The sequence below is a fragment of the Amblyomma americanum genome, chromosome 5 (assembly GCF_052857255.1).
Source record: "Amblyomma americanum isolate KBUSLIRL-KWMA chromosome 5, ASM5285725v1, whole genome shotgun sequence".
Lineage (NCBI taxonomy): Eukaryota > Metazoa > Arthropoda > Arachnida > Ixodida > Ixodidae > Amblyomma > Amblyomma americanum.
In genome coordinates, this window is record NC_135501.1 from 22,484,657 (window position 1) to 22,773,014 (window position 288,358).

At 46.7% G+C, this 288,358-nt stretch overlaps 5 protein-coding genes and 1 pseudogene across 16 annotated transcripts; 3 read left to right on the forward strand and 3 right to left on the reverse strand.

The window, feature by feature from the left end:
- The first annotated feature begins 5,755 nt into the window (after window positions 1-5,755).
- Window positions 5,756-235,029, forward strand: LOC144132323 (uncharacterized). 11 transcript variants are annotated; one of them, XM_077664640.1, is made up of 5 exons: window positions 5,756-6,127; window positions 15,621-15,695; window positions 17,712-17,788; window positions 224,864-225,035; window positions 225,333-235,029. In XM_077664640.1, exons 2-5 carry the CDS (start codon window positions 15,628-15,630, stop codon window positions 225,337-225,339), a joined length of 324 nt encoding a protein of 107 aa, XP_077520766.1. In that variant the 5' UTR covers window positions 5,756-6,127; window positions 15,621-15,627; the 3' UTR covers window positions 225,340-235,029. The 11 variants fall into 11 exon arrangements, 8 of the variants coding, with proteins under 8 accessions (XP_077520766.1, XP_077520769.1, XP_077520771.1 ...); XM_077664643.1 differs by lacking the exon at window positions 15,621-15,695 and having other exon boundaries at window positions 225,333-235,027; XM_077664645.1 differs by lacking the exons at window positions 15,621-15,695; window positions 224,864-225,035; window positions 225,333-235,029 and adding exons at window positions 12,020-12,184; window positions 177,537-178,749.
- LOC144132319 (uncharacterized) lies at window positions 34,056-40,336 on the forward strand. The gene is made up of 3 exons (XM_077664639.1): window positions 34,056-37,642; window positions 38,379-38,579; window positions 39,069-40,336. The coding sequence occupies exons 1-3, from the start codon at window positions 37,291-37,293 to the stop codon at window positions 39,491-39,493; spliced, it is 978 nt and encodes a 325-aa protein (XP_077520765.1). The 5' UTR covers window positions 34,056-37,290; the 3' UTR covers window positions 39,494-40,336.
- LOC144132316 (uncharacterized) lies at window positions 94,976-97,555 on the forward strand. Its single transcript, XM_077664636.1, has one exon. It carries the CDS (start codon window positions 94,999-95,001, stop codon window positions 97,522-97,524), a length of 2,526 nt encoding a protein of 841 aa, XP_077520762.1. The 5' UTR covers window positions 94,976-94,998; the 3' UTR covers window positions 97,525-97,555.
- Window positions 167,920-171,079, reverse strand: LOC144132317 (uncharacterized). Its single transcript, XM_077664637.1, has one exon. It carries the CDS (start codon window positions 170,272-170,274, stop codon window positions 169,024-169,026), a length of 1,251 nt encoding a protein of 416 aa, XP_077520763.1. The 5' UTR covers window positions 170,275-171,079; the 3' UTR covers window positions 167,920-169,023.
- LOC144132318 (uncharacterized) lies at window positions 188,285-194,225 on the reverse strand. Its single transcript, XM_077664638.1, has 2 exons — window positions 191,714-194,225; window positions 188,285-191,225 (listed from the first exon to the last, which is right to left on the reverse strand). Exons 1-2 carry the CDS (start codon window positions 192,301-192,303, stop codon window positions 190,370-190,372), a joined length of 1,446 nt encoding a protein of 481 aa, XP_077520764.1. The 5' UTR covers window positions 192,304-194,225; the 3' UTR covers window positions 188,285-190,369.
- Window positions 203,176-206,050, reverse strand: LOC144132322 (uncharacterized; annotated as a pseudogene). Its single transcript, XR_013314776.1, has 2 exons — window positions 204,553-206,050; window positions 203,176-204,367 (listed from the first exon to the last, which is right to left on the reverse strand). The product of XR_013314776.1 is annotated as an uncharacterized LOC144132322 (transcript).
- Window positions 235,030-288,358: the final 53,329 nt, after the last annotated feature.

Sequence of the window (288,358 nt, forward strand, 5' to 3'; positions counted from 1 at the left end):
CGAAATAAAATAAACATTTAAATAAAATATGGAATAAACAGACAAACAACTAAAAAACTCGAAGACCTGCCCACCAATCGAAAAAAAAACTTCCGGAGTCCCAGCAGAACAGCATGTCTTTGTGGTAAAGGCAACATACCCAAAAAACTTCCAGCTGAGGCAACTAACGAGTTGGACCTTGGGGGCCTTTTACATTCGTCAGTCTCATTTTACGATCTTGTCAACGTCCTGGAAAACAAACTTGCGTTCAGCCGAACGCTCTTGCATGCCGAAGCTGCGGCAGAGATTCTACAGTCAAATGGTGATGTGCCAAAAATTGGTTGTTCTGAGAATTCTGTTGCGCTGACAGCATCAAGTGTACGTTTTTATTGCCTCACAAGGATTCACTTTTTGCTTAAGGGTTTGAGGATAGTGAGAAGAAACGGAAAACACTGAAACCTTGTGTATTGTAGATCAAATTCTGCAACCCCCCTCCCCCCAGGTGAAAATTTGTTAATAGGATTCTGCTTTCTAATGGTTTCATCTGGCCACAGAAGGAAGCCGTAGATCTGGTTTGCTGCTGGTTGAAATGATCACTGTATATAATGGGCACCCAGTGGTGTTTTGCTTGGCTCTACTGGTCCCAGAAGGAAGCCTGGTTTTGATCTCGGGTCTGCTGGTCCCAGAAAGGAGCCAATTCTGATTTGCTGCTTGTTGAAATGGGGCCTTCAGTTGTAGATCAACAATTTCATGGCCAGATGTGTTGCTTCACTGTCTAGAATCGTCGGAGATTGCTTACAGCTTACATGAACGTCAAGATGGCATACATGCTACAGGCTCGCAAGCGGCGACAAAAACTGGTTTGTGTGTTGGGGTGGCGCTCGGCTACTGATCCGGAGTTCCCGGGTGCGAACCCGACCGCGGCGGCTGCGTTTTTATGGAGGCAAACCGCTATGGTGCCCGTGTGCTGTGCGATGTCAATGCACGTTAAAGATCCCAGCCCAGGTGGTCGAAATTATTGCGGAGCCCTCCACTACGGCATCTCTTTCTTCCTTTCTTCTTTCACACTCTCATTTATCCCTTCCCTTACGGCGCGGTTCAGGTGTACAACGTTATATGAGACAGATACTGCGCAATTTCCTTTCCCCAAAACCAATTATTATTATTATTATTATTATTATTATTATTATTATTATTATTGGGGCGCTTTAAGCTAATGCGACTGCAGTTGCGAGGTCCTACGGCACGCGTTACAACGTGCTCTTCTCGCCGTAGTGGCTGCGTTTCGATAGCGGCACAACGCAGAGTCAGTGCACGTTAAAGAAACCCAGGTGGTTGAAATCATTCCGAAACCTTCCACTACGGCGTCGCTCACATCCTGGGCATCGTCTCGAAATGAGCACGCACAATACGAGCTTCAGTCCAGCTGCGCAATGCAAACTGCGCTTGTGAAGCAGCATATTTCACGGGAATAATGATGCGAGTTGACGAAACATTATTTTATGGTAAAGATTCATTCTTTGACATTCGTAGAAAACTAGCGGTAAGCGAAACGGGCTCATTTTCGCCTCAGTGGTAAAAATTTTGCCTACGCGATGCGCTCATTTGGGCTGCGCGCCCTACCGCGCCTCTGCCGTCAGCGCCGCCACACGGCATCGGCGCGCTGCGGGGCCATGCTTCCCCGGCCGGTTTTCACACCTGCCCACTCTAGCCACCTTATACAGACCGAAAAACTTGCCCTCTTACTGGATTGTCTTGGCTCAGTGTGCTTCGAACCCGCAAATTTCTACCGCAAAGCAAAAAGTACACAAAAAGAATTGTAACTATAGTAAAGAATATATGCACTACGATAATTTACAACAATAAAAAAAATGCAGACTGGTTTTTTCTTATTTACACTTCCGCTCTAGACACGAGGTCATGTGGTTAGAGTTATAACTGAACTGAACGCGAAGTGCTCGTGTAACAGCTGGCTGTTGAGTTCAACGGTATTCCAGTTGAGTTCAACCCAGGTATTACACAGGCGTCCAATATTGGCCAGCAGTAGCTCCGGAAGCCTCAGGTACGGCAGGGAAGTAAAAGCATGGGCCCGGCATGGGGTACGTTGACGTACGCTTGCTCGACATCGAGACATCGAAAAAACAGCAGCACAGACCGACGGTCCGGACGAAATTAATTTGTGCCGCTGTGAGTACTGTAGTACATGAATTCTCAGCTCGCACATCCACTCCCAGACATCAAAACACCACCATCTTCTTGGAATTGAGCCTCAGGTTCAGACGCACAATCTCATACTGGCCTTCTGCCTGCAAACCGACGGTCCGGACGAACTTCGTTTGAGCCGCTGTCACTGCGAGAAGACGCCCTCCGTTCGCGGCCGCCTCGCCTGAACTATCCTTAAACCCATAACCTCCTATGACCATGCGCTTCATAAAAAATTGAGGTTAATAAACTAACAAAACAATTATTTGTATTTTTTACGCAAATATTGAAGTTATAATTTAATATTTTAAACGTTAAGTTGATTTTATGCGTTGTAAAGTCGTCACGCGGGTATGACGTATTTTCGTGCGCATCAGCAGCGCTGCCTTCATAGCAAGTTTGTGAAAAAATAGTAGCATTAATTTGAACCTAGAACCTAATGACATTTTTTTTTTGTCGCACGAGTTGATAAATGCAATATTTCCAAACTAATTACTGTTATGTGAAGAATACGTATCAGACTTATCTGAAACGAAAAGTACTATTTTTTTTTTCGCGCACAAAAAGGGTCATTTTGCGCCTTTAATTACATTTCTCTGATTTGCGGTCTGTTGCGCGGCGAGCGATTGATGCGACATTGATGAGCTAGGAGGACAGGGCTAGATAATTATATTAGGCGACATGAATGCACACATGGAAGACCTGGATGGGTACACGGATTCGACAGGAAGCATGCTGCAGGACATGCGTGACAGGCATGATTTAGTTGTATGCAACAGCACCGAGAAGTGTGAAGGGCTCATAACATGGGAGGCGGGGAGTCTGCACTCGACGATAGATTATGCACTAATGTCACAGAGGATGTATAACAGATTAGGGGTAATGAGCATAGATGAAGATGGTTCCAGAAGTCTAGGTAGTGACCACAAGCGTATCAAGTTGAGCTTCAGAAGAAAAAGCAATGTAAGACTGAAGCAAGATGAACAATCAGGGGGAAATTTTTACTCAGAAAAGCAATTGGAAGCAGCAGCCAAACAAATCGAGAAAGTAATTTTTGAGGATAGTGAAACAGAATGGACTTATACCAAATTAACTCGATTACTGGAGCTAGAGCTAGCTAAGGTGCGAGTAAAGCTAAAAGGGAAAAGATGCAAACCCAAGAGTTGGTGGGATGAGGAGGTCAAGAGGGCAATAGAAAAGCGCAAGGAAGCATCCAGGGAACACAGATATGCCAAGAAGAGGGGGGAACCAAAACCCGAAGTAGACAGAAAATGGGATACCTTCATAAAGTGTAGAAGGGACGCATCCTATTTGATTAATGAGAAAATTAGAAGAAAGGGTCCCCAATGGATGTCAAAAGTAAATAAAAAGGATAGAAAAGCAGCCCAAAAATTCTGGAAACATCTAAATGCAATGAGTAATAAAACTAGGCTAGAACAAAGGTTTATTGTTACAGATGAGGGTATTCGACTAGAAGGGGATGAAGCAATAAAACACATAGGAACAAGGATGACGGAAAAATTTTCAGCAAGGCACGTGGTACATAACTTATCGAAGGAGGATAGACCGGTTACAGCAATAGTCTCACTTGAGCAAGGAGAGACTGGGAAAGGGCAGAGAAGAAGGTTCCTAGTGGCACATCAACAGGACCAGATGGTATCCCGATTATGTTGATAAAGAAGTTAGGACCAAAATCCAAGCAAACCTTAATACAGGTAGTGAACAAAATGATAGTGGGTGAGAAAGTCCCCGATGAATGGCGATTAAGTAGAATGAACATGATATATAAGGAAAAAGGGGACAAAGCAGACGTAAGTAACTATCGCCCCATAATAGTGACATCTGTGGTTTACAGGGTGGTGATGCAAATTATAAAGGATAGACTGCAGGCTTGGGTGGAGAACGATGGGGTGTTAGGGGAACTACAGAATGGGTTCCGGAAACAAAGGAGGTTGGAGGACAATCTATTTTCATTGACACAGAGTATAGAAATTGCGGAAAAGGAACATAGGCCCTTATTGCTAGCATTTCTGGATATTAGGGGAGCCTATGACAACGTTACTCAGGAGCATTTGTGGGACATACTGGGCACATTGGATGTGGAAAATGGAGTAATTAATCTTTTAAAAGATATATATAGAGGTAACAGAGTGCTCATAAAATGGGAAAAAAATGTATCAGGGCCTGTAGAGATACAGCGGGGGCTTAGACAAGGATGTCCTCTGTCCCCTTTGTTGTTCATGTTGTACCTGCAAGGTTTGGAGACCAAGCTAGAGGGGAGCGGACTAGGCTTCAACCTATCTTTTTTCAAGCAAGGGGAATTGATTAAACAGACATTACCGGGACTAATATACGCGGACGATATACTGATAATGGCTGACAACAAGGAAGACCTGCAGAAGTTGTTAGACATATGCAGTACAGAGGGAGATAGATTAGGCTTCAAGTGTAGTAAGGAAAAATCTGCAGTCATGATATTTAATGAAGAGGGCGGCGAGCATAGAATACAGGAGTTCGTGCTAAATGTAGTGAATGAGTACAAGTATCTTGGGGTGTGGATAAATAACAGTGTTGAGTATCTGACAGAGCACGAAAAATATGTAATGAATAAAGCTAGTAGGAATGCACCTGTCATGCAAAAAAAGGGCACTGTGGAATTACAATAGGTATGAGGTGGTAAGAGGGATCTGGAAAGGGGTGATGGTCCCTAGCCTGACCTTCGGTAATGCGGTCCTGTGTATGAGGCCAGATGTTCAAGCAACGGGGAGTACGGAGGTTAGCTTTGGGAGCACATGGCAATACACCAAATCAGGGGGTACAGGGTGATATGGGATGGGCGTCTTTCGAGAGCAGAGAGGCTAGCAGTAAGATAGCATTTGAGGAACGATTGAGAAAGATGGAGGAAAAGCGGTGGGCTAGGAAAGTTTTCAGATACCTGTACATAAAGAATGTTGACACGAAATGGAGAAAACGAACTAGAAAATTGACAAGCAAATATCTGGACAGCAGTAAGGGGTCAAATCAGCAATTATCGGTTAAGAAAAAGGTTAAAGGAACAGAGAGAGCTCTGTGGAAAACAGGGATGCTGACGAAATCCGCACTGGAAACATACCGGACCTTTAAACAGGAAATTGTCAAAGAAAATATCTATGATAATTGCAGGGGAAGTTCTTTGTTGTTTGAGGCCAGGACTGGAGTTTTGCGGACTAAGACGTATAGAGTCAGGTACCAGGAGATAGACACTTTGTGCATTGCGTGCGGAGAGGAGGAGGAAACGGCTGAACACTTGATACTTTTCTGTAAAGGGCTTCACCCTACAGTGGCAGGCAGCGGGGATGACTTACCCAAGGCATTGGGGTTTAGGGATAGTGAAGGGAAAGTGGATTTTAAGAGGTTTGAAGTAACCAAGCGAAGGTTACCTGATTGGTGGCTAAAAGCAAGGCAGGAGTAAAATTTCACAAGACATGGCTAGGTGGCTTGAGCCACCGCCCGATGAAAAGGGTTCAGCCGTATCCATCTATCCATCCAGGTGTGAGCGTTCATCTCTCCATTGCCACTCATGCTTTTTGCCTCACGGCCAAACCTTGTCACGGCCTCATCTCTCTTGTGGCTGATAACGAGGACGTGTCAGCGCGGTCGTCGAAGAGAGTGCGGCGCGCGTTCCTGTTATGTGAAAATGAGTACGTGTCATGCGCGAATACTCGTGCTTTTAGCCAAAACGAAGTCGGACGTGCCGGTTTGTATTTTCAGAAGAAACACCTAAGAACTGAAGCTCGACAAGGCAGCCACGTCGGCTGGCTACTTTGTCAACAAACAGCATGGTGTACTGTGCGCGCTCGTAGCTTCGCGAGGACTCTTTCTTTGTGCCTGTGCTTTCAAGCCGCTCCCGCAGGTGTCAAGTTTCGTGTACCGGAGGAAATTGTTCGGAAATCGACGCTTGTACCTGGTAAGCTCTTCTCGAACCATCGCTGCGAGTGGTCACCAACTTTGCGTCTGCCTTGCGTGTTCTTGGCAGCCTCGGCAAGCGCCAGGACGCCGAGCGTACCCACTTGTCCTGGCTTAATACTGCGTGTTAAAGTTCGCAAAACGTTGAGCGAATCGAAACGAGAAGGCTGCCAGGCACCATGTGTTGTCGTGGGGTCTTTCGCGCGGACACGGGGCTGCGTTGTCATTATTCAGGCGATATGCATATGATATCGCATTGTGCCGCGTTCACAGAGCTTTTCCTGGACCGTTAGATGGCACCTCTTGCTCTGTCTTCGTTTCTTGTAGAGAGGCGAGGCTTACTGGCTCATTCTATTTTCATTGCGTGCGAACAGAACTGTGCAATAATGTGGCATGGATGGACTTGTGGAGCGGCGGCGCGCGCTTTCTGCCTGCTCACTGGCGGCGTACCCAATCGGAGCTCCTCCGGAACAGGAAGACGACCATCGACTGCTGCCTACTATCTCAGGGATTTTATAGCAAACTCGCAAAAACGGAAATAGATGAAGAGGGGGAGTGATCATAAACGTATCAGTCTGCAGATGGGAGCCCAGATCAAAGAGAAATGCAAAAAAAGACAAAAAGGGGGTGCGAAATTAAATAACGAACAAATAGCGCTAGTAGTAGCAGGTATTGAGGAAGCAACATAGAAATGGCCCATCGAAAAGTGGGGTTATAACCACTTAGAACTACTAATTAGTACAAAAATGAAACCAGTAAATGTGGCACACTGGTGGAAACGAAAGAGGAAGCCATGAAACTAGTGGAATAAGGAAATTAAGGTCATCGAACGACGACTACTGACTTCAAGGAAGCACAGGGAGGCAAAGAAGGCGCAGTTATTTTGAGGAAATGGACCAAAAGTTTGAATCTTATCGTAAAAAGAAACTGGAAGTACAGGTCCTCGTAAAATAAAGCAGTCCACTGATTGCTGGATGTCTGAAGTTTACAATGCAACTAGGGGGGTGCAAGAAAAATCTGGAACTGAAAAGTTGGCTGGGTAAAAAAGAATCAAAGAAAGCAGGAATGGATTCGAGATGCCGAGGGAAAATATTTAGATGGAGGCGACGCTGTGAACTACATCACATCAGTTGTAGCTAAGTCATTTAGGAGTGACGATAGGGTAATCTCCCCAAATGAGAGACCAACACAGGACAGCACAATAGAAAACAACTTAGTACTGGAAAAAGGCGGAAGCAAATATTCCGAAATGCGCATCTGCAGGGATAGATGAAATTCCAATCAAGCTGATTAACGATCATGGTCCAAGAAGCAAGGAAGCATTGTTAAAAGCATTGGAAACAGTATTAACAAATAAGCAAATTATAGACAACTAGCAACAGAGTAAAATGAATTTGATTTATAAAGGGAAAGGAGGTAGTATGTACATAGACCGATTTCAGTAACATCTATTATATACGGGCTGGCAATGCAGGCGGTGAAATTAAAAATGCAGTTATGGATAGAAAGTAATAAGATACTAAGAACTTCAGAACGGGTTCAGAAAGGGTGGGCGCTTATATGATAGCCTATTCATGCTTACCCAGTGCACAGAAATAGCTAGGGCTGAGAACAGACCTCTATATTTAGGGACATGACTGGTGGCATACGCCGTGAACAGGCAACTCCTGTGCAATATACTGAAAAATAAAAGATCAGTCCTCAGGTCATTTATTTGATACACAAAATATATTTAGGTAATAATGTTGAAATTACATGGGAAGGGATTAGAATTACGACAACTGTCGTGGTATGAAAAGGATTATGGAAAGGTTTTCCTATGTCACAGCTGCTGTTGTTTAGTAGCCCCTCTTTAAAGGCATCCCCTTCAACGGCCATCATGCCTCATTGCCGTGGTTGCATTTCGAGTGAACACCTCGGCAAAACAAGCGAAAAAGCAGGTTTTATTTTACGTGTGCCATTTTCATGCTGGTGGTGGACAACATGCGTGCATGACACAGCACTTTATGTGATGAAGGAGGAAAGAAGGCAGCAAGAAAATAACCTAGGTTATAATCTGTTGTATAGATTAGGCAGAAAGGGCGGCTCCCTGGTTAAGGTCATCATCAGCAGCAGTTCAACTGTGCCTACTACAGGACAAAGGCCTCTTCCACATCTCACCAATTAACCCTGTCCTGTGCCACCAGCGTCTACTCTATGCCTGCAGACTTCTTAATCTCATCCACCCACCTAACTTTCTGCCACCTCGTGCTATTGGAATCCAGTCTGCTAACCTTAAGGACCTGTGCAGTCAGATTTTTTCTACACAATGTTAGCAACGCATTCGGATAGCAAGATAAATTGAAAATGGTACGAGGCTGCAGAAAGGCTGAACACAGTATAACTCATGTTCTTATTAGTGGCTATTTATTAATAAAATAACAATGCAAGGAAAAGACGTTGCTAGCCGCGGCATCTGCCATTGAAACCTGAAGCGCCTGAGCTGCGACTAGCGGGAATAAAAGGATCGGGAGAGGGAAAGAAGGGAAGCGATGGTAAGAAAGGGTATGGGTAGTGGGTAATATACACATAACTCATGAGCAGTTTTTGCTTTGCAGAAAAGAGTAAATTTGAACTTGCATCAGCAAGGAACTGAGAAAGATGCTGTGTATTCAAGTGATTGTGAAATGTTAAGTGGGGACAAGTGCAGTAAAGGGCACAAGCTATTGTCTCATATAATGTGCATACTGTAAATAAACATTTCCTACAATTAACCTCTACAGAAATAATTTCCTTTATAACAACAAGAGAATGGTTTGCTTACTTGTTGGCGTGCCAGAGAGATTATTGTTCTGAGTTCTTACCTTCGATACTGAGTAGTCAGTTCTGAAAGCCTGTTATGTGCAATGTTCCTGAGAGGAAATTTACCATTACTTTGGGCTGGAGTTTCTCTCCTCTTTTCTGCTCTTTAGCAAGAACCAACACAGGAGGATGCTACCAGGATGCCTTGTGTAGGGTGCCTCGATGGCCAGCGCTGCTTTCAGGGTGAGGACACTGCCCTCAACGGCGGCATGTTGGGTCCCACACTCCCGTACGGCTACATTGGGAGCAATATGGCGGCGGGCTGTTTCGAAGAGAAAACTGTCTCCACCGCGTGATATTCTGCAAATTTGTTGTTTTCCCAAGACACGGTGGTACCATAAATTGTTTGAAAAGGTATATCAGAGTTAGTTATGCAAAAGTATGTCTTCTTTTGCAGCTAATCTGCCGAGAAACTCAGTGCCTTGTGAACAGTCGTTACATCCTCACAACGGGCGTAGCATATACCAGTGGAATCTGCTGACCCAGATACTTTCATTTGGTTACTTTTCCAACAAACAGGATTACTTATTTCTAGCTGCATTTTTATATTTGCCAAAGTCTGCCATTCAAACACCTTCTCGTTCGCCATGAAGTCAAGTGCGAGAAGTCGCCTTTGACGGCTGCTAATTTCAGTTTACGAGGATGGAACGTTAAATTTGCGTATTATACCGCCGCCTCCAGCAAAAACTGTTCTGGAATACAAGCATTTTTGCATGCCTTGCCTCGCATACTTTGCAGTTCTGTTGGTTTCCAGTCGCCTCGCTTGACATGGAATTCCCACTTTTTTGTTTCGTGTGCTCTCCCGAGCAAAGCGAAATAGCCGCTGTCTTTTCACTTCACTTCACTTCACTTTATTACCTTAAAGGCCCCCGGGATGGGGGGTGTTACATAAGGGGTGGGTTACATGTATAAAACAGATTTAATAAACAAAGAAAACACGTAAGGTACATAAATTATTCGCTGTTAAATATAGTCTCTAAACAATTCACAAATGTTGTTGGACAGGTGATTGCAGCGATGTGTGGAAGGCTGCTCCAGTCCGTGTCTGAACGTGGAAAGAATGACGATGCAAATGTCATGCAAATGTCAGTGTGGAACACAACCCGGGAACACAACAGTTGCTCATAGCTTGATCTCCGACTGCTGCATCACGCACAAAATGCGAGCTCACTTCAAGCAAGGAGTTGTGGCCCGGTGGGCAAAATGGCCTACTTTCGCCTCGGTTTTGTATGTTTTTAGCGTTCTCCGCCGCCTTCTTTCTCCTGATTAGACACATCATTACGCACCGTGGCATTTTTTCTCCTGAGTACAGCAGCCTCACTATGATCACACCTTCTGTACCACGCTGTCAGAAGTCACATGTTTTGTCCACTAGACTGCTAGCATGTGCGCAGATGATGTAGTCCGGGAAAGTTGTAATCGTCCTGCAGTTGATTGCGCCAAGGTGAGGTGATGATGAAAACTTGCCAGACCATATCAAAATTTGCCGAGCGCTTTCTACAGAACCTGACGACAAAGGCATTTCCCAGTAAGGTACCTATGATTTAGGCGCGCTCTCACTGGTAAGCCGTATGTATGTGAGCTCTCGTCCTTCATTTTGCCCAGTTATTTATCTTTATGTCACGAAGGCATTCTAAACCCCTCCCACCTCCCTCATCTACTTCTTTTCGCCAGCTCACTAGAAATCCTGGTACAGTACCTACATTCTGTGCGTCAGTAGGTACAGAAGTTTTGTGCGCTGCTTCTCCAACTAGCCCAGACCCATACCTTTATGAGAGAACTGCCTTGCCCAACTACTATATAGTGGGGCGACAGGCCAGTGTCTTTTGGAAACTGAAGTGGACTGTTCTGCAGAAGCAAGGGAGGCGGCCTGCACTGCTCCAACTCCCCTTTGCTAGTTTAGCTTGGCAGGGATAATGGGATTCAAACGCAGCGGTAGCAGGGGCTGATTTTGTGAGGTCTCATTCTGAATCAGCCGCTTTTGATGGCTTTTTTTTTGGAAGTTTTGAAAAGAAAAGTTAAATATATCTGTTAAATTTGTCCTCGAACAAGGCTACTTAGCAACCAGGAATCAGCAAAACATCGTCGTATCGTATGATCAATCTACATGTAGTCAACACCGCTCAAAGTGAAACCTAACCATCTGGATGATTCTTTTGCGGAACAAGCCATTAAGGGAAGCAGTTGAGAAAGTGTGACCATTAGGTTTTCAGACGTGTCACAGCTGTACGCCTCAAAGCAGTGGGGCGACGGACCGCCTGTAAGAGAAATTTGGTATTACCGCGTCGAATTCTCCATATATGGGGCAGTAATCAGAAAAAGGGATCTCGGAGAATGTTGCAAAAGCATGTCGCAAAATGTTGCAAAAATGTTGCAAAAAACTACGCATAAATAATTATATTTGGCAGGTCATCCTGAGCGCTGCTGGCATACCAGTGAAAATTGGTCCCTTGTGAACAGTACTTACGTTTGAACAGCGAATGCAGCGTAGTTGTACTGAATTCGTCGACCTAGCTGATAAACTTACCACTACGAAGGACCACTAAATATCCGCTGTCCTTTTGCAGTGCAGACAGTGGCTGGGGAACGCAGCAGTTCGTTGTAACTTTTCAATTGCTGTGTAGTTGGAGCGCCTGCACCATGCATAATGCACACTCAGAAGTGGCAGAATATTATTGCCACAAACGAAACAACTATGCATCGCCTATTTCCAGTTGAGTCGCCACGCAACCGCATACAAACCGCGCCACACGCACAGCGCACTGTACGCGACTGGTGCGTGGGACCTAACATGCTGCCGAGAGGGGCAAACAGCGGCGTGGGGTGGTACAAAGGTTGGCCCCACCCTGAAAGCGGAGGCGAGTGGCATCAAGGCGCCCTAGCCTTGTGGAACACCCATATTTTACAAGTGGCAGCAGAAATGATCACAGGGTGCTTCATGCACTCCAAATTTGGTACATCTCATTGGCAAGAATAAACCTTATTGTCATCATATCCCTGCTTGCAGACGACTAAAAGAACACAACTTAGAGAATGCATAAAACATGTGCAGGCCTGCAGCCTCTGCCATACCAGCCTCCGTGTTTTCAAGCTAATCTGCAGTGGGCCAAAACCACAATTGCACAGCACGAGCACCATGGTCCCACGTGAGCGGCCGCTCCGCCTGCGGAGGAGGGATAGGGTGACAGTGCCGCGGTCGTTAAGCAGCAGCAGAAAGGTAACACTCCTTGTGCACAGGCCGTACAGAGCTCGCGCCGCTGCTCCAGTCCGGTTGTGGTTGTGGTGACGTTCATCCACGTTCTGCTTGTAACTGGAGCCGCTAAGGCGGCTAAGTCTGTCGTCGTCGTCGGCTTCATGAGCCAGTCAGTTTTTTTATCCCCACTCGAGGAGGAGCGCAACGAGGAGGCTGTGTGTGGGAAATCTGAGACAATAAAGTCATTCATTGTTTTGATTCCATAGCTCTCAGTCTGTTGTTCTTGGCCTGCGCTAGCATCCCAATGTACTGACCTTTGTTGGTACTCTGCGCGACATTGATGTTATCTGTGGGGACAGGACAGCAAACCTTCTTCCTAACGCACCGGATTGTCGCGATACGGTCCTCTCTCTGTGTGAATGGTACTCCTTTATTTCAGCATTTGCCACTCTGTAATTTTGTGCCATTTCTGCATTGTGTTTATCCACTGTTCATTCGTTTAGAGGAGGTCTGTATTTATCTTTTAAAGGGTGCTAACATTGTCTGAGCCAGCACAATAAATGCACAGGCAAAGAAAAAAAATGTGGTAGGAGAGTCAAAATCTGGGCCAGTTGGTGCATGCTAGAAAGGAAACCAGGGGTTAGCATGGGTGTGTGCCTCCCTTTTCTTCCTCCTTTGTTCCCACTAAGCAAAAACGTGTGTGGGTATGCTCCCCGGGATCTGGCTAGTGTAGAAGGGCACATTTGGCACCTATGAAGCTACCAGGGACTGCTCCTCGCAGACCTTGGGGCCTGGGCTTGTAAATATTTTCACTACAAGGCTCAAAAAGTAGACCCTGTGGTCTGGGAACCAACCCTGCTCTTGTGAGGGACTCATCTTCCTCTGTCCCATGCGATAGCTGCTGCTGTTGCCGTACAGGTCGGTCATCTTTTGGGAAACATGCCATGTTCTTGCTCTTGCCTTCAGGGTTGCTACTTTGGCATCCTGCTTGCCCACTGCTATGGCTTGTCTCCAGCTTGCAGTTCCTCCTTTTCTAATTTTTTTTTTGATGGCTAGCAAAAGGGTTCTTTGGGTGAAAAGGGCGTTTGGCCTTCCTTGGTAAAATTTGGTGCATTTGGTATAATGTCTTGGCAGTATGTTGCGAAGACCCCTAAATTACCAAATAAAATCACTGTGTTCATTTACAAATCAAGTGTCTGCATAGTACAGCATTGCACTTAAGTCTGGTAAAGAATGGAAATGCAAAAACCTTTCTCTTTCCTCTCTTTCTCTCCCCATTTTTATTTTTATTATTGTTTATTTTTTACTATTTTTAATTTTAAATTCCTTTATTCCTTAAAATTTTTGTTTTCATTTTTGTTTTTATTTCCTTGCACATGTCGCTTGTCAACTGTTGCTTAATGAACTTTTACGTTTTATTTTAATTATCATACAACTGATGATTGACAGCTTGTGCAGGCAACTTCCGTCTACAACTTCCGTCCATGCCACTCATGAGCCAGAAAGGCTTACACCTTAAAATACAGTGCGAACCATAGAGTTACTTGCTGCACACCAGAGGGATAGCTGGCGGCTCTTCACTTCATCCACCATGGGCGCCCGAGGCATGCCGGGAAAACAGCACACCGGTTTGACACCTAGTGACTTGTTGACTGTGCTACAGATTGCATTTTTTGGTTCAGTTTTGTTTTCATCACTAATTTTTGCTGATGTTTTGTGCCCTTTGTGGTTGTGTAGTGCAGCTACGCATGCAGTTCATTCGAGATCCGAAGCATCCAAAGGCGCTCGACTCGAAGTGATCTGAGCACAGTGCCTGGTGCCTACTAGGCCTAAATTCCGTTTGCCCCCTCATTGGGAGCCATTTACGCAGCTAGCTGGGTTTTTGCTTAGCGGGAACCAGGGCTGCTTGTGCATTGAAATGTGAAAGAAGGGAACAGGGTTTTGTGTGAACTGAGAACCCAGCAGTCTGCTGCCGAGGCCACTCTGAAGATTTCTCATTGGAGTCTCGGTCCACTTACCTTTTAAAAGCGTTTTGGTTAATTTTGAAAACTGGCGATAGCCGTGCATTGCATGCAGAAACGACTTCCACTTCATGACATGAATGAATTCACGCAAATACCTGCATGTTGCACTTGTCAGCATGACGGCCGTAAGTGACGACCGTCACTTACATGTGGTAGGAGAGGTTTGTGCTTCCTAATTTATGTTTTTCTTGGAAAATTTTGTAAACGGAGCGCCAGGACATGTCGAGAGCCGGCACTTCATGCATGTGAACTAGTTTCTCATAGAAAGCGGAGGCTCGTGCAAGTTTCTCATGGCACAAACATTACCTATGCAATGGGACATAGGACGCGTCCCGCAATAGCAGACTACACCAATGAAACATTTCAGTTTTTCACAGTGTGAAAACTGGAGCTTCTAAAGTTTAGTATTTTAAGAACTAACAATTTTTTGCAATAATATTTGCTGTAACAAGTGTGTGTGTTAAAGGCAAAAAAAGTATTTCCCACGGTTCGCTATATTTTGCAGTACGAAGAGAACGCTCTCTTCTACAGTGGGCAAATTCGGTGGCCATTTATGCCTATCTGTTTTTCTGCTAATTTACTGCGATGTACAGTTACCATATTTTATTACACGACATACTGATTGCAAAACAGTGTTTCCTTGCAACATATAATTGCAAAAATTTTTATTTCTGCAGTTGTAGTTATGTTTTAGGGCCAAGCCAAGTACGCTGTGCTGTCTCCCCGGCATTCCCACGGTAGATGAAGTGCCCTTTAAGAAGCTCGCAATGACGGTGGCGCCTGCTTTTCCTCTAGGTAGTATTTAGAAACTTTATGGCGGCAATGGTAAAACGAAACGTGCGAGCACGCGTGGATGTCGCGGTCAATCGTGGGCCTCTGAGATGAATTCTTGCAGTAGGAACTGAAATACCATTCCACATGGTTGTCTAACTGACCAGTGCTGCTCTTAAAAAAGAGATTACAGATAAGAGCGGACAAAAGTGTTCAGTGCAGCCTTTCACTTTTGAGGAGCGGCCGGCGAAACGGACACCATGATCGGCGACCGGCGGACTATGTGCAGTCAAAGTTTCATTTGTCTGTCGCCTCCTTGTGTTTAAAAAAAACAGAGAGGTAGTGTCTTAGAAGCAAACTAGATGGTGCAGCTTGTCCATGAGGGCAGACTTGAATTTTGGTGGCAGTCTGAAAACGTCGCTTACGTTTGATCGATGGCCAATGTCGTGGTAGCGAAAGTTAAGGCACTCTCCTGATTGGCCGAGGAGGTCTCTACCTTTCATAGTGCTGCAAGGATCTTATGAGATGGAGTACAGTACAGCCCACTTATAACGATACTGAGAAAACCGAAAATTCTGATTGTTATAACCGATTATTGTTATATCTGTACCAGCAAAAAGAAAGCAAAAGATCACAGCCATGCGTTCCCTCATGCATGCCACCAGTGGTCCCATGGGCACTTTTGTCAAGGGTGCACAGCGTCTTGCTCTGCCAAGTTCTCCCAGCAAGCCACCCCCAAGGTATAAATGTGCTGTACTGTTATCTGCACACAGCATCTTGGCACGCTGCCAAGGTCTAGGCTGCATACAGAGCGAAATGAGGGGCTGAGACAAGCAAACGCTTAAAAAAAATAAATTCTCAACAACAAAAGTGGGGCACGATTTCGGAGATATCGCCTTGCGCTTAGGCGCTATTTTTGCTTGGCTCACAAAAACACAAACGGTCGTCACTACCTTTGTGTGAGAAAGCGTTGCGTGGTGGTGGCCAAGCAAGCTCTTCTCTCCTTCCTTGAACGATTGTGACGACGATAGAGGTGCACATTTGTATGCCATATTGCTCCCCTAGGTATACATATTATGAGGGGAAGCTGCAACTCTTGCACGCAGGAGGCGGACTTGGTGGAGTGGTTCGAGCAAGTGCAGGCTCGCCCTGCTTGATTATCTGACTGCCGATCTTGGTTTATTCTAGGCATATTTCTGTTGCATTGAATGACACAGCTTGCTAGTAATGTGTTGGCCGCACCAAGGCCTGTCTCAGTGATTTATGAAAATGCTCGCCTTGTGGCGGATGGGTGGCGTCATCTGTTATAAAGGCCACAAATCACAAACATTTTCTTTTAACAGTCTGCAAACACTTGTGATAAAATTGCGTGTTATTAATGGGAAAGCATTACTGGGCTATGTCGTTACCGGAAGTGTCCACAAAATGTGTCGCTGGATGTGACGTCAGCAGTCATGATCTGAAGAGTGGTGTGGTGAAGCATATAGTCAATGATTAAACAATATCGAGTCAGAATCATTAGTCATAGGTAATCAAATGAGTTAATTACTGATATTGATTAACAGCAATAATTAATTAAAGAGAATAACAACACTAATGATGGTGATTGATGAGGATGATAGATCAGTTTAATTAATGAGGCTATTTAGTGAGACCATGTGACTTCATAAGAATGTGACATCCATATGTCTGATGACATCACGCCTACAACCAGAGTACAGCAACAAAAAAGTATACATCGTCGAGTGGTAGCATTGGAGATCGAAGAGTGGCGGACGGACCTTAATGCAGTGGCCAATTAGGTGTTGAAAGGCGTTGACTAGAGCCACCAACGTCGCGGCAAACGCGAACGTTTTTGCATTTCTCTAATGCAGTCTCTGCAGTGATCTAAGTTTTTTTATAAGAAAACATCGTTTTCAGTGAACATGTGCACTTGGCCAAAAACTGCTTCAGAACACGGAAATGGTAGGTGTATGAATGGACTGTCAGCGATGGTCTAGTGCTAAACGATGCAAATAAGTTGGCCTCTCCACAATGCATGGATGCTTCTCAACCATGTGGTCATGCTTAGCTAATGGAGGCACGAGTGGCGCAGGGAAAACAAACGCACAACCCTTAGCTCTTATGCAGTAAATCTATCCCAAGGCAGTACGCAGCGCCTAATCACGGATTTCGCCATGTTGGTCCCTTTGTGGAGTTTTCCATTATTCGCTTCAAACTATTTTATTTTTATGAAACTTTTGGACATATTTTGGTGGTTAACACCTTTTCGGCAGCCAGAATTTTACGTTGTGCCCGCTATTTTGCCGCTAATTTTGCATCATATACAGTTTATTTTGAGATAACGGCAGTGAGAGAATTGATAAATCTAAAGAATTGGATCGTTATAAGCAATGTATCGTTGTATCTGGTATCATTATAAGTGGATTACATTGTATAGCATTTTGAAAAGCGTCTTTTTTTTTGTGCTGGAGTTTGGGGACTCTAAGGGATGTGGTGTGATTGTGGATTCAGTTTCTTCAAAAAACCCTTCCCACTACCCTTTAAGTCATAGCTGCCTTGGCCTTGCTTCTTTAATGCAGTATGTCACCTTTGAAAGATGGCAAAATGTACCTGTGTTGTTCTAAGTTTTCCCTACACATCAAAGCACCCCAGATGACCGAAATTGATCTCGAGTCTCCCACTAGGCTCTTCTCCCTACAGTCAAATTCATCCTCAGTCTGGCTGCTTGGCTGATCTGTTTGTGTTAAATACAGGTGGTACCCAGCCTTTGCTGAAATCATGGGGATGGAGACGGCACCTCTCAAACAGTGTGGAACAGGGCGCCTAAAGGGTGAGTGGGACGGTGCCCTTGCAGCTGTCCTTAACCCTTTTTACATGCTATCGTACACAGTTGTGTACAAACTGAACTCGCGGCTTTTTTTCAGAGTGTGCTGCACGTAGCAGTGATTTCTTTCAGGTGTCACATCGTTCGTGTCATAAACGACTTTTTTTTTATGCCATACAGCAAACACAGTAAATTTTTTTACTCGAAACATTAAGTGCAGTACCATGTCGTCCGCCATTTTTAATGTAGGCATATTTTGCCACCGGTTGTAATATTCAACTTTTTTTTCTAATTTTCAAATGTTAAGTGTAGCTTTGCCAATCTTTTGATAAGCTGTGGCATTTCAATTTCGCAGTTTTCATCAATTATGACACTTTGTGTGAAATTGCGTGCATCCCTGCAAAAAATTAACCATTACTACTTTGCGCTGGAAAACTAATTGGTCTTTCTTAAGGCCTTAATATGCTATTTAGGTGGAAATATAAATATTCTTCCTCACCTTGGATACGTAGCATAGCGCTCTCGTGAAGAATGTACAGGTGCTTTCCTTGGCCAGCTGTTTTATTTCACGGCACCAAAGTGTGACCACTGCTACTAGTTAACTCAAGAGTAGTATATAGGAATTCAGTGGGCTTTGTCTAATGTTGGTTGTAGCAACTTGCATCTCAGCTTTGGCGGCCACACTTGTGTGCACTCTGGATGCTTGGGAGATCCTTTGGCATGAACTGAAACAGATCCCGAAATGCAGTTTGTCCCGAGTGCTGCTTTGTGGGCAGGCACTTAGTTATCACGGTTGAAGAGCCAGTTTCTGCAGCTTCAGTGATCTGCAGTGCTGCTGCTTTCAGCTGGGATTGTGAACGCTTCTTGACAACTTTGGCAGGGTTTCATCTTGTTGTCGTGTGCAACAACATGGCCGGCAATGGATATTCAGCATCAAAAAGATCTGAAGGGCAAGCAGCATTCCTTTTTAGTGTGATAGCATTCGGGTTGTCTTCCGATGGAAGAATTCTGGCTTCTCTATCACGAAATTCCCTCGAGCATGGCCACATTAGAAATTAAGACAAAACGGGGTACCCAGGACACACGTGCACAGACAACTTTGTTTATTCAGAAAAGAGGGACATAGCAATACTCCATGCGCATGCTCAGTTCAATGTATTCAATCAATCTCATTACCACCAGGTGTGTCATATGCAATCTCATTACCACCAGCTATGTCATACGATTCATAATCTCCTTTGCTTCTTTATTAGTTTTATCTAATAAAGCTCGGTGGTTATGGCGTTCGCCTGCTGACCCAAAAAACATGGGTTTGATCCTGGTCATGGCAGTCGAATTTCGATGGAGGCGAAATTCTAGAGGCCCATGTACTGTGCAATGTCAGTGCACGTTAAAGGACCCCAGGCAGTCAAAATTTGCGAAGCCCTTCACTATAGCGTCCCTCGTAGTCTCAGTCTCTTTGGGACGTTAAATCCCCGTAAACCATAAAATATCTTTTAGCGTGGCGGAGGGTGTGCTTACGCACTTGTCTACACCGGCCTCTGATATCCCAAAACCTTCTTTAATTTCCTTTTCCTTTTGGTGTCTCACACTAGCTGAGATGGTAGTTCCGCCAAGTCCCCATTGCTGCCTTGCTTGTGACGTCATGGCAACCTGCCCTAATGGGCTCTCTGATTGGTGTAGAGAGGTCACATGGTAGGCGGCCACTTGCCAAACCCCCCCCCCCCCCCCTAAAAAAAAAATTCCAAAGGACCGCAAAATTCATGTAACCCCACTTGATATACAAGGTACTCGAACATTCTAAAAGGTGATTATGCCTGCATACCATATAAGGGGCAAATGACAGGGTTTCAATCAGTTTTGGCTGGAAAATTGTTAGAACATGAGACACTCATTGTAGACTTCAAATTGTGAGAACATTAAACATTCATTGCAGACATCATAGCAGACAACCCAAATGCGATCACACTTTCCTTAATAATATGGTTAAGAAGGCCCCCAAGTTTGTGTTGTCACTTGCATCGATTCTGCACCGTGGCTGTACGCAGCAAACAGCCCTCTTCAGGGCAACTTCCCTCCTTGCTTGGTCACAGAAGGTAGGTCTTGTTGTAGCACCACAGAGTGCAGGCTGGAATTCTTAAGTGCCTGGCATAGGATTGATACTTGTGGAGGTGGTTGTCCAGGGCAGTCAGACAAAACTGGTTTAGCAGCAGAATGTTGAATCTGCAGCTTTTAAGAAAGAGTGCTCATGGCACCAGAACAGATCTTCTCTAGTAGAAATCCAGGCTACCATTCTTAAATCCTCAGCGGAAGTTTTCTTGAAAAGCACAGTGATATCTCTGATAAATGTAGGGATCTTTCCATATTCCACATAGTTGGAATGGCTGTACTGAAATGGCTCAGAGCTGAATTTGTGGTTCTTGACATGATGAGCTGAAACCACCTGACCAGCATTCTGTCCGAAAAGCTAGCAGAAAAAAAAATGCGCCTAATGTTGCCTAATGTTTTGTCAGCCTAGAAGCTGGCGTTGCTTTTATTAATACCTTACCATTAGAAGGGTCTGTGCAGGTGGAAATGGTGACCTCCATCTGTCAGTAGCCAGTGGCAGGTGGCCCGCTTTCCTGGCAAGGTGGGCAGGTGGCAACTGGGGTACGGATGAACTTGGTTGCGAGATTTGTCACGTGCCACTTTTCCGCCGACACTAGTTGCTTCCGTACATGTTTCTTGTGCTTTCCTTTCTGGTAGCCAGTAAGTATAGAAGCTTGCTGCTGGCCATCCAATAAAATTCAGTTGTCAGTCAGCGCTCTGTTGTGTGACTTGTGTGTGTTCCTTCTGTCTTGTCTTTAGCGCTATAGATATGGAAGTTAGAAACCAACTCGCCCAGCATATTGTATTCTGGATGAACTTAGTTTACTACCTCGAATATAACAAGCCTTAGTATGCCACCTTTATAATGAACCTTAGTATGTCACTTCGGATATACAAACTTTTGTATGTTATCCTTGGATACAAAATCTTCCATGTGTTATCCTCGGTTATAATAAACTTTCATTTGTTACCATGCTAACGATCCTAAGTGTGCCACCTAACGATCCTAAGTATGCCACCGTGGATATCACGAACTTTCGTGCCTAGACCTCTGATATGATTTTTTCAGCAGCGCAGGGGACAAAGGACGTGACAAGTGCACAGACACGTCCTTTGTCCCCTGCGCTGCTGAAAAAACCATGTCACACCAACTTGCCCAAGCTTCTACAGTATCAGCGCTCTGATATGAACTAAGTGTACCACCACCTTGGATATAACAAACTTTAGTGTGTCAACCTTGGATGTAATGAATGTTAAACACAGTCAAACAATCACTGGGGATCGCGTAACGCAGTTAAACAATCATTGAGGATCGTGTAAGAGTTATTTTGTTGCACTCATTGTAGCCATCTGTGAAGAGGTTTCAGTGGGAAGCCAGCTTTAGTCCTTGTTCCTTTATACGCTCGGTTGACACTTCATTTAGTGTTAGGCTCAGTCTTCTGATTCTTCTGTTGGGCACGGCACAGTTCTTCAGACCCATTGTCAAGTACTCGTTAGGTCCTTGAGCAAACTTGGGACATCTGCTACGAACAAGTGTTCGCAGGTGGGTGCTGGCCATGGAAATTGCTGTCTCCATGAGTATCTCCACCATGTCTCCTTCCGTAGTAGGAAGCTTGCCAGGCCTATCTGCGGCAGGGGGTGCTGGGTACGTGGCTGGTATTGGAAGATGTTAGAAGGTAGGCAGGGATGACTGGTGTGTGAGGTGGTTGTGCCCTAGCCAGCCACTCCTCTTTCGGCATTGGGGCTGAGTGCCACAAGCTGTGTGCACTGTGCAGTCGATCAGCCTCTCTAACAGCGGAGACAACTCCAGTTGCATCTGAACATTTTCATTGGGGACACGTATTTGTTCTTATGTGTATTATGTTTTAAATTACTTATTTCGTTTTCGAGGCGTTAATACATACACTGCCACAGGCCACTTATTTACAGCTCAGTAAGTGACCAGAACCGACAACGCACTCCCTCACCAGAACAGGATTAGGCCACCCTGGTGTAGTACTTGGCCACAACCTTCTGAAGTGGTAAAGGAATATGCCTACTTAGGGCAGGTAGTGACAGCTGACCCGGATCACGAGAGGGAAATAACTAGAACTATAAGATTCGGGTGGAGCGCATATGGCAGGTTCTCTCAGATCATGAATGGCAGTTTACCAATATCCCTCAAGAGAAAAGTGTACACCAGCTCTATCTTACCGATACTCACCTACGAGGCAGAAATTTGGAGGCTAACGAAAAGTGTTCAGCTTAAGTAAAGGGTAACGCAGCGAGCCCTGGAAAGAACAATGGTAGGGTAACGCTAAGAGACCGGAAGCGGGCAGAGTGGGTGAGGGAACAAACACGGGTTAATGACATCCTATTCGAAATCAAGAGTAAGAAATGGGCTCGGGCATGGCATGTAATGCGAAGGCAAGATAACCGCTCGTCCTTAAGGGTAATGGAGTGGACTCCAGAAGAAGGCAAGCATAGCAGGGGGCGGCAGAGGTTAGGTGAGCAGATGAGATTAAGAAGTTTGCAGGCATAGGGTGGGCGCAGCTGGCAAAACTCAGGGTTAATTGGAGAGACATGGGAGAGACCTTTGCCCTGCAGTGGGTGTAGTCAGGCTAATGATGGTGATGATGAAGTGAGTTTAGCATGAGAGATGTAGAATACTCATGTAGCTGCCTTATTCTATGGAGTTCCAGCTTTTCTCTTTTTTTCCTTAGCATTGGCACCCAGTGTTTGGTCATCCATCTTGCAATAACAGTTTTGCAGCGAAATGTTGGTGCTATGCCACGACAGACGCTTTAACACAAGTTCACGCTTGGTTCCATGCTTGCAGATGTCAGACTCAGGAATGCTCACTGGTGAGCAATTTAGGTGCAAGGAGGTCCGGTGATTAAATGGTGCTGGTTTTGGCAGATTGATGAACTCCTTATTTGTTGACACGTCGTTGCTAAATAACTACATAGCTGTCTGTGACAGTGTTGACAGCAAAGGTAGCTAGGTAGATAAGTCCTCCCATGTGAAGTTACTTCACGAGGTCGTATTGTCCATCCGTGTCAGCTACTGATGCCTTCCTTTCCTCTATCAGCGCATCCCTGCATTTTGTACATTTCAGCTTTTTCAGTGTAGCATACAGTGTAGCCTTCCTCGTAAACCAATACTGGTATGATGTCTTTTAGTTCTGACAGTGCATGATCCGTTACTTCTACATTTAAGCTAGGGTGTGGGTGGTCTGTTGGATCTGAAGCTTATCCAATCGCTTATCCTTGTTGATGGCTGGCAAAAGGCTATGCAGCCGTAGCTTTTTCTCACATTCATACACTTGTCTTATCGACGCATGTTACTGGGATCCAGCTAGCATCCTGTGTCTTTCAAAGCGCTCCTCCAGGCTACCTGTCTGGATCTTTCCTGTAAAAATACATTGTCTGAAATGAAATATTTTCGTTTTTTGTTCAGTTGCTGTGCCAAGGGCACATTTAAATTTGTACAGAGCCTGGCAAACTTTGAAACGATTACAGAATGTCAAGGTTTCAAACCTCTAATCACGGCTTTGTAAAACGAAATGGGGCGTTTTCGGGAGCTTACAAATCATGAAAAAATTATCGGTGACTGATGCTTGATGAACGTGTGCCACGTCTGCAAACACTACACAATATAGTGCAAACAGTGAGAAGGTGGTCTTGCAGTACCACTGAATAAGCTGGCTACAATGTAAACCAACTTACACCCTTAAGGGTGGATTATTATGTTTATAACTAACTCTTACACCCTTCAAAAGGGCAGTATTAGATGGCAAAGCCTCCTTATAAAGGGCACTTTTTAACAACTTCACCCTTTTTGAGCAAAAAATGAGATAGGCATGTCATAGGTCTCCTCGATTTGGCTACACTTTCTACACTGGTTCACAAAAGTTCCATGCAAGTGTAGCGCTAGTTCTGAAATTGTAAGTGTAGCTAGACATTAGCACTCTCAGTGTAGCAGCCAAATCGAGTGTGAAAGTGCAGGAGTGTGCAAGCCTTCGTCTGCTGCGGCGGCATAGAGCTACTACTACGTGCGGTGGCTGCGGCCATTCCTCCACACTTTTGACATGTGCGCAGCGTTGTTTTTGTTTGTGGTGGTAAACCTGTGCGGTGTGGAAAATGGAGCATCTGGTGGCAGCGGCAATGGAGCTCGCTGACTCGGACAGTGATGACGAATTTAACACCACCCTTTATGTTGCCTTGTGCAAAGTGGCGCGGGTCGAGCGTCATCGAGTGAACGGCTACTTCGAACTGGTGACAACAAAGTACTTCGACTTAGAATTTAAGAAACTGTTTAGACTTTCACATGAAACATTTAAGGGCTTGTGCAAGTGGTTTCAGCTATCACCGTATTATCCTAAATGTGTTTCGGGCCGTCCTCAGATCACGGCATAGAAAAGTTGCCTGATTACTTTGTGCTACCTTGGAGCTCAAACAAGTATGTATTCAGTTGCTGATAGATTCGACGTATCCGAGTCATCGGTTGTGCTGTGCACACAAAGGGTGCTGAATTTTCTGCACTCAATCAGCGAAGAGGTAATATGCTGGCCAAGCGCTGCTGACATAGCCCGCAGTAAAATGGCTTTCTTGTCGAAAAGCAGGGAGAAAGGTCCCCGCAATACCGTCGGATGTATCGATGGCTGTCATGTCGAAATACTGAAGCCTGAGGAATCAACTGCATCATACATCAATAGGAAGAAATTTCCTTTGATAATACTTCAAGGTGTATGCAACGACCAAAACAAGTTTCTGGATGTATTTATTGGATTCCCCGGTTCAGCACATGATGCTCGGGTTTTGCGGGAAGGAATATTTGAGGAAGCTGCTGCCAAATGCGGCGACACTTATATACTCGGAGATTCCGCGTATCCCCTTCTGCCTTGGCTTTTAACGCCATACAAGGACGATGGCTCAAGCTTTCCAGCATGGAAGAAAAGATTCAGCAAGTTTCACAGCCAACAGAGAGTTGCCATTGAGAACACCTTCAGGCTTCTGAAGCAACGCTTCAGACGATTATACCTTGTCGATGCAAAGACAATCATGCAGAGTTGTCGTATAGTCATGGGAGCGTGTGTACTTCATAACGTGTAATTCTGAGAGGGACTTCATTGCAGACCTTGCAGATCTGCTTGCTCATGATGATGTTGGTAATAATGAAGAGCCCAGCGAGAGTGCCGCAAATGCAGGACACTGTGAAAGCCGAAGGAAACTAATAGCCCAGCACCAGTGCTGACCGAAAAAGAATGCACATAGGAGCAATGCGAACTTGAACTTGATGTTCATTTATTTTTCGCCTCAGCGGCTTTCACTAGACGCTCTAGGAGGCGTATTTTCTCCTCGTGCTGCTTCCACTTCTCAGCCATCGCTTCTTGCAGCACCTTTATGAGGCTGCCAATTGCGGTTTTGTCCTGCCGGCTACGTCACCTAGATGGTGTTGCTTTGGTGCTGTGGGAGGGCATAGGGGGTTCGTCCTCTTCATCAGCAGGCCCATTGTTGGGCAACATGTTCTCTTCTTCCCTATTGCTTTCATTAATAAAGTTTCATTAATTTCAACATAACAAAATTTTTCATTCCATGCTATAACTATGCAAAAGGAGTGGCAGAGAAATTTGCTGTTGGGTAGCTTGGTTTCTCGCCATTCCTGCAAGCAGAGCAGCACACAGCGTATTTAAGAGCTGGAGAGGTCACTACAAAGAGAAGTGAAAACTTAATTGCAGATCCAAGAAGGTCTTAAAGTATCTGAATTGTAGAATATTAAGCATTCATTAATTAGTCAAGATGATTTATCTGTACATGCCTCCACGACAGACACATATGCATGCAAGCATGCGAAAGCAAATTAGAGCTACAACTAAAACATGCCAGTTAACATTATGTGAACATAATAATTTCATCCGAGAAAAAAAGAGTGTTTAATTGTAAACTTACGCAACTATTCTTTCTGGTGCAAGCAATGCCACAGGGGTAATGTGGTGCTCTCTTTCTAGCACCTCGGAGAGTTCCCTGTCAAAAAAAAAATACAGTGTCAAAGGTCATCTTCTGAGGATAGCTACTTGAACAAACAATTGAAACGTCTGCTGTTCATACCGTTCGTACAAGCAGGCTGCTCGCGAATGTCCGGACGAGCCATTTTTAACTTTTTATTTTTTGTATGCTCTCTCCATCGTTTTCCATTTATTTTCCACCTGCAGTGGTGTCAGGTGGCAGCCAAGTTCATGGTTGATTTGGTCTGCAAGCTTCTCCCACATGGCCTTTTTTGTCCTGAGAAAACAAGATTTTGCCAGGCATTAGTACCTTACTGTTAAGTTTTTGCATAAGGATAGCATCAGATACAGCACATTCCAAGCTCTAAGGATGTAGCATGTTACAGCACGTTCCAAGCTTATACCATGGACCTGTGTGCTTTTGTGTAACTTTTAATAACAATGAACTATGAAAAACAATGAATGATGTTCTTCTAGAACTAGATAGTAAACATATCCATTGCCAGTGCGCCGAGCCATAGCTTATGGCTGAGAAAACATTGTGCGCTCTAAACTTAAGCAACAAAATAAGAAAGGTTAACGACACAAAGTGCACCAATGATGCATTGCAGAAATCAGACATATACGCTATCTGGCGCATAAGCACGTGTCGTTACGGCATTTCACACGCTGCGACTTACCTAAAGCCACCCTTTCTGCAATGTTATCCTTGGTTTCCTTATACTTTGTAATCAGGAACCTTGATTTCCTGTCGTTCCATGCATCGTGTTCGCCGTCGCCGGACGGTGGCGGCGAATAACATGACAGCCCAGGCGACGGCGTGGGCTGCCAGACTGGCGGCGGCATGGTCTGCCGAAGAGGCGACGGCGCGAGCCAACTGCCACTGTCAACGACAGCCGGTACCGTCGGTGGAGGTGTGTTGGGTATAGGCTCTTCCACATGTAGCACACTGATGCGAAGGCCGCCTAGGTAAATAAAATAACTTGCAGAACATCACAAACGGCGACGTAGCCCACGTGCTTAACCAATAACAGTACTCACCTTCCGTCTCATAAAGGAACCCATCATCTTTTTTCATGTGCGTGCCGTGCTCGTCAAGCACGGCGTATACCCGTGTTTTGACGCCGTCAATCAAGACGAGCATGGCTGCGGAAACGTCTGCTACGGCCACATGGGCTTACACGAAGTGCACTCGCCGAACTCGGTAGTGTAGAAGTGTAGAAGAACTCGTGTAGCGCTTGGCCAAATCGAGTGCCGAAGTGCAGGTGGCGCTGGCTACACTAACAAATCGCGTACGCGAGTGTAGCACTGCCTACACTAGCGTAGAAAGTGTAGCCAAATCGAGGACACCTCATGTGACTTGCACCTTTTCATGATGGGTGTAAAAAACATTTTTTACTTTCGCACCCTTTCTGGATTTTTCTTTTTTACTCAGTCCCATGAATTCCGGAAACTTTTCATTGTGTATCATGTAGCCATGTGCCGCTCACTGACATTTTGTTCCATCGGGCAAAGCAGTGCAGTTTCCCAAATGTACTCCTGACAATAGCTCTGTTTTCCCCGGGGCTCTGAATGTTCAGAATATGTCATGAATATTCAAAAAGAAAGGACACATACATGACACTGCACTATTTGGCAACTATTTATTTAAGTGAATACGTTAAAGGACTGGAGACACCAAATTTTTGCTCCCGTGTTTTCTTTGTAATGATGCTTTAGACAGCCGTATATAGGGTCACCGCGTGGTATTCGTTTACGACCGCTAAATAATTTATAATTGAATTTCTTCTTAACACTGTTTTGGTTTCTGTTTCATCAACTGAATGATGGATATGTCATGTAGTCGACCTTTATGTCACGTGAGGCATGACAAAGACCGCAATATAACTGCTGCTGATATGTCGTTTGTTGTCTTTACAGCTCTTGAAGCAGGCTAGTTTAAGCATTTTAGTGAGTTGAAACTATGTATCAGTGTTTATACTGTGCCTAAAGGTCAGCTATGCATCGCAGCCACCGTTCGGTTATTGAAACCGAAACCAAAGCAGCATGAGAGAAGAAATTCAATTATGAATCATTTAGTGGTCATAAGCGAATACCATGCCGTGATCCATGTATACTGTTGTCTAACACATCATTTAAAAGAAGAAAACATGCAACCTATTGTCCTTTAAGGGAACCTGAAACTTAAAAGACGAAAACATCCAACCTATTGTCTTTTAAGGGGACCTGAAACATTGCTTGCAGCATGGCTCGACTATGCGAATGCGCTTTGGTGCGCGGTTATAAATCGACGAGTGATGCATTTCGCCTTGGTCACGTGCACACCTAGAAAAAGTAGCTCAAAGATGCAACTTATGTTCGTGGCATCATGATGGTAGCTAACATCAAAGAGCCAATAAGTGCCCATTAGTGCAGCTACTCCTGCAATAGAATCCGGCACTCGAATAATCCTGGTCCTCTCCCCAAAGAAAAACGGTTCTTCTGCTTGTTTAATGCTCTCACTGGTGAATGCACTCTTTCTACCAGTGAAAGCATTGCCACCATATGCTTCACGAGCTGGTGTGCAATTGTTTCGAAAGATTCTGTGATATTATTATTAGAACATACGCATGGAAACGCGTTAATACTACACGAAGTTCACAATTATGTTAGCCTCACATATAAAATTGTGGCACGCTCCACGCTCGATATGCGGATATGAAAATGCTCAAGGTCTCGTTGGTGGTAAGCTCTGAGTGCTGGCCTTCGGAGTCACTTTTAGTGGCTGTCTCGCATGAACCACGAGAAAGTGACAACCACCCAGCACACCAGCCGTAACGCAGATGCTTTATTATGAATATGGTCCGCGAAAACCGCACTACTTGGAGCGAAGTTCAACAGTAGCACGACGTCATGTAATACACGAACTGATGGTAAGCATTTTCCGCTCGTGCGGCTGTGCACTGCATAATCTGCAGTAGCGGTATGCAGGAGCGTAAGTCATCTTTCTTTGCCATTCCTAATTCGTCCTCGGGTGCTCCTGTTACTAATGGCGGCACCTCTTAACTTACGAGCAATGGGGTCTCGCTACACACGTGGACGCAACTGCACAGCATCTGAAAGCAGAAGTGACGGTTTCGGTGGCGGAACAGCTTGTTCATGCGGCTATGTTGTGCACTTGCCGTTGCAGATTTTCCAAGATGAAACCTTTCTTTCTATATTGGCTATCTAGCGCTGGCGAAATGTTTGCTGCGTTCGCCGTTCGGAAGTGTGCATGCCAATACATTTTCACAGCCTAGCCTAATAGCTGCCAATTCAGGCTTTTTGGAAAAGTCTTAGCTGCTTCAGGTGGTGCTCTTATCGGAGGGAATACTTGTGCGCTTTTACCTCGTGGTCATTTTGAGAAATAAAGACGATTGTTTTAGCATATGATTTACGTTGGAATTGAACCAACCATAACTTGTATTTAGGCTAGTTCGCAAGAAGGTTGGTAATAAGCCGAATTTCAGTGTTTCTGTCTACGTTTGGCTACACCTTGTGTTCTAGTCAAGTGTCATTTTTTGTTTGGAGGGAGGCACTTAATGAAATCGTGGCGTTTTAGATAAAATAAGATATCATAATATCCTGCACTGACACAGAATGATGTTTTCAGATTGCCATTCTGAGTACTGCGGCTGATACTGTTTCATTTAGCACATAAAGGTGATGATGGAAGGGAAATTTATTCATCTGTCTGCTTAGATGAAAAATGCGATTGCATCGTCTTGAGCATTCCCTTTGCAGCTTGATCTGTTGCTTCTTCAGCTCATGGCTGCCAGAGGCGGCCTTGGCCGCATGCTCCTCCGCTTGCTGGTGCAGCACCAGCAGGTTGTTAAGCACTGAAGCAGCCGCTCTTTTTCGGTTTGCTCTTGTAATGCTGCTGGTGCTGCTGGTTCCGGCACGAGATGGGCCAGGTACTGCTCCAGGGGCTTCACTCGCAGCAGTCTCTTGATTTGCACAGTCTGAGCCACTACTCGCAGCCTGCACGTCGGCCTCACTTTCATAGCTGGCTATGACTTCACCGTCTTCAGGTGCCGACTCAATTACTGGAACCTGTATGTAATAACAAGGTAATAACAAAAGAAAACAAGTATTGCAAGCAATGCTCAATTGTATGCACTGCTTATACAAAATAAAATGATGCCATGGAAATAAAACAGGATAGAACAATGTGTAGCTTATCTGAAAACGTGCAGAGTGATTGTGACTTCACGCTTTGGTAGCATGTTCCATTCATTATTGGTTCTTGGTAAAAAAAAATTCAAGAACTCGCTCATTCTGGACAGTTGGCATTGGGCTCTACAAGCTTTGATCGTGGCATGATGTGCTTCCTATTTTGTTCTGGAAGTATTTCACCTGATTTGTTTTCACCTCGCGAGTGAAAAACTAAAAAACACTTCTTTCCTATTTGGCTCTAAGTCAACCATTGGCAAATCAGGTTTACACAAGGAAAATGATAGATCAGAATGACAGCACGGGTTCAGTACATAAACTGCTCAAAGACAGTGAATTCATTCCAGTTTAGAAAAATAGCAGGCAGTGAGCGAGTCCCAGATAACATTTTTTATATTCAAGGGCCAGGGTCTTTTCTTCATGAGTAGCACTGTACATATTGGATCTTTGCTATCAAAGTGCTTTGGAGGCTTTGGTACATACTTTATTTGTGTTAATTCCTGTGTAGGAAGCTGTTGGGCCTTCACTTCTCACCCCACCTTGCATGAAACATGCTTTTCTTTAAAACAAATGTATAATAGTCGTGCATTTGCATGAGGTTAACCAACTTTCCTTGCCACCTTGCAGGTACGATTAGATGCACAAAACCAATCACAAAGGAAAAAATGACGTTCATAGGCACAGTACTGTTCCAGTGATTTCCAAAATAGTACTCTATTGTGATATCACATGGAAACCGGTATGACATGCTGAACAGAATATGTGCTTATTATGTATAAAAATCCAGCTTACAGCATTATCTGTGCAATGAACAGCACTAGTATAATAATGAAAACATCTGGTTACCTCCAAACTTTCTTTGACAAGGTCCTTGTCATTTATTGGCAGTGAGCCAAGAAAAGAATGGAGGCTCCAGTAAAAGGGCCATTCGATGCCCTTGGCACCTGTTGTCGTTCCACAGTGCCTCAGCTTTCTGCAAAGAAAATTTTCTTAAATGCATGAAATTCTGCAGCTTGCAAATACATCTGCAGTGTTTATATTTTTATGAGAGGCAATGTATTGAAAACAAAGAGGCTGCCTTGCATGTAAGTACTTGAAAGGAGTGAGGCACCTTTTGAACCAGGAGCAAAAAGGGCTCAGAAAATGCAAAACAATAGCTTGGAGATGCAGGAACAGTTAGCACATGCAATGTGTAAACTTTAAAAAATTACGCATTCCGAAATAGATCAGGACATGTATTTTTTCTAGTACACAGTTTCTTACCTGTCAAAGTACGTAAATATTTACAGGAGAGGAATGGCACAATCCATATTAACTCCTACAGTACGTGAAATGGATCATTTTTGTCCGGCACATCGATGAAGTGACCTGAATGCGTATCGTCCAAGCAATTTTAGACAGTTGCATCTATGCAAAAATTACGGCGGCAGGAGACAAGTGCGCCGCCGTCTTCCAGTCGTCTGTATCGGTGGCTGCGAGGGCACCACGCTTGTCGCCTTCACGAGAGTTTCGCGTACGAACTAGCTGGCACCCTCTGAAACAAAATTACTAGCATATAAAACTATTGTCAGACCAATTCTAGAATAAGGCAACACCGTTTGGTTTCCCTTTACTAACAAGCTCATTAAAAAACTTGAAGGGGTGCAGAGAAAGGCACTAAGATGTGTATATAATAAACACCCCCTAAAGACTCACCAACACAATTACTAAAACGTGCAGAACTCCTAACCCTGGAGAACAGAGCAAAATTTGCAAGACATAAAGTTATGTATCAGCTAATACACAACCAACTAAAAGTGCCCGCTACAAAATACATAAACGACCACAAAAACCAGATCGACCCACCACAACCTAGCACACAAATTAAACGAGTTTCCATTCCGTACTGACACATTCAAATACTCATTTTTTCCTCGAGCTACACGAGAATGGAACAATCTAAACATAGATATTACTAACAGCTCATCATTAGATGCGTTCAGTGCCCTGGTTTTAGATCACCTTTTTGTTTCCCAGTAGTTATTCTCATTTCCACACTTTTCTGCCCTGTTTATTTTTACTGTTTTGTTCGTGCCTAGATTGAAAATACAACACTAACTGCAGCCGGTTTCCTTTTTTGGTATGCTTGTCATCATGTTTGCCTCCTATTATTTGTACCTCAACTTGAATTCTCTAACCGATTATGTAACTATTTTTGCCATATGTTATTGTTCAAATTGTTTACTTACCAACATGTGCACTACAACTGTATCATTCAGAGCCCTTCCTGTTACAGTCCCTGATGGGATTTACAGTATCAAATAAAAAAAAATCGAGCTATCTACACAGCTAATTGGTGGCTGCCGATAAAGCAATGAAACATACACAAATGCCTAGAAATGATATAGTAATGCTGTAAATGCAAGAAAACAGCCTAGAAAAGCTGTGCACCTTCCGTTCTCAACTCGTCAGCACGGTGTTGAGATGGCGGGCAAGGCCTAAATTGTACTAGTGGTAACAGTGCGGCGAGCATCTCTCACGCACCTGTGCCTACACAGTAAACAAAGTGCACCAAATTTATCATATATTATCCAGAGAAGGAGCATACTACTCACCGGTAATACTTATTTATGTTTTCCAGCTTCTGCCGAACTTGTTTCGCCATATACGGGCTCACCCGCGTGCAGGTCCGTGTTCAGTGCTTCCGTCCTAAAGTGGTATATGCGCGCATTGCTTGTATTTGAGCGCAGTGCACTCAAATTGTCCTCCCAAATGCGTACTAAGGCCTCTGTGGTAGACACAGACCAGTTAATATGCTTTTGGGAGCACGTTTCGCTGGAACACGAGAAACTTGCGTTGGACATGGGGGCTGCCATTTTGTCAGTTAGTGGGCCTGACTGAGGTGGCCAACCTCAGTTTGCGGTAACCATGGTTAGCAAACTACAGTTAGGTTTATTGTGTGAATGTCCGTAACTGCGGTTAGGCTTAACCGCAGTCAAGCTTAACCATGATTAGACTGCACGTGGGACAAGGGTATTATTGTAATAGTGTGCCTGGGCTAGTGTGCATGGGCTGGTGTGCCTGGGCTGGTGTGCCTGGGCCTGTGTGCCGGTATGCACGGGCTGGTGTGAATATGAGCCCGGGTATTGCTGTGACCTTAACGCCAGGACCTGGTCTGGTGTTTTTTCCACTGCTCATCTAATGTGTGGTGGTGCTGTCCAGCCTGCAGACCAGCTGCTTTGGAGTGGCCAGTGTACTGCAGTGTGGCATGAAAACCGGTTAACTGCCTATCGCACACACCTTAACTGGCCTGAAGCAACTCCACAAGGTGTACCGATTGTATACTAGCACTTATAGCTCATTAAATACATGCAGTTTGTAATGGACATGAAGGAACACTACATGGCAGGTATGCATCTTGAAGCAACATGAATGGAGCACCATTCATACATAACGATTTTATGTGAAAAAAGTAGACTATTTTAAAACATTTGATTCTTTTATCTTGCTTAGGTCCTAGGCCTCGTCCTCCTCGATTCACATGTCTTTTGTGAAAGCCAAAGCCGAATGTGTTTTTATTCCTTGTTGATTTCTTCCGTCGTGTGCCCACGCTTCTCTCCATAGTGCCTAAAAAACACTAAAGGTAGATATCGAAATCAGTTAATACAAATTAGTAGTTTGGTTTTGCTTTCAGAAAAATATTCTTGCAGGCAAGACTTTACATTACTCAAGCAAAAGATACTCAGTTATTCCTGAGCTGAGAATTTGTGGTATTTGATACAGACAAACTAGGTTGACTGCTGGCATGATATAAATCATTCAAATATAGGCAAACAAAATTATGGCATACATTTAGCTCTGTCTTTAAGGGTATAAAACGGCTGCATTAATGACTCCTGTCTCTGGCTTCCTTTCCGATCCTTATGTCTGCAAGCACTTTGCTATTTGCTTAACCAAGGATCCTCTACTTTGTGGCTCTATTATCTCATTTATATTTATCAATATCTGCAGAATGGGGGGGGGGGGGGGGGGCCCTTAGTGCTGTCGCATTAATATTCGAACGTTGGATGGGGTAGCTGACCATTGTACTTTTACTTTCACAGCAACAAATGCAATCGCATAACGAATTAATAAATGAATTAAAATTGCGGCAAAAAACTGGTTTAAATTTTTCATTGACTCCCGGCACCATAAAAGGTCTTCGATACACCATTCCCCATGGGTGACTAGCAAAGTTTCAATGAAGAGAGAATAAGAGACATCCTACTGAGCGAAGAAGAAATGCCGCTCTTACCTGTAATAGTTTCCACTTTGTGTAGTGAGAGGGGCTTCTGCGGGACTCTCACCCTCGCCAAGAAACCGGTTTGAGAGGGTTCCGGTGAAGCTCCTCTCCATGAGTGCCTCTGTGATCCAAATCGCAGTAGCTGCTTTTTTCACAAAAATTGAATTTTTCTGTGCAGACATCAGCGTACCGTACCGTACGCCTCTTGAATGATGTGTACTCCATTGGCCAAGTGTACCTATAGCAAGCAAAGAATGTATTTTGCAAAAAATTATAATGCAGTAAATAAAACTCTCAAACTTGTTCCAAAGGGAGCAGGAGACGCCATTTACTGAAGTTATGTAAATCAAATGAGCAATAGGTGTTCCATATCATTCGTCACTCCACCACAAGAATTTTTGAGCTAGCTTCATTAGCAGCAGACATATCGGCGATTAAATATGTCCCTCCTCTCCCACTGAACTGCATCCACCTAAGAATACGTCATCAGTTGATGTTTGATTTTGCAGACTTCAGACTGTCATGCCCATTTTCTTGAGCATTGTTGTTCTCCCTCCCTCACACTTTTTGGTATTGAGGAGTCTGAGATGATTTCTGCTGTGAGGCTGCTTAAGCAATTCATGGAAGAAATGCCCATGTTGTATGAGGCAAGCAGCTTCACATTTAACATTCATCAGTTCATTCATCTCACAAAATTGGTGCGCATATTAGGGCAATAGTATTGTGGGCTACCTCCACATTCCCTTTTGAAGTAGGCAGTGGTGACATCTTGAATCTTGTCTCAGCAGCAAAAGGTGTACAGAGTCGATCACACTTGTCTAGAGTGCTCGAGGGGTGCCAGGTGCCATCCCAGGGAAATAAAGTGGAATTCTAAAGCAGGTATTGACTTTCACTGATAATGGTTGCGCTGGAGAGCAGCAGAATAGATACGTGAACCGCACAGGCACCAGCGCCCTACCGCTAGCAAAGCAGCTGCAAAAAGATTTCACTTCATTTGCTCCGCAGGGCACCGCCCGACCGCTCTAGACAAGTGTGATTGACTCTGTACCTCATCAAATAGTGGAACGCTTAAATTTGCTAGAAGTGCTTAAATCCCTTAAACACCTAGTGCCGCTGCCCCGTTTCCTAAATAAGCAGCAGGCGCTGATGCCAGGAAAGCGTATTGAGAGGTGCATTCCAGTTATGTTGGGTGCCCCATTACCCACTCCTGTTCTAGAGGATCGTGTCCACAGGCTAGTAATTCAAACGGTAAGGACTACAGGAGTGAGTGAGTACTTAAGGGCAGAATTTAGAGGAATCATAGTGCATGTTACAAACGAACAGAGAGGACATGCTTTCGGTATAAAAGATGATGAAGGAAAGAACTTGCAAGTGCTTAGAGTGTTTTCAGTAGAAAATAGCATCTTTTTGCTATGCCAGGAACTAATTTCAGTAGAATGTCATATGCCTTTCTTGTACAGCATTGAACATCCCCCAGCCAACATAGGCGTATCTGCCAATGCTTCCGATTTTTCCGTAAAAATGTACGAATTTTGACCTGTCTTACGATTTTACGAGTCTTGCCTGAAATCTTAGGGGAAAAAATTTATTTGAAAAAAAAAATGTCTATAATAAAATCACTTTGCGGTATATATGTGGCGCTGTCACGAGAGGGGGTGATATTTTTTAGGGTATCATTAGCAGCTGCGATGTTGTAGTGACTTCTGTCGTTTCTTGGGAGTCCTGGGCTCTTTGGTGCGACCAGTGCGCAGACGGTTGTTTCGAATGTCTCCGGCCCGCACGGAGTCAGGAGTAGGGCTCGCTTCTTCTCGTCAGCTGTTATGAAGTTTGTGATGGAGTAAATCCGAGGTGTTGAATCCAAAATAGGCAGGATTTCCCCGAGAAAAGCTTGATGGAGGCTTGAAAAGACACCATTGCAAGTTGACCACACCCGTGTCTTCAGTGGGCCTTTGTTTCCCGTGTCGCCAGTGCTACATATGTCTGGTTCGTTTGTTTATTAGAGACACGCTGAGGTTGCATGGGTATGGGTATAAGGATGCATGGGGACCGCGCTCTCTGCGCATGCATGGCTGCTCGGATCTCTGATGGTGGGTCTTGTTTTGTCGAAACTGAAACTCTCGCACGCCACCTTGGAAACTGAAACTCTCAGACACCACACCCACGAGAGTAGTGTGACAGTCCTTGCAGCTAGAAAATTTTCTCGTTTCGTCATTACGTTCCCTGGAAGGTAATATAAAACTTCATCTCTTGCGAGGGGCCGATTGTAGCTGTGCTAAAATTGATTGTCAGGTGCATGCTCCGGCAGGTGAATCTGTTGAAGACTTTCAGCCAGCCTTTTTTGCCGAGCCTGAATCTGGGCAAGAGCTGCCAACTTGGCTGCATTAAGGCTCTTCTCAACAGACACACCGCCGTATTCACAAACAACCCTCCACTCGACGCTGCGCCTCCACTCCTGGGAGTGGAGGAGAGCGCTCATCCTCGGCCCGAGGAGCAGTCGCGCTTCTTGAAAACACCTCGGACATTCCTCCATCGTGGAGCTGGCCGAGTAGCCCTCCTCCACTCCAGTGCTTTCGAGGAGAAGAAAGAAACTGCCGATGACGAGAGTATTGTAAATTTTTGCAACTAAAACACCACCTGTTTGGTAATATAGAAGTCATTTGTCTATTTTAGCGGTAAACTGCAAGGTAAAAACAAATAAAATGCATATTTTTTGTTTTTCCATAAAAAACGTGTACTTTCAGAAGAAATAAGCAGTTTTCTTTACCTGTCTGGCAACCACAGCAGTCGCAGCTGTCCGGCGCGGCATTTTTGTTACGGTCCCTCTTTCGTTTCTCCGCTTGCTCGCCGCGTGTTTTCGTCCGTTTGCTGTGCTCCTGACTCGCTTCTTGCAGCTTTGTTGCAGTGTCTGTGCTTGCGCGTGTTCGACTGTTCGTGTGTGCACGTGTTTTTGTGTCTGCCCTTCTTTTTCCTTTTGGTTGCACAATGTCCGATCTCGACATTTCGGACTTCAGCACGACACCATCGGCATCCGCTTCGGACGCAACCCAGCGCGCCAAGAAACGACCCGCCGGTCCGCAATTCATCTTCACCGTAGATGTACGCCACGTGTTTAGGAACATTATGGCGAAGTATCGCGACGTGATAGAAAACAAACGAACGGACAATACCACTAAAAAGGCAAAGGATGAAGCCTGGTCTCAGCTTTGCGAAGATTACAATAGCTTAGCCGGCACACGCGCAGTGTGTGTAGCACAGCTACGAAAACTGTGGGATAATATGAAGTCCCGGTGGAAAAAGAAGAAGTCTGAAGAAATGAGGGAAATCTTTCGGACAGGTGAGCGAAACAGTTTTACATTCAAAAACTGTCCCATACATTTTCCTGCATGTTCGCACGTTTCATCTTCTGACATCATTTTAATTCTAACAATTTGGCATTATTTATTAATGCGAAAAAATTATATGGTTACTTCGCATCAGCAAAACGTGTCCGCGAATTCTGTCTGCACGGTTATGTCTTTCTGTGGAGATAAATATGCAAAAGTTTGAGTTAGGCAGTGCGCGAGTAGATCTTGAAGAGGGAAAAGTTTGGTTGATGAATTGTAATTAGTTAATTAAATTGAAATAATGAAATAAAAACTGCTGTGTTTGAAGCAGGTTTTGTGTGACCGATTCGATTAAAAACGATGTAAATGCACGACAAGGCTTACTTAGTATAAAAAACAAATTTAAAAAATGAAAAACAAGCAACTACAAAATAAATTAAATGAAATAAAAAGTTTCAACTAAAAAAAATGAACAGAGGGAGCAAGAGAAAAAGGGAAGGCTTTCGCATTTCCGTCCTTAAGTATAAGTGCAATCTTTTTTCTTATTGTGAATTTTTGTGAAAAATTGTGAAAAATCTGCGTACTACTTTTGAGCAAAACATTACTGGTGGTACTGTACTGGCTAGCGATTTTGTTTGTTTTTTCTTTTCAAGCATTCCGTGCTGCGCACACAATGCACTTCACCTCAGTGTTTTTCACTGCACGGATTGTGCTGTAGGAGATGCACAATTAAGAATTTTGGTGCAGGTGGCGGTACCCTTGAATGCCGGCCAATGAGTCCGGCAACAGAACTGGTTGGTGCAGTCGCCGACCATATGGCGACCAGACTGCCAAATCCCTTTGACAGCGACGGGGCCCATGTCAGCAAGGCAGTGCTGTCCCTGCCACCTGCTGCATTATTGGAGGCTATGGTAAATGACAACGAACCAAGCCAAGGCGACTTTTCCAGTAAGTAAGGCTGCCCTCTTTAAATACTAGTTACAGCTGTCACGGTTCGAAGTCCAAAACCTGCGCCTGGGCTGAGAAAGACGTTGTTGGGGAGGGCTATGGATTAATTTCAACTGCAAAGGATTCTTTAACGCCCGCTTACATGCCGCATTACACGGGCGTTTACACAAGTCCTCGCACCTGTCGATATGTGGGCGCAGCATCCTAGATTCAATCCACAACTGGTGCTCGGCTATCAAGCGGCACTGCAGCAAACACTAGTTAATTTTTTCTGCTCGTTGTATGTGCACGTGCTCAAGCAGGCGGGCCACATATTTATCAGGACTTCTTGGCGGGCTCGTACTGGGTCCATTTTTCGCCATGTCACATATATGTTGAGAAGTTTGTTTTTAGATGTCTACACTAGTCGCGACCATGTAAAGCATTTGTTCTTGGTTCCCTGTTATGGTCTGAACAGCCTCTGTTTATGGTGTGTGCATGTTTTTGCAGGCGAGGTTCCTGCACCCACATCAAGGCAGGCAGCACCGTCACCATGGCTGAACAGCCAACCACTAACTGACGAGGCACTTCCTGTTCAGGAAGAGTGCCTCAGTGCAGGCAGACCAACAGTGCTCGTGCCTGTCGTGCCGTCGTGCCAGAGCGTGTCTGAGGACATCGCACCAGCACAAATTGCTCGCACGAGGGCAGGTGGCCCCCGTGTTGCTGCGGTGGAGCGGACACTGGCTCCTGAAGTAGCAGCCAGAATTAAGGCTATTGAAGCTGAGGACCGGCGCAAGGAAGAGTTACACCAACTCGACCTACAACTCCGCAGGAGCCAGCTGGCCGAGCAGCGGCTCAAAAACAAAATGCAGCACAAGCTGCTTTCTCTGGATGTTGAAATCAAGAAACGGCAGCTAGAAGCACTGAAGCCGTAAATAGAGAAATAAAATTAACTTGTACATTAACTTGTACATATTTGTCTCGGAACACTTCTGTGTACAATTACCAACATTGTCGTCATTTTGATGCAGTCGTACAGTATTTGCATGTTCCTTCAGTTTCTTAAAAACAATGTTCTTTATTTAACACACTTGCACATGTATAAACAGCATAAGGAAATATAATATGGAAAAGATCAAGCAGTAAAATAGGGAAGTAGCCTAAAAGCAGCCAAAAGGAAATCTGTCGTTGGCAGAAATTGGAAGGTGCCATATTGGTTCACGAGGAAAGTGACAAAATACAAGTTGTGAAGGGTGTCACGCAGGGAGACACGTTCTCTCCAGTACTATTCGCCACGTGCTTCCAGGATATTTTCAGAGAACTCGAGAGGAAACAACTGAGGATGAAATTGAATGCGAATGCCTTAATAATCTCAGATTTTCTAAAAATATTTCACTGCTAAGTAGCTGAGAACAAACTTCCAAACATGATCGAAGACAAGCAAAGCAAGGGAAGCAGAACGGTGGGAGTAAAAATGCATATTGAGATCTTCAGTAATGTTAACACTCAGAACGGAACAGCCGACAAGAGGCAGTAAAGCATTAAAGTTGTTAGGTAAACGCACCTATTTAGAGCATAGTGGCCACAGATCTGCATCACATGTGTAAACTAACTAGGAGAATAAGAATGATGGTGCAGCACATTTGCCAGGCACTCTCCAGCCATGAATGGCAGTTTACTAGTATTCCTCAACAGCCATATCTTGTGGGGCAAAGCCTATAACCTATGGGGCAGATATAGTGCAGCGAACTATGGAAAGGAAAATGATAGAAGTAGCGGTTGAAGTGCAGAATGAATGAGGGAATAAACGCGAGTTGGTAATATCCAAGCTGGAATCGAAGAAATGGGCATGGGCAGGGAATGTCATGTGAATTCAAGATAAATGTTGGGCCATTGGTAACGGAATGAATCCCAAAAGAAGGTAAGCATAGCAGAAGGCGGCAGAAAGTACGGTGGGCTGATGAGATTAGGAATTCTGCAAGAACAAGGTGGCCGCAGCTGGCACAGCACAGGGTTAATTGGAAAGATACAGGAGAGGCCTTCGTCCTCCCATGGACGAGGCTGATGATGACGTTATATGCTATAAGAGAACCCAGTTCAAAGAAATTGACAAAAACGCTGCAAATGCCATAAATATGGCGGTTCTCTAACACTAGAAAAGTATCGTGTACATTTTTGGAGAAGGTAATTGGGACATTTAACGGAACGATCTGGCTATAAGCCCCACCCGGACACGAGAGCCATTCACTGTGTCGGCAGAAAGCTGCGGTGGCACATGAAGCTGCTGTGGTTGTACGCTGGGCTGTGGCTGCTGGATAACGGGGAGGGCCACAGCAGGTGGCTCCGGGTCCTTCCGTAGAACGGCGAGATTGTGAAGGGCGCCGCAAGCAGTTATTATAAGTACTGAGCGCTCAGGGCGGTTCTGGAGGCCCATATCTAGGCATGGGAAGCGGCGCTTCCAAACTCCAAAAGCCCTCTCCACACTATTTCTCGTTTTGATGTGGGCCGCCTGATACCTGCGTGAAAGACGAGCAGTTCGAAGTAAAAATTTGTATAGATGTGCTAAATTGAAGAGCACAGCAGTCTGCGCATTACTTTCTCAGTGGCCCCTCTGCAGCTAATAATACAGCTGTAATTACATTTGCACGCCTCGGAAAGTAGCAAGACAGCTTCAGGGGCGTTGTCCGTCAACTGGTGGCAAATGTATACTAAGTCTGAATTTTTAATTCTTGTTGAATTTGAATGAAAAAATGGGAAAAGCATGGAAAAATTATGTGTTTCAGTAACAAATAATGAAGATTCCACTCTTTGATGTAAAGTGTTTACGGAGCAGTACAGCAACAAAAGGAGATGACATTCGTACATTTGTGCTGCCTTCAATCAAAGTAACTATGGTGCTACGTTCCCTCTTGTACTTACCTGCCCTCTGGGGTATTTGGCGGGTTGGCATCTGCCAGAGGTGTCATTAAAAATGACATGCAGGGATAACCTGCGTCTCCCAGCAGCAACCCAGGAACTCGTTTTGTCTCGTAGAGGACCCGTGCACGGCTGTTGTCAAAAATCCTGCTGTCGTGAACTGATCCAGGCCAGCCGACAACCAATTCATAAAATTCAAGCCTTGGCCCCGTGATTGCCTGAGGATAAAATATTATGTCTCTGTCGTGAAAATATTCTCAGGAAATGAAAATAAATTTTTGTGCCTACATGTCAGATCACTCTACTCTTCAGCAATTAATATATATTCATAAAGCTTACGTTCTATGTTTTACAGGAAACAAGAGCCAGAAAAATTAGCACTTTCATTGAAATGGTGCAAGATGTTTACTTTCAATGCGAGTGAAAATTTGGTGCATCATGTAACAGGAACGCTAGGTAACATTCATGGTATTTATTTTTACCCTCGGGGTCATACAGGCATTTGAAAAGGGTGCAGGAAGAATGAAATGTAAAACAAGCAATGCGAAAAACAAATTATTGCTCCTATATATACAATGTTAGCTAAGAAAGAGAGAGTAAATTTATTAGATGTGCTGGTGTTTATACAACGCAAGGCAAATATTGAGGCATAACAAAAATATTGTACAAAAAATACCTGCATCACTGATGAATTGATAGCAGTCGCTTTGGACGTAAAAGGGGTTTGCGTATACGTACACGGAATAATTAAACCGGACCCTCCAATCTTGAAAAGTGATGCAGTGCAGGTTCAGCACTGCAAGAGATCGATCCTTTTTTTTGGTCAATATTTACATGAACATTATTTGAAGAAGACGACAGCTAAGATGGGCAATGTGAAGAAAAGTGGCCCTCAAGTTTGTTCTATATCAACGCGCGTTAGTACAATTTAATGATACCTAGAACGCGATAAAGTTTTGCAAAAAGAAAAATGGGCTCACCTGCACATTGATCGAAAAGTAGCCTTTCCGGTTGCGGTACACCTCTCCGAGCTGCCCGCCAGGAGACTTGATTCTAATGTGGGTGCAGTCTATGCACCCAGTCACCCCAGGGAAACGGCCAAGGCGGTAGAAGTCTCTTGTGTCCGCTTGAAACTCGGCCGCAGTAGCGGGGAACTTCACAGTTCTAGGGAACAGATGTGCCGCGATCAGCGTGGATACTCGTTCCACTGCACGGCACACCGACGGTTGCGAAACATTTACCAAGTCACCGGTGACGACTTGGAATGTTCCACTTTCATAAAATCGAAGCGCAACGGCCAGCTGAAGCATCGGTGGTAGCGGGTGACCGCGATTGCTGACGCTTTCTTCCATGGGCAGGCACTTCAGGAGCTCTCGCACGGTGTCCTTGGAAAACCGGTACCGAGATAGGAACTCCCCATCGCTGAAATGCTCCAGCGGGTTTATTCTGTCCCGCAACGCCCGTCGTGGCACAACTGCAGCTTCGCTTTCGTCGGCGCCGTTGTGGAACAGTTCGTCCACACGTAGCACATGTTCGGCGAACTCGGCGAGCGAGCCGGCAGCCATCTTGACACTGTTGAGGGGGGACGCTTCGGCCGAGGAGGCGTTCAAGGCAGCAACAGCGCCACCTCGAGATTTTGGAGGAAAGCGTGGAGGAGTTCCTCCGTTCGAGGGCCGGTAGGAGTGGAGGAGGGTTTAAGAAGCACGAAACCGGCTTCGACGACGAGCAACTCGAGTGAAATTTCAAGTGGAGGTCTGTTTAAGAATACGGGGGACAAGCACAGGGTCTGCATCACATGAGCAGTTCCGCTTCATTGCCATCTTTAACCATGTGTACAGGCTAAGAAGCCTGAATATTTGACTAAAATGTGAAATTGTCGGATGATCTTCATTGCTGCCAAAGCTCCTCACGACTCCAAAGAAATGCCGTAAAGAAAGTACAGTTTTAAGACATGATGCAAAGTGTTGGAGCTCCATAAAAAAAATCCTATACTGCCACCCACCTCCAGAGGGTCCTGATTCAGCTTGCTATGAGCACATACACAACTTCTTTATCATGCGGAAGAGTGATTATGTCCAGAACAGACATAAGGGTCACACGAAATGACTCAGTTGTTTGCTGCGATGCGAACAATTTCGTGTTCCCTTGAATGCTGTTTCTCTCCGCTGTGTTTAGAAGGTGAAGGAAGCCTTTGATGACCTTCAAAGGAAGTAAAACATTTTGTGGCACTTATAGTAATGGCCGTGTATTGGAATGCGATGATATTTTCATATGCATGAAAAATGCGGAAAGCAAGAGCAGAAGAGTATGTCAAAAGACAGCTTGAGAGTCTCCAAGTACCCCCAAGTATTTTAGCTGCATAACCATAAAAAAACTCATTTTTCTCCTTGGATAGTTTCTTCGAATGTCTTCGATGGGAAGTTTAGCATTTAGAACATCAAATAGCTCGTTCATTAGTAGAGTGAACTTCTCAGTGACTTCGGTTCCTTTGAACCCTGGTTCATGTTCTCTCTAGAACTGCAGCCCAATGGCAACGCTTCTACTGAAGAGGTCAAATAAAAATCAACACAAGATATAGTCTTGATTTAAGCATTTAATGCGTAAGTATGAAGCAGATTCTTTGTATTGAAGAATTAAGGCATGCAAAGAAATGCTGAGACAAGAGCAGCATACCTGTGTTTCATGTCGCACATTCATCTTCTCCAGCTTCCCTGGGTTGACATGGGAGGCTGTCAGCTTGGGTACAACTTCCAACGGCACGTTTGTCTCAGTTTCATACAGTTGTTAATAATGTAACTGATCTAATCAGGGCCCGCCTGGAAACGGGTGAAACAAAAAGCGAAAAATGTACTGTATACGACATTTATGCAGTTCTAAATGCTCAGAAAATTTGGTGACATTACCTCACATATGTATGTGACAGACGATGGTTCCTCACACACTTCATAATATGAGGTACATCGTAGAGAAAGTGAAGGAAATGTCCATCTTTAAGGGAAGGGCACAGAATTTAGTTGACGACACTGGCCAGCTTGCCTAAAACTCCAAAGTGTGTCCACGTTGACCTGTTGTTCCCTGCACCATCACTGATTACTCCTCAAACTGATGCGCTGTGAAAGTTCAAGTTGCAGAGCACATTCAAGAACCAGCTTAGCAAGTACAAAGCCAGGAGCCGCACCTCTTGTGGCGAAACTTGCCACTGGCCGCACCCATTTGTGAAACAGGTATAAACGTAATGACCTAATGCATGGTCGGCACATATGACTCTACCTTGTCCCGCTGGAATTGAAAAGTTGACAAATCCAGCTAACTTATAAATTGACTTATTGAAGTCTACCGACCCTTTTAGTTTAATTTCATCAAGCACGAGCGTTCCACACCTCTGCACAGCAGGTTTGTCCTTGAAGGTGCAAATCGTTTCAAGGGCAACTGCATTGTAGCCATACTTGCAAAGTACGCCTGAAACTATGTGGTTGAGTCGGCTGCTTGTAGGAAGTGGGGACAGTTTCATGCTGCGCAGCAAGCCATATGCTTTGGGACTTGCAATACGAAGCAGCAGGCGGTTCATCACCCACATTTGTGTGTAACGCATCCCTCGTGGGCCTTTTGCTTGCACTTGCTTCAAGGATGTCTCGAAAGCAACCTGCTCTATTGATGGCAGCGATCAAATGCTCCTTTCAACTGCACTGAATCCTTAGTAGACAAGCTGCGGCCCTAATTGCCTTTTTGAGATTTTTCATGTTTTTTTGTCTCCCCGCTTGCATTACTTCTTCCTAGAGGCGTCTCCTTGCATGCATTTTTTCTGAGCACTGCAAAACGCACAAGTTGCCTGCAGCGAAAGGACTTTGCACTTATGAGATGTGCTGCTTCCATGTGCACCTTTTCCTTGACAAATGTGAAGTTTTTTAATGGTGTTTAGTAGTTTTTGCAGGTTGTCAACAGTGTTGATGGTGACATGCAAGTACGCTTTTGCTGCGCGCCCACGTGCGCTTGCTGTAGTGAGCTTTTCGTCTCCTATGGAAACGCATTTTTCTTTTTGAAAAACCCTGCTAGCTGAGCTTACTGTGAAAAATGCAATCAAGACATCATTGCTATCTCCAAGCGTAACCTTCTGCCACGAAGGTGGCAGCTCAACACGCTCCTTGTCACTCAGTGTGAGCTCTTGAATAGCAGCCGAACCGATTTCTTGATCGAGCTCACCGTCTTCTTTGTTGAAGCCACTAACCTGATATCTGAGACTACACGCAACACACTGAAAAGTAGTCTGCTGAGCTTACTGGGAAAAATGCAACCAAGACATCATTGCTATCTCCAAGCGTAACCTTCTGCCACGAAGGTGGCAGCTCAACACGCTCCTTGTCACTCAGTGTGAGCTCTTGAATAGCAGCCGAACCGATTTCTTGATCGAGCTCACTGTCTTCTTTGTTGAAGCCACTAACCTGATATCTGAGACTACACGCAACACACTGAAAAGTAGTCTTCCGAGTGCTTTCTCCTTTTTTATGATTTTCTGGGGTGGCTTGGAGAGGTAGGAAAGTAGATTTGGAAAAACGTTTGTGATGGCGCATTCAACGAGGCTCCATTTTTCACGCGGCGTTTCAACAGCATTTCCATTGTTGCCATGGACATAGCTCTTTAGGACATCTTGACCAGGAAAATGCAGGTCACAAACCTTAGTCTCGGCCGTGAGCTATTTGTCGGCGCACGGAATGGCCCTGTTTCATGCGGAGCAAAGCGTCCCGTCGCTGGGAGCAGAGAAGAAATGCTGGGCTGATTTGTTGGCATCAGTTGCATAGCCGCTGGTGCTCCCAGGAACACAGCACACTTGCATCATTCACTTGCTGACCGTAGTCAGTACTACGCGGCTAAATGCTAGACTACGATGGTTGCAGAAAGCGCTGAGACTGTAGCAAAACACGCATGTATACACACCACCAAACCAGCCAAATCAGCTGAAACAGCACTTTGCACCGCCAGGCATGGCTGTGCCGTGCCGTGGTGCTGACTGAACAAAAGAGCGACTGCAGTGCCACGAGATGCAACAATCAGTGGCGAGTCCGCGCAAGCATGTAAGTTTGAAAACTGAACCTAGTCTAGTAACGTTGGACAAGTCCGCGCAAGCATGTAAGTTTGAAAACTGAACCTAGTCTAGTAACGTTGGACAAAACCCAACCATGGCTGGCTGCAGGAGCACAGTGCGATGAGAGCACATTGCACGCACACTACTTCCAAGAGGCACAGATTTGCTCCTCTTGAAAAGGCATTTTGAAGTTTGGCGCCGTCTCACGACCGCCTGTCCCATTCAATGACAACGCAAATATTAAGTCAGTTGTTGGCAGTAACTGCCAGCAAGCAAAGTTCTGAACGGCACTAATAAAATCGACCTTCACGAGCAAGCAAACTTATCTCAGAGGTGATGACTACCAGCATTGCATGGTGTATTCTGTATTTATACAGCCGCCTCATCACTTTCAATAAACCTCCTGATGACATGAACTTTCCTCATATATCATTGAAGAAATGAAGCAGCACCCCAAACATCTTTTCCACGGCCTAACATGGCTTCATTAAAGTTCACAGCAATGCATTATGTCAGTTGGCTTAACTTAACCCATTCAGCCCTGGATTTTCTATTTTTTGCATATATTGTTGCTTTGCATATTTTACACCACATGGACTCCAGAAACATGCCTGAGCAAAAAATATGTCATTTGTGTTATTATTCGCCGATTTACAATCGTCGTCAATACCGCACATCAGGGCTCAGTGGTTGGGAAAGGCAGTGAAAAGCTAATTTATTCAGAGCTGGAAAACATAATCATTGCGAACACAAACTTCACTAATTGTTCATGTGGAAGCCTCTGAAGCAGTTTTGAGCCTTGGCAAGACACAGGCGGACGTTGTATTTTTCGCGCATGATACGGGTTTGTCCTGTGCATCCCTCGAGCTTGCAACGCTGTTCCCTGCTGTCGGTACGAAGAGGCCAGTGTTCCACCTTATCAAACCTGACGTCTTGTACATGCCTATTTTTAGCATATCTTGCTTTTTTCGAAGTCACCAGAGGGGAGAGCGACGGCTTTCCTCGCTTTTGCATCTTTGGCAGGCTGTCGGCTTGTGCAAGCGCTTCACTAATATGGAGGGTGAAATCAAGTAAGTCCAGTTGCTTGGCAGGCATCAGCCCTCCTGCAGCTGCATCACGTCTATACTCCAGCCATGCGTTCACAGCTGAGGCATTGATAACGTGAAATATCCTCAGCGTCTACTTTCGCGACCGAATCTTGTACGGTAGAGGGCTGCAAGGAAGTCAGTTCTATCGACTCCACCCATGCTGCTGTTGTACAACCTTACAACAGCTGGGTGTTTCACTTCAGTGTAGCACTTATCTGTCTTGCTCCATCGCTTGGCGGCGTCCTCGTTCGTCATCGATGGCCACATAGTTCGATGCTACGGTCACAGCTTTGTTGTAATAACATTGCGTGACAGCCACTTTTCCGCCCTTGCTGACCATGGAAGCTGAAGTTCCGCGGCCTTTTTTCTTTAGAACTTTCTCCGACTCCAAGGGTCATTTTTCACACCAGTTGGTTTGAGCAGTTCGTGCCGCAAATATTTTCTTGTCTAGCAGCGCGCGCAGGAGAGGTAGCGATGTAAATTAATTGTAAAAAAAATAGCTTGTGTCCCTTGTCGCACGGAATTCGGCCAGCCAGCTGTTGCACTATACCACCTGCCACATCATATTGTTGCTTGAGGCTTTCTTCTAACCGTGTCGTTGACCCCTGATGTGGCAGCGAAGAATACGCGATGCCAGACTCTCCACAAAGCACGACGATTTTTATACCCCAGGGGTATGGTTTTCCTTTCACATACTGTTTTATATCCAGCTTTCTTTTGAAGGGAACAATTTGTTCATCGATACACAATCGCTCCTCCACATGCAGTGCTTGACACCTTTCTTCGAATTTATCAAGAAGGGGTCTTACCTTCCTGGAAAGAGGCGATCATCAGGGTCAGGTTGAGACACATCACCAATGTGGAGATTGTTTCTCAGGTTTTCAAAGCGGTTGCTTGAGAGCTCGGTAGATGCGACCAGCCTAGTCATCATTTCCGACTTCCATTATAGCCACAGCCTTGGGTATCGCATGACGCCCGTGATGAGGTGAAGTGCAAAGAGTTGTTGGATCTCTTGTTCGTTTGTTTTCATAGATTTGCCTTCTTGCAGTAGAGAACACTGGTTCATCTTTTTGGCTAGTTCAATGAATACGCTGTTCGGAATGTAGTGACAGAAATACTCCCACGGTGAGTGCATTTCTTTGTCAGCATTCAGTGAAGAAAATTCTTCGCACTCAAAAGTTGTGTCCGGTTTTATGAACTTCTTCCTTGTCCATACAGCTGTTGATGATTGGCAATTTTCTGAGCTTTCATCCTCGCTTTCCACCTGTTCTGGCTCAGGCTGCTCAAACTCGTCACCGCTGTTGGAAGATCCGTCGATTTTTCCCTCCACATCAGACAAGTTTCCATTATCAAGTTCATAGAAAACTGCATCCGTAAATTCTTCCAGGTGCCTAGAATGCAAGTTCTGGCGGGAATAAAATGAATCTGTCGGTATACACGGTATAGGCATGCCTGAAAAAAGAAAAAAGACGCACTGAAATCGGACACAATGGCAAGCCGACGGCACGCCATATACAACCACAAAGCCCTGCTGTCGTCGAAACTGCACATGGAAAAAACACCTTCTTACAAGTAATATAATCATGCAATTTCATTTAATTTCATTTTTATTTCCTTAAAGACCCCCGTAGGGGGTTTTACATAAGGGGTGGGGTTAACACGAGGAAGGAAAACATTTTTTCATGATGACAGGTGGGGTATAATTTTTTCTAGGAAGGTTGATGGACAGGTGATGGCTGCAATTTCATGGGGAAGGTCGTTCCAGTCGCTTGCTGTTCGGAGGAAAAATGTCTTGGAAAATGTAGTCGTACGGGCACGTTGGCGTAAAACTTTCAGCGGATGACCAATGCGGTGAGACGTGCGTGATGGCGGTGCACAGATGTATGGCTGCTGTTTGAGCTAGGAATAATAAAATTTGTGAAATAGGCACAGGCTAGAAATGCAATGACGCTTATTCAAGTACATGCGTTCTTTGCAATCTGTTTAGACTCTATAAAAAAAATCGCAATGTAATCTACGCAAGGGTTATTAATTATAAAAGAAAAAAGCGCACGTACCTGATGGCGTGTCTGCCATGTTGGTTGTTGCCATTTCTTCTTCCTCGTTCGACACGGCTCTGCTGAGTCGCGTGACTAGCCATGGCGATGTCACTAGTACTTCCAATAGTACGATGGGGGAAAAATACAAGCAGTTTCGGTGCATTTTCCAAGCTGAAAGTTCCGATTCCAGGGCTGAAAGGGGTAAAATGTAAGGAACTGAATGAAAGGTTTGTGATGTTTACATGTTAATAAAAGTCCCTTAATTTAAAAAATAGGGGACATTGGAGATTGAGCTGCATGGCTGACCATTTCAGCCCTTCTTTTACAAAAATATTTACACGAAATATTTTATAGGTGCAGTGCAGTCTATAGACAAGGACACTCAACTATGGGCCGTCCAGCAGGCCCGGGGTGCGCTTCAATAGCACAAGCCTCACGACCCACGACAAACGGCCCGAACTGGGATAGTGCAGAATAGGGCATAACCCTGGGTCAACGCTTCGTCAACGTCACGAAGCGTTAAACCATAGGTTGCTGGCATTTTAATGAAGTTATTCCTATTTTATAGGTGGATTGAGAAAAGCAGAAAAGGACACTCTTAATGGTAGATAAACCACTCATTGGACATAATTTCTGAAAATGCAAGTCAGTACGCGTTAATATCTGTGTCAGCTCACGCAACTTTTACTGGTTGCTTGTTACGTTCTGGTGACGTGCGGGAGGCCAGAATGACAAGCAAGCAAGCTTGCATCCAACACAAAAACTGTTTATTAGGTGAACTCGAGTCCTCAAACAGAAAGCTGTTCGACAGTGGTGATAAAAACAAGTGCTCTCAAAAGTCAACTAAGGTCAGAAGGACGGTCACTCTCAGCCTTGCAAAATTTAAAGGTGACTACGAACTTGGAACATAAGACGCCTATTGCGCTTACGACAATTTCGAACATCGAAGAAAGACTTGTGCATGGCTACAATCAGTCCATAGAAATCTGATGGCCTCTCGTATGAAAATAAAATGCTGGGGACTCCTATGTTGCCGCGATAGCGTACGCTGTTTGATGCATTATCTGATGCTGATACGACTCTTTAGAATTTTTTTACAAGATCCGATTATTAGGACGACGATATACACCGATACTTAGCATTAGCAAACATTGGCTTTCCAATCTGAACGATTTGACACCTTTGAACGCATTTTTCATTTTTCTCAATTGTTTCAAATAAGTGATCAATTACACTCTAAATTTTCTTAATTAGCATCATCAAGCCTTGGCCTTTCATTCTGAGCATGTTGACACCTTTGAAGCCCCCTTTTTATTTTTTTTATTTCTTTAATTAATCATGATGACACTGCCAGCAAGTGGAACCGACTTCCACAGAAAATTGCTGAATGCTGTAGTGAAACATTGTTTCGGGCATTGTTGTCAGATGTGTAGCTGCTTGCGCGGTGCCTTCGTTTAATTTGCTTGTTCATTCCTTTCAGTTGTTTTTTGTTTGTTATTGTGGTGCCATTTTGTTCCTTTCTCATCTTTTTTTTCTTTCTCACACAACGGCCTCTCGCAAACAACATGTATTTACCCCTTGCAATAATGCCTTCGGGCGCTCCAAAATAAATAAACAAGTAAATTCTTATTTCACAAGGGCATCTGTGGCCAAAGAGTGCCATGGCACAAGGTTGTTTCTTCTACCCAAGTTGTTGTCAAAGACCCATTTCCCAAACATTGCACCCTAAAAGAGCCGAGCACCAGGTAGGTGAAAGCTTGTACTCATCGTATCACAGGCGGGTACCCGGCGGCACTGGGGATGGAACCCCGCACCTCCCCCATGTGAGGCGGATCCTCAGATGACAGGACACCACTGCGGTCACTTCTTTAATTAATCAGTTAATTACTATGACTTCATTAACTCGTCTTCTCCTATCACACATCAATCAATCATCAATCACTAGAACCACAATTTACCATGATACGATTTTATTTTTCGCAGTCCCTGTTATTTCCGACATGCAGTGCCCTGCCGACTACTACTACGCTGACGACTTTTCAACCGAATGAGCTGTGCAAGCTATTGTGTAAAAAGCGGTAAGGTCGCATGGCAGTGGCTTCAAGCAGAAAACAATGCATTACAATTTGTCGTGGCACTTGCTCACACATTAGTCGATGTTTTCTTTTGAACTATCGATACAGGCCTTTCCTTTAAGGAACTTGGGCCATATATGTAAAATAAATTGCTCCTATCTATGGCAAGAGGTGCTGGCAAATTGTTGCCGGAGGCTTTCCATAATCTTTAAAATGTGCGTGCTGAAAAAAGGTTCACTATCTGTAGAAAGTAATAAGGAGAGGTGTTGTACAAATAATGCAGGTTACGTAAAATGAATATGGAGAAATGCGATAAAAATAATGCACACTCATAAAAGATAATACGGAGAAGTCATTTTTAAAATTAACTGTTCTATAATTTCTATAATGACAGTAAGTGATTCGTGCATAGTCGCTTTGTAGTATAGAACAGGTAGTTCATTTCGTGTTTGCAACAGTTCCAGAAATTAAAAACTAGTGTTTTGTGGCAGCCATTACATGTAAATACTATACGAGCCACACTATTCCGAATCCCTCTCTATGGAATGGGATGCGCATGCATTTATGAAAAGCTGTGTTGTGTGTTGAAAAAAATTAAAAACTGTACATGGTGAACACATAGTATATATTTGCTACTGCAGTCATGATGACATGTTCAGAAAAAGCTCAACATTGGTTCAGTCTTGCACCGCTCCTTCCTCTCTTGTGCTGTTATTGGATACAACTCAAGAATGCAGCGGTGAATTGAATGCCCCTCATAGGACACCCTCCATTCAATGGCATTGGCTGGTTCTCATGATGTCGTTTCTAATCCTCTAAATGAGATTAACCATGACATCACGCCAATCGGCTGATGTCATTGTCTGGAGAGACTCCTACTAGGGGTATTTGCTGCAATGTTCTTGACGTTCGTCTTACATGTACGTCAAGTGGGTTCATTCTGTTTTCTGCAAAACAAAAACATCCATATTTCATTTTGCAGTGACCTGTGTAGTGCAATTTGCTTTGACGAAGCAACTTTGCTATGTTCTTCCTTGGTATGCGATGACTGGCAGACAGTATAGCAGAGGTTTGAGTAAAAATATGCACAAATGATTGCAGCAGCTGGTTAGCTATTGAAAAATACCGCTTTAAATTTTCAGCAAAGGAGTAGTATGCCGCATCGTTGTGCAGACTACTAATTGAAGCTAACTGTGTAAGTACCAAAGAGTAGAAATATCTAACATTATTTGCTTACATATTAAAGATATAGAACATGCCTCATCTACAAACATATGCAAAATATAGAACTTTACAAAAGAAGTTCACAGAAAGCCCAAAAAACAACTTTGTGGGGGGCCTTTTATATAGCCTATTAAATATTGCAAAGAGATTATCTCTTTTTAAGTGCGATATAAAGCCTATTATCAGAGGTGTGCATGCACATAATTTTCCTCAGAGGATTAACTTATGCTGTGTACAAATTGATTGCGTCTAATGGTCAAAATATCTTAACTAGTGGTGCTGTAGTAGCTTTTCTTAGAGTGCCTCGATGCGCGTGCCCCCCTCTGCCTCTTTAATCCTATGCATTACCAACATTTAAGTGCAACAAGTTGAAAGAATCGCGGAGCAGCAAAACGTCGGCTTACAACTTAGAAGTCCTAGTTTGTTTGCAAGGTTCATTATTTTTGACGGCACAGATGTCCTGGAACTTTTCACACCTTTCCGCCTGCTTCCTGCTTTCCGACTAGCTACACGTGGCTGAACCTGATCTCGATAGGAACACTCTCTTCGGGGTGACTCTTTTATTACGTTCGTGCTGCTCCCGGGTTGCTGTACAGTTATTGTTCTGATACAAAGGTGCTACAAAATGAATATTTTTCTGCTTTAGAAATTGTTCCAGAACTTGAAATTGCTGGACCACCACTGCATTAGGAAAGCGAGGTAGGGCTTACTTTTACGTCTTTTCCGAGGAGCTCATTTGGATGATGGTAGAAGAAAGGCTTGCGAAATAACAGTGGGCATCCATTTTTTAACTTCTTGAGTATGGTGTATAGGCCCCGAGTTTATAAAAGCTTGTTGCCGGGAATATGTTTCTGCCATGACCCTTATGGCCACATGCATGTCAATCTATTGTGTGGTCTAGCGGCCCTCTCGTTTCAAGAACTCCATTTTGTTTTCAATATTTTTGATTTGTTGGCATTGGGAGGTTGCCAATTGGGGCACACATATGAAAATTTTCTATTACTTTTACAAGGCACTCCTTTTGGCGGTGATGTCTGCTGCTTCCCAAGAAGTACATTTTCAACTCTGCTCTCCAGCTGCTGAAAGAGAGAGTCATAACCGCTACCTAGTATGCTGCTGTTCAGGCCCCTGTTCTCAAGGGCTTCGGGAAATGCCTTCACTAGCTCATCCACGATACTTCTGATAAATTCCCGATTTGGCTGTGAAAACATTTGTATCATGTCTTGTGCCACATGTTGGACCTACTCTTGCCTCTCTGGAGGGGAAAGGTGCAGTGGGTCTGCTCCAAGAGCTGCTAGAATGTGTGCTGGCAACGTGTCGATATGCAGTTTGAATTGTCTCTTACTGCTGTGCTCTGTGTGACTTGATATGCTTGCTTGCACTTCACCTGTTTAAAAGGATTGAAATATTTCACATGATATTTAGTCACACAAGGGTGGTCAAAAAAGCAAAATTTTTTATATCAGGTTTTTTTTTGCAGCACATTTTTTTTAGGGAATGAAGACAGCATGGTGCATTTGTAATGCTGGCATTCATATTAGCCGATGTTGTTTTAGCAGCACCAAAGGGTTGTTTTCAGCAAATTAGGGAATCCAGTTAGTTTCAACGCTACCTTTACTCACATTGGTTCCTCGTCAAAAACAAATGGGTATTGACTCGGGTGGTGGTTTCAAGAAAGTAGTTTAGTACCAGTTTAAAAAATGTGTCAATCAGCTCCAATGACCACTTTTTAAGGAAATTTATAATTTTAACTTGTCTTAAAAATGGCATTACTGGTTTTGCTGTGAGAAGTGGCCATTGAGAAGTAACCATGACGATAAAAATTAATCATAATGTGACGAAGAAGACGAAGCTGGCAGTGGTGCTGGATAGAGCGCTCCGTCCCACACCAGTGCCAGCTTGGTCTTCGTCACAATATTACAGAATATTCTGCTTCAAAGCAACATGCACATATATAACCTAGCAACAAAGAACACTTTTATGCTGATTTGACAGGTACTTAGCCTTCTGCAAAAAACAACTGGGCAGAATGCAGCACAGCTTACCTGAGATGGGAGCTTCTGCTCGGGGCACAGTTTCGCATACAACGAAGATCCTCTCATTCAAAGGAAGATCAGCCACAACATCACGACAGATTGCTTCATCAAGCTGAGTGCAGTTGCGAAGAAAGACCTGACACTAGAGAGGACCATTCTTTCAGACCCATAGGCCAACCAAAATTCACCATAACCAATAAAAAATTACAGCTATTTCAATTTTATTTAACTTATTCAAGGAGGTTTGGCTTGGCATTGTTAAGAAAGAGACATAAAAAGAGCTTCAAAGTTAACTGAAAATGCAACACATTGCTCTTGCCACGTGCAGTACTCACAAGGGCAGCGTGGAAATGCCTAATAGGCATGAGCTGTTTGAGCAGGTGTTCGCAGCTGCTGGCTTGATGCAGTGAGCTATGGCAAGGAAAATGATAAGTAATGTTAAGAGACAGAAAGAGAACGTAGTGTGTCAGGTAACAAAAATTTAGAAGAAATGGGAATGGGCAGGGTGCATAATGCAAAGAAGGCAATGTAACTGATGATACTCAAGAGTAAAAAAAATGGATTGAAAGAGACAGCAAGTGCAGCAGGGGCAGGCAGTCAAGTAGGCAGACGAGAATAGGAAGTTTTGGAGAGTAAGGTGGTTTCGACGGGCATGGGACAGTTTTAAAAGAGAAGGTAAGGGAGACTTTCATCCTCAGTGGATGTAGTTAGGCTAATGATGATGATGATACTGATGCAGCGAAAGTGAACTTGGACATGTTGCCCGCATATGGAAGCTACAGCAGTTGGCTTGAGGAAACCCGAAAAATTGCTAAGAGGAACAGCAAAACCAGATCCAGAGCACATATTTAGAAATAAAGAGGTGGAGAGAAAATAGAAGAGGAGAAGATAGCAGGATGCAAAAGTGATCTTCATGTGAAAGAAGCCAGAAGAATGCAGAGAGAAAAAAGGGGAAGGAGTAAAATAAGGGACAGACAGGATAGCAGACGGTGCTTAGGAGATGGTAGACAGCAACGAAAAAGGAAACAAATATACAGAACAGAACAAACAACAGAATAAACAAATAAACAGAATAAACTTAACAACTCCAACCTCAAAATTCAGCATTATGACTGTTGTTTCTGGTCCTGATTTCCTTTTGCATATGAGTTATACCATTGTAGCAATAGCTGCTGTTAGAAGACCTAACACAGCTGCCTGGTTTGGTATGAATAATTGACACTGAAAATAAAATCTTGCTTGTGGCTATTTATGATGCACTGAGCCTCTTCATCACTGGACATCTTCGGCACAATCTTGACAGAAATGAATAACACTGCTACAAAATGTGCTCGACTGAATTATTGAGACAGAGAGCATTCTTGGTAGGCGAATTATATGATATCACATGGTGCTTCTTGATGACTTTGATACTTATACAAAAAATCACAGCAGAACTTGTCTCTGCGTAATAGCTACAGCAAGAAGCTGCACCCAAATGTATGCACTACTGCCATAACCTCACAGAGTATTTGGCTGAGATAGGATAACACTGTGAAAGAAAATGATATAGTGAGCTAAATTAACAAATTGCAGTTATTATTGGTTGCACACTGCCCGGAGGCTATCACAGCTGACATGATTAACAATGCCATAACATTACAAGAGTATTTGGCTGAGATAGGATAACACTGAAAGAAAATATAGTGAGCTAAAATAAATTGCAGTTATTATTGGTTGCACACTGCCCAGAGACTATCACAGCTGACAGGATTAACAATGCCATAACACCACAGAGTATTTGGCTGAGATAGGATAACACTGAAAGAAAATGATATAGTGAGCTAAAATAACAAATTGCAGTTATCATTGGTTGCACACTGCCCAGAGACTATCGCAGCTGACAGGATTAACAATGTAAAATAAGGGTAGTAACAAGAAATGTACACAAAGTAATCGTGGCTGTTTTGGGTAATATAACATAACAAAGTGATGCAAACAGAAATGAATGAAAAGCAAATATTCTTGCCTACACACAAAATGAAACAATTGTCTGGAGTAGCTGGTTTGGATAATATAGCAAAATAAAAAGATGTAAACCAAAATGAATAAAATTGAGACCCTTGTCTACACACAAAACTTCATTTGTCTGGACTAGCATAATAAGTAGGATGGCAATAGTAACATTTAAAAAGAACCTTTAGAACTCAAAATGACAGAAATGGAAAAAAATACAAAAACCATGGCGCTATTTAGCTGGAGATTCACCACTGATAGGGGCGACGGTGGACAGCCACTGCACTTGCTGTAGAATGAACTGCCCTGTAATTGCCAGCCGCTCCACTGCAGCAACAATACGAGCCTGGTTTGCAGATTCGTTGGCCAGTCCGTTCTCTTGAATAGCTGCCATCCGCTCCAGCGCTGTGGCCTGGCGTGCTTGCGAGTCAGCCAGTGCCTCTGTAGCAGCAGCCAGGCGATGCAGGGTAGCTGATTGGCCCAGCATCGTCTCTGCCTCTCGCTGGAAGCTTGTCGCAACTGCACCCACCACGTCTTTAAGCTGCTGCAGTTCCTGTTTCCAGAATAGCACTGACTGTTATATTACTCTTTCTTGCTAACAACCATGCAGCAAATGGTATATGTACATACAGATTTGATTTCAGCTGCCAAGTCTAATGACTTTTGGTAGCCAGCAGCAATTTCTGGCAGGAAATCTTCAGCAGCTGGCCTGCGTGATGGTGTGCACCGCTCCTGTTGCTGGCTTGTCCCTGAGGATACCCACAGAAAAGACATTGGTGCAGCACTTCACCTATGTAGTATAGATCTGAACTTAAGATAACAGTATATACAATGGCATGCAATAGGAAAGCTTGATATCACTGGTGAAGAATCGTGTGCATTGCTGAACTTACGTGACAAGCCACTCATTCCAGGTCGATCTCCAACAGAAACACGTGATGGAAATCGTCGTAGACGTGGAGTGGCTGGGTCAGCAGGAGCTGTGACGGGCTGCACAGCAGTTGTTAGAGTGAGCTTGGAGCATGCCCATCCAGGGATTGTGCAGAAGGCGGCAGGCTGCTATCCTGAGCGTACAAGGCCACCACAATGAGCAGTGGTACTTTGACTCCACAGTCTGCTTGAATAATCTCAATAATTAATATATAATTGTAGCAAAGTGTAAAATGAATGAAAACCGAAGAGGCTACGATTAAGAACAAAATGTATTTTCTTAACACGTCACTCAACACAACATTTTAAAAATGATTGCAGTTCAATTTTTGCAAACTCAAACTAACGGATCAATTAGACATTGTGTAATCACCCTGCAACGTGGATCTGCATAAATAATCTCCCAAAAATGCTTGTGCGCTGTTGTATATATATACAGTGTTCAGTGATAATCCATTGGGAATTTTGCACCTGACTATATGTTTATTACTACTCCAAACAAAGGTGCATTAACAGTAAACAGAAGATTACTACTAACGGATTTTTTTTGCAGATGCCGTAAAGGGGACCGAGAAAAGTAACGCTGAAAGCATACCATCAGTTCACCAAATAGATAAAACGTAGTCACTGGTCTAAGGATCATGATTACTTGCAACCACCTCCATTTACTTTTGAAATAACTTCTCTAATTACGCCCTCTGTTAGGAAATATGCAGTTCATGTCGAACATACCTCTTCGAAAAATCCTTCACACACGCCTACTGCACTTGAGCGCCTGACAAGGGCGAGGATGCGGCCCCGCAGCCCGCACAGACGGCTGCCGCCGGTACTTCTAGGAGTAAACGAGCCGCTTATTATGCAAAAGCAAAAGCGCACCTGGATCATTGCACTCACATGTGTTCAGCGGCCACGGCGGCTGCGTCGTGGCGGGAGTTATATACTTCTTTTTTCCAGTACTGCCGCCACTGGTCCGCTGTTTTCTTTGCTGGCCCCTCTGCATTTAAAATATCTGCAAGCTCCCGCCACAACAGCGCTTTGCTTGCTTTTGTGATTTCTGGCGTCAAAACAGATGACCCTTTCACGAGCCACGGGTGTTCCTCCATAAACTCTACAAGCAGAGTACGCTGTCACGGCGAAATATGGGGGCCAAGAGGCCGACGAGTCGCTGCTTCTGTCATTGCGAGTCTTCTTTTCAGAAACGGACCAAAGGCAGACGAAACTTCAACGCGCGCCAAAAAGCAGATGGTTTCCCAGATGGCACCGCGCGCGCGCGTATGCGATACTATCTACTGACAGAAAAGAGAAACATGTACCAAAAGAAACATCGAAATAGTTCTTTACTGCACTCTCTTGCACGCACTGCGACTTCTTATTAAATAATATGTACTGCCATTTATTTGCAATATTTGATTTCTTTTTAAAACAACCTATTTTTTAGTGTACGGCCCCCGAAAAAGCCAGGCAGTTGTGGGCCGGGCTCCCGCGAGGTTGGGCACTCGCCGATTGGCCGTTGGCTTCCCCTTCTTTCTCCTCCCGTACTTCGCTGTCGTCACTTTGACGTCACTCTGAAAAGGAACGGTTCGGAGACGGAACCGAAGTAGAATCTGTCCCCTGGGCAGGTGTTATCTTCTGTGCAAGAAGATCAGTCATTTGCATTAATGTAAGCACAAGCTGCCAAACTGGATCATCTATGTCTGCCATTTTGGTGCCAATGTATAGAGGTAGCAGCTTAACAAAAGTAGTTTTGTTTCGCATGCCCAGAAAGCTTAAAGCCCTGGCTGAGGACTTTTGCAGGTTTATTGCGCAAGTCAAGGTTGGTATAGTTCATTGTTGATATCCTGTTGTTCAGGCAATCATATGTGAACCAACATTTCTTGTTCACAAAATAATGAATATACAATGCCACATCATACTTAACCGCCCCCTCAAAGAGGTGTGCAATGCCTGACGCCAGTCCAGAATGACATGAAAAAACTTAAGTGCATGGAACAGTTACTGTTCAACAATACCACAGTCACTGTTAGTTGAGGAACTTCCTGCAATGCGTTCGACGCATTCATTGTAATGATTGTAATGCTGACGTGTTCATTTCTCTCCAGTTGCAAGAGGGTCCTGCTCAAATTTAGAGCGACTAACAAGGCAGGACCGGCAAACATAAGTGCTTGTACTGAAATTACGTGCAAAGCCATGACTGCCAAAGTTGTCTCCCATTATAAAGTCTACCCGCACATCATAATGGGCTCCACGGATCAACACTCCCGACCTCTCAAGACCGACCATATCCTTTATCAATGGCTGCAGCACCTTTGCCAATCCAAATTCTTTGATATCCTTCTGGCGACAAAACGAAACCATCTGTATGGCTTCCGCACGAGACCTGCAGTACTAAGGCACATTTCCAATTTTCAGGTACACACCCAGCAGTTTGAAATCTCTCTTTGCAGAACCTAAAGGGTTTGCGATTTCAAATTCATCTTGATATAACAAAATTTTTATCGATCTACCTCCATTCTTGTAAGGCTGACATGAAATGCAATCTTCCAACCATTCTTCAGAAGTGCTGTGCTCCCCACTGGCTAGCTCAGACATAAAGAATTTTATGAGGCTTTCAAATGGCACATAGTTATATATGAACTCATTATTCTGTCTGTTGAGGCTTAGAGAGAGGCTTCTACAGGTTCTATAAAGTTAGTTTTTTTTTATGGAAGTTACAATTTCTCTAGAAAAAGTACTTTAACATTATAGAACCTGTGGTGGCAGTATTATGACTTCAGAGTTGTAGACATCCCACTATGAAGCGCGTTTTTTGCAAACACTGATCCATAAGCACCTGCGCAAAATAAATAAAGCCAGAACGAGTCAGTTGATACTCTCAAGAACAATTATGTACATATATATCTATAACACATTACAGATATTCACACACGGAAATGAAAATAGCAATAGAATGCAATAGTCCAGAAAGGCATATTGGTTTGGTTTATGTGGGCTTAACGTCCCAAAGCAGCTCAGGCTATGAGGGACACTGCACTGAAGGGCTCTGGAAATTTCGACCAACTGGGGTTCTTTAGCATGCGCTGACATCGCACACTACACAAGCCTCTAAAATTTCGCCTTCATCGAAGTAATTTCACTTGCAGGCAGCATATACATGTATAACACATTATAGAAGTTCACGTATGGAAGTAATCTTGTAAACCACTTCCTGCCGACAAGGGACGTATCATGTAGACACAAGAAAACCTATGTCTCTTGTCAGCAGGGAGTGTTTTACAAGATTCCCCTGTCATGCGGTTGTTTCTACATCGGGCAGATGGGAAGATGCTTAAATGTACGCCTAAAAGAGCACGCGAAAAATGTCAGTGGCAGTGTTCAGCATTTGGGATTGCACTGCAAAACATGTCACAGTGACCATCCCCTCCGACCAATTTTCAAGGGTACTGTTGTCATGTGTTATCACCGTGACTAAATAATTGGGAGATCGTTGAAGCCTAGAAGATTGTGCGTTCTGAACCGGGATGTGTCAGTGAACTGTCGATAAATTTATCTGGAAAGGAGCTTGCATTTGACGCGAATGGCTGATGCCGGCAGGGTGTGTGTGTTTGCTGACGTCGTCATTGTTATTTTTCTGTTGCTTTATTTGGACAAGTATATATGCTCCTGATCTTGCAATAAACCGTCACTTGAAAGTTACTGCTTTTTCCGTGTCTTCTCGCTCGTCCCGTCTTCGTGTGTGCGCTATGATTTCTTTCTTAAGCATGTCATTGAATCACGTACATTCATCTTGAAGCATGAAGAGCAGTACGAACCTTGTGGTCCTGAAGCCAGTCTCAATCAAGTACAAGTCCCTAGAAGGAAGAAAAAAAGCGTGCAAGTGAATGGTTTACCCAGAAAAAGGTATAAATTTAGCTAGCTGGCTCATGGTCATAGTAGCAGCATTTGACACAAGCCTTAATGCAAAAAAAGCTTGCATGTTGTGCTATGTTGATGCACATCAAATATTACTAGGGAGCGAAAATTTATAAGGAGTTCGCAACCACAGTGCCTTTTTCTGCTTTTTTCCTCCTCCATCCCCCATCACAGTGTGCTTCAGGTGTCCATAAAGCATGCAACAGTTACTGTGCTTCCTTTCCTTGTGAAACATTTCCATTTTGATTCTAAGAGCTCGCATTGTGCTGAAGATATCAAGTGACAAGTGCATGCATTTCAAGTTTGGCCTGATGCCTTCCTATAATATCTGTTAAAAACATGTAGAGGTGCACTGAGGTTTTTGAAGCTTTTTAGTTACCTTGCAGTTTATGCATGCAGCTGAAGAATATATACTCTGTACTTTCCAGCAGAGGCCACTGCACCCATTTGTCAAGCTGCCTCCAAGCACTAATAAAATTCTGACTTTTCTTTCCTGAGTACCTTTACTTACACTCCACATGTGTACTGTGCTAGGCTAGTTGCTCATGCACTCTTAATGTTCAGCATTCCATCGGTTACTCATTGCACTGCTAACATTTTATAGACATGGCCAAGAGCCCTGTTTCATTTTAAAGCCATGGTGGTGGTAAAACTTTATATCCCACAGTACGGGTCCTGAAGGACACTCGGCTAGGTGCCAGGTGTAGAGGGCAGCTCCCATGTCGGCACAGAGCCCAAAGTTCTCCGCCGCCGCGCGGACCTCCTGGACAGCCCGAAGCTGGTCGTGCAGTGAAGCACTTTTTAGCACTTTGTCCCAATGGTCCTTGTTCTTGCCGTAGGCGTCACTTGATGCACAACCACACAGCATATGGTTCAAGTCTACACGTTCACTGCACTGCTCACGCACATTTTGTCCGTCGTAGTCTGGGTCGATGTGCTTCATGCGCCAGGGGTTGGGGTCCGAGTTCATTTGGAGCAAACGTAATGGGACCGACTGGCTGTGGGTTAATTTCTTATCCGGGAGAGGAAACTCTCGTCTGCCTAAATAAAACTGCTGAGTGAGCTCGTACGTGAATAATTGATCCCTGTACTCGATATGTGGGGTAGCGGAGGAAACCGAAGGGACGCGGTCGATGAGTCCTCACGCCGCCTCGTGTGCGATCTCGTTGAGATTCCGCAGACCGCCCCCTAAGCTGCCCATTTGTGCGGGGAACCATACGATGGAGTGATCGGTGATGTTACTTCCGCCTAAGATTCGTAGCGTCGTCTTGTCTATTTCACCCTTGGCGAAAGCTCGTGTGGCTGCTCTAGAGTCGCTGTAGACAGTTGTGAAGCTTGAGTCTGAGAGCTAGTGCTATCGCTGCTTGTTCAGCTACCTCTGGCTTCTTGGTCTAAAGCGTGAGTGAGTTGCGCGTTCGCCCGTGTCCGTCGATTACTGCTACCGAGTAGGCATGCTTTCTTGGTATGTAGGCTGCATCCACGAAAGCTGTCCCGTCGGGAAACCTTGCCTTCGTCCACAGCGAGGGCTTTGGCGCGGGCAAGTCTTCGTCTTTGATTGTGGACCAGGTGTACGTTTCTTGGGAAGGGGAGCACTTTAATTGCTTCTCACATGACTTTAGGTAACCGCAGGACGTTGTCCCTTTCTGCTATGGTGTTCAGGCCGAGCTTGACTAGAATCTCCCGGCCCGCTTTGGTGCTTGATAGGCATGCGATCTGTGCCGTGTGCTGAGCCTCGATGATTTCGTCAAGGGTATTGTGGACTCCTAGCTGTAAGAGTAGATCACTGGAGGCATTATCAGGGAGCCCCAATGCTGTCTTGAAAGCTCGGCGTATGTGTACTTCGAGCCTTTTCCAATGTTCTTTTTTCCAGTTAAGCATCGCAGCCACGTATTTGATGTGACACAGTACAAAAGCGTGGACCATTCTAATGGCATTGTCCTCGCTCAGTCCCCTGTGTCTATTCATGATGCGCCGAAACATTCAGATCGTGTTCGCAATCTTGATCGTGATGCTGTCCAGCATCGCCCAGTTGGAGCCGTTACTTTGGATGATTAGTCCTAGAATTCGTATTTTGTCAACCGTAGGTATGCAATTTCCCCGGTCTTGGGGCGTGGTAGATGAGCAGCTCGGATTTTCTAGAAGAGCAGCGAAGTCCCATTGGGGTGAGATGGGCCTTGGTAACTGAGATGGCTTCTTGCATGCGAGCTTCCAATTCCGTATCGCTGCCACCGATGCTCCAGATGGTGACATCGTCTGCGTATATGGTGTGCTCCACATCGGCAATTTCACCCAGTGCGCGAGAGAGCTTTGTCATCGCCAAGTTAAATAAGAATAATAAAAGTACGGAGCCTTGTGGTGTTCCCTTATTTCCCAGATCAAAGCTCTCCGAGACGTGCTCGCCTATCCGGAGTGTGGCCGTTCGATCCTCCAGAAACGCCTTGACGTGGTAGAAACATGTTCCGAGATTGTGGTCAGATATGGCTTTGAGAATGGCTTGATGGTGGATGTTGTCAAAAGCGTGCTCCACGTCGCGTCCGAATAGCGCCTTGGTGTCTCGTGTGGGGCGATTCAGCAGACTTTTCTTGATTCGTAGCATAGCGTCTTGCGTTGAGAGGCCCGGCCTAAAGCTGATCATATTGTAGGGGAGCACTCCTTTTTCTTCTACGTATTCCGATAGTCAATTCAGGATGACGTGTTCGGCTAGCTTTCCTAGGCAGGACGTTAGTGAGATTGGCCTTAGGTTTGGTAGGCCCAGCGGCTTGCCCGGTTTTGGGATGAGGACCATGTTGGCATGTTTCCACACTGCAGGTAGATGGCCAGTTTTCCAGGCTTCGTTGATTTGTTGCGTTAGGAACGTGACTGAGTTGTCCTCTAAATTTCGGAGAGCTCGATTTGTGATACCATCGGGGCCTGCCGCAAAGTTACTGTTTAGTTCGTGAATTGTGAAGCATACTTCGCTTTCTGTTAAGTCCTTATCTAGCTCTGAGTTTGGGGCACCATCATAGTTCGTCCTTTGTAAGTTACTAGGTTGCCCCGATTTAAGCGGTAAGTACCATTTGGCAAGGTCATCCAGAAGTACTTCGGCAGTACTGCTTTGCATCGCACGGTGCACTAATTTGCTTAGCCTGATCCGTTGTGTAGTCTTGGACTTTGTTCCATTTTCATCGAGGAGGTGTTTTATGAGCACACACCCACTCCCTCTGCGTATTTGCCCATTGAGGGAGTTACAGACTTCGTCCCATTGTTGTCGGGAGAGAACCACGCAGTATTCTTCAATGGTCTTGTTGAGTTCGGCAAGTTTTCTTCGTAGTCTTCTGTTGAAACGTTGACCCTTCCACCTGGCTAGAATGGAGTGATTGGCTTCTAGAAGATTGGCTAGCCGACTGCCCATTCTCTCTACCTTAACATCCGTAGTAATCGTTCATTCCGAGGCTACGATGTCTGCTTTGAGCTGCTCGGTCCAGCTCGTTATCGTGTGCTGTGTGTTTGCCGATGATGAGTCGGATGGCTGCGTCCGTATTGCACGAAATTTGTCCCAGTCGATGAGTTTGTACTCCCTTTGCTTCTTTCCCGGTATCTCTGCATCAGTTCGGAGAATATAGTGGTCACTGCCAAGGTCTATGCCCGAGTTGTGCCAGGCACATTTCTCAAGGCCTCGGACGAATGTGAGGTCCGGTGTGGTGTCTTGGCATGTGGAAGTGCCACATCTAGTTGGAGTTTCCGGGTCTGTGATCAGCATGAAGTCGAGATCAAAGGTTGTCGTTTGAAGACGATTGCTCTTACTAAAGGGATACGCGTAGCCCCATGCCTGGTGTGGGGCGTTAAAATCTCCACCTACAATCAGCGGACTATCTTTGGTGATGTGCGCAATCTTGCCCAGAATGCCTCTGAACCCTTGCCTGGTATCCTTAAAGGCCAACTTGACCGAAATTTTCCCAACATCAAAAATGTTACTTTTCAATAGTATACCTCTGAGGTATGTTACCAGCAAAATATTACTCTCCAGATTTCTGCGGTTACTGCGCAAGTGGCATGCAAAAATCAGCATTTTTAAAACCGAAACTGGGAAAACGGGCGCCATTAGCACGTGCCGGAAGTGACGCATGTTTGAGACAGGAAGTCCGAAGAGGCGTCTGCTTAAGGGGGCTGATGCAAAGCTCCGATAACGGTTGTGCACGCAGCTTGTGCTTTGCCTGACTTTCAAATACGAACGAACACATGACAGCGCCTTTTAACATCAACATTAGAGTAAAGCACCCGAGAAAGTTTATGTACGGTAGATTTGAAAGCATTTAACCTCAGCGAAAGTACTGCCACTATCGCGTCACGCAGCTAATGAGCGTTGTTTACTCGGCAGTATTTGCTTCCAGCTTGTGCAAAGTTTGGACACCATCAAAAAATGAATCATAATCCATTATAGCCCGAATGCAAATAGCAGATTGCATCTTCAAGTCGTTTCTACATTCAGACGCGTACGTGTGTGCGCTGCGGACGTTTCAATAAAAAAAAAAAACCTTCCCTGCTCTTTAACTCTTTTTTTCTCCCCATTAGTGATAATCTCCCGCCTTGTGCACGGCAAATGTAATTACACGTAACGAACGCGAGATTATTGAGTGACTGTAATGGGTGCAAACTGATCATGCAAGTCGGAGAGTCGTTCATTGTAAAGTGAAGGAAGAAAGCAGAAGGAAATTTATGAAATGAATACAGTGCCGTTGACAGGCGGGTTCATCCACGGGTTCATCCATCTGTGTATTGGTGCATGCCACTGCGCAGAATGAGCGTAATTTTAGCAAGCAGGGCGCGACAGCGTACCGCATACAAATGCGTTTGTCATTGCACTTACCTAGAACCACTTGAAGCCTGTGTACTCAGGCGATGGGAACGTTTTCCGTATCAGGTTTACTGCGCAGCTGGGCAAGACGACGCGGTTCCCGGAACCTAGGCGACCGTACGCCCACCACGCAAACTGCCGGTACGCAAACTGCCGGAGTTTTCTGTGACGCACGTTTGCCCATTCATTATCTTTGGCAAGACCTGGACATCTTCGCGGCAGCACACACATTCTGCACACGATGGCATCACCATGCATCTTGCGCAGCTGCACCTGTGATAAGCGCGTGCATGTTCATTATCAAACGAAGCAATCCAAGACGTGTAAGCACGAAAATACGTACCAGGCCGTGCTCAGCATTCGATCATTCGACAAAACCGACGGTGACAGCTGGGGACTCTTGTTGCGCTCGCTAGAATCGCTTCTAGGCTCGAACTGATACGGAACTGGTCTCTTCTTCCGAAGAAACTTCGTTAAATTCGTGATCAGAGCTAATGTCCGACATGTTTACTTGTACCATGTGGTACACGTTGCAGGCTTTCAGTGTTATGCACCAGGGCCCGAAAGGCAAAACGTGCGTTTCGGTTTTGAAACGGCTCGCTTTTCTCATGGCAAAAGTACTATCCAAAACTAATGACAAAATTTTGTCAAATAAATTAACAATTTTCGCCAAGTTCGTGGACTGAACGGCCCGGCAATGCACTAAAGACAGTCGGCAAGCAGATGAAATGGATTTTTTTCCTAGGATGCGAACTGCTGTGTTCTGGCATGAATTCGAAAATTTATCAGTGATTCTGAAGCAGTGGCTATCCAAGAAAAGCAAGAAATAATCGTTATTGAAAAAAATATAAATTTATACACATGCATATAATGTACAAGAGCAGATGTGTCATTTTACTAAAGCACCAGCACCATTTTTTTTGAAGATGGAAACAACTCTAGGTAACAGTCTTTATTAGCGCAAAGAACTCACAAATAACAAATGTAACAATTGGTAACACAAACAGTTGCCTCTTTCCAGCTAATCACCGTCGGCCTAAACATGCTGGTAAAACAGCCAGGCAAGTACAGTGAAATATGAAGAAAAGTATGCGCTCTGATGTCTGGTGGAAATTGAGGTTGCAAGACGGAGTGCGGAACGTGTCTAGAAAAAGGTACCTATTTCAACTGACCATATTTCATTAAAATTTCTCTGACCACTGAGGTGGGAGGAAAATTTTACTATTCCCTGCATAAAAATACTATTTACTAAAACTGCAAATGATGCATCAAAAATGCAAGTTAGCTTTTCTTATTCAGAATGGCTTCTTTTCCTCGCAGAAATATAGCTGCAAGTTATGAAGCACCCATTACTTAATCCAGTGCTTTGATATGGGTGGCTGCTCTTTCTCTTTCGAGCATGTTTTTAAAAGGGAAAGGTAAGAGAATATCAAATTTCCCATGTTTTTGAGCAGATAGAAGCAATGAAAATTGACAGCAAATAATGGAAAACTCCTTGACAGTTCCTAAGTCAGCTGAGCTGAAATGAAAAAGGAAGCAAAATTCTACAACAAGGAAAGAGACTTTCTGCACATTACTATATTTCAATCGTCCGTCCTAATCATCATCTCTCATCAAACAGTAGGGAAAAGAATCCAAGTAGCACATACAATTTATATCAATCACAATTGTTAAACTTACGCAAAGAACAAGTGTCTTACAACAGAATTCTAAGGAATTCCAGAATCAAGTGAAATTTTAACAGAATCTAATGTAAAAATACAACCTCATGCTTACACGGCAAACAGTTTGAATATTGTCACAAACCATTGTTATGTAATCAAGATGCACTGCAACCATTGTCCTTGTCACTGTTAGGTAACAGAGAAAGGGATACTCCATCCAGGGATACTCCATGACGAGAGATTTCCTTAGAGGCAGATTCAGATGGAACACACTGCGGCAAAATGCTAGTCTGACCCTAGTTGCGCTAGTCGGACACTTGGCAATATGATATCTTCCATACCACTTCATGATGCATAAAAATACAGCTCTGACTTTGGAATGGTTTCCAGATTGGGGAAATCATACACCAAGACATCATTACAGCCCACATGTTACAAGATGCTCTCATAATCTGTACAGTTGCATGTCAGCAAATTTTGCTAGAGAACTTGAGGAAACAAAAGCTGAATAAATGACTAGTGTTGCACTACCTCACACTGAGGTGTCAGTATGTCTCAGGCAGAAAAAGAAGGTGGGTTTACCACCAGCATCAATGATGAAGGCAAAGCATGGTTCTTTCAGTACCCCCCTAAAACCAAGAGGCAGGGTGCCAAATGGCTGTCTGTAAGCTCCGTCGACTGGGGAAGGCACGAATGCAGTTCAAAACAAAGATGAAGTTGAAACTTTTTTTTTTTTTTCACAATTCCCGAGGTCTCGTACAGCACGAGTTTGCCTCACAAGGGCAGACAGGGAATGAACAGTTGGTTTGCTGAAATGTATGTGAGAAGCACAGCGACACTGTTGCCCTGAGATGAGGGCATGTGAACAAGTTTTTTGCACAATTATTGAAGGCCACACACTGCCCTCAACATCATAATGTTTCTCGCCAGGCACAGCGTAGCTGTACTCTACGCTGTACTCCAACATCTGCAGTGCGCACATTATCTCTCTTTATGGAACTGTTTTGTTTTTGTGTGGAAAGGCAAACTCAAAAGCATGCTTGACGAAGAGCGTAAAGGCGACAGATTGGGAGCCATGACAAAGGACCTTACAGCCCTACAAAATGAAACTTTCCCTAGTGGCTTCAAAATCTGGAAAAGCATTAAAAGCTGTGTGTACACTGCAAAAGAGACTAAGCTGGTGAAGCACTGCAAAAACTGTTTCAATGTTGAATGCCTTTTTAGATAAGGGCACAGTCTCGAAACTTTACAGAAAACGGTTGTGTGGATGAACAGGCATGACTAAGAAAGACATCCAAGATTAAGATTATGCTTCTCACAGTGGTCATAGATATAAATAACTGGTCAGCACTGAAATTTCAAAGGTGGGTGCAGGTAGGTGCACTTTACAAGCACCAGTAGTGCATCATAATAGAACCTCTGTGGTAGCCCTGGACAATGACTTGCTACTTTCAGAGTGTTCAGAGAAGCCATAGCTTCTGAGTGCCATCTTTCTAGGGCATGAGTGGTTACAAAATGAGAATAAAAGTGAAGTCAATGTGACAAAAACACTGCGAATGAACGTAAGAGCAAAGTCTGAAAGCTCCATCAGAGTATACCCAACAAAAAGACATGGTGCTGGCAGAAAGGGAGTGCGAGATTCTAAGAATTTTAGAGTGGTAGCTCAACTCAATGCAAAAGTCGAGCACCGTTCTGTGCCTGCATCTGATCTTCATTTAACCTTGGCAAATTCGCAAGGGAAGGTGCAAGAAAGCCGCAGTGTCTCACTTCTCAGTGGACCCCTAAACCCTACCAAGCCTTCCCTGAGGAAAGGAAAGGCGCAGTATCTGTTGCACTTCTCAGTAGACACCTGAACTGTGTTGTGAGGGGTTGTGAGGGAAGAGAGCAAGGAGGCAGTCAACGAGGAGAGAGCTGCAAACAAACAACAGAAGGACTTGGTCGAGGATGGTAAGAATATGAGTGCTTTCGCAGCACTAATAAGCTCGATATAAAGCAGTTTCCCCATCGCTTCACCTCAGTTGCAACCCGGTATGGACAGCGAGTTAGGACTCAGCAACATATCTAAAGAGGAACTGCAACATTGGCATTGCAAAGAATTGGGGAACGAAGATGGCAACGTGAGTCTACTGATCATGAAGATGTGGCTAAATGTGCTGAAGAACTTAGCCCTGCAAAACTGTGTCTAGCCAGGCCAAAGCCCTTCACAAGGCGCCAGGCAATTGAACACAAGGCACAGATCGGAAGAGTGACACAGCACATAGGATGCGGAGGCACACGTTGCAGAGTCCACGCGTGAGAACTGGTGAGGAGGAAACGCAAGTCCGCAGCTGTTTCGCACTGTGGTGCAACATTACTGCAAGCTGCATGTGTCCATCAAAAACACTGGTGCGGCGCCCTGGCTATAACTTCGGCGGGCTCTCAACAGTTGGGATGGCTCTTGTCAGTCACGGTTAATTACTGGAAGTCCCCGCTCCCTTCTTCCCGCGTCGACTGTACACTGTTGGTCTCGTCTTGCGAGGAACTGCAGACAAAGGGAAGGTCATCTCTCCCCTTCCTGAAGAGCTTGCGAAAGATTCCGCAAGCAGGTTTCTAGCACATCCTTTTTTTTTTTTCGTGGGGTCCTTGTGGGGTCAAACGACCTGTCTAAATTGCCCCTACCGCGTGGTCATCCCGGTCGATGGAATCTTCGCTTTGATCCTCTTCGGCTGGTGTGCATCCCATTCATAACAGTGTAGAGTGCTGTACAGTTATAGAGACCTCATGTGACACAAATTTAACAGAAACCTTTCACTATACTGTCTTTCATATCATGCAAAAACTGGGATATAGAACTCCACATAGGGAACCGTACTATATTTGGCTAGACTGCCAAGCTAGCGGGCATTAAATCTGGAGCGATGTGATGCCAACAGCTCGTCCTTTGATGGAATTTTATGCCCAGCAGTAGTTGGCGGAGGAGATGGTTCAGAACCTCCACTGCCTTCCAAGGCTTCCTTGTATGTTTGGTGTACTGCGCACAACTCAAGTGACTGCTGCAGAAGCAAATGCAGATAGCCTGAAAAAAAAAAGGAATTCAGTCACATTAATAGTTTCAGCATTAGATGATTTGTGAATTAGTGAATATGCATGCTGGATGCCACCCTAGCTATTTCTTAGTGAGGAGTTTCACTTTTCACTCTAAGAAGCATAAATGAATCCGATAACATGGTGGCAAACTCATTTTTCATGGTTGGTTTAAACTAGATAATGGCATTCTTGTGATACGCATTGCACCTTGCTGGATTATAGTACACACTGCAGAAAGCCTTGAAAAAAAATTAACAAAATACAGGAACCAGGCATAAGGTGATTTAATGGATGACTTGCCTGAGTGGTGGTGTTATATGGTGAGATTTTTTTTTTGAAGAACACCAACTATTTTTCTCAACTTTCTGAAAGCTAGGATTTTCACAGTTATTACAAGAGCTCCAGTACATCTTGCATGCAAGCTACTTGGCGTATTTACTTTTTATAATAGCTGAACACAAAGTATAGAGCTCTAGCCTTTTATTTATTTATTCGTGTGAGACTTCTGTATTTATCTTGCATTTTTGGCAATTTGTTTAGTTTAGCGTTTTAAAATGAAAAAAAAAAAAACACTTATCTCAGACTTCGATGTAGTACGTTATATAGTACATGGTAATAAAAACGCTAACCCTGGATTTATCCACAGTTACTGGCACTGACAGGCGGGAGGATGCTCAAATCCTGAACACAGATACCTATATTTATTTCTCTTGGCACGAAATTGGTGCCCACACTGTTAACTTTTCACATTGCAAGCGCTACATGTAAAAGAATACCGTCCTAAAAACACATTTACAGCCGCCAGAAGTAGTTGAACAGCTTCAAATGTGTATTATATTTTGGTGAACAGTAATGGCCACACCAAGATTACATGGACACTGTTATCTGCATATCACAACTGCAAATCTTTATGAACTAACGGAACAATATGAAATTATTACATTAAAAAGTTAGTGTTAGTACGAAATAGGGTAGCAATGACTGGTATGATAGCATCAGGAGAATTAAACTGGGAGAGGTGTTAATTTTACAATTGAACTTTAATGAGCTAATGGTAACATTAAATTGTTCCAAGTATTCCTATATCACCTTTGAAAAGAGTGGGTTTAGCAGGCAGCAATTTTTTTTTAATGATAGCTAAACCCACTCGCTCGTCCTGTCTTCTCTCTTTATGTTGTCTTTTATGCGCATAACCTTTGATGGCATTTCAAGTTATACCAGTCATTGCAACAGACATACCAGCATTTAGGCTGATCTGTATTTTGAAAAGGTACAATTATCCTTACGCACAATAATGAGTACTCACCATAAGATGGCTCCACCTTCAAAGATGAAAGGCTAGCCTCTCCATTCCGACCCTTTCGCAGCCTCCTAGCAAACCGCTTTTGGCCATCAGCTCGGACCGCCTGAGGACGTCCATGGTTCTCATTATAATGTAATGCTGCGATGCAGACTCTGCTAGCAACATTAGTGAGTAGAAAGAGAAATTGAAATCCAGTGTTTGTTGGAAACCCATCTGGTCGGGTATGTTCATGGCGGAAATTCTCCAAGCGCCGACCAATCGTTTCAAAAATGACGTTCCGGCTCTCCTTACGGGGGCCTTGTTCACCTTGTGAACTTTGTTCACTTTGGGCCTTGTAAACAAGGCCCCCATAAAAGCGGGGCCGAAACGTCATTTTTAAAACGAATGGTCGGCGTTTGAATTTCCGCCAGAAAGAGAAATTGCATTAGCAAGGCATTACACATAAAAACTGAAGAAACCCTGACTGAGTATTGTGTGGGTGTCTGCCCCAATCTGGCAAATATTACAACATACAGTAAAGACAACCAATTGTACAATATAGCATGAAAAGTATTCCAAAATGTGTGCTAGTGCACAGAAATTTGACAGAATGTCACTGCTTGCATCAGTGAATAAAGCATAGCACTAACCTAGCTCGCATTCCAGCATAATTGGTTTATCAGGCTATGAAAAGCTTCACAACCAAACGTCTGCTCCTTTGTGGAAAGCTGCGCCATGTCCTTCAACAGCAATGGGGCCTCTACAACTTCACAGAGCTTGCGGTGGGCATCTGATCCTTAAAAACAAGGAAATTCAAATGATGAGCCTTCAAAAAGTACCAATGCTTTCTATTACTTACCTTCATCCAGCCAGAGTCTTTCATCTTTCGCCATGGACACACTGGGGAAAGATTGACGAATCATGCTGATGCACGTTTATCACATGCCTTGTGAGTGAACTCCACTTAGGAACAATTTGTTCTGTGTGTCCATCACTTGAAGCTGCAGACCAATACAAATGGTTCACAGCAGCACGGGCCCATTTTTTGAGGACTTCTACGCCACGGCGCTTTGAAGCTGCAAGAAGCTTTTTTCTTACTCCTGAAATGAAATATAACGAAACAGAAACTTTGGTCTCAAACTCCCATGTTATGATAAGGGTCGCTGAAATGTTCTTGCCTTTTCCCATGGGCCAACAATCGAAAAGGTGCATTATCTCAGGATATTCTTTTCTGAGAAGGGCTCGTATGGCATTGTGTCTGTCGGTTATTATTCTGCTGATACGGCAGTTGTTTCCTAGCAGAAATTGTAGACCTCTTTTTAAGCCAACCACTTCCATCTGCACACTGTTGCTCACCTCATTCACCTGTAACATAGATATACATTAGTGAATACTAAAAGCAGACATTTTAAATTTGCTAGGCATAAAATGAAACAAACCTGCACAAGCTCAGTGTGTAAGATGACATCCTGCTCAGCATCATTGAATGTGTACGTCAAGTACTTTGCATTGAATCCTGGGGAGTCGAATTGGCCATCCCCCATTAAACTCAGAGGCTTCTTTGATGCTTCAGTGAGATGGGCATTCTGTTCATCTGTCCACACCTATATAAAAACGTTGCTTTGCACTTGTCCTCCGCATAACTAATAATATTGAACACATCTGAATCTGGCTTACCTTTCGCACAGAGGGGAACAATACACACTTCTGTATTTTGAAGAATAGGTCTCCAGACGTTGCAACTCCAATGCATGAAAGCAGTCGAAGTGATTTTTCGGGGTTCGAGCCTGTGAACAATATAGCCCCTAGGGAGAATAATGACCACAAATCATTTGTAAGAACGGCCATATTGGAAATGTTGAAGTGCTTGGTTTATGTTTTATGGTGGTTTAACATCCGAAAGCGACTCAGGCTATGAGGGACGCCGTAGTGAAGGGCTCTGGACATTTTGACCACCTGTGGTTCTTTAACGTGCATTGACATCGCACAGCACACGGGCCTCTACAATTGCACCTCCATCGAAATTCGACCACAGAAGCAGGGATCGAACCCCCATTTTTCGGGTCAACAGCCAAGCGTTACAACCACTCGGCCACCACGGCGGCAATTATGAAGTGCAACTGTATCAAGGATTGTGAGGAAAATGTGTGTTGACCAAATAACATATTGGTACAAATCAGTGCTGCAACAATGTCAGAGAAGATCAGACAGTGTACACTAATTTACCAGGTAAAACCAGGTGTTTTTCTTTGTAGATTGTGAAATGGTATTTTATAAGAATGTGTATAGGCCAATTGAAAGTACATCAAAGCTTCTTGCTTGCAATACTTTTTGCTGCCAAAATATAGCCATAAGCAGAGATTTAGAAGAGCGAGTTCACGGGCTAGTTGGTACTTTTGCATGGTGGTGGAACAGCGCAAGGGACGAAACACAGCGCACGTGTCTTTGTTTCTTCCTCCTGTGTTTCGTCCCTTGAGCTGTTTCACAACCATGTACAAGCAGAGATTACTATAAAATATATATTGCTGCTGATTGTATATAAATGCCTTATCATGCAAATTAAAAGTTAGCTCAGCAATTATGAGGCACTTCAACAAAAATTTTAGAATAAAAGAGTTGATTATAGCAACTGCCACCTTTAGAAAATTTCATGTCATGAAAATACGTATCTATTATATTGTACGACGAACTGGGGTACATGAACTGCCTATCCCATGCATGCACCTATTGTAATCAGAACTATACTAGTGCTCATTCCAGTCACAGCATATACTAACCATAATTATGCAATGATCAAGACTTATTGTAATTACCTTCATAAAACAAAACTACCAGTTAAATCTGAGATATGCCCGTGGATTCTAAATTACTGTAATTGAAAACAATGGCCATTACAAAAAATATTAAGCTCAACAGAGATACCATATTAAATTAGCAACGATCAAAAGATGCTGCCCCCATAATACTTTATTCACATACCAGCTAGAAGGATGTTCCCAGCAGCCTTCCTGTGAAGGGATGGCTGACTCTGCCATGACCACACATGCTCAAATGGGCAGATTGCTGTGACTTGCACCAGGCTACCAGACCTCTTCACTTCAGTAGAGCACTGAGCCAAGCATGTCCTGCAGGGTCCAAGGAGCTCTACGAGACAGCTCTCAAAGACGATATATTTTGGCTCTGATAGAACATCAGTGGCCGTAGCTCCAGTTGGGCTGCAAGAATGTAATGAAACATAAATTTGTGAAACAAGCAAAAGAAAAAAAAGCTGATTGCACAATATACACACTTGCTAATTTCTGATAATGCAAAACTTTCATCGTTTGCATCAAGCTCAGCAGTTGACACACTGTCGGCATTGCTCTCATCACTGGCTTCACTCCAGGAATCACTCTCATCGAGGTATGATGCAGGCATATATCTGGCACCATATCTATGCTGGGCGTAGAGCATCGGTTCACATTCTTCGAGCCTGTCTCATCAGTTTGCACACCTTCAACAAGAAAAAACTGTCATGTCTCAAGTAAAAGTAGCTAAAACTGCCAACATATTACCACAGTGCCTCAGTAGACTGCCTGTCATTGTTCCCTTGTTGCATGTGGCCTTTGGTAAGTCCACCTGAATATACTTGGAAGACTTGGAGGTTGCTGAGTGACCACACGCAGAACAAGTGAACTCTACCTCCATCTGGACATATTCATCTGCAAAAAAAAATTAAACACTTAACAGTTCATTGGATAATTATGCACTGAAGGAATGCTATATGTGCCACTAGGCACACACGGAAACTCCGGATTAGTTTTCACAACCTGGAGGTCTCTGAACTGTCCACAAAATTCTTTGTTTATACTCCACTGGATGGCATGGTTTGGTTTTATGGGTTTAACGTATATAACAAAAGAAGAGTACGGAAGGTTTGTAAAACCTAGTTCAAGAAATGAGGCGCCAAAACGGGCAAATAACGTTCTAGCAAGGCTTCTATCATGTACCTAACGCTAATGCTCTTGCGAGCCGCGGCAGCGTACCGCTGCAGGTGTACTCCTACAGCGACAGTACACTGTAGTCTATTCATACGACTTACCATGACTTGGTGACACTGCGGCGTTACTGATAACACCGAGGGCGGTATCTGGGCAGTTTTCGGGCGCGATCGGCGTGGCGACGATTGCCGGAGACGAGCTCGCAGCAGCAGACGCCCTCAAGGCGTTATTCACGATCTAAAATAAAAATAATACATCGCGATAAAGGTTTCTGTGGCGCCCCACTGCGATATCAGGTGTCAATCATAAAGCATACTCACCTCTATACGCCGACGCTTCTCGAAGGCTGGCCGAAGGTTCTGAATGCTGCGCTTGCAGTGAGCGAAAACAAGGAATTGCTTCCGGTTTCAAAAGCCGTTTCAGCTGCCTGCACGGCAGACTTGCAGCAAAGTCGATGTCGCGCACAAAGTCCTCCGACGTGAAGTGCGCCGAACAAAGCACGCTTGCCTTGCTCGGCTCCCATCGGTCTCGCTTCAGCGCCAGGACCCATAACTTGCGCAGCTTATCGCACTTTGGAAAACGATGAAGGCTGATGCCCGGAACAGAGTGCGTGTTGGAGCAACCAACAGCGACGCACTGTGTTGGCATGATGACAGCAGTTAAGTCCAAAGCACTTAGCAGCGAGACGCACCACGAAACAACAGCATGCGAAGGGACGCTCGTCTGCGAGGCTCGCCGCTCCGGCATCGGTGTGTCGGCCGTTTCGACGTCTTAAACGTGCGTAATTTCCGGTCTTCCTTTTAGTTGCTTAGCCCGACGCTAGAGTGCTGCGTCGTCTGCTATGAAAATTTTTAAGCGCCCCTAATTAAAACATGGCATGCTTTACAGCCTTCACATTGAAAATAAATAACGGTCGTTGCATGGATGTTATATTGGGGGCACAATTAGTCGGCTCGAAATTCCGGTCAAGTAGGCCTTTAAGGCTGCTGTACAGATTTGTGAGGAAGATGCTTTGCTTGTTCCCTACGTGGTCGTTCGGTATGATCTCGATCGTGAGGTGTTCTAGATAGGAGGCTGTGTGGCGGATGTCATCGCGAATGTACAGGATCTTTTTTCCAATCAGTAAAACGACGCCTCTGCCTTGCTCGTTTCTGTGGGCTTCGGCCTTATAGCCCGTATAGGCCAGTTCGGTTGTGAGTGTTTCTTGTAGCATAATGACGTGTGGCTTCTCGGTTTCTGATTTGACCAGCTGCAGGAGGACCGCCTTTTTCGAGGCGATCCCCCTGCAGTTCCATTGCCAGACGCAGAGATTTCGTGTCTTATTTGTCACTGCCATGTTGACCATTGTAGCCCCCTTCGCTTGCAGTGAGACCGTCGCGAGGTGGGCCTTGCGCAGCGATGTGTTGTGAACCCATCCTCTCCATTGCCGGTACTACCGTGTTGTTTAGATACATTTCCATTTTCGGTACTCATGTGCTAAATATGTCCAATTTCTCGTTCATGCGCGCCATGGTCTCGTGCATTAGCCTCATATTATCGCTCATGGCGTTGATGGCGTTCTTAACGTCTGATCGCACGGGCATTCGCTTCTTAGGAGGTGGGCATTTTTCGCGTTTGTCTTCCTGTCTCTCAATCTCAACGAGTTGGGGAGTTTCAATACCGGTTGAGGGCTCGGGAGTGCGCGATGGTCTACTGCTGTTCGCTTTACCTATTTCAGTCTATTCGAGTGTTAGCTTAGTATAAGCGGCTTTTAGCTCTCTCAGTTCCTGTTCTAACATAGCTATCCGCTCTTTATCCGGGTTGCGGGACTCACTTTTCCTTGGAGTGGTCGTCGTAGCCCCTGTGACCTTGTCTGCCCACGTGCCATCGCCGCCGTTGTTCATTCCCCCCAAGCGCACCTTTGATCTTGAACGACTCCTGCTTGTCCTCGCAGGTGGTCGGCTCCTTGATCGAGAGCGGGAGCGGCTGCATGCCGGCGTCCTTGACGCAGATCAGCCACGTTCCGCATGTTGCTTTTCTTCGTCCAGCTGTGCCTTCACTTGTTGCTCCAGTCGCGCTCGTTGTCGTTGTGCGCGTACTATGTGTGGAGTGAAGTACCGTTACCTACACACCTTGGCCGCTGTCGCTTGCAAGCCCCCGCACAGCTTGCATTTCGGATCGCACACGTGGGATGGGGTGGGGTTAGGAATTCCACAGCCCCTGCATTCGATGGATCCCGGCTCGGGGCAAACGTCTGCACGATGTCCGAGTTTGCCGCATACGAAGCATATGTCCACTTGTTTGCGATATAAGTAGCAGGGTACCAGTGTGGGTCCATATCTGACGAAGTTTGGGACGCGAAGTCCATCGAACACAATGATCACCAATCCTGAGTTCTTGATTCTTTTCACTGCTAGTGCCAGGGGGTTATGGTCATTCACGATGTTTCTTTCAATCGTCCTGTGATCATCGGCAGCGTCGATGTATCTGATTACCCCTTTGCAGGTGTCGCTTGGGGCAGTTTCATAAGCGCTGACTGTGTACTCTTTGTCGGCTATTCCGATAGCCCTTACGGCCGCATACTTGTCTGCATTTTCTCGAAAGGGCGTACTCGCCACCATGATGTTCTGCGTAATATTGGGACATACAATGTCCTCCATGGTCTGCCCTGGATCAAGTCCTACTGCTGCCATGAGGGCTTTGCTCACTAAGGTAGGTCCGATCTTTTGCACAAAAGTTCAAGCCGCCCTTTGGGGGAACCACTATCTTGCGGTAGGGGTGGCATGCGTGAGGCTCTTATCACCCGGTTCATAATGTTAGGAGGCGTGCGAGAAGAGCTCACCTGCCCGCCTCTTGTATGTTGTGCTTGCTGTGAAAGTTGCGCAGTGGCTTTGGCGCGTTCCTTCTTCGTTTTCCGGCTGGTCACCACTTTCCAGCCAGTCTCGTCCTCTTGTCCATTAGCTATTGCTAAAGTAGTCGGCGTTGTTGGTAAATCCTCCGCGGAGCTATCCATTTCTTCGGTAGAAATTGCCATTCTCTTCGTGTCGCGCCCGGCGTCTCGCCGAGCTGGCGCGTTCCTGGGCCGGCGCGCAGCGGTAGCCTAGCGTCTGGCATACACGCTTAGGCTCAGTTCGGCGGTGGCGTGGACGCGGTAGAAAAGTGTTTGTAGATTCTTCAGAAATGATGGCCCACCTCAAAATCGGGTATCCACGGGTTCCTTGGTTAACTTCACGCAACTGCTGGTGGAAGAATTTCGGCGAAATTCGGTAGAAATCGCTGCGGAGTCATGTGAAGTTGACGAAGCCGATGGGAGTACGTCCACACCATTGTAAAGCCATGAAAACACTGCTAAGGTGTGCAAATCTTTTGCCAGAAAGCAGCCAAACCACATGAAAGCCAAATCAGTTAACATTACATGTTTATTTTCAATAAAAAAGTTACATTAGAGAGAGAGAGAGAATGAAAAGGAAACGCAGGGAGGTTAATCAGATGTGAGTCTCCGGTTTGCTACCCTACACTGGGGATGGGGTATAGGGGTTAGAAAGATGACAGAGAGGAAAATGCAAAAAAAAAAGGAACGTGCACACATGGAGACACACACACACAAGGCGTTCCAGTTAAAGTCTTTCACACAGGCCGGTAGATTGTAAGAAGCGCAAAAGCGCTTGCACGGCCTTCTGCGACGATAGGTCCTTTCGATGTAGAATTCTTTTTTCGGATAGCGGTTGGTCGTCCAGTTGGTCAAGTTCGTGGCTAAGGCATGTCCTCTGTGGACTGTACTGCGGGCAGGAGCACAATATATGGTCACCAGGTCGACGACGTTATCGATCGATGATCGACCGCGTCGGAAGCCCGCCATGGCATCTGGGTAGGTGTTGTGGTACTCCAAGTACCACTCCAGGCGTCCTAGGACCATCCTCTCCATTACTTTGCCCACACAGCTCGCCATAGCGATCGGGCAATATGATGAGAGCTCCAACGGCGAGTTGCCAGGCTTCAGCAGTGGAACAAGGCGACTTGTCTTCCAGGTTGTTGGTAGCGTGCCATTTCTCCAAGATTCATTGTACTCCTCAAGAAGAACTCCTCTCGCTCGCTCTTCCAGGTGACACAGAGCTCGGTAGGAAATTCCGTCAGGTCCTGGCGCTGATGTGCGGCTACACAAAGCTAATGCTGCCTTAAGTTCGTGGATCAAGAATGGTAGATCCAACCGGAAATCACGTGGTGGCGGGTAGCTGCTCGAAGGCGATGGAATGTTGGTAGCTGTGAGTTGGCCGGATAATCTGGCGCAGAAATCCTCTGCCACGTCAATCTCCGATCTCTTTTGAGAGAGGGCAAGCACCTTGAATGGGAATCGCTGTACGGGAAGTGTCCGCAGCCCGCGCACCGTTCTCCATAGTTGCGAGAAAGGCTTGCGTGGATCTAGCGACTTAAGAAGGCAGCATATCCGCTGGTCATTGAAAGCGTGTTTCCCTTTTTTGCCCAGCCATGAAAACTGGGCAAAAAGTAAAAAATATCTTGCGCAAACACTACACCCATGCACTATCAAATGGCACCAAGTAGGTAATGAGAAGGAAATTGAATTTTTAGCTTGACCCAAAGATAGCGACATCTGTTTAACAGGCAGCTGAAATGCAACTGCTCTGTAAATGGTGCGAAGTCAGCAAATGTTTTGTACTGTATTTTGTTCTTTGGAATGGCACAGTATTTGCAAATGGCCTGGAATAATTTGCAAATGAAATTTCAACTTGTGTTTTTTCAGTGTCAACACCTGCAGAGTGATGTGACAAAAAAGGCGAGTTCATCTGAAGCACGAAAATTTCTGTAATACACCTCCTTGTTATCTTCTCATTCGAACTCTTTAGGCTGCTTAGTACAGGTTACACTTCTTTAAAGTAATGAAGTAGCAATAGTACTGCACTTTTTATGTCTCATATGGCCTCAACATGCTTTATATGTCCCAGTCACCTTTCTTTGGCTGTACTGGAAACCAAACCATTCAAAAAAATTCATTTATTCATTATTACTGGGCACAAGTCGATTTCACTTGCTGATCCATGTTTACTATTGTGCATTATTCCAAATACCATACTACTAATATTTGGCATTTCAACATCCTTAAAAAACAAACTACAGCTACGTCAACACAATATGGCCACCAAACAAGCTACATTTACCAGCAATTGCCTGTAGGCAACCAATTTCCACGTTATCAATAAAGGTCAGCAACAACCATTTAAATGCAGTGCTGGAACCTGCCGGAAAACGTTTATAGTAAACAATAAAAAATTAGTTTTAGTACAATATGTCGTCACAACTTAAGTTTTTAAAAATGAACCATTCCTTAGGTTCTATAAAAGACCTTCAGTCTCATGGCCCATTTTAAGTGGTTTGCTCTGTTTAGCTTAATAACTAGCTTCGGCACTTATGCACCAAATGTATTCGAAAGGGCAATGTCCAGTGCTTCAAACTTTAGCATAGCAGCAACACACAAAGCTTTACTGGTACCTTGTTCTTGTGACAGCTGATTGTCCGTAATCAAGTTGCTTGTAACCCCCAGCACTGCAATTCAAAAAACAAGCAAAGAACATTGAAAATAGCTCCATATCAACTTCCTCCAAAGGAAGTTGATATGCTTGTCTGTCAGGTCGCACCACTCAAGATAATGTCTGCGATGGCGCGGAAGATCCCCGCAGGCCACACGCAAGCAATTCTTGTAACAGCGGGAATGGCACCACCATTTTGAAGAAAGGATGCGGCACATCCTGCAGCTATGGCTCTTGGACAACGGCAGCCCACCACACAAAAGTTGAAGTTCCAAAGGACAAATTCCACGCTTGGCATGCCAGGAGGCCAAGCACGCCTTGCGCCTTGTACTGGCATTCGTATTGGATCCAAAGTGGCTCCCGTCCTCAGTGATATCTTCCTTTCTCGAGTTGACTCTCATATTGAAAAGAATCTGAGTGGCCTTGCAGAAAATTATTCTCAGGTATGTCAATGACTATCTGGTGTTTGTTGACAGACATGAATTTACAAGTAGGGAGGGGGACATAATTAAGATTTTTGAAGAATATGGGTGTGGACTGCAGTTTACCTTCGAAACTCCTACAAATGGTTGCCTGCAGCTTCTTGACATGAAACTTCATTTTATGCAGGATCATGTGTGCTGGATGAAACATCCGAGGTCAGTGAAACCTCTCTTAAATTTTAAGTCAAGTCATTCAAAAATTGTGAAGTGTGGCATTGCTGTGTCCTGTTTAGGACCGTCTTTGCTCAAGTCATGTCTTCACGAAATGAAAGCTTCTGTGAGCAAGTGAACAGAGTAAGATTGGCTGGCTTTCCAGAGGATGGGTTTCTAGCTTCTAGCAAGGTGCTCATAAAAGTTAGATTTCAATAGGTCACTTCTTACAGGTTGAGAGGAGGAGAAAAAAAAAATATTGCAGTTATTCCTTATGTTCATCGGTTTTCTCATCAACTAAAAAATGTGGGTAACAGATATGGGGTTAATGTTCTCTTCTCTACCCATCAAAAAGTAGTGTTTGTACGAAGGTTGCTGCGCTCTAGCAGCGGCGTACGTGATAAAAGTAAGCAGTGCACCATGAACCATGGGAACCGATATGCCAGATGTGCAGGAGTGGTGTATCGCACTCGCTTCTCTTGTAGCCGGACCTATATCGGTCAAACGGGCCGCTGCCTTAACGTGCGCATGCAAGAGCATTTATTGTCCTTGAAAAAGTTGCCTTCATCCAATCTCGCTAAGCACTGCTCGAAATGCAGTAGTTGCAAGCCTTTGCTTGATCAAACTAAAATTTAGTTTCGACACCCTAATCAGCTAACCAGAGAGGTTCCAGAGGTCTATCACATCCGTAAGAATCAGCAGACGTATTTCCGACCCCGTGGTGGTTCTGCATGAAAAGGAGTTTTCTTATCTTGACGCGTCTGCATGAGCACTTATCCTGATGCACCTGCGTGAAGCCTTTTGTTTGTGGTTTTTCTCTCTTTTTGTGTGTTTCTTGAATAAACTCCCGGTTGCAAGTAAGCGGTTGTGTTGTTTGGTCTTGCTTGTCCGTTGTCCTGAGTGCGCTTTATATATTTTTACAAGATACTATATCAACCAGCTCAAATGTCGATTCTGCTTCAATACACGATGTAAGCTTAATGCCTCAGGAGTGAGGGAACAAGACTACTGCTGCGAACCGACACCAGAACAGAACTGCGAGCCGTGGCTGCACGAGTCACCTTGGTTTTTAGGTGCTGATATGGTATAGCGCCCATGGGGGTGGAGAGAATGTCGGAGAGCTCGCCGGCAACATCAGGAGGAAGGCTCGAGGCGACATGGTAGTAGCGCGTCGTCTCCAAGCTGATGCGGGAAAGGCAAAATTGTGCCTCGATCTGGTGGAACCAAATTTGTGGGTTCTGGGTCCAGAAAGGTGGGAGGCGAACCTGCAGTGATGAGACATCCTGCAGACGTGAGTCCTGTTCCGTGGATGCTACGGGATCGGTCATTGCTCATCCTAGGTCACCAGTTGTAGCCTTAACGCCTAAGGAGCGAAGAAACAAGACCAATGCTGTGAACCTACACCAGAACAGAACTGTGAGCCGTGGCTGCACGTGCCACGGCCAGGCGCCGTCTTTATTTTCTTCGCCGGGTGGCACGCGCTACCCGGGTTCCCGGCGCCACCCAAGAGAGGGCGCTACAATGACATTGTTTTGGAGGAAGAAATGCAAGTCAAGCAACTGTGTTTTCTTTTGTGTATACTGGACACATCAATGTGAGTTCCCTGTCAAAAAAAATTTTTTGAGGCCATTTGTATATCTGACCCCGAAATCCTGCTGTAGAATGCAATAATTGGCAAAATGGTTGCACAATGTAAAAAGTTACCTTCTTGAGCTAGTCTGTGTATGTTCGTCAGGTAAAGGCACAGCACGACTGCGACAGGATGCAAGAAGTATGCAGACATGGCGCTGACTCATGACTGATGATGTTTATTGCTGTCACACAATAAGCAGGTGATAAACAAGCACCACCATTTTTTTTGTGACAGTTTGCCCGCTGGCAAAACATGTGACACTGCGTCAAAGATTGACTGCTAAGGGAAAAAACATCATCAGCATGACTACACCCACTGCAGGGCAGAGGCCTCTCCCATGTCTCTCCAATTAACTCTGTCCTTTGCCAGCTGAGCCCACCCCATGACTGCAAACTATGCCTAAAGACACATGTGAGACAAGTTGTGTCTCACAACTTGAAAAGAATAAGAGCTAGGGCCAGTGTGCGAGTAGCATACTGTGCTCTAAACCAACTGCAACTTGTTATGCCCTCGGGTTCGCGAATCCACTGAGCCAAGGGCTGGCTAGTGAAGACATAAATGGTGGTTTAATGAAAAGAAAACAAAAAGACATCGCAGAGACGAACGCATGCCCGTCGCACACGGAACACACAGGAGACGACTGTCACATGTGCGCACACATTGTCGCCAAAACACAAACAAACAAAACGCACTCTCTTTGGTCCTCATCCTATACCAGCCCCGCCATGAGCCGCAAGCCACGGTAGCCAGTGCAGGGGGTGCCACCAATTGGCTGGCGGAAAAGCTAACACTCGGCCGACTTGAAGTCTTAACGTTCTCGTTAAGGCAGCGCAGAAGATAGCTGTACAAGCACATGAAGGAAGAAGACAAGAAAAGCTGTTTCGAGGGATGTAGTCTTGTAGCCTGGCAGGTGCTGCTTGTTGCCTGCGTGGTCGCCTAACTGCCAAGGGCTCGTCGAGCTACTGCTCGGATCCGTCCGATGTCTCGTTGTTGCCTAGGTGCGATGTCTCACTTGTCGTGGACCACACCTTCAATTGCGAAACATGCGCCGTCGTTGCATATCTATTCCTAGTGTTCTTGTCGAGCTCCGCCACTTTGTGTCGGCAGGCAGCACTTCAGTTATCACTAGGGGACCTCGATACTTGGGTTATGTTTTAGTCGGCTGTCCAGTGTGTTGGGGTGCTGCTTTCAAAAACACTACTTCACCCACATCATACATCCCTGCACGGTAATGCCAGTTGTCATATGCTTGTTTACTTTTTACTTGTTCTTCTAGCAGGTGCTGCCGCACTGTTTCTTTTAGCACGTTTGGGTCCTTCCAACCATTGTCACTGTCCATTATTACAGTGCTAATTCATAAAAGACAGGCTTGTAGCCATGAAGCATCTCATAGGGTGTCTTGCCCGTGCTTTTGCTCACAGCATTTTTTTAAGCTGCACTCAATGTATTTGAGGTTGGCATCCCAATCCCGATGCTCTGGGTCCTTCATTGCCGTGGTGATCACAGGTAACACCGTGTGATTCACTCGTTGTGTTTGTCCGTTGGCCTGGGGGCGGTGTGACGAGTTTAGAACGTGTCGAACAGCCTGTGTTGCACAAAACTCCTTGAGATCTCTAGAATTGAAACAACTTTCTCGGTCTGTAATAATGGTCTGAGCAAGGCCTCTCTCGAGGATGAATTCTTCCGTTGTGCGCAGTACATGTTTCGTCGAGGTATCGCGAGTATGGAAGAGACGCACAAACTTCGTCATGTTGTCAACGATTAGTAGAAGGTGTTGGTTCCGTTTCTTGCTAAGGACGAATGAACCCATGTGGTACAGGTGCACAGTCTCAAAAGGGCGCTTACAAGGCAGAACAAAGGGGTTGAGGAGCCCTTCCTTCTTCCCACCAGGAACCTTATTGAAGATGCACTCAAAGCATTGTTAGATGTGCTTTCGCACGTAGTTGCGGATCCGAGGAAACCAAAAAGTCTTCTGAACCTTTGCCACAGTTCGGTCCACTGAAAAATGACCAAGCAGATCATGACATCGCACCACGACTGCCTTCGTCATACACTTTGGTAACACCAATTTCATTATCATTTCAGCATCTGTTTATATCATAAAGACAGTGCAGCCAATACATGCACGCTATTCCTTTTTTCATGCGTTCCCTTGCGCCGAACAAAATTTTTACCGCACTTGCCAAACCGATGCACGAGCGTTTAGTCTCCAGAGCGCAACAGACTCGCCACCAAGTGAAGCGTGAACCACGGCGGTTGCGCAGACTGAAAATGGTGCCATTCCTGACGAAGCAGAAAGCGCACGCCACCGAAGGCCAACTTTTCTGCACGTGCATGAAGCATAGAAAGCGCTTGTGGCAAGCAGTGATGGTAGCAGCACGGCTTCGCTGGTACCGGTGATAAGACGTATCGAAATGCGTCAGCCAAAAGTGCCAACTCCCCTTCGCTTCCTGCTGCGCATCATCTGACAGAGCGCACCGGCATGCAGTTTTTTCTAGTTTGGCCACCACTCGCGTGCTCCGTTTTATTTCTAGTGCACCTGTACACATAAGTGAGGGCATGGTTAGGCTATGTACACTGTTTCATGAAACAGCTTGATGAAGAAAACGGAAAATGGCCCGGAAGAGAACTTAATGCACAAGAGAACCTAAGAGAACCTAATGCACAACATTAAAAGCTTGCTGCAAGAACTAAAACGCACCTTTGCTTCCATACTGCTCATGAATATTTCCCAGTGGCAATAATGTGAAAGCCTTGCTGTGGGCTCCCTTGTGGATGTAGATGTTTTCCCCTGCAGACATCCATTTTATACCACCATGATTACAGACCGCTAAAATTCAGAAATTAGGTCACTTTGGTCAAACAATGAAGCTTTTAAAAACTTGAAAAAGCAAGCTAAAGATACCTAGCTTGAACAGCACAGGATTCCTTAATCTGGGTGCCGATCTAAAAACAATTAAAAACCAAAATAGATGGCAGCGTCAACAAATTCAAAACGGCCTGATGCGCAAAATGACCACCGGTGGCTGCATAGGCAGCCGACAAAATTAAAAGTTTATCTCAGACGTCACGCTTACACAATGCATTTTACGCAGAGATGAAGTGCTGTCCCTATGCAAAGCTGCAAGAATTACCACTTGCGAATAAACCATAGGAGAAGGAATTTGACGAAATAGCGTTAAACGGCTTTAAATTTGATAGAACATACATACTAGAGCTCTTAAGCAGCTTGCAGAAAGGTTCTCCACAAACTCTGCTCAGTGCTGCTTCTCTTCCTAGGATACAGGGAAACAGTGGCCTATTGCACTGCAGGTCTTGGCACTTAAGTACTTAAAAGCGGCAAGCCCTGAGGCCGCTCTTCCATAAAATATCTTTTGAGAAATGCAAACCAGCATGCATGAAGACATAAGGTTGCTTACCATTCGAGGTAGGTGCGTAGTAGTGCCAAGCTGCTCCACGTCTCCACATCACGGCAACGCTCGTGTTTTTCATTAAAGCCGACTTGAGGACTATGATTGCTACGCTACAAATATATTGTGGCACATGAACGTCTACATCATAACTTTGCCCATGCTTTCTGACTTCGAACCTTTAAAATGTGAGCGAGCGCCGGCTTTTATGCTAATCTAGAACAAAGAAACGCATTCGGCAGAGCCTCCAAAGGCTGCTTCTGCCCTAATACGTCATATACGGTACTTGGACAGCAGTGAATGAGCCTATGCAATTTTCCAGTTAAATATGTGCACTAAAAACACTTCAGCTCACCACGGTACCTCGAAAAGCGCGGTCAGAGGCGCAGTTCACGTCAGCCGCACAAGCACTCACACACACTGCAAGCGGGAAAATATCAAGAAAGGCCCGACAGTACCGGTGGCCGCCTAGCGGCAGGAACCTAGTTTCGATTTCGGTTTTCAATTAAGTTTATTGCACTTTTTGCGTAGGTCTTGCTTTTTATAATGTGTACGGAAGCTGGAATGTATTTGCAGCATCACCGCCGCGGTGGCTCAGCTGCTGACCCGAAAGACGCGGGTTCTATCCTGGCCGTGGTGGCGGACTTTTGGAAGGCGAAATTCTAGAGGCCCGTGTACTGTGCGATGTCAGTGCACATTAAAGAGAGCCCCATGTGGTCAAAATTTCCGGAGACCTTCACTACGGCATCCCTCATAGCCTGAGTCGCTCTGGGATGTAAAACCCCCATAAACCGTATTTGCAGCATCAGAGCAGCATACACAGTGATTGCCAACAGTTGCCAGTTATGGAAAATAAAAAATGATCAAATATTATATATTTCTTCATACTAAAATGTTAACATGAATTGGCTTACCATTTTTTTTTCGCTTTCACTCCAGCGGCTGTATTTTGATGGTGGCAAAATATTAAAAAAAATGTAGCCTATGCCGTCGTTGAAAGTGGAGGGGAGCATGAAGTGAATGGCAGGCAATGCGTAGCTAGCACATTCTAGTCTGACCCCTTCTCAAACAGGTCTCCCGGAATGCTCCCAACAAGTTGGGATGTTGCCTTCGGGTGGGGTTCCTTCTCTAGTTCAACACATTCAGCGGCAGTATTGTTGACACGGGACAAGAATCGTGCGGTTGTACGGTAGTGTTCGTGCGAACACGCGTAACATGGATCTGTGGCATGGACTCTGGCAGTGTTAGGTACTGTTTCATGGATGCGCCGTGTCTGATGTTTACCTGCAAGCTGTGGCGCATGCCTTCTCAGCCTCCCATCTGCACGCGTGTAATCCTGATGCCGCTGCATTCGAGCGATGAGGCCGCTCGGCTTACGTGCTGTGCTGGCATGTAACCCAAGCAACCTTCGCCTCACCGCCAAGTGACGCCTTTGAAGGCCCGCGCAGGGACATTGCCAGGGGATTCGTGGTGGAGTGGCTCAGAGAGGCAGTAGAGGGGCTGGAGGGTGCGGTGTTATGTATTTGATAGGCATAATGCCCCTAAAGTCTGTTTCATACATCAGATGCAACTGTGTGAACGGTACTGAAATAGTCCGCATGGGAAATTAAAGGGAGGCGAGTTACTCCGCGCGTGTTCTGTGGCTGAGTGGTCTAAGGCACGGGAAAGCGATGGCATGTCATCGGCAATACTAATGCATTTAATCAAGCTCATAACAAATGTATTATGTAATAGGCCTGCAGGCAAAACATTTACTATGTTTTGCTTACCATAAGCAATGCACTAATTTTTGGTCGCAGATGCAGACAGCACAAACAAGAGCGCTAGCTTTGACAGCGTTGCACGCACGTGATGTATGAAACTGAGTAGAGGCCTCTAGCATTGCTTTTCATAAAATTAAATGAATCAACAAAACGCATGCGGTGATTGAGAGCAACACATACTGAAAAGGGGGCCGAATGCGGACTGCAGTGTTTGATCGAAATGCTCGACAAATGTTTCTCCGGTCCACCTTCGGCTCCTCTTGGCGTTCCCACGGCCCGCACAGCATGCTTTCACTCACGGCACACCGGTTCCAAATTCAGCGCGTGGACGGAAATGTTCGCTTCAGGTTCTAGCAGTTCTAGCTCATGTTCTCTGCCTGGAGCACTGCGGTGCATGGACAGTGTGCGCGAGTTTGCCCAGAATGGGAGCTGAAAGTACTAAATGCCTAAAATGCCCGTTTTGGCCAGACTGGCAGGTGCGTTAACAAACGCTTGATGGAGCATGAAAACACCATGAAAAATGACCGCCTGTCTCACACAGGCTCCCACAACAGGCAGTGCCAATGCAGGCATGAAAAGGATAATGCAGAAAGGAGAACTAAAGGGGACCCCTTTGCCCAGGCGTCTTTCCAGTACAAAAAGTGCCAATGTGTTCCCGATTACAAGAACACGTGCATCCTGTTCCGACATAACAATTAATTAACACGCGAGGTAATGGAAGCTTTTTATATTCACCACAACGGCACAAAATGTATCAGCAGCCCTTCCATAACGTTATCCGAGAGGGAATTGAGCTATCTGACCTCCCACGTGCCTTCCAGATAACTTTTGTTGGTTGATGAGTAGTTCACTGTTTGTATTTATACGCTTTTCGTTCTTCAATAAAAAACCAGTTGATAGTCAGCGCCTGTTTGTGCTAGTCCTTCGTCTTGTGTCCCATTCGTGTTGCGCTGAGAGTGAAATGAACACTTACCAACTCCCCCAAATTTCCGCCTTGCTGAACGTTATTTCTAGTACATTGGGCTCTAACTTCTGTAGTAGTTTTGATCTATCTAACCCCTCCGTCTTAGTGTCCCTGTTTGCCATTTGCGTGTGTAGGGCCAGGGTCCTTTCTTGGCACATTAGACATGCCTCTTGTCCCCAAGAAGTGCTAGCCGTGGGCGGGTTCTTTGAGCCTTCAAGCAGTCACACGAGAAGGTTGTGCAAGATATAAAAGTCCGAGTTGTGGCGGCAGGCGCGAATCTTCAAGGACCAGCTAAGGGTGGCCTGCAAGCGTGAACGGGATTTTCGGGAGTGGTGTGCAACTTCTGAAAGCGTCACGGAATTCATATGGAACGCTGTTCGGCCAACACTGCCTAAAAGGAAACAGGCTAACGTTGGACAAGGAAGGTTCATCGACCTCAGCGACCAGGAGATACCGGAAAGACACAAAAAGGTGTTGCGGATGGGACCGAAGCTCGCCTTTGAGCCACGTCTGAGGCCCGCAGAGAAGGTGGCGTGTTCGAGGAACATTGTTCGCTTGGCACCAGAGGACATGCGCCCCCGTTGCACCGTGGATTGCGTAGACGTGCTGGAGAGAACCCATGGTAAGCAGCGGAACAGCGGGAGCATGAACAATGCCATTGAATTCCTGGCTGGAAGCAGTCTGAAGTTGCTGACAGCTGGAGGGATGCTTTGTAGTCCTTCCAGCGGGGGCCTTTGACGAGAAAGCGCCCGAAGCCCTGCAGAAGAACTTCAGACAGGTTGCCTTCAAAGCTTCGAAGGTGAAAGGGCAGGCAGTGCAACTTCTAAGAGGCCACAACTTGAACAAGCCTGGCTGAAGCAGCCAACAAGTCAACTGGTCAGCAGCTCGGAGTCTTTTTCACCCCTAAGACGCACAAGCCAGGCTATCCTTTTCGTTCCATCGTCTCTGAATGGGGGACTTGGCAGCATGTCGTGTCAGGGTATCCTCAGAGGCAACTGGCTTCTTTGTGCATTCCGGACCCGTTTGTGATTCCCAATTCGGACTTGCTGGTCGATTTTCTCAAAACGGATAACCCCGGTAACTGCATGTTTTTCAGCATTGACGTGGTGGACCTTTATTATTCCTTGCCACATTGTGAACTCATGGAAGCTGTGAAGATGTGCATAACAAAGGACAATGATGAAAGTGCTTTTATTGATGGGTGCGGTGTCTCGGTTAACAGTTTTTTAGAAATCTTGTCCTTCTATCTATCTGCAACAGTGGTTGATTGGGAGGGAAAGGCTTTTGTACAAGCGTCGGGGGTTTGCATAGGCTCTAGGGTGGCACCTGTGTTAGCCGACATCTTTTTAAGCAGGGTTGATAGGGAAATTGAAAAGGCATTGGATGGGGTAGTTGTCAGAATCTTTCGGTATGTCGACGATTACTTGGTGTTCACCCGAACAGGCAGTTTGCCTAGAAGTCTGGTCGACGTTCTGAAGACTTTTAAGGAATGCGGACGTGCACTGTAAAAAAAATGCTCCGCAGTACAGAGAAACCCGCTGGTAATGCGTTGCCAGGGGGTTTTCCGCAACATTAGGTACGGACTAAATGTCAGAAACAGAGACTCCGTATGACGACTCACATTTTTGGTAACGGAAAGTTACGCCATGCTATGCACGAGACCGAAATCGTTTTTTCATAACGAATGCTTCTGCTTTGTTCGTATTGGAGTTTCCGCAATGTGTATGCATACGTCCTCCGTTCACTCAGAAGTCATTTCATCTAGAGCGGAAATTCTGAATTGTAATTATGTACTTTCTGTAGTACATGAATATGCATCTTCATATAGCTTCTGCCCACAATGTTCACTGCAGATATAGCCGTCCAGGTGCCGAAGAAATAAGTATTATGTACAAGGCTTTCCTTTACGCAAATTATGTATTGCATACGTATAAAGAATGCAGCTTAGAATGAAAGAGTGGTAAGTGTTTGGGTGTGTACAAGTACATACGTTTTGTTTTCATGGCAAACTACACACATTGTACATCTGCATATTGATACGGGAATAAAAGAAGAGGCGGAAAGCGAGCGCGAGCGGCGAGCGCGCGGCTCTAGCACGAGGGAGATAGAACGAGAAAGCTTGGCCGCCGCCGGTGGTGCTTCGCCGGCTCTCCTCCATACTGCTGCTATATTTCTCTGGGCGGGCCCGTGGCCACCCCGTGGCATCCCACACCGTAACATTTTGGTGGCAGCGGTGGGATCATGCCGCTCACCCGCTCCCAGAGTCAAGCACCCGACGTGCCAGACGACAGGAGTCCACCACCAGCCGATAGCGCCGACGACGCGGCGGCCGGCGCCGCTAGACCTAGGCGCTCGGAGGGGCTCGGCTCTTCGCAGCAGCCGGACGCCGGTGTTGAGCGCCTCCTGGATACAGTCACCCAACGGATGGACGCATGGGAGGCCCGTCTGACTGCCCAGGCTGGGGAGATGGAAGCTCTCCGGCGCGAACTCCGTCGCCTGGTGCCAGCCGAGCCGAGCACAGGTCAGGTGCCTTTGGGCGTCCCCGCCGCCGCTGTTTACGGCTCTGCCGTCGCTGGGCCTGCGGTCGTGGCCGCCAATGGCGTGCTCGGCGCGGGTGCGTCCTCGCCGCAGTGTTCGTTGGACGTTGTGGAATTGCCCACATTTGACGGCACCATCTCGTGGGATGCTTACCGCATCCAGCTGGACGGTATTGCGGCGGCGAGAGGCTGGGACGAGCAAATGAAGGCATGGATGCTCGTTGCAAAACTGAGGGGCCGCGCCACCGAGCTGCTGCAGAACGTGCCGCCCGACCAGCTGGGCTCTTACACTGTTCTGGCGGGCCTCCTCGCCGACCACTATGGTGCCTCAGGTCAACCCCGTGTGCAGTACCACCGCCTGCGAGCCCGCCGTCAAGAGCCCGGGGAGACGTACCAGGACCTCGCCGCCGCCATTGAGCGCCTAGCTCTGCAGTCGCTGCCGGGAGCGCCTCAGAACGCCGTGGCCCTGGTCGGCACCGAGGCGTTTGTCGACGCCATCCGACTCCCCGAGGTGCAGCGCTTGGTCCGCTCTGGCCGTCCTGATTCCGTCCGCGCCGCCATGGCGCTCGCCATCGAGGCGGAATTGACTTTGCTGGCCACGCGGGGGTCGCCACCGTCTGCCGAGCGCAGCGTCCGGGTGCAGGCTCCTCGGTCCGCAGCCCCAACTGCGGCCTCTATCTGACGCCTGCGTAACGACGTCCGCATGACCTGCTTCCGCTGCGGCCTGCGGGGACACTACGCGAGGGACTGTGCCGGCCCTCCAACGTCGGGAAACGATTTGGCGGAACGGTGCCCCCGGAGTTCCGCCAAGTCCGTCCCCACACTCCTTCGTTCTCCGCGTCCCCTCCTTTCGTCGGCTCCGATTACCACTGATGCTCCTTACGTGCTCGTCGACGTCGCCCTGCTTGACCGGCACGTAAAGGCCTTGGTTGACACTGGAGCGGCTGTCAATGTACTGCACAAATCGTTTGTTGCTAACGCGCCCCACCTGCTTCTGCCAGCCTCCAAAACCCGGCTCTTAGCTTTTAACGGCACCCCTGTGGATCAAGTCGGACGTGTCGTCGTCAACCTGACAGCACTCGGAAATACCATCTCCACCGAGTTTGTTGTCGCAGACAGCCCTATTTGGCCAGTGGTCCTCGGGTGCGGGTGGTGCCAGCAAGCCGGAGTCGTCCTTAATTTTACTAGAACCAAACCACGGGCGAGCCGAACTCTCTGTGGGCCGGGCTGGCTTAGCCGGGTTTCCAGCCTCGGTGTCGCCCTGTGGCAGTCCCTGGTGTCGGCGACCAAGCGTGCCTCAGCATCTCTGCGTGACCTCGCGACGAAGTGGCCGTGTCGAGTCAAGCCGTTCGACGTCACTACCATGACTGTGGCGTCCGCCGTGACCCTGCCACCGGGTGCGGCAACGTGGGTGTATGCCAAGCTTGACAGTCCGGTCACAGCAGACGTGCTGTTCGAACCCATCCGGTGTTCAGCTCCAGCCCGTCAGATGACCTCCCCTCGAAGCCTTCTGCCTGTGCTCAAAGGAGAGGCCCACGTATTTATACTCAACATCAGCAGCGTACCTCTCGTGCTGACTCCCGGCACGCAATTGGGTACAGCCTCAGTTTTGGACCCCGGGTCACCAGTGGCGTCTCTGCAACCTGAAGCCCCGCCTCGCCACCCTCCAGTGCCGGCGATCCTATCATGGGAAGAATTTAACTTTGGACCGCAGGGAAGAAGACGAAGAGAAGCGCTAGTTACCACGAGGCGGCGCTGCGAAGAAGCAGAAGGAGCAGATTTTTGCGACGAGGGTTGTCGACTCCGGTCCTCCGCTTTCACACAGTGCCGCCACTGACAGGTTGGTCGCCCAACGACGGGAATGTCCAGCGTGGACCCCGCGAAGCCCAAGAAGCGCTCCAAGAAGAATGCGCCGCGCAAGAGGAAGAAGACCTCCAGGCCCGCGACCCCCCAACAAGAGCTGGAAACACCGCCCGCAGACCAAGAAACACAGTCACCTGATTGTGAAACACCAGCAAGTTCAGGATTCACGTCACCCATGCTCAACCCTGAAATCAGCATCGAGGAGCAGGCCCACTCTCCTGAGGAGCCCGAGACTGGGGGCGACAAAGTGAAAGCGCCGGACAGCGAGGGGGCCAAAGGCATTGCCAAGGATGTCGCCAGGATTGATACCACCATCGTGCCAGAGAAGAACGCGCGCAGCCGAGCCGAGCCAGAAAACAAGCCGCAAGAAGAGCGCACCCAGTCCAGCGGGGGTGCTGTTTCGCCGGGACAGTACGGGCCTGCGCTTGTGGCATTGCTTTCCATTGGAGGAAAAACCGTGGAACTGATTTCCCCAGAACGCCGAAGAAGCTCTAGCGGACAACACAACTATAGGTCAGACGATGCTGCCCTGGTGTTCCGCCGTCAGTCGGTGCTGCTCATCGTGGCCGCGTCTGCAGTGTGCTCTATCATCCTCACACTGGTGGTCATCAAGCTCCTGCACACCGACGAGATGATCGACCTCGCCTGTGTCAGCAACGTGTGCCGCCAGGTGGCCGCGTACTTGGAGAGCGTGGTGGACCCCAGCGTGAGCCCGTGCGACGACTTCTACCGGCACGTTTGCGGCCACTGGCAGCGGACGTCCCCGCCGCTCCGCTCCTTCATGGCGGAAGTCGCGCACAACTTCAGCGAGACCCGCCACGCCGCCCTGGTGCGAGAGCGCCAAGGAGGCGCAGCCGAACGAGCCGCCTCGCTGCTCTACCGCTCCTGCCTGGACTTCTACGGACGCCCGGCCGACCTCGTAGCAGCCGCGACTTCGCTGTTCAAGGAACTGGACATATCCCCGCAAACCTGGATGAAAGAGACTGCTCCAGAGGCGTTCTTTGCTGACATTCTTCGCCTCTCCTTCGTCTACCGCTTCCATTCGCTCTTAAAGATCACTTCCCGGACAACAAGAAACGAGACCCACTACATCATAGACAGGCCGCCCTCTTTCGCGCAGCGCACTGGCGCAGACCACGCTAACGTAGACACCCTTAGGCAGTACCTCCGGAGCCTATTGGTTGCCGCAGCACACGAAAACGTGACCAGCAGCGTGCTTGAGCAGGTTGCCATCCTGGACAGCGAGAGATCGCGAAACACGTCGACAGAGGCGCCGAGACAAGGAAAGTTAGAAGAACTGACCTGCGGAAGCCTGTCCGGGCCGACATGGGTCGACGTCTTGGCACAGCTCCGGGTAGCGCCAGACGTCGCTTTCGTAGAAGCGCGTCAGTTCGGCGCCATCTGCAAAGACCTGACGCTCGTCCTCGTCGAGACGACTTCGGCAGCGAGGCCTCTGTACTTGATGGCTCTACTCCTGGCCCACGTCGTGAGGTACGACCACAAGCTTTCAGAGCCGGAAGGTGGACTGCGGGTGCTATGCCTCAAGGAGACGTCGACGGTTTTCGGGAGCGCCTGGCTTCCGCTCCTCACGCGTCTGCTGTCAGTGTCCGAAGAGTCGCAGTGGGAGATAGACGGCTACTTTGGCTCCATGCAGAAGGGAGCCAAGGAGCAGGTCCTCGCGAGAGAGTGGATGACGCGCGAAGACAGGATGGTCTTGGCGAACAAGCTGGACACGGTCGGGATGGCTTTGTTTCCGCCCGGAACAGCCTTGGGCGACCACTGGGAGCTCTGCTTCCAGCGCAATGCCAGCCTGGTCCTGACGGCCACGGACTTCGTCCGGAACAAGGTGGTCCTGCAGACCAGGAACGACGATGGAGTCTCTTGCGAGAACACACTGGACGCCGACTGGACTCGCCACCAGGATTTGCTCCAGGGCGCATCTCTAGTCGTTGACAGCGCGTCAACTACGCTGATCGTACCGCACGCTTTCGGTGTACCCCCTCTGTTCTATCCAGGTCTGGAGGAGAAATACATCAATCTAGCCGTCCTCGGAATCGCAATGGCACAACATATTCTCGGAGTCGCGTCTTCGGTGGCTGAGTTCAACGACAGTGCTGACGCCAGAGGATATCCGTGGAGCCAGGAGACAATGGCTAGGTACAAGCGCATACAGAACTGCTACGCTAGCCTGTCCCCGCCTTTCCACGGGCAGCTGCTGGGCTTCCAGTTCGACGGGGCCTTTCTGGCACCGGACGCCTTCGAGCTGAGCTATTCGGAGAAGTCCCGGCTGGACCCGCCCTCCGTGGCTACCTCGCCCCAACGCGCCCGCGCCACGAGCGCCCTCTTCTTCAAGCGCGCCTGCCTGCCTCTGTGCAAGGCGCGGGACGCACCCGGCGAGCTGGAAGAGGTGACGCTGCACGCCGCCTGTCTGCTGGGCGTGTCCAACGTGCCCCGGTTCTACGACGTCTTCGAGTGCCAGGACAGCGACCGCATGGGCTCCATACGGGAATGCCTGGGGCACTGAGGACTCCGCCTTCGCCGCTCCCCTATTCATTTTTTTTATTCACTGCCAGGTTCCGAACAGAATTAGTACATGAGGGGAATGGGTTTACAAGGAAGTCGATGAACAGAACGAGAAAGCTTGGCCGCCGCCGGTCGTGCTTCGCCGGCTCTCCTCCGTACTGCTGCTATATTTCTCTGGGCGGGCCCGTGGCCACCCCGTGGAACACTCCGCTTCTGCGTTGACAATCGGAAGCTAAATGCTATTACTAATTGCGACGTGTACCCGCTGCCTCGCCTCGACGATGTGCTTGACCGCCTGAAGGGGGCCCGTTATTTTTCCACGCTAGATCTGCTCTCGGGCTACTGGCAGGTGCCTGTTCACCCCGATGATGCGGAAAAGACTGCTTTCGTGACTCCCGACGGCCTTTACCAGTTCAACCGTATGCCCTTCGGTCTCTCGAACGCTCCAGCCACCTTCCAGCGTCTCATGGACCGAGTCTTAGGCCATTTGAAGTGGACTATGGCGTTGGTCTACCTGGATGACGTAATTGTCTACGCGGCTACATTTGAAGAACACCAGAGACGCCTCAAACTCGTCCTCGATGCCCTTACCTCTGCTAGGCTTCGCTTAAAACCAAAAAAATGTTTCTTCGGTTTCGCGGAGGTGACGTACTTGGGTCACGTTGTGAGCCGGCATGGCATCCGTCCCGACCCTGAAAAGCTAAAAGCGCTTACAGCTTACGAAGCTCCCACCACCGCCAAGGAGCTCAAAAGTTTCCTTGGATTTGCTTCGTATTTCCGTCGTTTCATTCCGGACTTTGCCAAGCGCAGTGCTCCATTGACCGCCCTGCTGAAGAAGAATGCACCGTGGAGTTGGACGCAGGCCCAACAGCTCGCGTTTCTTGACGTCAAGCACGCCCTCCTCGAGCCTCCTACATTGGCCCATTACGACGAATCGGCCCCCATCGTCCTCCACACGGATGCCAGCCAAGATGGGCTCGGCGCTGTCCTCCTGCAAGAAGACGAGTCTGGTGACCACAAAGTCCTAGCTTATGCCAGCTGCCAGCTTTCCGACGTTGAGCGCCGCCGCCACTCTTCAGAACTCGAGTGCCTCGCCGTTGTCTGGGCCGTCGAGAAGTTCCGTCCCTACCTGTATGGCCGTCACTTCACCATAGTCACGGACAATAGCGCTCTCACTTGGCTGCAGTCCGCCAAACATTTGAATGCCAAGATTGCACGCTGGTCCCTGCAACTTCAAGAGTACAATTTCACAATAGTGCATCGGCGCGGCTCTGCCCATCAAGATGCCGATTTCCTTTCTCGCCACCCTTGTTCCGTGACGGCTTTGACGGACCTGAAGACTGCACAAACGCAAGATCCCGCCATTGCTGCCATAATCCACTCCCTTGGCACCGCCGCCGGCGCAGGCCTCCGCCAACTACGCCGGGTCTATCGAATGAAGGACGACCTCTTGTGTCATGTGAAGCGGCTCCGTGGTCGACCACCCGTCTGGTTGCCAGTTGTGCCGGCAACACTGCGGTCGCAAATCTTGCGCGGCTTACACGACGCTCCCACGGCTGGTCACCTTGGTCGCGGCAAGACCTACGCACGAGTGTCGGAGCGGTTTTGGTGGCCTAATATGTCCAGAGATGTCAAGGAACACGTGGCGTCCTGCCAGACATGCCAGTACAGAAAACCGTCCACAGGTGTAACCAAGCCACCCCCGCAGGCTTTTTCGCCACCAAGTTCACCTTTCGAGCTGGTTGGACTGGATCATTTGGGCCCGTTTCCGAAGACGCGTGCCGGCAACCGGTATGTCCTGGTTGCGATCGACTACTTCTCCAAGTGGGTCGAAGCACTGCCCGTTCCAGACACGTCGTCCGCTCATGCCGTCGCGTTTGTGGAACAGCATCTCGTTCTTCGGCACGGTGTTCCCCGGCGCCTCATCACGGACCGTGGGAGCTGCTTTATGTCCCATGAATTCGAGCGAGCCCTCCGCTCCTTCGGCATTGCGCATTCCACTACATCCGTCAATCATCCGCAGTGCAATGGCCTCGTGGAGCGTGTTAACCGTACCCTCACGGATATACTCGCATCCTACGTCGCTCCGTCCCACACAAACTGGGATCGTTTTGTTTCTGCTGCAGCTTTTGCAGTCAACACTGCAGCGCAAGAAACAACGCATGTGATGCCGTTCTCAGTCGTCTTTGGCAGAACGCCCTCCATCCCTCTCGACGCGCAGTTGGGCCTTCCCCATCCTACTGCGTCACCAACTGAATCTGCTCAACGACTTCATTCCGCCCGCCTCGACGCCCAGCGCAACCTCCTCACGGCTCACGCGCGTGTGCAAGCGGCCAACGCGGCAGCACCACCACATCCCCCCTTCCGGCCCGGTGACTTGGTCCTCGTTCGCCGCACCATCCGTGCGACTGGCCGTGCCGCAAAGCTCTTGCCCCGATACCGCGGCCCTTACCGTGTCGTTGCCCGACTCGGCCCCGTGACATACCGCCTCGAAGACCTGCCAGAGCATCGACCATGCGGTGTGCACCACATTTTCCCAGAGCATGTTTCAAACATGAAGCGATATGTCTACGGCGCCTGCGGTGACTCCGACTTAGCTACCGGGTCCTCATCAGTGCCGTCGTCGCCTGCTGGCTCCATGCCTTCCCCACGCAATGCAGTCCCATAAACGGATCGCCGCTCAATATGTATAAAACTCCCTGAAGTTAGCCTAACCGGTGTGGGACCTTCTTCGGCGACTGCAGACACCTTCGCCCAGCTCACACACTTCGAATTCAACGAAGAGTGTGACCGTTTCCTATCTGCGAGCCCACATTGCATCGCCCCAGGAAACCCTGCATCAAAGCACGGCCTGACTTCTCCGCCCCCCCCCCCTTACCCCCCCCCCACCCCCCCCCCCCCCGGTGGAAAGGTGATACGGGAATAAAAGAAGAGGCGGAGAGCGAGCGCGAGCGGCGAGCGCGCGGCTCTAGCACGAGGGAGATAGAAGAAGAAAGCTTGGCCGCCGCCGGTCGTGCTTCGCCGGCTCTCCTCCGTACTGCTGCTATATTTCTCTGGGCGGGCCCGTGGCCACCCCGTGGCATCCCACACCGTAACAATATATCTGTTGGATCCATCTGAAAAGCATAAAAAAATCCTCATTTAGTAGTCCCACAACACCAAATATAAATTTCACAAATACATTTCAACCATACGCTATTGAACAATCGGCTTTCGTAGAAGCTTGCAAAAGCCATTCACTGAGAACCAACCCGTTATAATTTATTGCCCAAAATTCATTTCTCATAACAGTAAAAACCACAGGTCCAGAAAGAAGCAGACAAAATGCGCTTTCCCAGGTGGCACTGTGACCATGAAAGTCTTTACGGTTGTCTGTCATTTTGTGCAAATAGAAAGTAGCTCAGGACAGGCGCCAGATACAATTCAGTGCAGGTGCCTTTCTGTACATAGTACTCAATGCACAACTTAGCGAGCAAGGAACATTGGTAACATCTGAAAAAGGCCGGACGCTTGCCGAGTTTATCATCCATCTAATTTGTTATAGGCAAGACAAGACGAAGCGAAAGCCCCGCACCCAGTTTATATCCAGTTCCCGGGTCGAAAAACGCAGTAACATCGACAAGTTCACTTCGAAGTGAGAGGCTCTACTTCAGAGCGTGCCGCCATGTTGGCTGTCGAGCATCTGCTGCGTACACTGTGTGCTATATGTTTGACGTCACCGTCTGGTTTCTTCGACCCTTTTCGCTGCATCCGAACCGCCACTTCCGCTTCCGACGTTTTGACCAATCAGGTGTGCCCGTTGCGGCAGATTATGGCGCTTTTTATTATGACACAAACTTGGAATACGGCCCCAGGAAGCGCACTTCCCCCAAACCGCATGTTTTCACTCATAGTTTTCATTATCTCAGCACGTGCAAGGAAATGTACTAATATCTGATGTCAGTGAAAATGCAGTCACACGTACCGGTTGGAGCTAACTAAGGCATTCCAATATCTCTGCAGTGTGCCTCATGAGGAACGGATGCTCAAGTTTTCAAAAAGGGCTCTTTGCAGAAATTTAACCAAAGGCCATTGCCATGTGAATCTTTTCAAAATGATGACCCAGAAAGATGAAGTGTCTTCATGTGTCTGATGCAAAAGAAGGATGAAGGCATGAGTCTTTCTGCTTCTTGAACAGCCGTGATACGTTTTTTACTGGTACTGCTTGGCGCAGCTTCAGTCTCCTTCTTGACATTTTGTGAAATAATTAAATATCGGCGAAAGATCTCGCTAGCAAACATTTTGACACTAATGGAGAAGCAAAGAGACCCATGTCCTAGGCCTTTTTTTGTAACACTAAAGGAAGGCTCGCCTTTTAGGGTCATTGATTACGAAGAGGTCCATGTGGCAACAAACTGAGAGAATTTCTGCAAGGGCTCTGTGTTCTGATGCCTGAGAATTTCTCATGAGGTGCCCTGTAGATATATCACGACAATTCAGTGAGCTGTTACCGGCCCTGTGAGTGCACTGTCACTTGACATCAAGGGTATGTACTTTTCCTCTCCACATGCAGCAATGATGTATATGTCAAGCGAAAGCATAAAAGATTTCTAAGTGCAATTCCAGATTGCTTGTGAAGGAAAACACAAGAGTCTCGCCATGCTCAGCTGTTACCTTTGCTTCCTGCTCGAATTCTACAGTGAGTACTACGTGATGACAGAAGGTGTCTGCATCAGCTCATATTTAACACCCGTCCTGTGCGACCTCCATCTTGTATTACATGACAGGCAACTTTATAACACCCTTCAAGCAAAGAGTGTCATCAGAGTCGGTGTGTCCTGTCAGCTTCCTGGTCCTGTGGTTTGTGCTGTGTTTTCTACTCTTAAATTATTTACTGCCTTCATTCTCCACTCCATGAAGCCTGAATGTGCTACACTGGGCTGCTCCACGTGTCGTGGAGCAGCCCAGTGGCCATTCTTTTTTCATACATTGGAGGCACTCAGCTCAAAAGCCATGCTTACTATATTCACATCATTAATAATCATTAATAAGACACATCATTAATAACCAATTCTCACAGTGGTATCTGGTGCAAGAATATCTAAATACTACTCAATTTTTGCTTAAGTTTTCAGATACACTCTTAGATTAAAAACATAATTCGGCTACATAAGCAAAAACACAGCACCAAGGTACTCACCAATTGCTTGAAGCACTGTACGCAAGTTCTCGTGCCATCATGAATACAGCACACTGTCCACGTCTTTATCATGCCATGTCACCCCAGTACTTCGGTAGCAAAATTTTCCTCTAAAAAAAGAGTAGTTTTGTTTATGTTAGACTGGTCATATTTATTTTACTATATACTATGTACTAAAAAATACCAATGATACCAAAAATACCAAAAATACCAAGACTAAAAAATACCAATGATCATCACGCTTTGAATTATGTCATATATGATCACCAAATTTGGTGTAAATAATATGTTCTTAGAAATTCTGATTGAAATAAATCTGACAAAATATTATTTCAGAAAATGTGGCACAAGGAAGAAGGACACTAGCTAGATAACCTGGACGAATGTTTTCAGTTGCATGCAGCCATCGGCACCATTGCACACAAAATGTACAATACAGTGGGTTTTACCTTTCCGAATGGAATTTCATGCTGCAAACATTTAAGTAAAAAAATTTCAACCTTCCATTCTGCATAAAGGAAAGAAAATTAGTCTGGTTTTTTTCACAAGCCTCTGCAAGTACACAATTCAGTGAATCTACTCTACAAGTACTTGAATCTATCAGCACGAGACAGGAACGAGAAAGGAAACAAAACAGGCACTGACTTGCAACTGAAGTTTATTGAAGTGAACAGGGAGTATATAGAAAAGCCAAACACCACAAACTACACAATTACACATAAGCTACATCACAACATAAGTAAAATATTGCCCTTAACATTCCTCTCATCTAGACAGTCCAACCCGCTGCGTGTTAACGCTATGGGCAGCACACTCACACATTCGTCACCGAGTCATAGGACGTGTCTAGCCTCGATAATTTTCCGGTTAATCTTCTCTGAATGTAGTGCCAAAATGCGTGTTGCCGAAAGGACTGGCTAGCAGCCTTCACATCCCTTGTAATGTGCAGATAAGTTACAACCCCTACCAATATCCAAATACCTCTTGTGCTCCTGTAGGCTTACATTGATACACATTCCAGTTTCACCAACATAAACCCAAACACATGACAATGGTATCCGACACACCACATACATTTTGCAAGGCACATATATGTTGCCATGCTTCACTCGACACATGTGCTTTTCCCTAATGAAATATACAAAATTATTAACAATTTTACAGATTGCACACAACTTATTAGGGGCCGACAACACCATTTTTACGTCATACCTTCTGGCCACAGTTTTCAAATTTTGCAACATTCTATGTATGTACAGTAACACAGTCAGTCTTTTGGCATCTCACTGGCTGGCCCCGGCCTGATCATGCCAGTCCCTGCGAAGGGGTTTCAGCTTTAACATGCTAAAGGGAAGAATGGCGCAGCATCAAGTAACGAGGGCAGCAGGACAGCGCACCCACGCACAAGTGCCAACCCTGGAGCAGATACAGAATCCAAGAGCGCGTGCTTGACATTCAGCGTTGGCAGTCAAGGAAACGAGGAAACACGGATTTGAACGCTAAAGATTGAACGAGCCTGATCCTTGGCTGCCAGCGCTGAATGTCAAGTATTCGCCCTTGGATTCTGTATCCGCTCCAAGGTTGGCACTTGTGCATGGGTGTGCTCTCCTGTTGTCCTCGTTACTTGATGCTGCGCCATTCTTACCTTTAGCATGTCTGACCAACTTGCCCAATCTTATATGCTCAGCTTTAACAATTTATCGCAAGCTCCTGCAATAGCATGGTTGGGAAATCATGCTTTCATTAGCCTTAAAATCTTCTCTTGGAAACCAGTTGTCACGCTGTGAAAGCATGGCTTCACCAATACTGAGCCTAGACTTGACGACGCAGTGCTATCTTACACTAGCTTAGAATCGTTCGACCAACAGTCAAGTAGCTGCTTAACACTCCTGGGTGAATATCGCTAAGACACATGGCATGTGCAGAACATCAAGGTAAGGTTCAGAAACCGCAACTCTTTTTGTTTGGACATTTTCTCCAAGGTAAACTTAAGACAAAGGCCTTGCTGCTTAAACAACTTCACAATATATACAGGTCCCACACTATCGCAACCTTTGTAAAAGACCAGAAAATCATAGACGTAGCGAAAGATTTCCCCCCAGCCCATGCAATTTCTTGGCAATAATTCCATCCACCCTGCTTAAGAGAACATTGCTTAGCACATGGGCAACCTTTGAATCGATACATTTAGCGGACTTTTGAACATATGCCGCACTGCCATACTCCACAAACATGCTCTTCACTTCAAATAAAAGGAGGCAAGTGCCAAAAAAGACATGTTACACACCCGTTCCTAAACACAAGCTCATCGTTGTGCTTCGATATACACATTCATAAGCTTTTCACAAGATCTTCATACGGGATAGAAAAAATAGTTCTACATCGACACTAATCACAAGACAATCCGCTGGATTGTCATTTATAAGATACTCAACCACACTGCGAATTGAGTACAAGAAATGGATCTTCATGACTCGAAGTAGACAGATGCTTTTGCAAATAACCAGAGACAATTTTGCATGAACCCTTTTCTGAAATTTATCTGAAGAGCATGTTATTGAATAGCATTTATTTGAAGAGCATGTTTGTAGAGGAGCGCAGTGTGGTATGTGTTCTAAAGTCTCGAATGTGTAGTGGTTCGAAGGTTGGCCTTGTGCTAAGCGATATTTTCTTGAGTAGGGCGGATAGAATAATCGTCCAGAACGTGCATGGCTGGGGGAAAAATCTTTTGCTACGTCGATGATTTTCTGGTCTTTTATAAAGGTTGTGATAGTTCGGGACCTGTACATATTCTCAAGTTGTTTAAGGAGCAAGGCCTTTATCTCAGGTTTACCTTGGAGCAAATGTCCCAAGAAAAAGAGCTGTGGTTTCTGGCCCTTACCTTGATGTTCTGCACATTTCATGAGTGCTGGCGAGTGTTAAGCTGCTACCTGGCTACATGTCGACCATTCCAAGCTAGCGAAAGATAGCATTGCACTTTCTAGCTTGGGCTCAGAATTGATGAAATTATGCTTTCACAGCATGACGACTAGTTTCCAAGAGCAGATTTTAAGGTTAACGAATGCAGGATTTCCCAACCTTGTTACTGCAAGAGCATATGATAAATTGTTAAAGAAGCTGAGACAGTTTCGCGGTGACTGGCACAATCAGGCTGGGGCCAGCCAGCGAGATGCCAAAAGACCAGTTGTGTTACCGTATGTACATAGATTGTCGCACAATTTGAAAAATGTGGCCAGAAGGTATGATATAAAAGTGGGTTTCTCGGCCCCTAATAAGTTGTCTAAAGTATGTAAAATTTTAAGAATAATTTTGTGAATGTGGCTCGAGAAAAGTACACGTGTAGAGTGAAATGTATATGTACCTTGTAAAGTGAATGTGGTATCATATTATTATCTTGTGGTCTTGTTTACGTAGGTGCAACTGGAAGGTGTATGAATGTAAGACTACAGGAACGCAAGAGGGTAGGGTCGTGAGTCAGCGCCTGCCTTGTCTCCTTTCTCGTCCCTGTCTTTCGCGCTGGTAGATTCACCGCGATGGCTCAGTCATAACTCTGCGGTAATTTCTGTGGTCCTTTTTCATGAAAAAGTCAGTCATGCTGTTGAGAAAGTGTTTGATAGGCAAAAAGGTATAAATTTGTCAAAAGTAAGATTGAAAGGAAAAAAGTTGTGCATCTCCTTGAATTTAACCCGCTTAGCTCAGTCCGTAGAAAAGGCCAGTGATCTAAGTCTTAACATGTTCTTTTCCGCTAAGACACACAAAATGGAATGTCCCTTAAGAATTATCGTTTCGGAAGCGCGCACCTGGCAAAAACCAGTCTCTGACTTCCTACAGAAATGTCTAAAACAGCTAGTTGTTGATGACCCTTTCATGATAAAAAATTCAGTAAATGTAATTGATTTTCTAAAGCAAAGCGATGGAAAGAACATATTTGCCTTCTCGGTCGATGTCAAAGACCTTTACTATTCTTTTCCGCAAAAAGGATTATTGCAGTGCGTTGAAAGATGTATTGAGAACGCTGGCCCCATTGCTTTCCAGAATTCAGTGGGAGTGAGTGTTGGGGGTTTTTTGGAGCTATTAAGTACCATAGCCTCCTTTATACTTTCTGTGCCTGTCAACGCGCCGCGCGAACCATACAGCGGCGCCGTCGGGTAAAGTTGCGCGGCGCTGCCGCTCCCGCTGCTGAGGGCGCCACTGACGTAGGTGTCGAGGCGCACTGGTGCGAATGCCGGCGCGAGGATGGGAGCGCTGTTATTTGCTCGCGGGATAACTGCTACTAAGCATGAATCGTACAAACTCGTTATATTTACTCGTAAAGCAGACATCCTCTAAGCATAACAAGTGATCACGTTAGTTGTTAGCCAGTAACACCAACGCTATGACATGTTATGTGAGGCAGTTTCAAGATACGTGGGCATGGCTCGAAAAACTACATGACTGCTCCGCTAGCGTAAGTGGTTATAGTACAGTTACAATGCTAGTCTACGCTGCGCTAAAACAAAACTTAAGAAGAAAGGCACCAACATTTATTTACACATTTCACAACAGCCGCTGTGCTACAAGAGTAGCTACTTTTACAGCTTCATTACCTTTCGTGAGAGTGGCTTCTGCCGAAACAGCGGCTTATACAAATCATTCTTGTCTGTTATCGAACAGGCGTAGTTCACCAGCAGCGGTCTGATGAATCTAGTTGCCACAAGTAGAGAAAAATGTTCACGGTGACTGCTGTCACTGAAAGGGCACTTCAGCAGCCTTGATTTACAGATGGCTGGAACAGCTGCATCTGTCAGGTTCTTCAGTGGATTTTCAAGTCGTGGGTTTTCTTTTAAGCTTGTCTCCACAAACAGCCGCAGCGTGTCTAAGACATAGAGTAATTCGTCAGATGGGTAAAGCAGCCCACCACGGTCCTGTTCTCGCGTGAACTGCTCGAGTGGGTTACCAGTAGGTGGCTTGGTTGTGAGTAAACAGCACTGCTCACATTCCATATGTTCACTTATCACACGAGCAATGTAGCCACCTACATAGAACGTGGCCGACAGCTGCAATGTAGGTAGAGAAGCAGGGACATGCTGCACGTCTAAGCGTCCCAAGATTTCCAAAGCAGCCTTTGGAAGCTCATCGATCCTCCCAAGTGCACATAGCCCTGCAGTCCTAAGTCCAGTGCTGTGGTGACTCTCATGATATAGCACGTTGCTGTGTTCAGATGTCGCGGCAATTCCCGTCTTCAAGACTTTTTCTAGTCCTTAGAGTACTGACCGCACGTCAAGTTGGTCGTTGCATCCCAGTGACCGCCTCAGGGTTCCAAACAGCGCTACAATCGGGTCACTGCTGAATTTCCGCGTTAGTACAAAACAGAACTTCTCCTCAGCTAACAGATAGCGAATGCAGCATGCAGTCGAGTATGTTGTGAGCAGAAGGGCCTCGTACGTTTCGGCTGTGAAAAAGGCACGAGGATAAGTTGCATCTTTCTTCAGTTGGTCGATATATAGCGGAAATGTAACTTCCAGCCATTCCAGCCTAGAATCATTTTTGTCGTCAAAGTGCCTGACGTCAGGGAAATTTTGCTCGATATGTTGGTACTTGTTGCTGGTGTCGTGCAGTAGGAACCACCGATGGATGTTCTTCAGAAAGAGTATTGTGGGTCCCGCATAGGCAAATGATGAATGGCAGCTTTGTCCTGCGTGCTCTTTCAAAAACTCCAGAGCAGATGTAACGCCTGGAGAAAAAACTTCGACAGCTCGTTTGACGTTCATTTTTTCAATATTCGGAAAAACATGTTTTCTGGTTAGGCTCCTCACAGGTTTTACAATCCAATCTTTCTGCATCTCGTAGAGTTTCTTCAAGTGAGATGACGAAACCTCGCCTTTCTTTCCAAGGTCGCGTGCAAGGAACTGAGAGCGGATGTTTTTCAGGACGTGGCAATAATCAAAGCTTAAAAAAAGCAGCCGATCAGGATTACACGGATGCTGTATCCTGTACGTGAGGAATCCGCCGCAGAGGTCCTTCATGGCACTCACGTTTACTTTATGGTTGTCGCTCACAAGGCGCACCACCTTGAAGCCTGCCTCTTCAACCTTAGTGAGAACATATCGCATCAATTTGGACAGCTGTGCGCCATTCAGTCCTTTCGTAAAAAAGTACGATGCTGGTATTCTGTATGAAGTAGACAGGCCGTTAATTACAAAACAAAGCAAGGAATTTGCCAGTACCGGCGCACTGTCAAGATCGGTGGCCACACCCATGTCCACATGGCCTACGAAGCTATCTTGCTGCTTGTTGTACTGCAACCTTGGCTTTATTCGCATCTCGTCGACGATGAGAGAACATACTCTGGACTGCGGCGATTCAAGCTTGTCAAGCTCTGCTTTCAGCCGGGCTTGTACCAAGCGACTAAAACCTGTCTCTCCAGAGGTACTTCCAATGAAGTTTTGTAGTGTGTTCCTACTTGGAAGCTTCAACAATTTTTCCTTTCGGACGTGCTCATAGGCCTTTGTAGAAAGATGCTTAAGTACAATGCAGTGTCGCACTACATCTTCAGACCATATTGGCATTTTTCGCTTGAAATTGACAACTTGGTTGAGCAGGAAAACTGCAGCAATGTTTTTTTCTTCCGCTTGTTCCCGGATATATGTTATATCTCCAAAATTGCTGTCTTCTTTAAGCCTTTTCAGCTCCATTTTATATTTATCTACCGTGGTGCGAAGCCTATTTGCTTTTTTAAGTCTCTCTCCTTCCTCTTCCACTTGATTCTTTCCACTGCCAGCCAGTAGGAAGATCTGATGTCAGCTTGCGTTGTTTTGTCGGCGCGGACAAGTTCTTCTTCATGCTTTGTACAAGTGGCTCTTGATTGGTGTTGCGTCACTTCAAAATAGTTGACACTTGTAGTTGGAGCGGCTTCAGAGACCTCACTGTCAGCATCAGACGCCGGCATTTCCACGTTCGTGCTTTCGTCATGCTTCATGAGTTTTTTCGCTGGCTCATCTTGGCTATGGTGGGGCTGAAAAGCTGCTCTTTTTCTTCCGCTTACACTGTGCCTCTCCTTCAATACTCGAGGTTGCAAGTACGACGGGTAGTCACTGAACACAGACGGCGCCGTTTGCCCTCTGCGAAGTCAGAGATTTTGAAATGTTTGCTGCATACCCTTGAATAGTTGGAAGTGCAGTTAGGTACCCAGTCATCTCTTCGTATTGCTTTCAGCCATTGCTCACGCTGTGCAGCTTCGACCAACGTTTTTAGATCTCTTTCAGTTTGCAAGCTCCCACCGAGCCGCGCACGAGAAAGCGGCCCCCTTCCGTTTCCACTCACCATGCGGCGCTGCTGTCACTGTCGGCCCGGAGAGCTCGCGCTCGGCAGCGGTTGCGGCAGCCGTCTCCGCCGGATCTCATCCGCTATAACGTCGCGAACGAACGCGCAGAATTCAAATTTGTTGGCCGTCTTTTAATTGTCACGTAGAAACTTCAGTCTCATGGTTAAAGAACTGTTTGGCCTGAGCAGTAAGGGTGAGATAAAGAGCAGGCTGAAGCAAGATCGCGAAAAACTGCGATCGTTTACTTGCTTCGCGCTTTATCTATCGCATCGTATTTACGATGTTTATCCTGGATAGTTTAGTGCCTGTTGGCGTAACGCTATCAATAGTTCTTGTGAATAGTTCACGAACCATAATGGAAGATTTAAAATATCCATGTTCCGTTCTGTTTTTAGAACAGTCACGAAATTCCGCGCTCTGTTACCGACGTAAGGAGCACAGCACAGAGAGCAGGGTTTTTCACGTTCACTTAGAGCATTTATTTAAATGCACACAAACACTGAATGCAGACACACCTGTTACGAAACACGGAAGGAATGCCTACAGAAGACGAGCTTTTTTATTTGCAATGGTGACTTTTTCTCTGCTTTCCAGCCGGCGATTCACAACTCTCGCGTAGAAGTGCATGCGTGTAACTATGACAAAATTCAGCACCTGGCATGTAAAAGAGGCCATATGCTCTGCGCATCCAAGCCGCGCAAGGTTTCTCAATTCCAACTCGTCTAGCACCTCCCAAAACATATCTGCGTAAAGTGGGCCTTCTTTCAATGAAGTTGAAACTGCTCTGTTTACAATATTTGTAAACTCTAACATCTTTTTTGTAGGATGCTTTAGGCAGCCTTGCTCGAAGCTCCTGTACACGGTGAGGTACGAGTCACTGCTAACAACTGGCACTGGGGAGCTGATATCCTCTATGCAGGAAGGGCATGTTGTACTCTTGCTGAATTTATGCACCACATAGCCCGAAAAGTAGTATGATATGCTTTCATCTACTTCTCCCTTGGAGTAAATGTGGTCACTGCCACTGTGCTGGGGCAAGTCATTAGGTTCAGAGGTTAACTCAAGAATTCTGGATTCAATCAGGTCATGCAGGTGTGCTTGCTTACAGCGGTGTGATTCTCTCGATTTCTTCAGTGTGTCTTGAATACCTACAAGCACAGCACTCGGTGCACCCTCCACACTTCCACGCAGACCGGTCTTTATAGGTGCGTACAGAGTAAGCAGTCGGAATATTTGTGTGAAATTCACGACTGTCGGATGTGACTCGTCGCCTCCAAATGAGCGCACCAATCCGCTACTTTGACAAGGCGGCGGCAGCGGCGGCGATGATAGGGAGGGGCAAACAGTGTGGCGAGCGCCACCGCGCGGCAGGAAAGAGAAAGGCGACACTCCGCGCGCCGGAGCTTTCAAACTGAAAGAGATCTAAAAACGTTGGCTTCGACGGGGATCTCATGAAAAGAAACGCCGGGCTCCTTCTTTTTACTGTCCGACCGGCACAATGGTACGCAGCAGTATGCCATTGGGAGCTGTAAGAAGAACAATTTCGGTATCAGCTGTTACATTAATTGATTCATCGCGTCCTGCAAACAATTTTTTTTTCTAACTTGAAAAACAAGGAAAACAAACATACGCGTTGCATCTTTCGGTTTCGCTCACTCCAAAGCAATGGTCATAATAGGTAAAGCTTGTGTTTTTATTTTATCAAAGAATTTCACAATTAGCCGATACATTGCAAAAAAAAATACTGCCCTGGAGCACATGTAGCATACCACACAGACGAGCTAACCAGGGAAGAAATTAGCACCGCAGACCAAAGAATACTAGCGCACATTTAATATTATTGCCTTACTGGCGCGTAATAAACAGTTTATGGTGCTGTCGTTATTTTTCACAGGCCTCAATGCGGCTGAATACGAGTTTGGCGGTTTCCGATGCAAGAGAGGGACACAACGATTGAGTTGACAACATTTTAAACTAATATAGCTTTCCATCGTTCGGTTAAGCTCACTTTAAAGTAGCCACCATAACAATAGGTAAATCTTCTGTTTCTATTTTTTCACAAAATTTCACAATTAGCGTATGTCGTAAAAAAAAATGCGCAGGAGCACATCCAACATACTACGCAGACGAGCTAGGCAGAGAAGCAATTAGCATTGGTGGTAGTGGAATTTTTATTAAAAATAATACAAAAAGGAGCATTTGCAGTCCAAAAAAAAAAAACACGTGCACATCCCGAATTACTACTGCAGTACTGACGCGTGATAAACGCAGTTTTTTGTGCCGCCACTATTTTTCACAAGCCTTAATGCAGCTGAACACTACGCAGCGATAGCCGGAAGGATAAATCAAAGCTGGCACTCACCACTTGGTGCAATGCTGTATTCCTGCGGCATCGGAAGGCACAGAAAAGTGGAAGTAAGACCTTGCACACTGCAAAAAAGCCCACGTAACGACGACAGAGCAACAGCACGTGGCACGCGGCTATCCGGGCTGCTGTGGGCAGGCTGTGGGTGCCCCAACGTCGCTGTCGCCGTCTCTCGGCAGCCAGCGGCGTAACTTCTCAAAGGAGGAGGAGCGGCGACGACGGCCGCGGAGCGCGGAGTTGACAGGCACAGAAAGTATAAAGGAGGCTATGTAAGTACATATCTCAATTCTACGTTTGTAAAGTGGGCCGACGATCTGTTTTTGCAGAAACAAGGAATATGTATTGGGTCCAGCGTAGCTCCTTTGTTAAGTGACCTGTTTTTAGCTGAATGTGACAGAAGGCTTTTAGCCTGCCTTGAAGACGTAGGGGTGTTAAAAGTTTTTCGTTTTGTCGACGATTTTTTAATCTTCTTAGACACCACTGCAATCACCCTCAATGAGGCGGTAGAAAAGGTTTTAGATCATTTCAAGTGTAGCCTATCTCCTCTTGTAGTCACGCATGAAATGCCAGAGAACAGTAGCATACGCTTTCTCGATATCAGGTTAACTTTTCTAGAAGACCACACCTGCTGGATTTATCATCCCAGGGATGGAAAAATGCCCTTACCCTTCAGTTCCGCGCACTCAAAGCTTATAAAAAGAAACATAGCTCGTTTAGGGTTTCTTAACTGTACAAAGAAGTCTTGTGAACATGCAATCGAAGAAAGCCTTCTCCTGCAGTCCAACAAATTGCAAGATGTGGGTTATCCGTTACACCTGCTGGTTTCTGTGGCGGAAGGACTTGTCAAAAAGAAAAAATGGGAAGCCAAGTGCCAGGACGAGCCGGAAGAGACAAAAGCCAATAAGAAATTTGCAGTCATTCCTTGTAAACATAAGATTTCACACAATCTCAAAAAAATTGGTAACAGGGCAAACGTTGACGTGGTGTTCTCTGCCCCAAATAAGCTGATGTCATTATGTAAGCAAAGTACTTCAGGAAACCAAAGAAAAACTGGTTGCATAATCAGGCATCAAAAGCCGTTTGTGAGATGCAAAGAATGTGTTGTTTATAAAGTGCCCTTATCATGTGGAAAATACTATATAGGCCAAACGGGACGATGCCTGAACGAGCGGTTGAGCGAGCATGACTACGTTGTGAACAACAAAAAAGGGGGGCACATGAGCATTCATTGTTTAAAGTGCAAAAGAAAAAGTAAAGAGGGTTGTCAACCTCTCTTTCACAAGTGCAAAGTCCTTTACGTGCACAAATGCCAAATTACCCGAGAAATTGTTGAAGCTTTGGAGATAGCGCGAGCTGGGGATGATTGCATAAGTGCTCCATCAATTCTGCTGTCACAAAAAGAGATGGCATATCTGACATCTTTCATATGTGTTACATGATAACTGGTATCAGTCATAACTCTGCGGTAATTGCCCTGTAAGCATGTGCAGACACTTATCAAGAGTATAAATTTCGCTTCTTGCATGAAATAAAATCAGTTGGAAGTAAGCGCTCGTGTTGTCTGCCTTAGTCTGTGTCCTTGTGTCCTTGTGTTTTTGCGCTTTTACGTTCAGAATGGAAAACCAACTCGCCCAAATGCAGCCATTATTGCGATGGCTCACCTCTGCAGAAATCCAAGACATGACATTTTCCTCTTCATACTCGCGGTTCAGCGCATAATATGGCAAAGGCTTTTCAATTCCAAGGAAAGTTCATGGCTCCATTTAACAGTGCCTCCTGCTTACAAGACACAGAGCAGCATTCATTGTAGATTCTACCTGCGACACAAAGAGCAAAGTTTTAGTTTGAGTGGACTAAACTAGGAAAGAAGCACAATATATCTATAGCCAAATAACTGAACTGAAAGAAATAGAGGGTAGTGTAATAGTGAACACAGTGATTTATTGCAAGCTAGATATATGCATGATATATTGTAATATCCAACACTGCTACCATTGCCTTAGCCAACTACTTCATAAATAACAATAAATGCAGTATCACAAAAATACTGATACCGTACTATTAGTGTTAATAGTAGCAGTGCAGGTTCCATGAAAAAAAAGGGCGCAGTGCTGACTGTCGTTCCACAGCAGCCTTGTGACCAATGGCCGGTGTAAAGGAAAGAGGAGGAATGACTGAAAAGAGAAAGAGCCAGGGGGAAGGAAGATAGGTATAGAAGGGCTTAGGATATGATAGGCAAATAAGGTTGTTTAGACAGTGAGCACAAAATAAACATTACCACACAAGTACAGACATACAAGACCAACCATATATATCATTTTGCAGAGTGGCAAACTTGATGCCATTTAGCCCAAAATGTTTTCAATAAAGTGATTATAATTATTAATAGCATAACTGACCGAGTGAAACCAAAACAGGGATGAACAGAGAAGTTGTTAATATTCTGGCAGAAATTAAAAGGAGGAAATGGATCTGGCCAGGGCATACAATGCAGAGAATGAATCACGAATAGTATCTGAGGGCAACAGAATGAATTTGATGGATTTTAATGGCACAAGGGCATCTGTGGCCAAAGAGTGCCTTAGCACAAGTTAATTTCGTCTACTCAAGGTGAGATCAGAGACCCATTTCCCAAGCATTTCATTCCAGATAAGCCGAGCACCACGCCAGGAAACAGCTTGCGCATTGTATCGCAACAAAATGAATTTCACCCGAAGAAAAATATAGCAGGAGATAGCTGATTATAAGCTCACTAGATAACATTAGGAGATTTCTGAGGATAGTGTGGCATGCAGCTGGTGCAAGACACAGATAATTAAACTGGAAGAGGCTATTGTCCTGAGGTAAATGTAAACTAAGCGATGAGGATAATGAAATTTGCTACACTAAATCTGTTAAGAATCAGCTCAAGTTCCATGCTTCAAGAAGATGCAAGTTTGCTCAGTGAAAAAAATCATAAGTTCACCCAAGAATTGATATCTTGGCGGTATCAGGCTGCAGGTACAGATGAATTAATCCTGCCTCAGAGAAGAGCTACATAGAGCACAAAGCCTTTTAGGCCAGTCCTACAATGACAGCTGTTAATATTTTAAAACCGTTTTTCATTGCACAAACAATAATACCCAGTTTGTGTTGGTCATGTGATTATGTTACTGAGGCTCTCCTAAAAATTCTAACCAGAGCTAAAATACAAGCTGTCTCAACTTAGTTTCTATAGCAACAATGAAGAACTTAAACACATGCAGATTATTCAAGTAGAAGCTTTATTCGTCGTGGCGTGCCCTACAAATTTTAAATTATACTGAAAAGTAATAGAGTGGAGTGCTTGTGCCACAAAAACTAAACCTCAACAACAAAGGGAACACAAGATAAAGGCAACAACATATTGCCGAAAATTTGAATGTTTGACAGAACAAATATGAAAAGAAAACCTCTCCACAACTGGAACAAAACAGTGTGATACTGAGCACACATTTGAAAATTGTTTCATCCAAATCCCCAGTCTGGTGCTCCAGCACTCGTCAGCCAGCATGTCATGAAATGTACCTTAGTTCTGGTAGCTGTAAAGAGTATACAGCTGATCCGGCATTTTGATATATGAGCAGTAACCCTCAATGACCACCAGGCTGAATACTTTCTCAAGAGGCTGTTCTGGTAACAAGACTGTAGTGAAACACTTAGCAAGTTATGCTGGCGTAATAATGCAAACCATTAATCTGAGAGTTCGCTACCACGCAACTCTGTAGTAACTCCTAAAGTGTTGCAATCGAATGCAAAAAAAGGACTGCCTATTTATATATATATAAACAAAATCAAGAGGCTGCAATGCAATGCCACGACGGAAGTGCTGCAATACAGCAATAGCGATACAATGTACAATTTAAGCAACACCATGAAACATGATCTTTTATCCCTAATTATCAGAATTTAAATATGTGTTTTCCTTGCTCTCTTGCAAAATTAAGTTTAGATCATGAAAGCGCTCAAAAAGACAAGGATACAGAAAGAGGTTTCCACACAGTGCTCTTAATTCCAGTGTCTTTTTGAGCGCATCCACTACATGGTTACCCAACTAGCCTAAACGCTGTCGTTATTCCAAAATTAAACCTTTCACAAAGTGGGACCCCTTTTCACCATACAAGGCGCACCATAACTAATCCAACACTTTTTTCATGATATGTTTTCTCTAAGAATAAACACTGCTTGAAGATTTTGCAATAATACTTGTCTTTTCGATTCTACGAATGTATCATGCACGTGTTCAATGGAATGACAATCTGCCCATCTTGATCATTGATCAAAATCAAGGTATAATGCACCATGAAGGGCAGGCTCTGCTTGATTTTTATGTTTTCCTAACGAAGCAGGTACGTGCAGCCCTTCTGCTGGCTTGTATACAGCAGGTTTGTCTAGCTAGGTGAACTGTGGTTTTGCTATAAAGATGAAATGGTACTTTGGAAGTGAATGGCTTCCTAAAATGCATTTAACATACATAACGGGGCTTTAACAGCACCTGGTGTAAGCAACATCAGTGGGGGGACCGTAGGAGTGGCCTAGTGGTCTGAGCATCTGCCTCGCAGGCGGGAGGTGCGGAGTTCGATCCCCAGTGCCACCGGGTAACCAGCGGTGATACAATGGGTCGTTTCAATGGCCAGTTTAAAACTTCAAATAATCATGCTGCAATATATACAAAAAATGATTTGTGTGCTTTCTCTTACATGACATCAGTTAATCATATACTGTTGGTAGTGCACAAAATGCATGTGCGGAACATATACATGCCCTGTTTTTATTCATATCTTACCTGCTATGTGCTGTTATGGCATGTTATGTGCTGGGAAAGCAACAGAAGGTGAGCAATGTTGTGTTGCAGCCTTTATTTTGGTGGAATTTGAATCATGTGAAGTGCAGCTGAAAGAAATTGTTTCATACATAAGTATATTTCATGCAACACAACAAAAAGTGCATAGCCCCATCATGAGTTGTGGTTTAAACTAACAGCGAGCATTTTATTACTCTATTTAACATATGATGCAAGTTAGTGATGCTGGAGGCACAAAACTAAATACTGTGAGGTAACAAGAGCTAATATGAACAATCATGCCTTTAAGAGATATTGTGAATATACATTTTCCTGAATGAACTAAAGTTATCCTTAGAAGCATTCAGAGGAAGACAATTTTGCTAAATGCCTTTTGCCAGAATAGGCCTTTTATGAACCAGTTGCAAATGAAAAGAATCTGACTTTAAGACCATGCTATGCATGCTCTAGCGCCAAAGTAGTTGCATACAAGCAATTTGTATACTATGCCCCTAGTTTTATGGTGGGCCTGTGCTGCACAATTTTCACGCAAGGTAGTGGAAAGTATGTGCCATGAAACAGACCTTTGCTTGCTGAAACTGACAAATAAATACTGGGTTTTTAAGGCAGGAAAGAAGTTACAAAGTTCCTTCTGCAGGAAATAACATTTCCATTGTAACAGTGGAAACGCTCTGTTATTGAAGGAACGACTTTTCAAAAGCCTGCGTTTCATGGTGGCTGTCAAGTAGCCCTGATAAAGAGAAACCAGGCACGACACACAACCAAGCACCCGTAGCACATTTTCAACTATACCCTCATGATATAGCTTTAAAGTAAGTGTTAAGCAATACAAATACAAATCTCTTGATTTCCTTCCTGATTTATCACTGGTGTATACATACAAAGATAACCGTACAAGATGTGGAGTGCATGGTAGAGAGAGAGTAGGCAGATGGTTTCTTGACACAAAGTGAACAAGGGAAGGAAAAATCTCAGGGTGCTTGCCAACGTTTCGACAAGACGACTTGTTTTCGTCTGGGGTCAACATATACAGAGGAAACTTAGAATCTTTCAAGTACAGGGTTGTCCACTCTTAGTGAGAACACGCGAGCACATGGCTGTGCTCTTTGGGCCACTGCGTCTGACATTGCCGCACATCGAAGTGTAATAGATGACACGAAGCACCACATATAGGTGCATCTCCTCCTGTGCCCTTTTGCAGTGATGAGTGGCTGCGCCGCACGCAGTGGACCTCTAAAGAGTGCGGCCATGCGCTCACATGTTTGCACTAAATGTGGCCAGCTCTGTACATACCGGAATCGGCGTAATTATTTGAAAAGGCCTTGCACATGGTCAGAGGTTTCCCAACCCATAATTCCCCCTCCTTTCCTGCTTTCTTTAATTTATCGTTATACTTTAACCTTATGCCCTGCACCTCCTGACGTCACTTCTCGGACCTTGGCTCCCACACTCCACCCCCCCGTTCTTTTTGCCTTTTCTCCGAACCTGCCCTCATTTTCTCTTTTTCCTTCAAATTATTTTGCCCCCCTCCCCCCTGGTATTTTATTCTGCCATGCTGCTTAATTCCTTTATCCTAGTTTTTCAGGAAAAGGCAGCCAGCCATACCAAGCCACCTGTTGCGGCTGGACATAAAGCCTTTCAAGCCCACTATCTCTCCACGCTCCATACCCCGAGATTCCTTTCTAGTAAATTGGCCTTTTCTTTTCACAGTTTTGCAGGTCAACTGGCTAATCTTCTTTAGCAGCCATCATGCCTGGTCAAGGTTCACGCTCCCCATCGTAATGCCCTTCCCACATCGCACCCTCGTCCCACACAACAGGCCTTTCTCCTCGAAGTGAAAACCTTATTTAAACCCCACCAATGATGAACACTTTGCCAGACAAAGACAAGTCCTCTTGTCGAAATGTCGGCAAGCACCGTGAGGCTTTTCCCTCCCTTATTCAGTTTGTGAGATACCAGGGACAGGTGTTCAAGCCGCCATACCACACTAATACCCCTGTCACACGGGCACCGCAAAGGCCCTTGAGAATCAGGTCCTTATATCCAAAGGCGTAAGGAGTGCAGCTACACGTTACAAATGTTGCGCCTTTGCTGCAAAGGGCCTTGGAGGCGAAGGCGCTCAACTAAGACCTTTGGAGCCCGAAGGCGTGGCCTTCGAGAACCTGTGATCGCAGTGCCATCCAAAGTCAAAAAGTAAAAGCAATAAAAAAATAGATACAGCTAATAATGTTCGAAAACATTTTTTTCAAATACAAAAGGTGTGTCTGGCTTTGGTTTTTGTACGGGTGTTTATGTTTTATGTTCAAATTTCAAGACAGTGAAAGTGTTGCGGCAACACTGAGCGCCCGCAATACACGTACAAAACATGCTCCTGCTGATGAGAGCAGCTGTTGCAGTACTTTTAAGGAAGCAATCAGAATAAAAAAAATTGTCAAAGCTCAACGAATGAACAGAATACACCACTTTAATTTTAAAACACTCACTTCAGCCACCTTGAGTATAGCAGCGGGTGCTAAGCCTGAACGACTTTCACCTTTGGGCTGCACCGTGTAGCTGCATCGCTGCTCCTTTAAGCTTTCGCTCCTTTGGTGAAATATGGTGCCTTTGCTGGAAAGGCCTTCAAGGAATGCCGTGTGACAGGGGTATAAAGCACATTTTTTAGTGACACGAAAGACTCAGTGCCTTTAGTTCTGACCACATTCTGAATCATGCTTTGGTGGCTTAGCATATCAAAATACTGGACATGACAAAAACAGCTAATTAGTGAGGGCTATTATTTGCTATAGGTGAAATTATAACATTCTCCTAAAATAATGAAAAGAAGCCACCAGCACTGACACCAATGTACAATTTGGCTGCAACATACTGACATGACAATCTAGTTAAACGTAAATTCTCTTTTCGCAGTTCAAAACTGCATGCATTATTTCTAGAAAGCGCGAGAACAGAAGCTCATACATAGTGCCAAAGAAAAGAGTGCATAATAGTACCACTTATGATGTGTTTATCGGCAACTGCAATGAGCAAGGCTATGTAAATGGCAATCCAGAGTTATTATGTGTCTTACGAGCGCATGCACTTGAGAGGTAATAGCAGCTGTGGACGCAGCTGTCCATCGCAGTTTTGAGTCTGTCGAGATAACACATGGGGTAAGGTATTCCCTGTTTTGCTGCCGAAGGCAAAATCGTCGGCGAGTAGATTTGCCTTGCTGTTCACTGTCAATATCTACTGCTCAAAGTAAAGGAAACTAGGGTATAAAAATACAGCATTTCATTATGCTTTGGCCAAATGCAGTGAGAATGAAAGAGACTAGAGACTTGTCTTATGATGTTTTCACTCTTTACTTTGCACCAGAAGAAAATAAATTTGTGTACAGTTGACCTACTGCTTGCCACTGTCCTAGAAGAAATAAATCCAGGTCTCAAAAAGTCTACCGAGAGAATACTGATGCTGCATGTGCATTACTCTGAACTGTTCTGAAATATGCAGAAGTTACCTGTTTTTTACTACCTGATTACATACTGTAATCTTTGCAAGGAATGTGAGGTTCTCAAGTAACACTTGTTGCGGGGCTAGTTGGTGCACAGTTCTATGTACAAATGTTAGCGCAAAAATAAGAGACAATCACAAGAAAGGTGGACAAGACAACGCACTACTGACAACTGATTTTTATTGAAAGAAAACATAATATATACGCTCACCGTCACTGCAGCAAGCGTCAGAAAGATGAGTAGGGTCATAAAAGCGATAAAAGAGTTTTGGAGTTTTTTTATCGCTTTTATGACCCTACTCATCTTTCTGACGTTTGCAGCAGCTGATAGGTGGTGTGACGCTGAACCTATATATTATGTGTTTTCTTTCAATAAAAAATCAGTTGTCAGTAGCGCATTGTCTTGTCCACCTTTCTTGTGATTGTCTCTTATTTTTGCGCTAACATTTGTACATAGAATATGAGGTTAACGGACTGGGGAAAAAAGTCGGGAATGGTAGCTTTGGTACTCGGCACTTGAATAAACAGATGACCCACTGGGCGTCCCCAGGAGCTCTGCTACCAGGCACCCCTAGCAACAGTAGTCAATTGTCCAGATCCAAAGGAGCCATGCGAATGATTGCCGAAAAGTCAAGATTAAGGACAGCAGATGCATGAACACAAAACAGTTTTCCAACGTTGTTTCAGTGTGATAAATGGTTTCAAATCTCTAGACTATATCTGGTAGTACACAAATTATCAGAAGACCATCTCCTGCGCAGAATCATCTCAGAACACATTTGACACGCAGTACCAACATGGACAGTTTGTGCTTAATTGAATCCAAAAGTTTACGCTGATCGACCAATGTTACTTCAAATAGAGACAGAAAGCGCATGCACATTGTACTGATGTTATCATGAACATAACATGCGACGAGACGCAGGGTTACAATACAAACAAAAAACCGCTTTCAAAATTTGAGAACAAAAGGCTCACCTTCTCACAAGTTCGCCAAACCGAAGACGTTGCCGAGTGGCTGCCGCCAAAGTCACTCGCAATGCATAGAAACAATAAAAATGCAGTGCCACTGACTTTCCTTGAGCAATTTCAGTCGAATAAACTTCCAACTGTCCGCACCGACTACCTTTGCAAGCATGTCTACAAGTTAGCGGCACAGCCACGCCATTTGCAATTTACAGAGCTGCACGGGAAATTCATAGCGCCATTCGCGTATTCGCGCTCATGCTTACGTCGCTGATGTCGCAAAAGCGCACAACGGCAAAAACATAGGATATATTTAATTTTAGAGTAGCTTTTTTAGCTGACAACCTGAAAGGTTTGATATATTAAGTTTTTTTTTTCGTTGCTAGAACGTTATTACCACCAGCGGCAGCGCAGCTTGGCCATGGCTAGCCCTGGCGAAGTCGAAGCACTAGCCGAGCCCGCAGTCGCTGGTCGGAAACGTGCGCAGTTCGCGCAGTGTTGAGTTGAATGAACAGGCGCTTTGGAATGGGTTTTTGTTTTTCTGTGTCCGCTGCGTGCGTCCTGCGCGTTGTGTCTCTTTAGTATGTGTGTGTGTATGTGTGTGGCCCGAACGCTGCATTGGAATGTACATACAACCGCTTGCTGTCCCGTGCGGCATCGGTGCGTAGTAAAACGATCATGCAGAATGTGCGTTACAATGCCAATGCCCCTGCACGAAAGAGGATACTTGAAGTCGACGGAAAAGCTGCTTTCCCTCGTGGGGCTGCAAGAATCTGGCGAGTAACAGTCGACGCGCGTTTCGGTGGATGATTCCGTGTACCACGCCAAAAAATTCAGCACTGGCCAACAGCAATGATGAGCTGCTGCTGCATCATGATAAACACCTGTGTGATGTTGTGACAAGCTTGTTGGATGTGAACGTGGCCATGAATGGTATTCGGCGAGCAGCGGCCCTCAGGGCGTGGCACCAGTGGATACCTGAGGATGATTACTGTTTGCCCGCGCCCTGGCGCCTCGCATTCAACCGAATGCTTTGGCGTTAATTATTTATATCTGAATTTCACACGTAGTTGAACTGTCGCAAATATTACAGCCGCATCGTACAAATGTACCGTTGGAAGAGCACCCTTTTTCATTTTTTTTTGAGGGAGGGGGCGGGGGGAATTACCGTCTGCTCAAATTTAATGTCACTAATATTTTGAGCTTATTTTCTAAACATGTGCCGTGGTGGCACTGTAAGCAATGCATTTGTTGGACAGAAGTTTATTTGATCTTGTGTTGGCACAAGGTTACTGATTGTCGTTGTACTGTGGTGCCATGTTCAAACAAAACACATCATTGTACTCTCATTGCAGAATGTGTAATGAGGTAATAAATTACTGAGCAGCGAGTATGCACTGTGGTAAATGCGAGGAACGTTACTGAATTACTTCACACTTGTCATGTTCTGTTGTCATTAGTGATTACGTATGCCTTGGTGTCTGCTGCTTTCCAGTGTAGGGGCGAGAGGCATGTCGAACTCGACTTAGCAGCTTTTCTCCCTCCACTCTCTACCGGTCAACAAGGTAAAATAAACTCAACATAATGCGTGATTGCTCAGACCTAGATTAGACTACCATTTCACTTATTTACTCTCAGGGCCGATTGGCATCGAAGAGAGGAGTGAGTGACTAACATGAATACATGTGTAGGCAGATTAATTAAAATGATTATACACAGCAGACTTGAAGGCATCGGACGCAGTGGTGGACACGACGAAGGTAGAGAAGATGTGACAGTTGGAAACGTAGAAAAGTGGAGATCTGCGTGAGTTTGTACGCGACATAAAGTGAATGCTAGCAGAAAATTAAGAAGGTGCAGAGGACAGGCCAGAGTTAAAACTCTAGTTTAACAGAGGAAAGCACCTCCCAGCAAGCCAAAATGTGCACATGCAAGCAGTTATGTGAACACAGAACATAGAAAATGAAACTCTTTTTTGGACAGAAGGAAAGCTAAGGCACATTGCTTGTTGTGATGTGCTTAAAAAGTTGGTGTCTAGTTGTTCCCCTTCATATCTGGTCCTTCCACACCCAGCAACTGAAATGCCATCAAAAAGGAGCATCTCCAATCACTCTAATTACATGAGAAGTACACATCGCCAGATGTCAGAGGCTTGGTGTCTCATCTTGCAGACTAGGTAGTTTGGCAGATATAAACTTTACCGCATGTAAGAGGCATGCGGTAGCCTTGTAGGGGGAGTATTTCATAAGTGTTACACCGTATTGTACAGTGCTGGCATGTTTCATTATTTACATCGCAGTAATATGCTAGCACAGGCTAGAAAGTTTGTAAGTGAACAGAAAAAAACAATGTTCATGCCATATCTTAGCCATATTCTTAGTATTGTATAAAAAGCGCAAATAAGGAATTCCCCATTTTTCGTCAGCTTTTTCTTTCTCAGCATTGATCTTTTGCAAGTTAGCAAGGTTCTACAGTCTTCTGTGCCTATCGGCTGGCCCCCTTGTTTGTCAAAGATGCTGAGCACACAATGGGTCATGTCAGTGCAAGCTAAGTAAACGGTGGATAGAAAATTCATGCTTTCAGAGTATTTCCAGAAAAAACTGCTATTATTTCCTACTCAGGATGGGGGAACAGCATCGTTGGTGCACATCCTCCTTGTCACTGCAGCAATTATGGCTGCTCGCTGCTTTTTGGCGGCGTTTCATTTATCTGCAGGAAGAGCAGGCATGAATGGACGGCACTAGGTACCTACTAAATTAAACATTGCAATGAGGAATATTTTTTTCTGTCTGTGCTTTTGTTATCCATGAAGGAGCTGGTGTTTTTGATTGATGGTTGTGTAGCAAAGATGTAACTGCTACATTGCACTCCATTCACAGATTTGTTTGCCCATGCTTTTGGTTTTCTCAGTGGTTCATTTCCTTACCAAACTGCAGATGGAAATTAGGCTTTCAACTTGTGCACTTTCATCATGTTTGCAATGTACTTTCAGCTGTTGTTCAATTTCACTTTGGAGAAGTTGTCCAACCATTGTCTGTGTCTAAATGTTTTCTAACAGTTGACCTCATTATGCAGCATTTCTCACAGAAAACAAATGTTGTAGTAACCTTTTTATTAAATATTACTCTATCATGTGGCTAGCAACGTAGCAAAAACATTTTTTCATCAAGTCAGCTCTGAACATTATAGCAAATTAAGGCCTTTCTTATTTAACGTTGCTCACAATTTGTACCAATCACTCAACCTTGAAGCAACGTAATGCGTTATCACCCTTCCTCGGCTCTTCAGCTTTGCACTTTGTGTTAATGGCATTAGACGTGCTCACGGTCATTAGCCATGCTAGTTTGCGGACATTGTTGACGAAGAATAAACCAGACAAATCAAAAATGGGACGTCATGTGACGCCTATAGTCCGCGGGCCAACGGTTCATCGTCTAAAAGTGGCGTCACATCATAAGCATCTTCTGTTTTTGCTGTCTTTAAGCAAGTTATTAGTGCGTTTGGTGGCACACATAGTCGATGGGGTCAACCGTCCTGTCGTGTTAAGTTTTAATCCCTAAAGTTGAATGTTTAGTAGTTTTCCCTGCAACGACTACGGAGAAACACGGACGTTTCCTTCAATACTGGACTGAATATACGGTCATAGTCTACGTTATAGGTACGGAATTTTTTTAAAGTGTGGGCTGGAGTTCACAACTGAGGTTCCCAGCAACAAAGAACTGCAGTTTTTGGATTTGGCACTGTGTGGGGGGGAAAAACACTTGTGTTGGTGGTATCGCCCGAGGACTGCCAAACCATTGCTAATCTTCCGGTCTGGCCATTCTAAGCTCATAAAGGAGGGCATTGCCGTTTCTTGCCTGCAATCAGCTCTCAGGAAATCTTGCCATAAAAGGACGCGAGAGAGCATTTTGGCGCAAACAGGCAGGTTACGTGTGAACGGGTACCCAGATCAACTCATTTTCAGGGCAGCGGAGAAACTTCTTAGGCAGCTCAAGAATGGGGCTCAGCTGAAAGAAGCCAAATAGAAGAAAAAGCCGGCTGTGGTTCCGTATGCACACTGCTTGTCACATGGGCTGAAAAAAGATGCGGGCAGATACGACGTACATGTCTTTTCTGCACCTAGAAAACTTAGCGCAATGTACAAACAGGTCGATCAGAGGCACTACGGCAAGAGCAAGAGGGATGCTTGTCAGGTGCGTCATGTTGCCATCTATACCTTGCGAGGTAGGGGTGGTATACCAGGTCCCCTTCTCCTGCGGTGCCATGTACATTGGCCAGACTGGCAGGTGCGTTAACAAATGCTTGATGGAGCATGAAAACACCAGGAAAAATGACCCCCTGTCTCACACAGGCTCCCACAGCAGGCAGTTTATTCTTGGCACAAGCACAGCTTTCGTGCACACCTAATGATTAACGGAATAATGGCGCAGATCAAGTGACAGGACAGCAGGAGAGTACAAACACACACAAGCGCCAAAAGACACCTAATGAGTCTTTTGCCCAAATGCATTTGAGCACTAGCTTTTTCACCACATCAATTTTCCGGAAGCAGTAGCTGAATGTTTTTCTAGAACAACAGAACATGCGTCCGCAGAAGATAGGTGAAACCTAAAGAAATTTTGGAAGCCAAGAAAAAAAGCGGGGAAGATGAATAAACATGTTGGCCACGATGTCTATTAAAGGTACTTTGTTTTGCGTCCTTGAGCCTCGCATTACATTCGTGGTTTTATTTTTTCCCGCTAGGCAGCATGTTAAGTCACCCCTTGTGCTGCTAACATTGCTACCACGGAAGCCAAATCCTCATCCATCCAAAGTCAAAGCGTTGGTGCATTGTTCTCTGCCATTTTTTGTGTCCGTTGCGGCGTCACGCTGAACGCGTCGTCACGTCTTGTTCCTGTAGCGATGTGTTAAAAAGCGATCCTGTTAGCTGAAGGTCGAGATATTCTGGGGCAGCTCGAATACTTGACCTCAACGAGTCAAACATCCGCGGATGGCGGATGCAGCAAGAGGGGCTTTTAAAATGTAAGCCTGACCGCAAGGGGTTTCGTGGGCCTCTCCACGGCCATCACGTCGAGATGTAGAAAAAAGTGGTGGGCTTTATTATCGAGCAGCGCAACCGTCTCAAGGGGTCAGTGTCGAGCTGATCCGTTGGAAAGTTAGAGACGTTGCTTTGGAGACCACCTCGGGGATGAGCCGAAACGTTCATGATGAGGAATGGATTCTCTCTGCGGCGAACAACATCGATACGACAGAAGTTACCGGGAGACTTCGATAGCGAAAAGGAGGACTCCGACCGCGGGGAAGATGAATAAACATGTTGGCCACGATGTCTATTAAAGGTACGTTGTTTTGCATCCTTGAGCCTCGCGTTACATTCGTGGTTTTATTTTTGCCCGCTAGGCAGCATGTAAAGTCACCCCTTGCATTACAATCAAGTACATACGGTATATGTACAAATGGTCATTCTCTACTGAACGTTCATAGATGGCGGTGAGTGCTCATACCACTACCAGCGCACTGGCACAGTGGTTAAGCGATGTGCCAATGCACTGGCGGGTGGCTGTTCCTGCTACAAGCACTGGTAGGGATTGTGTGACCCGTGTTGCTCTCCAACTATAGGAGTGCACTCTTTCTGTTGAGGCACTAGACGCACAGAAAACAGTCATGAGCCAAGAAATGCTTTCACATTAAAAAATGGCAGTCGTTTGTTTGGCTAGGCAATGTTGAAACAGTGTGGTAGTTCGAGCTGCTTTCATTGTGATATGCTTCGTTTTGTTTCACTTTGTTTTGCATCTTAAAACTTTGCCACGCTAAGGTATGTGCTGTGTGTCCTCCTTCATGGGTTACCCCTGTTACCGTCCAAGCTTACAACCTGGTTACCATCTGCGTGGTTCTTTCTTACTATGTTGTTAGTACCTGCCCAGTGATTACTACTTAGTCACCGGAATGTGTGACATTAGCATAAATTACCATTATGTGTCCCCTGCTGGAGGTAATGCAGTTAGACCTGGCTTAAGAAACAGAACAGCTAAATGCAGGAACTGCTAGTAGAAGTGCAGTCATTACAATCTAACTACAGCAGTAACAAAATTATTACATCATTATGACTCATCATCACTGGATTAAAAAATGTATGCTTATGCACGTTTTCTTGCATTAAGGTTCGAGAGGACGTACACAATGCTTTGTATGCATTCTTCCGCAAACCTGTAGAGCAGCTCAGTGTGCACATTACTGAACTGTGATCAGTTTTTTTCACTGCACAGACAATGTTGGAATCGGGAGTAACCGACACACGACTGAAGTCAGCAGTTGCTTGCTACAATGATTACGATGTGGATGGTTGCAGGCACTTGGCTGATTCTCAAACAGCTCATTTAGACCACATTTTATAGCGTATACAGGGAGGTGCTACTGTGCCGAAAACTCAGCTTCGAAATTTTGGCTTTTTTTCTCTAATTTTTCAAGGGTTTTTTTCAGGCACTCTAGTTTAGCATGCATTAAAAAGTAGTTTTCTGACCAGTGACAAGAACTATATTACTTTTTCAACAAATGCTGCCTTCCCAACCGAGCAGCCTAACAATGTAGATGCTGTCTTTCAGACATAGCAGCAAGAGTTGACTTACCCTTTCAAAGTTCATTGAGTAGGGGTATCTCTCTTTTTCCTCTTTGACTGTTGATGTTGATAGATCAGAAATCTGTAGGGGTATCTCTCTTTTTCCTTTTTGACTGTTGATGTTGATAGATCAGAAATCCTGCGGCGGGATGTGAGTGACATCCTTTCCAGCATTTGGCATTCGTCTGGAGAGGCTTTCGGCACTCAGCCATGAGCCGCTGTGTATGCATGGTAAAGCTTGCTTCATCCTCTCCATCAATTGCAGAGATCGCAGCAGCCTGAAAGAATCAAGAGCAATATGACTCTGGCATGAATAGAAATGTACTATGCAAGCAACCATACAGTAATGTTTAAATGGTACTGCCTAAAGCTGGTCTTATTAACTGTGCTTTTATGCAATTCATTTTGCACAAACTCACGACCACCAAAGAATTTCATGGGTCACGAAAAACATCAAATAGTTACATTAACACTTGGCCTAGCTTCCATCTGCTAACTGGCATCTAGCCCATAAAGTATACTGTGCCTGAACACCAAAAAATTTTATTAGTACCCCCAAAGAAAGGTCTCATTAAAAGGATACCCTTGCGTTTTGTTGCCTTTTGGCTGTTTTTGGTTTATGGTTCTTAGTTTCGTCTTACTAAACCGATCCAAAATATTTCAATACCAAATAACAACACTATACAGCCCAAAAATAAACACGATTACATTCTGAGCACTTCTGAGCATAAAAAAATATTAATATTTGAAAGCATTAGCAAATAAAAAATTGTGCTCTTTATTAGTTTGCTACACATCATCCTCTTTAAAAAAAAATTGAAATGAAAAAGTATTTTACTACAGAATGCCCCTCACCAGCTTTCGAACTGTGCTGCTCAAGCTCCATTGTGCCTGCTGCCTCGCTGCATTTTCTCCGGGCTGCAAATTTTGTCTGGTTTTCGCCTATTATGTCATCGCTAGGGAGAACCCTTTGCTGGTTTTTAAACCTGTAGTGCAGAGCTACCTTCCAGGAGTCCTGAAAGTTATGAGAAATAAAATATTATTCAGTGCGTTCACATTCAGACATCACTTTTCACAAAAGCATACGCTGAATTCAATATTCAATATGAATGATAGAGCATGCAACTTTGCCAAGCAGTGGCAAAGGGCGCAGTCTTTCTATACACTGAATACGCTGTAAAACCTGCGGACCAAAGCTTCATCAGAAATGCATCTTAATCAAGAGAGAACAGCCAGAAAATCTATGGAACCTTCATCATCCACACAAAAGGCGAGACCTGTGTCAGCACACCTTTGTTCACTCTTGAAGAAGAAACTGCTTTATCTGAACTCTTGAGCTCCTTCGTCTCAGAAATTGTCACACTCCCTCGGACCATGTGGTGTCCATAATCTTACTTCTTTCTGATTGGTATTTATTGCAGATGCAAATAAAACCAATTTCAGATATTAGTAGTCACTGCATGTTTATCCTTTTTCGGTTGTCTATGCCGCTTTGCCTTTTTTTATGAACCAGCTAGCTAAAACTGGCATTCTCCATCAGAAGCAAGTGGAGCTATAGTTATCTAGAACAGCACACATGATAATGGAGAGAGAAAAAAGGAAGGCAGGTCAAATGCACCTCAATGGAGTTTGGCTCCCAACACTGCAAAATGGGAGGGGCTCTTCACTGTCATGGAACATGAATGCTGCAAGCTGCAAACATGCTGCAATTTCATGCAACAGTCCACTGAAAGTACCAACTAAATAGTACCGTTCCTGTATATATTAAGTTACCAGGATGTTCCCAGAATCATACTATCTAGCTGGCTATCACGAGTAAAATAACAATATACTTACAGCGCCACTTCCTACGTCTCTCAATTGTGGGTAATTTTCTAGCAACAGCGAGGTTACTCTTCTGTAAAAATGACGAGTTGGGAACCTGAAAAATATTGACAATATTAACATTACTGGAATCCACACAGAGATAGTTTATGACTTTAGCTTTAATGCACTGACCACAAACTATTTGTGTAAGCATGTTTTCATAGTTAATGTCAATGAATTTGCCAAGACATTGAGCATTTCCAGCTAAAATTAGCCAGAAAATTTTTATTACTAATTATGGGCTCATGAAAATTTTCTATGAATTACCTGAGTTTCTGAACTACCCGACTTGCAATTATATTTACTTATTCTCCCAAAAATAGAGAAATTTACAAACCTGGTGGTTAAATCTCTACACATTACTTATGGTAACAAGAATTTTACAAAATATATCATTTCGTTCCAACTGATCTTAACTTAGCATTGATTGCTAACCTCACAGCTGCCAAAACTAGAGGGTAATTTGCTTACAGAGTGCTTTTCTTCATTTCTAAGAACAGCAGATCGACAATTTTTCAGAATGCTGCTGAAGAAAGTGGGCTGCCATTGTTGATGCTCTCATGGAGGCTTCCAAGTGATGGCAGCTTGAAGTTGTGACCATCGTCATCAGAGTGTGAAGGCCTAGAAGAAAGCTGCAGTTTAGAGCTCAGTTTTCAACAGACTGCTGCAGATACAAAAGTATCTGTGCCTTCCGTCACCGACGGGGACACAGAAAAAAAGTTCACGTTGGCTGTTCTACTGCACCCTAATTGTACACCTTCTACATAAGATTAACTATGTCTCTGCCAGCGAATCCCAGCAATAAATTCACTGTCAAGGTTCCAGAACTCGTCTAGTATAGACATTAGGAGCCACTGAAATGTATATAAGATCAGCAATGAACATTTGCATGCATTTGTTGGACTGGATTCTGATCAAGTTTGCCTCTATTCCAACTGCAACAACAGTCAAGGCCATATTGGATGCCTATTTGAAGTGTGTCATGCTTTGGAATATTTATGACAATTGGACTTTAGGAATCTTAGTGTTCTTACTCTGAGAAAGCCAGAGTTATTATGAGGAAAGCAGAATTACATCCAAGCAGACATAAATGCTGTTAGCCATAACAGATAGGTGCAGTTTGACTTCCCATGCTGTAGTTTATTGCTCATTTGTTTCTGAACCTTCTTTTCTTCTTTCCCCTCCCCAGCACAGAGTAGTAGTTTGATATATAGATATGCACCATCAGGCCGACCTTTCTGCCTCTACATTCAATGTTTTTTTTTACAACACGGCTAACAGGTGAAACAAATATTATTTTGTGATCCTGTGAGACTCATTATTGAAATTATACTGTACCACTCAACGCACTTACAGATCGAAGAACACATCAAGGCAATTTTCGTGGGTGTCTCCGCCACTCGCTACAGTACTGTCTGACACAGTGTGCTGCAAGAAAAAACAAATAGCTCATTCATGAATTCGAAACTGAGTTGCGATTTCATTGAATATGTGACTACCGAATCCAAATACCTCTGAAGATGTCTGTGCACACTGCTGCTCATTGACATGTGCACGCAGTTTAATTTTTGTTAAGTCGGGGATACTGTCCTCAGGACTGAGATCAACATACTCGTCAAATGTCTTGTACTTGTTTTTATACTGTGCACGAATCTCGGGAAACTCCATGCATGACAAGTTCATGCAGCGAGGACGACCGTCACTCTCTCCGTTGCCTAGTGCAGCAAACATAACTGTGCAACAGCAGAGTTATGCATTCAGATTGGAAAACAGCCCAGTAATGTGCCCTGGATTTATTCTGATATGAGCAAAATCACTAATACGCATTAGCATGGCGAGCGATCCTCCAGCGACCACTAAAAGAAATCAACACAGTGGATGAAGCGCTTGTACTGGGGGTGAAATGCATTCCACTCTTGAGTGTGCTAACATGTAGCCCACAAGAAGTGTTTTAGCCCTTCATTACTGACAGGCATAATTCTATTTTCTTTTTTTTTCAGCTATCCTTCACAGCCGCGGCAAATAGAATATTATGTCTATTGCAGACTGTGCATGGCATCGGCGATCACGGCTAAGCTGCACGGTGCAATTACTAAGGTGAAGCCAGAACAAGTAGAAGCAGCAGTATGACAGGGCTAACATGTACAGCCCGAGGGTGACTGCCTGACTAGTCGCACTATGTACAAGTAGCATCTGCGGGCGAAAAGCGAAATTTTGGGAGGCTCAGAAAACAAAATTCTGAGGCCACTAAGTCTGCTTACGTGCAGGAATGCGAAAACAGGGAAGTTTCTAGAACACTTTTTTTTTTCCATGGCACCTGTAGGCACTGCATTTTTTGTTTTATTTTTGTTTGATTTTCATTTATTTTTAATTGCGTTTTTTCTTTTTCTTTCAATTTTTTATTTCTTTAGTTTCGTTAACATATTACTTTTTTGTTTAGTTTTATTTTAACTCTTGATTTTTAAATTTTACTAATTACCAATTAATTACTAATTCACTAATCACCCATTACTTAGTAATTGCTAAGAGTATATGGGTTATAGCAATTATGTCATTGATGACATCATAGTGTAACAGATTTCGCAGATGGATGGACAACGATGAGGCATTCCTTAATAAGCTGTGAAACAAGCTTAATAAGGTACGAAACAAGAGACATGGACAAAACGCTTCGACGGCAACGCATCGTAGTTGACCGCCGTTGCCCTGAAGTTCATACACACAGGTTTCGGCCCTTATCAATTCAACTCTGAAAGAACGCAGAGCCCGAAACGCGATTGAGAAATGTGAAAAGTTACCGCCCCTCGAGTTACTGTTTATTTCAACTATCGCCAGAAATATTAGCACTGTTCAGCAATGCCTGTTCTCGTAAAGCCAGTAAAAAAATAGAAACACTGCTGCATGTAATCCTTACACATTAGTAGCGCAAATGAACGCGAAGGGAGAGCACGAAATGCGACATGTGCTCTTACACAAACAAATGTAAAAGCTGCAGCTCGGCCCACATCTGTCAAGCGGAACACGACATGCACCAGACGCGAACATTGCAAAATGTATAGCTCGGTCCTCACGTGCTATGCCATGCCTCTCTTAGTGATGTAAACACTATCCGGATTTGAATATTTTGGCGAAGAGGCTCAGTTGGCAGTTCTTCTGTGTAACGCTACCTTAACGTACGCCACAGCGATGGCTCAGTGGTTATAGTGCTCGGCTGCTGACCCGCAAGACGCGGGCTCGACCTTTGCCGTGGTGGTCGCATTTCGATGGAGGCGAAATGCTAGAGGCTCGTGTATTGTGCGATGCTAGTGCGTGTTAAATGAACCCAAGGTGGTCGAAATTGTCCGCAGCTCTCCACTATGGCGTCTCTCAAACTCGGTCGATTTGGGAAGTTAAACTCCATACACCGCACCTTATTGAGTGCAACTTAAAACAAGCAAAGGAACAGGTGCACTTGCCTGGAACGAGTACAACGCCATGTCGAACTTGCCGCCAAGAACCGGGCACGCGCCAACTGTGTCTTTGAGTGCACTGATGGTGTCACCCTCAAGCGTATACGTTCCTGCCGCACCAAGGTCTGGTACGCTAACTAGGCACCGTAGCATCGCGGGGCAGAATCGTATACACACGCTCAGAGGCACTTCCAAACAGCAGACTGACAGATGCAGCAACCTGACGTGGCAGCAGGACGTGAGAAATAACATTGGTCTTGTGACCGTGGCAAAGCGAGAGGTAGTCGCGATACTTGTCACACACAGCATGCAGAGTTGCAGCTGTTTAAATTAACTAGATATTATTAAACTTACACCAATGTTTTTGCCATCTATAGAACACATAAACACAAAATTGCCAAGTTTTTTCTTAAAGCAATGGCAAAAATACTTTTTAAAGTCGCCCACAGGTGGCGTGACAACTTAAAAATGCCAAAATGGATCGACAATTTTGGGACTAGTTTGTGTCTTTGCTGAGAGGAGTAAGACTCACAGTAGGCCTTGTGAAACCGCAATAGCGATGGTGGCAAGGGCCTCTCCGAAGTGCTTGCATTATGGGTTGGTGCGTTGTGCTCGGTCAGTGTTGTCGGTGGTGCAGGCAGACTTGAAAAGCAAAGGTGATTCGAGCAGTACCGCTTTAAAAGGGATATAACAAGGGTAAGCATCATGAAATAGTCGACTTTTGCTGCTTTTTGCACTGAAGCCATTTCGTGCAACCGCCATGGAGCAGAGTTACCGTGTTTACCCCCCCCCCCCCCCACCTTTGACTTCACTCCGCGCTTCCCGCGCCGCTGCCGCGAAAGCGCTTCAGCGAGTGCCTTGCCCACTGCCTCTGGGCCGAGAGTGGGTGTGAGGGGAAGAGGCCCCCAGCAGGTTCGAGCGTCCTCCGAGGTGGGGCCCCGGAGGATCCAGAAAAGTCGTCCCAGACCGTGCACGTCCGTAGATGTAACAAAAATGGTTTACTTAATATAGGAGAGCAGTCACTGATGAGTATGGAGCTGTGCTGCCGAGGGTCGAGGAGTGGCTCCGGTGTGAGGTTCCTCCACGACAGCCGGAAGCCGGGCGCGGAGCACCAGCACCGGTGGCGCTGACGACGCACCAGAAAGGTGACGGCCGCCCAGGTCTGGGCACCCGGGCACGGCCAGGAAGGCACCCTTTCACGGCAGGGGGTCCCAGCCACGGGACGGCAGGCACGATCCCACAGCAAGGCCGGCAGGATCTCCGGGCAGGCAGCACCTGCCTGTTCCCGGCACGGCGCCCGCACTCCGAGGCAGCGAGCGACAGGCAGGAGACACGAGACAGCAGGCTCCTGGTTGAGCAGAACTGGGCGAGGACGGCTTCCCCAGGCCTGGTCACCCGGGTTCAGGAAGCCGTTCAGTCGTGACCTCGCCTGCTCCGTTGCTCGAGCTCGTCTCCTCGTGCCGTTCGCGCCGCGCCCCGCATCTCACTTCCTTTTCTTCACCTTGCTTCTCCCGCCTGAGCGAGCGTCAGGCCGCCGCTAGAGCTGAGGGCGCTGGTGGCGCATCACAAATATGCCCCCCCTTTGAGAAGTTTTTTTTTTTCCGAAAAAAAAAACTTGCACCAAGCACTGGTCGGCGGACTGCACCACACCACACTGAACACTTTCCCACGCGCACCACCGTTCACTGGCTGTCATGTTGCACACACACAAAACACACAACAAAAATGTAACTACACAGGCACCACCAAAGGAAGTTCACACAAAAAGATTGGTTACCCGACCAGTCAATATAACGTCACAGCGATAGAGTTCTCACAGGGTCATGACCGGCTTAAATAATCTGCACCAACGTTATCAGAGCCTTTAATATGTTCAACCCGAAAAGTATATTCCTGTAGCACCAGACTCCATCGTAGCACACGGCTATTTAAATGCTTCGCCTGCGTCAAGTATTGAAGGGGCTGATGGTCTGTCTGGATAGTAAAAGTGCGACCATACAAGAAAATATGAAATTTGCCGACCGCCCAGATTAGTGCTAAGCATTCTCATTCGATGGCGGAATAGTGTGTTTCGCGCTGAAGCAGCTGCCTGCTGGCATACGCCACAGGATGAAGCGTACCGTTGTGTTCTTGCAAAAGAACTGCACCTAGACCCTTCCCAGAGGCGTCGGTACGGAGAATGAACTCCTTTGCGAGATCAGGCGCCTGCACAACTGGTCGGGAGGCAAGAGCTTGTTTCAAGGTTTCGAATGCCTTTTCGCGCTCGGGAGTCCAATGCACATGATTACTCTCTGCTTTCCGTGTAAGTTCAACCAAAGGCTGGGCCTTGGCAGCGTAGTGAGGTATTAAGCCCTGGTAGTACCCAGCCAAACCTAGAAAAGACCTAACCTGCTTCTTAGTTTCCGGTTTAGGTGCCTGTTCCAATTTGGTGACAATTGACTCTACTGGGCGAATCACTCCCTCACCCAACAAATGTCCCAAGAAGACCACGCGGCTCATACCAAGCTCGCATTTTTGAGGTTTTACTGTGAGGCCTGCCTGTCTGATACACCTGAACAATTCTCGGAGAGTATTCAAGTGCTCCTCCCACGTCGAGGTAGCCACCAAGACGTCATCTATGTAATGGACCACATTAGGTAGACCTGCCAGAAGGCTTCTCATAAGGCGGGTAAAAATTGCGGACGCGGTCTTAATTCCAAAGGGCATGAAGGCGAACTGATAGTGGCCTGATTGGGTGGAAAATGCTGTAACTGGCCTGGAGGCAGTACTGAGTGGCACTTGCCAATAACCTTTGGTGAGATCTAGTTTTGAAAAGAACGTCTTGGTGCCGACCTCGGCAAACATAACAGCAGTCCTTGGAATGGGCTCGCCATCGTCCACCAATATGCTATTAATCCGACGAAAGTCAATGCACGCACGATACGTTTTGTCAGGTTTCTTAACTAAGACAAGTGGAGAGTTGTAAGGGGAATGGGAGCGTTCTACAACCCCAAGCCTCAACATGTCTGCTACCTCCTTCTCGACAACCTCACGCAAAGCAAATGGTAATGGATACTGCGGGGTGTTGACAGGCGCACTCGTCGTTAATTCCAAGTGGCACTCAATTAAATTAGTATGGCCCGGAACCTCTGAAAAAAATGTCGCGGTGAGCCTCCAGCAATCTATCTAGTGCGGCTAACTGCGTCTCATTCAAAGTTTGAGCTCGCTTGATAGCTCCAATCCCAGGACCAGGATTCGCACTGAAGGTTGGCACTGGAGTTTCTGCCTCCACTTCCTCAACGACCACGAACGATGACGCTTGGAGGGCATTCACTGGCTGGCGTTCTTCATAGCGTTTCAACATGTTTATGTGAAACAACTTTTTGCTGGGGCCCACGTCAAGCCAGTAATCGACTTCGTTCTTTTTGCCGGTGACCGCAAAAGGGCCTTTCCAATGCATGATGAGCTTGTTATGAGAAGCGGGTAGAAGGATTAGCGCTCGATCACCAACCTTCAGTTTCCTATTAGAGGCGCGCCTATCGTGGTACATCTTCTGTGACCTCTGCGCCCTCATTAAATTTTGGTGTGCGAGCTGCAGCGTGCCTTCTAGACGCTCCCTCAGATCTAGCACATAACCATACGTTGTCCTGACAGTGTCAGACAGGTTTCCGGCTGTCCAGAGCTCTTTTAGAATGGTAACTGGCCCTCGGACTTGGCGACCGTAGATGAGCTCAAATGGGGAAAACCCCAGGCTAGCTTGCGGTGCCTCTCTGTAGGCGAAGAGCAGTGGAGCAAGATAACGGTCCCATGCCTTGGGGTGTTCTTGGCACAACTTCTGTAGCATGCTCTTCAAGGTCCCATTAAACCGCTCCACAAGCCCGTTGCACATAGGATGGTATGGTGTCGAACTTAAATGTTTTATAGCTAGCAAATCGTTCACTTCTCGCATAAGTGCAGATGTGAAACACGAAGCCCGATCACAAAGGACCTCCAGTGGGAACCCAATACGGGAGAACATCTCGAGAAGGCCTTCCGCCACAGTGGCTGAATCGATGGCAGGAAGGGCTACCGCATCGGGATACCTGGTGGCAAAATCCACCAACGTGAGGATGTATCGGTTCCCTCTAGATGAGGTTGGAGTCAAAGGTCCAATGATGTCCACCGCCACCCGCTCAAAAGGTGTGGAAATAATAGGCATACGTCCTAATGGAGCGTTGCCCAGCTTTCCTTTCGGCATAGTCCGCTGACAGGCGTCGCATGACTTCACAAACCTTTTGATGTCGGCTTGTACCCCTGGCCAGTAGAAGTCTCCCAGTACTCTCGCCGTAGCTTTCTTTACACCCTGATGACCGGCAAGAGCACTCTCATGCGCCTGCACAAGGACCTGATGGCTCAAGCTCTTCGGAACCACCGCCTGTTCAATCGTTTTGCCAGGGCACACTTGATACGTCCGGAACAATACGCCGTCAACCAGATGGAAGGTGTGGGAGGACTCGGCTTTGCCGGGAAAGGTTGTCCCCAGTTTCTTCCGACACAGGTCTAAGCTAGTGTCCTCTTCTTGTTTCTTGCGGAACGCCAGGCGAGACACGTGGACCGCGCTCTGAGAGAGATCCAAGATAGTCTCCGAAGCTTTCGCCGCTACAGCTGTGCAAGGAGCGTTGGCCTGCGTAGCCGGTGCAGAATTGGTCCCCTGGTCCGCCGAGACTGATGAACAATTATTTTAGTTCTCCAAGAAAGGAACACGTGCACCCGGGACATTGCCAATTAACACGTCGTACAAAGGCGTCGGTAAGCACCTTGCAATAGCCTTGCCCGTAAAGTACGGTGATGTGACGATCACCTCCGCCTCAGGAGCTTCTATGGTGGAACCATCTGCCAAAAGCAATGTCGCTCTTTTCCCAGTATAAGCTGCCTCGGGCACGAGGGCCTGGCGTACGACAATGCTGTTACTTCCAGTGTCCCGTAGCACTGACACTCTTTGTCCAAACACTTCCCCGTGCACCACCGGCATGCTGGCAATCGGTGGAGAGGGTCTGTGAACAGGATCTGCCGCTTGGACATCTAAACGCTCTCTTCCCGGCTGTGAATCAGGGCAAGAACCTTGGGGTGACATGAAACATGCGGATGTCTCCCGGTCACTTGAACTGCAGCGCCGGCATGATTGTAAGTCGTGTCCAGACTTGCGGCAGAATGTGCAATATGGGGCCTTCGGCTTCGAACGGCAATCGGAAGACCTGTGTCCGACCTTCTCGCAGATGAAACATCGAATTTGTGACTTGGGATTAGGAACCGTGATTGTAGGCTTCACTGAACTCTGCTCACTCTGGTCTTTGAAAGTTGCAAGGTTATTCTGTCTCTGAGCCTCCAGGAAATGGTCGGCGGCCTCAACAATCTTTTCAACCTTTTTACAATCCCTTTCTCGTAGAAACAATACTAAACGATTGTGGCAGTTGCTTATAAACTGCTCAGCAACAATCATATCGCGCACCACCTCAAAGGTGCGGCCTTCTCCCCGCATTTCTACCCAGCGGTCAAAGAAACTGAAAAGCCTCGTGGCGTACTGGGAGGCTGTCTCGTCATCGTGAGGCTTGCTCTGCCGAAATCTCTCCCTATAGCCTTCAGCGGTAAAACGAAATCTTCGTAGCAGGGCAAGTTTCGATTTCTCATAATCCATGGAGTCCTCTGGAGATAGCCGACCAAAGACTCTAAGAGCTTCCCCGCCGAGACAGAGGCTCAAAGCCGTGGCCCACTTCTCCTTCGGACACCCTTGCCCTGTGGCGACATGTTCAAAACGCTTCAAATACGCGTCCAAATCGTCTCGTGCCTCATTAAACGTTGGTATCAGGCCATGTGGGCTAATGGGAAAAACGGTTGAAGCACTACGCTCCGCACTTTCAGCGTTTGGATTAGGAGGAGGATTTTCTCTTTCTGATAGTTTAACTCGAAGCTGTAAATTCTGCGCTTCTCGCTCTAAGTTCTGTGCTTCGAGCTCCAAACGCCGCTTTGTGGCTTCCCGATCCGCAGCTCTCTCCTCTCGTGCCTTGCTCAATTCCTCCTCTACCCACTCGCGCAACTCGCGTCCCTGCAAACCCAGGCGCTCTCCTACCGCGAGAAAATCTGCAGCACTCATTCTGTCTTATGAACTCTGTTAACTGGTAAACGCTGCTCGGCCTGGTCCTGTCGCGGACGCCAAATTTGTGAGGGGAAGAGGCCCCCAGCAGGTTCGAGCGTCCTCCGAGGTGGGGCCCCGGAGGATCCAGAAAAGTCGTCCCAGACCGTGCACGTTCGTAGATGTAACAAAAATGGTTTACTTAATATAGGAGAGCAGTCACTGATGAGTATGGAGCTGTGCTGCCGAGGGTCGAGGAGTGGCTCCGGTGTGAGGTTCCTCCACGACAGCCGGAAGCCGGGCGCGGAGCACCAGCACCGGTGGCGCTGACGACGCACCAGAAAGGTGACGGCCGCCCAGGTCTGGGCACCCGGGCACGGCCAGGAAGGCACCCTTTCACGGCAGGGGGTCCCAGCCACGGGACGGCAGGCACGATCCCACAGCAAGGCCGGCAGGATCTCCGGGCAGGCAGCACCTGCCTGTTCCCGGCACGGCGCCCGCACTCCGAGGCAGCGAGCGACAGGCAGGAGACACGAGACAGCAGGCTCCTGGTTGAGCAGAACTGGGCGAGGACGGCTTCCCCAGGCCTGGTCACCCGGGTTCAGGAAGCCGTTCAGTCGTGACCTCGCCTGCTCCGTTGCTCGAGCTCGTCTCCTCGTGCCGTTCGCGCCGCGCCCCGCATCTCACTTCCTTTTCTTCACCTTGCTTCTCCCGCCTGAGCGAGCGTCAGGCCGCCGCTAGAGCTGAGGGCGCTGGTGGCGCATCACAAATATGCCCCCCCTTTGAGAAGTTTTTTTTTTTCCGAAAAAAAAAACTTGCACCAAGCACTGGTCGGCGGACTGCACCACACCACACTGAACACTTTCCCACGCGCACCACCGTTCACTGGCTGTCATGTTGCACACACACAAAACACACAACAAAAATGTAACTACACAGGCACCACCAAAGGAAGTTCACACAAAAAGATTGGTTACCCGACCAGTCAATATAACGTCACAGCGATAGAGTTCTCACAGGGTCATGACCGGCTTAAATAATCTGCACCAACGTTATCAGAGCCTTTAATATGTTCAACCCGAAAAGTATATTCCTGTAGCACCAGACTCCATCGTAGCACACGGCTATTTAAATGCTTCGCCTGCGTCAAGTATTGAAGGGGCTGATGGTCTGTCTGGATAGTAAAAGTGCGACCATACAAGAAAATATGAAATTTGCCGACCGCCCAGATTAGTGCTAAGCATTCTCATTCGATGGCGGAATAGTGTGTTTCGCGCTGAAGCAGCTGCCTGCTGGCATACGCCACAGGATGAAGCGTACCGTTGTGTTCTTGCAAAAGAACTGCACCTAGACCCTTCCCAGAGGCGTCGGTACGGAGAATGAACTCCTTTGCGAGATCAGGCGCCTGCACAACTGGTCGGGAGGCAAGAGCTTGTTTCAAGGTTTCGAATGCCTTTTCGCGCTCGGGAGTCCAATGCACATGATTACTCTCTGCTTTCCGTGTAAGTTCAACCAAAGGCTGGGCCTTGGCAGCGTAGTGAGGTATTAAGCCCTGGTAGTACCCAGCCAAACCTAGAAAAGACCTAACCTGCTTCTTAGTTTCCGGTTTAGGTGCCTGTTCCAATTTGGTGACAATTGACTCTACTGGGCGAATCACTCCCTCACCCAACAAATGTCCCAAGAAGACCACGCGGCTCATACCAAGCTCGCATTTTTGAGGTTTTACTGTGAGGCCTGCCTGTCTGATACACCTGAACAATTCTCGGAGAGTATTCAAGTGCTCCTCCCACGTCGAGGTAGCCACCAAGACGTCATCTATGTAATGGACCACATTAGGTAGACCTGCCAGAAGGCTTCTCATAAGGCGGGTAAAAATTGCGGACGCGGTCTTAATTCCAAAGGGCATGAAGGCGAACTGATAGTGGCCTGATTGGGTGGAAAATGCTGTAACTGGCCTGGAGGCAGTACTGAGTGGCACTTGCCAATAACCTTTGGTGAGATCTAGTTTTGAAAAGAACGTCTTGGTGCCGACCTCGGCAAACATAACAGCAGTCCTTGGAATGGGCTCGCCATCGTCCACCAATATGCTATTAATCCGACGAAAGTCAATGCACGCACGATACGTTTTGTCAGGTTTCTTAACTAAGACAAGTGGAGAGTTGTAAGGGGAATGGGAGCGTTCTACAACCCCAAGCCTCAACATGTCTGCTACCTCCTTCTCGACAACCTCACGCAAAGCAAATGGTAATGGATACTGCGGGGTGTTGACAGGCGCACTCGTCGTTAATTCCAAGTGGCACTCAATTAAATTAGTATGGCCCGGAACCTCTGAAAAAAATGTCGCGGTGAGCCTCCAGCAATCTATCTAGTGCGGCTAACTGCGTCTCATTCAAAGTTTGAGCTCGCTTGATAGCTCCAATCCCAGGACCAGGATTCGCACTGAAGGTTGGCACTGGAGTTTCTGCCTCCACTTCCTCAACGACCACGAACGATGACGCTTGGAGGGCATTCACTGGCTGGCGTTCTTCATAGCGTTTCAACATGTTTATGTGAAACAACTTTTTGCTGGGGCCCACGTCAAGCCAGTAATCGACTTCGTTCTTTTTGCCGGTGACCGCAAAAGGGCCTTTCCAATGCATGATGAGCTTGTTATGAGAAGCGGGTAGAAGGATTAGCGCTCGATCACCAACCTTCAGTTTCCTATTAGAGGCGCGCCTATCGTGGTACATCTTCTGTGACCTCTGCGCCCTCATTAAATTTTGGTGTGCGAGCTGCAGCGTGCCTTCTAGACGCTCCCTCAGATCTAGCACATAACCATACGTTGTCCTGACAGTGTCAGACAGGTTTCCGGCTGTCCAGAGCTCTTTTAGAATGGTAACTGGCCCTCGGACTTGGCGACCGTAGATGAGCTCAAATGGGGAAAACCCCAGGCTAGCTTGCGGTGCCTCTCTGTAGGCGAAGAGCAGTGGAGCAAGATAACGGTCCCATGCCTTGGGGTGTTCTTGGCACAACTTCTGTAGCATGCTCTTCAAGGTCCCATTAAACCGCTCCACAAGCCCGTTGCACATAGGATGGTATGGTGTCGAACTTAAATGTTTTATAGCTAGCAAATCGTTCACTTCTCGCATAAGTGCAGATGTGAAACACGAAGCCCGATCACAAAGGACCTCCAGTGGGAACCCAATACGGGAGAACATCTCGAGAAGGCCTTCCGCCACAGTGGCTGAATCGATGGCAGGAAGGGCTACCGCATCGGGATACCTGGTGGCAAAATCCACCAACGTGAGGATGTATCGGTTCCCTCTAGATGAGGTTGGAGTCAAAGGTCCAATGATGTCCACCGCCACCCGCTCAAAAGGTGTGGAAATAATAGGCATACGTCCTAATGGAGCGTTGCCCAGCTTTCCTTTCGGCATAGTCCGCTGACAGGCGTCGCATGACTTCACAAACCTTTTGATGTCGGCTTGTACCCCTGGCCAGTAGAAGTCTCCCAGTACTCTCGCCGTAGCTTTCTTTACACCCTGATGACCGGCAAGAGCACTCTCATGCGCCTGCACAAGGACCTGATGGCTCAAGCTCTTCGGAACCACCGCCTGTTCAATCGTTTTGCCAGGGCACACTTGATACGTCCGGAACAATACGCCGTCAACCAGATGGAAGGTGTGGGAGGACTCGGCTTTGCCGGGAAAGGTTGTCCCCAGTTTCTTCCGACACAGGTCTAAGCTAGTGTCCTCTTCTTGTTTCTTGCGGAACGCCAGGCGAGACACGTGGACCGCGCTCTGAGAGAGATCCAAGATAGTCTCCGAAGCTTTCGCCGCTACAGCTGTGCAAGGAGCGTTGGCCTGCGTAGCCGGTGCAGAATTGGTCCCCTGGTCCGCCGAGACTGATGAACAATTATTTTAGTTCTCCAAGAAAGGAACACGTGCACCCGGGACATTGCCAATTAACACGTCGTACAAAGGCGTCGGTAAGCACCTTGCAATAGCCTTGCCCGTAAAGTACGGTGATGTGACGATCACCTCCGCCTCAGGAGCTTCTATGGTGGAACCATCTGCCAAAAGCAATGTCGCTCTTTTCCCAGTATAAGCTGCCTCGGGCACGAGGGCCTGGCGTACGACAATGCTGTTACTTCCAGTGTCCCGTAGCACTGACACTCTTTGTCCAAACACTTCCCCGTGCACCACCGGCATGCTGGCAATCGGTGGAGAGGGTCTGTGAACAGGATCTGCCGCTTGGACATCTAAACGCTCTCTTCCCGGCTGTGAATCAGGGCAAGAACCTTGGGGTGACATGAAACATGCGGATGTCTCCCGGTCACTTGAACTGCAGCGCCGGCATGATTGTAAGTCGTGTCCAGACTTGCGGCAGAATGTGCAATATGGGGCCTTCGGCTTCGAACGGCAATCGGAAGACCTGTGTCCGACCTTCTCGCAGATGAAACATCGAATTTGTGACTTGGGATTAGGAACCGTGATTGTAGGCTTCACTGAACTCTGCTCACTCTGGTCTTTGAAAGTTGCAAGGTTATTCTGTCTCTGAGCCTCCAGGAAATGGTCGGCGGCCTCAACAATCTTTTCAACCTTTTTACAATCCCTTTCTCGTAGAAACAATACTAAACGATTGTGGCAGTTGCTTATAAACTGCTCAGCAACAATCATATCGCGCACCACCTCAAAGGTGCGGCCTTCTCCCCGCATTTCTACCCAGCGGTCAAAGAAACTGAAAAGCCTCGTGGCGTACTGGGAGGCTGTCTCGTCATCGTGAGGCTTGCTCTGCCGAAATCTCTCCCTATAGCCTTCAGCGGTAAAACGAAATCTTCGTAGCAGGGCAAGTTTCGATTTCTCATAATCCATGGAGTCCTCTGGAGATAGCCGACCAAAGACTCTAAGAGCTTCCCCGCCGAGACAGAGGCTCAAAGCCGTGGCCCACTTCTCCTTCGGACACCCTTGCCCTGTGGCGACATGTTCAAAACGCTTCAAATACGCGTCCAAATCGTCTCGTGCCTCATTAAACGTTGGTATCAGGCCATGTGGGCTAATGGGAAAAACGGTTGAAGCACTACGCTCCGCACTTTCAGCGTTTGGATTAGGAGGAGGATTTTCTCTTTCTGATAGTTTAACTCGAAGCTGTAAATTCTGCGCTTCTCGCTCTAAGTTCTGTGCTTCGAGCTCCAAACGCCGCTTTGTGGCTTCCCGATCCGCAGCTCTCTCCTCTCGTGCCTTGCTCAATTCCTCCTCTACCCACTCGCGCAACTCGCGTCCCTGCAAACCCAGGCGCTCTCCTACCGCGAGAAAATCTGCAGCACTCATTCTGTCTTATGAACTCTGTTAACTGGTAAACGCTGCTCGGCCTGGTCCTGTCGCGGACGCCAAATTTGTGAGGGGAAGAGGCCCCCAGCAGGTTCGAGCGTCCTCCGAGGTGGGGCCCCGGAGGATCCAGAAAAGTCGTCCCAGACCGTGCACGTCCGTAGATGTAACAAAAATGGTTTACTTAATATAGGAGAGCAGTCACTGATGAGTATGGAGCTGTGCTGCCGAGGGTCGAGGAGTGGCTCCGGTGTGAGGTTCCTCCACGACAGCCGGAAGCCGGGCGCGGAGCACCAGCACCGGTGGCGCTGACGACGCACCAGAAAGGTGACGGCCGCCCAGGTCTGGGCACCCGGGCACGGCCAGGAAGGCACCCTTTCACGGCAGGGGGTCCCAGCCACGGGACGGCAGGCACGATCCCACAGCAAGGCCGGCAGGATCTCCGGGCAGGCAGCACCTGCCTGTTCCCGGCACGGCGCCCGCACTCCGAGGCAGCGAGCGACAGGCAGGAGACACGAGACAGCAGGCTCCTGGTTGAGCAGAACTGGGCGAGGACGGCTTCCCCAGGCCTGGTCACCCGGGTTCAGGAAGCCGTTCAGTCGTGACCTCGCCTGCTCCGTTGCTCGAGCTCGTCTCCTCGTGCCGTTCGCGCCGCGCCCCGCATCTCACTTCCTTTTCTTCACCTTGCTTCTCCCGCCTGAGCGAGCGTCAGGCCGCCGCTAGAGCTGAGGGCGCTGGTGGCGCATCACAAATATGCCCCCCCTTTGAGAAGTTTTTTTTTTTCCGAAAAAAAAAACTTGCACCAAGCACTGGTCGGCGGACTGCACCACACCACACTGAACACTTTCCCACGCGCACCACCGTTCACTGGCTGTCATGTTGCACACACACAAAACACACAACAAAAATGTAACTACACAGGCACCACCAAAGGAAGTTCACACAAAAAGATTGGTTACCCGACCAGTCAATATAACGTCACAGCGATAGAGTTCTCACAGGGTCATGACCGGCTTAAATAATCTGCACCAACGTTATCAGAGCCTTTAATATGTTCAACCCGAAAAGTATATTCCTGTAGCACCAGACTCCATCGTAGCACACGGCTATTTAAATGCTTCGCCTGCGTCAAGTATTGAAGGGGCTGATGGTCTGTCTGGATAGTAAAAGTGCGACCATACAAGAAAATATGAAATTTGCCGACCGCCCAGATTAGTGCTAAGCATTCTCATTCGATGGCGGAATAGTGTGTTTCGCGCTGAAGCAGCTGCCTGCTGGCATACGCCACAGGATGAAGCGTACCGTTGTGTTCTTGCAAAAGAACTGCACCTAGACCCTTCCCAGAGGCGTCGGTACGGAGAATGAACTCCTTTGCGAGATCAGGCGCCTGCACAACTGGTCGGGAGGCAAGAGCTTGTTTCAAGGTTTCGAATGCCTTTTCGCGCTCGGGAGTCCAATGCACATGATTACTCTCTGCTTTCCGTGTAAGTTCAACCAAAGGCTGGGCCTTGGCAGCGTAGTGAGGTATTAAGCCCTGGTAGTACCCAGCCAAACCTAGAAAAGACCTAACCTGCTTCTTAGTTTCCGGTTTAGGTGCCTGTTCCAATTTGGTGACAATTGACTCTACTGGGCGAATCACTCCCTCACCCAACAAATGTCCCAAGAAGACCACGCGGCTCATACCAAGCTCGCATTTTTGAGGTTTTACTGTGAGGCCTGCCTGTCTGATACACCTGAACAATTCTCGGAGAGTATTCAAGTGCTCCTCCCACGTCGAGGTAGCCACCAAGACGTCATCTATGTAATGGACCACATTAGGTAGACCTGCCAGAAGGCTTCTCATAAGGCGGGTAAAAATTGCGGACGCGGTCTTAATTCCAAAGGGCATGAAGGCGAACTGATAGTGGCCTGATTGGGTGGAAAATGCTGTAACTGGCCTGGAGGCAGTACTGAGTGGCACTTGCCAATAACCTTTGGTGAGATCTAGTTTTGAAAAGAACGTCTTGGTGCCGACCTCGGCAAACATAACAGCAGTCCTTGGAATGGGCTCGCCATCGTCCACCAATATGCTATTAATCCGACGAAAGTCAATGCACGCACGATACGTTTTGTCAGGTTTCTTAACTAAGACAAGTGGAGAGTTGTAAGGGGAATGGGAGCGTTCTACAACCCCAAGCCTCAACATGTCTGCTACCTCCTTCTCGACAACCTCACGCAAAGCAAATGGTAATGGATACTGCGGGGTGTTGACAGGCGCACTCGTCGTTAATTCCAAGTGGCACTCAATTAAATTAGTATGGCCCGGAACCTCTGAAAAAAATGTCGCGGTGAGCCTCCAGCAATCTATCTAGTGCGGCTAACTGCGTCTCATTCAAAGTTTGAGCTCGCTTGATAGCTCCAATCCCAGGACCAGGATTCGCACTGAAGGTTGGCACTGGAGTTTCTGCCTCCACTTCCTCAACGACCACGAACGATGACGCTTGGAGGGCATTCACTGGCTGGCGTTCTTCATAGCGTTTCAACATGTTTATGTGAAACAACTTTTTGCTGGGGCCCACGTCAAGCCAGTAATCGACTTCGTTCTTTTTGCCGGTGACCGCAAAAGGGCCTTTCCAATGCATGATGAGCTTGTTATGAGAAGCGGGTAGAAGGATTAGCGCTCGATCACCAACCTTCAGTTTCCTATTAGAGGCGCGCCTATCGTGGTACATCTTCTGTGACCTCTGCGCCCTCATTAAATTTTGGTGTGCGAGCTGCAGCGTGCCTTCTAGACGCTCCCTCAGATCTAGCACATAACCATACGTTGTCCTGACAGTGTCAGACAGGTTTCCGGCTGTCCAGAGCTCTTTTAGAATGGTAACTGGCCCTCGGACTTGGCGACCGTAGATGAGCTCAAATGGGGAAAACCCCAGGCTAGCTTGCGGTGCCTCTCTGTAGGCGAAGAGCAGTGGAGCAAGATAACGGTCCCATGCCTTGGGGTGTTCTTGGCACAACTTCTGTAGCATGCTCTTCAAGGTCCCATTAAACCGCTCCACAAGCCCGTTGCACATAGGATGGTATGGTGTCGAACTTAAATGTTTTATAGCTAGCAAATCGTTCACTTCTCGCATAAGTGCAGATGTGAAACACGAAGCCCGATCACAAAGGACCTCCAGTGGGAACCCAATACGGGAGAACATCTCGAGAAGGCCTTCCGCCACAGTGGCTGAATCGATGGCAGGAAGGGCTACCGCATCGGGATACCTGGTGGCAAAATCCACCAACGTGAGGATGTATCGGTTCCCTCTAGATGAGGTTGGAGTCAAAGGTCCAATGATGTCCACCGCCACCCGCTCAAAAGGTGTGGAAATAATAGGCATACGTCCTAATGGAGCGTTGCCCAGCTTTCCTTTCGGCATAGTCCGCTGACAGGCGTCGCATGACTTCACAAACCTTTTGATGTCGGCTTGTACCCCTGGCCAGTAGAAGTCTCCCAGTACTCTCGCCGTAGCTTTCTTTACACCCTGATGACCGGCAAGAGCACTCTCATGCGCCTGCACAAGGACCTGATGGCTCAAGCTCTTCGGAACCACCGCCTGTTCAATCGTTTTGCCAGGGCACACTTGATACGTCCGGAACAATACGCCGTCAACCAGATGGAAGGTGTGGGAGGACTCGGCTTTGCCGGGAAAGGTTGTCCCCAGTTTCTTCCGACACAGGTCTAAGCTAGTGTCCTCTTCTTGTTTCTTGCGGAACGCCAGGCGAGACACGTGGACCGCGCTCTGAGAGAGATCCAAGATAGTCTCCGAAGCTTTCGCCGCTACAGCTGTGCAAGGAGCGTTGGCCTGCGTAGCCGGTGCAGAATTGGTCCCCTGGTCCGCCGAGACTGATGAACAATTATTTTAGTTCTCCAAGAAAGGAACACGTGCACCCGGGACATTGCCAATTAACACGTCGTACAAAGGCGTCGGTAAGCACCTTGCAATAGCCTTGCCCGTAAAGTACGGTGATGTGACGATCACCTCCGCCTCAGGAGCTTCTATGGTGGAACCATCTGCCAAAAGCAATGTCGCTCTTTTCCCAGTATAAGCTGCCTCGGGCACGAGGGCCTGGCGTACGACAATGCTGTTACTTCCAGTGTCCCGTAGCACTGACACTCTTTGTCCAAACACTTCCCCGTGCACCACCGGCATGCTGGCAATCGGTGGAGAGGGTCTGTGAACAGGATCTGCCGCTTGGACATCTAAACGCTCTCTTCCCGGCTGTGAATCAGGGCAAGAACCTTGGGGTGACATGAAACATGCGGATGTCTCCCGGTCACTTGAACTGCAGCGCCGGCATGATTGTAAGTCGTGTCCAGACTTGCGGCAGAATGTGCAATATGGGGCCTTCGGCTTCGAACGGCAATCGGAAGACCTGTGTCCGACCTTCTCGCAGATGAAACATCGAATTTGTGACTTGGGATTAGGAACCGTGATTGTAGGCTTCACTGAACTCTGCTCACTCTGGTCTTTGAAAGTTGCAAGGTTATTCTGTCTCTGAGCCTCCAGGAAATGGTCGGCGGCCTCAACAATCTTTTCAACCTTTTTACAATCCCTTTCTCGTAGAAACAATACTAAACGATTGTGGCAGTTGCTTATAAACTGCTCAGCAACAATCATATCGCGCACCACCTCAAAGGTGCGGCCTTCTCCCCGCATTTCTACCCAGCGGTCAAAGAAACTGAAAAGCCTCGTGGCGTACTGGGAGGCTGTCTCGTCATCGTGAGGCTTGCTCTGCCGAAATCTCTCCCTATAGCCTTCAGCGGTAAAACGAAATCTTCGTAGCAGGGCAAGTTTCGATTTCTCATAATCCATGGAGTCCTCTGGAGATAGCCGACCAAAGACTCTAAGAGCTTCCCCGCCGAGACAGAGGCTCAAAGCCGTGGCCCACTTCTCCTTCGGACACCCTTGCCCTGTGGCGACATGTTCAAAACGCTTCAAATACGCGTCCAAATCGTCTCGTGCCTCATTAAACGTTGGTATCAGGCCATGTGGGCTAATGGGAAAAACGGTTGAAGCACTACGCTCCGCACTTTCAGCGTTTGGATTAGGAGGAGGATTTTCTCTTTCTGATAGTTTAACTCGAAGCTGTAAATTCTGCGCTTCTCGCTCTAAGTTCTGTGCTTCGAGCTCCAAACGCCGCTTTGTGGCTTCCCGATCCGCAGCTCTCTCCTCTCGTGCCTTGCTCAATTCCTCCTCTACCCACTCGCGCAACTCGCGTCCCTGCAAACCCAGGCGCTCTCCTACCGCGAGAAAATCTGCAGCACTCATTCTGTCTTATGAACTCTGTTAACTGGTAAACGCTGCTCGGCCTGGTCCTGTCGCGGACGCCAAATTTGTGAGGGGAAGAGGCCCCCAGCAGGTTCGAGCGTCCTCCGAGGTGGGGCCCCGGAGGATCCAGAAAAGTCGTCCCAGACCGTGCACGTCCGTAGATGTAACAAAAATGGTTTACTTAATATAGGAGAGCAGTCACTGATGAGTATGGAGCTGTGCTGCCGAGGGTCGAGGAGTGGCTCCGGTGTGAGGTTCCTCCACGACAGCCGGAAGCCGGGCGCGGAGCACCAGCACCGGTGGCGCTGACGACGCACCAGAAAGGTGACGGCCGCCCAGGTCTGGGCACCCGGGCACGGCCAGGAAGGCACCCTTTCACGGCAGGGGGTCCCAGCCACGGGACGGCAGGCACGATCCCACAGCAAGGCCGGCAGGATCTCCGGGCAGGCAGCACCTGCCTGTTCCCGGCACGGCGCCCGCACTCCGAGGCAGCGAGCGACAGGCAGGAGACACGAGACAGCAGGCTCCTGGTTGAGCAGAACTGGGCGAGGACGGCTTCCCCAGGCCTGGTCACCCGGGTTCAGGAAGCCGTTCAGTCGTGACCTCGCCTGCTCCGTTGCTCGAGCTCGTCTCCTCGTGCCGTTCGCGCCGCGCCCCGCATCTCACTTCCTTTTCTTCACCTTGCTTCTCCCGCCTGAGCGAGCGTCAGGCCGCCGCTAGAGCTGAGGGCGCTGGTGGCGCATCACAAATATGCCCCCCCTTTGAGAAGTTTTTTTTTTTCCGAAAAAAAAAACTTGCACCAAGCACTGGTCGGCGGACTGCACCACACCACACTGAACACTTTCCCACGCGCACCACCGTTCACTGGCTGTCATGTTGCACACACACAAAACACACAACAAAAATGTAACTACACAGGCACCACCAAAGGAAGTTCACACAAAAAGATTGGTTACCCGACCAGTCAATATAACGTCACAGCGATAGAGTTCTCACAGGGTCATGACCGGCTTAAATAATCTGCACCAACGTTATCAGAGCCTTTAATATGTTCAACCCGAAAAGTATATTCCTGTAGCACCAGACTCCATCGTAGCACACGGCTATTTAAATGCTTCGCCTGCGTCAAGTATTGAAGGGGCTGATGGTCTGTCTGGATAGTAAAAGTGCGACCATACAAGAAAATATGAAATTTGCCGACCGCCCAGATTAGTGCTAAGCATTCTCATTCGATGGCGGAATAGTGTGTTTCGCGCTGAAGCAGCTGCCTGCTGGCATACGCCACAGGATGAAGCGTACCGTTGTGTTCTTGCAAAAGAACTGCACCTAGACCCTTCCCAGAGGCGTCGGTACGGAGAATGAACTCCTTTGCGAGATCAGGCGCCTGCACAACTGGTCGGGAGGCAAGAGCTTGTTTCAAGGTTTCGAATGCCTTTTCGCGCTCGGGAGTCCAATGCACATGATTACTCTCTGCTTTCCGTGTAAGTTCAACCAAAGGCTGGGCCTTGGCAGCGTAGTGAGGTATTAAGCCCTGGTAGTACCCAGCCAAACCTAGAAAAGACCTAACCTGCTTCTTAGTTTCCGGTTTAGGTGCCTGTTCCAATTTGGTGACAATTGACTCTACTGGGCGAATCACTCCCTCACCCAACAAATGTCCCAAGAAGACCACGCGGCTCATACCAAGCTCGCATTTTTGAGGTTTTACTGTGAGGCCTGCCTGTCTGATACACCTGAACAATTCTCGGAGAGTATTCAAGTGCTCCTCCCACGTCGAGGTAGCCACCAAGACGTCATCTATGTAATGGACCACATTAGGTAGACCTGCCAGAAGGCTTCTCATAAGGCGGGTAAAAATTGCGGACGCGGTCTTAATTCCAAAGGGCATGAAGGCGAACTGATAGTGGCCTGATTGGGTGGAAAATGCTGTAACTGGCCTGGAGGCAGTACTGAGTGGCACTTGCCAATAACCTTTGGTGAGATCTAGTTTTGAAAAGAACGTCTTGGTGCCGACCTCGGCAAACATAACAGCAGTCCTTGGAATGGGCTCGCCATCGTCCACCAATATGCTATTAATCCGACGAAAGTCAATGCACGCACGATACGTTTTGTCAGGTTTCTTAACTAAGACAAGTGGAGAGTTGTAAGGGGAATGGGAGCGTTCTACAACCCCAAGCCTCAACATGTCTGCTACCTCCTTCTCGACAACCTCACGCAAAGCAAATGGTAATGGATACTGCGGGGTGTTGACAGGCGCACTCGTCGTTAATTCCAAGTGGCACTCAATTAAATTAGTATGGCCCGGAACCTCTGAAAAAAATGTCGCGGTGAGCCTCCAGCAATCTATCTAGTGCGGCTAACTGCGTCTCATTCAAAGTTTGAGCTCGCTTGATAGCTCCAATCCCAGGACCAGGATTCGCACTGAAGGTTGGCACTGGAGTTTCTGCCTCCACTTCCTCAACGACCACGAACGATGACGCTTGGAGGGCATTCACTGGCTGGCGTTCTTCATAGCGTTTCAACATGTTTATGTGAAACAACTTTTTGCTGGGGCCCACGTCAAGCCAGTAATCGACTTCGTTCTTTTTGCCGGTGACCGCAAAAGGGCCTTTCCAATGCATGATGAGCTTGTTATGAGAAGCGGGTAGAAGGATTAGCGCTCGATCACCAACCTTCAGTTTCCTATTAGAGGCGCGCCTATCGTGGTACATCTTCTGTGACCTCTGCGCCCTCATTAAATTTTGGTGTGCGAGCTGCAGCGTGCCTTCTAGACGCTCCCTCAGATCTAGCACATAACCATACGTTGTCCTGACAGTGTCAGACAGGTTTCCGGCTGTCCAGAGCTCTTTTAGAATGGTAACTGGCCCTCGGACTTGGCGACCGTAGATGAGCTCAAATGGGGAAAACCCCAGGCTAGCTTGCGGTGCCTCTCTGTAGGCGAAGAGCAGTGGAGCAAGATAACGGTCCCATGCCTTGGGGTGTTCTTGGCACAACTTCTGTAGCATGCTCTTCAAGGTCCCATTAAACCGCTCCACAAGCCCGTTGCACATAGGATGGTATGGTGTCGAACTTAAATGTTTTATAGCTAGCAAATCGTTCACTTCTCGCATAAGTGCAGATGTGAAACACGAAGCCCGATCACAAAGGACCTCCAGTGGGAACCCAATACGGGAGAACATCTCGAGAAGGCCTTCCGCCACAGTGGCTGAATCGATGGCAGGAAGGGCTACCGCATCGGGATACCTGGTGGCAAAATCCACCAACGTGAGGATGTATCGGTTCCCTCTAGATGAGGTTGGAGTCAAAGGTCCAATGATGTCCACCGCCACCCGCTCAAAAGGTGTGGAAATAATAGGCATACGTCCTAATGGAGCGTTGCCCAGCTTTCCTTTCGGCATAGTCCGCTGACAGGCGTCGCATGACTTCACAAACCTTTTGATGTCGGCTTGTACCCCTGGCCAGTAGAAGTCTCCCAGTACTCTCGCCGTAGCTTTCTTTACACCCTGATGACCGGCAAGAGCACTCTCATGCGCCTGCACAAGGACCTGATGGCTCAAGCTCTTCGGAACCACCGCCTGTTCAATCGTTTTGCCAGGGCACACTTGATACGTCCGGAACAATACGCCGTCAACCAGATGGAAGGTGTGGGAGGACTCGGCTTTGCCGGGAAAGGTTGTCCCCAGTTTCTTCCGACACAGGTCTAAGCTAGTGTCCTCTTCTTGTTTCTTGCGGAACGCCAGGCGAGACACGTGGACCGCGCTCTGAGAGAGATCCAAGATAGTCTCCGAAGCTTTCGCCGCTACAGCTGTGCAAGGAGCGTTGGCCTGCGTAGCCGGTGCAGAATTGGTCCCCTGGTCCGCCGAGACTGATGAACAATTATTTTAGTTCTCCAAGAAAGGAACACGTGCACCCGGGACATTGCCAATTAACACGTCGTACAAAGGCGTCGGTAAGCACCTTGCAATAGCCTTGCCCGTAAAGTACGGTGATGTGACGATCACCTCCGCCTCAGGAGCTTCTATGGTGGAACCATCTGCCAAAAGCAATGTCGCTCTTTTCCCAGTATAAGCTGCCTCGGGCACGAGGGCCTGGCGTACGACAATGCTGTTACTTCCAGTGTCCCGTAGCACTGACACTCTTTGTCCAAACACTTCCCCGTGCACCACCGGCATGCTGGCAATCGGTGGAGAGGGTCTGTGAACAGGATCTGCCGCTTGGACATCTAAACGCTCTCTTCCCGGCTGTGAATCAGGGCAAGAACCTTGGGGTGACATGAAACATGCGGATGTCTCCCGGTCACTTGAACTGCAGCGCCGGCATGATTGTAAGTCGTGTCCAGACTTGCGGCAGAATGTGCAATATGGGGCCTTCGGCTTCGAACGGCAATCGGAAGACCTGTGTCCGACCTTCTCGCAGATGAAACATCGAATTTGTGACTTGGGATTAGGAACCGTGATTGTAGGCTTCACTGAACTCTGCTCACTCTGGTCTTTGAAAGTTGCAAGGTTATTCTGTCTCTGAGCCTCCAGGAAATGGTCGGCGGCCTCAACAATCTTTTCAACCTTTTTACAATCCCTTTCTCGTAGAAACAATACTAAACGATTGTGGCAGTTGCTTATAAACTGCTCAGCAACAATCATATCGCGCACCACCTCAAAGGTGCGGCCTTCTCCCCGCATTTCTACCCAGCGGTCAAAGAAACTGAAAAGCCTCGTGGCGTACTGGGAGGCTGTCTCGTCATCGTGAGGCTTGCTCTGCCGAAATCTCTCCCTATAGCCTTCAGCGGTAAAACGAAATCTTCGTAGCAGGGCAAGTTTCGATTTCTCATAATCCATGGAGTCCTCTGGAGATAGCCGACCAAAGACTCTAAGAGCTTCCCCGCCGAGACAGAGGCTCAAAGCCGTGGCCCACTTCTCCTTCGGACACCCTTGCCCTGTGGCGACATGTTCAAAACGCTTCAAATACGCGTCCAAATCGTCTCGTGCCTCATTAAACGTTGGTATCAGGCCATGTGGGCTAATGGGAAAAACGGTTGAAGCACTACGCTCCGCACTTTCAGCGTTTGGATTAGGAGGAGGATTTTCTCTTTCTGATAGTTTAACTCGAAGCTGTAAATTCTGCGCTTCTCGCTCTAAGTTCTGTGCTTCGAGCTCCAAACGCCGCTTTGTGGCTTCCCGATCCGCAGCTCTCTCCTCTCGTGCCTTGCTCAATTCCTCCTCTACCCACTCGCGCAACTCGCGTCCCTGCAAACCCAGGCGCTCTCCTACCGCGAGAAAATCTGCAGCACTCATTCTGTCTTATGAACTCTGTTAACTGGTAAACGCTGCTCGGCCTGGTCCTGTCGCGGACGCCAAATTTGTGAGGGGAAGAGGCCCCCAGCAGGTTCGAGCGTCCTCCGAGGTGGGGCCCCGGAGGATCCAGAAAAGTCGTCCCAGACCGTGCACGTCCGTAGATGTAACAAAAATGGTTTACTTAATATAGGAGAGCAGTCACTGATGAGTATGGAGCTGTGCTGCCGAGGGTCGAGGAGTGGCTCCGGTGTGAGGTTCCTCCACGACAGCCGGAAGCCGGGCGCGGAGCACCAGCACCGGTGGCGCTGACGACGCACCAGAAAGGTGACGGCCGCCCAGGTCTGGGCACCCGGGCACGGCCAGGAAGGCACCCTTTCACGGCAGGGGGTCCCAGCCACGGGACGGCAGGCACGATCCCACAGCAAGGCCGGCAGGATCTCCGGGCAGGCAGCACCTGCCTGTTCCCGGCACGGCGCCCGCACTCCGAGGCAGCGAGCGACAGGCAGGAGACACGAGACAGCAGGCTCCTGGTTGAGCAGAACTGGGCGAGGACGGCTTCCCCAGGCCTGGTCACCCGGGTTCAGGAAGCCGTTCAGTCGTGACCTCGCCTGCTCCGTTGCTCGAGCTCGTCTCCTCGTGCCGTTCGCGCCGCGCCCCGCATCTCACTTCCTTTTCTTCACCTTGCTTCTCCCGCCTGAGCGAGCGTCAGGCCGCCGCTAGAGCTGAGGGCGCTGGTGGCGCATCACAAATATGCCCCCCCTTTGAGAAGTTTTTTTTTTTCCGAAAAAAAAAACTTGCACCAAGCACTGGTCGGCGGACTGCACCACACCACACTGAACACTTTCCCACGCGCACCACCGTTCACTGGCTGTCATGTTGCACACACACAAAACACACAACAAAAATGTAACTACACAGGCACCACCAAAGGAAGTTCACACAAAAAGATTGGTTACCCGACCAGTCAATATAACGTCACAGCGATAGAGTTCTCACAGGGTCATGACCGGCTTAAATAATCTGCACCAACGTTATCAGAGCCTTTAATATGTTCAACCCGAAAAGTATATTCCTGTAGCACCAGACTCCATCGTAGCACACGGCTATTTAAATGCTTCGCCTGCGTCAAGTATTGAAGGGGCTGATGGTCTGTCTGGATAGTAAAAGTGCGACCATACAAGAAAATATGAAATTTGCCGACCGCCCAGATTAGTGCTAAGCATTCTCATTCGATGGCGGAATAGTGTGTTTCGCGCTGAAGCAGCTGCCTGCTGGCATACGCCACAGGATGAAGCGTACCGTTGTGTTCTTGCAAAAGAACTGCACCTAGACCCTTCCCAGAGGCGTCGGTACGGAGAATGAACTCCTTTGCGAGATCAGGCGCCTGCACAACTGGTCGGGAGGCAAGAGCTTGTTTCAAGGTTTCGAATGCCTTTTCGCGCTCGGGAGTCCAATGCACATGATTACTCTCTGCTTTCCGTGTAAGTTCAACCAAAGGCTGGGCCTTGGCAGCGTAGTGAGGTATTAAGCCCTGGTAGTACCCAGCCAAACCTAGAAAAGACCTAACCTGCTTCTTAGTTTCCGGTTTAGGTGCCTGTTCCAATTTGGTGACAATTGACTCTACTGGGCGAATCACTCCCTCACCCAACAAATGTCCCAAGAAGACCACGCGGCTCATACCAAGCTCGCATTTTTGAGGTTTTACTGTGAGGCCTGCCTGTCTGATACACCTGAACAATTCTCGGAGAGTATTCAAGTGCTCCTCCCACGTCGAGGTAGCCACCAAGACGTCATCTATGTAATGGACCACATTAGGTAGACCTGCCAGAAGGCTTCTCATAAGGCGGGTAAAAATTGCGGACGCGGTCTTAATTCCAAAGGGCATGAAGGCGAACTGATAGTGGCCTGATTGGGTGGAAAATGCTGTAACTGGCCTGGAGGCAGTACTGAGTGGCACTTGCCAATAACCTTTGGTGAGATCTAGTTTTGAAAAGAACGTCTTGGTGCCGACCTCGGCAAACATAACAGCAGTCCTTGGAATGGGCTCGCCATCGTCCACCAATATGCTATTAATCCGACGAAAGTCAATGCACGCACGATACGTTTTGTCAGGTTTCTTAACTAAGACAAGTGGAGAGTTGTAAGGGGAATGGGAGCGTTCTACAACCCCAAGCCTCAACATGTCTGCTACCTCCTTCTCGACAACCTCACGCAAAGCAAATGGTAATGGATACTGCGGGGTGTTGACAGGCGCACTCGTCGTTAATTCCAAGTGGCACTCAATTAAATTAGTATGGCCCGGAACCTCTGAAAAAAATGTCGCGGTGAGCCTCCAGCAATCTATCTAGTGCGGCTAACTGCGTCTCATTCAAAGTTTGAGCTCGCTTGATAGCTCCAATCCCAGGACCAGGATTCGCACTGAAGGTTGGCACTGGAGTTTCTGCCTCCACTTCCTCAACGACCACGAACGATGACGCTTGGAGGGCATTCACTGGCTGGCGTTCTTCATAGCGTTTCAACATGTTTATGTGAAACAACTTTTTGCTGGGGCCCACGTCAAGCCAGTAATCGACTTCGTTCTTTTTGCCGGTGACCGCAAAAGGGCCTTTCCAATGCATGATGAGCTTGTTATGAGAAGCGGGTAGAAGGATTAGCGCTCGATCACCAACCTTCAGTTTCCTATTAGAGGCGCGCCTATCGTGGTACATCTTCTGTGACCTCTGCGCCCTCATTAAATTTTGGTGTGCGAGCTGCAGCGTGCCTTCTAGACGCTCCCTCAGATCTAGCACATAACCATACGTTGTCCTGACAGTGTCAGACAGGTTTCCGGCTGTCCAGAGCTCTTTTAGAATGGTAACTGGCCCTCGGACTTGGCGACCGTAGATGAGCTCAAATGGGGAAAACCCCAGGCTAGCTTGCGGTGCCTCTCTGTAGGCGAAGAGCAGTGGAGCAAGATAACGGTCCCATGCCTTGGGGTGTTCTTGGCACAACTTCTGTAGCATGCTCTTCAAGGTCCCATTAAACCGCTCCACAAGCCCGTTGCACATAGGATGGTATGGTGTCGAACTTAAATGTTTTATAGCTAGCAAATCGTTCACTTCTCGCATAAGTGCAGATGTGAAACACGAAGCCCGATCACAAAGGACCTCCAGTGGGAACCCAATACGGGAGAACATCTCGAGAAGGCCTTCCGCCACAGTGGCTGAATCGATGGCAGGAAGGGCTACCGCATCGGGATACCTGGTGGCAAAATCCACCAACGTGAGGATGTATCGGTTCCCTCTAGATGAGGTTGGAGTCAAAGGTCCAATGATGTCCACCGCCACCCGCTCAAAAGGTGTGGAAATAATAGGCATACGTCCTAATGGAGCGTTGCCCAGCTTTCCTTTCGGCATAGTCCGCTGACAGGCGTCGCATGACTTCACAAACCTTTTGATGTCGGCTTGTACCCCTGGCCAGTAGAAGTCTCCCAGTACTCTCGCCGTAGCTTTCTTTACACCCTGATGACCGGCAAGAGCACTCTCATGCGCCTGCACAAGGACCTGATGGCTCAAGCTCTTCGGAACCACCGCCTGTTCAATCGTTTTGCCAGGGCACACTTGATACGTCCGGAACAATACGCCGTCAACCAGATGGAAGGTGTGGGAGGACTCGGCTTTGCCGGGAAAGGTTGTCCCCAGTTTCTTCCGACACAGGTCTAAGCTAGTGTCCTCTTCTTGTTTCTTGCGGAACGCCAGGCGAGACACGTGGACCGCGCTCTGAGAGAGATCCAAGATAGTCTCCGAAGCTTTCGCCGCTACAGCTGTGCAAGGAGCGTTGGCCTGCGTAGCCGGTGCAGAATTGGTCCCCTGGTCCGCCGAGACTGATGAACAATTATTTTAGTTCTCCAAGAAAGGAACACGTGCACCCGGGACATTGCCAATTAACACGTCGTACAAAGGCGTCGGTAAGCACCTTGCAATAGCCTTGCCCGTAAAGTACGGTGATGTGACGATCACCTCCGCCTCAGGAGCTTCTATGGTGGAACCATCTGCCAAAAGCAATGTCGCTCTTTTCCCAGTATAAGCTGCCTCGGGCACGAGGGCCTGGCGTACGACAATGCTGTTACTTCCAGTGTCCCGTAGCACTGACACTCTTTGTCCAAACACTTCCCCGTGCACCACCGGCATGCTGGCAATCGGTGGAGAGGGTCTGTGAACAGGATCTGCCGCTTGGACATCTAAACGCTCTCTTCCCGGCTGTGAATCAGGGCAAGAACCTTGGGGTGACATGAAACATGCGGATGTCTCCCGGTCACTTGAACTGCAGCGCCGGCATGATTGTAAGTCGTGTCCAGACTTGCGGCAGAATGTGCAATATGGGGCCTTCGGCTTCGAACGGCAATCGGAAGACCTGTGTCCGACCTTCTCGCAGATGAAACATCGAATTTGTGACTTGGGATTAGGAACCGTGATTGTAGGCTTCACTGAACTCTGCTCACTCTGGTCTTTGAAAGTTGCAAGGTTATTCTGTCTCTGAGCCTCCAGGAAATGGTCGGCGGCCTCAACAATCTTTTCAACCTTTTTACAATCCCTTTCTCGTAGAAACAATACTAAACGATTGTGGCAGTTGCTTATAAACTGCTCAGCAACAATCATATCGCGCACCACCTCAAAGGTGCGGCCTTCTCCCCGCATTTCTACCCAGCGGTCAAAGAAACTGAAAAGCCTCGTGGCGTACTGGGAGGCTGTCTCGTCATCGTGAGGCTTGCTCTGCCGAAATCTCTCCCTATAGCCTTCAGCGGTAAAACGAAATCTTCGTAGCAGGGCAAGTTTCGATTTCTCATAATCCATGGAGTCCTCTGGAGATAGCCGACCAAAGACTCTAAGAGCTTCCCCGCCGAGACAGAGGCTCAAAGCCGTGGCCCACTTCTCCTTCGGACACCCTTGCCCTGTGGCGACATGTTCAAAACGCTTCAAATACGCGTCCAAATCGTCTCGTGCCTCATTAAACGTTGGTATCAGGCCATGTGGGCTAATGGGAAAAACGGTTGAAGCACTACGCTCCGCACTTTCAGCGTTTGGATTAGGAGGAGGATTTTCTCTTTCTGATAGTTTAACTCGAAGCTGTAAATTCTGCGCTTCTCGCTCTAAGTTCTGTGCTTCGAGCTCCAAACGCCGCTTTGTGGCTTCCCGATCCGCAGCTCTCTCCTCTCGTGCCTTGCTCAATTCCTCCTCTACCCACTCGCGCAACTCGCGTCCCTGCAAACCCAGGCGCTCTCCTACCGCGAGAAAATCTGCAGCACTCATTCTGTCTTATGAACTCTGTTAACTGGTAAACGCTGCTCGGCCTGGTCCTGTCGCGGACGCCAAATTTGTGAGGGGAAGAGGCCCCCAGCAGGTTCGAGCGTCCTCCGAGGTGGGGCCCCGGAGGATCCAGAAAAGTCGTCCCAGACCGTGCACGTCCGTAGATGTAACAAAAATGGTTTACTTAATATAGGAGAGCAGTCACTGATGAGTATGGAGCTGTGCTGCCGAGGGTCGAGGAGTGGCTCCGGTGTGAGGTTCCTCCACGACAGCCGGAAGCCGGGCGCAGAGCACCAGCACCGGTGGCGCTGACGACGCACCAGAAATGTGACGGCCGCCCAGGTCTGGGCACCCGGGCACGGCCAGGAAGGCACCCTTTCACGGCAGGGGGTCCCAGCCACGGGACGGCAGGCACGATCCCACAGCAAGGCCGGCAGGATCTCCGGGCAGGCAGCACCTGCCTGTTCCCGGCACGGCGCCTGCACTCCGAGGCAGCGAGCGACAGGCAGGAGACACGAGACAGCAGGCTCCTGGTTGAGCAGAACTGGGCGAGGACGGCTTCCCCAGGCCTGGTCACCCGGGTTCAGGAAGCCGTTCAGCCGTGACCTCGCCTGCTCCGTTGCTCGAGCTCGTCTCCTCGTGCCGTTCGCGCCGCGCCCCGCGTCTCACTTCCTTTTCTTCACCTTGCTTCTCCCGCCTGAGCGAGCGTCAGGCCGCCGCTAGAGCTGAGGGCGCTGGTGGCGCATCACAGTGGGGAAGTGCCACCTGCTTTGTGGCAGAGGGGGCAGTCGCCCGCTCCGGAGACTTTGACCCTGCACGTCACCGAGACTGCAACCTGAGCCGCTTGTGCAGCCGTGCCGCGCTGCGGGCGCTTACTCCTTTGTGGCGCGCCTTGCGTCGTTGCCATGAGCGCTTGTTGCCGAAGGCTGCGTGCGGGAAAGGGAGAAAAGCCACCGTCTGCTTCCCGCCTAAGTTGCAGACAACCATGAGACAGTCGTACTGGAGCCAGTCGCGACACTTTACAACTTACAACACGCATATTGCTACGGACGCTGGGAGGACGACAAAGTGGTTGGTAACGAAGACGACGCTGAGGTGCGCGCTTGTGTGCTGAGAGTTTACTCCAAGCCATCAGTTCCTTGCGTAGCAGGTTACCTCTGCTCTTTCTACTGCTGCTTCTAGCCGCCACGTATCATTTGGTGGAGGTTGCTAAATTCGATCCCCGACCTCAAGCTGGCTCTCTGTCGTGGCCGCTGTCTCGCCCAACATGTCTACCGAGTCCGAGCCATCTCCCTCTCCGTCAACACCGCCAGCGGTCGTCGTCGCCCACCACCGCGAACCGGGCACGTTCTGCGGCACAGACGACATTGATGTGGACGACTGGCTGGCCCTTTACGAGTGCGTCAGCACGCACAACAGGTGGGATCCAATGCTGATGCTCGCTAATGTGATATTTTACCTGACCGGCACCGCGAGAGTGTGGTTCGAAACCCACGAAGATGACTTGACCTCATGGGACATATGTAAGCAGAAGCTCCGCGACCTCTTCGGAAAACCCATCGGCCGCCAACTCGCCGCCAAGAAGGCACTCGCGTCCCGCGCCCAAACTTCTTCCGAGCCATACATAGCCTACATACAAGACGTCCTCGCCTTGTGCCGTAAAGTTGATAAAGACATGTCCGAAGCAGATCGAGTTGGCCACATACTGAAAGGCATTGCCGACGATGCCTTTAATCTGCTTCTATGCAAAGACTGTTCCACGGTCGCTTCTGTTCTTGAGGTGTGCCGCCGTTTCGAGCAAGCCGAACACCGGCGCATTTCTCACCGTTTTGACCGGCTGCCGAACACTGCTGCTAGCTCCTCCTGTGAAGATCTGCCAACATTGCGGCAGCCTTCCGACCCGGCTAACTTAACCCGTATCGTGCGCCGCGAACTGGAGGCGATGACGCCCGCTGTTTCTTCCTTGCCACTGCCGGACAACACCTTGGCCCTCATCCAAGCCGTCGTTCGCCAGGAGGTTGCGAACTTGGCCGTCCCTTCTCCTCGCGTCGTGGACAACGCTCATGCCAGCCCGGACCCTCCAGTGATCGCAGCTGCCACTTACAGTCGCAGCTTCTCGCCTCGGTACCGATATCGCAATTCTGCCGAATGGCGTACCTCTGATGACAGGCCGATCTGTTTTACCTGCTCTCGCGTCGGACACATCTCCCGTCACTGCCGCAGCCGTTGGTCCCCGCCACCTCGCCCCTACTCCTTCGTCGACCGCCGCAACGACTGCGGCCCGCACCGCTTCACACCACGACCCGATCCGCTCCCTGACGAGCCCGCTCCGCACGCTCGTGGGTCCAGCCGCTCACCTTCCCCATTAGGCCGCCGCTCCCGTTCTCCTCCCACACACGCCGCAGCCCTTCTCCTTCGACCTCCCGCCATTTCTCGGAAAACTAGCCGATGCAGCCCCCGGAGGTGACGCTGCATCATTGACCCGGCCTGAAAATCCTCTCTTGACCCCCGCTGCCCAACGTAATCTCTTGAATGTTCTCGTGGATGGTGTCCCGGTCCTTGCCCTCATTGATACTGGCGCCCAAGTGTCTGTCCTGAGCTCTTCTTTGCGCCGCCGTCTCGCCTGCCGCCATGTCCGCGGTTCGCGTCGCCGATGGCAGCCCCGCTGCCGTGATTGGAATGTGCACTGCGAGAGTCAGCATTGCCGGGCGTCATATACCCGTTCTGTTCATCGTCCTGACCCGGTGCCCTCAGGACATAATCCTTGGCCTTGACTTTTTAACCGCCCATTCAGCTCTTATTGACTGTTCCTCAGGCCTTCTTCGATTGGATCTGCCCCTGTGCAATGACGACTCCACCAGCTCACCTCGCCTTCAATCCACCAAGTTTGCTCGTCTCCCGCCACAAACTGCTGTCTACATTCCTCTGTTGCCTTCTCCTCCCGTCCCTGATGGAGACTACGTCGCCTGCCCTATCACCGCTGTGATTCTGAATCGTAATGTCCTCTTTCCCCACACCATTGTCCACATCACCAACAACTGCACCTGCCTCCCTGTCCTCAACTTCAGCCTGTCCCCTCAGGTACTTCCGACCGGCATTTCCCTTGCTGATCTGTCCCCATTGACCGATTGCACAGTTTCTGTCCTGGCTCCTGACCCAACGACTGCCGTCTCCAATGTCCCTACATCGCAACCCTCCCGTGAGGACTCTATTTCCCGGATGATCGCGGCCGATCTGCCCTCTGCTGATTCTACAGCTCTTCACAGCCTTTTGTCCTCCTGCAGTGATATTTTTGACTTTGGGGACCGTCCCTTGGGTCAAACCTCTGTTGTCGCCCACCACATTGACACCGGCGAAGCCCGCCCTATTCACGGACGGCCCTGTAGGGTCTCCCTCGCAGAGCGCCGTGTTATTCAGGCAGAGGTGGACAAGATGCTGGCCCGCAACATCATCGAGCCTTCGAGTAGTCCTTGGGCGTCCCCTGTCGTGCTTGTTAAAAAGAAAGATCAAACCTGGCGATTCTGCGTCGATTACCGCCATCTGAATGCCGTCACAAAGAAAGACGTCTACCCTTTGCCCCGAATTGACGACGCTCTCGACTGCTTGCACGGCGCCAGTTACTTTTCCTCCATCGATCTTCGCTCAGGGTACTGGCAGATCGCTGTCGATGAACGGGATCGGGAGAAAACCGCCTTTGTCACCCCAGACGGGCTGTACCAATTTAAGGTCATGCCTTTCGGCCTGTGCAATGCCCCTGCGACCTTCGAGCGCATGATGGACTCCCTCCTGCGCGGTTTTAAGTGGACGACATGCCTGTGCTACTTAGATGACGTGATTGTTTTTTCGTCCACATTCCAAAGCCACCTGCATCGCCTTTCAGCCATCCTTGCCGTCTTCCGCCGCGCTGGTCTTCAGCTGAACTCGAAGAAATGTACCTTCGGCCGCCGTCAGCTCAAGGTCCTTGGCCACTTGGTCGATTCTGCTGGGATCCAACCCGACCCCGACAAAGTCCGCGCCGTGCGTTCATTTCCTACTCCGCGCTCCTCCAGTGATGTGCGCAGCTTTCTCGGCCTATGTTCCTATTTCCGCCGGTTCATCCAGAACTTTGCGGAAATAGCCCGACCTCTTACCACGCTCCTCAAGAAGGACATCCCATTCTCTTGAGGGACCCCCCCAAGCTGACGCCTTCAGAGCCCTTATCAGTGCCCTAACTGCTCCACCTGTGTTGGCGCACTTTGATCCTTCAGCCCCTACGGAACTTCGGACCGATGCGAGCGGCCATGGCATTGGTGCCCTACTTGCTCAGCGGCAACGCAACAAGCTTCGCGTTATTGCGTACGCCAGCCGTCTCCTTTCTGTGTCAGAGCACAACTATTTTATCACCGAGCGGGAATGCCTCGCTCTGGTTTGGGCTATTGCAAAATTCCGCCCTTACTTGTTTGGGCACCCTTTCTCTGTTATCACGGATCACCATGCCTTATGCTGGCTTTCTTCGCTCAAAGACCCTACTGGCCGGCTGGGGCGCTGGGCTCTTCGCCTTCAAGAGTACACATTTTGGTGTCGTCCACAAGTCCGGCCGCTTGCACCAGGACGCGGATTGCTTGTCCTGTTACCCTGTCGATCCGCCTTCCTCCAACGAATGCGAGGCTGACGCCTGCATCTTGTCCATCTCGGCCTTCCGCAACATTGCGCAAGAGCAGCACTTGGATTCGTCGCTACGTTCCCTCATCGACCGCCTCACTGCCAACCGCTGTGATGCGTCCCTCGCCCCGTTTGTGCTCCATGAGAACGTCCTCTACCGGCGCAATATGCGGCCTGACGGCGCTGACCTCTTGCTCGTGGTCCCTCAACACCTGCGCAGCAGCGTCCTTGAGCAGCTTCATGACGTTCCCACGGCCGGTCATCTTGGAGTCTCCCGCACCTACGACAGCGTGCGCCGCCGCTTCTTTTGGCCCGGTCTATACCGTTCTGTCCGCCGTTATGTGGCCGCTTGCGAACTGTCGGAAGACGCCCTCGGTTCTCCCTCCCGGCCACCTGCAGCCGATTCCGATCCCCGTAGACCCGTTTTCCCGTGTCGGCCTCGACCTGCTCGGCCCTTTTCCAGTGTCTGCTATGGGAAACAAATGGATCGCGGTCGCGACGGACTACTCCACACACTACGCTATTACTCGAGCGATCCCAACCAGCTGCGCAACTGATGTCGCTGACTTTCTCCTGCACGACGTCATACTCCACCACGGTGCTCCCCGTCACCTGCTCACCGATCGCGGTCGCTGCTTTCTTTCCAAAGTGGTTGCCGAACTCCTCCGCTCCTGCTCCGTCCGTCATCAATTCGCCACGGCCTACCATCCGCAGACGAACGGCCTCACTGAACGTCTGAACCGTACCCTCACCTACATGATTTCCATGTACGTCTCCGACCATCACCGCGACTGGGATATTAGCCTCCCATTTGTTACATTCGCCTACAATTCTACGCGTCACGATACAGCCGGTTTCTCCCCTTTTTACCTTCTCTTTGGCCGCGATCCTTTGCTGCCCTTCGACAGTGTACTGCCCGCCACCGCCTCCACGAGTCCTTACGCTCGGGACGCCATCGCTCGCGCCGACGCTGCCCGTCTTGTCGCCCGCCAGCGGCTGTCGGCCTCCCAAGTCAATCAGAAACGACGTCATGACTGTTCGTTAGTGACTGCGACATTGCAACTAGCGTGGAAAGCACAAGGACAGAGGTAAAAGGAACAGACGAGACAGCACGCTAGACTTCAACTGACGTTTAATGCACACGTAACAGATTTTAACACTTGCTTTCGGTGCATGCTCAGGAGACTGTGCCCCCGCCCCCCTCCACTTTATCAAGAAGCAGGTTGTCAAAACAAGGAATAAACATTTAAACCAAATTGATGCGCAAGTTTTTCAACAGATAGATTATCTCCTTTTTTGTGAGGGCTACTGAGGGTGTGCTCACGCACTTGTCCCCTGCCTTGTCAATGCAAAATGCCTCAAATATTTCCCTGTCACCCTGCCTATGAAGCCGCCTCAGCACTCTGGTGTGGCTAAAGAGTGGAACACATTTTTCTTCATTACCGCCTGCTCTTTTTATTTTGCATTTGCGGCAATGTGCGGCCAAATGGCCTCCGGCCATCAGAGCTGCGACTGTAGACTGGTCTTTTCGTAGCCTTTCATTAAGGCACTGGCCTGTTTGGCCAATATAACACTTACCACAGGTCAGTGGGATCAGGTACACTACACCGATGGTGCAGTTCACAAACCGCGTGCCGTGTTTTGTTGCGCAGGTTTTTGCCTGGTAAGCATTGTTCACCATTCGGCACATCCTAGACAGCTTTTGTGGGGCTGTCAAAACGACACGGATGCTGCACTTTCCCGCAGCCTTTTTGAGGCGATGGGACAAGTTGTGCATGTAGGGCACCGGCACCGGACGTCCCCCCGGGCCGTCATTGCAGCAGCCTGCTGTCTTGCGTCCCTGTCGGAGCTCTTTAATAAGGCTCTCAGCGACGGACGCGAGTATGCTGTCAGGGAAGCCAGCGCTACGCAGACGGAGGACCTGCTGTTCAACACTCACGTTCACTTTGTGTTCACAAGACTTCTGAAGAGCGGCTCTTAGGCAGTTCAGTGCTATCCCTCTTTTTACGGTTCTCGAATGGGCCGAATTATAGCTAAGAACAGGCTTTTTTGAACGAGGGAAGTATGTCCAGCATAGTGATCTACTACTAAACCTAATGCTGAGGTCAAGGTAACGTAAGCAACCCTCATCAGGAACCTCACGAGTAAAACTCAGACCCTTACCACATTCTTGGAAAACACTAAAAACACTCTTGACCATGTCATCTCTTCCATCAGGCGACACACTTTTTAAAACAACAAGATAATCATCAACGTATCTAAAAATTTTTGCAACAAAAGTCTTGTCCACACGCGAAAAAATTTCTTTGTCAATAGACGCTAAAAACAAGTCGCTTAAAACCGGTGCAATACGCGAACCAATACCAACCAGAACCAGAACAAAAAAAAATGAAGTAAAAACATGGGCGCACTTGGAGCGAACGAGGTGCCCATTACTGCGTAAAGCATGGCTTCATACGCAGTACGTGCACAACCTCAGGTTGCGGTCGACGGCGCGAACTGGGCAGAGTGCCATTGGGCAGGCCCTCATACGTCACATCCGTGATGCGGCGCAGCACTGTGTAGGGTCCAAAATAGTGGCTCAGGAGCTTCCCAGACAGGCCGGGGAGACGTACCGGGGTCCATACCCACACTTTGTCGTCGGGGTGGTACTCGACGTGGCGATGTTGTTGGTTGTAGCGTTCGGCATCCGTTGCCTGCTGCCAGCGAATGTGCATACGGGCCAGTTGGCGGGCTTCCTCTGCATGCCGGGTAAATTCCTTGATGTCTGGCGTGAGCGCCTGGTCGTCAGGGGGCCACGGAAATATGGCGTCGAGCATCGTTTGGACATCACGCCCATAGACGAGGTGAAACGGCGTAAATCGAGTCATTTCCTGAATTGCCGTGTTGTAGGCGAACGTCACATATGGGAGGATCTCGTCCCAAGTCTTGTGCTGTATGTCGACGTACATTGCGAGCATCTGCTAAGGTTTTGTTGAGGCGCTCCATGAGCCCATTTGACTGCGGGTGGTATGCAATAGACTTGCGGTGGTTCGTGTGATTCAGCTGGAAAACCTCGTGCATGAGCTGCGCTGTAAGCGCGGTGCCCCTATCAGTGATGACGGAGGACGGGGCGCCATGTCGTAAAACAATGTGGTGTATGAAGAAGCGCGCGATTTCAGAAGATGTACTGCGTGGCACCGCCTGGGTTTCCTCATAGCGCGTCAAATAATCAGTCGCAACTGTAATCCAGTTATTGCCAGAAGACGACACAGGGAATGGGCCCAGAAGATCAATGCCGACTTGATAAAAAGGTGTGCGAGGTTGCGCAGTTGGTTGGAGCAAACCTGCGGGCTAGAGCGGTGGTTACTTACGACGCTGGCACTCACGGCAACCTCTGACGTAGTGGTGGATGGTCTTTGCAAGTTTAGGCCAATAATAGCCCTGACGCACTCGAGCGAGCGTGCATGCATGCAAATCCCAAATGGCCAGAGGTGGGCTCATCATGACACGCCGAAAGGATGTCGTCGCGGAGGTCTGGTGGCACTACTAGGAGGTAGGGCCAGTCACCGTTGCTGGAGTTTTTCTTGAACAGTACGCCATTGCGAATTCAAAAAGAGGACAAGTGGCGGGAAAAAGTGTCGAGGTACGTTGGAAGCATGGCCCTCCAGGTGATGCATGACAGACCGCAGGCCAGCGTCAGCACGCTGCTTTGCCACTAAGTCCGAACTGCTGATCACACCTAGGAAACGATTGTCATCCTCTGCACTGTCATCAGCTTGCTCGACGGGTGTGCGTGAGAGCGTGTCGGCGTCTTCGTGTTTACATCCGGACTTATAGGCAATTGTGTAATCAAATTCTTGAAGGCAAAGGCTCCAGCGTGCTAGGCGGCCTGATGTGTCCTGGAGATTGGTAAGCCAGCACAAGGAATAGTGGTCGGTGACCACTTTGACGACCATAGATATAAGGCCGAAATTTCGTGGCCCAGACGACAGCGAGGCACTCCTTTTCCGAGGTGGAGTAGTTGATTGAGTTGCTGAGAGCCTGGAGTTAATATCGATGCGATCCAAGGATGTGCCCGGATGGTGCATGGCCTCGGACGCAAAGCACTCAATAACATCGGCCAATTGGTCGGCCCACGCGACAACAGTAGCTCGAAAAAGGTGACGAGGTTCGCTCGTAAAATTAGCAATCAGGAGTTCCGACCGACCATCATGGAGGTGGACAACACTTCGGGCCATGCAAATGCCATGTGTCAGCAGCAAGGAAAGGTTGCCCTCGGCGACTGCAGGTCCAGCACGTAGCCCATCATTGGATTCGACGCTTGCAATAACACTGGAGCGCGTCGGGATCAAGGCACTTTCAATGGAAATACGAAGGGCGGAGCTGCGTTGCCGAACGTCGGAGGTGTCGTGGGCTTTCGCTGTCGAAAACGTAACGGTTCTGTGCCGCAGGTCAATAACAGCACCATTCTCACGGAGAAAATCTACGCCCAGAATCAGGCCACGGGAACAGTCGCGGAGCACCAGGCAGCTAACTATGAACGTCGAGTCGCTGATCTGGACTCTAGCCGTGCACTGCCCAAGCGGAGTAATGATATGACCCCCCGCCGTCCGGATCTGCACGCCAGAGCAAGGAGTTGTAGCTTTCTTTAGAAGCACTGCCAATTTGCCACTGATAATTGAAAACTCCGCTCCTGTGTCCACCAACGCGCTAATGCTGTGACCATCGAGAAGCACGGGTATGTCGAGGGAGAAGCGGTCCTTTAGTTCAGCTGCTGTCGACGTCGTCAAAGCTCTGTCATCGGATGTCTGCATCGTCAGGGGGTCTTTACAGCATCGATATCCAGCGACCACTCCCCCTGAAGTCGCTGTCCTCAGTTTTCCCGGCGAGGGCTGGGCGAGCGGTCCGCCGTCGCTCGCGAGGAGTTCTGCACATTCGGTGAAAGCGATGGACGGCGAGGTGACGGTGACCGGGTCTGACGGCACGCCCTGGACCAGTGAGGTTGCTGGGCCAGGTACTCTTCAATCTCACGGGGCCATTGGCCAAACGGGGGCCTTGGCGCATTGGAGGGAAAACCCTGCAGGCCAAGCTCTCGATATGGGCACCGGCGGAACAGGTGACCGGGCTCCCCACAGTGGAAACACTAACGCCGGCGGTCAGGGCCACACCAGACGGCTGCTCTGCGCAGGGATTCTTGATCGCTCAGGATGTGATGCTGCCCTGACTGCACGGAGGGTAGCAGGACGTCGTGATGGTTGGGAAAAACTGCCGCTGGATTTGGGGCAGGGCGTCGCAGCGTGTCAGCGTAGGTCGGGCGGCGGTAGTCTGTCTGGTTGGGCGGTGGAAATGCCGGTGGATTTGGGGTAGGGCGTCGTAGAGCTTCAGCGTATGTCGGGCAGCAAGAGTCTGTCTGGGTAGGCTGTGGTTCAGCGTGTAGTAACAGAGGCCTGATAGCTTGCTGCAGCTTCACGGATAACGCTCATGAGGGAGCTGGCCCCTGCCTGCGACATACCGCAAATCTTCTCTAGCTCCTCATGAACAACAGCGCGGATCGTGTCGCAGAGAAAGTCGGTATTGCTGTTGAAAACCGGAAGGGACTCCGTAGCAGAAGCAGCAAGGACTGGCCGGTGGTACGCGGTGCAACACTGCCGGAGGACCTGCTCCATCGTGACTGCCTCCGCTAGAAACTCGGCAACAGTGCTGGGGGGCCTGCGCATGAGGCCAGCGAAAAGCTGTTCTTTAACAACGCGCATTAGGTGGCGCAGCTTTTTGGCCTCCGACATGGCTGGGTCAGCCCGTCGGAAGAGCCGCGTCAAGTCTTTGACATACATGGTAACCGTTTCATTGTGCATTTGCATACGGGACTGCAAGGCTTGTTCAGCTCGCTCTCGAAGATCAGTGCTGACATACGCGGTGAGCAGTTGACGTCGGAACTCAGGCCATGATGAAAGAGTGTCCTCACGGTTTTCGTACCACATACGAGCATCATCCTGCACGCTGAAGAAAATGTACCTCAGCTTGGTGGCGTCATCCCATTGGTTATATGCGGCGACACGTTCAAACTGGAGGAGCCAATCTTCCACGTCTTCCAGTTGAGTCCCGTGAAAAGATTTTGGTAGCCGTGGGTTCTGGGGGGTGTAGTACGCGGCGCCTTGCATGACCGGTTGAGGGGTAAGCGCCGAGGGAGAGTCGAATGGCCTGAGCACAGGAGGCAGTCGGCCAGGCGGCGAGGTTGTCTCCAATAGCCCATGCTCAGGGGGCAGTCCAAGATTTCGGCTGCTGACCCTACGCACTGGCGTGTCGACAGGAAGAGGTCTGGGGTCCTCGTTGTTCGGAGGGGTGTGCGACATATTCCAGAGCAGTTTACCCAGCGCACTCCACCACAAAATGTCAGAAATGGGTTGCAGAATCAAAAGGCTAGGCACAGGCCACAAGGAATCAAGCAGTGCCCCAGCTGCAAAGAGCACGCGCGTCTTTGTCCTCAAGGCGCCGCCCGGGGACACCTGGCGGCAATATGAAGGAAATTGGCCATCATTGCAACCAAGGGAAACATAGCCAGATGTTTTCCTTAATTTTTGTTTTGGTGAATGGGAAATATGTGGTGGAATTTTCACCTGAAACATAATTTATTGGAAACTAGAAGAAAAGATGATCAGGTGCTGTTGGTAGCAGGTGGGCCCATGGCCTTATTTTGCAAACGTCACAGGAAATGTTTGCTTTTCTTTTTTGCCCTATGAGGCATTTTAGAAATTAAGATGTGATTAGCACTCTGACACAGCAGCTTACTCATGGTTCAGTTATATAGCTGATAAGAGGATTCTGCTTTGTACCCGCTGTCTGCACCTTTTCAAGGCAGAAATAAATTTGATTTGATATTACTCTAACAAATTCATCCTTGAAAATGATTTGCTTCCATGGAGGTTTCTAATCCATTCCACGAAATCGACTGGAGTTTACATTGGCAAGTCTTCTTGGTGACCAGAAAAAGGCATTAAAAATTTTTTTTTAACTCAAGCATTCGTCTTTTCAGATGCCAGGAATCCATTTCCTTCGTTGTCCATGATGTGCCTGTGAGCAATTCTTCTTAATGACGCTCTTTAGGCACCTGTGCATTGCCCATGGCCATGAGACAAACTCGGTGTGTGGCTTGAGTGGCTGCATGCAAACGTTTTGCCACTTTTTTTCCTACAAGAAGCATGTACACTGAAAGCATGCTTCTTGCATGGAAGGAACAAGCTCCCGTGGCATTGTGCAGGTGGGGATGGCACGAAGCAGTACAAATGCAGCATCTGATGTGCCTCCTGATCATGAAGAGCCCTTAGATGTGCAGGCCGAACAGCATGACTCCAGTTCAAGGGACTATGGTTATCAACTGGCAAAGCTACTTTTCAGGTGAAGGAAGGAAGGCAGCTACCTGAATCCACTGTGCATAAGTTAGCCAATGATATTATTGATTTCGTGGAAACCATTGCAGACCATCAGCAGACAGAACCTCAAGATGGGCTAGCAATCAGCGTAAAAAAATATTTGCCAGCTGCAACTTGACCAGCTGCGGACAAGAATAGGCTGAACAACCTATTGGAAGGCGCATTTTCCATTTGTTGAATCCCGTACGGTAGTGTTGCGTGGAAATGACACCATACAATACATTCCCCACTGTGAAGTGCTCAAGTGCATTCTTGAACATTCAGAACATTCAAATGAGTTCAGCAATGACTCCTGTACTGATGGCTACATGCGTTCAGTATTTGATAGAAGTGCTTTTCAAAACCATGAGTATTTTGCAGGCAACGCAAGTAAGCTGCTTGCAATTGTACAGTGATGAGTTCGAAGTCTGCAACCCACTGGGCAACAAGAGGGGAAAGCATAAAATGACAGCTATCTACTTCTCAGTGCTAAATTTTAATGCAAAGTTGCGGTCAGCATTGTCATGTATTCATCTCGTACTACTTGTCAAAGATAAACATATAGCCACTTATGGATTTTCTAAGATTCTTGAGCCGTTGATCACAAATGTCAGGATACTAGCAAATCATGGCATAACTGTGAATAGAAACCTTGTGAAGGGATCTGTCTTCATTTTCACTGGTGACAATTTATCTCGCCATAGAGTTGGAGGCTTCAAATGCACATTCAGCCAAGAAAGAATTTGTAGGTACTGCATGGCTCTGCGGACCGAAACTGACTACAAACATTTGCAATGTGATTTTGTGCTTCGCTCACCTCAAGGGCACAAGCACCACTTGAGTATGCTGAGCACAGGGCTGCCGACACTGTCATTGTATGAGGTCAAGGAGCCACGTGCTCTTTTGTGCCCTGGCTTTGATCTGACGCAACACCTTCCACTGGATATAATGCATGACCTGCATGAAGGAGTCCTACCGTTTGCCCTGCGGCTTATAATATCTGCATTAATTGAAGAACGGTTCTTTTCACTCAATGATTTGAACAAAAGCATTCGAGAATGGCTTTATGATCCACATGACATCAGCAACAAACCAGAGGCCATTGCTAAGCCATATCTTCATGGAAAAGCAGTTTTGAAGGCGTCGGCAACACAAGTATTTTGCCTCTTTCACCATCTAACCTTTTTTGCTGGGGACAGCTTTCCTTCAGTCAATGCAGTTTGGCAGCTTTACCTACTTCTCCGAGAGATTGTTGACATTGTCATGAGCCATAAAATTCCAGTTTCACATATTGCCTACTTGCAAAGAAAAATTCATTTCTTTTGTGTTGACTTCAAGGTATTTTCCATCAGCATCACATCCATGTAAAATGCACTACCTCATACACTACCCTTCATATATAGAGAAATTTGGACCATTAAACCTGCTATGGGCCATGCGGTTTGAGGCCAAGCACCAGTATTTAAAGATATTGCTCGAAAAATACGGAACCGGAAGAATCTTTCTCAGTCTTGCAGCGAGGCATCAGTTCTTGCAGTTTTTTATTTTCTGCAGGTGATTACAGTATTCCCCATAATATAAGCGTGAAGAGTGTGCTGTACGAACACCTTCCTGGCTGCGTTAAAGGGTTCATAACTGAGAATAACCTTGAATCCACGAACACATTGGTTGTCAAATCTGTGATTGTTGATGGCAGGACATACAGTGCAGGATGCTGCCTTGTCAGGAGTGTTACAGAAGATCGTCTGCTAGAATTTTTACTTGTGTGTCAACTATTTTATGTGAACAAGGTGTTATTGGTTATGGCTAAACTGCTTGAGACTGTCTGTTTTGATGAGCACTTCTATGTGTATGTTGTCAGTGCTGTAGAAGAGTACAATGCTCTGACTTCATTTTCGGAGTTTGACATAGAGGCGTTGTACATTGGGGAACACAAGGGTCGGAGTGTCGTAAGCGCTCGCCATTCATTGTTCTGAATCTTAATGCAACAGCACTTGCTTGTGCAAAACTGGAACATTGCTACATTAAACTGCATTGTCTAACTTCATTTGTTATGCACACTTTTTTAGTTGCTTGCAGCCTACTAGTTTTCAGGTGACAGCTGTTTTGTGACTCATTCACGAAACTTCGCTAATCACATTACATGCAATAATCGCTGAGATGGCAGCTTTGTTAGATTTTGTGAACCTATGAAATCTGTCTGGAAACAGAAGCTGTACCGTCCACTGTGCAAACATTTATTGCTTGTATTTGTTGCTGCTATAAATATACATTAGTAATATGCACACATAATTGCATGCTTTTCAGACAACAGGGAATGACAAAGCAAACTGTAATATTTTGCAAGGCATATAAACATCTATTCTGTACAAAGGATATTAGCTGTAGTTGTTGCCGTGTTATCGGTTTATATATTTGTTTATATCTTGGTTATATCTGTCTGTACATTAATATCCTCCTTTCCATGTGCATCCTTGTGAGCACTTTAGCACCCATTAGTTGTAGCACCCTTCTTGCTCTCTCCTTTACACTCTTCTGGTGAATGCACCCTGCTGGTAGGGTGCTGCGGCCCAATAGGGTGCTCGAAGGGTGTGCAAGAGGGTGTAAATTTATGGTGCACTTTTTTTGCACCCTTAAGGGTGAGAAGTTGTTTAGTGTGTAGACTTATTTAACGGGCAATAACTGGGTTTATTTTCACGGCGTTTTGCCAGTATGGTTACTTGAAGATCCAGGAAGTCTGTTATAGCATTTCGAGAGCCAGCTTTACATTTTTGTAAGGAACACCCTTGCACCTTTCGTATAATATGGCCATGTGTACACCCGCCCCTAAAATCCTAGGGTGCAGGACGGGCGCACATGCAATAGAAACTCCTATTTTGTCAGGTGCGAGGATAAGTTATGCAGAGTGTTTCCTTCAAAGGTGTGAAATGTTTTACAGTGCAAGATGCAGTACACACTAAACAATTTCTCTCTTAAGGGTGCAAACCAGTTTGTCCCCAGATGAACACCCTTTGCACCCAATTGAGCGCTTGAAAAAGGGTGCAGAGGTCAGCACCCTTAAGAAAGGGTGCACAGCACGAAGTTTGAAAGTGTGGAAAGGTTGAACCCCTACTAAAGGGTGCAATTTTAACCACGAGGCCCGTCGAAATGGGTGTTGGAAGTGTGCTCCGCATTGGCTCACAGAAGAAGCAAAAGGCTAGGATTGATGCACAACAGCAATTGTGTCCAGATATGTAGAATAGTCAAATCTGCAGACCATGCTGGTTGACAGGCCACTGCTGGCATGTGATATTTGGATTGAAGTACCTTGTGAAACAGACAAAACTCACAAATTTAGATACTGATACAGGTTAGCTAACAACCTTGTTTCATAGCGTACTCAGCCAGAATCTTGTTAGCTGGTATTCAAAATGATAGGTAGCATATTGTGGTTCGAGTCTTTGTGATATCTCATATTAAACCTCGTACATAATGTCTTTTACACATAACTGAATTTGTTCTAAGCGTGAGTTATACTAATTTATCTCTCATGCATACTGATTCCAAGCTTCTAGACAGGTCTGAATAAGTTGCTATGAAATACCGTGAAATGCAAACTGCCATAATTTTTCTAGCGATTTTAAGTGATCAACATGGTAGGAGGTAACCAATATATATACAGGGTGTCCCAGCTAACTTGGACCAAGATTATGAAAAAACCTAAGCGTTCTCCAGAAATGAAATTGCGTGGATGTTGTTAAGGCTTATCTAAATTTACAGCACCATTTTTCTGATCGTCCTACTTAAATAATTAGTCGAGATAAATTTATTAACTTTTTAGATATAGCTTGAAACGCTTAAGCGTCAATAGGAAATTTGTGGAACTCCACAAATATTTTCAAACCCAGGCACTTCCAACGGGTTTGCCTTAGTATCGTCGTTTTTATTCAGGAAAAATGAAAGCCCGCGGAGTTTAAAAAATACCACGTGACAGCGCGCTCCGTGCGCCAGAATGCGCCCCGATTACAGCGCTCTCATCCATGATTTCTAGAAAACATCGCTTGCTTCGCGCCTTTCGTGCTGCCCACGACAGGGCTTCGTGTTATGATTGGTTCCAAGATAGGTGCGAGTGGGCTCGGGCGGCAGTTGAAAGAAAGCGCAGCTCCCAAATCTGCGGTGATAATTGCGCTGTCACGCTAGCAGAATGCGTGCGGAGGAACCCTAACAATCTCAAGAGTTCGAGTTTGGGAGCAAGACCACGAAAAGTAAAGACGCATTATAACAAGCTTGATAACAAGCTTGATAGCTTGGTGTGATTTATGGTCTTTTCACAAAAGAAACAATTGTAAGTGGCTACAGAAGGTTGCATTTTAGTTTCTTTATCATTCCTCTAGGCAGGGAATATGTTTTTTCATAGTACTTACGTGCCTTCTCCACGTCGTACAACAGTTTTGCACAGATGACTCTTTCCATGGATAACGGTCGCAGAGAATCATTCGCTGTGATGTCTGTCTAAAGAAAGGGTTCAAACAAGTCGCCCTCTGCCATAATGCAGTATTGGCACCTTTTCAGCACGTCCGATGTGGCTTTCTTGATTATGCAAGACGGTATTTCACTGCAGGCCTCGGCAATCTCTGCCTTTAGCGCTTCTGGTGTAGTTGTGGGTTTGTGATACATGCGGTCTTTCACAGATCCCCACAAGAAGAAGTCAAGAGGTGTCAAGTCCGGTGACCTTGCAGGCGAGGCCACAGGTCCATGCTGCCCGACCCACTGGCATTTGAAGGCTTCGTCAAGCCAGGCTCGGGCAACGCTGCTACCTGTTTCTTCCAGCGTCAAGTAACTCCTCATAATTGTGTTTGCGCTAGGTCTTTCCCCAACACTGCCAATTTCGGTACACCTTGCCAGCTTTCCTCTTATCGCCCCGTGCTGCTCCCAAGGGCAAGACTATGTTCGCCTTCTGCTCGTGTGAGTACGGCATTCTTCAGGCACTTCTAAAAAATTCCTCGAAGCGGTTTCACGCGGCATGACAGTAATAGACAGTTGAGCTCACATGCATCTAGCTGTTGGCACAGCTTAGAAAGAAAGCGGGATAATGACAAATGCAGCCCTGTCTTGCGCACGTTTCAGATATATCATGCGTATTTTGTGTGTATTTGTGCCATTCTGCGTCGACTTGAACGCTGAAAAACAAAGGGCTCTTTTCATCGTACTGGAATATAACCGGCTAATGACGGCGCATTCTTCCGCGGCAGGCGCGAGCGGCTGCTGACGAAACGCTTTTTCGGAGCGCCGTCGCCAGCCTATTGACTTTCCTATTGACGCCTGAGCGTTTCAAGCTATATTTAAAAAGTTAATTAATTTATCTCGACTAATTATTCAAGTACGAAGAGCAAAAAAATCGTATGGTAACTTTAGATAAACCCTAACAATATCCACGTGATATAAGTTCTGAAGAACGCTTACGTCTTTTCAAAATCTTGGTCCGAGTTAGCTGGGACACCCTGTATATATATATACTTGCGCATTTTGCCATATCCACGCATGCCACTTCTCACGCATTGCATAATGTTCTATAACTACGCAGTTTTTGGATCGCAGTGCGTATGTATACAGGATCAATAGAGGGCCCCTCCATGCACACATGCATGTGCTGGATATGCTTGGCCACCATGTAGACATGCCTGCAAAGTAAAAATTACATCATACAGCACCTGGCCACATTTTCTTCATTTGAGGCATGTGCGGCACAGGGAGCGTTGTATATATATGCATATGAGAGTGCAAGGTATAGTTTTGGTACAGCAGAGTAAGTTTATTAAAAACAGCAATAAAATGCTGAACACAATGCAACTGCATCTCACAGAAAAATATATTTACAAGAAAATACACATCACCTCGCCTGTACTTAATTATACACTTTTTGCTACTTTGTTGAGAAACTTTGTAGCCACTACTTTTGGGTTACTTGGTGTCAGCCCATGAAAAAGGCGCTCTAACAGGACAAGCATGTTGAAGAGCTTCATGTTACATTGGACGTTGAAGAGCCAGTAGGCCAACAAAGCAGCCGCTAGCCCCTCCTCTGTGTTTTCCTCCATGAAGATCTTCTCACAGTGCACCTTAATATAAAGTCTGCCTCTTCAATCATCTGTCCTGTGTCCTGTGAACGCTACGTATGGAGTTGCAGGAACACTTAAGTCCTGTGGTGGCAAGAAAATATTTAATTATTAGAAAAAGCCCATGAGTGATTCATTCCCATCTCTCCATGCTTAAGTCACCCTTTATAAAGTTATCTGTATGTTATACATTTTTCAATGAAGTACAAAAAAATAACAATAGAGTTACAGTTCGATAGTTATGCATGCACTTTTGGTTTATGCACAAGGTTAATTTTTGGACCCCAGCCAGCAGCGCTGACAATTTTTGAGATGACAACTTTATCATTTTTATTTATTTATAATACATTTGCTAATCAAATTTTCACCTTTACACCAAAGTAATTGCATTGATATTAGGCTTCCCTTGTTAAATGCATCACAGTAAAGCTCAGCAACATCTTTAACTAGTGTTTTCAGCAAAGCTCATTAGTACTACACATGCATTCTAGCAATACAGAATCAGAAGAAACTTACCTCCTCTTGAACAAAGGTGACAGCCCGTTCAGTTCTTTCACACTTGCAGACAGTATTCATAGAACTGCAACTGTTAGGATGTCTGCAAAAGCAAAACATTTAAAGGGAACGCTTGAATGCACCTTTTTAGTTAGTATTTTCCTGAAGTTCCCAAAATATGTGACAAAGGCTGTTTTGAAAGTGATTCACTTCGTAATCTTCTGTGCCCACAAGCAACGGAACATTGCTGCTAGGTTAACACTATCTTATTTATATCCGTTGCATCATGAAGGTCATTCCCTCAGGTCTAAAGATATTGTCCAGTGCTTGACATAGCATGCAATGTTTTTTATCTACACACGTAACTGTGCTATACTACATCAGTTTTTTTTCATTCTGCACACCAAGCAACATGCCGTCAGATTCTTTCCATTCAGGACCAGATACAAGTTGCAAACCTCGAAAGAGCCAAACCTCTAATTACAGATTACTCTACTGCTATGCTTATAAGATTAAACCGTGCAAAAACAATTTGACACGGAGTGTAGGTCTGAAATGTACCAATAAATCGTTTGTAACACTACTCACATTGTGTTCGCAGCCTCTCTGGGGCCATTTCTCTTGCACTTCGGAGAGAATCCATTACGCTTGCTGTGTAAGCAAGGCGTTTCATTTGGGCTAATTTTATAATTTTATCAATATTTCTACTATGTATGCTGAAAGGTTGTTTTTGTCATTCTTTGAAAGTCGCTGCAAAACTGACAAAAAGTATGTAAAAGTGCTTTACAACAAGACTCCATCATATACAAAGTGGTCATTTTACTTTGCCATGGTATCTACTGGATATAAGGCAAGGAATTGATGGATGTAAACAGGTCAAATGAGTACTGTGACCTCACAAAATACTAAGACCACCTTATTTCTGGAGGCGTACTTGAACCTGAACATCTTGAGGCACGCACGAAAGAAAACTAAAAGTTATGGTGCTGAGAGTTTAATGTTGGCACAAGCACAGCCTTCGTGACACAGCTAATGAATCTTCTGCCCAAATGAATTTGAGCACTACCTTTTTCACCATGTCAATTTTTGGAAGCATTAGCTGAGTGTTTTTTGTAGTACAACAGAACATGTGTACACAAAAGAGATGTGTACACAGAAGAAATGTAAAGAGATGTAATATTACTTCGTTCAAATTCAGACATATCACAAAGGAATACGCTGAATCAAATATTCAATATGAATGATAGAGCATGCAACTTTGCTGAGCAGTGGCAAGGGAGCAATCTTTCTATAGAGTGCAAACACTGTAAAATCTGCGGACCGAATTTTCATCAGACATGCATCTTAAAAAGATATCAAGAGAAAACAGCCAGAGAGTCTATGGAAGTTTCATCATCCACAGAAGAGGAGAGACTTGCGGAAGCATGCCCTCGTTCATTCTTGAAGAATGGGCTGCTTTTCCTGAAGTCTGAAAGGTGCACTAAAGATTAATCTGAACTCGTGTTCTTACCGCCGGAACTCTATCTTCACGTTCCAGGCATTCTTAAAATCTTCAAATTATTGTCCTGTAGTCCACGAAGGCAAACAGACTGGTTGTCTTGCCAAATCCCCATTCCACTGACTGCCTTGCAGTGCTCATGGCAGTATTGAATTCTTGCTGCTGTTCGTTGAGACGTGCACCAGCATATGGCCGCATGAGCAATGGCCGGAGGGGGTACGCAGGATCACCATATAAAGTGAATGTATTTCCCTGCACCAACTGGAGAAGCTTCTCATACAACCCACTTTCCTGAAGTACTCCTGTAAGAGAACCAATTAAGGGTGCATATATTGAGCCACAGGACGCACCTTGCCATTTCAAAGTGAAGCTTAGTTTTAGGAGCAGTTCATTTGTTAATGTTCTTGCTGGGGCACCACCTTAATGTGACAGTTAAAGTATTTGTTATTTAAGAAGTCGCATGTCAAAAACAATTACGCTTAAAATGTGCTTCGCAGAAACTGCACTCCACACACTTAATTACCTTTTTGGCCGATGGGATCATAACTGTGACAACTTGCGGCTCGTGACGGCAGAAGTTAGGGGCCTTTGATTTACCTGCATTATGTCTGTGGCCTAAATATGGGCCGTCAGGTTTGCAGAGCATGCCGTTGGCACACATAACGGCCTGATATTTGACAACCTGCTCCCGTTTGTGTCCAGAGAGTGCATTCGCTGGTGGTATGTTGGTCGGCAGATGGGTAGGGCAGTTCCATCGACGAAACCACAGCAGTTTGTCAAAGGCACACCTCGATCATGTACAGCCTGCATTTCAAAATCTAGGATATTGTTGCAGCAGTATTCATTGCAATATCGCGCTACGAAGATTTCAACAACTATGGCCAGAGGCGAGTCACACTTGCTAGTACTGGAAAATGCATAACAGGAAAGTACACACATCATAGGTGCCTTTCCTATCTTACGTGGCTTATGTGTCAGAGGAAATGAGGTAAAACGTGATCTGTATACTTCTGTTTTTACGGCACCCTGTCTTTTATAGCTTTTATACCAACGTCGGCAAAGCTTTTATAGAAAATTAAAAAAGCCTAAGGTTACAGACATTATCGTTAAGGTTATAGACATATCTTGCGAAGGCAACAGTCGCTTACCTAATTGCAATAACGTACATGTTTTAACTTTAAACAGCATGTACATACCTGAGAAAACACGGCGATGTTCACGAGGTTCAGCCCACTATGATTTGTCACCGACAAGAGGTGCCCGAAGGTCGTCTCAGTGTGGCCAAACACAGAGGCGACAACGGAGGTATGTCATCCGAAAAAGTCTTCTAAGTCGCACCACCTATTAGGATATGCAAGTCGCCGGAGGGCAATCAGGAGAGCTTCTTTGCCGGATACTTGCACTCTCCGAATGCTCTCAAACATATCAGGGCTTAAGAGAGCAGATGACAATTCATCAATGTTTTCCTTCTCAAAACGGAACATTCTCCAAAAGACGTCTTCATTGCTTCCAACGTCGAGCCATCCTTTGCGAGACGTATACTGCCGCCGGCCATGTCTTCGATAAATCGCTTCTGGCAACGGCGGAAATCGATCTTCGATGTCAGCCCAACACAAACAGTGTACAGCAGACGATCGCAGAGCGAACTTGCTGTTCTTCAACTGATTTTTGCCATTTTACACAGGTTAACTCACAGTTTTGAAGTCAATCACCGAAAAAAGCACCATTTAAGAGCACTTGGCTGCGATTGGCTTTGCTTGAATTAAAATGGTTTACTTAATTCGTAGTACTAACAAAACGATTATGTTTATGAGATTTTGTTCTTCGTTTTTCTTGCTCAAAATTGCATTCTGTTCGTTTTCACTTGCAAGAAAAGCTTTACTTTTTTGTTGCTTTCAAGAACCTTTTTATTTCCCCACTGCGGCATAACGATCGCTCGACCGAACGCTGTCTGCATTTGACCCAATTCTCAAACTCTGCTGCTCCTCTAAACCCAAGAGCAACTACGCAACGTGGCTTGGGGACCAGAGTCTTGGGTCCCCAATTCTAAAGCTCTCTAATACCATGGTGCTTCTTGAAGCGCTCCATCCAGCCATTGGATGCTTTAAAATCGTCCATGTTGAAACGCAGTGCAACAGTCTCCGCCTTTTCGCTTAAAATGGGTCCGTCAACTTCAATCACTGAGCTGCGAGCCTGTCGCAACCATTCCACAACAGCTGCCTCCATGGCAGCAGACTTTACATCTTTCGTGGCCTTCCTTTTCACGCCGAACTTGCTTGCATTCAGAAGTATGCTGTCCTTCTTGGCCAAGATAGTTTTCAGCGATGACTCCAGAATTTTGAGGTTGCGAGCGATGCTGGCCTTTGTTGCGCTCGTTCTCTTCTCTGCTCCTTCAATTATTCGGAGCTTATCTCCCAGTGTCAGCGGTTTGCAACTTCGTGACATGGTGAACCGCAGTGCTCAGAGCCGAAAATTCTGTAACTTGTTTGCTTCGTGAAACGCAGATCACGTCTGGATTCTGGATGGGATACACGTGCGATCAACAGTGCATAGCAGAATGGCCTGGGCAGGCCGGGGTCGCCGGGGTCTGCCCGAAGTGACGGCACAGTGTGGTCGAGCGGTCACAGTTTCGTATGCCAGGAATAAAATTTTGTATTTACTTTCTTATTACTTCATAATAAATTTCTCATATTTATTAGGGATCTGCTAAGCGTGATATTTTTTAACAGCTGAAGTTCGTCATATTTTTTTTTCGCAACTGAAATGCAGCACATTTTTGCCGCTAGATGGCTGGTTTTCAACAAACAAAATAAAATGGCCGTTGGGGCTGCCGCGAGCAGCGGGACAGCGGCTCGGGCGCCTTTCTTGGCAGGGGGAAAGATTAACGCGCACTTGTTATTAACTGGTGAAAGTGTGCCTACATCCCGGCCTGCATTTGCTGATGACTTTTTTTTTTTTGATAGATGCTACCAGCCAGCCGTCATACGAAGCGGGGTCCTTCTGAAAATTACGTCGCATAATCGAGGTTTTTAATGCATTATCTATCTCTATGGGGGTTTTGCCGGGACTGCACAAATTCATCCTAAAATGCGGGTCGTCGCATGACCGGAGGACGTATAATCGAGGTTCTACTGTTGTTTGTACATGATAATAGTAATTTGAGCATAACATTACAATGCACACAATGCACCTGCTTGGGCCAAGCAGTATTCCTAAATAAATAAATAATACACCTGCCTGTGCTTGCTCTCAGGAGAATCATCTGCATTCTATGAGGGGGAAAAACACTGCCTGACACAAGTGGCGAAAATGCGTTTCGCTCCCAAAGTTAGTGACACTCACGCCGGTAGGCACTTGCAATGAACTTTAACTGAAGGTCACTAATTTACAACTGCGTCGAGGGTTTACTATACTATTATAAACATGCGCTACATAAGGGAGCAAAATGACAGACGACACAAACCCAAGTGCAGTGTGTGTTTTGTGCTTGTTTCTCTGTCATTTGTCATTTGGTCACTTTGTTTTTTTTAGTAGCGCATAAGTCTCCTATGATCAACCAACTGGCCCCTATGTTAGCCTTGTTGCTTACCATCCTTTGTAGTTCCTGTAGTCCGCGGCATTTTCTTCAGGAAGTGACACGGGAAAATGGCAGCCGTCCAACGCTTTGACCCCTGATGAACTCCCTGATGTCTTCAGCATCGGGATCTTCACCGACTCATCTTCCTTAATTTCAACAATGGCCTCACATAGTTTTCGGTCAACCTCGCTCACTGTTGAGCGTCCGACGGGTAACAAATCTGCGATGCTGCGTTCTTCGCTTTAAGAGCAAAGCCGGTACAATTTGATGGCGACTCGCTTGTCGAGAGGTATAGCTTCCCACACGTTCACGTCTTGCCACTCAAGAAGCAGTCGCAGTTTCGACAATGTATCGGAAGGTAGTAGGCGTCACACGAAATGCGCACTTCAAGTACCTCTCTCCGCGCTACACCAGCGTCTCCTCAAACTACTTTGTGTTCCTATCAGAACATCACCTTTTGCTGTTCACAGTCCTGCCGCATGCAAATATGGATGCATTCAGTGCACTGACATACACTAGCTCTTCTTCAACCCCATCTGCCTCGGCTTTCGGCACCTTGATGTCATGGCAGCTAGAAGCACCATGACCTCAGTCTCTGCATCCTGAGTGTGTCTTGCTTTGTCACCCATGGCAGTGAATAAGCACCAACACACAGGATTCCAGAAATTGAAACCGCTGTACGCATGAGCATGAACATACATGACCTATAAACAAGGCAGCCAGAAGAAAACAGACCATGGAAACGCCAGTGTTATCAGTGTTTCCAGAATGTTAAAAAAATTCGACAGCAAATCGAACAAAAGAAAGTTTCTTGCATGAAAACTTAAGAAGCCTTTAATAACTACAAGCTTTCTATGACTCCAAGAAAAGTTAATTATTACATAATTTTTTTTTAAAGACATTTTTCACATTTGTGTAAAATCGAAAGTAGCGACTATGGCGCCACACATCTTTGGCGTAAAACACGAGAACCATTTCAAAGGCCATTGAGATTCATGGCGCAGCAGTGCCACAACTCCCTTGAGTTCGATGGCGATCGAAAATTTCAAAGGCCCTCGGCTCAGTGGCCATTGAAAGTGGCCATGTGACAGGGTTATCAGGATGCCTTGATGTCCGATTGCCTTTGCTTTCAGGGCTCGGCAGGGCACACTTTGTGCCACCCCTCGCTGCCATTTCCCCGTCGTAGCGACATGTTGGATCCCATGCACCGGTCGTGTACAGTGGACTATGCGTGTGGCATGGTTTGCATGCGGTGGTGTGGCAGGTGACTGAAATAATGCAACTGAACTGGAATAGGCAATGCATAGTTTCGTTCGTGGCAGTAATATACTGCCACATCTGAGTGCAATATCCTTGGTGCAGTCACCCTAACTATACTCCGTTTCATACATAGCTGTCTACACAGCCAAAGGTACGGAAGTATAAGTTTATAGTCCGTAAAAAAAAAACTAACAAAATGTGTCACTCCGCCTCGCGTCGTGGCTGAGTGGTACGAAGCGCGGGCATGTTTGTTCATTTTGTGAGGGGGCCCAGGTTCGATCCTCAGCGTAGGTTTGTTCTTTTTTTTTATCTTTTTTCGGCGAATCTCTAGATAGAAAGTCTAAATGCAAGCCATATATAAGTGGCCTTTTTTGTTATCAAAATGAAATGACTTCTTTAATAAGAAACGTGCTGTTAACTTTTTCTGCAGGGAAACGAAAGTGAAGTGAGAGTTGGCAACGGACGTGCTGAGAGGCGTTGTTTTTCGGTGTTCACGGATTTTTTCGCATGCTGCACACAATGAATCATTAATTGTGGGGTGATAGAATTCAGTGTGGCTTCAATTATTCGAGGCAGCGCCGTCTGGAGGCTACGCGGTATAGATTGGCGATGTTGTTTTGGATTTATAATTCATGGGGTCCAACGTCTCAAAGCTCGCTGTTCGTCCTCCTCACAAACCACGGTAGCTCGCCGCCTTCTCGCGGTAACAATATCAACGGCGAAAATTCGGGTTTCTACACAAAGGATGTGTAAGTACAGAGTGAATGAACGTGGTGGCTGGTATAATTAACATCACCTCGCATGTTTTTAATATTTGTACATATCCGCAATGATAGAAATCATGTTTGTTACTGGAGATAACCGTTTGTGCTCGATCGTGAGTTACTGTAGTTTTTTGACTGCTGCCCAAACATACCAGGGTTTGAAAACTGGTGTTGCAGATTATAGAATGTTATATGTCGATATTTGCTGTGCATGCCGTGTGAATGGCCGACCATGTTTGTACGGCCTGTATTGTAAAGAGAACAGTGCGCCAAAATTCTCTTGTCCAAGACTTTTTTGATCATTTACATGCTTGAGGAAATCAATTTTTAAACCCCCCCCCCCCCAAAAAAAAAGGCTAGATGTCAGGTGAACCATTGAAGCGTATGTCCCCAAATGCCACAAGTCCACAAATACCAATTGTTCATTTTTTTATTAAACGGCACCCTCTCAGTATCTTGTGTGCCATTTGCTCTCGCAGTTTTGTAGTAGGCCAAAATTTCAGAGCTGGAGCATGGGATAAATACTATATAATTTCAGCAGGGAACAAGCATGAAAACTGCCAAACTTTGGCATACACAGTCGAAGACCAGCAGAGCAATGTCGCCAACAACTTGGGACAAACAGCATATATAGGAGCACAAATTACCGTATTTACTCGCGTAATGAACCCACCTTTTTTCCACATAGATTGACATAAATTTAGGGGGTGGGTTCATTACGCGGGAAAAAATTTTTCGAAATTTTTGAGAAGGTCGAAATTTCATGTCACATTGAGGAAAATCGCGGTCACAACCTTACCTTTATAGTACAAACACGTACGCGATGAATGTGAATAAAAATACATTTTTATTCACAAGCCTCTGGCTACTTAAGACCTCACTCGGTCTCGCTATCTGAGTCACTTCGACTAATGTCGCTTGCCACATCGTCAACATCGGCGTCGGCCCACAGTGCGTCGTCTTCAGTGCCGTCAAGGCTGTTTGAGATGCCGGTCTTTTTGAAGCTGTGGATGATGACCTCAGTGGATATCATGCTCCACGCTTCTAGGACCCATCGGCACAGCATGTCGATGGTGGGCCTCCTGATCTTGCCTGCGGGAGTCAGGTCGTGGTTCCCCGCGGCCATCCACTCAGCATAGAGCCGCCGCACGTTGTCCTTGAAGGGCTTATTCACTGACACATCAAGGGGCTGCAGCAGTGATGTAAGGCCACTTGGGATGACAGCGAGGTCCGTGCGCAACTCGGTCATTCGGCGGCGGACATTTTTTTCGAGATGACCGCGGGAGCTGTCGAGAACAAGCAGCGATGGCAGAAGCAGTGCTCCGGGCCCCCGTCCCCAGACTGTTTTCAGCCAGTCGGACATCAAATCAGCCGACATCCACCCCTTCTCATGTGCGCGAACGTGGATACCAGCCGGAAGAGCTCCCTTTGGCAGAGTTTTTCTCTTGAAGATAACGAACGGAGGCAGCTTCCTGCCGTCCGCTGTTATCGCCAACATCACGGTACACCGCTGCTTCTCAGCGCCCGTTGTCTTCACCAGCACACTTTTAGAACCTTTGGTATCGACTGTGCTGTTTCTTGGCATGTCGAAGCAGATAGGCGTCTGGTCCGCGTTTCCGATCTGCGAGAGCAGAAACTTTTTCTCCTCACGGACACGAATAACAAAGCGGTGGAAATCACGCACTTTGTCGTCGCAATCCGCCGGCAGCCGTTGGCATAACGTGCGCCTTCTGAGGCACAGCCCGTTCCGTCGCATGAAACGCGTCGTCCAGCCAAAACTGGCCTTAAATTCATTTGCGGGAATGCCATGGCCTCTTGCAGTGGCCCGCGCGTGATTCTGTATGAGCTCATGGGACACGGCACATCCTTCATTGCGGAGCCTCTTGACATAATTCAAGACTTCTTCTTCCACGCGAGGAAACTTGCCCTGCTTCGGCCCTCGAAAGGCGCGGCGATCTTTCTTCGTCGCTCTCAGTTCGTCCTGCTGGTTCCTCCAGTAGCGCACACGCACGGGGTCCACACTGAAATGCCGTCCAGCCGCACGGTTTCCATGCTCTAAGGCATGCTCCACAACCTTGAGTTTGAAAGCTGCCGTGTAACTAGCGTAACGCCCCATCACACAACGCACAGCACGCACGAAATAACGCCAAGGCCGTACACAACGCACAGCAAATGCAGAGGACGCACGAAATAACGCCAAGGCCGTAGCGCGCACTCAACTCCAACAGCAACAAAGCGAAGTGCTAGCGAAATGGCGACCAGCGCCGTTGAAGTGCGTTTGTCTTTACTTCGCACTGCCGCCGCAGCGCAGGCATGGCGCTGTAAGCAGAGGTTTCGTTTTCGATTTCATGGAAGCGACATTTCGGCGACGGAAAAAAAAAATTCATTTCTCGTCTAAGAAAGTGGGGGGTGGGTTCATTACGCGAGTGGGTTCATTACGCGAGTAAATACGGTATAGTGAGCTACACAATATGATAAGGCTAATCATACAGGCAGCACTAAATAAATCTTTTGTGAAGAATTTTCTGTGACGCCAGTTCCAGAGAATGAAGTCATATGGATCATGTGGTCTTAGAGAGAGGAGGCCACAAGGCACTTAAAAACCTCGGAATATTTATACATAATAGATAAATCAGAATGCGAGTTGAGACAGCAATGAAACAACGCACAAAGCACGATATGCACAAGGCAGAAAATGATCATAATTATGAAGACTGTGAACACATGACTAGGAACGATGGCAGTTGCTGATGCTACATACAACATATATGGCATCTTACTATCACAAGTGGCTCAGCGGCTACGGTGCTAGTGTCTCCATAGTCTCTGTTGCTTTATGACATTCGAACTCAATAATACGATCAAACTATCACAATGTAACAAATAAAATAAAAAGCAACTGCAGCACAATAAAGCAGGAACAAGTGAGTAACAAGTAAGAAAAATTTCAAACACGATGATAACTGGCACGCAATTTTCTTGCTCACGTTACATACGTCTGGAGCCGTGCTATTGCAGTAAAACCTAGTCCCGGTATTCACACAGTAGAGGAGACACCCAAATGAAAACAACGCATAACACGGCATAAAACACACCAGATATGAGTAATATTATATAAAAAATGACCAACAAAGCAATGTTGCACAGTGAGAACCTCATAAAGTAGAGAGGAAGAAAGGACAAACAGTCATCTGGACGTTAAATATTTCCGTAGTTCTTTGACACGGGCACTTTTGCTTAATGCAAAGCAGTGACATTGAACACATGCATGGTAGAATGATAGGAAGAAGATGGCTGCACAGTATGAGAGAGCACTGAACAAAGGTTGAGCGGCAGCCTCAGTTCGCAAGCCGAGCCAACGTTTCGACAAGGAAACCTGTCTTCGTGTTTCAGCTGACACCTGAAAATTCGGGCAGAAACTATTTCACAATGACTTTCGATGATAGTGTGACCAGCATCCAAGCGTTATCTAGATGCCGTAGCAACACCCGGATAGAGAAATCCTCAAAGGAGGCAAGTAATGTTGTTCACATTAAATGGAAAACGCGCTGCAGTGGCGCACTGGTTATGGCGCTCGACTGCTGTACCCAAGGATGCGAGATCGTATTCCGGCCGCAGCGGCCGCATTTCGATCGAGGCGAAAAGCAAGGCGCCCGTGTGCTGTGCGATGTCAGTGCACGTTAAAGAACCCCAGGTGGTCGAAATTTCCGGAGGCCTCCACTACGCCGTTTCTCATAGCCTGAGTCGCTTTGGGACGTTAAACCCCATAAACCAACCAACAAACATTAAATGCAAAAACTCTGCAAAGAAAACAGTATTATTCCAGCTCCTCAATGCCACTCAATTCAGAGCTGGACTCTTCAGACGAGCTGCTTGAACTGCCAATGGCGAAAACTACTGGGTCAACTTCATCATCGAAAATTATATCCCTTTCCCAGGTTTCATCCTCAATGCGCTCAGCATGTGCACAAAATTTTTGCCAGTCTTCCTTTGACACATGTGCCAAAGCCTGAGGCAGAAGCTCCTCGACTTCAGCCAATGTGAAAGCTTTGTTTCTTTTTGCTACGAATCCTTTCACCATGCTCCACACCTGCTCAATCGGATTAAACTCGCAATGGTACGGAGGCAGACGCAACACTTCGTGGCCATGTTTTGCGGCAAGTGTGTCGATCGCATACACAGTGTGTCCGCTCGTCGTTCTTTTGCACAAATCGAGCAACTCAGCTCGTACCATGTCTGTTGACCAGGATATACCCTTCCTTGTGAGCCATGCCTGGATTTCAATCTTCCGAGTTGATGTCGTTGGTGGCTTTTCGAGCGCAACACTATGGTAAGGGGCATTATCCATAACAATAATGCTGCTGTTAGGAATGTTTGGCAGCAGTTTGCTTGAAAACCACTCCTCGAAGTACTTGCCGTCCATCTCGGAGTGGTAATCAGCTGAAGCGCCCTTCTTGGCTCTGAAGAAGTCGGCAGCACCGCTCACAAAGCCTGTGAGGCTACTGCCTGCATGAATGAGGATCAGGCGGCCTCCTTTCCCCGATGGCGCTGGCAGACCTGTAGTCAGGCCCCTAAGAAAGGCATCTTGCGATGACTTGACAGTGCTGTCCTTCCACACATGTTGCCTGGTGTGGCCAGCATTGACCCAAGTCTCATCGAGGTATACGATGCACCTGCACGGGGAGGCAGATAAAAATACCGATTGAGTTTTTATGGTGCACCTCCTGCACGGGGCGGGGGGGGGGGTGCAGAACAAATATCGCTCGAGTTTTTGTTGTTATCAATGTATTCATCATAGAAATATAAAATATCGCGTATGCAATTATTACAAACTTTTGAATGGCTATTAGAATATTCTTCAATTCGTCATTCGAACTGAATAGTGCCTATTGAAAACACAAATTATATATGTAATGCTTTCGAATAATCGGCACCAAGGTGCACGGACCCGGAGAATAGAACAAAGAGCGAGAAACTAATTCTTCTTTGCAACATCCGCGATTCAGTGTCATCGCTATTTGATTCGTCTTTTATTTTATTTTAAAAACAGTATTAATGATTTCACAAAATGAGTGCATGACGTACACAGCTAGGTGCGATGAAGGTAGGCAAATAATGTAAAAGTCGCTCTCTGAACGATCATTAAAAACGAAGCGCTTACCTCCCTTGGCTCCGGAATGCTTTGATAGCTCTGAGATACCGGCGCCGCCAGGCTACTATGTCGGATCGCTCGATGAGTGCGAGAGTTCGTTTCCTTTTTTCGAACTTGAAGCCCATCTCTTTCAGCAACCTCCACAAGGTGGCTTTGCTCATATCCGGCAAATCGTCATCTCCGTTTACTTCATGCAGGATACTGTCCAAAGTCGGTATTTGTCTTTCGGCATACATACGATGCAACTTGAGCCGGATGGCGTTGACCGTAAAGCTGTCGTACTTCACACTGCGGGAGCTTGATATTGCCATCCTTTTCGGTCTTTTTTGCGGTGATTTTACTCCGCCAGAAAGACCTTCTTTCTTAAACCTCACAACTGTCCGAGGGCTCACTCCGGTCATCTCGCCCACAATTGCGAGAACGTCACGCACAGTCTTCTCGGGGTGGAGCTTCCTTATGCTTGCGTAGACATTAACTATCACCGCCTTGCAGTCTTTAGAAAACTTTGGAGACTTCACCTTGGAAAAGAGGCGAACAGGAGATGTTTTCGAAGTCGAAGCGGGGGAAGAAAACAAGCGAGCAGGTGACAGCGACGCCATTTTCACAAACAGACCTGCCGGCTCAGCTGCGAAAACCTGATACAGCCGGCGCCTGAGAAAACGAAAAATCTGCGTCACTCTACTCCGTCTCACAAGATGTTTGCAGCACTACGAAAGGTACAGCTCTCTCGTCCAATCAGGATGGCGCGCACTACATTAGTGTGTTCCTACGCGCCTGTGGCTCGATCCACCTGATGTCCAGGTGGCTTCTTTCTACCTCTATTTATAGTAGCACCGAGCCACAGGTGAGCCACAGGTGTTCCACCGCGCAGCGAGCGCCGCGCCTTTCCTCAAAATCCAACTTTCAATTTTCAGTTTTCTCTCGCTTCTTTCCCTCCTTTATCTCTTCCTTTACGATGCGGTTCGGGTGTCCACCGAGATATTCTTTTTCTTCTTTCCCTCCCTCCTTTATCCCTTCCTTTACTGCGCGGATCGGGTGTCCACCGATATATGTGAGACAACCAGGGTACTGTTCTCATCAGTTCCTCTGTTGTCGCGTCGCAGTAAATTTCAGTAATCGTGTCATGTGCATATAAATTTATTTACTCCAGCGTGCCGAGGCAGCCGAGTGTCGATGGTGGCGAAATGCAAAACAAGCCCATGTGCTGCGCGAGAGGCAATCCACGTTAAACGGGTTCGATCATCTCATCGTCCTCATAACAACTGAATTCAGCACTGCTGGTTGTGTCGTCCTCCAGGTTGACAACAATGGCCGGTCCCTGGTCAACAACATCGTCGATGATGTGGTCCAGTTTTCTCATCACATCTTCCTCACTGATAATATGCTGCACGTAATTCTTCCATTTCTCAACAGTCACTTGCGTGATGCCTTGCCAAACCAGAGGCTCGACGTCTTGGAGCTTAAACGTCTTGTTTTGGCTGGCCACGAAACCCTTGACGTCGCTCCAGACAAGCTCTATCGGGTTCAGTTGGCAGTGGTGCGGTGGCAGGCGCACAACGAGATGGCCAGCAGCTTTAGCAATGCAGTCGACACGGTATTGCTCCCCACCTGTGTTCACATTGCTGACAAGCTGCATGAGCTCGGCCTTCACCATGCCGCTGCTCCACGCGACACCTTTTCCGGACAGCCAAGCCTGTATGTCCTTTTTGAGGCTACTCATCCGCGGCACTTTATCCTGCTTCACAGAATGATATGCCACGTTGTCCATCACTATAACGCTGCCGGGTGGTAGTAGTGGGAGAAGTCTCCTGGAGAACCAGTTTTCGTAGTGTTCCCCGTTCATTTCCTCGTGGTAATCGCCCGAGTTTTTCTTCGCTCGGAAAACTTCCGCTGCGCCTTCGACAAAACCTTGCTCACTACCGCAATGCGTCACAATAAGCCTGCCACCTTTGCCACTGGGGTTTTGTAGACCAGTCGACAGTCCGGATCGATGCGCTTGGTGTGCAGATTGGATGGTGCAGTCAGTCCACACTCGACTTCGCGTGTGGCCGGCGTTAACCCACGTTTCGTCGGTGAAGAAAATAGGCCTACCCTGGCGTCACAGCTCCGCTATCTGGCGCAGGTACCGGCGGCGACACTGCACAATGTGCGTCGCTTCGATTAACATCGCATTCCGAGAGCGCTTCTTATATCGGAAGCCAAGTTTCTTCAACATCCTCTGCATTGTCGCTGCGGACACGGTCGGTAGCGTTTCGTCCTCTTCGAAATGCGCAACCACCTTCGCGATAGTTGGAATTTCCCCTCTCTGGAAAAAGGTGTGTACCACCCTTCGCAACATGCTCAGGTCAAAATCGTCCAGCTTCTTCGTCCGCTCGCGGCCTCTTCCGCCAGCACGCTTCTTCGGTGACAACACTCGGCCCGCGTTCAACGTCTCCGTTGTCCACTTGTAAAGCGTTCGCTCGCTCACCTGTGTGAGTTTTGCCGTCCTCTTGATGAGCGCATTTGTACTCCAACTGCCCCCGCACTCGACGCGAAGCGCTTTAAGAACATTTAAAGCCACCTGCTTCGCCTGCTTGGGGAAACAGCGCACTGTCGGTGTAGAGCACACAGGAGACACAACAGACTCGTCCGACGCCATGTTGGAAAGTGGCGACGCATCACTACCTCGCAGCAGGCCTCCGCAGAGCTGTGTCCGTACGGGCTTTGTCTGGTAATTTCACCAGTGATTGAAACACTCCCTACCATTTAAATATACCTGTCCAAATCATGTTTTTAGTTGCAATGCTTATTGTTTTGATTAATAGTCATACACTCCTCAAATATTCGAGGGACTATTTTCTGCGTTTCTGCAGCCCTGATTGGACGAGAGAGCTCTACCTTCCGTAGTGCTGCAAACATCTTGTGAGACGAAGTATCGGTTCTGGAAAACATAAAAGAAAAATCAATCTATTTGCAAAATAAAACACTTCCATCGGTCTACTATAATATCAACTACTGTTCACTTTGCTTGTCAATTCATTTCTATTTTTATTTTTGACGCACTATATTATGATGCGGACGAGGATCGCAAACAGGCACCGTAGCCTTGGCTGCGTAGACAGCTAAGTATGAAACGGAGTATACTCAGCAATCGTAAACTTATGACGGAGTGCTGTGTTCCCTAGTCACTGACTGCAGTGAAAATGGACAGCAGTTATTTGGTGTTGCTTCATAGCTGTAATTTAGAGTATCAGCATTGCTGAATTCAATAGAACTATGCTGCATTTGTTGTTCGATTGAAAGGGCTATTCACAAGGCCCCAGTTTTCTTGAGTATGCCAGCAGCACGGAGGATGACCTGCCAAATATTACAGCCCATGGTTAACACCCGGCGTGAATAAGACATTCTCTGGGATTCCTTTGTCTCATTACTGCATCATATGTTGAAAATTCCACGCAGTAATGGAAAACTTCACTTCCAAATGGTACTTCACCACACTGCTCTGAGGTGTACATCTGAGACAGGCCTGAAACTTATTGGTCATACTTTCTGATCTACTGCTTCTCTTGGTGGCTTGTTCAGAAAAAGAATAATGGAGACGGTTGTTTCCCCCTGAACAGTGTTGACCGCATACAGATACATCGCATAGTACACGGGCCTCTAGAATTTCACCTCCATTAAAATTCGACTGCCGCAGCCGGGATCGAGCCCGCGTCTTTCGGGCCAGCAGCCGAGCGCCATAACCACTCAGCCACCGCGGCGGCTTTTTCAAAACAAAGAAAAGTGACTGATTCAGAAAAAAAAATCTTACAGAATCGGTCCCTGATAGCTACTCTGTTTGAATTTCCATTATCCTAGCCAAGCTAAACTAACAAAGGGGTGTCGGAGGGACGCGGGCCGCCTTTCTGGCTTGTGTGGGACTGTCTGCTCCAGTAAAGCGTGCAGAAAGACACGGGATGAGTCAACATGACAGACAAGCTCTCATCCCCGCAGCTGTAATCACGAGAGGAAAAAAAATGCAAACTCTAGGAAATGTTTCTCTACAAATAGGCATGACGAATTTTACAGAGTGTGGCTGCGTGGCACTAAAAAAGGAACCTTTTTTTTCCTTGTAGTTCAGGAAAAAATAGGCTCCTTTCATTGGTGTCACCCAGCCACGACTTTGCTTACTGACGCACAGAATACGGTGGCAGGATATGCGTAGTGGGCTGGCGCAGAGAAGTTGAGTGGGGAGGTGAGAAGGGTTTAGAATGCCTTCCTGACTTAAGGGTAATAAACTGAGCAAAATGCAGGACGAATGCTTACATACTTGCTTACCATCGAGAGAGCGCCTAAATAAAAGGGGTGCCTTGCTGGGAAACTTCTTTACCCTCAGGTTCAGTAGAAAGCGCTCGGCAAATTTTGATGTGGCCTGGCAAGTTTTAACCCTCGCCTTCCCTTGGTGCAATCAACCGCCATTACAGCTTTCCTGGCCTATGTCATTGGCGCACGTGCTAGTGGACAAAACATGCGACTTCTTTGGTGCCGAAGCTGCGATGTGTACTGAGGTGCTCGGGAGAATAAAGGCAATGGCGCAAACAAGCAAAACTGAGGCGAAAGTAGGCCGTTTCGCCCATTGGGCCACGCCTCTTCGCTGGAGGTGAGCTCTTGTTATGTGCGTGATGTAGCAGTTGGAGGTCAAGCTATGTAAGGGAATGTTGTGTTCCTGGGTGTTCTGCTCACGCTAGAAAAAGACAGCGGCTATTTTGCTTTGCTCAGGAGAGCACACGCAGAAAAGGTGGGAATCGCAGGTCAAGCGGGACGGCTGGAAGCCAACAGAACCCCATATGATAGACAAGGCATGTGAAATTCTTGCATTCTAGAATAGTTTTTGCTGGAGGTGGAGTTACAATGCGCAGCTTAACATTCCAGCCTTGTAAACTAAAATTAGCAGCCATCAAAGGCGACTTCTTGCAGCTGACTTCACGGGCAACTAGAACTTGTGTGAATGCCAGTCTCTGGCAAAGATGACAGTGCAATTTGAAATAAGTAATCCTGTTTGTTTCAAAAGTATCTGGGTCAACAAATTCCACTGAAGTATGATGCGCCCATTTTGAGAATGTATCGACTGTTCACGAAGCGCTGAGTTTCTCGGCAGATTAGCTGCGAAAGAATATATATTTTTGCATAACTATGATTCACTTTGTAAACAATCTGTGGTACCACCCTGTCTTGGAGGACACCAGGTTTGCGGAATTTCACGTTGTAGAGATAGTTTGCTGTTTGAAAGAGCCTGCCGCTGCATTGCTCCAATGTAACCAAATGGGAGAGTGGGACCCAACATGCCGCCATCGAGAGCAATGTCCTCACCCTGAAAGCCGCGGTGGCCATCGAGGCACCCTATGCAGTCTGAAGGGCGCTGTCCCTTTTCATTTCATGGACAACCCTGCAGCACTTCTGCAAGCTGTAAGGTGAGAAATTATTTCTATCTCTTGTGTGTTAAACGGTGTGAAAGACACGACTTATTTAACGGGCAATAACTGGGTTTATTTTCACTGCGTTTCACCAGTATGGTTACCCGAAGATCTAGGAAGTCTTGTAGCATTTTGAGTATTATGATGTAATGGGAGTCGGTTATCTTCTCGAAGATCATGTCGAGGCGCGTGAACGACCTCTGCCCAAGGACAGAAGGAATACAGGCTTGTGGCAGTGATTAAGAAGCAAAATCTTACATTTGGGTGTTGTGCTGCCTGTCAGGTTTGAGGCCGCTCTGCCAAGAGCGGGGGTCAGTGAGCGAGGTTAATGTTTCTTACCCTCTGATCAGTTCCCCTCAGAAGCAGATAATCCCACCTTTGCTGGGCTGTTAGGAGGGGTGTCCCGTGTCCCAAGTTGTCCACTTTTGCTCCATCTTCTGCGCATCCTTGGTCCACCACCTGCGTGATCCCCAAGTCTGCGCCTGGCTTAGTGAAGAAGACGTCAAGCGCTAGTTTAGTAACTACATCACGATCAGTTCAGTCCACCGGCGGGGTGGGTGACTCGCAGAAACCGCTCAGTTTCGTCTTCCACTTTGAGTTACTTTGCGAAGACATGGTTCTTGAATCACAATTATGACCTGCATGCAGCTGCTGCGGCGCATATTTGGCGCACCATTGGGGCGCTCTGAGTCAGTCATGAAGAACGTCGCTAAGCGCACGAAGCAGCTTGGTTAATCATACACCTCTCACATCGAAGGTATTCTTGCCCTTTGAAGGCTTGGCGGTGCTTGAATGGAGCCCAGCAGGCCAAAACTAGGTCATGGTTGCAGACCATGCTCCAATTTTCGCCGCCAATGCTAATAAAAGCGCAATCTGTCACTGATGTCTCCCCAACTTGATCTTGAAAGTTCAGGCAGTGCGAAAAATTTAGTATGACAAAGAAGCATGGAGATGATAGGACAAGTGCTTGTCTCCTGCTATCTCTTAGATATTCGTTGTCTTTGCTTTTTTCCACACGTTTTTTATTCGCTTTGCATTGCTTCCATTGGCATAAAGTGAATTAACGCTTGTGCTCCCAGTGTTGTGAACTTATAGACATACCCACTTTAGCAGAAATTTTGCGTTCAATAGGTTCTCATCAGACCACGCTTTGTGGTGTAGCTACGTAAGTACCACAAGAGTAAACTTCGGCAAGCAAAATAACGGTGCACGTGCACAAATACTAGCCGTACTCCGCGGCTCATTGCTAATCTCGCCCATTCTAAATGTGCAGAGTAAGCCCTGATGTGAGACAAAAATTATCTTCTCTTACTGCATTTTGGAAACTGCCTTCATGGTGTTAGAAAATAACTGCCCTCGTAAACATGGCACTTTACTTCATTGTGATCAAAAATGTTCTGTACTTTGAAAAACATTTCCGAGAAAACCAAAATGGAGACCCATTTTATTCTAGTCGCCAAGCAGTGGCATATGAAAATATAAAATAAATTTAAGGGGTCGACCAGCCAACATTTTTAGTCATCCTATGTATGGAACCACCCTCTTCACCATGAGCAATTGCCATTATTGTTAATCACTGCGGTGTGTACTCATGAGTTCAACTGACTATAAAATGACCTCATGATGTGAAGCAAGGCTACTGAGCCGGAGTTCCAGGGTCTGAATCCGGCGCGGCGGCCGCGTTTCGCTAGAGGCAAAATGCAAAAGGTGCCCGTGTACTGCGCGATGTCAGTGCACATTAAAGATCCCCAGGTGGTTGCCCCACGTCCTCAGGTTGACCTGTAACCACAAAACTGCAAAAATCAATTTTTGCGGTTACAAGAGCCCAAAAGGGACCAAAGCATGCGACAGGCACGAGCGCAGTAAAAAGAAGCTGCTATAATGAAATTACAAAAAGCGATCAACGTTAGCCACACAACAGGTGGAGTAGAGTGACAAAAATATTGCATATATTGCATAAATAATAATAATAATGATCAATAAATAACGATATTGCTTAATAACATTGCATAAATCATAACAAATAAACCGGTCGTCTTGTCTTTGTAACACTGTCGATGCCGAGGGCTCCATTGAAGCTCATTTTCATTCATTCATTAATTTATTTTTGGCAGAAACTGGTACAGTGTACATGCATATACATATTTAATTTTCCTGTCTGGATAGCCGAGGCAAAAAGGCAAAAGGCGTATTCAAATGCCTGACCTCGGAACTGTTATTGCACACAATGCCTTAGACTACGCCGCGACGTTCAAAAGTAACACTGTACTGATCGGGTGAAAATGCAAGAAAGCATAAAAGAAACAAAAACGCTGTGTTGCACTGAGTAAATACAATATCAAACGATGTACACTCACTAACGAAACCAAAATTTTAAAATATAAGGATATACACAAGTGATCTGCTCAGGTAATACATGCAATGACCTTACAATTACAGTAATACCACAATAACACTATGAAGAATAACACTAATCCAATAACACTATATCATCATCATCAACCTGTCTACACCCACTGCAGGGCGAAGGATTCTCCCATGTCTCTCCAATTAACCGTGTCCTTTGCCAGCTGCACCCACCCATTGAAGCTGCCCGAGGTGTAATTGCCAGCTGCCCTAGTCACCTGTATGAATGGCTGGTTCCCAATGTCTTCACTACCCGAATCTAGCACTTGCTTCAGACTGCTTCAGTACAGTTTATGTCGTTGAAGAACTGTTATTGCAGTGAGAGACAAAAAGGGACACCGTAGTGGAGGGCTGCGGGAATTTCAAGCACCTGGGACAAATGTGTTCTACTGAAGAATATATGGCTGAATATATAGGCCAGAAATGCGAAAATAAGGGGAAAGGCTGCGCAATAGCTGCACATAGAAAAGGAAATCAGACACGACTGAAGCAGTCAGCTTGATTGCCGCCAATCTGTACATGAAATGTGGTCAGTGGCGAGAGAACCCGCCGTTTGCAGCCTGGATGTCTTGCAATCTTGCTGGAAGAGATGCGTACAGATTGGGAACCAAATCTTTGTCGGATCTCAGCCGTTCCCACTCCTCTTGCAGAGCTACCCATAAAGCGTCTCTGCTCTGGATTTGGAGGGCATGTCGCACCAAGTTTCACTTCATTAAGCCCCATACATTCTCTATGATGTTGATGTCGGCACCTTTAGACGGCCATTCCAGCACGCTTATCTGAAGTTGGTCAAGAGTGGCCCGGACTATGACCGATGCTATGACCGAATCATTCGAAGCGCTTTCACAGCGTGACGTTGGCATGCGTTTCTTGAATGCGGGGAATGAACTGGCTTGACTGCGAGCTTATCACTGCCAGTCATGGCATTGTGTCGATGGTTCGAGGGAGTGAAGCTGTATTTCATTCACGAAAAAAAAGAAACTTCGAATTTAAAGTCGCCCACTGATGCACTGAGTTGGTGTGAATCCCTCGCGTGCTTCGCCGATTGCCCAGTTGGACTCTAGTCGTTGCGAAACGTAGACGCCATGCCACATATTGACAGGGAGACACAATTGCGCATAATTGCGCTTGCTATTGCGGGTCGAAGCCGCCGAGAAATTGTTAGAATGATTGGGTGCTCGAGGTTCTCAGTGGATCGCATTGTGTGCGCATACAGAGATGAACAACGCGTTGAGGATGCTCCAAGAGAAGGGCGACCTTCAGCCACGACCCCTGAAGAAGACTTGTGAATTGTGGCCGCTTCTAATATTGAACCGACACTGACCTGTGAGGAAATTCGGCAAGAGCTGGGTCTACGTGCGTCAGTGACAACCATTCAACGGAGACTGTACGCGGCAGGGCTTCGCAGTCGCATTGCTTGCCAGAGGCCCCTGTTGAGCCCACGGGAGAGGCAAGAGCGCCTTCAATTCGTAAGGAACCACATGTCGTGGGGAGAAGAGGAGTGGAGCATTGTGTTCACCGACGAATCTACATTTCTGACACGATGGGACCAGCAGCAGCGCGTGTGGAGAGTCGTCGGTGCAAGGTAAGAACATAGAATATCACGGCTATAGTAGGTTATTGCACCTCCATACCCTATCAAAATTGCCCAGTTTAACTAAATTAATGGGTTTTTACACATACAGCATGAAAAAGACAAAGAACATTAATAATGAAAGACAAGAGACAACATAACCGCAAAAGAAGAACAAAAGCAGTATTGTTTTTCATACAGCTATAAAAATAAATTCTTTGTGCTATTACTGTATTAAGTACAAGGAATCTCATTGCCAGAACAGTGGCATGAATAAAAGATGTTCTTGTGTGCATGCTGTGGGCGTCATACATGTATGTACATATTGCATCACAAAAATACTCTCCAAAAGATCAGGGCAGCATACCCTGTACCAATCGTCAGTAGTGGAGCCAAGTTTGTATGTTGTGGAGCTCTGCATTTAGTCTTTACTTATGGCGAGCTGTTTTCTTCATTTGCCTGCGGGTGCACTCAAACACACAGTTACCTTGATGTCTCCCTCGCCACGGGAGATGGTGCCGCACCATGGCGCTGTTCCTGCTCTTGGTCGGTGCACTTTGTGACCACATTATGGCTGCATAGGCTTTAAGCTCGAACCTCACCTTGTAGCACAGGGCATTAACATGAACACACTGGCCTTCACTAGAGGTGAGTGTTTTCAAGTTTACAAGAGAACACATTACTTCTTTTTTTCCCAAACTCAAAGGGCTTTTGTCTTCACTTTTAGGAAAGACCGAACTTTCCGAAGAGAGAGTGACAAGCGCAAGGAGGATCGCATCCGTGCGATTACACGTGGAAAAAGCGATAAATAGAATAACAACTTATCGAATCTTCAAGCGTGCTCTGGCAATTAAGTCCAGGAAGCACATAATTGTTTTTGTGTGTGCTGGGCTCTGCAACTTGAAGGGTCCTTTAATTAAAAAAAATAATAAAAGAGATGTGCACACCTGCATATGGTAGTCTGAGTCACATTTGGAGCCAAACATATACATAACATACTACTAATATGGAACACATTTACAAGACACTGTATAGTAGTATTAATTTGCAAACTGGGGCAAGGAACTCGGCTTATTAAAATCACTGCTGCATCACTTATCAAGCTTCTGTTACAGCCTGGGCTGCAGTACCTTTTCAAAAAAGCTCTCTAGAGCCTTTGCATGTGTGTCCATGAATCCTTCCGCTTTCTGCACACCAAGCAACATACCTCCATTGTCCACATCCAAATATAGACCGTTCACAGAGAGCAGTTTGCTCTGTCCACGACAGGAGGCGCCGCTAGGATGACCGCCACTTCTGGCCTTCGGAGCTGTCATTAGCAGCATCGGCGCGCAGTGCGAAACGCTGCTGCGCAGCTCATATACGAATGTCAAGCGACTCTTAATGGGCCTGTCAGACTAGCACGACACGACACCGATTCGGTCTGCCAACACCGTGTCTTCGGGATGTCTGCGTCTATGTCTCACTGCGCCGACGTGAATGGTCAGCCGACAGTCGGCGTCGGCTCCCTCTCGCTCGCCAAACAGGTGTTGGCCAATGGTCTGCAAACTCCCATGTCACACTAGCAAGACAACGCTCGAAAACCATCGGCCGACTCCGTGCCCTCTCTTCTCGCGTTGTCACGAAAACGGCGCGCCGCAGTGGTAGTTTGTCACGTGACCTTCCCGGGGGAATTCCGCTCTCGCTGCTGCTTTTCCGCGCTACTCGGCATCGACCAAAGCATCCACACTCCGGCAATCTCCGCGCGTCTGAAATGGAAGCTGAATCGGCGGCTGCTGTTGCTACAGCAGCTCTAGTAATTTGGAGCTGTTGGAGGAGCCGCCTGCAAAGAAGCCGTGGACTTCCTGGGTGTCGCTGTGGCTGCAGCGCAGGAAACAGCAGGGCGCCTATGAAAATCTGATGCGGGAGCTGGCCCTTGAAGACAGCGAAAATTATCGCCGCTGGATACGGATGGACACGGCCACCTTTGAAGAGCTCCTTGGTGAAGTAAGGCCGCACATCACCAAGAAAGATACGCCTTTCAGGGAAGCTATTCAGGCAGGAGAATGGCTGGCCATTACTCTACGGTACCTTGCAACAGGTGAGCGAGCGCGACGTCGCACGCTATGACATCCGGCACATTTTAAACTTAGCAGAGATTCAGGTGCCGGAGCTGGAGGCGACGTTTATTACCATTTGCGCTTTATCCTCCTGAGACCCAGAGTGAATTTAGGATCATGATTTTTGGTGAAACTTTCAGAAATGCCTTTTCTTAGTGCATTGGTAGAAAGTGTCACGCAATTTTGCAGTATCATAAATTCTTTGGCCGGTGGCGTAATGTCCAATATATTGAATATCAGGTCTCAAGGCCTTTGTATACCTATATTGTTGAAGAAGCAAGTAAACTCAAATTGTTCAGTAAACAAAGAAGACATATTCAAATAACTGCATAAAAATGTTTATTTGCTTCATCAAAATGACTTTTCGAAGAGATACAGCTGTTTATTTTAAAATACATTGCACTTTTGTATTCAAGAACCTGAATTGCTTGACAACAAATTTTGCCATTTCTATTAGTTCAGGAATTTCACAATAATTTCAAGAAAATAAACATCAGAACAACAGTGGTGCACAAAATTACTCTAGAAAAACATCAGTGCTTTGAGTGTGCTTCCTCAAAGCAGCGTCTTTCTTTGGTGATGCAAAAGAACATTTGGCATTTTGTGCAGAAGAATTTCGTTTTCATTGAACATCCCACCTGCAACGAGAAGCTTCAGTTGGGTACGCCCACTGAAAGGAATCATTTGCTCATCAATACTAACAAGCTCTTCACGGGGAAGACGATGACAACCTTTCAGCACCTCCACAACTAGTGGCCGTATCCTCCATAGCCTGTCCTGCGCTTTAACATCGTCGTCTACCTGGAGGGCATTCACAACTTTTAGACGCGACCTTAGTGTGAAATAACGCTCCCTTGTCATGTTGTTTCCCACTAAAGGCACTCTCGTTCGCTTTGCCCAGTACATTCTGATCTGAGGGTAGCCTAGACAGGACATGGTGATTGAAATGGCAAAAAATGTTTTCAGCTCGCTGGGCGTTGTGCCAAGGCTTTTTCCTGTCTCGGCCACATGAGCAGTGTTCATAGCTGTTCCTATCATTTCCCACACTTCATCCGAAATGTACTGCTGAAAGTACTCGAATGGTCTCCAAAAGGCTCGCTCTCCAACGTTGTGTGAGGTGACACTGAAGTCTGGCATCCACGCTTGGGGCGATCTGGAAGTGAATTGTACTATTTTACTAATACAGCAAAATCGCCCCACAAAATATTAAAAACTACAACCACAGACGAAGCCCCTAACGTGCTCCGTAAAAGCGTTTCATGAACCGAAGCAAAGGAAAGATCCGGTTTCAAAGTTTAACTACATTCCAGTCTTAGACCTTGGCATAGTGAGCCTCACCTGTCACTGATTTTCCAAAGCACAGCCCTCTTTGGAGGAGCAGCTGCAGTCTGCACTGGTTCGTCGTCACTGCTGTCTTGATCCTGTTCAAAATCTTCTGGATGAGACGAAACAGCAACGTCTTCTGGAGCTTCCTCATCACTGTCGGACAGATCCAGGTCGGACGATTGCCCGGCCGCAATTCGTTCAAGTACTCGCTCAGCAGTTGCATCACTGACGCGTGGTCGATTTCCTGTAATATTTGCAATCATAGCGCCTTCATGAGAAAAAAAGGAGACATCAAAAACAGGCATAGGGAGAAGAGAATGAAAACACGCCAGAAGAAACGAATGGGCAAAATAATGTGGGCTCGGTCCTGTTGTCCAACATGTTGGACATCACAATCTCATGCACCTGTACAAACAACCGATGCGGTTCTACCCTTGTGTTTGCAAACAGCGCATCCTTGGAACATTAAAGCACAACATCTGCGTGTGAAACCCGAAAGAAACCACCGTGAAAATAGCGAAATGATACTCGTACGCACGCTGCCGTAAAACGCTGTGCTGCTGAAGGCTGCCATCTTGACTACATCCCACAAGGACTGCTCTTGGCCAATGTTGATACCGCGCCGCTGGTGGCGCCACTAGATGTCTATTTTTTTGGACAGGCGGTTTTGTGGCCGACAGAACAGCCGTATTTTCTGCCGACGCAAAAAACCTTTGCCCAATATATTGGACAAAATCTCCATAGCCGGGTCTCAGGAGGTTATGTCTAAAATCGCGTAAGAAATTTAGTTGAATGACATGATTTGCAGCATACTGCTCGATCGCTGCCGTTCAAGTGCTGTCATGTCTAAATTCCTCAAGGGCTTCCACTTGCGCATCAGTAGCAATCGGTTCCCTGTAATAAGTGCGCACAGGGATCATCACGTGCATTTAAGCATCTTAAGTATTGCTGTTAATGCTAATTAGTGTGAACCAGCCTAGCATTTTAATTATGTTTTCTGAGTGAGTTAATTGAAGTCAAATGAAAGCGATTGTGGCAAATAAAAAAAATCAGACAGTGCGATAGACTGCATTTATAGGGCCTACTGCAGAATATCATGGCGGGAGATACAAAATAACAGGGCTGAATTGTGTTTAGGGAAACAAGCCAGGCAGACGAATTGGACAGTTCGAGTGGGACTCACCACTGCAACGTAGTTTTGGCGTTCAAAGCATCTGCTGCCTGCATTTTTTTTTGCCGTTTTCTGCAGGTTACATTTTAAATGGCATCTCAGCACCTGCACCTGCCAGCACTCGCACCTAAAGTTTTCTCTGGTGTGCAGTGATTGAATGCTACTTCTTTGCAAGGGTAGCTGGGAAGTTTGTTTTTTTTAACCATTTTCTGGTGTGTTTTGCAAGCTGGGTTAAGAGATAATTTTGCCATGTGTGTATGCCACAGATTCAAATCCCCTTCTGGAGAAAATGTAGTTGTCCACATTACACTAATGCCCACGTTCTCTCTTTCAGGAAACAGCGAAATGTCGCTGCAGTTTGCATTTTATGTGGCACATAATACCATATCTGGAATTATATCTGAGGTGTCTCAAGCAATATACAGAGTTCTGAAGCCAAAAGTGCTGAAGGTACGTGCACTTTACTGTAATTTTCAACACTTTACAGATTATCAAGGATGGAAACCAATGCTGAAGTGTTGTCGTTTATTTAATGCTGCAGGCAATCTGCAGATGTACACATTCAATCAAAATACTGCTCGACATAAATGTATGGCACTAGAAAAGTTCATTTCCGCAAACAGTGCTTTGCAAAGGTTCCTTGACAAGCAATAAAAAAGTGCATGTGTATAAATTGTGGACTACACTAAAAGAAGTTGTCATGGAGAGTCACACTAATTTTTATAGTGAAATTGTGTGCATCCACTAATATACAGTTGAGCAAAGTATGTCTCAACATTGCACTTTTGGTTGTTTCCCTTTTACAGGCACCCACATGCCACGACGAATGGCTACAAATAGCGCAAGGCTTTCAAGAACTGTGGCAGTTCCCACATTGCATAGGGGCACTGGATGGCAAGCATGTTGTCATCACGCCACCACCAGGGAGTGGAGCTGCGTACAGGAACTATAAGGGAACATTTAGTATAGTTCTCATGGCACTTGTGGATGCTGACCTCAACTTCATCTTTGCTGATGTTGGCATAAACGGATGCCTAAATGACAGTGGGGTCTGGACCGAGCCAAAGCTGCGCTTAAGAATCGAGTCAGACCCAACATGCCTTCCCCCTCCTGAGCAGCTGCCCAACTCTTGTACCAGTGCTCCCTATGTAATTGTGGGAGACGAGGAATTTGGCCTCAAGCCATATCTCATGCGGCCATATCCAGTCGCCGAGCTGCAGCACGAGAAGAGGATTTTTAACTACAGGTGCGGCCTGCGTAAAATCGTACGCAATATCCATTCCTGCATCTGTTTTGGTCACTTAAGTTTATTTTTTGAAGGCGTACAATTATTTTCAAAAGTAGTTTCGCGGCAAAGGTACCTTCCTGGTGTGGGAATTGTTTGGGTCTCGGGCAGAGGATGATGAGGGTCAGGGTGCGGGTTGCACAATGACGGAATTTGCTTTCATCCAGCTGATTCTCCATTTTTCCGGGTGCAGTTCGGGAGTGGTGGCCTTGCAACCTACTTAATTTGCATTGTAACCAACTTTCTTGCATCCAGACTATCTTGTAATGCAATAAGCCATGCTTCCGCTGTTCCTTTGGAATATTATGTACTTAATAGGAGCATTTACTGCCCAGTCACAGTGTCATGAACGGATGAAGCAGCTATGAAACTTTTTTTTTTTGTACTTTTGTCCTCATTCTTGAACCCATTCATTTCAGGCTCTCTCGTGCCAGGCGCACTTCAGAAAACGCTTTCGGCATTTTAGCCAGCCGCTGGCAGATATACAGGGCGCCGATGCGACACAAGCCCCTCAAGGCAGTGCAACTTGTGCTTGCCACAGTTGCATTGCACAATTATCTTCGGTCTAGGGGGGCATCAAGAAAACTAACTGTATACACCACCCGAGAGCCTTGATGTGGAAGATGTGCTAACAGGCAAGACACCACTTTCTCCTACTTTGCGAAATTCGTGGCAATCTTGGCTTGTGTCTTGAAGCTGTTGCACTGCTAGGAACGCACGAGGCCTGCCTAGTCTGTATAACTGTGTATGCCATTGATGACTTGACAGAACACATTCTTATAAGCAGCAGTTTATTAATGCGCTTCCAAGTATTTGGAATACTGATCATGAGAGTATGCACAGGGGCAGACATCAGTAAATGGAGCACTGTACCCTTTTGCAAGTGTGATCGTAGCTCGCCTCTTCAAACAGCACCAGCAGGCTCTACCAGGCTATGCATCTGATACCTGCCAGTTTTAGACCATGTGTGAAAAAGGCAAGGAGGCCAATAGCCTGTCCTGTTCACCTCTGTTGAAACCTGTGCATATCTGTAATCGTAGCTGCATACAGTGCTCTCCTTCTTTTACAATTGATCAGGACAAAGAGCAGGAAATGCTGTGCCTACAATAATTTTGTGACTTGGAATAGATGTCACGCAACATTTTCCCAGCTTCTTTTTCTATTTATGCAACATACATGGGTCTGGTTTGTCAAGATTGCATATCTGAACGGCCCTCCCCTTCAGTGTTTCGGTTCCTAATGAACAACTACTTTCAACCCAACAGATCATTCCCGCTTGTGTACTGCTGTGTGCAGTGCCTCATTCAATATTTGCATTTCTTATATCTTTCTTCTCTATTTTGGAATGTTTATTCCTTTTGCAAGGCCTTGAGAGGAGGGCCACTGCCAAGCATTTACTCTGCAATCAGATCAGCAGTGCCAGTCTTCAAAGTGCAGTGTGAGCTTTGCCAATGTGTAGGTTGAGTACAGTTGTGTCCTATAAATGCGACCCCAGTTAATGTGGATGATTCAAACTATGGGCAGCTTTTCTGGGGACCAAGGTTTTTCAGTATATTTTGTGCCTTGTTAATATGGAAGCTCGTCCAGACAATGGACGGGGGGAAGTATAGCGCCCATTGCAGGTCATGTACTTTTGCCGGCTAATATAGAACTGAACTATCCATATTAACGAGCCACTGCTGTAGCAGAATGTTGACTGTTCAATCTGGAGCTTTCCAATATTTTGACCACAGGGTACTATTGAATGGCAGTGAGAAAGGGGAAATGTTTCTAGTCATGGCTTCTCTTTTGTGGTTTCATGCTTTAGGGTGCCAAGAGTCTAGTTGACACCCCTTACTGTCTGCTATATTCATTGAATGGCTGTGAAGACATCTCTGTCTACTTTATATGCTGCATATAAATTAGCTTTTAGCAGCTGTGAACTGACTGAGTACAGATGTGCACAGTGGTTTGAGAGATCTCAGCAGCCACAGTAGGAGGTGTATTATCACTCTGACCGCCGTATTCAAGAACGACACTTAAGCTGTAAGTACGACTTAAGTGACTCTCCGGTGCTTAAAGCATTTCATAAACAGCACTTTCACTTAAGTCACGATCAAAGGCGCACTTATCGACCCGACAACTTAAGCTAGGCTCTCTGCTAGCTTAAGTGACACTTTCCGCATTTCGACATGGCCGAGTCCTACCGCAGTTTTTCGGACTTCGTCAACTTCTGTGCTCGCGCCGCCGAAATCGCCGAGGACAGAGCGTACAGGTACGCGCGCGCTCCGCGGCCAGTGCTCAGGGATCGGCAAAACCCCATGGACATATACAACGATGCCGAATTCTTGAGCAGGTACCACTTCTCGAAGCAAGCGGTGCTGGAGCTGCTTGGGAGGCTTCCGTTGCGCGCCAACACCGACGAACGCGGTCTCCCGGTGCCGCCGCTGCTTCAGCTGCTCGTGGCCTTGCGGTTCTACGGCGCGGGGACCTTCCAGATCGTCACTGGTGATCTTGTGAACGTGTCTCAACCGACAGTGTCGCGGATCATCGCGCGCATATCGCACATGATAGCCGAGACATTGTTCGCGGAGCTCGTGAAGTTCTCGAGCGCCGCCGAAGCCCCGGGAGTTATGGAGGAATTTTACGCAGTGGCGAAGTTCCCTGGCGTGACCGGCTGCATCGACTGCACCCACATCCCGATAAAGAGTCCGGGAGGAAATGATGCAGAAGTCTTCCGCAACAGGAAAGGATACTTCTCCATCAATGTTCAGGTAAGTTCTGCGACAAAAAAAATTATGTTCGGCGAACTGAGAAAAAATAATGTTCAGTATTCGGCGGGAGGCACCATTTAATGCTTCGGAATGCCCTTCGCACTATAATCGGTTCCAAGGTATTGAAGTATTGAGCTAATGACTGCATGTCAGCCACCCTTCGATACCATACTTGGAGAAGCCAGCATTTCAGTTGCCCTGGCGCAAACGGGTCGAGGCGTCCTTACTACCGTAATTGTATTTTTAATTTTCTCTTCTCCTCGCGTTATATTAGTATTGGTAACATAAATTCGTAATTTCACCATCGTTACGTTGTTGCTGCTGATAATCACAACAATAACAGCATAACAAAAGAATATGTTGCTACTAACAAACAGTTCTGTGAAAAATGTTTAAATCGGCGATTTTTCCTGGATTTGCAGCTGAGTACAGGCCGTAGGAATATTGTGTTGTATGCAAACTTAATTCTTATTTTTGAGTAGAGTAAGCTTTGACAATAATTACCTGGTCCTATTTCATCACAAATAAGCCTTCGTTTTAACTGTTTTCAATGCAGAGGTAACCTATTACAGTAGTGAGTTGTTTTGCATATATAGCACATGCCTTCAGTAATGACAGGCATGAAAATAACATAACAGTACGAGACAAGTGTGCATTGTTGCTGCAACTTTTTATGCAGTGTCCTCGAATATAAATTGCTCAAAACAAGCAGTGTTGATGTTATATGCAAGTGGTTTACACAAGCACACATTTTTATTCAGCTGCCCTACACTATTTCCTTCCATATTCCAGAATAACATTCTCGCCGCAGTGCAGGTTAAGTCTATCTTACTCGTGCTAATTTATTTATTTTGCAGGCAATCACAGGTCCCAAACTTCAGTTTCTGGACCTCGTTGCCAGCTGGCCCGGTTCGGCTCATGACAGCCGCATTTTTGATAACAGTCGGGCCAGGGTGCAGTACGAACAGGGGGACATTCCCGGCATCCTCCTTGGTGACATGGGCTATGCATGCAGGCCATACCTGATGACTCCTTTGAGAGATGATGTTCTACCAGGAAGTCCACAGTACAAGTAAGTTCAAGCTGTAGTTTTAACAAAGGTAAAGGCAGCTCTCAATAAAGAAAACGTTTATTTTCTACAGGTATAACAAGTCACAAATAAGAACGCGATGCAGCATCGAGCGAACCTTCGGGGTGTGGAAGAGAAGGTTTCCATGCCTCGACATGACACTACAAATCAAGACGGCCACGGTGCCTATCGTGATTACGGCATGTGCGGCGCTGCACAACTTGGGCCGGCTGCTCAAGGACCCCGTCCCACCCGCTCTACTGTACGATGCCACTCGTGATTGTACTGCGCCTGTTCCTGTCTCTAGAGCAGCCCAGCCGCCAGCCACAGTGCCACTAGTGGATTCGGCAAGTGGTTTTAGAACTAGAGACAGGATCATTGCCCAGTACTTTCACTGAGGGGCATCATCATGCTGGATATACAACTTGCAGAAGTAATGTGTGAAGGACAACTATCTTTTTCCTTGCCTTGTTTCTACATAAAAATCTACATCCTAGCCTTCCCTTCAAGAGTTCACTATTACCCATGAAATATTGTTTCTTGTTGCATTGCACGTTTCAAATATTTCTTAAAATTGGTATAAAAATTTTAAATTGTGGTGTTTAATGCCCTGATATGACATGAGTTATAAAAGAGGCTCTAATGGAAGGCTTGGGAATAATTTAGAACAACTGGAGTCGTTTAACATGCGCCGACATGGAATAGCACGACATACGCATTGTGCACTTCTCTGGTTCTTGCATTTTCGCCCTTATTACCTGCGAAAAAACTGTTTCTCTTGCACCTGTGTATTTCTGCTTTCACAATATTAGTAGTGTTGTACTGAGACTGTACTGTATCATAATGTATCATATTGTACTGTATCATATTTCACTGATTTTTTCATGCACTGTTGCACTACACCAGTTTTTATTTCCTTATTTGTTGTTGTGTCCGCCAGGTAGTTACGCGCAGTGACCGAATGCTCAGCGAGTGCTACCTTGGCCGACTAACAGCTGGGCGCCCCCTGCAGCTGTAGTGAACATTGTGCTGTGCGCGTTTTTATTGCTTCACCATGAACTAATCACGTGCGCAACCTGTACATATTTATTATTGTGTAAATAGTTTATGTGTACATTAGACAGTTTTAGCTGTGCGTACGCAAGTGCTAGCGTACCCAAAGAGCTACGGCGCTGCGTGCGTTACGCTGTCCGCTCCGAAGTATAGTTTTAGCTGACCGTGCCGTAGCGTCGCTCAGGCGCACGTGGCGCCATCTAGTGACAAGAAGTCAAACCACATCAACGCTCGGTTGAAGAAAATTTCATCCGTGATTACTGATAACTACTGTGAGTGCATTGGGAGCCTTTTTTGTTCCAAGAAGAAAAACTATGCAAACCGAAGAAAATGCAAGATCTGGCTAAAAGTTAGAAAACTGCTTCGCCAGGTGTCGTTGCTACGAGGAAAACACACTGAATATAGTTAGGCCTAGGAGCTTGAAGATCGCCAAATTATCTGAAAAACAGAGGCTAGTTATCGCTTATACCACTACGTGTGGGCAAGATTAGGCGAAATAAAAGCGAACCGCTACCATTTGAGCGAGCTATTGCGTCGAAGAATCCAGCGGCGACATGTATTTATTCCGAAGCGGGCGAGCAGGGCGCCGCCATCTTGTCAAAGTTAGTGTACGCAAGCCACGCAAGCGCCGCAACGCAAACTCCGCTGGCTACCGTACGCAAGGCTACCGTACGCAAGACGCAAGGCTTGCGCTTGCGTTCTGCGCATGCGCACTACCGTTCCCGCAAACTCCTCGCGTACGCTAACTCTTTGCGTACGCACAGCTAAAACTGTCTATTACCTCTCCCCCCTATCCTCTCTTCCTGTCCCCTCACCTCTTTCATTTCATTTCTCCATTCTGCCTGCTATCGTTTATTTCTGCTGGCCCAACTCAGGTGCTTCAGTATCGATGGTAGGCTAGCAAAAATATTTTCCTTTCTTTTTTTATTATTATTATTTTAATAAACCACTTAATTACTTACTTGCTTGTTGTACATTTGTAAATGATCCACCGAGCGTCCGGTTCAAGCCTTCAGACTTTTACAGCCTTGGCGGCATATGATTACGTATGCACCATAATTCTTCCTGCTTCTAATAAATGCTAATTTCATCCAAATTGCTTTGCGAAACCCTCTAAGGACATATAGATTTCAAGCAAGGCAGGAATCGCTGATTAGCATGCACCTACACCCTGCCACACAGCTACAAAAAATTATGGTCAGTGACTACATTCCTTCACTTCGATTGCAATACCTGACCACAGAAAGCTTTGTTGAACTCTTGAAGTATGTAAATTGTTGAACAAAGCACGGATAAGTTATGACGAAGATATGGCGAATCATGCAACTCACTGTGCACACAGCTGCCTCCAAGAAACCTTCAAGTTTCAATGTCACTTGGAAGAACGGGCAGTTGGAGCCTAGATTTTGTTGTTTAAAAACACCTGTGCCAGCACTTAGAAAAACCTACTCACTGTGCACATCCATGAGTGGTGCCGGAAAATTAGGAGGTTAGACACAAGCGGTTTTTGCAAGCCACTAGCTCAAGCCCCTAATTTCAAGTGACCTCCCGGACATACAGCTTCTATGTTATGGATATGAGAAAATGCCAGTGCAAAGCTTTGTATCACACAAAATTGCATTCGTTGCGGCCAAAGGTACCAAAGTGTGAAAAGGACATTGTTCTATCTTTCTAACGGCCAACTGAAACAAATTCATCCCGGTACAAGGACCAAGCCTATGACTACTGCCCGTTGGGGCAGTTGCTCTAGAAACCAAGCTAATCAGGATGGCTAGCAGATGCCAGTGCAAGACTGAACTGGTCAACTTGGAAATAAGAATGGGGAAATGACGCGGTTGTCCTCGGTGAAGGCTGGCAATATGGGTCCAGTAATGTTGGCAATGGTAATCAATGAACCTCTCAAGTGGCATATCAGTGAAGAAACAGCCCAGCAATGGTCTGTTTTCACTGATTCAAAAGCGGCCCTCCAAGCGCTACAATCTGCTCGTCATGGGTTCCATGAACAACTTGTTGCCGAAATCCGAGAGCTCCACCACACAGCCACCAACAAAGGGCACGATATTGTTTACCATTGGCTGCAAGGACACAGCGGCATCACGGGCAACCACCATGCGGACGAGACCGCGCGAACTGCTCACCACGAGGGTGATTGTGTGTCCATCCCCATCACGAGACCCGACGCAGCACTGTTGCGGGACATCACGCTTGCCGCGTGGAATTCAGGCCAATTCTCGCATTTGCCTTTAAAAACCTTAGACCCAGATCTAAAGCTTTGGCTTCCATCTGGCCTACCGCGATGTGAAGCAACTTTGTTGCGTCGCCTGTGGCTTGGTGTAGCTTTCACCAAGCACTACTCCTTCTTAATAGGTATGTGTGACAGCCCTGCTGTGCCATCTGCGGGTGTGATGAGACTATAGCCCACATTCTTTGTGAATGCCCTGCCTACAGCGCCGAAAGACAGTCTCGCTGCCGTGCACTGGAGAATCTAGACCTGCACCCACTGACGGCAACAAAGATTCTCGGTCACTGGCCACGGCGGTGAAGGCCTGCAAGGCACTGCTCCGCATTTTGAAGACTTCTGGCCTGTACGATAGGCTGATTTTGCTGAATGCTGTGACTTTACATAGTGACTTGAATTTCCTGCAACTTTCTTTTCTCCTTCATCTTTTTCTCTCACTACTTCCCCCCCCGCGCAGGGTAGCAAACCGATTATTCACTGGTTAACCTCCCTGCCTTTCCTCCTCCTCCTCCTGAGAAAACCATCCCACCCATTTCTCTCATGTGTAGTTTGAGAGTTTATAGGTTCTCTTAAAATTTGTTCAGCATATGCCATGGTTTGGTGAACAGTGTTTTCCACAACTCAAGGAAGTTTTGTAAATTGCACTGTTACAAAATGAAGAAAAAACCCTTAGTGCACTTGGTGCTGCATTTTATTTGCTTATTTATGCAATACCCACAGTGGCCAACACTGGGGCAGGAACATCACACACAAGCAAAAAACTTAACAGTGTTCCCCAGCAAAAGTGCCCATAAAGTGAGTTGGCCGTAATAATGAATTGTGAAGAAAAAGAAGCAAATATTCTTTAAATAAAGCTTTATGGCTGCAGCCTGCTATAGTGGCACATGGAAATTGGGAAACACGGGAGCGTTATTGTAATCGCGAGGAGCTTTAAAACAATCAATATCAATATACAAGGGGTACAACATCTGGTAGAGGCACTTGGGATTTGGTTGTCATCGCTGTCCATAATAACAAGACAAAATTACATATGTCCCAATAGGCTATATGCATTTTCACCCTGTCCATTGTCTCGACATAGACATTGCATTTGAATGAGGCATAAATACAATCCAAAAGTTTGGTCCCAGAAAACCTGCCCCTTTCAATAGGGGTAAAATTAACATGGCATGACTGTACATTAGATTCAGCAGATGATCATACATGGTACAAAGCTGTAAAGAAACCTATGCGCTATGCAAAAGAAATAATGAGAAAAAACACATTGCTGGAAAACGACTGTACCAAACAAAGGAAGAAAAGTAGATTTCAAAACAGCATTCAATTACATATGCAGGAAACCTGGGAATTAGCAAAAAATAGCACTACGTACACTTCAAAACATCAAACAGGAAATGTAGCAGAGGCACTTTTTAAACCAGCTTTTAGTCTACTGCTGTGGTTCCGGAAAAGAAGTGGCTGGACCACAAGAATGTCTAAAAAGTGCAGTCAACCAACCCCGTAGAAAGTGCCAAGTCGGCCTCAAAGTGGCAGTTACGTCCTCATGAAATAACTCACGGCAGGAGTGCCGCGCTCTTTTCCTCTACTGATTAATAAGAACGACAAAACATTTGGTTCAAACAGAACACATTACTAAAACCATACTGCACAACCATGTGGCAGCTAAAAACAGAATCTGCATGCTTTTACCCTGCATAAAACCATACTACAAACTGGATATAGCTACTGGCTATCTTTAAGGGGGTTTAATGTCCCAAACTGAGTCGGGTTACGAGGAACGCAGTAGTGAATGGCTCCGTAAATATAAACTCCTTGGCGTTCGTTAACGTGCACTGACATCACACGGTACACAAACCTCTAGAATTTCGCCTCCACCAAAATTCAACCGCAGCAGCTGGGATCGAACCTACTGCTTTTGCGTCAGCAGCCGAGCGCCATAACCACTGAGGCAATGCGGCAGCTTGACTATCCTAAACACTACAGACATTCTGTAGTAAAAAGCAACTAGGAGAAGCTGGATGAGGTTGAAATTCAAGCAAGACTTAAAGGCGCTGTGAAACACCTTCCGAGGAGAGCACATCAACTCTCTCAATCACTGCATTTGCTTGTCATGAACATCCGAGCCAAGTAATACACCTCTACACCTGCAGAGAACCCACAATCACGCGCCAAAGTTGGCCAGCACTTCCCGGAGACTTTTACATGCTCGCGCCCTTCTCCATCACTCACAAATGCGTATATAAGTTGAGAGATGGCTACTGGTTGCATTCTTTCAGACGTCGGGCAGCTACTATGGCCATGGCCAGTAAGCCGCGTAGCTCTGGTGGGTCAGGAAGCTTCGCACCCCGGAGGTGGGGCCGGCAGAGGAGCGCCGACCTTCCAGCATGCAAAGTGTGATGAGAGGAGAGAATTCAAATTTTGACTGCAGAGAGCTCAGCCGCTACAAAGTGCATTAAAAAAATTCTTGCTACACAATACTCGTGAACTGGCGTGCTTTAACGTCCCAGGCATATTGTAACTTTACTAGAGCCCCTTTCAGAGCTCCTATAAGTGGTTACAAATTTTTCACCTGCTGCGATGGCTCAGGGGCTATGGTACTAGCCTCTTGGCTGTGGCAGCTGCATTCGTTAGGGGGCAAATTGCAGACTCCTATGTTCTATGCGATGTCAGTGCACATTAAAGAACACCGCAGAGTCTGGCATTATATCGACTTCATCTGGCTCCTTATTTGTATACCCCCCCACTTCATCCCTCCTCTCAGGCGACTTGGCAATAGTTGCAGTGCTTTCATTTTTCAGATTATGTCCCCCTGCCCCACCTCCAACATCACCCTCCTCAATGTTCCCCCTTTACTGTTTTTATTTGAAGCTCCAAAAGGATCTTTTTCGACCGTTTCAAGTCATTCTTAAGCTTAAGATTTTCCATCTCGAGCTGATGGACTGCCGCTCGCTTTGCGAGCTTGTCGCGGTGGTCTCCTCGTAAGAGTCGCATCCGCAGCCGGTGCTCTTTACACTTTTGTGCCCTCTCAGTAGAAATATCGTTAAGGCGAGCTGCTAGCTCTTGCTCGACCAGCGACTGCCTATGCGTGCCCGCAGTGCGGCTGGTACCTGCTGCGCTTTCTGCAGAGGCAGCAGGAAGCACTGAGGGTGAGGGTGCTGCGGCTGCCGGTGTTGCCGGAACAAAAAAAGCGCTTGGCGCAGGTGGCACAGCAGGCGACTGCCTCTGTGAGCTCATGCGGCTGGTACCTGCTTCCCTTGCTGTAGAGGCCGCAGGAAGCACCGAGGGTGCTGCGGTTGCCGTTGTGGCTGATGTTAAGGAGGCTGCCATGGCCACTGGCTCCTCTTCCATTTGCTCATCTTGCTGCGGGCTACCCTCTTCATAGTGCCAGGACCACAGCGGGTCCTCTGCATCACCTAATGCGGAGGAAGTGCTTGCTATTGACCTTGAAATGAGGGCAAATCCAATGCAATGTCGCTTTAGATCAAGAAACACTTCAATCTTTGCTAGTACTGTAGGCTACCTTAGCCTTTGAATGGTTTACAATGAAGTGGGTACTTTAAACGCATTCTGCGCTATTTTGTACGCTTGTATTCGTTGCTTTCAATGTCCTTCAGGTGACATTTTACCATTTCTGGTTGTGCAGTAACTCAATCAATGCTTCCGTTAGAGTTCGTTTATGTAACAAAACAGGAGGCATAAAACATGCACTTAGCCTGCTTCGAAAGGAAACATTTCCGGAATACATTCGTCACATACACTGCCAGTCATGCTCCTTGGATGACCACCTTGGAAAATATGTTCAGCCAGTGCATTCGCACCTCTTAGCTGTAGCTTTGATAACACTGGTCACACAGGCCAATATTTTTATGACAGGTCAAGACAACACAGATGCCACAGAAAATTGGACATGGCTACAGCTGTTATGCACACTTTTAATGACAGAAGAGCTCATATGCTCAGAAAAAAAAAACAATAAGCACAGAAGCAGCCTACAACAGCAAAAATGGTCAGACACAAGCGCCAGGCAGGGATGCTGCAATTCATTTTGTTGGAGTGTTTCATCTAATCCTCTAGGCATAAAAACAGAAAAGCAGTACATACACAGAATATGTATTCCAAGAAAAATAATTTCATATATATATTTTGGAGCTTGCAGTACAATATATATATATATATATATATATATATATATATATATATACATATAAAATAAGTCATACCACTGGCTCCTGGAATAGAACCATCTTGAGTGCGCGAAAGCAGGGCGGCCACCGATGGTGTGGGTTGGGACTCGCCGCCTGGGTCTGCTTGGTGGCGATCACTGTCGAAGGGGTTCGCCAAGCGAACCCCCATGTGGGATGCGACACTGCCAACTCTTTGCAGGTCTTCAGTGAGCTGGCGGGGGGCCGCTGAGCCGCCGCCTAGGTATTCACAGAAAGCGCTGTTACAACCACTGGAAAAATCCCTCGATGAATATTCACAAACACTAAGCACATTCGACATGAACGCCAAAGTATCTTTCAGAATTTAAGCGCTACGAAGCAGCGAAAACGTGCATGTTTATTCGCGCAAGCAGGAGCCTTTTTCTCTGACAGAAGCACGATATTTGCATTTATTTAGTAATACTCTCCGGGTGAAACAACCTTAAACATGCTGACTCCAAACTGCGGGTGCGTGAAAGCTAGATACTAACTGTGGCGGTGAAAACGCACAGCAAGAAAATTGGCAGCACAAGTTCCAGCACCTCACAGTTCACAATTAGTAGCGAGGTGCTGGAAGTGGCAGAGGAACAGGTCACTTAGGGCAACTAGGGACAGCTGATCCGAATCATCAACGGAAATAATAGAAGGATAAGAATGGAATGGAGTGCATATGGCAGGTTTTCTCAGATCATGAATGTCAGTGTACCACTGTTCCTCAAGAGAAAAGCGGAGGCTAACGAAAAGGGTTCAGCTTAAGTTAAGAACAACACAGCGAGCGACAGAAAGCAAAATGGTAGGTGTAACGTCAAAAGACCAGAAGCAGGCAGAGTGGGCAACTTCTCTTCAATTTTAGGTCGTTATTAATGTAGAGCACAGTGGAGCTGGGCTCACTGGCTTCATAGACAGTCTTTAAAATGCTTAATTTAAGTAACCAAAATCCATCATGTCCCAACAGAAACTGTTAACTGAGCTTTGTTCATGACCATGATTACTAGCATTGAAATAGTATGGATAAACTTTTTTTTTAATGCAGTCGATCACTCCTCATGTGCTGAGGTATATATCCCCTTCAGGCGCGAAAAAAATCTGTGAAACAAATAAAATATGTGAGCACAATTTTGTGTTCTCCAAGCTGCAAATGACGAGTCTTTAAAAGACTGAAACAAAAACTTTATTCTTTCTTAGAATTTCAGAGTGTCCACATTTGTGGACACAGCGCCTCAGTACAGAAAAAATATGGCACACAACTAAAAGAAAGTGCGACAGTGTTCTCAGCATGACGTGGGGCACAAAACATGGGTAAAGGGTTATTGCTTGATTTGTGAATAAAATCAAGCACTTTAGAATCTACTTGTGAAAAAGGTAAAAGCAGTCGTTCTGAGCTGAGAGGCACAAGAAAATGTGGCACTTTCGGCAGCGAATCCTGCACTTCGCTGTGCATCCCTCACGGCGGCAGCGCTGCGCGTTTGGCGTGCTGACATGCTCCGGCCAGCGATTGTAGCCATCGTACCTGATGGTTGCGGTGGGTAGCAAATGCGGGCTAGCCTTCTTCACAACAGGCTCTGGGCACTCACTGCTTGGCCGACCACGCTTTTTCGGGGTTGTTCTGCTGCATACGATGAGGCTGTTAGCAATGTCTCTCTGGAATGCCATCATATCCAAGGTACTTTTCTGTGGAAGCTTCTCGGCACTCGCGTCTCGTAGATATTCTATCCAGCTGTTGCACAACGCGAAAGACAGAAAGTGAGAAATAACCCTCACTGGCCACTTTCTGGTTCTTGCCGTAAGCGGGTACAGTGACATCACAAAGTCAAGTTTATCGACACCTCCCATGTATGCGTTGTACTGCACAATAACTTCTGGGCAGTCAATTTCAATATGTTGGTTTGTTGCCTCGCTCCATCGCTTTACTTTTCCCACATTCCCAATTCCAATTTGTGTGGATGCCATATTGACGACTCCATTATCCTGCCATCTCACAATGGCAATGTCTCCATTCGCGGAAACCTTCTGATCCATGCTTCCCCGTCCTTCTTTCTTCATTTCTTTGTCACTTTTTAAGGGACACTTGAGCAGTCGGTTGGCTCGGATCGTCCCGCTGGCGAGAATGCCAATTTGCTTCAGCTCCAGGAATAATGGCACTGAGGTGAAGTAGTTGTCCATGAAGCACTTCAGGTTCTTTTCCTTAGGCATTGCTTCCACAAGACGCATGACAACCGATCCGCCAAGTCCGAGGTGTGAATGCTGTGCACTGACCCCTGTTCCCTTCCCTTGGTATAGCTCGAGGTCATGTGCTAAGCCATCGGCGCTGCAGCGGACAAACACTTTCACCCCTTCTGGGTTTGGCTTTCCTTTAACAAACTGTTTGGCGGGGACACGGCCAGTGAATGGAACCATCTGCTCATCTATACTGTTGTGCTCCAAGGGTTCTAGCTGCAAGCACCGTGACCTCACTGCCTCTATGATAGGGCGCACTTTCCAGAACTTGTCCTGGCTGTTTGGGTCCCGTGGAGCGTTCGAGTCCGTGATGTGAAGCGCGGCTCTAATCCTAAAAAATCGCTTTGCTGTCATGGATTCAGCTATGGCAGGAATTCTTGTAGAGGCTTGCCAGTACATTCGAATTCTTGGGAATTTTAGAACTCCCATGAGCATTAGGGTTCCAAAAAAAATTTTGATTTCTTCCTCAGAAGTCCCAAGCACATTCCCGCCTTTCTGCAGGACGTACATGTTAGTGAATGTGGCTAGATCGCGAAAAAGCATGGGTGAGAAATACCGGCTGAAGTATGCCAATGGGTCCTCAGGGATTAATCCACCTTGAAGCTGGTAGGTGCAGTTAGTGTTCCCAGGTTGAAGAGGTTGTGCAACCCAGTTCAAGGTCTTCATCTTCTTCGATGGCACATCTGGCACTTGCTTGTCCTGCGTGCTTGATGTTCCAGGCAATAACAATGCACTCTGGGCAGTGCCATTTGTAGTAGGAGTCTGAGGAAAAAACACAACATACGCCACATTATTTTCTAACTAAACATATAAAACAGACAAAATTACCGTAGTTTGTGTGTCCTGCTCGGTGTACTCGTCATCAGAAAGATCTGCGTCAGAAATATCACCGTCTTGAATTCTTCTAAATATATTTTCGGCTGTGTCATCATCCAGGCGCCTTCTTTCAGTAGCATGCTTGAATATACCTGGAAAAATGAGAGGTTTTCTTCATTTCAGCGCGTGAGCGACGCCGTGAACTCTGGAAAAAGCGTGTGTTAGGAAAGGCGGATTTGAGGCGCCGTGACCACAAATGTGGACGCTAACTTCTGGAACTGCATGCAGGGCTGAATTTCTTCACAAGAAGGATGAATGCAGCTGTTTCACATTCACAGGACCTTACATTGATACGTAAATGCCAATATTTCGGTGAGTTTGTATTTGGAATAGAGAAAAACGGAAGAAAACAAGAAGTACTTACTCTTCGCTCCGTAGAAGGTAGACGCGTCCATACTTTCCCGCGCTTTTTCGACAGCATTTTGTTGACATCCTGTGGGATGGCGCCACTTGTCCGTTAAAGTGGCTCAAGGGGCGTGTCTTAGTACATTCAAAAAAGCGCTTTTGGTTGTATTTTTACACACCAGCGCGCGCGAAGTTCGCGTCCACAATCGTGGACACGGCGCCCGAAGGGGATATATAGCTGAGGTCAAATTATGAAAAAGGAAATTCGATCAATACCAACGAACGGGAATCGAACCCGCGGCTGCGTGAACAGATCTTTAACGGCTGTTGGGCGAGACCACTACGCTACCGTCAGAGCGAACACACCTCTTGTTAAACTGCTCCACATTCTCGCGCCGTGAATTAGCGTCGTCTTCGACTTTTATTTGCTCCGTCCCGCGGCACTGCCTGCTCACCGTCGTCTTCTATGTAACACAAATTCATGCTTTTGCTCAGATTCGAATGTCGTAAACATTCTCTGTATTTTTTTTGAGGGGCGGAGGGGAAATCTAGTCATAAAATGCAGGCAGCAAGCAATCGGAACAGTTCTGTAATCTGGGAGAGTACCTCTGAATTCGTCAGCAAAAAAGAATCAAAGATGAAAGAAAACAGGACTTACCGGTCTTAAATATCTCCCGGTTGTCGCCCGCTTTCGCCACTTATTTTTCTAGTTCTCCCAGCATTTCTTCAGCTGGAGCCATGTCCGTGGGCTCACGTTGTGACTGGAGTTGAACTGGGTTTCTATAAGCTCCCACTCTTTCCTTTTCTGTGCAACTGACACTGCATCAGTTCTCTTGTTTTCTAGTACGGCCTTGTGCTTGTCGACGAGGTCGAGGAGAAGAGCTCGCTCTACTCTGGAGAAGTTAATTTTGCCCTTCTCCGTTTTCTCCATCACGCGCGCGTCGCAACACAGCACCAAAGAATAACGCAGTACAGAAAACAATGCAATCAAGGCGGAAAGCTGGGCTAGTTGGTGTTTCATCATGAATTAAAAGACTAGCGCATATAACAGAGACACAGACAAAGAAGTAGACAGGACGAGCGCTTAGCGATTAGCGCTCGTCTTGTCTACTTCTTTGTCTGTGTCTCTGTTATATGCGCTAGTCTTTTAATTCATGACAGAAAACAAAACACACTACAAATGACTACACACTATCAATAAATATAATACCAAAAATATATACGATACAAGCAGTGAATTTACAATTAAAATGCGCGATAACAATATAAAGCAGAGACAAAGAGCTGGCGATGCTGGCGATGATGCAACCGATGGACGCACGCGAGCGGAAAGACTACGACGTCGACAGGAGCAGTACTACGCGCACTACTATAGTGACATCTTTGTTTGTGGCCAGACAAGTAATATTAGTTCTCCAAAGCTAGCCGAAAAAACTTTTTGTTGTTGTTAAAACGTTAGTTGAGACTTGTACAATGTATTAGCAGCGCTGTTTTGGCGCTTCTGTTCTTTATTTGTTCATGAATTTATTAGATATACAGAAATGTTTGCTTAGCCTCGTTCCCATGGTGCCTACTTACATCTAAAAGCGCTACTTTCATAAGTGCTGCTTAAGTGCTGTTTTTGAAACTTCCTTCGCCACTCATACTTTACTCAGAACTTAAGTCACGAACTTAAGTCACACCTTAAGTTTCATTCTTGAATACGGCGGTGAGACACATCTCATGGACCTCTAGGTGCTTCAAACTGCACCACTTTAATTAAGTGTAGCGGCTCTTTCGTTACTACAATTGGTGATCTGGAGATCTTAACCATAGAATTGTTTTCTTTTTCCTGAGCTTTTCGCCCTTCACAATTCACTGGACTGGCTGCTCTATGAACAGATTTGCTCAGCAACCAAATTGTTCACATTAACAAGGCTTGACTGTATTCCTGTCCGTGCAGTGTGACAGTCTGAATTTTTTTTCAAAAGAAATTTACTGACGATTACAATACTCGGTAATGCGAAGTTTGAGTTGTCCTTACATTGTGATCGCGTTAATGGTTCCTGTCTACGGCTCTTTTCAGATTTACGTTCACCTTAATGCACTTTGCTGCCTGCTTAATCACTACACCCTTAAACTCCCTCTTACAAGTATGAGATCACTGCGGCACCTGCATTGGAGGAATGCGCAAGCATTGACTCCTCCTCGCACCTCTTTGCCTCTGTTTACTCAACTCGTCACCTCTCTTTCAAATTTGGCGCCACTTTTGCTGTGGCGCCGCCCACTTTTTCTTATAACTCAATTTTTTGGAACGTTATCGTGATTAGAAGCTCGTGAGGGCACAAAACCGCAAACATAGCCATAAAATGCTTACGCATTCAAATTGGCTCATTCTCATCTTACACATACATTTAATACACTCGTAAACTAACGCACTGTGTGAAAGACCACCTGACATAGATATAATGCCCCACTTTAACTAAGCTGTCCTGATGTCCATGCATGGCCTAAGGGTTACATGTCTGATTCAGGATCCAAAACTGCCAGGTTCAAATGCAGGGAGGGGATTTCCATCTCTCCAATCTACCACCTGCTCGCCATGGCATTTCGCTCTGCTACTACCTGCCACAGCTGGCAGGTGGCGTGTTAGGCCACTGACTAGGAATCTAGAAAAAGAAGCCTGAGCTACGCTTTAAATACAGCAGGAGTTAAGGAACGGCACCTAAGAGCTGAGCTCTAAAAACAGCAGTGTGTATTTCTGACCAAATGGCCTAACATGTGTAAAGACAGAAGGATGATGCTTTCATTTCAAATGGAGATTATGCGTGTGTTGGAAATGTCATTAGTTATGCAAATAGTCACATTAACATTCCCCTCTGTAATGCCAAATGGCCCTGGGGGTATTAATAAAGGAAAAGAAATAAACACTTTATGAAAGAATAACGTTGACTTGGTGCACTTAAATTGCTATTTAAGTATTGCAAAAATATTTTAAGGTGGGTCCCTTGAAACAAAGCATGCACCATCATGTGGACGTTCTTATTAGCCTTGCCTAAGGTAGTGTTGTGTTCTTATGCTACAAGAAATGCTTCATGCTGCTGCCGTACATTGCATTCTTTGCTCATGCGCAGGACATGTCCATCAAGGATCCTGGCGCGACCAGGCAGACCCTTGTGGTGCCATGAAGCCGCTCTCAAAAACTGGCGGGAACTGCAGCAGGAGTGCTCGGGAAACTAGAGAAGTTTTCAAGAGCTACTTCTGCAGTGAAGGCCAAGTTAGCTGGCAGTGGAAACTTGTGTCCAGGTGAAATAGAAATCTGTGTTTATTCCTGCATGTTGAGGACGTTTAACATTTCAACTGGAACACTGTGCCTTGATAAATTAATTTTTACAACTGCTTGATGGGCATTTAGCATGGCCAACTGACGGTCTGGCCCTGGCGGTATTTGGCGGACAGCATGCGCCATCATGCTGCCAAATGAGTCGCATTCGTCATTGGCTGTCAGGCGTTGCTGACTCCTCTGTAGAGTTTCCACCGCTGTTGTCAGCAGAACTTTCCTTTGTTCTATTTCTTCATAATTTCGCCTTCTCTTTTTTCAAGGCCTTGAAGTCCCAGCTCCACTCTGTTGTGCTGGCTGACTTGGCTCTGCACAATTTTGTGGCGAACAAGGAAAATCCATTTCGGGATCTGCGGATTCGTTGTTCCAGAGCTCGCACTGCCGTTCAGTCTCCTAAAACAAAAGGACACAAAATCTTGTCAAAACTACACAGGCTAAACTGTATCTTATTTAAGGTATGGGGCCATAATTGAAACATAGTTATGCTAGTATTAAAATTCCCAAGGCGACTCAGGGACGCTACAGTGAAGGGCTTCGGAAATTTCTATGACCTTGGGTTTTTTAACGTACACTGTCACTGTCACTGTAGTAAACAGGTGCCTTGCTTTTCGCCTCCATCGAAAAGCGGCCATGGCGGCTGGGATTCAGCCCGTATCCTTGGGTTCAGCAGTCGGGCACCCTAACCACTGAGCCATCGTGGCAGTACTAGGATTTAATGACTAATTTATCCCATACAGTAATCCCCAATGCTCAAAGTTGCACATTGTCACATATCATAGGGAGTTTAAAATAAAATTATGGAGGCAAGAGGTTGGCAATAAGGATAACGTGAATTAACCGAAGACTATAGAAGATGAAGAAGAAGCATTCTGTAAGGTGGAGAGAGATGATTGGTGGAGAAGAGAAGAAGGAGAAGACGACAAGGCTTACATGGACTAACGCCAAGGCTATAAAAGGACGACGGAGAGCGAGGCACAAGGGGGAAGAACAGAGAAGCGGAGGCTCCGGCGGGTCAGGGATGCTTTGGCTTGAATAGTGCGACGCAGGCTACTGCTCCGGTGAGCTCGCGTTCTACGGCAACGCATCGTGGACTTCCTGCTGTTCCTGAGCCCGTTCTGGGGAGTTAACTGAGGACGCTACCACCTGCTACGGCCAAGTGTGCCTCCAGCGCTGTTGCCACCCATTCGGGTGGTGCCCCCGACGCCAACAACACTGGCATCACCTCCAAGGACGCTTGGACCGGGACCTTATACGACACAGCCAGCGACGCCAGCCTCAGCACGTCGAACGCCATCTAGAAGCTGGCTATTGGACCCATGCAACGCCGCATCCGGACAGAACCAACAGTGAGCACGAACGCCGACCGTTGACAGTAGAGTGCTAGTAGTAGACGCTGGTAGCAGTGTTTCCGGGTCGTGTGTATTTATAGTCTGTTTATATAGTTTGTGTTTATAGTCTGTTTATAGTTTGTTAATTAGTTTTGTGTGCTAGTGTGCATGCCACGTAGGGTGTATTAAATGTGCGTCTGTGTGGGTACACCTGTCGCCTAGTCCATTCTTTCGGTCCGAGTGTTCTCCGGGGAAATTCGTGACACAAATCGAGTATGCGAAATGGTCTATTGCAGGGTTACTAATTAATTTTGACCACCCGAGCTCTTCTGCACTGGAATAACCCAGTAACAGTGCCATTTTTATGTGCTGCTTTCCCCGAAATGCAGCAGCCGTGGCCAGAACTTGATCCTTCATCATTGGGCTCAGCAGCCATTTGCCACTGATAAAGATATTGAGATGAATACTGTGGATGTAGTCATGGAAAAACTGTATGATGTAAAGAAAAAAGGTTGAACATTAATGCCATCTATGGAACAATGAGTTGATAATTGATAGACATCAATGTCTTTTGTATCCATTTGTAATCCTTTGTGACAAAAGCTCTTACTATGAGTAACCTGGCTCTCTGCCACCTATTTTAATGCACCCAGAGTACGGCTTTTGTTTCTGAAGTGAGCTACAGTATAACGCAAGACACAGTCTGTTGTTAGGTACGGGCGTTGAAACAATCATTTATGAATTAATTTTTTGCAATACAGCAAGAGATTCGGTTGCACCTCATACGTTCATGTCTTTATTTCAATACCCTTTTTTACAGTTCATAGAGTTCTTGAGTATTGACTGGTTATGCTTTGTTAAACTGTTGTTTCCTTCACTATTCTTGTTTGTGCATTTATTTTTGGGTGTAAGTTTCTTTATGCACTGTTATATCCATATTTGCTGTGTTTCTTTTGTTCTGCTGTAATCTTGTTTTTGAGGTGCACTGTAGTTGTTCAATCTTGATTATATAAAAAGCATCTGCTGTTCTCCTTACACAATGTTCTCTTTGTAGTTTTTAATGGAGTGTCCCATTGCTGTTACAGACTGTGGAACCCTTATCAGTACATCTTAAGGAATGTGTGTATGACTGGTACACCATAATTGCAATAAACAAAGATGTACCTTGTGCTAACGTTACTCAAGCGCAGAAAGGCAAAACACAGTGCAAAGGCTTTTAATAGCTACACGGCATGATTACTGCAGTGTCACTGGACACATGTGAAAATGTCATAGTGCAAGTGGTCACATTCGTTGAGGATGTAATGCCGTAGAGAAACACCCGTATGTTGAATATTCAAGCTCTTTTTTTTTCATACTGAGCAATGCCTGTTCTGATGCTTTTTTTAAAAAATAATGCTAAAAGGCACATTTTTGTTCTGTTCAACTTAACGTATTGCAAACTTTCCATAAATTTCCGACAGTTTTGACACATAGGTAGTGCTGACATCAGGCAATGCAGTCGTGCTTCATTAACATGTACACCTTAGTTCCCAAGCCAAGCGATCCATAAAGGAAGCCATCTGTGAAAATAGAGCCTACAGGGGTTCATGTAATCTCGTCGCATTAATTGTGGGCAGCCATGAGAACAAAATATAAACTTTTTTAGCCATATTTTCATTTTGTATGTTGCCATTAAGAGAGAGAGAAACAACTTGAATGGAACACTAGCCACTGAACGCCAAGAGAAGTCCATCGCCCCTAGCCGTCGGCCGGAATCCCTTGGGACACAGCAGCAGCAAAGACTTGACCAATGATGTCCTGCTGCAAGTTAGGGTCTGGGCTACAGAGCAAAGCCTCCCAAGGGTTCCAGAGTGCACGAACTCTCGTACTTAGCCAGACACGTCCACACTATGTGGACCAATGTTGCTGCCTTTTCGCAAAATTTGCACTGTGATCTGAAGACTTCCGGGTGCCACTTGCTGTATAGTACTGGGTTGGGAAAAAACCACGCCTGTAATTTTCTCCACACAACCTCCTCTTTCTTATTGAGCTTTCTGTCCACTGGCAGATGAATTTGTCGATTAAGTCTGTAGTATAGTGCGATTTCCTGGTACGAGCGCATATCCTCTCTGCTGTTTATAGTTTCGGTGACTTGGGAGGTTCCAGGGGTCAACCGGCAATTTCACTGATGACCACCCTAAACCCCTTAGCTCATGGCCAAGGCTATGGCCACTTCCTCTGCTTCTGCGGTCTCAACGCCACAAACTGTGCAGCATGCCACCAGGGTTCAGTCTTCCTCCACAGGCTCGTGTGCCGCTTTGATCTCGTATACTGCAGCGTCTGTATACAGGACGTCCTGCCAACCTATATACCTAGTTTGTAATGCATCTGTTCAGTCTTTACATCTGCCTTTGTGAAAGGCAGGGTGCATGTTTCTGGGCAGCGGAGCGATTTTCACCTTGTCCTTGATTTGTCGCGGTATGTCTCTTGAGTGCACATGCTACTGCTTAAGATGCTTTGATGTAACAAAGCAGCACAGAGGACAATAACTCATGCAACACCGCAAATGATGGGGCCTTCCGGCCAGGCACTATGACACTGGAAACCACTAAACCACAGAACAGCCATCATGCTAGCTTTTTTACTCCTTTGTGGTGGTGTTCAGCAATCAAACACAAGAATGGAAATACTTGGCAGGGGAAGTCGATATTGTGTTCTCAGTGCTATTAATTTTAATGTGACGATTCCCAAGAGGCTGTGCGCATTTTCACCCTGTCTACCGTCTGGGCAATGAGTTTCCATTAACAAGGTTAAAATGAATGCAAAAATTTGGGTTTTTAAGAAAATGCTCATAACTTGAGCCGCGCATGTTAAAGAATATTGTATTGATGGGGCACAACTGTACACCAGTGTAGACATAATGTAATATGGCCTGCAGCAAATTTCTGTTGTCTGTGTAGGCCACAACGATTTGCTTCAGGCCAGCTTGATTGAAGATGTGATGCACTGTTGATTTCAAAAAGCATGCCAGTTTTCATCCTGTAACATGCTTTATCAGAATGAGTTTTGAACATTATTTCAAGATTCAGTGACATAACACTTTATCCTGGATGCTCAAAAAACAGATGTTGTACTCAAAATGCAGCTTCAATACAACAAATTTAGAAATGCCCCTGCATACTCGCCAGCTATCAAGGAATAAACACAACATACCTCCTCTTCTTCCTGCGTGTGGAGTGTTGAAAAACTTGGCTGCTAAGAGCAGGAGCTATCCAAGAACATCAGGCTTTTGTAATGAGCCCACTTTGGCTGGTATATCTCGTCCGGGCTTGCGCCGGAGCGGGCCTTGATCTTGCGCCTCTCGCGCATAAATTGTGTTCGCAAGTTTGTGAACCGCACGCGCACTTGGGCAACTGAAAAGTAACGTCAGAAAAGGGAGCATGGGTACAGCGTGGCAGTCAAATAAAGTTGGTGGCTGCTGTTTGACTTCTCGTGCGGACGCCAAGCCACATAGTTAATGCAATCGACGGTCGGGAAGTCACGACGCCACACTAACCATAAGCAGTGCTAAAAAAAAGAGGAGACACCACAGCATCAGATATAGTCTCCGATACTCCGCGCAACGTGGTATGTTTCCGTACGTACCGGTGCATTGGCCTCCCAGTGCCTCGCATACCTCCGCGTATGCTACTTCTTTAAAGTCGCGGTGGTGGTAATGGGGATGTTTAATGTCCCATATCAGGCGACGCTCTTCGATTAAAGAGATCAGCTCCGTCTCCACTTCCAAAGAAAATGTTGCTGCAGTCATTCTCGTGCAAGGTGCCGATTGAAACGACCAGCGCACGCTTAAAAACCTGACCAAAGAAGGGTTAAAGCAATGTGGACACGATGTGAATTCGGCTGTCATAATTTGAACGTTTTGTGAGCGCCGAAATGTATCCAAAATTTATTCTCCGCAGGCTGGATATGGAAGCAGGGCCTTGTTTCGGCAATGTTTTTGCTCGGCGACCGATCTCGCGACGACACGGTCGGCAGACTGGTTTTGTCGGCGTCGCGGTCGTCAAAGCTTGTCACACTACGAAGACATCCGGTCGTCGGCGGCATTGGTGTCGTAGTCGGCCTAGTGTGACAGCTCGGTCTGCCACAGACAAGGTCGGCCGACCGGGTTGGCCGATCTTTGGTGTCTTTGTCGGGTCGGCGTCGGCGGTGTGTCGGGCTAGTGTGACAGGGCCCTAAGCAATCCGGTTGTGACACGGATGTCATACATATTGTCGAATTAATATCTATAGCCTATGTGGTGAGAAGCAAAACCGCAAAACAGGACGGGACTGAGGCAGGCGACAACACAGGGTGGTGTATTACCAACCGGCCTACAACCAAGTCCTTCTAAGTTAGAGCTAATGTCCCTTTCGTCTAGTGTCAGCAAAATAGGCGGACTTGTTACATACGAGAAACTTTGCGACTCAATTGCCGCCGTCTTTCGAGGAGCATTCTTGCGACTTATGACACTTTCAGGGAAAACAACGCTCATGTGTTGTTCCACGAAAAAAAAACAAGTAAACATACTATCACAAACGCCACGCGCCAGTTTATTTCAGAGCCAGCAGTAGCTGCGGGTATGCCAGAATGAGTGTATACCTGCCTTGTAACCTTTCTCATCTTCGGCAAACACTGATCCACTACATCGAATATGTTACATTATCATTCGCAGATGCACCTTAATACGCATTCAATGGCTGCATTTTATTTTCTCTCTGTTATTTATTTTAGTTTACCTTTCCCGCACCGCTCTCCTTCCGTCTAATTATCTCCCGAATTCCCCTTCCCCATGCAGAGTACCATGCCAGTGATTTTCAAACGCCGGCTAAATTTTGTTTTCCATAAAAGGGTTTCTCTCTTACATAAACGGTGCTATTTTAGACCTTTTCAATAAGTGCATGCTTCCTGGGCGTCGGCGCAGTGCTCACTAAACTATCGTGCGTACTGGCGCTAGGACGGTGGAAGCGTGGCAACGGAGCTTTTGCAAAAGTCCTCAGAGGAGACGCTTCGACATGCAATTCTCTCGGCCAATGCAAAGCTCTATCGAAATGCGCTAATGCACAGGACAGCGGTGAAATTTATCAAGACACGTATATTTCCGCTTACTCTGGCTGTCTACATCTGCGGGTGCTGAACTCTGAAGCAGTTTTCAGTTTTACTTGGCAAGAGAGCACAGTCGAACTTCACCAAGCTTCTGAAGGGACCCTTGAAAAACATGCATATTCTTCTTTTGGGAGCCGGAATGTTAACGGAGGACAAAGCAATTACCTGGGCGATCATACGCACGCGCACGTTCGGTTGTAAGTCATGTGCATAGTGCTGAGCAGTGAACGTTGTTAATAGCTTTAAATGCATATTCCTCCATTCGGCAGAAATATCGACCTCTAAAAAGCAAGCTTTCAGGAATTGTCCCGCTTTCAGTCAGCAGTTCGACAAGTTGTGCGGTCCACAAATAGCGTTATACAGTGAATTGACTGAATTAATATGAACGCGCAGGTAGCTGACCCCGCGGTTTGTTGACATATTCGAGTGGATGCGGGCAGCCCGAAGGAGACGAGTAAATGAGGTGGTTAAACGACACATTTTCCAGTACCAACACGTTCTATGCTAAGTTTTTGTGCCCTCCGACAGCTCGTTATCCACAGCAAGAGCCAAAGAAGCGTCATGCAGCCGGGACACAGCGCGCCGGCAGCCGTCGCAACGAGAAGGCCTGAAGGCTGGCGATGGCGAAATAGTCACATGACCAAATATGGCGACGCCCATGCTCCCGCGCTGTAAAGCGTCTATAGGTAACACATAGTACTGCCTATTATATTAAGATGGAGCTGTGCTTGAACTTGATAATGGTACCTGTGGCATCTAAGCAGAAGTCTGCCTTTGTTTTTCTTGCTGTAACTAACTGATTTGGATGGACGTCTCAGAGTGAGTAGAGGCATTTCACTTCAAGCAGTACCAGAGAATGGCAATCGCAACAAAAAACCCCATCTGGACTCTAACCCAAGATAGGGGTGTTCAAAAGGTATCATAAAGCCACAGTTGTCTAGCCTTCCATTCACATGCTCAGCTATAAATGCAGTAAAGGCACAGAACTTCGCAAGTGCTTCACACTCTATGCCATACTGGATGGCAGGGCTGAAAATTGGCTTAGCATTAAATATCCTGTCCGCTAATGATTAGCAGTTCTGCTGTTTTGAACGGCAGACTTCCCTGAATATGGAAGCAGTTTTTCTACCCTTATTATGGAGAAACCATGCATTACACTATCTTTGTTCTTTTGTTGCTGCTTCGATATCTACGGATGCGGGAACTGTAATTTTCAGCTGCTGTAGCACATTGTGCTAATTTTCTTGGCTAGCTACAATCATACTGCCCAGGTTGAGATAGCAAGGGGGCCTGTCCAACGTTACCTCGAATCCAGCCACTTAGTCTGGAGTATTCCTGGCACCAGCTGCTTTTGCGGCCACCTGAACAAAAAAAAAAACTTGTGAATAAACCTCCTTCTGTGACTAGAAAAGAAACGGTCCATTTTAATTGTGGAAAAAAATGACAAAGGGACGTAAAAACTGTGCCTGCTTCCAACTTAATTATCGAAGTTGCTTCTATGTTGTGTGAAAGGCATGACTTGCCAAGAGACAGGTGCAACCTGAAGGTTTCGGAAGACTGTTCGATGTTATGTGACAAATGTTTTTATGTCGAATGTTTTTATGACGGTTCTACAAATTTTCCTGTCATGGAGGCTAACAATTATTTTGCAGTCAGTCTTTTAGAATGAGGCAGCTAACCTAAACATGCAAACATAAAAAGCATATCCTAAGGTAACAAAGTGAAGACATTTTTTTATTATTTATACATACTGCTAATCCCATTTGGGATTGTTGCAGGAGGGCAAAATAGGGTTAGTAATAACAGTTCAAAAAATACATCATTTTGGTGAAGATCATAAAATAGACAACTAATAGTAAGGGCACTATTACTAATAGTAATAACAAAGGCACTGGAATTAACTATGGAAATACAACCAAAAATACAACAACGCAGAATAACAATACAATGAACTGTATCATAACCATATCGAAACAAAGCAAATTAATCTCACAATAGGCGTCATGACAGAAATTAAATCGCAATAGTTCCGAAAACATTACTGTTAGTCAGTGTATACCTGAACAAAGTTAACATTAAAAAGGCACACAGAATAGGAAGCAATATTAGCAACACAGAAAACACACACACAAAAATATTTGCTAATTAAGTACCGAGCTCTCGATAGCAGCGCTGAACTTTCCTAACGATGAGCTGCTAGTTATTGAAGGGTTTAGACTGTTCCATTCACGAGTGGCAAACAGAAAAAATGAGTATTTGAAGCAGTCAATATGGAAAGGGTACTCGTTAAGTGTATTAGAATCTGTGACGCGTCGATCTTGCTTTAGAAAAGGAAATGTATTTAGTAACATCAAGTTTTAATTGCTGGTGAATTGATGGGTAAATTGTTTTCACAACCGTAGTGTTGACAATTTTGTTATTATTGTTAGGTTGTGGAGCTTTGTGACAAGAAACATGAACTTTCGCTCATATAATTCTTTTTAAATGCACCAGATACAAGTCTAATCTTTCATGTTGTGTTCTACCTTTTCTGGTGAATGTGAAGACTGCTGAGATGGAGTCTCATCATTGTTTTGGATGGCCGGCTCTTGCATCTTCACCCTTGTAGCACGTATTGTTGCCTCTAGCAGGGTACCTGCATGGTATGCTGTATCTATAATTGCTCAATATGTAAAACTGAAAACATTAAATAATTCATTACTAAGTTAGTTCTCTTGCATAGAGTGCTTTTATGCTCGGTTTAAAACTGCATTGCATCACAGGTTATTTGAATATTGAATGAGTACTGGATATACACTGCTTTCTGCGAACCCACGCAACTAGTCAATTTAGTTTAGAAGTAATGCAGCTCAATGGAATGCACTACTCAGATTACCCACCAGGTATTGAATAGGTCCTGGAACGGAAACTTGTTGATGTGGTTCAGAAGGGCTTCTCTGCTGCCGAAGTGCTTTATCTTTCTAGTCAGTCTTGGCTTTTTGGGGCTTTCCTGTTCAGAAGTGCACTGAAGCTTAAATCCTATTTCATTAACCAAAGCTGGTTCGACATTTATTTTTGTGCCTCGGTTCCATGCTGTTGCGACATCTGTGCATGTGTGTCCGTGAGGCCATGTTGCATAGCGATGTCAACTTTCCATAACAGTGTACCAGAATGGCTGCACACATGTGCCTTCCCTGCCATGCAATTGCAGCCAGCGATTGCATGGCTTATATGCACTTAAAATGTCTTGCTATGTGACAATGTTTGCACTCAACTTCAACAATTACCAAAAAAAGTGTGGCTAAATATTCACAGCGACGATACCTCGTTCTGGAATAGCTGGAGCTACTGTGCACTGTCTTTTAGTTTCGTGCGTTATATCGAAGACCATCTGTATTCATCCATTTAAAACCCTTTTGTTTGCCCACCCCTCATGTAATGTCCTTTTTGGACCCTTGAGGAAATAAATAAATAAAATATGCTGTTAGAAAAAATCAAGACCAAATTACCTCGAGTGACATGAATTTTGCAGCACTCCATGCAAAACTTGTGCATGTTACTGCACCTTTCAAGGCTTACCCCTTTAATAAGCCTATGACAACAGCGGTTAAATATTCAAAAGGTTATACCTGGTTGTTGAATCAAAGGATCTGCCATGTCCTCCCCATGATCCTGTGTGCTAGAAATAACCAAGACATGATTAGCTCTCAACCTCTAATAACAATTTTACCCTTTCTACCTGTTGTTTCTGGAGCTGTCAACATTGGTTTGGCCAAGGCAGTGCGATCTGAAAATGAAAAGGTCGAAAATTGTAAGTTCTGGTCATGCTTCATAAGTAACTGCACTAGTGTGTGGAAATGAGTGCATTTCTTATCATGGAACTGGAAGTGTAGAAGACCACGCATGAAAGCTGAATGACAAGAAGATATGAATTATGCATTTTAATGACAGTGGAACCAATAACAGTTTCGAATAATCACCCTTTGCAACCCTTTAAAGTGTTACCCTTTAAAGTCCAGTTAATTTAAATCTTACCACTGACTTGAAAGAGTAGAAGAAGGAAAGTCAGTTCGAGGTGCTGGGTAGAAATGATGGTCCTTGGAATTTTTTCGCTGCCCGTCGTCTTCAGAGTCCGATATAGCTACACATTTCTAACATATTGAGACAACATCCAGCACTGAAATGTGAGTATTTGAGTATTTGAGAGTGCATTTCATTAATTGAGGTAGAAAAACAGATTCCAAAAGAAAAAATGCAATCACTTTCAATAACACAGGCAAACGCGAACAACCTGCTCACGTGTGCACTTGTCACAAATAAACAAGCACCTTGTGCAAAAAAAACTAACACATGTGTTAAATGAAAAAGACTGTCTTCAACCAAGACACCAGTGCACAATCCCTTAGTTCATAAATGAACAGCCTCAAATAATTAGCATTTCAGGTTTGCCCCTTAATTGGTTTGAAAAGAAAAGAGGAGCACACAGTGTGCAATGTGTAGGCAAAGGCATGCTTTGGCAGTAGGAAAGCTAAAGTTCGGTGGGCGAGCAACACTGTTTGTAGTGGTGGAGCTGCACAAAGGAACGACACAAGGGCTTTGTGGAAGCTGGGAATCTCGCAGCAGGCATGCCATGTTTTTGCAATGCTGCGCACGCTGTGATGATCTCAGGGCTGCTTTCTCAGGCTTGTGTTGTAGCCCCATGTCTAGACAAGGGAGGCGCCACTTCCACATCCAAAGGCCCGCTCCACATTGTTCCTCGTTTTTATTTCTGCCTTGTTGTACCTGCATATGTAAGGCAATATTACAACTTCACCTTCATGAGTGGCAATGCATGCAAGCTTTTATGGCGTCTTTAACAGTACAGGTAGGGTGTCACTATGTTAGGAAAATAATTTTCACAGTGCCCTGTAAAAATTCGGGACACTCTTTTGCCATCAGACACAACAATATATGCATTGTGTAGGTGCTGAGGGAATTGCTGCATTTTCTTTTGCACATGTACAACCTTGGGAGGTTGCAGACCGTGGAGATGGAGGGCAGCAATGTTGCAGCATTGCACTCATGGATGAATGCCCAGGCTTTGCACAACACTGTACACTGTTTAGCAACGTCCTAATTTGAGCCATGAGTCTATTTGATGAATGTAAATTTACCTTGCTGAATGGAGGAGTCTTGGACATGTTGCGGCTGCCGCTAATAAAAACATTGCCATATCACATGACACCAAAATCGCGAAAATGCACTTGCATATGGATTTGTGTTCAACAGTGCATTAGTTGCTTAATAGGCAAGCCAGCAGTGATGTTTGCAAAGTTCTTGTTGTGTGGTATCAACGCCTTCTTGTCGACTTGGCTTCCTCGAGGTAGCTGGGCCAGGCTCTGCCAGAGGTGTCATCAGAAATGGCTGGCAGGCGTATCCGGCATCGCCCAGCAGCACTCCTGGCACCCACCGCTCCTCATACAACACCAGCACAGGGTAGTTGTCGAAGATTTGGCTGTCGTGCAATGACCTGGGCCAGCTGGCTATAATGTTATAAAACTGCAGCTGTGGCCTGGTGACAGCCTGCATCAAATGAGCACAATGAGCACGGCGCACCTTAGCACCGAATTGTGTGACATCTTGGACCTGAGTTATGAAGTCGTCCCTCATGGGACTCAACAATCTCGATGCCGCCACCGACCCGAAGTGCCGCTACCGACACCGATCCACGTGGTTCGCCTGAAGCCCTACTATGCGAGAACACCCTAACTCTTCTTGGGACCTCCTGCTTTCTTTTCAGCATCAGGTCGTTGCTTTTGGAGGAGGGGGCTAATGACGCCAGCGCTCGTGCAGATGAACGCGCCATCAAGAAGAGGAAGAAGAAGCGCTCGTCCAGGGCTACACCGCTGCTCACTCTTGGCCGCTCAACTCCAACGTGATTCTCGGCTGTTTAACGCCGTGACAATATTTCTGATGAAGGTAGAGTTTTGCCTATTGCTTTGCAGTCGCATTTACAAGATCCTGACTTCTTGGACCATTGTAGGTCAAGATTGTCTAACCTCAGTTTTATTTTGTTTTGATTACTTTCTCTGCTCATGGGGGGACGATGAGTAGCTCGGACTTAGAAGGAGAGCAGGCCAGTCCGGATTTTTTTAGCAACTTCGGTTACTATGTTGGCACCTGCTTGTGAGGCTTCTACTTCCGCGTCGCTGCCTTTCCTTATCCATAGCGTAATATCGTCTGCGTACATGCTGTGATATAGGTTTGGTATCTGTTTTAGTCGTGGTGGGAACTCTAGCAAGACTACAGTGAATAGGAGCGGTGATACCCTGCTGAAAAAATGTTACGACATATCCTATGACTTTTCTCGTATCATAAAGCTATGATTTATCATACATCATTAGGCTACGATATTGTACATCATTAATCTCTGATATCATAGATCATAAATCTATGACATCATAGATCGTTAATCTACAATATCATACATCGTTAATCTATGACATCATACATCGTTAAGCTATGATGTCATACATCAAGCTATGATGTCGTTCAGAATGGTCTATGACAAATCATTCATCATTACGCATGCTGTGATTCAACAGATATATCGTGCATCACTGCGCAACTACACATAATATACCATGATGTGCTTGCGCCAGAAATGCGCTGCTGCCACCTGTAGGGAAAGGGGCATATTGGCTAAGAATGTACACTCATGGGCAAAATATTGCTAGATCCGAGACTGTGAAAAAGTTCATTTAGTGCAGTTGGGGATAGAAATACAATGAAAAGCAGTGGCACATGAGGGCACATGCATGCTCCATCTTCTGGAAAAATAGCTTACTGACCAATGAGGAGTCAACACACACAAAAAAAAAAATTCAGCGAATCCGCGTTGTGCAAACTTTGGTCCATGACTTTACATGTACAATGAGCTTCCATATGAACATAGGATTTAAAACTGCAGCAGTTTATTTATTTATTCAGATACCTACAGTGCCCTGAAATGGGCATTATTTTAGGGGGGAAAACAAAAATGGTACAGGTAGCACAATTCAGCAACAAAAAAATGTAATGCTATGTTCAAAAGATTTATTTATCAAATACTGCCAACTGCCTCTTGGCAGTCAAAGCAGGAGTGGATACCTTGTTCTTGAACAATTTCCAAGTTGAGTTCAACAGCGGCAAGGAAATAAAACGCGTGATTGACAATCAGCAACGAGGGAATGCGCAGAATCAACAAATAGAAAAAAAGAAAAGGAATACACTTCAAAAGGCGGATGGCAAAGCAAGGAGCGATGTAAAGAAATAGTTGCTGCATCATAGATAAGGTGACATGGCCGTTGCAAAAAATTCAACAGAGGGCATGTCAGCAACCTCGTAGGGTAAGGCGTTCCATTCGGCTATGGTTCGAGGAAAGAATGAACGTTAGATGTTAGTTTTAACCGGTGGCATTACAACTGTCTTGCTGTGCTTACCTCTCGTTTTCCTGGATTCGTTGAAATGCATGTAAGTATGAAAATTGATTTTGACATGGTTGTTCACAATATTGTACATCATTTGTAGGCAGTGTAGTTTGCGGCGCATTTTTAGCGACAGGAGCCCAGCTCGTGTTCTCAGGTCTGAAACAGATACTTCTATGGTAAGCGCTGTAAATGAATCTAAATGCTTTCTTTTGCACCCCTTCAATGTGTTTGATGTTTTTCTTAGTATGAGGGTCCCAAACAGTGCCAGTGTAATCAACCATTGCCCTAACGAGTGTCGTGAATGCTGCAAGTTTTGCCCCACTAGTGCAGTGCCTCATGCGATGCTTCAATAACCACAGCTGTTTTAGGGACCCCAAAACAACGAACGGTCCGAGATTGGAACTTGCTGTCTCCAAACACAGTGGAAAGTCGATCGGCCGAGTCAGTCTGCAGCGCGCTAAAGAAAAACATAGGTATGTAAATCTTTTATTGGATACAGATGAAGTATAACCTGTTTTATTTATTTGTTGTGATTTTCCCTACCACAGCGATGGTCTACAATTAGCATTCATGTGCCTACATTTTTTTTACTTTTTTATGCGAAAACTGTGCTAAAAATGTTTTGCAGTGCTTTTTATGCTGTGTTATGTTTGTTTCTATCTTATTTCCCACTCCTCCCTAAGGCCCCAAATAAGTCTGGCAGTATCTTCGAAATAAATAATAATAATAATAATAAACTTGTGCATTCCACGTTAATTTGGAGTCAATCATAACGCCCAGATATTTGAAGCTGTCAACCCGCTTGACATCTGCATTGTTGATTTTGTAAGTATATATTGTCAAGGCGTTTATTTGAAGCACAGGTCGGTTGGTCTTGGTTGATCGGCGACACGAGGGGCACACTCACAGGCGTCGTTCGAAAAACCCAGCTGCACTTCGTCTGCTTCTTCGTTGTCCCGCTTGAACTCGTCCGCTTCTTCGCTGCGCTGCGCCTGTCGGTCCCATTACAATTACTCTCCCTCCGAAAAAGGAGCCATCCTGGCGACTTACGGAGAGGAGAGGATGGGTGGGTCATAGTAAGGCTTGAAGCGCTCAACGTGCACAGTTTCGCGCCCCCGGCGACGGTGGTCCGAAGAGGGAACGAGCGGCTCAACGATATAAGTCACCGGAGAAGTTTGGTGGACAACCCGGTAAGGTCCGTGAAAGCGAGACAGTAGTTTCGTGGCGAGGCCGGGAGTGGAGGAAGGCACCCAGAGCCAAACGAGGGCGCCAGATGGGTATGACGCTGGAGGGTCCGGGGAATCCCGACGGTGCTTCTGATCCCATTGTTGCTGTGTGGTGAAAGAGCGGGCAAGTTGCCGGCATTCTTCGGCATACAGGTGAGCTTCGGAGAGTAAGGTGGTCTCGGAAGGGTCAGGGTGATAAGGAAGGATGGTGTCCATGGTGGATGTAGGCGCCCGGCCATATAAGAGGAAGAAAGGAGAAAACCCCGTTGTTATCTGAGTTTGCGGCGAAGAGCATCACTAATTACTGACACTGCAGCTCCCGTGTCGACGAGCGCGAGAACGGGGACGCCTTCAACAGACACCTCAATCACGTTAGCAGGAGAACACGGAGGACTTAAAAAGTTGGCAAAATACGCAGTTCTTGCCTCCTGAACTGTGGCAGTCAGTTTTCCTCTGGGAGAGGGTCCGGGCGGCGGAGCATCGGAGAAATGGAACGTCGACGAGGGGAAGGCGAGCGGCGAGTAGGGTACTGGGAGCGATGTGTAGAGGAGGCAGAAGAGACATTAGGCAAGGGCGGCCCGGAATCGTAGCGGAAATTGCGCATGAAATCGCCAGAACGAGGAGATCGCTGACGGCAAAAGCGTGCGACATGGCCCGGAAGACCGCAGGAATAGCATATCGGTCGATTGTCCTCGGTACGCCAGGGGTTCGTAGGGTTTCGGCGGGGTCGACGAACCGGGACCTGCGGCGGGGGTATAGACGGCGGTGGAGCATAAAAGGCCGGGCTGCTAGGGTAGGCGGCAGAGGTGGGCGAGCGCCGTGTACCGGTGACTGCTTCAGCATAGGTGAGCGGCGCTGCCACAGGAGGAGGTGGGGGACTGGATGGCAGAACTGCAGCGACCTGCTCCTGAATAGCACGACGGATAGTGGGCGTGAGAGATGGCGTTAGGTCGTGCGGAGGGCAGACGGGATCGGGAATGTGATGCAGCAGAGAAAGCTGGCGAGCGATCTCTTTGCGGATGAAGTCTTTAACCTGCTGCATGAACATGGACTGCTCAGCAGACGAGCCACCAAGGGCCAAGCCGGACTGCCGCGTAGATGCGCGTTGCTTGCGAAGTTTATCGAAGCTTTGGCACAGCTGGATGACGGTAGCGACGGAGGTGGGGTTCTTCGCCAGCAGCATCTGGAAAGCGTCATCGGCTATGCCTTTAAGTATGTGGTTGACTTTATCCCCTTCGGACATGGAGGGGTTGACACGCTTGCACAGGTCAACGATGTCCTCGATGTAGCTTGTGAACGTCTCGGAAGGGAGCTGAGATCGAGCACGAAGACGTTGCTCGGCGCGAAGCTTCCGGACGGCGGGGCGGCCGAAAACGTCGGCGAAGCTCGTTTTAAAGGACGACCAGGTGGGAAGATCGGCCTCATGGTTGCGAAACCATAGGTTGGCAACGTCCGTTAGGTAGAAGAGGATGTTGCTAAGTTTCACGGAATCGTCCCACCGATTGTAAGTGCTGATGCGCTCATAGGAGGCCAGCCAATCGTCGACGTCTTGGTCATCGGTGCCACTAAATGGAGAAGGGTCACGCTGGCGCTGCACCCCGTGACAGAGTACGGTGGCAGGGATGGGCTGCGATGGTTCACTCGGACCTTCCGGCATGGTGGCGGAGACGAGGAGCGTTCCACTTCGAAGTTCCAGGATGAGGACCGGGACGGGAACCGAGGCACCTCCACCAAGTGTCAAGGCGTTTATTTGAAGCACAGGTCGGTTGGTCTTGGTTGATCGGCGACACGACGGGCACACTCACAGGCGTCGTTCGAAAAACCCAGCTGCACTTCGTCTGCTTCTTCGTTGTCCCGCTTGAACTCGTCCGCTTCTTCGCTGCGCTGCGCCTGTCGGTCCCATTACAATATTAATGGTTTTTTCTTTCTTGTGACCATCATATGGGCACATTTTGAGACATTTATGTTCATATGCCAGATTTGGCGCCAACTGTTAATTGCAGAGAGGTAATCACATAGAACAGTCTGATCTTGTACAGATTCGATGTTCTGGTACACGATGCAGTCAATGGGGAAAAACCAGAGGTCATTTAAATAGATCAGAAAAAGAAGAGGTCCAAGGACAGAACCTTGTGGTACTCCGGATACAGTAGCCGAAGGGTAATTCGGACTTTCGGAGTTTTTTACACAGACATACTGTTGTCGATGGGATAAGTAACAATCAAGCCAGTTCAGAATTTGTACATTTTGCAATACACTCTTTAGCTTCAACAATAACCTTTTGCGACAGACTCGGTCAAACGCTTTTTCAAAGTAGAGGAACAGTATATCAATTTGCCAACCCCCATCCAAAGCTGCCATGAGATCATTAGTAGTGTGTAGCAGTTGCGTAACCGTGGATAGGCTACGTCGAAAACATATCCAAACAAGAGAAAAGAATGTTCAAAACAACATATATACAAGAACTGATACAAAAACTAGTTTTGTGTACAAAGCACATGAAAATTTTACACACTAAGTAAACAAAATTTCGGCAAGAGCACCGTCAAAGCCGGAGGACGGCACTGACACAGTATGCTCCGGCAAACCATTCCAATCATGAACTGCTTTTGGGAAAAAAGCATATTCGAATATGTTGATTCGACACTTGTATTCATGAACTTTTAATGAGTGATCTATTCTGGCGGATCTGTAGGTAGGATCAAGTACATATATATTTCTTTCCTTATACCCATTGCACCTAAATAATCATTATGAAATACCGTATTTACGTGCATAATTTGCGCACCCTTAACTTATCACCCGGGTTTACAAAATTTTTTGCATATTTTACGCACCGCGCTGAGCTAGACCACCATCATGCACGCGGGCTCTAACCCTATGGCTCTAGCCAGTAGCATTCAGCTATTCCGCGTGTTTGTTCGGAAGGCTTTTTGAATCTTTTGTGCACTGGGCGTTCATGGTGGTGTCAGAGGCCGCTGTTACAATCGCGGTGGCACCAGCAGCATCGCCACTCGGAACAGCCAGCAGCGCTTCCGGGGAGGATCGGCAGCTGATAGAAGAGCCAACACCGCTGTTTGTTTGGCTGATGCATGTGACTCGACTGCCGGCTACGCTTTTCTTGATGGCTCTGACGGCTTGTGTTCGGTTATTTGGTCGTGTCTTGCGATGGGATATCACAACTATACGGCAAGTTTCAAAGTGCTTGCCAGCGCCTTATCATGGCGTGGAGTGGCAAAGCCAGCCAGAATAACCGCGTGTGCACAAGTTTGTCCATAGACGACAATCGTTGTGTCGAAAAACTTGTGCGCACGTGGCTATTCTCGCTGGCTTCTCAGCTCCGCATCGTGATAAGGCACCGACAAGCAGTTTGGTCGACGCTCGCACAGTACTGTTAAAGAATTGTGTGGTATAATTGATTTATTGATTTGCGGTTGCTTTCCCGGACGAAGCTGCGAAAGCAAACTTACAGAATCCGGAACTACCGAACAATTGGCTGGCCGCAAGCGATGATGCTGTTTTAGTGTCTTATTCAGCTTCGTGTATGCACCTTCATGCCATCCCACAAGGATGCGGGGGGGGGGGGGGGGGGGGTGCACGGCCTTTCATTAAGAGTGAACTTTTTTTCGGGTGGCGGCCAGCGTGGGGGTGCGGGTCCGGGTGCTGACGTATATGCAGCAACATACACTATACCTATATTGCGCGTTATGACCTTTGTGGAGCTTTTTAAGTCGCGCTCGCGAAATCGCCGCGTAATTTGCACACACTCTTCTTGGAACCCTAATTTCTTAATAAAAAGTGCGCAAATTATGCGCGTAAATACGGTAGCTTTAGGCGGATGTTGTCACGGATCTCCCCGGAGAACACTCGGACCGCATGGTCTAGGCGACAGGTGTACCCACACAAACGCACATTTAAGGGGAGATGCGCGTCGAAAAAGCGAGTTTTCCGAGTAATTTTTCAGTTTTGAGTTTTTGCCTGTAAAATTATCTTTGGACTTTCAGCTACAACTTCCCATAAGATCAAGGCAAATTTCGATCGCGAAATTAGTAAAAGTCTATTTTATTCAACCACGGTGGCTCGAGAAAGTGCTGTTTTTCGTGCAAATCGTCAACTTTTGAGCGCCTGCATCTCGAAAACGGCACGTTGCCCGCCATTGCCGTTTGCTGGGAGAGGTTGAGTAAGCCTTTTTCTCATAGACAGTGCCTCTTGCAGTTTCGTATCTGGCCGAAAATAATAAGAAAAACACGTTTTTCTCGCATGCTCCAGCGGCTCTACTGATCACGTGGTGCTCTAGCGAGGCCGCCATTGGCCCAGACATGCGATGCTGTGGCGAAGCCTACCTCCTTCCTTGCTTGCTCTCGCTTTGTACGGCTAGTACGGCGTCTCGATCGAGCTCTGCGGCCTTTTTGCATTTGTTTATTCGCGATGGACAACTCGCAACAGCGCAATTTCCGAGCTCGAAAGTCTCGAGGATGCCGTCGCAAACCTCACCAGAAAACGGCAACGGAAAAGCAGTCACCCGACGCCAGCTAGTCCTAGCCAGGCCAACGGGCACTCGGATGAGATCGACGCCTCGGAGGTGAAGATTGGACTCTGCAAGGAAGATAAAGCAGCATGCGGTCGACATTCTGCGAGTGCTGTGATATGCGAAATCAGCGCGCTTACGGTTTTGGTAAGCGGTGCTACTTGCCCTACGTGTCGCACCTGTACCCTTGCGGTACGCGAACCGGCGGAAAAGCGAAAGGGGCTTTCAGCTTTTCTTGAGCTGCACTGTGAAAATATTGAGTGCCCAGCATCGGTGCTTTCTGCTGTGCACACCTCGAGTCGCGTTGTGCCCAGTGAATTTGCGGATGGCGCCAGCGAAAATCGGGACTATCAGAGTGGAAGCTCTCGCGACAGCTTCGCTGTCAACTTAAAACTGGTGGTGGCTGCGCGCGCGATTGGCGTCGGGCATGACGCCAATTTTGCAGCTGTCGCAATTTTGTGCTATTCTTGAACTGCCAAACCCATTTGCAGTGTCTGCTTAATATTTCTCTATTTTGCAATAAAGTTTCATGTGCTTTAGTGAAGTTTCTGAAAAATACAGATGTTTGAAACTTTCAAATGCAGTTTTCTCCATTTGTAGTTTTCAGCATTTTTTACGTCTTGTGCAACAAATTTCAAGTACTTTCAATAGTCAGATTTGGATGAAATTTTGCACACAGCCTCTTCAAAGTGTGTAGAATGTTGCTATCTATCTGATTGTAAAATATCTCTTCAACATTTTTTGAAAAAAATTCAGAATGTTGACACATGGTGCCTAAAATATACACTTTGGTGTTCCTGAATTGTTTTTACAATTATGGGCTAAAATGAATAAATTTGAAGCAGATTTCAACGTACTACATTACCAAAGCAACACAATGAGCTATTGCAAGCTGCTCCAAACATATATTTCATTATAAAAAAAGTGTGCACAAAATGCCCTATACAGTAGAACCCAGCTGTTACCTTCCTCACTGCTGCGTTTTCCCGGCTGTTACGTCGTTTTCGTCCGGTCCCGGCATAGCTCCCATAGGATCCAATGTATTGGGTACCCCGCTGTTACGTTGTAGCTGTGAAAACGTTCCCGCATGATACGTCGCAACCTCGCACCCCGAACCCGGCCGGGCAATGCGCGCCAACCGCCATTTTGACGAGTCCTGGCCAGGCTTGGCTACGGAATTGGCCACAAGACCATGGCCTCCGAGATCACCCCCTAGCACGCGTGTGGGTAATCTCGGACGCCATAAAAAGCCGCACGCGAGTTGGAGAGATTGCCACTAGATGGCCACTGCCTCGTCAGCCGAAGCGAGTAAAACCACCACCACCTAGACTAACTCAAGGCCTCCGCGCGCCGCCGTGACGTCACGCTCGCGGGATGGGCCTGGAAGTCGGCTTCACCTCGCGCGGTACTCCTCGACGGATCTTCAGCGCGCTCCTTACCCCGAGGCCGTCGGTTTATACCGTTTCGTTCATGTAAGGACCAGTAGTAATAAGAACTACTATTACAAAATACTTTCCCGACAGAAACACAATCACTTTTAATTTTGTGGTTTTATTTAGCGTATGCACAAATTAGTGTGCTTTGCGCTGATTGATAGGATCTTACTTCCGCAAGTAAATTTCGCCGCGGTGTCCGCATGAAAATGTTCTGGCCAGGTCATTTACCACAAAATATAAATTCAGTCACCAAAGAATCAATACACGGCATTTAAAGCAATGTAAATACACAGCCTGTTGACAACACAGAAGAAAGGAAGCTAGGAATGAATGGCTACAGTGTTTCAAGAAACGAGTGATTTATTACGGTAAACAACACAAAATTCAGGAAAATATGTACAATGCAGCATAATCACAGCAAGATGAAACAATACACCTCTTATGCATTTTTAACAATTCCAGTAGTTTTGCGTGCAGTCACTTCATTTCTGTACAGTTTGCAGCTTTCGCTTTGGTTTTGGCATAGCCAGTTTGTTGTTGGCTGCTTTGCATAGATTGTTGAGGAGTGTATTGGCTGCCGCACTGAGGATGTGATGCATGACCTCCTGCGGAGAATGCCCCGAATCGCAGTAGTCAGGCGCCTCAAAACCATCAAGAGCATGAGATACGAGTGCTACCAGTGCCTCCTTTTGATTAGCCAGAGCAAGAAACTGCGAAGAATACTGCTGGCTTCTAAGCTTGTCAAGGACAATCTCAGTGAAGAGCACCGCATTGACGACCACTGCTTGGGGAAATTTCAAACCCCCTCTTGTCATGCCTGCAATGAGTACGTTTTCATCTTTGTCTAAATCTGTATTTTCTAAAACAAGCATTTCTTTACACGATGTACACATGAGCTTCTTCAACGCAGCATGCGCACAATATCCAGCAACGTATGTCACAGCTGGCATCCTTGAAGTTTTTTTTTCAATGTCTCCGTTGTAAACTATTATTGGAAACTGCTCGTGAAATGAGCTGGCAGTTGTCTTCGACACCGGCCGTCCTATGACATCTAAGTCGGGAAGATCCAGGACTTTTTGCAGCCGCAGTTTGCTCTCGGACTCATAAATCTGCCGAACCGAGACATGATATTGGGAACCGCTCAGCTGGCGATATTTTCCGAACCTCTCTTCTAGAGAGTCTGTCTGAAACTTTCCAAGTAGGACATATTTAAACCCAAGCTCCTCTAAACAGTAAAGTGAAATTTCATGCAGAGCGTGGCTTGTGTGTCCGAGAGCCATGTGTGTTTCTGGTGTGAAACGCCCTGCATCATGCTTTAGGCTAGCCCAGTAGTCAAGGCACTCTGTTATCTTCTTCAAAAATTCCAACTGAGGGCATGACGTGGAACTCACAGGATACTGCATCTCATCCCGCAGGCGCTGACCTTTCCTTGGCGTCTTTACATTGACTATCCGCCACCAAGTCAGAATTGTAGCAATAAAATCAGCAGTTTCTTTTGCATGCTGTATGTTGGTAGATTTCAGTGCAGCCACTGTGGAGTCATTGAAAATGCGAAGTGCAAGATTCACGTTTTGCCGCTCCATATTCGATGGGTCTAGTGCCTTTAATGATAGGGTTGGTGCTATTTTTAATAGCTCATTTTTCTCTGCATCGTCTAGCTCCCGCAAAGTTTTAAATGATGCTGTCGGAATCGGTGGATTTGGTTCAGCGCTGTTCAGATCTGGAAAATACATGCATTTGCCAATGTTACACTGGTTCAACCAGTTATTTCGCACCGACTTTAACACATGAACTGGGTCTAAAATGAAAAACAGTGGCCGAGAAGAATCAGCTGGATGCTGATAGACAATGCTGGCCTTTGGCGGACTTGCGAAAAATTTCATAGCCTTTCGATTTATTGAGTTATTGTCTGAGACAACTGCTATAATTTTCAGTCCAAGTGATTCAAGGTTCCCTATTAGTTTGTGTAAGAATTTATGAAGAGTTTCTGCATCAATCTGAGCTACGGGCAGAATGTGAACAACATCTTTGTGGTTTGAAAGAAGGCTTTGTATCATAAAAACATGAGCTGTTTTGGCTGGACTTGAGCTGTTTACTGCAGCGCCTGTGATAAAGCCACCTTTATAATCAAAGTAGCTTTGGAGATGAATCTCGTCCATCATCAGAGTAACAGTCCGCTCATGCTCTTTCATCACGCTCAACACTGTCTTCGTATAGCTCAGGAAGGAAGAGTCGTGCTGCTCTAGGGCAGGGTTTACCAGATATGAAGAGCAGAGGCGCCTTATGGTTACAGGGTGGGGCCACTTCACTTTCATAGAACTTCGGATAAACTTATATGCATGCGGTGATATTGTGTACAGCAATCCCGCAAAAACAAGCATGTCTGAAGAGTAACGTAAAGCATTTTTCAAAACAAGCTCTACTTGACTGCTTACAATTTTTAGAACTTCCAAGTGCCATCCCTGATTTTCTTGTTGCTGGTACTCCTCGCACACATCATGAAGCAGTAGCAACGCAGTTTCCAGAAGATGGTGAACCTTTCGGTTTCCATCCGCAGAGCATCCACTTTGTAGCTGCTCAACAGACTGCAATACCTCATTTAGCTGCCTGAGGTCTTGCAAGTGTGAAGGCACATTCACAGTGGAAAGGTTCTTGATGCACGATTCTCCAATAAACACCTCAACGCACAGTTCTGCTGACACTGTCACCGAACTACGCACAGCGGGAGCACGATCAAATGACAGATCCAAGAATAGGACCTTTGACTCTTTGACAATCACAGTCCAGAAGTCGGAAATCGAGGAGTTTGAAATTGCATCGCAAAACTCCCTGAAACTGCCTACTTTGTTCTTCCGGTTTTCTTCTGCTTGTGCGGCAACAGAAAGCTCAATAGCTTTTCGCAGCGACGCAGCTTCTAATCGAGTTTTCTTTTCTTCTGGTGCCTCCCGGCCGGACGCTGTCGGGCGAGATAGATACTTCGGGCAGTCGGCGAACACACTGGGCACTGCTGTTTGCTTTAGGCGAACGCGTTCCAGCGGCACTTCAATCACCTTGCCGGTCTGCGCATCTGTGTATGTTGCAGTTCTAACGAAGTCTGCTTCGACAAAATGTTTCTCGCACAGCTGAAAAAAAAAGAGTAATGTATAGTTCTATGCACGCTTACGGTAAACGGATCGAAGCGAGCATGAACACAGACTTAACAAATACCTACAGGCGAGAGAGCTAGTGTGCCGCAATAAGCACAACAAACGTAAGGAAAAGCGCTTGTTTTATGTTACATATACATAGAGCATAACCAAAAAAAAACGATGCATACCACAGTATGCTTTGTTGGCGTGAAATTTTCACGAGAAATCGCCTTTGTCCACGCCGCTCTCTGCTGCAGGTCGCTCGGAAACCGGTAGACGCGGACACTTGAGACTTTCAGATCGTAGTTAGACTTGCAATTTGGGGCACAGCATGAGCCAGGCATTCTGATCTGTGCCTGCGCACGGCTCCTATTTCCAATAGCACCTTTTCGTCACCATTGACAACCAACACGAGAGAATTCGACGACAATTTTGCACCAGCACAGCCACCGAAGGAATGCCGTCGCCTCGCCACTCGGCCGACCCGGTAGAAGTTCTGTGTGGTGACAGCCAAACCGGCTCAACCGGTAGTAACTCAACGGCTCAACTCGTCAGCATGAGCAGCTTCATCCCCTGACTATTCCCGGCTCCATCCCGCGGTCGTGACGTAGGCGGCTGTGAGAGGAGGTGGCGCGCCGGCCTTGCAAGTTCTTGGTGGTGGTGGTAAAACCCGCGGGCCCGCAGCAATCCAGTCTTTCTTGTGCGGTTCAACCCATCCGAGTCGTCCGTGTCCTTCCGTCAACAGCACGACCGGCTTTAATAATAAAGCCGGTCGTGGTCAACAGCTACGCTGCCTACGCCTCGTCAGGCCTCGCTAATCCAGTCCTTCTTGTTTGTGCGGTTCAACCCATCCGAGTCGTCCTTGTCCTCCCGTCAACACCTACGCTGCCTACGCCTCGTCGGGCCTCGTTAACACCGCGAGCGATTTGTCGTCCTTTGATGGCGTCGCGCAAGCGCAAGGTGCTTTCCCTCGAGGAAAAGCTGGATGTTCTCAACGCAGTCGACAGGCAGCCAGCGCGGAAAAGAGTCGGCATCGCCAAGGATCTTGGTCTGCCACCCTCGACGCTTAACAGCATCGTCTCGAAGCGTGCCATGATACAAGGAATGCCGCGCTCTTCGGCCCGAAAGCTAAGCAGGCTCGTGGTGCCGAGATCGTTGCAGACTCGATCGCGAGTGAAGCCCCAGACTGTGATGACGACGAGGAGCACGAGCCGCATGATTCCGGGGAGTTGGCGGACCCAAGCTTTGGAGAAGCCGTCGCGGCTCTGCACCTCCTCCGCAGGTACATCGCACCTCAAAGCGACGCTGAGAGCAATGCGGCTTTCCAGGCCATCGAGAAACGCGTGGTGTTTTCCAACGAGCAGAAAAAACGGCAATCGACCATTCTCGATTTTTTTAAGACCTGAGCTCACTTGATGTCGAAGTAAATTGTTTCAAGGCAAAGCTGCACTGTTTGCATTAATTTTCGGACCTTTCCTCACTGTTGCGTTTTCCCGGCTGTTACGTTTTTTTTCGCGGTCCGGTGAAAAACGTTTGAACGGGGTTCCACTGTATTGTGCTTGTGTGGACCCTTTTACATAAAAACTAATAAATGTATGCTGAAACTAAATACATATTTGGAATCAGCATTAAAAACTCTATCAGTGGCAAGAGTTTCATAACGTTAGGTTCAATAATAAAGAAAAAATGTTTTCAAGGAGCATCTCAACTTAAGGGGGGAGACAGCTCTTTGAGGCAAAAAAATCGCGAAAAAAAATCGATTTTTCAAAAATGGAATTTTCGAAATCTGCAGCTGTTTCTCTACCAGCCTGTGAATTTTCTAATCTCCAGAGCCAATATTTGAACTGTAAAATGAGGATAAAACTTCGATCCGAGCTCTCTCTCGGCAGATTTTCGCGCTATAATGGGGCTTTTTCCGCGACATCCTATTATCGTTTCACTGCAGCGATCGCGGCCATCTTGGTTTCATTTGGAAGAGCTGCTTTTCGTTTTGAATTTCGCGCAGTTGCTGCTCTTTTATGCTTATTGGATGAGAGAGAAAATGCCGCCAAAAAGCAGTCGCAACGCGCGATGCTTTTCGCTAGTCGGTGCACGTGACTGAAAGTTGCTATCTAATTGGCTGAAGGGTCTCGTGTCGTCTGCTGGAAGCGTCTGTTGAGCGCAGGCGGTAGCCATCTTGTTAAGGCGTGTTCGCTGGTGCATCTCGCGACGATGTCAACGCCGGCGCCAAAGTTCCGCACGACTCACAGATATGGGAAAAAGAGGAAAAAATCGCTTATTAACAACCTGAAGAAGAGCGAGCACTGCGGACACCTCAAGCGCCGTGGATACGACTCCGCCAGCAGATCGGGAGGTGCCGTCCGAGCTAGGCCTAACTGCGGCGCCGGTCGCGGAAGCCTCATCGGGTCGTGTTCGTCATGACACCCGAATGCTGCAAGCTTGTGAGATCGAAGAAATGGATAAGAAAGCTCAGGAGAAACTTCAGCAGATGGCATCAGCGGCAGCAACAGAGCGCAAGGCAGCGTTCTTCGGTGGAATGGGAGACTCCGCAAGTGCCCCACCGAGCGATACCTTCTCCATCGTCAGCTTGCGTTTGGTGAACGAGATGCTCGCGTCAGTGAAGTGCAAAGTATGCAACGGCGACGTGACGATTGAAAAATCCGACAGAGAGTACGGCCTCGCCGCCAAACTGACCCTGACATGTGAGAACTGTGGCGACATTTATCTCGATGGAGTTCGCCGCGTGTGGAGACCGACCAGACAGTTAGCCCGTTCGTGGTGAACATCCTCGCCGCGCGCGCGATGCAGTCAATGGGAAACCAGCGTGCCGCGTTGAATGACATATTTTCGGTGATGAATATTTCTCACCGCGGTCTGCATTCAAAAACTTGGCAGAAATACGTCAAGAAAAAGTTGATGCCCGCGGTGGACCGTGCGGCTCAGAAGTTGACTTCCGACTGCACGCGATCAGTTCGGGAAGTTTACACAGAGTTGAATTTCGGGAATCCGGGCAACATCGCGGTGTCATTCGACGGCTCATGGATGACACGTGGGCATTCATCGCACATCGGCGTCGGAACTGTGATTGAACTGTTCGCAGGGCTTGTTCTTGACTTTGTTGTTCTGAGCAATTTTTGCGCCGGCTGTGAGCAGGGCCCCAAAGAAGACGACCCGGCGTACCCATTGTGGAAGCAGAGCCACATCTGCCAAAAAAACACATCCAAGAAGGCTGGTGAAATGGAGGTTGAGGCTGCCCTGATCTTATTTCAGCGTTCCCTGCAGCAACACAACCTCCGTTATACCACAATGCTGTCTGACGGGGACAGTCGCACGTTCCCCGCTTTGGAAGAAGCTGTAGTGTATGGATATATTGAAATCCATAAGGAGGATTGTGTGAACCACGTGCAGAAACGCATGGGCACTGCTTTGCGCAACGTGGTTACCAAACAGAAAGGTGCTGCTGGAGAATCGCTTGGTGGGAGAGGCATGCTCACGCAAGATTTGATCGCTAAATTGAGCTCTTATTATTCGTGGGCGCTCAAATCCCACATAGGTGATGTGGAGGCCACGCACAAAGCTGTGATGGCCACCTACGATCATGTGACGTCCAACGACTCCACTTCAAATCACAGCCTCTGTCCAACAGGCCCTGATTCTTGGTGCCGGCAGAATGCGGCAGAGGCCAGAGGCGAGGCAATGCCACCTCATCGGCACAATCTACCTCTTCATGTCTGCAATGCCTTACTGCCTATATACGAAAGGCTTTCAGACAGGAGACTGCTAGAACGCTGCCAACGAGGCAAGACTCAAAACAACAATGAGAGCTTGCAGTCAATGATATGGTCCCTTGCTCGAAAGGAAAGGCATGCCTCTCTCTTCACAGTGCAGGCTGCTGTGGCTGAAGCAGTGATGAAGTTCAATGCAGGGAGCGAAAGAACTGCTGCACGTATACTGCAAGAGCTCAGTTTAACGCCTAGCCCCCACACAACCAAGCGCATGCGGGAAAAAGATGTCCAGAAGAAAACAGCATCTGTGCAGAAGCGCAAATCTGCAGAAAATCTTCTGCGCACACTGAAAAAGCGCCATTCCAATCACTCTGGTCAGACAGACTACGTCCCAGGAGGCTATTGGGTGTCTGCTAATGCCAGTATGTGAATAAATTTGAAGTACTTTGCCATAAACAACACTTTGTTTGTTTTTGCTGTTTTTCTCAAAATGGAAATTTTGGACACGTAGCAAATCCCAGATTAGCATATCTCAGCATATATGGCAGATAGAACCACAATTCTTTTTTAGCACGTAGCCATATGTGTACACTAGGCAATGTTGGGAGCAGAATTTGTAATTAAAGTTCAGAAATTTTTTAATTTGCCCTATTTCTCGATTGCAAGTTAGGCACTATTTGTACCTTGAGTTTCAATGTCTTTAAAAATTACTTATGATGGTAAAATAAAAAAACTGTTTCCAACATTTCATCCCTTTCGGTTTGTAGAACCTAACAAAGTGCAATTTATTAACTTTTTTAATGTGCTTTTTCTCTTAATTGAACTCAGGAACTAATCAGCCTATCATGCAACCAATGACATTTTTGGAATCAGCACGAAAAACTAGTCAAGGGTGTGTAATTTGATTAAATTTGGTGTAGAAACAAAAATCTTTAAGAGCAGTCTCCCCCCTTAATACACCCTACGTGACACACACACTAGAACGCAAAACTAACATGAAACACAAAAACTATAAATACACATGACCCGAGAACACTGCTACTAGCGTCTACTACTAGCGTTCTACTATTAGCGGTTGGCGTTCATGCTCACGGTTGGTTCGGTGAGGCATTGGCATTGTATGAATCGAGTAGCTGGTGTCGCTGGCGACGCCACTGGCTGCGTAGTACAAGCTCCTGGTCCAAGCGCCCGTGGAGGTGATGCCGGTGTTGTTGGCGTTGGGGGCACCACCCGGATGGGTGGCAACAGCGCTGGAGACACCCCTGGCCATAGCAGGTAGTAGCGTCCTCCGTTAACTCCCCTGAACAGGCTCAGGCACAGCAGGAAGTCCACGATGCGAAGTCGTAGAACGCGAGCTCACCGGAGCAGTAGCCGGCGTCGCTCTCTTCCAGCTGATGTGCCACTCACCCTCCGGTGCCTCTGCTTCTCTGCTGTTCCCCCCGTGCCTCGCTCTCAGTCGCCCTTTTATAGCCTTCCCGTTACTACATGTAAGCCTTGTCGTAGTCTTCTTCTCTTCTTCACCAATCATCTCTCTCCACCTCACCGAATGCTTCTTCTTCTTTATTCTTCGGTTAATCCACGTCGTCTTCTTCACACCCTACTTTAAAAATTTAATTTAGGCTCCTTAATGGGGAAGCTGGTCTTAGAAAAACAATATTTATTAATGAAGTCACAATTATGAAATCTTCAGGGAACATGTATTTCTGCGTTCTGATTCCAAATATGGAATTTAATTTAATGTACAACAAGTCCTTGTTGACTTGATGCAATATGTTATGTAACTTTTTGTGGAGAGATTTAACGAAATTTTGGTGCAGGGAACTTGCTAGAATGTATGCCATCCGCTTGTCTTGACAACAAGCTATGCAATAAGGGTAAAATTATCGCTCCTATCACAAAAGTTGAGTTACAGGGTTTTGAACTTGGTACTTCTCAATTTCTCTTCCTGTTTCTGAAGTGACAACTTCTGTGTTAATGTCAAAAGAAACCAATGGCATACATCCTAGCAAGTTCCTTGCAGCAGGATTTCTTGAAAGCTCTCCACAAAAAGTTACATAACATATTGCATACGTGCTCAAGAAATTGTTGCACATGAAATTAAATTCCATATTTAGAATCAGCACGCAAAAATACATGTTTCCCGAAGACTTCATAATTGTGACTTCATTAATAAAAATTTTTTTAAGACCCTCTTTTCCCCTTAATATATGTGACATGTATTTCCTTTTTTCTTGCAGAGGGGCCAGCCCAGATTGATTATTGCATCAGATGAGGTCTAATCCACTCAACAAGCATTCCGCAACAAGCACGCAATGTACTTGTTCATTTTTCGGAGCCTGTCTACATCTGCCAGGTTTGGAACAGGGTGCAGCCGGATATATTCGCCAAGACCATCTGCAGAAATTTTAAGAAGAAACATCCAAATGACACAAATTCACATGTTTACCTATAGCCAGTTTGTTTTCCATGAATCTAACAACTGTATATTCACGGTTCTTATAGTTGCCTAATCATTTATAACATGTACCCGCAGCAGTACTGAAGATACTCACAAATAAGCACTCATCAGGCAATGAGAATTAGAACACTGTCTGGAATACAGAACCTTGCAGAGCTACAATAGATCCTCTGCAAATCTCCAAAAGTCAGCTTTCCTGCATAGCAAAAACCCTTTTGCCACAGTGCCTTGGGTTGTCCTAGTCAGTGCTTAAAGTCTTGCTCCATCAAAGGGGGTTTTACACATCGTTTATTACGAAGGTGAAGAATTATTTTTAAAGGTGGTTGTTTGCTCAGTTTTTGTCACAGACCTGAAACAAACAATCCCCGTGCTCTGAAAGTGTGCTCGTTGTTGTGTAAACTTGCAGAGCCGCCAGCTCTGGTTCGATTCGTGGTGTGAGGGCACAGCTTTCCCATCTTTTCTTGGTGAGACAGAAGATTCCAAGACGTTTCAAACAACACCAGCGCGACTTGAATTGCAATGTAGCACCAACAAAGCACAGGCCATATCATTCACTGGAATTCTGTGCATACTCCTGCAAAGATACTATATCTTTATTTTGCGCCTCCTCATGGAATCTCTCCATATATAAGCGATGAGCCAAGCAATAAACTGGACGTAGGGTAAGGGTAATCAGCCCGAGACTCAGGTGTACTCCATGCACCGTCTTCTTCCTTCATAAGCAACAGCTAATCAATTCTTTTGAGCACTCATAGCGACATCAAAACATCAATACATCCTCATTACTTTGACATCCTTGGCAAGTGCTTGTGCAGGTGTACTTTGCCTACAAAGCAGTGGTTCGGTAGAGCTGCTTTTATTCCCTTTATCGTGACAGCAACACATGGCTAAAGCGGGCAAGTAGGGCATACCCACCACGGTGGCTCAGTGGTTAGGGCGATCGGCTACTGGTCGGGCAGAGTACCCGGGTTCGAACCCGACTGTGGCGGCCGCATTTCGATGGAGGCAAAACGCTAAGGCGCCCGTGTGTGTTAAAGATCCCCAGGTAGTCGAAATTATTCCGGAGCCCTCCACTACACCACCTCTTCCTTTCTTTCGTCTCCCATTCCCCTCTTATCCCTTCCATTATTATGGCCCAGTTAGGCAGACACTGCACTATTTCCATTCCCCAAAAAACCAAAAACCAATTTAGGGCATGCAGCAAGTATTGATGTCGCACTGTACCCAATACCTGCCCTCAAAACTGGTCGGGCCACCATAGGGGTTCTCCTTCTGCAGAGAAGCTGACCTCATTACTTTTTCAAACAATCCAGAGTTTCATAAGTACAGTCCATTCAATGATTCCGTCATTTGTGCAGCCAATGCTCAAATAACTTGGTCAAAGAAATGCATTCACTGATGCTATGTCAAAGAGTGTCAAAATAGAGACCAAAAAGCATTGATAGTAGAAAAACCTAAGCATATTTGCTACACTTCACAATACAGTGAAAGCTCGTTAATTCACAACTCATTAATTCGAAATTTTGGATAATTCGAAATAGAGAAAGTGGCGCTTTTACGCGAGGTGGACGAACGGAAGGCCAGCAAAGTGGAAATCGCGAAAAAGCACGTTGTCGACCTACGTCCGAAATAGGAAGGCCATCGAGGATGCCAACGAAGCTGAAGATTTCGCCAGCAACAGAAAAAGGCTCCGCACATGTTGGTGCGTGCATGGGAGCAGGTCATGCCATCCACAATTGCTAACTGCTTCCAGCACTGTGGCTTTGCTGCCGGAAGTATGGAAGAATGTGGCGACGATGGCTGTGCGTGCTGTGCTGCAGGACGTTAGTTTTGATGATTACGTTGAAGTAGACAGCGATGCAGCAGTGTGTGGTGCCCGAAGTGATGAGGACATTGTCGCTGAAATTGTTGGGGAGCAATCTGTCCCTGAAGAGGCAGAAGACGAGGACGACGACGAGGAGCAAGAGCCCGTGCGTCCGTCCGCGGCAGAAGTTATGGGAGCGCTGAATGTCGCGCGGCTTTTCTTCAGCTTCGAAGAGGGGGAAGAAGACTCCCTGCATCGCATTCGCGCGCTAGAAGACCGAGTGACTACGATAGCCCTCAGAGAGAAAAAGCAAAAGATGATAACAGATTGTTTTGCTAAATAAATGTTCTTCGTGCCCTCCGGGCATCAAACGCATCCATTTTTGCTCACTTTCATTGTTCGAATTTTGGTTAATTCGAACTGGCCTGGCGGCCCCGTGGAATTCGAATTAACGAGCTTTTACTGCAATAAGAACGGCCTGTACATCGGTTTACGTCTCATTACAACCACCAGCCCTGCTGTCTTTCTCATTAACGCTCTGATTACATTGGCTACTGTACAGGTCTGTGTAGAACTCTTCGGCTACGTTAACTATCTTATCCATATTGCTAATGATATTGCCCTGCTTGTCTCTTAATGCATACATCTGGTTTTTACCTATGCCTAGTTTCCTCTTCACTGTTTTTAGGCTACCTCCGTTCTTTATAGCATGCTCGATTCTCTCCATATTAAACTTCCTTATGTCGGCTACCTTGCGCTTATTTATTAACTTTGATAGCTCCGTTAGTTCTATTCTATCGGTAGGGTTAGATGCCCTCATGTTTTGGCGCTTCTTAATCACATCTTTCGTCACCTGAGATAGCTTCCCGGTATCCTTTCGAACTGTCCTACTGCCTACTTCTACTGCGCACTCCGTAATTATTGATGTCAGATTATTGTGCATTGAATGAACATTAAGATCATCTTCCTCAGTTAAAGCCGAATATCTGTTTTGCAGCGCTATCCTAAACTCCTCTGCTTTCCCTCTTACGGCTAACTCGTTAATGGTCTTCTTCTTCACTAGCTTCTTCCGTTCCCTCTTCAAGTCTAAGCAGCTGGGGAGGATCAGGTAACAGCAGATCTGTTGAAGGATGGAGGGGACATCGTGCTAGAAAAACTAGCCACCCTGTATACGCAATGCCTTATGACCTCGACTGTACCAGAAGCTTGGAAGAATGCAAACATTATCTTAATTCATAAGAAGGGAGACGCCAAAGACTTGAAAAATTACAGGCCGATCAGCTTACTCTCCTTTGCCTACAAAGTATTTACTAAGGTAATCGCTAATAGAGTCAGGGCAACGTTAGACTTTAATCAACCAAATGATCAGGCAGGCTTTCGTAAAGGATATTCCACAATAGATCATATTCACACTATCAATCAGGTGATAGAGAAATGCGCAGAATATAACCAACCTCTATATATAGCTTTCATTGATTACGAGAAAGCATTCGACTCAGTGGAAACCTCAGCAGTCATACAAGCATTGCGTAATCAGGGGGTAGAAGAGCCTTATGTCAAAATACTGGAAAATATATATAGCAACTGCACAGCCACTATAGTCCTCCATAAAGTCAGCAATAAAATTCCAATAAGGAAGGGCGTCAGGCAAGGAGACATGATCTCGCCAATGCTGTTCACCGCATATTTACAGGAGGTATTTCGAGGCCTGAATTGGGAACAGTTGGGAATAAGAATAAATGGAGAATACCTAAATAATCTGCGATTTGCTGATGACATTGCCTTGCTGAGTCACTCAGGAGGTGAACTGCAAATCATGATCAATGAGTTAGACAGGCAGAGCAGATTGATGGGTCTAAAAATTAACATGCAGAAAACCAAGGTAATGTTCAACAGCCTAGCAAGGGAACAACAGTTCACAATTGGCAGCGAGAGCCTAGAAATTGTGACGGAATACGTCTACTTAGGGCAGGTAGTGACAGCTGATCCGGATCGTGAGAGGGAGATAACTAGAAGGATAAGAATGGTCTGGAGCGCATATGGCAAATTCTCGCAGATCATGAGTGGCAGCTTACCAATTTCCCTCAAGAGGAAAGTGTACAACAGCATAATCTTACCGGTACTCACCTACGGGGCAGAAACGTGGAGGCTAACGAAAAGAGTTCAGCTTAAGTTAAGGACAACGCAGCGAGCCATGGAAAGGAAAATGATAGGTGTAACGTTAAGAGATCGGAAGCAGGCAGAGTGGGGGAGGGAACAAACGCGGGTAAACGACATCCTAGTCGAAATCAAGAGAAAGAAATGGGCTTGGGCAGGGCATGTAATGCGAAGGCAAGATAACCGCTGGTCCTTAAGGGTAACGGAGTGGATTCCAAGAGAAAGTAAGCGGAGCAGGGGGCGGCAGAAGGTTAGGTGGGCGGATGAGATTAAGAAGTTTGCAGGCAAAGGGTGGATGCAGCTGGCAAAGGATAGGGTTAATTGGAGAGACATGGGAGAAGCCTTTGCCCTTCAGTGGGTGTAGTAAGGCTGATGATGATGATGATGACAACCACCAGCAGCATTCACTATGGTGAGAATTCTTCTACTTGCATCTTCACAGCAAAAAAGTAGCCAAGTTTTTCTGTTGCAACTGCATTCAGCTGTTCTTTAACGTGCTACCACTGCCAACATGGGCCATCGTACACTAATCAGCAGTTTTATTTTTCATTAACTTGTCACACTGGCTGTTACTGGATGAAAAACAATTCCTTGAGTTGTAACGTTCCCCTCTGAAGTGAGACACTAGTCACAGTTGTCAGCAGATAAATTAGGTTTTTCTAATGACTGCAGTATGCATTATTGCAGCCAGTAGAGGGAAAAAACTTGTTCTCTCAGTCCACTAGACTTCAAGGACCTCACCTGTGATCGCAGCTACCGTATTTACACGATTTTAAGTCAACCTATTTTTCAAAAATTGAAAATCTGAAGTGGGCGGTAGACTTAGAATCAAAACAAAAACATGGCACTACAAGTAAAGGTGAGACAAACGAGATATCGGGCATGCTACAGCGTGGTTGCATTTTTGCTGCGTGGCTCCGTTGCATCGCTCTTGGTGCTGGCCTTGAGAAGCTGCTATGTCAACATCCCCTTGCATCCCCTCCCCACGCGGGCGGCGGCCGATGGCGGCTGGATAATGCTATCGTGTTAACTATTCAAGGCCAAGCTTAAACAACCTCGAAGTTTTTTTTATCGGAAATGTGATTTGGGGGGTTAACTTACGTTTGAGTCGACTTACAATCATGTAAATACAGTACATTACATGAAAGGTACTTGGAATATGTGGGGTCTAAAAAACCCACAGCCATACACCAGCCATGACAGATAAGATAGTGCAGAACTCCAAATTAATTTTAACAATCTGGAATGTGTTAAAATGTGTTGACAGTGCACAAGCGTTTTTGCTTTCTGTCTCCAGTAAATGCCTCTGTGGCTGGGATTAAATCCAATGACCTTGTTCTTGGCAGCTGAACACCTGAGCTACTCAGCCACCACATGAAAGGATTTTAGAAGACTGTATAGACTACTCACCCCGGTCTGCACCCAGCTTTTCTGGAGTGAGGGCAGGCTTCGCTTGAGCTCCGGTTTGAAGCTTCCTGTTGCAAGCTTTCCCTGTCACACTCCTGTCTTTCAGGTCTTTTTCTTGCCACAGTGCTCTCATCAGCTGCCGTGGAAACATGCTGTCCGTTTTCGACTGCTGCAGCCATGCCCACCGTTCTTCATCAGTGAAGAAATTGCCACCAAGGTGGACCTAAAAATATATAAAAGCATGCACATAATAATGAACGTGTATTAAACAGTTCATTACGATTATCAACCGTGCTTGCATCCGCTACAGAACAAAAGCCTCTCCCATTCGCTTACAAATATCCTTGCCTTGAGTCACCACTGCTTGCTACCATACACCAGCAAATTATCCCCCTGCTTATCTGGCAGAATACAACTGTTAAACATTTTCAAAAGGTACTGCTAAACCGCTGTCATTCACATACTTCGGCAAAATGACAGGCTCATCCACAAAAGTTCAGTCAACCTATGGGCTCACTCAAACTCATGAACTCGACTGATTTGGGCAGCACAACTCATGTGGACTGACTCAACTCAAGACTCATCCGGGGTCAGCCATTCATTATATGACTCGGGACTCGCTTCGTCTCAACTCATTTGGGCTTACTCACCGATTTCAACTCGCGACTCATGTGGACTTACTGATTTTGACTCACGAGTCATTTGGGCTCACTCACTCGTTTCAACTCAAGACACACTGGGCTCACTGAAGTGCATAAGTGGCACACCCCCGATCTGACTAAGACTGGCAACAATGGGCATGAGTTCTGACTGCCAATATCAGAAATATACAGGTTTCGAAGTCTGCATGCAGTGGCCGCAATAATGCTATAATGAAGCAGTATAAGTAAAACTCCACAAACGCAGCCTACCTTTCCATCGACAGTGCCAAACAGCTCCTGACTGGAACTGGCTGCTGAAATGGGCTCAAAGCTGGAGCAAGCTTCTGAAATCGATTGCAAAATCTCATGTAACAATAACCGCATTTTAAAATAACACACCTCCAAATGGAACTATAGTGTATCAGCATGCCGGCTATGAGCATATAACTCTAAAGCTACACTCTTGCAAGCAAATTTTAAAAGGAAATGCGCTGCATACTAGATCAGAAAGGCTGATATATACTTCAGGAGCTGGAAAAGCTACAGGCTAAGCTGATGAGCACAAGCAAACACTTAGGTATGTACAGATAAGTGTACTTAGAGGACAAATAAAAACCTGTTTCTAGGAACCCAAACAAAGCAACTTTAATAGCCACAGGAGCTATACAAGTGCAGTGCCTTGACGAGTAGCACAAGTGCTGTCAAATGCTTTTTCTTCACTTCTGTTTACATTTTATTCATTTGTGCAAAATGTAAGTGCTTCTTTCCCCCATAACCAAAGGCTCGTTGAGGGTCAAATCAGTAAAAAATGTTCACTATGAAGCATGCATGCAGGTGGCAACATGAAAAGCTGCGACCCAGGTTCAATCTCAGTCTGAAATATTTCTTGCAGTCCGACTTCTCAGTCACATTTCAGCACTAAAGGATGGAAAACATGAGAACTCTGAAGGCATACCATTGAAATTTTACAGAGTAGCGGTCTGTGTTCCTTCTCATGGTTCACCTTATTCCACTCAAATGTTGCCCAAAATTCATTCCAATTAGCCAACCTCACTAACAGTTTCTTGATCCCTACAGCTAGCTATCAATGTGATGTTGATTCCTTGGGGAAACTCACAAGAGCTATCCATCAGAACTCCATTAAAAAGGGTTATGACTCTCTGCAGCAGCGAACTGGCTATAACACTTCGCTGCCGAGCACAAGGTTGAGATTTGGAGTAACAACAAGGTGTGCGTTTCATTATATTCTACAACGCTAACACACGAGGCATGATATGAACAAAATGGACACCACAGCAGGAATAATCGTCCGTGCTTTCCCCTTGTGCATCTGTTCTGTGGAGAGTCTCGGATAATCAATGAACTGACACCCACAGCCTAGTGACAGCATTTCAATGAAGATAAATGAAAACATGCTTGCACGCAAGGAGATGCAAAATGTCCGCATGCTGTGTGTCTCCTGTACCCACGGTGCTGCAACATTCACCCTCACATTCCACTTGAATATGTGCAATGCTACAGTAAACAAAAGCGAAGCATGTTTGCAGTCTTACCTTCTGTAGTCTAGGCTATAATAATAATAACTTCTTTATTTCCATCAGTGATGGAGGAGACTGCGAGTAAAAGTCGCTTTAGAGGCAAGCGAGTTGACTAGAGCCCGCAGCCTCCTTTACAAGGCAAACAGCGATTGAGCAGGAGATATACATAGCAATTGACCACATGTGAAATTTGCACAAGAAATAAACGCAAAAACACAAATTACCTGAAAAACGCTCTTCAATTATTTAAGAAAGATTGAGTGACAAAGTGTTGACGTAAAGCTCGTACATCAGTTATATAAATATCAAGACTTGATTTCAGAAACAAATTTAAAAGTGTTTGTAGTGTGTATGATATCTTTTGTGTAGAATAATTGGCACGCGGAGTGACTACCTTCCACTGTTCCGTACACCTTCTGATGTAAGAATGTGTGTTCCTGGTGAGATTAGATAACTCATGAAGGAACTGTAAATTCTCTTTTACCTCCCGTTTGAAAGCTTGACTTAACTTGTAATGATAAAGGTTAGACACGGGTATTATATTTGCTTTCGGAAATAAGTCTGATGTGTGGGCATTGTAAGGCATGTTAAATAGTACTCGCAAAAACTTTTTCTGAAGTATATGTATCTTTTCTAGATTCGTACGTGATGTGGTACACCACACGAGCAGACAGTAATAAAGTGTAGAGAAAAATAGGGTGTTATAAACAAGAACCTTGATTCTGTAAGGTAATAGTGGTCTCAGCCACACCATCATGCCAACTACACGAGATAATTTACTCAATATTGATTCTATGTGCATGTCCCAAAGCATATTCTGTGTGAAAATAACTCCAAGTATTTTAAAACTATCTACAATTTCTATGTTTACATCGTCATAGACAAGGTTGACGGAACTGATTATTTGCTTAGATTTGGGCCTAAAGATTATTGCTTTTTTGTTTATATTGATTTGTAGACAGTTTTGTTTTGACCATAAATGAAGAATTTTCAGAGCAGTGTTAGCTTTATTCTCAAGGCTACTAATGTCAGGTGATGAAAAAAATATACTCGCATTGTCTGTGTACATTACGTATTTCGCATCTTTATAGATATTTACTAAGTCATTTATATATACAATAAACCCATCATTCAGCAAAAAAGAATAAAAACTTGGCATTTGGAAGATGCCCACAACATTATAAGAAAAGGAAACGGAGCAATTCTAAAACTGCAGAAATCAAGTCTGTAATACCTGGGGCTTTACAATGCTGCCTGGATGCTGGACAAACGCTGTAAGGTGTGGCACCCCCGACAGCCCAGCTGTGACCATATGGCTGGCCGTGGCTTCCAGGCTTGCTGCCAAACTGAAGTCCTGAAAATAGCCCCCGAAAACTGTTTAGTACACACAAGAAACAATGAGCCACAATTAGGATTCTTGGCAATGCAATTTTTTAGCGCAGCTGCTGCGCTATTTGAACGATCAGCCATTGCAGAACACGCAATGCCAAATGGAGGTGGCTATGAGTTTCGGCTTCAGCAGTGTGCAGAGTGATCTACTGCTGCTGAGCCTCTTCTCGGACAGTGAATTTCGCAGAAGCTGCCACTGCACATGCCGCGGAGGGTAGGCTTTCACCTATTCCCGCCGTACTCTTCTCTTCCACTTTAAGCTCCCACAGTAGCCTCCTTTTTCCCTGTCCTTCTTGCAATCTCTTTGCCACCACCATACTTTCATCCCAAGCTGTGCTCCTTGTTCCCTCAGCCATTTACAATGGTGCCAACTGCGACACTGACACTCAGCCCAGGAACTGAGTGCTAAGAGCTGCACTCCAAACCAAATTGGCATAACCACAATAAAGTATGCTCCAGGTGCACCCACAGAATACACGCTACTGGCATAATTATGAATGAGCCATACAGTTAACAGGAAAGCAAACATGTCACCTGCTGCCAAAATACTTTTCACTTCCACCACCCATATCACCACACTGAAAATCCAGTGTTTAGCAAATGACTGAAAATGCTTCCAGATCAGCAGTGCAAAAGATGATGGTTATGCACAGCATTAAAGGGACATTAAACAGACATACCAACCTAAGCAAGACGGGTAATTATTTCATGGCTACACTACTCATGTTTTTCTGATCGGAAAGGTGGATGTTGAGGTATGCTTAAAAGACATAATGTAAACCACTGCATTAATTTAAACAATCTAGGGATCTTCAGCATTAAAGAAATCATAGACATTTCATATGTTTTCAGGTATGTCATTCCTGATCTCCATGATTCACCTTCACAACATAAAAATACAACAAAATATAAGAACATTAATGCACAGTTCAATATATTATAGCAATAACTGTAAAAGTAAAGGAAAGGAAGAAATTCTACAACTGCAGAAATAAGGTCTGCAATACCTGAGGCTGCATGATGACGCCTGGCTGCTGGGCAGGAATGGGAGGAACTACCTAGCTAGGGCGAACATTGCTCCCTACACTGCCCAGGGTACATGCAGAAGGGTGCAATTCCCCTGATGACTGAGCAGCAAAGGCCTTGCTGAGAGTGGCCTCTGGGCTCGGTGGCACAAAAACGTCCTGTACAGAATGCCCCAGCAAAACGTTTATTATGCACAGCAAAAACAAAGTGACATAACCACACTAAAGTGTGCTCCAGGTGCACCCACAGCAGACACACTGCTTGCACATGCGGTATGAACGAGCCATGCCATAGGCCATCAGTCATATATGACTGAAGTTTTGAACCTGCGACAAAAAATTCAAGGCTGTGCTCCTGGACAAGCAGCGTCATTGAGTTTGCTTCTATAGCACCATTGCCTTGGTTTCAGTTTTGTTTTTTTCATTTTCTAAGGAAAGAGGCAACATGAGAAACGAAAACTTTGACCTGATGTAGTCCGCTTGTCACTGATCATGGCATCTGTTCACCATGCGCTCCTCAAAGGCTAAAAGCTGCACTGAACATTTCTGCTGGTTCTTAAGCTGTCTTTTTTTTTTGAGCAGTAGTGGTGAGTAAGACAACCATGTGGAATGATCAGATTTCAGTTTTGATTGCGAGACTTAGTCCCAGAGAACCGGGACATCAATGTGTGCTTGCGCGTTTCTTTTCACCGTTCCCATGGTATTTTATGCAGTGTGTGTGATTTGTAAATTAGGAGAGCGGTTTTATTCCTTGCTTTAGGGTCTTTGCAACATACTTTAATGCACACTTGCATCAGACAGTACATCGGGCTCTATGATTTCGCCTCCATCGAAATCCGACCGCCGCGGCCGGTATCAAACCCGTGAGAGCTTGCATCAGCTGATACTACAGTCTGGTATTGCGGGTGGTAGTTTGCCATACACATACATTTCACCTTGATCGAAACGAAACCACCGCGGCCAGGATCAAACCTGCATTTTTCCGGGTCAACAGCTGGGCACCATAAACATAACCAGTGCTCTAGACAGGGGTGTGGACAACTGTACACCTTCCAAATAATGGTTCTCATCTGTCTGCTAATCCACAATAACAAAGTTTGTGCCCGCCCTTTAATATTGCACATGCCTCATCTGTCCTAGCCTTCCAAGCATTATTGACACCCCTTTTTTACCTGCTAGTTCCTCAAACAGCACTGCTAGGCTAGCTTTACTGAATAAGGCTCGAACTAAATGCTGCCAGGTTCAGTTTTCGAAGGCGGCCTGTCCGGAGCCTGAGATTTTTAGCACAGTGGAGGTCTGCCTGCTGCCTTGGTCAGTTGCTCCGCAGCTGCTGGGAACTAAGGGCAGAGCGGTAACGGGTGTACTCAAGTAGGAGGTTTTGGCGCCAATTACTACCAGGGCGGCCAAATCTTGTTCTGGTGAGAGTTAGCATTGTCCGTTCTGGTCATCGAGATCAGGCCGCACCCCAGGCCTGTTTATGCAATTCTCTCGATACGCCATTTCTTCTTTTATCCAGTGGAAAACTACACGTCACCGGGGTTCAAACACTGGTATTCTTGCAAGCTAGGTGGATGCTCTATGCTATCACTGCATTTCCTACATTGTACAATATTTACATATTCAACACTAACAGCAGTACAGCTCTTGCATTTCTAAAGCAATGAAACGCAGAATAGTCCTCACCCATATGGCAGCATGGTGCAAGTTCAAACCACATGCCAATTTAGTCATAACCCTAAAGCAATGAGATACTTAACAAAAATAAACTGCAATAGTCAACAATACCAAAGCAGAAACTCAGCTTTCTGCATAGAAAAATTGTTCACAGAATAATTACCAGCCAATACAAAATCGAACTTTTACTTCACTACACTATTTACACTGCAGACAAGCCTAAATCTGCTGTGGTTTCTATAGAAAAATGGTTAAGCAGCTCACATACCTCATCCTCCTCATCCAGCAATGGTGACGGTGATGGACTCCGATTCATCACATTCTGCAAAATGTGAGACTACTGTGTTATTGCAACTGCGACTAATTTCAATACAAAGCTAGCATGTGACATTGTGTCAGCAGGCTCAGTGCTACGACAGCCATGTTACGAACCGTTTGGCTCCCGCATGCACTTTGTGACATGCCTCAAGTGTCCCACCCTGCACTATGACTAGCTCTTTTGCATAAGAGTTCCTCCACCTTCGAGTGCAGAGCCTTTTCAAGAGCGCTTCAACATGTTCAGCACATGTTCGGTGAGAGGAGAAGGTACAGCAGTGCAAAAATCATCGAATACTGATGATGTGCTCGTGAACGTACGAGCGCTGGTGTCGGCCAGTTTCCCAACATTTCCAGCAAACTTGGCGACACCAAAATTAAATTGTACACAACTGCATTTATTTCACAAGTGTGCGAGGGCTTGCTAGCAAAACAGCTTGGACTGAAGTACTGCTACTTGGAGGAGTCAGCCTAACTTTTTTTCTTTATTTTCAGGCTCTTTGAGCCGGTAGAATATAATTTCAGGCATTAATGTAGCTGTACTCATGTGTGCTGATTTTTTCTCATCTTTCTCAATAGTCAAACATAGTTCACAAAACCACTGATTCCTTCAGTCAGTTGTAGCATCACGGGAAGACTGACAAGCAGCAGTCTTGGCATTCGGTTCCTGAGCCTCAGCTTACCATTTTAGACTACACAGCTCTTTGTTCCATGTTTCCTGCATGCACAATCTTCATACTTTGCACTGTAGCCAAGGCGAAGCAATGGGAGTGTCAGTATTCGTCTCCTTGAACTACACGAGTTGTCTCCATTTCAGCAGCCGAGTATCCCATGCATGTACTCAACTGAAACAAATGAGCTCAAGAACAGCAGGAGAGCTAGTGATCCACAAGTATGATGGACAGGATTCCTTTCATGCAAAGACGTAGTAAACTCAGCACATATGCCGTGGGATAAAAACAACACAGGCAAGCACTTTGATATCTAACAAGAAAATTAATTCCGACTGCCTAGCTTGTCGTTGAAGTTTTGTGCATAAAATGTAATGTGAGATGGGCAAGTTGGCAGGTGTCAATCACAACAGAGCAAGAATAAAACTACCATCATCATCATCAGCCTTACTACACCCACTGCAGGGCAAAGGCCTCTCTTATGTCTCTCCAATTAACCCTGTCCCTTGCCAGCTGTGCCCACCCTGTGCCTGCAAACTTCTTAATCTCATCCGCCCACCTAACCTTCTGCTGCCCCCTGCTACACTTGCCTTCTCTTCGAATCCACTCCGTTACCCTCAAGGACCAGCGGTTGTCTTGCCTTCGCAGTTTATGCCCTTGCCCAAACCCATTTCTTACTCTTGATTTTGACTAGGATGTCATTTACACGAGTTTGTTCCCTCATCCACTCTACCCGCTTCCGGTCTCTTCAGGTTACACCTAAGGGTCAAAAGTCTCCAACCCCGACTGTACTACTTCTACTCAGGCTGCTTACATTTCACCATTAAAGAAAGCAAAAAGACTACAATGCCTTGTTTCTGCGCTCTAATGTTAATATGTACCAGCCTGCCCAATGTGTCGCCTGCCAACTGTGCATGCGTATGGCTCGTATTGTAAACCATTGCTTTTTTGAAGGTGGAAGCAACCAGGTAGCCCATGCCAAGAGTTCAAAGCCCAAGGTGTTTGCTTCTGCGCCATGCCATGTGGCTTGTTATGCATCACCAATGTTGCATATCTCGTGAAGTGAGACAAAATCTCGTCCTTACCCCCCCAACCCCAAAGGCAGCACTTACAAGGATGCCACAAGAGCTCTCCTGCATGGTTAGAAGCAAACCCCTTTGGTTCCAAACTTTTGACAAAGGCTGTATACATTTCAGGGAATTCCTTCCTTACGCAAGTCTCTGGCAATCTGTGCAGTTCGAGACACCCAACCACCACTAAAAATGACCACCAAAGATACTGCTGTTCAATAATTCGTTTACCTTCTCCCATTACACTGCAATGCCACTAAAAGCTTATCAATGCTTATGACAAGAAAATCTATGCAAAGAAGAAATTCAAATATAGCTATAACCTGCAATGAACGGACACCGTATTCCTGTGCTTTGTTTTTAGCACTTAACGTTGGTAGAAGCTGTTGGCGAGCCATATCTTCATTTCAATTTTCTACACAGTAACTAACAGCAAAAAAGCCACGTAAACATTCCACACACCACACTACATACTTTGACAGGCCGCCTCGGACTTGCTGGCTCCTTGGCGTACACCAAGGCCTTCTCGAAGGACGCCTCCAACGTTTCTGCAGAAGTCATGGGCACATACCAATGACGTACCAGGTTTAACAGAAATGTGACAAGCAACACAATTTGCATATATGCAAATGAGACATGCAGTATTTGGAATCAGATTTAGAGGAATACTGCATTAAATTTTAGGCGGTCTAATTTTGCACTGGAATGAAAGCTGGTGTTCCTAAGTCGAGTCAGACTGCATCGTTTTTTGCATGAAGACAGCGGAAAGCACTTTTTCTCCTCATTTTTTCCTTGAACTGCTGCACCTGGCGGCGGCACCTCAAACTAACTGCTCCTTGGAAGCTGTGACATCATGCGTCACCTTGCCTCCATGCCCGGCTGGCCCAACCGTTTCCGCATCACGGCGTGCGCCTGCTGGAGCTGTGTGAACGCTAGGCACGACGTAATGGACGCACTGCGAGTGCCACCACTTTTATCCAGAGTCCTTTGAGCTTGAATTTGATCCACGTGGCTGTCAGACCAGCGAAGGGTGGGGGTGCCAAAGTATTATTTTACTAGAGGTAACAGTGGTGCGGTGGGGGAAGGGACACGCAGCGACAAACCTTCTGGGTCTGAGTTCTTATTGCGGCAATTTAATCACCAGCCACTGTGACGTAAATCTTTCTCTGCTGCAAATCCTCATCCTCAAACGACAGTGCCACAAACCTGAAGCTTCGCTGCACATAACGTCACGTAAAGGAGACATTTCTGAAGACCGAGATCCAGGCAGGAGGAAGCAATTGTTGTTGTTTTTGTCCTCTATATAGCGATAATGGCGGTCGATTATCAATAGCACAAGCGCTACATTGTCTTCCAAATCAGCTGTGCGCAACCTCACAATAGTAGGTGGCGATATTCACTAGGAAGCGCGAAACCAAAAGCATGACACTGCATTGCTGTTGCTCGGCAACGGCACAAGGTCCGAATATGAGAAAATTCTTTGTTAGTACTGGTGAGCATATGAGTGCTTTCGCACTAAAGATTAGTTTGTGCCGCGGCACTCATATGCCAGAGCTGTCCTTGCACCATAATCATTCAGCATTATCATCACCTTGTGTTCGCCTCGGGGGAACAAATGGATTGCAAATGTGTTCAGCCACTGAAGGACGATGGAGCAAGCAGAGTAGACTAAGGACATTTCTTTGGTCTCGAAAAATGCCTCCCTCGGTAAACAGTTTCGCGGATTATCATTACACATATCTCACTCACTCATTTGGCTGTCCAGGAGGTCCTGCAACCTGATGTTGTGTTGCCGCTCGTCCTGCCAACGTTGCTCAGCCGACTCTAGCTCCTTCTCGAGTGCATCAATTTTTTGTTCTGCATCATGCAGCAGCCTTTTAGGCGCAAGCTCACAGTCATCATCACTGTCCGTGTCAGACTCAGAATACTGGGCTTTGCGCTTTTTTTTCAATTATCTTGGCCATCGCTGCCTTTTTTGCAGCAGCCAACTTCGTTTTTTTCTTTTCGGTCCAACTAATGAGTAGGAAAAAGAAAATGAAGGAAAAAATATGTGCAGTATCCAATTAAGATACGAACAGCATGGTGCACATTTCATATTAGGAATGAATTCCCCACCTTGGAGGGTGCTGTGCTCATGAGAGCTGCTGCATTCAAAAACATCATCTGGGACAGCCATATGGCGCTTAGCCATCCTTGCTGCAAGGTCCGCTTTGGTCACTGAAAAAACAGGAATGTGTAGGTATTTCTTTTTTCTTCCACGGTAAAGGAAGAAGAGTGCACTGCAATAAATACTACAAACAAGCAAGCAAGGAAGACTTCACGTGGGAAGCAAAACATAAATACCCCCATCTTTTTGCCCTCTTTCTCATGTGGGAAAAGTATTCTTAAGCCCTTTTAACATGCAGGCGAAAATGCTTCAGAGTTCTGCTGCTACGGTGTAAAAACCTGTTTCAAGTGGTTGCAGCGGTCCAAGCGGCCAGAGCAACGAAGTTCCAACAAGGTGAAAATTTTTCACCACACCGCTCAATCCCTTGTATGTGAATTGCCTTTATGCAACCCCTGGTTCAGGCGGTCCCTGCCAATGAGGTTAGGCCCAGAGTAACCATATTGCTCAGTTACTTGACTTTTCCCAACTAAGCGCCCCTCTGAGCCCACATACCCAACTCTAAGAACTACAACCAGAAGGTGAGGAACCATCATTATTTGCAGAGAAAACCTCACCTTACGGTTGTGCTTATATTTTCATGACAAAGTGTATTGTGGAGAGTGTTTCTACTGTAATTATTAATACTATACAGATGAAACTGAAAGGGGGTTTAATAGCTCAGGCACCACCAGAACCAGGAAGGCAGAACGAGGCGCAGAACGAGTTCTTCTAGGCGTCCGCGGTTATTCTAGAGCCCGGCAGCAGCACGCGCTCAGCGATAGCACTGCCGCTACCTCGTTGTCACATCCTCGTCTTTAAAATGGCCCCCGGGGATGAAAGGAGCCATCCTGGCGACTTAAGGCGTAGTGCAGATCAAGGGGTCATGGTAAGGCTTGAGGCGACTGACATGCACCGTTTCACGGCCACGACGGCGAAGGTCAGAGGAGGGTGTCAGTGGTTTGACGACATAGTTCACAGGGGAAGGTTGAGAAAGAACACGGTAAGGGCCTTGATATTTGGCTTGGAATTTGGACGACAGGCCAGGAGACCCAGCAGGGATCCAGAGCCAGACAAGTGAGCCGGGGGAAAGGGGTACGTGAGTTTGACTACCGGAATCCCGACGCTCTTTTTGTCGATTCTGGTCAGCGGACGTGAGGGAACGGGCGAGCTGGCGGCATTCCTTGGCATACTTGGCAATTTCAGAAGCAGTTGCGCAGTCATGCATCAAGATCGTAGGGAAGAATGGTGTCAAGCATGCTTGTAGATTCGCGGCCGTAAAGAAGAACGAACGGAGAATAGCCTGTGGTGGACTGGACGGCGGTATTATATGCGTAGGGGACGAACGGAAGAACGAGGTCCCAGTTGGAATGGTCGGGACTGATATACATGGTGAGCATGTCACCGAGTGTCCGGTTAAACCGTTCGGTGAGGCCGTTGGTCTGAGGATGGTACGCTTTGCAGGTTCTGTGAACGATGCGGCACTCTTACAGAAGCGCCTGGACAACCTCGGATAAAAACACACGGCCGCGGTCGCTCAGAAGCTCACGAGGGGCGCCGTGGCGGAGAATGAGCTGGCGGAGAATGAAAAAGGCCACGTCTTGCGCTGTAGCCGCCGGAAGAGCCGCCGTTTCAGCATAGCGCGTGAGATGGTCTATGGCGACTATAACCCAAAGGTGACCTGAAGGGGTAGAGGGCAGAGGCCCGTAAAGGTCGATGCCGACGCGATCAAAGGGACGGGCAGGGCAAGGTAATGGCTGCGATGGGCCAGAAAGGCGCTGTGACGGAGACTTGCGGCGTTGGCACGCAATGCATGAGTGGATGTACTTGCGTAAAAAGCTGTACATTCGACACCAGTAGTACCGGTGCTGAAGTCGAGTGTAGGTTTTCAAAACACCAGCATGAGCAGTCTGGGGGTCGGCATGGACAGAGGCACAGACTTCAGCTCGTAGTTGGCGAGGGATGACGAGGAGCCATTTTCGACCGTCGGGCATGTAACTGCGACGATAGAGGAGACCGTCATGCAGAGTGAAGTGGCGGGCTTGTCGCCGAAGTGATCGAGACGCAGCTGCCGTAGGGGGCTCCGACAGATGGTGCACGAGAGATGTAATCCAGGGGTCCTTGCGCTGTTCCACAAGCATGTTTACCAGGCGCAACGAGGACAGCTCGGAGTCAATGGTCGAGATGGTCGCAGTGTCGGAAGGCAGCGGAGACCGGGAGAGGGCGTCAGCGTCAGAGTGCTTACGGCCAGAGCGATAGACGACTCGAATGTCGTACTTCTGGAGGCGCAGAGCCCAGCGGCCAAGGCGACCCGATGGATCCTTCAACGATGACAGCCAGCACAAAGCGTGATGATCGGCGACTACGTCGAAGGGGTGGCCGTAGAGGTATGGTCGGAATTTGGTTATCGCCCACAAAATGGCCAAGCATTCTTTTTCTGTGACGGAGTAATTGATCTCGGCCTTGGACAGCGTGCGGCTCACATAGGCGACAACGTATTCTGGAAATCCAGGTATTCGCTGGGCGAGCACAGCACCAATGCCCACGCCGCTAGCATCCGTGTGTACTTCTGTCGGGACGTTAGGGTCGTAATGGTGAAGGATGGGAGGTGAAGTAAGGAGTCGACGTAGGGTAAGAAAAGCTTCATCGCACTCAGAGGACCATGACGACAAGGAGTTCTGGCCTTGAAGCCGCGTCAAAGGCGAAATCATTGTAGCGAAATTTCGGATGAAGCGTCGAAAATAGGAACAGAGGCCAATGAAACTCCGCAGTTCTTTGAGAGTAGAGGGCTTTGGAAGGTCGCCAACAGCGCGAAGCTTTGCCAGATCCTGAAGGATGCCCGCTTTGGATACGACATGGCCGAGTACGGTCAGTTGGCGAGCACCGAAGTGGCATGTCTTCAAATTTAGTTGCAGGCCGGCGGCGGTGAGGCAGGTCAACACTTGGCGCAGACGAGTCAGATGTGTGGAGAAGTCGGCCGAGAAAACAACGATGTCGAGGTAGCAAAGACACGTCTTCCAGCGCAAGCCGCGCAAGACGTTATCCATCATGCGTTCGAATGTTGCGGGGGCATTGCAAAGACCAAATGGCATGACGTTAAATTCATATAGTCCGTCGGGCATGACGAAAGCAGTTTTTTCACGATCGCATTTGGCCATGGGGATTTGCCAGTATCCAGAACGCAGATCCAGAGACGAAAAGAATTCCGCACCTTGCAGACAATCGAGGGCGTCATCGATGCGTGGTAGAGGATAAACGTCTTTCCTAGTTATTGTGTTTAGGCGACGATAATCCACACAGAATCTTATGGAGCCATCTTTCTTTCGAACCAGCACGACCGGGGATGACCAAGGGCTGGGCGACGGCTGTATAATCCCACGCTCGAGCATGTCGTCCACTTGCTCGTTGAGGACTCGACGCTCTGTCGCTGACATGCGATATGGGCGCTGTCGCAGAGGTGGATGGGAGCCGGTATCGATGGTATGGTGGACATGTGAAGAACGCCCGAGGGGAGACTGGCATGCGTCAAACGATGAACGAAATTGGTGTAACAGGTGGAACAGCTGGTCACGGTAGGAAGAAATGAGATCTTGATCGATGGCGCTATACAGAATGTCAGAGGGTGGTGAGGGTGACAGGGGAACAGGAGTAAGAGAGTCCAGCGATGGCGGGAGAGCAGTTTCTCGGTCGTCGTCAAGTTGCAGAAGTTCAGCCGGTTCGACGCACCCAAGGCATTCACCATGAATCAGGGTCACTGGAGATGAGAGAGGGTTGCTGACGAGCATGGCTGTCGTTCCGGAGGTCACCGCGAGGACAGCGAAGGGTAGCGGCATGTTCTTGCGGCGAAGAAATAACTCCGACGGGTTAAGAGTACAGTTACAGCAGGTTGGTTGTGTGGTGAGCAGCACGAGAGGGATACAAGGACAGAGGAATTTGCCGGGAGCTCGACATCGTGAGACAGGTGTACTTTGGCCGGGTATTCAGGAGACGGTGCGGCCGGGTAGGCGTTGGGCAGGGCAGAGAAAGTAACTTCGGCACGGGCACAATCGACGACGGCGGAGTGCTCAGAAAGAAAGTCCCATCCTAGAATTACGTCATGGGAGCAAGAGGAGAGGATCAGGAATTGAATGATGTACAAGACGTCTTGAATAACGACTCGCGCGGTGCAGGTTGCGAGCGGCTCGACCTGTTCGGCGGTAGCAGTGCGAAGAGAAACTACCGAAAATGGCGTCATGACTTTCTTCAGTTTTCGACAAAATTTCGCGTCCATAATTGAGACAGCAGCTCCGGTGTCCACGAGAGCACAGGTTGCAACATCTTCGACAAAAACATCAGTAACGTTCGTTGGTGAGAGCAGAGGCCTTGTAGAGATCCCAGGGGACGCAGCTCTTGCCTCGGGAACTGCGCTCATTAGTTTTCCGCAGCGGAAGGGCTGGCCCGACGGCGCATAGGAGATAGGGAACGGCGCCGCGGAGAAGAGGAACGATGAGAGGTGGTAGCCTGGTGGTTGGTGGAGAAGGCAGGAAGGAGGCAATGGGTCCGCTTGCACGCGGGGCGGCTGTATGTAAGACCCATACGCAGATGGTGGCAGGACTTCTGCGGCAGTAGCAAGCTACATGGCCGGCGAAGCCGCAGGCAAAGCAAATAGGCCTATTGTCGCGAGTACGCCACAAACGACCGTAGTGCGAGACTGCCGGCGTGAAGCGAGGCGACGGTAGTGCCACCTGAGCCCCCGATACGAGAAATCAGGCGGTGTCGTCGAAGGTGGCGGCGCTTGAGTGGCGTCTTGAAAAGGGCTCAAGGGATGAGATGGTGGTCTGGCAAGAACGGCGGCGTATGTAAGAGGGGTAGCCACAGGTTGCTGGGGCAGGGGTGGCAGGGCCTCCGCGACTTGGGCTCGGATCGTCTGCTGAAGGGTGGGTGACAGCGCTGGCGGGGGGTTCCGAACTCCCGAGATGAGCACTAGTTGGCGTGCGATCTCCTCTCGAATGAACTTCTGAATGTCATGCCTGAGCTGCTGCCCTCCTGCGGTCTCGACATCAGCGGACAGGACGTCGGCAGGCTGTACGGTGCGACGAGTGAGGACGCGTTGCTTGCAGAGCTCCTCGTAGCTCTGGCACAAGCTGATGACGGAGGCCACGGTGGCCGGCTGCTTGGCTAGAAGCATTTGGAACGCATCTTCATCGATACCCTTCATGATATTTTGGATCTTATCAGCCTCGGTCATATCGCTGTTCACGCGCTTGCAAAGATTCACCACGTCCTCAATATAACTAGTAAATGTCTCGCCAGGCTGCTGAGCCCGTTCGCGTAAGCGCTGTTCGGCGCGAAGTTTGCACACGCCAGGACGGCCAAATACCTCAGTGAAGCTCGTCTCGAACGTGGACCATGTGGCGATATCGGCTTCGTGGTTACGGAACCAGAGGTTGGCGATATCAGCCAGGTAAAAGATGACGTTTTGTTTCATGGCGTCGTCCCAGCGGTTGTGCGTGCTGACCCGCTCGTAGGAAGCCAGCCAGTCCTCGACGTCAGAGTCGCCGCCCTGGTGAAAATTTCCAACTGGGAATCTAACTGGGAATCCAACTCCAACGGGTTCCAGTTAAAATGGTTTATGGAACAATTCCCAGTTGGTCCCCGCTGCAACTGGTTCCAGTTGGTCCCCGCTGCAAATGGTTCCAGTTGGTCCCCGCTGCAGGTAGTCCCCATTGATCCCCACTGCAGCTGGTTTCGGCTCATACCGGTACCAAAAGCAGGTGTAGAGAGCATCACTCAGCCAGAATCACTTTACTTTTTTTTTATTCCTTGAAAGAATTCAATGAATCAACTTTCCGCAGTGCCTTCTTCACATCCTGTATTTTTTCAGTCAACATCCGAGGCACATTCCGCACAGCCTCGGACACGTCCACTCCTTTCACAGTGCCCCAGTGTTTCACTGTGGCTGCAAATAACAAAGTCACATGTAGTCTTTTTATAAGCACAATCAACATGCAGGAATGCACTGCTTACCTATCACGACATCAACCTTGTGAGGTGTCAAAGGTTGTTTTGGTTTTTCCCCCAATGCGCGCTGCTTAGGAGCAACTGCGCCACTGAAGCTCCTCGTAGCAAGCACTTCGTTACCCCATACAGCTTGAGCAGTGTCTTTGCAGACCAATGATGGCTTCTTGTCAGACATTATTTTCGAGGCTTGGCCCCCAGAAATAATGATGCCAGCGGTCAAGTGGAACTGAGAAAAAAGATAAAGCGCACAGTAACTGACTGTTGGACACTATAGTGTATACCTGTGCTATAGTTTCAAACCTCATTACAACTGCACAAGCCAGGTGTAGCAGAAAGATCTGATGTAGGTGCAGTCTTCTTAAATGTCAACTGCCACAAGCGCATCTTTTGTCAGAATGCCTGAATGAATAAAGCATTATAAGAAATTTGCACCCGCTCCTATAAGACATATTAGATCTGTATTGCAAACACAGCAGACAAACACAGCAGGGCTGTTTGTCTCTTTCTTAGTCCTGTCCTTCGTGAGCTGTGCCTTCAGTTCGAACCATATTAAACGCAAGTCCTACTGCAATCTTCAGAAACATCGTAGAGCAAAACTATTGCAGAAACTTGTCACAGAGGAAACGGGAGTTTTTTGCACAGCTTGAATCAGATACTATACGCACCAAGAAACCATGAAGAATTGACTAAGGGTCTAAGGAGAAAGATTAAGTATCGCTTACCAACCCATCTTCTGTATAAGAAAAATCCTGCTTTGGTGCTGTGAACGAGAAAACATACCATTTTTTATTAGCTGCAGCGAAAGGCACAGTACAAAAAAATCACAATAAAACCCGTCCCTGGGAGTAGGTGAAAGCAAGAAATGTATTAAAAAGGAGCACCATACTCAAGGGCATCTCAGTTCTGCTAGGTCACATTCATCTTTTTTCTCACTGTGCGGTTGAGGTGTCTACCGAGACGGGAGGTAGTTGTGAGCCTTTCTTTTTATAAAAATCAATTGTTTGCAGTGCAGTACGAATGATTCAAAAATTACTCAACATTAATAATGAGAGGAGCTTACTGGCACTGTAAGTGTACGGTGCCTTTTTATAATTATTTGCTTTGCTAGGAACAGACACAGACAGCTTTTGGCAACATTCCTTTTTTTGTGACACTTATTACACTAGTGAATCAGGATATGATAAAGATCACTTTTTCATTGAATTCAGTGCCATGGATACAGTGGACAGTGTGTATATGCTCTTGCAGCGACCACTGGGGCAATTGCTGTGATGCAGCTATATCTGTTCTGTTCAGGTGAGTGGGGATATCAGTTGCATCAGGAGTCGCTTAAGCAGATGTGGTTTCCCAAGGTCGCTTAGATTCACTTCCTGGTTGCCCAGATGTTCTCTTTGGTTCCCCTCTAGGTTCTCTCGTAGCTTTGGCAGACTCATGTCAAGGTTGCTGTCAATGGAAGCGCTAAAAGCATTTCATACTTAAAAAGGCAGTTACTCACTAAAGGATTCCTAAAACAATTTGTCAGCACATGCCTCATCACTCAGGCAGGAAGGCCACTACTCTTAAGTTTCTCCTCGCGCTGCTGCCCCGGTGTGGAGGCTCAGTGGAAGGAATTCGACCGCTGACCCCAAGGACGCGAGTTTGATCCCGGTGGTAGAGGCCACGTTTAGATGGCGGTTAAATACAAGAGGCTTGTGTACTGTGAATGTCGGTGCAAGTTAAAGAGCCTCAGGGGGCAAACTTTATCCAGACATCTCCAATATGGTGTCCCTCTTAATGCAGGTCATTTTGGGATGTTGTGCTTCTATCTTGTCATCTCTACTCCTTTTTTTCCTGTGAACGTTTTATAGCGCACAGCGTTTCAAAAATGAACGTGTACCAACTAGCCGGTCAGAAAGCTAAACCCAAAAAACCACAAACATTGCATGCTGCTTCCTTTGACTAATACATCCTAGAGGCTTAGGTTGTCCTTTAGCCAAAGAACGTCATATCTATCCCATGATACTAATAACCAAACAGCCGCCGCGGTCGCTCAGTGGTTATGGCATTCGGCTGCTGACCAGAAAGACGCAGGTTTGATCCCGGCCGGGGCAGTCGAGCCTGTGTACTGTGCGATGTCAGTGCACATTAAAGAACCCCAGATGGTCGAAATTTCCGGGAGCCCTTCACTACAGCGTCCCTCATAGCCTGAGTCGCTTTGGGACGTTAAACCCCCATAAACCAACCCTAATAAACAAACCACAACAACTAGGCCTCAAACTTTGTAACCGACAATTCTCAAATGCTGCTTTGGTGTGAACTGCTGAACAGAAAAAGCACATGAAAACTAACACACTTTATTCTTCATCCACTGTCGTTCTGGTACTTTGGACCAGTAGACATAGTTCAAACGAACTGAAATAAGAAAGCAGAGATCATATTGCACTTTTTTATGCCTCATGTGACCTAAAGTAAAGTTCGCTGGAACACACAGCAATTTGGCTATTGTAACCTTAGGAACATGAGAAAAGAAGCTAAGTGTAAATTATTTACCATGCGACATGAATTCTACATCGTGATCGATGTACATAGTGCTGCCACTCCGAGTAACCACAAATTTGGTGCCCATACATTTTTAACTGTATATCACGGTGTAGGCTGGTCTAAAATGTAAGCCTACCTTGTGGCTGGACAGCTGCCGGTGCTTCATTTTGAACTGGAAGGGGCAGCTCCACAAACTCTGCATCCCTTCTCTCTGCAGGACTCCATGAGCTGCACCCAGGGCCCTTAGATGCACTGTGCTCTGGCACAGTATGGTCTGAGACAACAGTTGAAATTGCATCACAATAAGTAAATTTATTGACTTTAGTTAGGCTGCCTTGTAGCCTTGAGTGTAAAGGTATCTCGGGATTTTCCACAAATTGGTAGGAGTTAGGTGAAATTATCAAGCCTACCATTCGCCACGAGATTTTGCCACCTTGCAGCTCCCTCGCTGTTCGAAGTAGTTGCACGTGTTTCCACTGAAAGCCAGAATTCAAAGACAAAAGATGTGACACAGAGACACAGCTGTTTAGGTTTTCCTGGGATGTGGAACACTTACAGTCAAATATTTTTGCTTCAAGGCATCGCTGCAATGAAGCAACCTGCGACAGAAGCAGCTCATTTTGCTTCTCTAAATTCAATGCCTTTTTTTCCCATATTTTCTTTTCCTTCAAGGCTCTATCAAGTTCGCTTTTCGCGCACAAGGAGTCTTCCTCACTCGATGTGAAATATGGTGTCGTTGATCGTTTACCACCCTGCAGCGATTTAAATTGAACCAGTTTGTTCACCATGGCACAGGGGAATACTAAGCTTACCACTTTAGTTTTCCTAGCACTTCCCGACGCTTTCCCTATGCTGCTCATCAAGGATGCTTGCAGATTGTCATTTAAAATTGCCTTGTATGCAGACGATTTCGCAGCTGCTCGGTTGATCTTCCGTCTCTGCAACAAGGAAAAAATTGCATTGCTGAAGCAGTGGCACACATAACATATATTAAAAAGAAGCATATATTGATATGTGCCGCAGGACAGTATGCAGTAATTATCCAAAGGCCACCTTTGTATTTTGTTCAGCAGAAAACTAATGGCAGCTGTTTTTCTGCTGCAGCCAGAAGTACTGGTTCTAAGTTCTTTAGGCAGTGCCTCTGGTCTAACATTTTGCCATTAAAATACCGCTTGCTTTGTGGTATTCAAACTGGCTGGACATGCATAAGAAAATCACTCCAGATGTTTTATGCCACACAGTGCAGAAATTTTCATCAATAGAAAGCTGCCGCACATTTTTCTTTACAGTTATGCACCAGACAATGCTATGCATTAGCCACCACATGAATTTCACCCACACCAGCTGAATAATTTATAACTGAATCTTTCCCCAGGTCATTTTCGTTTCAACAGTCGAAGGTGTATTTCATAGCTATGATGTCAAATACACATTTACGTCACGTGAAGTATGCAAGAACAACGGCAGTCATCACCGCGCCGTCTCATTGCTCTTTTCGGGCACCTGGAACTCTGCTCGGTTGCTTACCTTCCTCTCTTTTCTTTGCTGCTCTTGGTCATCCCCCTCACTGTTGGTTTCGAGTTCCTCGGCATAGAGCTTAGGGATATGCACCCTCTTCTTTGCGTAGCGGTTTTCGAGACCATCTCGGGTGCCTTGGAACATATGAAAAGAACATTTCACCTTTGCTGTTGATTACATCGGCGTGTGTACTATCGGCGTCAAATGAAACGCGAACAGTGGAAAGCATGGTGGCAGGCCCAATTGAGGCCGCCTGCCTGTCGTTATCGAGAGAGGCGCGAATTTCCGGTTCGCGATAGTTTGCTTCTATTTTCCTTGGCGTTCGTTTTCTTGCTTTGCCACTGGAGCGCTACATTCGCACTTACCACCGATCGCAATCGCCGCAGCGCGGTTTCTCTGGCGAGAGAGGCTGTCGCCAGCGCGGGTGAAGCGAGCGCTGATAGCTCCGTTATAGCGCTTTGATTTTGCTCCTATCATTGCCGCGTTATCAACGTCTGGTTGCGGTGAGAACAAATAAAGGTCGACCGGTTCAAGAAAACAGGTATCGTTGTTTATGATCGCGCAAAGGCGATACCGTCGGGTGCATTTATATTTTCTGGTGGCGATAAGTTGTGCGCATTATCAGAAAAAGAGCGATTAAAAACGTCACGTTGCATACCGGCCGTTCCCGATCTGCCTCCTGCGCTGTTCGCATCGCAACCAGACGCTGCTAACATGGCATCGGTGGAAGCAAAATCAAAGCGCTGTGCAAGGTGTAATCGGTGGTAAGTATGAATGTGGCGCTCCAGTGGCAAAGCAAGAAAACGAACGCCAAAGAAAATACAAGTAAACTATCGCGAACCGGAAATTTTCGCCTCTCTCTGATAACGACAAGCAGGCGGCCTCAATTGGGCCTACCGCCACGCTTTCCGCTGTTCGCGTTTCATTTGACGCCGGTAGTACACACACAGAGCACGTCAAAAAGAATGCACTTACAGTCCAGCATAAGAACTTGAGCACTGTAAGTGCCCGTGTTCTCTTCATTGACGGAGTCCCGCCACATCACTGCATACAACAGTCTGTTGTCGAAATCTGTGGTGCTTTGGGGGTTGAATCCATCAATATCTTCAACTGGCACCACGTGCAAGCGGTTATCCTCTTCGTGCACAAAGCGCACGAGCGCAAACATGCTCTTAGTCGTCACCTAGAACTTCAAAAACAAAAACTGTATAAGCTTGGGCAAGTTGGTGTGACATTGTTCACGAGCGCAAACATGCTCTTAGTCGTCACCTAGAACTTCAAAAACAAAAAACAAAAACTGTATAAGCCTGGGCAAGTTGGTGTGACATTGTTTTTCAGCAGCGCAAGGAACAAAGGACGAGACAAGTGCACAGACTCGGCGCTGTGCACTGTGTCAGCGCCGAGTCCGTGCACTTGTCTCGTCCTTTGTCACTTGCGCTGCTGAAAAAAAGGAAGAATGCCAACTGCCGTAAACTGCAGAAAGTGAATGCAAAAATAAATTGCTTGAAGGAAAGGTGAAAAAACACACAGGGAGGAATTTTGCTCGAGGGGATGCTTGTAGCGCGACAAAAAACACAAGGGACAGAGACGAACGGGACAAGCGCCACTCTCAACTGGTTTTATTCAAAAAAAAAAAAACGATCGCAACATTTATACATTTCCCCTTCTTCTTCAAGAACATAATCACCCGATCCCACATGCGAATGACACGCAAATATCACGCTTGAATCAAATCGGTTTATCTAAAAACCTGTACTCGTTAGAAAACATCGACACCGAAGGGCTGCTGACGCATTCCCACCCTTTCTTTTTGATATGGAACGCCTCAATTAGTTCACGCGTCAGCGCATCTTTGCTTCTGCCAATGACCTCTGTTCTGTTTAAAAATGGTGCGAACAGCAACACCAAACTACAGTGAACTAGAATATTTTCCAGTGGCGCGACCGCGCCTCTCAGCCTGACGCACGCCGTGTTCCCTGCAGCGGCGGCGCTGCGATCGACCACTCTTGAACGCTCGGCTCGCCTCCGCAGCGTGCGATGCCAGCACACGAGACTGGAAAGCGTGCTTCGTTATTTAGCTGCACGTTTAACGTAGTTTTGTTTCGCGTTGCTATGTGTGTAATATTTGAAGATATCTGGCATGTGCGGATGTTGACTGAATTGAGTGTACAATGTCGATCCCGCCATAGCAAGCAATAACAGACGAAGGCTATTGAGCGCACTGTAAACGTTTCATTTTTTTTAGCTAAGTATTACAAACTGTCGCAGTTCCGACATATTTCGAGAGACTAAATTTCGCAAAGTAACAGTTATTCGTGGGACCATTTCTCACGGGGTATACGCGATACATACATACATATATATATATATATATATATATATATATATATATATATATATATATATATATATATATATATATATATATATATATATATATATATATATATATATATATACCGTGTTCCTTAACGAAGACACAAATTCACAGAATATTAGGTGCGTAAAACTGATGATTTCCATGCTGATACGAGAATGCACTTCAGTCAGCACACATGGTATACACAATAAAAGCCATTGACGCAAAAAACAGTCGAAAAACTGCTTCATACAATTTTAATGCAGGTGTTTGTAATTTTCACTGAGATCAACTTGAAAGCTCCAATGCACGAAGCAAACACTGTACAAATACAGTTAATTTAATCTGCTTAGCTTGAGGTGCTGCGCTGCCTTTCGCTTCGACAGCATGTTTGACTTGTTCAGTCCTTTGATAAAAAAATGAAGCCGCGTAGTAACATAAAAACTCAGTATGCGAGGAGTGATACTCTCAGCATGTGCATTGCATCCCACCTTTAAAGGAGCAGCACAATGGATCATGTGTAAGATGTCCATGGCACTTTCGGAATGAACTTTGCGCGCACTAAAGCAATTAGTAAAAATGTCCTCCAGCCTTGTGATGAAACGGAACAGTTCAACCGAGGGGTAGAGTAAGCCTCCTTCGTCAATGTGCTTAACAAATTCAGCAGCATGCATACGGCGCCCTTGCTCTGCTGGCAATAAGAGGCAATCGATGCATGCAGGACATTTGGTGGGTAGCACGCACTTCTTCGCCACGTACCCAGACATGTGATAGATCAACCTTGAGTCACTTCTTTGGGTGTTATAGTCATGTTGCATAGCTGCACTGCCACATGAAGCCGACGGTCCCTCTTTTTCGGAGCAAACCTTCACTTTCTCCATCAGTTGCTGCTTTGCAGTTTCCTCTTTGTCCCCCGCGTCAAGAAGAGAACTTAATATGTCGCTCTCTGCATTTCCACCTGCAACGCTGTGTGCCAAGTTGTAATAAGAGAGGCAGTGAACAGTGATAACAAACTGTTGTGGTGTTGGATCCAAACCAATCCAAAGAAGTTCTCCACTTTGTCCTGGCTCAGTCTTGATGTCAACAGGTAGCTGTAGCCAACTTGGTCGTGCAAGTACTGAAGGAGCTCAAGAGTACTTGTTAGCGTGACTCTTAGGCCTTCCGCGGTAGATTCACTCAGAAAATTCTTTTTATCAGCGTGGCGCTCCCAGGTGTCCAGGAAACCTAGGGTTTCCTTTATTAACTTCACACCATCAGAAGCAGGCCTGACGGCTTCAGCTATATACCTGCCAGTCATCACAGCAATCAAGGATTTCATTCTTATGAAAAACTTTTCTGTAGCTTGAAGTTTACCGCAGCTCTGCTCTAGCTGAGTGCGGTAAAGAAAAAAGGCTCACACAGGACCATGCCCGAACAATTGGAATGCATAACTTGCCCGCATTTTTTCGAAATTATTGGGGCTGATGTGCGCGGTAGTTATGCCAGGCATTGCTTTCATCATTACAGCATTTCTGTCCAGTTCGAAAGCTTTTCGAGCAAATTGCATTGAAACAGTTCCATCGGGGGTGTCAAAAGTCGTGACAAGAAGCCTGTTTCGAATATTTTTGACAAGGTGTGGGAAATCTGAGAAAAAAAAATAAGAAACGGATGCTGTCAACAGGATGCGGTTTCTTGCAGACCACTTCTTTCAAGGAAGCTCGAATATTAAACATGCGCCACATTTTCCGGTTCCAGGCCGCTGCATCACATGTGACGTAGTCCACTAAGAGGCTAGCCCTTTCTGCAAGAGCTGTGGACTCGATTACAATTTTGGCCAGCAGGTCACCTTTAACGTTCTCGTTACTCCCGAAAACACCAAGAACTTGAGTCCAGTTGCCAACGAGTGGCACAAACATCACAAAAAGACCATGATTGCATGGCAATGTCGTTTTCGGGCGTATATGGGCCAAGGTCGACAAAGCCTTCTATCTTCGCACCTGTTGTCACTGATAAGTGTTCTGCTAGCTTCATTTCATCTATTATTATTCCACCGTGTCGGTGGAACACATCGAGGTGGGCAGCCTTCTTTTTCAACACGTTCAGCATTTTTTCATTAAATCCGTAGCCGCTCCTGTACTGGGCAGTGTATTTACGCAGCGTTGTGTCACTTGGGAGGGTCAAGATGTTCTGCCTCCTCATATACCGGTACAGTTTAGGGCTCCTCATTTTAAGCAATATGCATTCAAGCATCCATTCCTTGTCGTACTTCATGCCCCGTGGGCTTTTTCTCTTGGATGCTTCGAAGCACTGCCTTATAGCCAGCTGCTGCTTTGGTGATAAGGAGCTTATCTTCCGAGAAAGTATTTCCTCAGCTGTTGCAGCGCACTTAGTTTTCATTTCCTGAAGGTCCACTGCGAGCTTGTCTAGCTTTGATAAAAGCCGTTTGTTTTTTCGGCAACACGCTTGCAGCTTCTTGGCAGGGGGACCGCGGCATCGCGAACCAGTATTTTGGCTGTTCGTTCCTTGACGCCTTTTCAGGCGTGACTGCCGCTTAAAAAGCGCTTAAGTACTTGCAACTGACGCATGAAGTACCATCTTTGGTTGCCTTGCCTTGACAGCGAGTACTATATGCTGCTCTTGATTTGTACTCAATTTGACTTTGCAAGGTTGCTGTTAGGCTGGTCATCAGGGAGTTTTCATCCCTCGACGCTGCACCTTTGCAGATATGAAAATCATGTGCTTCTTGCATTGTGGTTACAGCATCTTGCATTGTTGCCACTGGTGCTCCAGCTACCTGCTTGCCCACCAGGAACGTCTTTGCATGCAAGGCACCGACACTGTCTGCAATGAAGAACACGGCCTTTTCCACGCTCACCTCACCTGACAGCGAGTCGAGAGCACATAATGTAAAACATACTCCGTCTGCGTCTTGAAGTTCATGCTGCGTCCATCGCTTCCCTGGGACTTCCATTCTCCTCACCGCGGCGACAGTCGCGGCCGCGCATACTTCGTTGCTGGCCGCAGGTTCGACAGGTTCATCTTCGATCACCTCTGTAACCTGCCTTCGCGCCTTTTTTCGTGGTGTGACATCGTCATCACCGCTCCTTTTTCTCTCATTCCTCTTGGGAGTGGGGAGCTTGCTCAAGTAACTTGGCAGATTGGGTAAAATTGTGGGGACTGCATCTGCGGTAAGCGTAGGCGTCCCGCGTGGAATTCGAACTTCCTCACCATTTATGTGGTGCACGTAATCCCGAACAATGAAGCGTGGCTCAAAATGTAGCTCACACACCGCGCAGTCTGCGGTTAGCGGCTTGTCGCCTCGATGTAGGTTCCTCTCCCACGTGGATCTGCGCTCAGGATCAGCAGGCACCTTGAATAGCGACAACTTTGGCGCGTTTTTAGTTCTTGCGTATCCTGTGCTGCACCCTGGGGCGTAGCAGTGGTTGAGCCGTTGCTTTGCACTCATTCTTGCAAGATGTTAATACACTCACATCAAAATACTCGTGCAATGCAGCCACACTGAACGAAAAGCCAGCGCACAGCTGAAGCGCCGTCAGGCGTGCTCTGACCCGCCGCCGCCGGCCGCCTTCAAGAGTGGTCGACAACAGCGCCGCCGCTTCAGGAGACACACTCGGTGACGCGCGTACCAAGGCGCTGCCCCCTCCGCTCGCTTCACTGGAAAATATTCTAGTTCACTGTAACCAAACTACATTGCCTAGAATACTTGAAGTGTGATTACCGCCAAACGGCGCCTATGGGAAGCGTTGAAGCCGCTTGGCGATGCTTCCGCTAGGTGGCGTGCTCTCATGCATCCCGGGAACATAGGAAGCATCCAGGGAACACAGATATTCCAAGAAGAGGGGGGAACCAAAACCCGAAGTAGACAGAAAATGGGATACCTTCATAAAGTGTAGAAGGGACGCATCCTATTTGATTAATGAGAAAATTAGAAGAAAGGGTGCCCAATGGATGTCAAAAGTAAATAAAAAGGATAGAAAAGCAGCCCAAAAATTCTGGAAACATCTAAATGCAATGAGTAATAAAACTAGGCTAGAACAAAGGTTTATTGATTGTTACAGATGAGGGTATTCGACTAGAAGGGGATGAAGCAATAAAACACATAGGAACAAGGATGACGGAAAATTTTCAGCAAGGCACGTGGTACATAACTTATCGAAGGAGGATAGACCGGTTACAGCAATAGTCTCACTTGAGCAAGGAGAGACTGGGAAAGGGCAGAGAAGAAGGTTCCTAGTGGCACATCAACAGGACCAGATGGTATCCCGATTATGTTGATAAAGAAGTTAGGACCAAAATCCAAGCAAACCTTAATACAGGTAGTGAACAAAATGATAGTGGATGAGAAAGTCCCCGATGAATGGCGATTAAGTAGAATGAACATGATATATAAGGAAAAAGGGGACAAAGCAGACGTAAGTAACTATCGCCCCATAACAGTGACATCTGTGGTTTACAGGGTGGTGATGCAAATTATAAAGGATAGACTGCAGGCTTGGGTGGAGAACGAGGGGGTGTTAGGGGAACTACAGAATGGGTTCCGGAAACAGGAGGTTGGAGGACAATCTATTTTCATTGACACAGTGTATAGAAATTGCGGAAAAGGAACATAGACCCTTATTGCTAGCATTTCTGGATATTAGGGGAGCCTATGACAACGTTACTCAGGAGCATTTGTGGG

What these genes read in the sequence shown, in the direction of transcription:
- LOC144132323 (XM_077664640.1), top strand. Translation starts at nt 15,628, where the DNA reads ATGGGCACTTTTGTCAAGGGTGCACAGCGTCTTGCTCTGCCAAGTTCT. An exon ending in CCCAGCAAGCCACCCCCAAG is followed by an intron (nt 15,696 to 17,711) that starts GTATAAATGTGC and finishes TGTTAAATACAG; the next exon opens with GTGGTACCCAGCCTTTGCTG. An exon ending in TGGAACAGGGCGCCTAAAGG is followed by an intron (nt 17,789 to 224,863) that starts GTGAGTGGGACG and finishes GCTCATGCGCAG; the next exon opens with GACATGTCCATCAAGGATCC.
- LOC144132319 (XM_077664639.1), top strand. Translation starts at nt 37,291, where the DNA reads ATGTCCGATCTCGACATTTCGGACTTCAGCACGACACCATCGGCATCC. An exon ending in GAGGGAAATCTTTCGGACAG is followed by an intron (nt 37,643 to 38,378) that starts GTGAGCGAAACA and finishes ATTTTGGTGCAG; the next exon opens with GTGGCGGTACCCTTGAATGC. An exon ending in AAGCCAAGGCGACTTTTCCA is followed by an intron (nt 38,580 to 39,068) that starts GTAAGTAAGGCT and finishes ATGTTTTTGCAG; the next exon opens with GCGAGGTTCCTGCACCCACA.
- LOC144132316 (XM_077664636.1), top strand. Translation starts at nt 94,999, where the DNA reads ATGTCCAGCGTGGACCCCGCGAAGCCCAAGAAGCGCTCCAAGAAGAAT.
- LOC144132317 (XM_077664637.1), bottom strand. Translation starts at nt 170,274, where the DNA reads ATGCAGACATCCGATGACAGAGCTTTGACGACGTCGACAGCAGCTGAA.
- LOC144132318 (XM_077664638.1), bottom strand. Translation starts at nt 192,303, where the DNA reads ATGGCGTCGCTGTCACCTGCTCGCTTGTTTTCTTCCCCCGCTTCGACT. An exon ending in GCATTCCGGAGCCAAGGGAG is followed by an intron (nt 191,226 to 191,713) that starts GTAAGCGCTTCG and finishes CTCCCCGTGCAG; the next exon opens with GTGCATCGTATACCTCGATG.